The sequence below is a fragment of the Dendropsophus ebraccatus genome, chromosome 1, assembly GCF_027789765.1.
Source record: "Dendropsophus ebraccatus isolate aDenEbr1 chromosome 1, aDenEbr1.pat, whole genome shotgun sequence".
Taxonomy (NCBI): domain Eukaryota; kingdom Metazoa; phylum Chordata; class Amphibia; order Anura; family Hylidae; genus Dendropsophus; species Dendropsophus ebraccatus.
This window is the reverse complement of record NC_091454.1, coordinates 184,216,557-184,419,961: the sequence shown is the minus strand read 5'-3', so window position 1 is coordinate 184,419,961 and position 203,405 is coordinate 184,216,557. Positions and strand designations below refer to the sequence as shown.

Here is a 203,405-nt window from a genome sequence, read left to right as displayed (position 1 = left end):
TGATTTATAGTCAACAACATAAGAAAAATAGACTTTAAATATACTACACTGGATGTGAGAGAGAGATCTGTCTTCCATATCTGTCCCCTTCTCTTCTCCCTTAGAGATCCAGGTCCACCTCTCAAGAAGGAGTAGACTCTAAAGCAGATAACCCCCTTTCCCCTTTCTCCTCTATATTACATCAAGGGTAGGAGAGAGTAAGACTCCGTTCACACGAAATAAAACTGGGGAATTCTCCACTGCGGAACCCCCCACCCCCACCCAGCCCCCCATAATGACAGTCTACGGGAGGCTGAAGAATGAACATGTCCACTGGCGGCAAGGCCGCAGTATCTATAGGGCTCTGTGAACTGATCGCAGAGCCCTGATGGTAGCCATAGAAACTGGAAATCTCAGGCTTCCGGTTTCTAGCTACGGAGGCCGACGAGGGACAGGAGGGAAGGCAGGACGCGTGTTGGGTGCGTGGCCGTGCGCTCTACCCCCTCCCCTCTCTCCCCTGCCGCTGTCAAAAGATTATGATAGCGACAGGGGACAGCGGAGAGGGGGCAGACATAGAGGACATTAGCTATGGGATCATTATGATCCCATAAGCTGATGTCAAATTATGACCTGGGCATTGAGGCATCAATGATCCCAGGTCGTGAAAGGGTTAAGGTCCTCTTGTGCATCCAAGATGGCACTGATCCAGGCAGCAAGCCATTCTTTTATGGCATAAGCAATTGTCTCAAAGTTCATGGTTGCCATGGTGATACATAGTTCACACAGTATACGATGCAATGCACTTTACTGCAGAGGACATTAAACACTTGTGACCAAGCAGCTTATGGTTGGGGCACTAAGTACTAAATACTGTAAAAAACTTACACAGGTAGCTGTAGATGCGATATGGCCGAGAGTGGCCCTGTAACCAGCACATACCTTAAAACTTTTCAGATGAGCAAAGAGGGACACACATGGCCACTACACTCACGCAACCTGCACACGTCCTACAACAGCTGTGTAAGTGTCAGTGACTGCATAACATACAGCATCTGTGCTTGTAGCGCCGCCTTTACTTGAGATGGTGGAAGTATGGCGCATAGATAGATAGGAGATAGATTTGATAAAAGATAGATAAGAGATAGTTACATAGAAAGATATACTGTGTTGTCCAAAAATAAGGTAAGAGGATGAGGGGCACTTGTCCAGGATGATTGGAATTGACATTATGCCTATTATTCACCTCAACAAACACAGGAGGACTAGAGATCGATTTGTATTGGAAATTCACTGATAGAAATAGCTTTTTTCTAGCTCACATCCATATTTGGTAAAAAAATCTGTACCAAAATCACAATCCAGAGGGTTGCAAAGGATTGTTACTGATCCTGACATAAGAGACATCAGATTGCAGGAATTAGAACAAAGATTTCATAAGTGTTTATCCAGCACACACTTTAAAGGGGTTATCCAGCGCTTCAAAAACATGGCTACTTTTCCCCCTACTGTTGTCTCCAGTTCAGGTGCAGTTTGCAATTAAGCTCCATTTACTTCAATGGAACTGAGTTTCAAAACCCCACCCAAACTGGAGACAACAGTAGGGGGAAAGTGGCCATGTTTTTGAAGCGCTGGATAACCCCTTTAAGAGAAGCCAGGACACCGACTGAGAGAGAACCAAAAGAATACAGAGTTGATAATATAGTTAGAAGACATTGGACAATCCTGAAAAGGGCATACCCCGATATACCAGAATTTCAAAAATCACCTTTAATTTGTAACAAACGTGCCCGCAATATTTGTGATGCATTAGTAAGTGCAGATTCACATTCCAAAAAACTCATGTCAGACAACTATTGGGACTAGAAGGAAGGGTACATCCCATGTCTTCAGTGTAGACAGTGTAACAGCGTCATTAAAGGGGTACTCTAGCGGAGGGGGCACTTTTTTGCTGGGACCGGGGAGGAGGTGGCTGAGGAAAAAGATGTCCACTCACCTCTCCGGTTCCAGCGGCGGGTCCCGCATTGCGGTGCTCCGGTCCCCAGTTCCCGGCCGCTTCCTGGTGTCTGACGCGGGCCTGAGACGATACGTCCAGTCAGTGACAGAGGCGGGATCTGAGCGGACTTGAGACGGATCCCGCCTCCTTCACTTACTGGCTGAGCGGACCTGAGACGTCACGTCTCGGGCCTGTGTCAGACACCAGGAAGCGGCCGGGAACTGGGCACCGGAGCGCCGCGATGCGGGACCCACCGCCGCGATGCGGGACCCACCGCTGGAACCGGGGAGGAGGTGGCTGAGGGAAAAGACGTCCACTCACCTCCCCGGTTACAGCGGCCCAGCAAAAAAGTGCCCCCCCGCTGGAGTACCCCTTTAATGAAGAGGCCATTATGCACCCCCACAGTGGAAAACCCTATTCAATTAGAGGGTATTTTACCTGTGACACAAGAAATGTTGTTTATTCCATTAAGTGTCCTTGCGGATTACTCTACATTGGGGAAACAACACAATGTGCATAATAGTAAACACAAATCGACAATTAGATGCGAAAATCTTTTATTACCTGTGCCAGCACATTTCAGAAAGAAACAACACACAGTAGCCCAGTTATGTTTTCAAGTTTTAGAACAGGTAAAATTACCAAGAAGAGCAGATCTCAAACAGTTGTTGATTCGTAAAGAGTCTTTTTGGAGCCATGAATGAGTTATCGGCTATTGCACCAATAAATAGGGATGAGCGAACCGAGCTAAAGTTCGTTACGAATCTGGTAAAAATAACAACGGCAACGCAAAATTGTACTTTTGTCACAGAATAGACCAGGATACAAGGGATTATTACTCCTATAATCCCTTGTATCCTGATTTTCTGTGAATATCAAGATGTGTGACGTCACCCGTTTGGGTGAGACCTTAAATTAGTCTCCTTAGATATACCTGGGTGCTGCCTAATCAAAAATGTAATGTGACAGCTGTCTGTGAGTATCAACCAAGACACATGAAAGCAACTTCAGTGTTCAATCTTATCGAATTTATTAAGGGAAAATCAGTTCATATCTTTACAATCAGGTTCAAAAAAAAGAAGAACCCTGTTTAGCCGCAACAACAAAAAGTTAAAAAAAAAAAAAAGTCCCATCACTGTCTGAGAAACAAAAAAAAATCCCAAAAAAAGTCCCCACACTGTCCCAGAAATAAAAAAAGTCCCATTGGCTGTCTCATCACTGCACAGTTATGTAGAAAAGTGTTGGCAACTCATTGGGTATCTTGGTGTCCAGGACTGTGCACCCCAGTGCTGATGTCTGCTCCTTTAATTATGGGCAAGGGCAGTACATGTCTGTTACTGCCCGTTGGGTCAACATTCCCCCAGAAGACCACCTGAAAGTTAGCCCATTCTTGCCACTGTCACCTCCCCGGTGCTTTAGGGGGCCAGTTCTGCAAAAGTTCTGCCTCCACCAGCTTGCAACCATCCACCGCTTTGACTGCAGACCAACCTGCCTCGGTGTCTTACCAACGATGTCAGGCCCGGCGCTCTCAGGCTGTCCTCCATTTTGTGAGCCTGGGTGAACGGAGCCACAGTGGGCAGGAGCTCCTCCGGACCATCAGGTAGGAGATATATGAATGGCTGAGCCAAGGTCAACTAACGGTGGGAAGTGTTGTAGCCCACAAAGGGAGGAACCTTTTCTCTGCAGTGCAGCAGGGAGTCATACACTTTGTATGGCACATGTGATAAACCTCATAGTGCACAGGCTTCTTCGAACATGTCCTGCCAATTGTTGATCCCTTTTGAGGACGCCACTCTGTGAGCAGGCATCAAGGACATCATCCCACTCGTCCATATTTTGGAAAGTGCGGTAACCAAAATCATCAGCGAGGAATCCCAGGCCACCACTCCAAGGCTGACCATCCTCCTCCATGAATAGTCTGTTCGCAATCATACTGGCCTGAGTGCAATCAGGTACTGCCTCCTCCTCCTCAAATAATCTGTTCCCAATCATACTGGGCTGGGTGCAATCAAGTGGTGCCGCCTCCTCCAATAGTCTCTTTTCAACCATACTAGGCTGTTTGCAATTCAAGTGCCACTGTCTCCTCCTCCCCCTCCTCCACACTGGGTCCAATACAGTACTATTACTGCTGCTGGTTCCACTGTCAAATGTCTGTTTTCCACCCTACTGGGTCCAAGGAACTTTGTGTCCTATGTCCCGTGTAATCACTTACACCTTGGCTAATTTTTTTTCACTATTTTTGCACTTTGATTTTTTCCACTTTTTTTTCATTGTAATAGCAACTGCAACTAAACGAAACTATACCCGATTCCCACTATTGTAGCTGCAATTATTCGGCCGTTATAGCAAGGTTCGTTTTAGGTTCGGTTCGTACCAATCCGAACTTCACGAAAGTTCGCCGGATCAAACCGAACTGACCCAAACTTTTCAAAAGTTCGCTCAAAGAATAATTGCATTGAATACGCAAGTGCCATGAATTTCTTCCATTGATTGCATTGTGGAGATTGCCTAGTCTCCTATCCATGTCCTCTCACCCAGGGGATGTGCCGACCATTTGGATTTTCTATCATTTACCTTTGTGACATTACGTGACATAACCAAGGACTAGAGGTGTTGACGGTATTTATTCTTTAAGGCTACTTCGCAAAAACCCTGCAAAATCAAGCTGGGGCTTATTTTCAGGGTAGGGCTTATTTTTGGAGAAACAGGGTAGATACTTAGATAGATATATGTAAAAAAAAATTGCAGCACTCACAAAAAAAGAAAAAGTATGGTGCCAGCTGTCACACCTAGCTCCACAAGCTATAAGTTGTGTGTAGAGAACGCCAAACGTAGTGGGATAAGAAGACTAGGTGAATTTATTTACCCATAGGACACAGCAAGCACCATTTCCTGTACTCCTGTAATCCGCTGCAGTTCCTGTACTGTGAAGCTGAATGGGTCCCATTCACGGAGCAGATCCACTGCCTGTATGGAACCCGGCCCCTTTATCTTTACTGCATGTCATCTTGCACAGGGACGGTCTTGGCATTTCTGGGGCGAAGTTATGTCTGGGGTCCCCCCCTCGACACGCGTTCCAAAACAATAGACCGCTGTGTGTTGCCCCCAGTAGTATATACCCCTTGTGCGCTACCGCCAGTAATATATACTCCTTGTGTGCTGCCCCTAATAGTATATACCCCTTGTGTCCTGCCCCCAGTAGTATATACCCCTTGTTTGCTTCCCCCAGTTATATATAGACCCCTGTGTTCCCCCAGTTATATATAGCCCCCCGTGTGCTCCCCCAGAAGTATATAGACTTCCTGTGTGCTGCCCCAGTTGTATATAGACCCCTGTGTGCTGCCCCCAGTTGTATATACCCCCTGTGTGCTCCCCCACTAGTATTTAGGCCGCCTGTGTGCTCCCTCAGGGGTATTTAGCCCCACTGTGTGCTCCCCCACTTCACTATAGACCTCCTGTGTGCTCCCCCACTTTAATATAGATCCGGTGTGCTCCTCCAGTAGAATATAAACCCCCTGTGTGGTTCCCGCAGTAGTATATAGACCCCCTGTGTGCCCCACCAGTATTATATAGACCCCTTGTGTGCTGCCCCAGTAGTATACAGACCCCTGTATGCTCCCCCAGTTATATATAGACCACCTGTGTGCCTCACAAGTAGTATATAAACCCCCTGTATGTTTCCCCAGTAGTATATAGACCCCCTGTGTGCCCCACCAGTAGTATATAGACCCCTGTGTGCTCCCCCAGTAGTATATAGCCCCCATTCTGCTGCCCCAAGTAGTATATAGACCCCCTGTGTGCTGCCCCCAGTAGTATATAGACCCCTCTGTGAAGCCCCAGTAGTCTAAAGCCCCCCTGTGTGCTCCCCCTGTTATATAGCCCCCTGTGTGCTCCCCCCATTTATATAGACCCCCGATGTGCGCTCCCCCAGTTAAACAGACCCCTGTGTGCTCCCCCTCCCATATAGTATATAACACAATAAAACAAACACTTATACTCACCTGGGTCCGGGCGTCTCCTCTTCACTCTTGTGGCTGCAGGAAGGGTTTTCCCTGCGATCACAAGAGGCCGCACTCCCCTTGTCCTGGCGCTGATGCTCCAGTGATGTCACTGGAGCGCCGGCACCACAAGGACAAAGCTGCCACTTGTGACCGCAGGGAAAACCCTTCCTGTGGCCACAAGAGTGACTGACAGGAAGGGAGCCAATGTCTCCCGCCCTGTCAGTGCTGCTGCATGTAACTATGAGCGCTCATTATGAGTGCTCATAGTTAACAGTTCTGATGGCAGCAGCGAGCGGGGCAGCGGCCCTGTCCAGCGGTCTTGAGCACAAGAGCAGGGCGTGGGGGCCCCCCTGGTTGTTGGGGGCCACAAGCGATCGCTTGGGGTGCTTGGTGCCAAAGACCACCACTGATCTTGCACTATAGGTTTTGTTTGGTTGCAACACTATGCTGTTACTGTATATACTGTATATTAGTTGCTAGCAAATTCAGTATACCGAGACCAATATATTATGCTAAGACCACAATCCTCCTATACATTGACCATATATTGGTCGATAGCAGCTCTGCAAGACTTTGTAGGCCATACAAATAATGACTGACAAATGCGTGCACTTATATCCAGTGACTCACAGGTGAAATCATCTCTGATCAAACTTGTTCACTTTTCTTTTCCATCAGGCCTGGGTCCCAACTGTTTTATGAAGAATCTGCCAGAAAAACATATTAGGTTCTTTACTTCAGCTGATATAGTATTAGGCCTCCTCTGTGCCCCTATATACTATTTAGGTCCCCCTGTGCCCCCATATAATAGATAGGCCCCCTCTCTGCCACTATATGGTAGTTATGTCCCTTCTGTGTCCCAGATATAGTATTTAGGGCCTACTAGTATACCATATAGTTTTTAGGTCCCCATGTGCCCCCATAATTAGTCACCTCTGTGCCCTCATATAGTAGTTAGGCCTGCTTAGTGTATCAATATCGTAGTTAGGTGCCCTCTGTGCCCCCATATAGTAGTTAGATCCCTCTGTGCATCCATATAGTAGTCAGGTCCCCCAAAATGCCCCAAAATATGTGAGACCAGTGCAACTGCACTGGTCGCACATATGTAAGCAAGCCATAGCTGTAGCTCAACAAATAAAATTGGAATATCCCCCAACAAAAAGCCTTTGCATAACCTTACAAATATATACAGTCATCTCAGTTTTTCAGTTCCTTTTACTTCCCCTACACAGGACACTCACATCTTGTACAAAATGACTATGTAAGAGCACAGGTACCTTTCCCTATGTCGCAGAATTTTGATGAAGATCTGGACAATGCAAAGGGTAAAATCTGTTGCTACATTCAGAAAATACTCCATGGCAAAAGTCAAGACGGTGCATTCAGATTTTGCTGTAGACTTTCAAGCCTTGACTCCTGGAGTCAGGCCAAGTGCACTTCATGTGTCATATATTGGCACAAAGACAGTGCAAACTTTAAGAGAGAAAAAAAATCATGAACACAGTTTTTATGATGGGTTTAGCTGCATGCCTCTCCCTACTCGTTTTAGTGATCGGTGGGGTTCTGTACACCCTAACCAACCAAAACTATGGCACGTCAAAAGTTTTTTTTTACTTGAAATAACATATTAACACCTTATAGTTTTTTCCGCTCTAGTTCTTAACCTGGTCAAAGACAAGGAAAACATTCACCTTTTCATTATTTGATACTGCTCAGAATACAGTCTTTACTTTCTGTTAGATTGTGATTTCTCCTTTGTTATTTTGGATTGACTTAGACTGTTTCCTGACAGTGCTTATTCTGTCTTAAAGGAGAAGTCCAGTGAATTTTTATTTAAGTATTGTATTTCCCCCAAAAAGTTATACAAATCACCAATATAGACTTATTACAGAAAATGCTTATGAAATGCTTTTTCCCCGCCCTTACTACTGCATCAAGGCTTCACCTTCCTGGATAACATGGTGATGTCACTTCCTGGATAACATGGTGATGTCACTTCCTGGATAACGTGGTGATGTCACGCCCCTACTCCCATCGCTGTGCGGGCTGTGGCTGCTGGAGAGGATGATGGCAGGGGGATGCTCAGTGTCCCTCCAGTGCCCTGTGTCCCTCAGTGTCCCCCTGCCATCATCCTCTCCAGCAGCCACAGCCCGCACAGCTCTGGGAGTCGGGTCGTGACATCACCATGTTATCCAGGAAGTGACATCACCATGTTATCCAGGAAGTGACAACACCATGTTATCCCGGAAGTGACATCACCATGTTATCCAGGAAGTGAAGCCTTGATGCAGTAGTAAGTGCAAGGAAAAAAGCACTTTATAAGCATTTCTCCTTCTCCTTTTACCTATGTATCTTTTGCTATATTTGCATAGACCTCTGACTACACTTTTTCCTTCTGGTACCATACTTCAATAACCTCTGCATTCTTTTTAGCGTGCCACTAAACCACCAAATTAACAAAAGTTACTAATTAAAACTAGGTTCACAGTGTACTGCTGTGGTGTACTACAGTGGGACTTTCCACCGGTATAACATCATTAAGGGTGCGTTCACATATACAGGATCTGCAGCAGATTTGATGGCGCAGATTTGATGCTGTGTTCAGTTATTTAGTTACAATGATATCCTGTAAGCGTGAACGCACCCTAACTCTAATTTAGTAGGATTCAATAGTGTGGTCTGCTGCACCATTGAATTCCAGCATATTAGTGTATACCAGTATTTAGCAACCCAAGTAGTCACTATGTTTAGGCAGTTAAAATGAATAGGACCCACTGCAGAACCCTTTAGTACTGGCTGTGACTTACTGCTTAAACACAAGATCCATCAATAATGTCACATATGTGGGTCTAGAAGTGTTTATGAGGCTTAGTAATTCTTTATATGTTCTTAATATGTTACTAAAGTCTTCAGATACCTTCACATCTTTCAAAATGTTGACTTTGACTCTTATATCACATTCCCTTCACTTTCCATTCCAGGTTCCCTCCTCTGCTTAGGCTTGGAAATACTGCCCTCTAGTGATCAACATAAACATTTCATCTATCTTCTAAAAATAGGGTCTTTTAAAAGTTGGGTCAGATTCTAGTTTTACTTTCAGTGGAAATAAATTTGTGATTTTAATAGTTGTGCAATTCAGGGATTATATATTTTTTTCCTTATAGATATCCCCTATAGACTTTATAAAGGAATGTGTCATCACAAAATGACCTATTGGGTAAATAAACATGTTAAACATATATATTGAGAATTTATTGGTTATTTTATATTATAGTTTTCCATTTCCCTATTTAAATGAAACAAACTTCAAAGCTTGCAGTTTTTATTCTGGCCAGTACACAGTAGAAGCTGACACCAGTGTACAGATAAGATGGGTTCAGGCCATTCACAGTAAGTGATAGTCACAGCTCACCTCCTCCCTCTCCCTGCACATGCCTAGGTATCTCTCCCATAAGAGTGAGGGAGTGTTGTTTCCTATATCCATAGGGCTGCTGTTTAACAGATCTCTCCATGCTGTGCAGAAAACTCAGGTAAGATAGCCAATTCTATAATCACAGAATCATGTATAGAAAATAAAATAAATAAAAATACAGTTAGAAAATAAAAACATTAAACGGCTGCCAGATCCAGGTTGCCTGCTCTCCACCGCCGTCATTGTTTTAGCAACATCCTTGTTCTCCAAAAATGGCCAGTTTATGCTTCGCAGTCATTCCGGAGGGAGCAGCATGTCATCAGATGTTTTCAAAACACTAACAGTGGCAGAGAGTGGGCGGCCCGGGGTCTGGCAGCAGTAGAGGAGCAGGACAGGTAAGTATACTTTACTGACATGTGTCCCGCAGCCCTGGCAGGATGCCTAAATATCTTATTATCCCAGACAACCCCTTTAAGGGTGTCAATTTATTTATGTCAACTGATCTATAGACACCCTAAATGGAAATACCAGATGCAAGTACAGTGCTCTAACAGTGGGATCCCATATTTCAATGATCTGTAGACACCCTTAAGGGTGTTGTTAGCGAAAAATCTCATCTTCCTGTACTTATCAGCTGCTGTATGTCCTGCAGGAAATGTTTTTTTATTTTCAGTCTCGCACAGTGCTCTCTGCTGACATGAATGGTTTTCTATGGGAAAAAAAGGTTTTCTGTGTCAGACCGAAAATAAAATAACATTTCCTGCTGGAAATATACCACCTAATCAGTATGGGAAGACTTGAGATTTTTAAATAGAAGTAAATTACAAATCTATATAACTTTCTGACACCAGTTGATTTAAAAGAAAAAGATTTTCACTGGACAACCCCTTTAATGGGAAAGCCAGATGCAAGAAGATGCTAAATGTTAACACAATTCACCCAAAACTTTAGAATACTAAGAGAAACTTAGAAGATATCCCTGATGTGGAGTGGGTTCAAAAAAAGAAACAGTAGAAGTAGCATCTGTTCTTTATATTATATAATTATATAATAATATTATCTGCGCTTGAATTTGGCTTCAAAACTGCATCACAAAAGTTGAACAAAACTGCACTGTGTAAGAGAAGCCTAAGGCTGCGTTCACACTACGTATATTTCAGTCAGTATATTTCAGTCAGTATTGCAACCAAAACCAGGAGTGGATTAAAAACACAGAAAGGATCTGTTCACACAATGATGAAATTGAGTTGATGGCCGCCATTTAATGGCAAATATTTGCTGTTATTTTAGAACAACGGCTGTTATATTGAAATAATGGCAGTTATTTACTGTTATATGGCGGCCATCCACTCAATTTCAACATTGTGTGAACAGATCCTTTCTGTTTTTAATCCACTCCTGGTTTTGGTTGCAATACTGACTGAAATATACTGACTGAAATATACGTAGTGTGAACCCAGCCTACGGTGCGTTTACACAGGCAGATTTATCTGACCAATTATGGAAGCCAAAGTCAGGAATGGACTTGAAAAGACAGGGAATCTCAGTCTTTCCTTTATGACATGCACCCTGTTTATAGTCTGTTCCTGGCTTTGGCTTCAAAAATCTGTCAGATAAATCTCTCTGTGTAAACGCACCATTAGACTAATGCTGTGTTTACACAGACAGATTTATCTGACAGATTTTTGAAGCCAAAACCAGGAACAGACTATAGACAGAACAGGCCATAAAGGAAAGACTGAGATTCCTCCTTTTTTTTTAAATCCATTCCTGGCTTTGGCTTCCAAAATTGGTCAGATTAATCTCTCTGTGTAAACGCACCATTGGAAGCCTAGGGGATGATCATTGTACCAATCAAGTTACTTAACCCCTTTCCAACCAAGGATGTACATGTAAGTCATGGATTAGGTGGGGAAATGGAAGCAAGCTAAGAAACAGAGCTCTTTCCACACATGGCTATCAGCAGATGCCAGCCATGTAACTATCTAGATGACAAGATCAATAGTGGTCAAGGCATCTAGTTAGTTATTTAAATGGAAATTGACAGCATGGATATGCATATATCTGTGCTGCCAGTTTCCAGGTGTGGTGTCCCACCACTGGTGTTTTTCCTTGGCACCTGTCCTAAAGTTTTTACTCAGGTTAACCAGTGGGAGATGGTGCAACTGTAGTATTATGTTTTCTCCACTAGGTGTTGTTACTGTTTTGTATACCTACTATACTTATACTTATACTATACTTACTATACTTATACTATAGCTGAAGGAGTTACTGGTTTAAATGTGTTGTACCATGCGTTCTGTTCTGACCAGTAGTAGGTGCTCTTTCTATCTCTCCTATCCTCTTCTTCCTCTCGCTTACCCACACTCAGCCCCACCACTTACAGGAGGGTTTGGATATTACCGCTGTATAAGGAGTTAAACTGGTGGAGGAAGTGAGTTCAGTATTCACTTAGTTTCCAGTAAGAGAGGACACCACAAGACAGTTCCTGCAGAAGTTAAGCCAGGGCCTGGCTCTGGCCAGGTCTCCTCACAGGAACCAGACAGAGAGTTAGTTGTTGGAGGTCCAAGGGAACAGATGCAGGAGAGACTAGCTCTGACAGATTGCTTCTACAGCAGCGAACACTACTTTTACTATGCAATGCTAAGTTACCTTAAGGGGGAGAGAAGCCACTTTGGAACACCCTAGCCCACGCCAGAAACGTCTTGAAAACGAACAGGGCAGACTCCTGAATCAAGAGAAGCTGACCCCAGTAGGAAAAAACTACCAAAAGTAAAGGTCTACGTATCCTACTGTGCAGGGCATGTTGACTTGGAAGTCTCAGGCACCTGCTACACTCAGATAACCGATGACTAGGGCTCGTGCTACCCACCTAGGACAGGTTCTACGACACTAGCGGGCAGAAGGCGGTCAGACATTAGTCTAAACGTGAGTACAAGTATCACTTATCTACTTCTATATATCTATATACACTACAGTTCCGGCATTGTACAGGATCAACATAGGGCAGGGTTCCTCTGGCAACTCCTCTCCTCTTCTCTCTACCTCTACAAAGCACTTCTACCTAGCACCTATTCCTAAAAAGCACTAAGTCTACTCTATTGTCAGCAACCACTGTTATCAAGATTTTCACTATCTGTATTAAGTGTGCTGTTCTTTTGCAATGTTCTTCAGTAAAGTGTCTTATTTTTATACAAAACGCATGGGACTCTGCTTCCTCTGTTTGCACCTGCACCTGCCTTGGGTTATTTTTCCCCTTCTCTGTGGGTGGCGGTACAGACAACCCAGGTGGGTCTATTACCACTCCAGGTTGCCGTGGCAAGTGCCCAAGGGACCCGCAACAACCCGGAGGTTACCAACCATTGGGGACATAAACCAGCCATACAAAACAGGTACAGACATCACACCTGTGCACTACTACAGTGCCGGCGTCACAACAAATAAAATCAACATCACTGGCTGAGTACCACACAGGCGCAGATCACAAGAGCATTGCATACATACAATTTGCCATGCTCAGTTATCTGGCGCCAGTAAAAAGCCTCTTTATCTCGGGCTGATAGTGGTGTGTCTGTGCAACTGTCACCAGCCACCCTGCACAGCCTCAGCCCGCTCGGCTTTCTGGCCACTGCATTATCCTCAGGGTCTTCAAGATACAGCTGTGACCAAAGAGCCCAGCAGGCAGAGGCTGTGCAAGACAGGCACTCACAGTGGCACAGACACACCTCTGTTACTCTGCCAGGAGCCCAGGATATAGATGCTTATTACTGAAGATGCTGTATCACAGAAGATGCTGTATCGCCAAAGGTACATATGTAATGATGCTCCTGTCATCAGTGCGTGGAAACTGACAGCATGGATATAAGCATATCCGTGCTGTCAGTTTCCCTTTAAAAGATGAAGCACCTGTTGTGTTTTAGATCAGGCTTCTGCTATGCAGCCTAATCAATGCTTCACACATCATCTTCACTTTAAGAATCTATGGAGCTGACATGGAGTTTGACATGTACCCTGGCTCTCCATATACAATGGAAATCCCATGTTTTTCTGTTTCTTTATGGTCCACAGATCGATCGATCTATCTATCTATCTATCTATCATCAAACTACCTGTCTATATATTATATCTTCAGTAGTAAAAAGAAAAACTGTAACAAATAGGCCAAGGAGGACATGTTTTCAATAAAATTTTCTACGTGGGAAATGGTTATACAAAAAATAGCGATGAAGGCTGCTGTTTCCAGAGTAAAGAAGTGAGAATAGCCTCTACTTCCCCCACTTGCACCTCATGCTCCCGTGTTTACACTAGCAGGCAGCCAATCCTCTCTAGCAGATGCCAGGAGCAGAGAAAGCACAAAGGACAGGGCGAATTGAACCCATATGTTTCAATATGAAATATTTCATAAGAGATGCAGACATTATCAAGTTCCAAAATGGGGGGTTTGAAGGATGAATCCTACTAGTAAAAAGACAAAGACTTCATATGACACATCACATAAAATCATAAATTAAAATAGCATTTTGAATGCTAACAATTAAAAACAACAAATAACTTTTTTTCCTTTCAGCATCATTCCAGACAAGGCGGTTTCAAGAACACAACGACTGTCCATGAAGTAGACTATGAACCAGCATTGCAAATAGTGTACAAAGCCACATAGCAGACTCATTTTAAAGAGGTTTTCTCCCACAATGTGGCTCTGTGTAATACAAGTGCAGTGACCTGGGGGTTGCTAGGTGTTAAAGGTACCGACTAGGCACTTGTAATGGCGGCCAGGAGTGGTATGCCCACGTCCGGGTACACTAACACTAGGCTTTGTATAGGTAGAACAAGTGTAGGTGCAGAGCTCTGTCAGGATGACTTGGCTTTGTAAAATTCTTGATAGAAGATTCTCATACTTGCCGTTTAGGAGATTTCGCCTTCTGCCAAAAAGAGACCACCGAGTGCCAAGTCTAGAAGCAAGAGCCCTGGGAATTAAACAACCGAGTGAAGTTAGCCACTCAGGGTCCCCGAGATGACCGAGCGAAGATCAAGGGAGTACTTCGGCTTAGTTGCACTTTGCTCCACTGTAGACGATCCAGAATTTTCTGGAACATCCTGACTAGTAAGGATTGTCACCTTGACGTAGACAAGGTTCTCCCTATGAGGTAGTTACCCCAGCTTTAGGCTTTAGCACTGCATAGTACTTGTAAGGTTACTTGAAGTAAGAGTTGAATCTGACAAAGAATCCCTGTCAGGCCCTGGAGTAAACTTCAACCAGGATAACTCTTTAGACACTTTCTCAGGACTTACTAGGACTCAGGACTCACTAAGGATGCCTCAGTTAGTGATGGTGCTAGCATGATGCCACAGGTCACATGATGTACATTAGCGCTATTGTAAATCTATAAACCAAATCTGGCAAAAATATCTTCTATAGCCGCTCTTCCCACTTTATTTTGGGATGGTTAAATCCAAGACTGTGCATCACTTTTTTGGGATTGCTATTTCAGTTGTGAAAATTACAGGATACAGAGTGAAAATCTGCAGCTTTTACGCTGTGTGTGGCCGTACCCTTAGGCTCAGTTCACACATATTATTTTGGTCTGGATTTTTAGCCAAAACACAGTTTTTTTCCAATATAGTTTTTCTCTATCATTCGACTCCTGGTTTTCATTAAATGAAAAATGACCAAAATACATTGTATGAACCCAGCTTTAAGGGACTCATTTACACACACTCACAAATTATGGGGTAATTTTTGTTTTCTTTAAATAACTAATGATTTTTGAAAATGGGTGAGATCCCCCTACTTTTTCATAACCAGCCAGGAATAAAAATCAACTAGCAGCACCCTAGTTCTACCAAGGTGGGAAAGGCCATTTATTTTGCCCCTTCCAGCCTAATAATACTATCCTGCTACTACCCAGACCCCAAGCCCCATTTTAAAGCTTGGGGCTGGGTTCACACTCCGTATATTTCAGTCAGTATTGTGGTCCTCATATTGCAACCAAAACCAGGAGTGGATTAAAAACACAGAAAGGATCTGTTCACACAATGTTGAAATTGAGTGGATGGCCGCCATATAACAGTAAATAACTGCCATTATTTCAATATAACAGCCGTTGTTTTAAAATAACAGCAAATATTTGCCATTAAATGGCGGCCATCCACTCAATTTCAACATTGTGTGAACAGAGCCTTTCTGTGTTTTTAATCCACTCCTGGTTTTGGTTGCAATATGAGGACCACAATACTGACTGAAATATACGTAGTGTGAACCCAGCCAGAAAGTGTAGTGTCCCAGCACAGGTGTGCCACTAAGTTTTATACACTTGGGTAAAGTAGCTCTCTCATGTTCACACAAAAGGGGATGAAGGAGATTGTATTGTGTGTTTTCCCCACTAGATGTCGCTCTATTTATTAAATATATTGTACTGAGCACAGCTAAAGGAAGAAATGGGTTAACTACTGTTTGTCACATGTTGTGTACAGGCTTATTTCCCTCACTTTTCTACCTGACCTATCTTTTCTCTCTCACCCACACACTGCCCCACAGATCACACACTACCTGAGGTGCCCCTACAAAAAGGAGCTAGTTCCTGGTGGGAGGGTCTTTGGGCCTTCTCGTTGGGTAAGTGGAGTTGGAGAGAGACACCACAGAGCCAGAGAGATTTCTTTATGTCACTGACTACAGCTAAAATGCAGTGCTAGAAACTCTAGGAGGGAGTGATGTCCTCTGAGGAAAAACTTGTCCACACCAGGGATACCTTCTGCAACACACAGGACAGTCACCTGGAGTTCTGGCCCCAGTAGGACAAAAAAGCGTGAAAAGCTGATGTATGCATGGCTGTTCTGTTCTTGAAAAGTCTGCTCAGCCCATTGCAGGAACCTCAGCACTGTTCGATCATCTCTAGTGGTGACATGGTGACAGTGTCATGCAGACACTACTGTAAAATGGGACTGGCTCCATGACAATGATGGTATGGCAGGGAAGTGAGGAAGGAGAGTATAGTTTTTTTTCTTTATTTCCACCTGCCAAAACAGAAATATACATGCAAATTACTCCCCAAAATACCTCTTTGAAGGATCTGTTGCTACCATACCACAGGACACCTTCAGAGGTCCTGTCTTATTGGATTTAATCTAGAGATGAGCGAACCTGGAGCATGCTCGAGTCGGTCCGAACCTGAACTTTCGGCATTTGATTAGCGGTGGCTGCTGAAGTTGGCTAAAGCCCTAAGGCTATGTGGAAATCATGGATATAGTCATTGGCTGTATCCATGTTTTCCAGACAACCTTAGAGCTTTATCCAAGTTCAGCAGCCACCGCTAATCAAATGCCGAACGTTCGGGTTCGGATTGACTCGAACCCAAACCCGGTTCGCTCATCTCTAATCAAATCCTTTAAGGTGCTATCAGGGAAGACGACACAATATTAGGCAGATAGTTTTAACTTTATGGCTGATCGGTGTATAAGTTCACAATACTTGAAATATTACATGGTCATTAGATATCACCAAGTTATTCGCCTTTCATTAATCATCTCATTGCTTGAAACTTTATGATCCAATCAAGTCATTCCATTTCAGCTCCCGTCATCACTAATTTCTAGGATATTAGGCACTTAATATCTTGTGTCATTTTAAATCACATATTAAATGTGTTAAAGTGGCTTTTAATGAGAGCTTACTGATGTGAGGATGGGTATACCAGGGCCTGAATTGTTACATTGTTTTCTTTCTACATTTAGGATTTGGTATATTGTGCAGCTGTCAGACATCCTAACAAAAATAACATTATGTATTATTAGTCATCAATTTGGTAGATTTAACACATGTATAGGTATTTACCTCCTATCCACACTTAATTTTCATGTAGGGCATGACTTCTTATTTTGGACATAAAAAATATATTTAATGACTTTATTCACAGTTATCAAGTCCCTTCTGTTAGGTCTTAATTCAAGAAAATGGGTGCAGAAACCCAGTCCCAGAGGTTTCAGCCTCTAAAACAGTTTTTAGAAAATCCTGGAAAACCCCTTTAAGATGACTACTATTACTCTATGTTTTCATCCAGAGGCTGCAAACATGTACCTAGTCCTGCTCTTAAGTGGGAAGTGGATACAACTGAACCCCTATCCTCTATTAAAGGGGAACTCTGACCAAAATGATAAATACAGTGTAGGCAGGGGAATGCGGAAACATAATAAAGAATGTATACTTGTATATACCCCATTCCTCTGCAGCACCATATCACAAGCTTACTAATCACTGCCAGCTGCAGTTTCTCCTGGGTTCCAATGTTGTCACAACACGGCAGGAAGGGCTCACTCACTCAGTCAGTGACTGCAGTGGTCTCCCGCCCCAGTCACTGACTGGCTGAGAAAACATTCCTGAGCTGGGTTGGGATGTTGCATGACTAGGAGTTGCAGGAGGCTGGTGGGGGTCAGGGATCATGATGCAGAACTGTGGGGGAACAGGCACTGGTAAGTATTAGAGATGAGCGAACCTGCCGAGGTTCGGGTTCGTATGAACCTGAACTCTCGGCGTCTAATTCCCGCTGTCTGCAGTCAGGCCTGTATTTAGAGTTCATGCTGCCCTAGGCACTTTGCACGCTGAGGCGGCCCCCCCCCCGAACCCCCCGTTACATGCATGATATATACCCTGGCACTTGTGTGCCGCTCTGCTTGATGCCCGCTCTTCTCATCAAACAGACGTGATGGAGGAAGGAAGGTGGCCGGGGATATCTTAGTTTGGGGACCGCTTCTGTCCAGTGTGGGACTGGGGTACCTGGGGCCCACCAGAGGAAATGATCTTTGGGGTCCACCAATAAAGAACCAGTGAGACACGACACGCTGTCCCCGTCCTTTCCTGGATTCATCTGTATCTGTGACAAATCCCTTTTTCAGTTGAACTAAAACTCTCAGAACTCCCTACATTTATACAGCTCTCAGGGTATGCTGGGAGTTGTAGTCTCTGAGAGGACAACCCTATAATGAATCACTGTGTGCAGAGTCTCCTGGTGGCTGCAATCTGGGGGTGACAACCATCAGCCCTGAAGGTCCAGCAATACATCTGTCCACACTGTACTACAACTCCCAGCATATCCTGAGGGCTGCAGACTGTCAGTACATGCTGGGAGTTGTAGTGCCTGCAGCTGTTGTAGTTGGGCCCTAGGTGCATTATACACTGGATGCTTTGTAGCATATAAGAAGACATAGATCTGTGGGGGCTCAGTGCAGGGAAGTGACCCCAGAACATCACTAATAGGGCACAGGGGTAGATGTTTTTGTTCCATTCCCTATTAGTGATGTTCTGGGGTCACGTCCCTGCACTGACCCCACAGATCTATGCATTCTGATCTCCCACAAAGCATCCAGTGTATAGGACCCAACTACAACAGCTGCAAGCACTACAACTCCCAGCATGTACTGACAGTCTGCAGCCCTCAGCATATGCTGGGAGTTGTAGTGCCTGCAGCTGTTGTAGTTGGGTCCTAGTTTAAAAGTTTGCGCTAGTGTACTGTAGTGACCGCGAGGCTGTGTCAGTACACTACCGCAAACAATACACAGACTTAATGGTACACAGGCTCTGCTCACTATAGAAGGGATTACAGTGCAGTTACTAATGATTCACAGGTGACGTCTTCTCCGATTGGTGTCGCTCACTTTTTTGCTTTCTTCTCCATCTGGCACAGCCATCATGAAGACTTCTCCGACCAAAACTCGTCTGCAGGCGGGGGGGGGGGGTGCAGAAGGAGAGGCTGGGGGGTGCAGGCGGAGAGGCTGGGGGGGTGCAGGAGGAGAGGCTGGGGCTGCAGGAGGAGAGGCTGGGGGGGTGCTGGGGGTGCAGGAGGAGAGGCAGGGGGGTGTAGGAGGAGAGGCTGGGGGGGTGCTGGGGTAGAGGCTGGGGGGGGGGTGAAGAGGGAGAGGCTGGGGGAAGAGGAAGCGGCCGGGGAGCAGAGGCAGGTGAGGTAGGCCGGGCAACTTTGGGTCCGGTGAGCTTCCGGCGGGCACACACTGCCTCTATCACAGGCCGGAAGCTCACAGCTGCAGCCCCGCGGTGCACGAACTTCTCTCCTGTTCGGCGCGATGACGTCACGTGGGTCGCTGCCGAGCGGGAGAGAAGGACTGCGGGGGTGCAGCTGTGAGCTTCCGGCCTGTGATAGAGGCAGTGTTGTGCCGGAAGCTCACCGGACCCAAAGCTGCACAACCCCCGAACCCGTGGTCCGGTGCCTTTGGCGGCAGGGGTGAAAAATATATTTTTTTATAATAAAAAAAATGTTGTTCCCTGCGGGTGCCGCCCCCCGCTGGGCGCCGCCCTAGGCACCGGACCACAGGTGCCTAGTGGCAAATACGGCCCTGTCTGCAGGCTCCGTGAAGAGGGTGGATACAGTCGGAGGACTGCCTGGAAAACTGGGATACAGCCTATGGCTATGGCTGTATCCCAGTTTTCCAGGCGGTCCTCCGGCTTTATCCACCCTCTCCACGGAGCGGGTAGACAGCGGGAATCAGACGCAGAGAGTTCAGGTTCGGCAGGTTCGCTCATCTTTAGTAAGTATATATTCTTTTATTGTATTCCCGCAACCCCTGCCTGCACTGTATTTTTCTCAGGACAAAATTTTTGTTTTCTCATTTAACCCATTTAATTGAGTTGTCTAAACTAGATTAGCCCTATAATCTTGAATTAAAATATCAGACCCTGACATTGCAGATGCATCACGGTCACAGTCACATGCAAAATACCCTATACTCTATATATTTGGTAGAAATACACTAGCCAGGAGGCAAGCACACCAGTTTCTAGTAGTCCTTATTTTACATGTATATTCAATATATGATATGACTTATTTAAAACTCCGGTGCTTTTCCCATGTGATAGGATTGTACTGCGCTCTTGGCAAATACCTGCTGACTGCAATCATTTGGCCGCCACGTTGGCCATGGTAAATAGAAAGAAATGGAAGAAAGAAATAATACTTTAAGGGAAACTTAAGTATGAGTAAAAAGAGCAATACGTGTACAAAATTCCTTCCATCTCTACTGCCGAGCTGTGAAGAACAATAACCCGGCCTGTGTAGCTTCTGTGGATATAATTATTGCCATATTTACTGAAATGTCACCCAAAAAGTTGTAGAAATATTATTATAGGCATAAGCCACAAAAGGATATCACTAATAAGAACTAAGAAGCAGAATGCAGGTCATAAATCTATGGCTTATGGATTACTGACTGTCAAAGTCTTAAGGACTTGCCTGTAACCTGATAAACATATAGGCAGATGTATATAACAGTATGTCTACAGATGTATATAACAGTATGCCTGTACAGCTGTGTTAATCTGTATTACACTGCCATTAATATACTTTATTATGTTGTAGGGGCGGGTTAAAGGGGTTATCCAGCGGAAATCTTTTTCTTTCAAATCATCTGGTTTCAGAAAGATATAGATTTGTAAGTTACTTCTATTTAAAAAAAATCTCAAGTCTTCCCATACTTATCAGCTGCTGTATGCCCCGCAGGAAATGTTGTTTTCTTATCATTCTGACACAGTGCTCTCTGCTGCCACCTCTGTCCATGACAGGAACTCACCAGAACAGGAGAGGTTTCCTATGGGGATTTGCTGCTGCTCTTCACAGTTCCTGACATGGACAGAGGTGGTAGCAGGGAGTCCTGTGCCAGACTGGAAAGAAAACATTTCTTGCAGGACATACAGCAGCTGATAAGTATAGAAAGACTTGAGATTTTTAAATAGAAGTAAATTACAAATCTATATAACTTTCTGTCACCAGTTGATTTTAAAGAAAAAGATTTTTGCTGGACAACCCCTTTAACTTCACCATAGGCCACTGGACCTAATATCATCGTCTGGAACCACCCTGCAACTTACATTGCTGAGTGCTCAACATATGTGATCAATCATGCAGGCCCGTTCCTACCATGAGGCAGAGTGAGGATCCTGCCTCAGGCGGCAGCTTCCGAGGTCCCTGAGGGGGCGGCACAATCCTGCCCTGTCATTGTAGTTAAGTCATTTCTGACTTAACAGCCGCCCAGCAGTGTTACAGGACCCCCCTCCTGCTGCCTTATCTGGGTCCCGGCTGCCTTATCTCCAAAGCAAACAGTGGAGCATGTGATCCCTGTGCTTCCTCCATTGTGTGCTGCCTGAGTGTCGGGACTGGAAGCAGGAGGAGGAGGGGACTCAGCACGGCAGCCTGCAGAGGTCAACACAGTGTGAAGAACAGGAAACTGACCCTGCAGAGCTGTGTGCTGCCTGTCCTGTGCCCCCCTCCCCTCTGTGTGTGCTGCCTGTCCTGTGCCCCCCTCCCCTCTGTGTGTGCTGCCTGTCCTGTGCCCCCCTCCCCTCTGTGTGTGCTGCCTGTCCCCCCTCCTCTGTGTGTGCTGGGCCCCCTCCTCTGCACCATGAGCTCTGTCTTCTGAGGTCCTGACTCTCCACAGCCTTCCAGGACCTGTGTAGCCAGGAGACAGATCAGAAACAGAAGGTATGGTGTGAATTGCATAAGTGTGTGTGTGTGTGTGTGTGTGTGTGTGTGTGTGTGTGTGTGTGTGTGTGTGTGTGTGTAAATGGGTGTGTGTGTGTGTGTGTGTGTGTGTGTGTGTGTGTGTGCATGTGTGTATTATACAGTAGATATATGCTGGGGTGGGTATGCAGTGTTTCTAGGTGCTGTGTGTTTGGGGGGGGAGGGGTGACTGACTGGTAAAGTGAGTCTTTGCTGAGGGAGGGATATGGGTATTTTCTATTAGGAGGTCAGTATCACCAACAAAGATGGTGTTTGGGGGTATTAGGTGATGTCCACCATTACAGGGGGCACCATGCGTTATAGGTCACCTCCCCTGATCAAATGCAGTAATCCTCTACTGGGCACTCTGGAGGATGACTGCATTTGATCAAGGGAGGTGACTTATAAAGCATGGTTAGGGTACAGCGATTATGTGGATCCCATGCTTTATAGTTCATCATTATCTCTCCATCTCATTCATTGAATATCGACCGCAGAGAACCTGTTAGTTCACACAATGGAGTGTGTGGCTCCGGCCATACGCTCCATTGTGTGCAGCGGTGAATTCAGATGTGGGCGCACATGGGTGGGCCCGCACCCAAATTCAGAAAGAATGAACATCATCCAGCCGATACTGCAGTGACTTGATGATCTTCAGTGATACCAGCCGCTCTGTGATCCGGCTGGGTCACAGAACGACCGGTGTTATACATAGTGTGCACATGGCCTAAGGCACAGAGACAGGGGGAATGATGGTAACTGGTCACACAGCTGCTACATGTGTTTGCATGCAGTATACGCACCGCTGGCACCTACTATGCAGTACATACACTGCCGGCATATATGTTTATGTGTCATACAGTGACTGCTGGTATATTTTTATGTGTGTGGTATATTTATAGATAATATATACCTATATGTGTGGTATAATTGCTGCTAGTATATTTATGTATGTGTGCAGTTGATCACTAATTATTGGGGGTGGGGGGGGCGCCATTTTAATTTTTGCCTCAGGCGGCAGAATGGCTAGAATCGGCCCTGCAATCATGTAATTTCAGGTTAGAGTAATAGTAATGAAGCCACTTCTACTAATGATTCATATTAGGTTATCACTCCACCTTGACAAGCATGACCCAAGATATATATAAGATCAAGCGACTGGGCTCCATTTACGCCAATGGCTTTACTGTTCGCCAAACCATCTGGTAGTGTACAGCGGCATGCTGCTGAATTCATCTCACATATGTTGACAAGTGACAGATGCTGTATCTCTGTAGCCTGGAAACCAGAATAGGCAGCATCAATATAATTACTTGAAGCTTGGCAAATTTATTCTAATGGAATGTTTAGCAACTTTTCTGCGGCACAGCTTGAAGTTTAGAAGGGTTCAGAACCTTGATTTTATAGTCTTATCTAGTCTTACAACTACAAGGCTCTCTCTCCTCTATAAAGCGCTACTGTTGGATGAAGATTCTGTTTATTTGAAGTACAATTATCTCTCGCTGTTGGATTTTCTTGTAAAAACGTCTTCATCCAAATGGAGTTTAGAAAGTAGAGTTCCAGATTGTATGTTTACATATGGACATACATAATATTGCTTTATGGCAAAGAGAAACTCAAAGCAATAGACGGAGTTAGGAGACTGGGAATGTTCCTGTAACATGAGGACGGCACGTATATAGTGCTACCGTTAGTATGTTACATAGCGATACACTGTAACAATCCTGCATCTGTATAAGGAACAGGCTGTTTTGTTCATTTGTTCAACCATATGGGATATAAATCTCAAACACCCTTGTCTAGATTAGCAGGGTTTATGCTTCCGTCTTCTGTCGTACAGGATATCTATAGTTCCCTACAGCAAGTTTTGTAACATCCTATGGAGAATAAAGAATCTAGAATTTTAGGGACAAATGTACGGATCCTGTGTATAATTCTTAGATAGAGTAATCCAGATCAAATGTGCTTAGTCCACTTGCAGAGGTTTGCAATGTATATAGCACCATCTACTGGGTATTAGTGTTATTGCAGCCCAACTAACTAGCCATAACATAAAACCACCTGCCTTATAGTTTGTAGCTTTTTATTAGGCCATTAAAAGCAGCTCGGACCCATGGGCTCTGGTAGTGAAGGTGTTCTGGTGTATCTGGCACCAAGATGTTAGCAGCAGATCCAGCACATCTCACATATACTTGACTGGACCATTCCTGAACTCTTTTTGAAGTGTGGCCGGATATTATTCTGCTGGTAGAGACTACCACCATTAGGGCATACAGCTGCCAAGAAGGTCTGTATAATGTTTAGGTAGGTGGTACGAGAAAAAGTAACATCCACCTGTCATCAAAAGGTTTCCCAGCAAATCTTTTTCTTTCAAATAAGCAGGTTTCAGAAAGTTATATAGATTTTTAATTTACTTCTAACTAAAAAGGATGCAGCCTCAATTGACAACAGCGCCAGAGGGGGAGCGACCCAGTCACCCTGCAGCCCCAATGCCACTAGACATAGCTCCCCTGGGCTCTGGCACTCACCCTGGCCTCAGACATTGTGACACCACATGGGGCCCCACCACACAGGACAAAAAGCAGAGTGGAGATAAACTTTACCTTGTGTGTTCAACCAAGGACTGAATGTAGCAAAGTACATGTTTACTAATTGAACCACCTGGGTGGGGGAGGGGTGCTAGACCAAGGCAAAAAAAGGAGGGAACAGAATATATACAAATAATACAGACATGGTAGCACATCCATATACTTATCACTGATCGCTCTGCTTCTCAGCACTATATACTATAACATCAGGAGTTAGTTACATTTTGGTCAAAGTGCCTAAGGCCACACACCACCTCAAGGTTTCTGATAAATGTGGGTCCCTAACTAAAAATGACGCATGCCCAAACGACAACCACCACTGCAACACTGAAAAACAAATATTCTTTTTTTTAGTATTTAAAAATGCGGATTGGGTGTCATAACGTCTTTTTTTTCCAAGACCAATTGTACTTTGCATTTACACTTGTAACTTTATACTGTGGGTCAGCAGCCCTATGGAGTCCTGGAAAACATGAATGCAGCTGTATTCTTTTTTCAAGGTATCCCTAGGGTGCATCCAGCAGCCGCCGCTCACTGAATGCTGCACGCTCGGGTTCGGATGATACAGCTTATAATAAATATACTGTATATATAAAAATATAATAAATACAGATGCTTTCATCGATATTTATCCAGTGGGTGCAACCAGCTCTGTAGGTGGTCAGGGGTGACAGATTGACTTTAAAGGGACTCTGTACCCACAATCAGCTTTCCCCAAACCGCATGTACCTTCGGATAGCTGCTTTTAAGTTCTGTCCTGGGGTCCGTTCGGCAGATGATGCAGTTATTGTCCTAAAAAACAACTTTTAAACTTTCAGCCCTGTGTCAAATTGGCGTGGCTTAGAGTGTCCGTGCATTAGACTTGCAAGGTTAGGGCATGGACACTCTAGGCCATGGCAGTTTGGCACAGGGCTGCAAGTTTAAAAGTTGTTTTTAGGACAATAACTTCATCACCTGCTGAATGAACCCCAGGACAGATCTTTGATTAAAAGCAGCTATCCGAAGGTACAAGCGGTTTGGGGGGGTCAGATTGTGGGTACAGAGTCACTTTAATTTCTGCTAACAGGTGGATGCTACAGTCTCTTATAAGGTAAGTATAACTGTTACCAGTCCAAATGACATCAAGTACATAATCTTACTTCTATTTCTTTGGCCCCGTTCACACTACGGAATCAGCGCCTGAAATTCCGTGTGGAAACACCCGCTCTCCGCACCTCTCCACTCTTGTCAATTCTTTAAGCGGAGAGTAGAGGTGTGCAGGCCCTTCTGTTCAAAGAGATTGAAGGCAGGATTTGGTGCCAAATCCATGTGGGTGGTTTTTGGAATTTCCCTCAAGATGACTTCAGTGGAAGTGATTTTGTCCATGGTCTCCTGTAACACCTGGATAGAACTGGTTATTTTAGGAAACAGGAAAACCTACTGGTCACCCTCTTTAAGCCCAATAGAGGCTGCAAAATTTCTAAAAAAAACTCCATATCCTGCTGGATAAAGAGTCTTCTTCTCCAGAGGCCTGAAACTTCCTTCCTTAGAAACCATTCTACCAGAGCTCTACCTACTACTGTATTAGAGTGATTTTTAGTCCAACACTCGCTCCTTTTTTGTAGACAGTCTGTATTTAGAAACTTACACAATGAGTGAGTTTTAAAGGGTCCTTTCATAGTATAATCTAATCAATAAAAGTCCCATCTGTCCTATCAGTCCACCGGGTGGAGAAATCGCCACTATTTATCCTGTTGAAAGGAAAATATTTACATTGTAAATCAGAAACATTTTGCTTTCTTCTTATGAGATCTTCAATTATTTTTGTATAAAATCCACAGCAATCACAACAACTAACAACATGGAAACAGCTTGAGACCATAAATGTAAGGAACAGCATCTGAGTACAGAACATGGCATACATGGGTCTATGGCTTTTTATAAATACACACATATACAAATTTACTCACTACATAAGGTATATATATATATATATATATATATATATATATACATACATACATACATGCTTACTACATATGATCAAACACCCATTTATCCATATGTTCAATAAATGCAGACACACACACCTACACCTTCATTGCACAAAGTGTTCATGTGATGCGGTTCTCTTTGGGGTAATTTATCAAAGGGTGTAAAATTTAGAATGGTGCAAACTGCCCACAGCGTCCAACCACAGCTCCTCTTTCATTTTACAAGAGCTAAAAGCTGAGCTGTGATTGGTTTCTGTGGGCAGTTTGCACCAGTCTAAATTTTACACCCTTTGATAAATCTCCCCCTTTGTGTTTACTATTTACCCCAATGGTCGGTAACCTTTAGGAGTGTTGAGGGTCACTTGGGCACTTGTCACGGTAGCCTGGAGTGGTAGCAGACCCACCCGGGTAGTTTGTACTGCCACTCACAGAAAGGGGAAATAACCCAACTATACAGAGGTGTGCATGGGTGCTGACAGATTTTACCAGAGTCCCGTGCATTTAGTCAAAAATATAACACTTTACTGAAGTAAGATTTAAGTTTAACAGTACACGTGATACAGTAGTGCAAATCTTGACAGACAACGTTAGTGCTGACACAGAGGTAACCAGTGCTTGTGGAAGTAGAAAGCGCTTTGAAGAGAGAAGAGGAGTTGCCAGAGGAGCCCTACCCTATGTAGTGAATGTGTTCTGCTGGAACAGGTGTATAGGTAGAGAGGTAAGAAGATACTCGTACTCACGGATGCCAGTAGTGGCTCTGAACCACCTTATAACCCCTAGTTATGAGTTACCCGTCCTACGAGTTGTCAGTTATCTGGGTTAAGCAGACTTCCGAGGTTTCCCAGTCCTCCTGCAATGCGCAGTAGGATACGTAGACCTTGCATGGTAGCTTTGTCCTACTAGGGTCAGTTACTCTTGCTTCAGGTAACTGCCCTGCACTTTTTAGAGAGGTTCCTGGTGTGGGCAAGGGTTATTCCTGGGTGGCGTCCTGATGAGTTTAGCACTGCATACTGGTTTTAGTATTCAGCAGGAGAACCTTGTAAAGAGGTTGTCTCTCACACATCCATCCGCTTGGACTTCCAATTACTAACTCCTAACCTCCTCCCACCAGGAACTAACCCCTCCTCCAGGGGCCTAAATCTAAGCCCTCCTGTGAATGGTAGGGTGTGTGTGTGTGAGAGAGAGAGAGAAGAGATAGGATAGGATAAGAGAAAATAAGCCTCTAAGATTGGTCAGAAAGACAACACATTCCATAAAACAAATAACCCTTGGTGACTTCAGCTATGCAACCGGTGACACCAAACAGTGGTGACACCTAGTAAACACAAACACAATACTACATCTCCCACTTGTGAACTTGAGAGCGACTTGCTCAGTTGCCATAGACAGCACCAGTGGTGGGATACCACACTCAGACACAAGCAGATTCTCTGCATACACGTAGTCACATGCTCACTACATACACATAAATACATATACACACGAAATCAGCATCTACTGATGCGCACATATACTGTACATATGCACTATATATACAATGCATTTGGAAACTATACTGGAAAACCCCATACTGGATCTTTTTGGTGTGGCTTTTGTCTGTGTAAACATGCCCTAAAATTTCAAATGCATGCTGAAACAAGATAAGGCACATTTCTTTGGTGTATCTTTTACCATCCATGCTCCACAGTTTGAAATCTATGGCATTTCTTAGCTGGAGGATATTTCTGGCATAACATACACCAATTTAAGGTAAATTATGGTAAATCTACCTAACCTTTTTAAACATGGAAAGGGCAGTGTAAAAATAAGAGTCGCATTTTTTTGTTTAAAATGAAGCAGGAACAAAAATTTGTACACCACCTGGTATACCAGTTTAATACATTCCCCAAATATGACTCTCCACTCACAGCGTTTAAAAAAAAAAAAAAGTTGACATTTTCATTCAGATTTTAAGCCAAAGCCGCCTTAAGTGGATTCAAAACAAATGGGAAATGTGTCATCTGAATACAGAACCTACAGTACAAAATGACACTGAATAAAAACAGCATTTAAAATTCTGTGCCTTAATGTTGAAGTAAGACCCCTATCAGACATCCGCTAATTGTGTCCATAGCTGCAGATCGGCTGCAACAGGCAGAATGCGGACCCATTCATTTCTATGGCCCCATACGCACATCCGGATGTGTTACCTATCTTCAGTGCAGGGGTTGTTGACAGTCAGACATGCACATCCATGGTCCCACCTGTGGCCGTGGTTCAATATGTGAAGGAGGCCTAAGACAACCAGTAGGTGGTATAAAGTTAAACAAAAGTGTATAGCAAAATGCACAGCATTTGTACAGCACGAGCCACTCTGCATCTCCAGACTGACTAGTCTATGTTTATGCTATACAAGTAATACCTCTGTTCTCCTATACAATTGGTTCTGGAAGGAGTTTGAAAACTGAGCTGTGTGATCCCATAGGGCAGTGATTTTCAACCAGTGTGCCGCGATACATGGTCGGGTGTGCCGCGGGGAAAGTTCCCCAAACTATGGTGCCCCTGTGTTTTGTTCCCCGGCAATGCGCAGCGATCAGTGGCGGATTATAATGTGGGCGGTTGCGTGGTGCGCTGCGGTCTCCGCTGATTGGAGGAGCACGTCCAGGCACTACGGGCGGCTAGTAGGTGAGGCGGACAGCAGCGGCAACCATCTCGGAGGAGGTGAGGAGAAAGGGGGTGGAGAGAAACCTGAGGATGGGGGAGAGAAACAGCGGAGAGAAGCAGGGGGGAAAGAAGTTTGGTGGAGAGAAGCAGGGGGAGAGAAGTATGGTGGAGAGAAGCACAGGAAAGAAGCATGGGGGGGAGAAGCACAGGAGAGAAGCATGGGGGAGAAGTATGGTGGAAAGAAGCACAGGAGAGAAGCATGGGGGAGAGAAGCACAGGAGAGAAGCATGGGGGAGAGAAGCACAGGAGAGAAGCATGGGGGAGAAGTATGGTGGAGAGAAGCACAGGAGAGAAGCAGGGGGGAAAAGTATGGTGGAGAGAAGCATGGGGGAGAGAAGCACAGGAGAGAAGCAGGGGGGAGAAGTATGGTGGAAAGAAGCACAGGAGAGAAGCATGGGGGAGAGAAGCACAGGAGAGAAGCATGGGGGAGAGAAGCACAGGAGAGAAGCATGGGGGAGAAGTATGGTGGAGAGAAGCACAGGAGAGAAGCAGGGGGGGAAAGTATGGTGGAGAGAAGCATGGGGGAAAGAAACACAGGAGAGAAGCAGGGGGAGAAGTATGGTGGAGAGAAGCACAGGAGAGAAGCAGGGGGGAGAAGTATGGTGGAGAGAAGCATGGGGGAGAGAAGCACAGGAGAGAAGCATGGGGGAGAGAAGCACAGGAGAGAAGCATGGGGGAGAAGTATGGTAGAGAGAAGCATGGGGGAGAGAAGCACAGGAGAGAAGCAGGTGGGAAGTATGGTGGAGAGAAGCACAGGAGAGAAGCAGGGGGGGAGAAGTATGGGGGAGAAAAGCACAGGAGAGAAGCATGGGGGAGAGAAGCACAGGAGAGAAGCAGGGGGGAGAAGTATGGTGGAGAGAAGCACAGGAAAGAAGCAGGGGGAGAAGTATGGTGGAGAGAAGCACAGGAGAGAAGCATGGGGAGAGAAGCATGGGGAGAGAAGCAGGGGGGAGAAGTATGGTGGAGAGAAGCACAGGTGAGAAGCAGGGGGAGAAGTATGGTGGAGAGAAGCACAGGAGAGAAGCATGGGGGAGAGAAGCACAGGAGAGAAGCAGGGGGGAGAAGTATGGTGGAGAGAAGCACAGGAGAGAAGCAGGGGGGAAGTATGGTGGAGAGAAGCACAGGAGAGAAGCAGGGGGGAGAAGTATGGTGGAGAGAAGCACAGGAGAGAAGCATGGGGGAGAGAAGCACAGGAGAGAAGCATGGGGGAGAGAAGCACAGGAGAGAAGCAGGGGGGAGAAGTATGGTGGAGGGAAGCATGGGGGAGAGAAGCACAGGAGAGAAGCAGGGGGGAGAAGTATGGTGGAGGGAAGCATGGGGGAGAGAAGCACAGGAGAGAAGCAGGGGGGAGAAGTATGGTGGAGAGAAGCACAGGAGAGAAGCAGGGGGGAGAAGTATGGTGGAGAGAAGCACAGGAGAGAAGCACAGGGGGGAGAAGAAAACAGGTCCAGGTTTCACACTGAGTGAGTATAAATACATTTAGAATCTATATTATTAACTATATGTATAATATGTACTGTTTTAGTGTCATTTTGTGCCATTTTGGTTGGTGGTGTGCCCCGGGATTTTATACGTATAAAAAGTGTGCCTCGGCTCAAAAAAGGTTGAAAATCACTGCCATAGGGAACAAAGTAAATGTGTTTAATTGTTTTTTACACTCCAAGGGTCAGATGCAGAGCATCACCTTTTACCTCCTCTGGACTAGCAGTAAGTAGCCATGCACCTTGCACCACTACTTTCTGTAAAGGAGCAGGGATTCCTGTAAAAAAGAGAGGAATCCCCGCTCTAAACAAGTGTTCCCGACAGGCGGCTGTTAAAACTTGGCACGTGGGTGGAGTAGTCTGGGGAGGATGGTTCTCTTGTGCTCTGAAGGTTTAAATTGTTCAGAACCTTGTGGCCGATGTTCAGCAGTGTTGTGCCCCCGACAATACCGCCCGAGTCCTTGCCTTATCCGTCCTATAAGAATGCTTCTCCTGGTAGTGACCTGCACCTTATACTGCCAAGGCAGGCCAGTGGAGGTATTCGCCACAAGCGCTCGTGCTGAAGCTTAGTATAACGGGCAGCAGATGGTGACCATTAGGACTCATTCTATAAAGAGGGAAAGCTGTCAGCTGACAGTGCATGATATGTGCGGTACCGCATCAGGGAGCATGAGGCCGCATACAGATTGGGCTCAGGATGTCTGTGCAGTATGAGAAACAGATCATTACCAGGAGAAGCATTCTTACAACAGCAGAGAAATGACTACGTCTCTATGGAAAATGCCAAATACAGGCCTTATTACAATTTCATAAAACTGCAAAGGACCTGAAAAACCTGCCCATAGCAGAAAACATCCTGTGAATATTGCGTTTTATTTTTACCTGTTGACTCTCAGCTAACATCTGGTCACAGCGTATTCCATTACAAAAAAGCCCATGTACCAAGTTGGCATTCAAAAAACAAAAAAAGGCCAGTTTAAGCTAAGTCTACATTCACACATTCCGTACTTTTGTCTAAAGAAAAGACCTATTCATACTTATTGGGCCGTTCATATGTTCGTAATTTTACAGATCTGTGAATGGTCAGTAATCCTTGCAGAAAAAAATTACTGCCAGACCCTATTAAGGACCGTAATTGCGGCACAGACAGTCGCATAGAAGAGAATGGGAGCGTCCCTAATCTCAGTCTAGCCTGAAAAATACTTGAACTAGACTTTTTTTTTTTTTTTTTTTTTTTACAAGCAGTTTACCCATGCCAACACTGACTAATCAGTGGGGGTCCAACAGCTGGGACCGCTAGGAGGTTCCTAGTTCTCTACAGTGAGGGAAGCCCCTATGAGCAGGAGAGGTGTCTAAGGAATGTCTGACATCTAGAGATGAGCGCAACTCAAGCATGCTCAATTGGCATTTGGCTAAAGAAGTTGGATGCAGCCCTAGGGAGTCCGGGAAAACATGGAAACAGCCTATGGCCTATGGCTATATCCATGGTTTCCAGGCAGCCTTAGGCCTGCATCCAACATCCTTCACCACCGATAGTGCTTATCCTAGTGATATGTTCCAACATATCAATCAATGTCAGTGTCACAAATAATACAATTCATTAAATGATACGTATACATTCCCAATACAACATGAAACACACAAGAAGACTACAGAAGGGCTGTATGGTCGGTCTCCTCCAAAGAAACATCTCTTGGGACCTCTCATGTACAAATGCAAACTATGCAGCAAGTTTGATTTATTTAAGAACAAAATTCACTTATACAGATTTTTTTTTTCCTTTAGAACAAACTGAGTTTTCTGTTTTGTACACAAGTTGGCGGATTTCTCCTTAAAGTGCTGTTATTACATCATCCAAAATACAAAAGATGGTGAAATCAAACAAATATAGAAAATAATTCAAATAACTTAAAAAAATACTGCTTTAATAAGAATCACAGTACATAGATATCCATTGCACGTGGCCACTCTACCACCCATAACCCCTAGTGTAACACTTCCGCTGCCAGGAGGACACCCCCACTGGTTCTACTGAGGTTCAGTGGAAACATACAGAATAAGAAATAAATCGTAAAACAATTAATACATTGGACTTTTTTTTTTGCAAGAGTTGTTCATATATATATATTTATATTTATATATATTTATATTATATATAGGTGTTGGATATTCACAAAAGCCTTATAATACACGGTCGATCTGTGGATCATTCCTGGCTCAGATTCCTCAGTGCACAGACATCCTGTTGCTCACTTTACAGTATATACAAGTTCACCTATTGTCTTAGGGAAAAAAAACTCCACTATGGTGGCTCACACTTGTGCTTTCTTTCCACTGGAAACAGGGAATGGCTTGATTTGTTCAGAGATTATTCCCTGTGTTTCTCTCATGGAGCTGGAGGGTACATCAGTTTCCTTGGAGCCCAGATATAGCTAAGGGGTGCAGGATTAGACGTCTGAAGGAACAGTTCTCTGTGCAAGGTCTTGGTGTCGGCATCTAAAAAAAAATGAAAATAGAAAAAAAAAAGTTTAAAAACAGTACTATACCATGAATCCGAAAAAAATGTATACAGCAATCTGATTGCTTCACATTGTGATGCATAGGACCTAGAGTTAGGGCCCCTATTACACGGAGTGATAATCATCCAATCGGGCCGATTATTGCTCCATGTAATAGAGACAACAATCAGCTGATGAAACGATCATATTTATAGAGTGTCAATAGCGCATAGCAGTGTATTGGGCAGTATACATTACCTATCCATGTTCCTGGTCTCCTCCTGATCTCTGCCTACTCCTGGGTCCTGCGCAGCCTCAGAGCGGTCTGTTACAGCTGTCTTATGGCGCTCCTGGGCAGGGATTGGCTGAGCCTGTCAGCTCTGACGGGCCACTTTGAAGCTGCAGCGTGCAGGATCGGGGAGGGAGCAGAGGCCAGGAGAAGACCAAGAGCGTGGACAGGTGATGTAAAATCTGTTTAGGCAAAGGCTGCACAGACATCGCTAATGATGTCTGTGCAGCCCTTGCTAAGCGATTATCGGGCCATGTTTTAGGTCCAGTAAACGAGCGCTGATCTAGCAGCACTATAAATCCGGCCGTGTAATAGCACCCTTTGATTCTTGTCACACCAGGAGCCATGATCCCTATGACGAATATGTTTTTACATAGATACAAACAAATCCTGATGGCTCTGGTTTACTTATGATGGAGTCCACCTTCAATGCTGCAGACTACACTATTCTAGTCCTCAAGAAACAATGGAATGGGAAAGATGTCTGTGTGAACAAAAGCTTTAAACATCCAGCTTCCTTTTATACCAAGAACCCCAGCAGACCTCATTGATGTAAATGGAGCCACCAGGGTTCTGGTATTTCAAGGATTGCTTTATATTTGCCATCAAAAATACCAGAAAAGATGAACACTAATGTGAACAGGGCTTTACCTGCACACACCAGTCTGTCCAGAGAGGTATTACTGCCTGTATTACTCCTAGTGTAGCCTGGCACTGCAGAACCTGAGAACAATATGTATCTCTAGGGCTCTTTGGCCTGACTGCATATTAAATTATTCAGCAGCTCTTGGTTTCAGCTTCACTAGAAAGTATAAAGGGTTGTAGATAAATGTCCCTGGACAAAATCTACACTTAAAGCAGCACTCCGGGTGACATTATAAAGTTAGACAAGATGATCCTTTTCTTACTAGGTGCCTTAAGGATAGCAGGACTATGCTATTCCTACAGTGACTGCTAGGAAGTTACATTCTCTGTGCATTTGTATGAGATACTCAGTGTGAGTCTCCTAGAGATACATAGAGAAAGTGACTTCCAGTCCACACAGTAGACAATATGGGAATCAGTCATGTGTGCAAGCAGTGGTACCAGGGAACTAAAGCAACAAAGTAAGTGAAGGATCATCACAGCTGTTTAAAGGGGAACTCTGGTGAAATTGTTTTTCTTTTAAATGAGCTGGTGTCAGAAAGTTAAATAGATCTGTAAATTTACTTCTATATAAAAATCTCAAGTCTTCCAGTAGTTATCAGCTGCTGTATGTCCTGCAGGAAGTGGTGTTTTCTTTCCAGTCTGACACAGTGCTCTCTGCTGCCACCTCTGTCTATGTCAGGAACTGTCCAGAACAGGGGAGGTTTTCTGTGGGATTTGCTACTGCTTTGGACAGTTCCTGACACGGACAGAGGTGGCAGCAGAGAGCACTGTGTCAGACTGGAAAGAATACACCACTTCCTCCTGCAGGACATAGAGCAGCTGATAAGTACTGGAAGACTAGAGATTTTGAAATAGAAGCAAATCATAAATCTATATAACTTTCTGACACCAGCTCATTTCAAAGAAAAAAATAGCTGGAGTTTCCCTTTAATTGTTTAAATGTTACTGGCAGAGAGAAGAAACAGTAAAAAAAAATGCCCATAGTGCTGCTTTAACTTCACACAATCTTCGCAATCTGTCCGTAGCACGGACTGTGTTCTGCAATGGACTTCGGAGCATCATTAATTATGATGTCAGAAGCTCCAATGCTGTTTAAATGTTCGCGCTAGTGTACTGACACAGCTGCGCAGCTGTCAGTACACTAGCGCAAACTTTCAAATAGTATTGGAGCTTCTGCCATCATAATTAATCATGTTGTGGGGAGCTCCGAGATCCACTCCACAGAACACCGTCCATGCTACGGACAGATTGCGGGAAGCGTGTGAATGTACAGAATAAGATTTCTGTACATTAGCATATTCTATTTTTAATCATATTTCTTGTAATATATACAGAGGGTCCCCCTGTCTGGTACTTCATATTACTATTCTATATCATCACAGGCCTGTACCCCATCCATCCCCTTCCTGTGCCTTGTAGCATGACACTTCGGCCATTTCCCCTCACTTGTTTGCCCGTGTTGTTATTTATTTCCCATCCTGGCACCCTACAGCCGCCCTGGCTCCCCTTGTATACACCGCTCATTGCTCTGCCTCCAATGTGTGTTGTCTCTGGTCCCTCCCAATGCACACACGTATGTTCAGTGTTTGTTTAGCCGCTCTTGTTCTGTCTATATACACCGATTTTATGCAGTTAAAATTACTCCGTGACACACTTTTCTCTTGTCTCCTTTGCTAATACCTTTTAATTTCTGCTGGATGGCATAACGTGCTTTCCTCTCTTGATCCAGTTCATTACACAAGGTGTCTGGGGAAAGAAAGGAGACTTTAGCTTCTCATGCTCAATGACAGGCTTTTCTCCAAATGCTCAACCCATTCCTTGCCAGTAAGGACACTCTTCTCCATTCTACATCTAGCGGTCTGATCAAGGGGTCCTTAAGGGGTGCAATGAACCCCATCAGCGCCAACCCAGCACAATGGGATTATTTCTGAACAATTTGAACATCTGAATACTATCTCTATAGACTGTATATATATGTTATAAAACAGTAATACCATATTTATGTCCATGCAATTATCCTGTCCGTAATACAGTTAGATGAACGTCCATGTTCACTGCATTATAATACTGTATTATAACAGGAAAGAATGCAAAGTGCATGAATGTGCACATTCACAGCAATGGAGGAAGACAACGGTGCGGGCAAGAATGGGTTAAAAGCAGAGCAGTTTGTTAGAAGTGAGTTACAGTAAGGACACTGCCTGTGATTTTGCGCTGGGAGGCAGATGGATACGAGTAGAATTAAACACAATCGCAGGCATTAACACGCAGGTAATTTTACGCCTCGATTTTTAATTTAGAAACCCATGCAAATTAGTGTGCAGAGGAGTTCAATCACTGTTTGGTAATGGTGCCTGCAAGGCCCGAGCCAGGCTTGTTTGCTATGTTCAGGCTAATCAGAGGATATTAAATAAGAAAAAATAATTGTTAAATTACCTTGCATTTAAACCTAGGCAACGGAGCCGATTGTAAAGAGCGTCAGATGACGGCAGAGCGGCGGGAGAGCTTACCTCTGACAATCTGCAGCTGCTGGACCATCTCTTCTCTGTATGCCAACTCCCTCTTCATCTGGTCCTGGAAATTGTCTGGAAAGAAAAAAAAATACAGGGGAAATTAAACAAACACATATTTCCCAGCAAAAACAAGCACAGGATATTAGTGGAATGAATACATTCCCATGCCAGTGTGGAGCTGTATGCCACCTGACACTCCTAAGCTGTTCCAGGCCATCAAGCCACCGCTTTCTAGGAGGCATAAACCCATAAGGTCACATTGTAAAGGTGATAATCGCAGCTCTTAGCTTCATCTTGTCTAATATTGCCAGAGGATGTCTCAATTAGATTCTCCAAAGTCGGATTCTCAAGTCATATTCTGCATTTTAGATAGCTCAGTGTCATGACCATAATTTCTATGAGGATACCTGATAAAGAAGCAGCCATTATGGCATTCTCCAGCTATGATGCCAATAGACCTGGCCATTTAACAGGTTGTAAACTAGAATTCTAGCCAGTTGTGGCAAAACTACAACTCCCAATCATGCCCTGACATGTACGATGAGTGCAACAGCTGGAGAGACACAGATGCTAAATGCTTACCAGTAATTAAGTGCCCACAATTAAAAATCAATGGGAAAAAAAATAAAATAATAAATATATATATATATATATAATAAAATGTACATGTTATTGTTCCAATGTATCTAAAGTAAAAAACTGAAGCACCTTTAAGCTGTCCTGATTTAAAATTTCCTACTCTTTCGTGTTTGTAGTTATAATGCAAGTCTATATGTTTCCATGGTGACAGACTACAAACAAACTCTGTGTAGTCTGATCCTGCAGTCATGCTCCCTCTCATCTGTCCTCTTGTTTTTGCTAATATACATTAGGAAAATTACCAAGAAGCAGAAGGCAGTATAATTGTAGGATTAGACTACGCAGTAGTTTATAATGTGTTACCATAACGTGTATTATGTTAGGTTTGAGGTTTATGACGGCATGCTATACTTTTTGTGACCATTTGCTTACTTCTGAGTAATTTTAATAATGACTTTCCAGAAAAAACACAATACAAGAGCAACATTAAAACTCATTTATTGTTGTTCTTGATGCAACACCAAAAGGATCAGCATTACTGATAGCACGATCTGTACATGTACATTTCCCACATTTACAATAGGCATTACTATCCACAGCAAGAGCCATCACTAGATAACTATGGCTATTTAATACTGAAAAAAAACAAAGATATTAGCATTAGCCTCTCCTGTTAGGAAGCGAAGATTATAACTTTTATTATAGTAAAATATTAATTATAATAAACATGAGAAATGTGTATTTGCTCTGTAACCTGAATAAGGCCCATACAGCATACATACAGATTTACAGGCCTCAGTGGAGAGATTAGCTGCTTGAAGTTTACCCTGTACCCAGGCCAGAGCTTTGATGCTATACATTAAAAAATCAGCTCTGTAGCTTAATAAAATGTACCATAAAATGGTGAGTTCTGCTCAGCTACAATATTTTACACAATGAAGGGTCACCCCTACGAAGGGATCCCCAATGTATGAATAAATTACTTATATTTTTAAAAATGTTTTACTTGAGATAACTATGATGCAGCAATTGGTTCTGGTTACTGCCTCTCTGCAGGTAATGTAGAGGGTTTTTTCCCCAATGTCATTGTGGTTGAAAAAAAAAAAATCTACATACTCTTTAAAGCGACTCTGTACCCACAATCTGACCCCCCCCCCCCCCAAAGCCGCAATGATCTTTGCAGAGACCGGCCGGGTCACGGAACGGCCGGTCCTTCACGTAGTGTGTACATAGCCCAAGCCTGTACCTCGATAATGCAGGACAGGGAGAAGTGGGGGGGGGGGGGGGGAAGAGGCATGCATGCTGCAGCTCAGCCCTGACTCTTTGTAATTTGGTCTTGAAAGGAAAACATTATTTTATAACTTTGCAAACAGACAATAGCTAAGAGAATTTATCATTAGTTGTATCTCCCTATCGGCTATGTGCCCATATCTGCAGCTGAGCTAACAGAATATCTTTAAAAAGCTTTAAAAAACCAATAACTTTAAATTCAGTAATATACTGCATATATGGCAAAACAGGTGAAATAACAAAAGACCAAAACTACTTTGTAAGAAAACCAGTGATCTGTGATCAGTTTGAGATCAGTGATCTGTTTGCCGTATGAGGCTATGTTCACACTACGTAAAAGTAGTGGCTGGAACAATGCCTTATTTTCAATGGGATCCCGGCCGGAGCGTATACACATCATATACGCTCCGGCCGGGATCCCGTTCGGGGCCGCAAATAACTGACATGTCAGTTTTCTGCGGTCGCAATTCAATGAATTGCGGCTGTAGGAAACCCTGTCAGTTCACACAATGAAGCGAGCGGCTCCGGCCGCTTGCTTTATTGTGTGCTTTGGGAAGCTCTGATGTGGGCGCACGCTGATGCGCCCGCATCAGAGCTCTACGGCCGGAAAGATCATCCGGCCGGTACTTAAGTACCGGCTGGGATGATTCGTGCAGAGACTTACTTTGTAAGAAGGAGCTGTGCCTTTACAACATACATCTCATACACATTAGCTGGTAAAGTATAAAACAATTATAATCCACTGAATGGTATAAATAGGAGTCTGAAGTGAGGACAGGACAGGGATAGAAACCTGCTAGTAATGCTGGGTAGCGTACCTTTCAGACTTTGAAATTCCCTTTCCAGCTTTTTCCTTAAATCCATCTGTTCCACTAACAGTTTCTGCAGCTCATCTGTGGGAAAATGATGAGTTAGAGAGGAAAAACCTAAACGCATTCAGGACATAAACCATGCAAAAGATGGATGGCAATGTTGCATTTTGACATTGCACAAGAAATGCAAACAGGTTGGCTTTTTGGTTCGCAAGTTGCATTTCACTTTGTTCCTCATAAGTCACATGCAACCTGCTTTGCTTTTGCTATTTATATTTGTTTATTTATTTACTTTTACAGCCAAATTGTTGCATAGCAGCTAGTCATAGACATATTGTACATATAATTTGCGTAACTTAGACGTGATGTAGATTTACATAGACCCATCTCTAGCTAAACTGCTGTGGAAACTTGCATTAGTATAGTCTACATGCACTTCATGCACAACAACAGCAATGTGGTCATTACAGTATGAACAAAAAAGACATTGCACTTGATACGTCACTGTATATGTATTTCTCCCATATTAATGCTACCTCTGCAAATGCAAATGAGCTCTCCTCCAAAAAGAAGAGCAAAGGAGAGCTAGTGTGATTTTTTTCCCCATGGAGCATAGTCTAAAAATTACTGTAAGGGCCTTATTACACAGAACGATTATCGTTAGAAAAATCGTTAGATCGTTCGGATTTGAATGATAATTGTTTAGTGTAATTGCAGACAACGATTAAACGACCAACAAGAAATCATTAGTCGTTTGACAGAGTTTGGACCTATTTTTATCATTGATCTTTCGCAAATCGTTCGCATGGAATAAGACGTTGTTTAGTCGTTCGCAGTGGCGGTGAACACAATAGCGACAACAAGATGGCCGCAAGAACGATCATAAGTAACGATTATCGTACCGTGTAATTGGGCAAACAATTTCAGGTCGTTCGCAATAGCGGTCGTTTGAGATTGTTTATTGTTAATCGTTGAAAAATCTCTACCCTACCAGTCTCTTCAATAAGAGTCAGTATGCAACCTGGAAAAGTCTCCCCCATGTTTACATGTCTTCATCTGCTGTCACTATCATGCAAATCACAGCTGCAGACATCCTGGTTACAACGTAAGGTTTAAAAAGACGGAGATCCGCAGAAGACTGCACTAACCTTTTGCCATGTTCTCAATGTCTTTTTCTACAAACTGGGTCCCGGTGACATCGATCGGACTGTCTTCCCCTGTTTGTAATAAGCAAGAACAGTAAGGCTAATGCTCACTATAAAAATCACCTTTATGATCCACATAATAATACATGGAAAGAACAAATGTGATTGTATCCTGCAGCATATAATAAAACACAATATTCCCTCTTCACTTCTTCCAATGCATATTAAGTGGAAACAATGGCATCTTAAACTATCGGTGTGATCTGATTAATGGGGATGTGAATGGGGATCCGTCCCCAGATATGGGATAGATAAAAACCAGCAAGACTTAATAATACATGTTATAATTTGTATATACATAGCAATACAATGATGTTACATAAAAGAGCAATATAAGTATCAGACATGTACTTAATATCCTGTATTTATGTATACTGTCCCCCATGAGGCTCACAGTCTCTTTCCCCTCAGACACACAAGATGGGGTCATCTAACCTACATATGATTTCTGATCAATGAAATTATAATTATTGCTTTAATAATATAAGTGGTAACATACCCCCAAAGCCTGTCATCACTGCTCACAATCTAAATGCCAAATCCGCCTATTAGTTTGAAGTGTGGGAGGAATCCTATACAAAGAATATACATTATATTGTATATACAACCTCCTTGAAGATTTTGTCTTTTGTTGGTTTATGAACCCAGTTTCCCCAAACTACAGGCAACAGTGCCGACCACTGCACCACCGGGCTGACGTCAAAGTCCATTTCAAACCCATGCGCACAATACCGGACAATCCTGTTATTAAACTGAGCTAACATTAGATTTTGCTGTCAGTGACGGTAAGAGGAGTTGATTTATTTGGTATCCGGCGAGGTAGAGGTGTAATGAAAGTGAAGGTTCTTATTTTTCACATGCACGTTCCAATTAGAAGACATCAGAAAGCTGTAAGGACAAAGCTTGTCTGTAGCATATTTGCGTCTTATCGCCGAAGAGTTAAAGGCGCCCAAACACATTAGAAAAATGTCAGCAATTCCGGCAGTAGATAGGGGCCACCCAGGGAATGACTGAGTGGGCGTGTTAGATTTCAACTACCTTATTCTCCTGCTCTCAGGGATATAAGCCACTGCCAATGAACAATACTAACATGGACCATGTCTGCAGTATGTTCTATACACTTTAAAACCAATCACTTTAATACGATAGACATTTCAATTATCATTAATTATTCGGATTGTTAGTGATAAGTGCTACGTCTATAGCAGCTTATGGCATCATGACTAGAGATCAGCGAATTTGACGAAGTTCGGCTTCGTATGAACCTGAGCTATCGGCTTCTGATTCCCGCTGTCTGCAGCCTCCGTGGAGCGGGTGGATACAGCCTTACGGACCTCCTGGAAAACTGGGATACAGAAATAGCCATAGGCTGTATCCCAGTTTTCCAGGCGGTCCGTAAGGCTGTATCCACCCTGTTCACAGAGGCTGCAGACAGCGGGAATCAGAAGCCGATAGTTCATGTTCATACGAACCCGAACTTCTGCAAATTCGCTTATCTCTAATCATGACGTATTGATAGGTGTGTGACTGCCTGATACATCGCAATCTCGTATGTAAGAAGCAAGAAAGCCGGCTCTCTAGTGCCACCTATTGAAGGTAGGTAGCTACCTTGTAATTCAATGTCTGATCTACAAAAACAAGTTAGAATATAACTAAGGGTCATCAGCCAAAGCAGAATCTGTAGAAAGCTGTTTCAAGATTCTTACATCTTGTCGTTGTCGTTATATACTGGGTGCCACAATGTGAGGTTTTTTTTTTACCCAGTATGGATTATTTGTCTCTGACAGACAACCACTGTTTTCCCTGCTTATAAACGCATGTGCACATGTCAGCTGCATTTTTTGTCGCATTCATTCCCATTCTTCAAGAGAAAGCCTTGGCTCACATCATCAATGAATCAGAGGATTTGTGCATGTACTACAAAAATACCACAAAAAGTGCATAAAAAAGCAGATAAAAGAAAAGGCCAAAAAATGGCATAAAGAAAGTGGATGGTGAAGGAGGCCTTTAAGAAATGCCAACTTTTTTACAGAGAAAAAAAATTGAAGTGAACACCAAAAGGGATGTGGTAGCGAACCCCTGGCATGGCTGCACAAAATCTGCGTGTAGGGGGAGATTTATCAAAGGGTGTAAAATATAGACTGATGTAAATCGCCCAAAGCAACCAATCACAGCTCTGCTTTCATTTTACCAGAGCTAAAAGCTGAGCTGTGATTGGTTGCTGTAGGTGGTTTACACCAGTCTATATTTTACATTGATATATTATATTGATAAATCTTTACCTACGTAGTGTCCAAAATTCAAAGCATTCAAATATCTTCCAATATGTACTTTATAGCATAGGAACCATTTACAAACTGCAGATTATCTCACTATAAACTGTATAATAAAGACTCATCAAAAATGAACATATTGGGGTTTTTTTTTACATTTTATTACATGAATACATTACAATGGATAACACATTAGACAATTGGTGCTGAGTTGTAACGTGCTATAGACAAAGCCCATAGAGAACACATTGAGGGTCTGTTCACAGCTTGTCTGGCTATCCCGGATTTTTTTTTTCTGGTTGTCAACAGATCCATTGGTTTTCAATGGGGCATTGGAAGTGCCTGATTGTGTCTGTTTGACAGGCTTCCATCAGGATCCGTTTTTTTTAACAGGAAAAACGCGAGAGTGTCTCACTTTCTGTCCTGTCAAAAAACAGGATAGTAATGGATCTGTATTTTGTACAGTGCAAGTCTATGGCAACAGGAAGCTGCTGGATATGCATTGAACCATCCTGTAGATGACACAACTGATTTTAACCAACCCTAAAAACCAAAAAAAGGACCAGTTTACAAACTGATACAATGGATCCATTTAAAAATGGATAGTTGATCCTGTTGCTTCTTATAAAATATTGACTTTCTGCTTTTTAAGATTAAAAACCAGGATGCAATAACTTGATGTGAGCCTGGCCTGAACAGGACTACCTATTTCCGTCAGTCTCTTCTGCTAAGGGAGATTCGTGCTTCTATAGTCAATTGTAAATTTTTAATCCGTATGGAAAGGTAGCGGCTGGTGTCGAATCCCCGGTCTAGACCTAGTATATAACTGTAAACCAAGTCCAATAGTTTTGGTGCAGCGATGTCTTGTAGAAGCGGCCCGCTCAAGTAAGATCCATATCCCCATGAAAGGTTATTCTTTAAACAATTGAGTTATTTAAATATTTATCCGGTGAAAGCTGGAGGGGACAAGCTGTTTTACTGCTGATTTAAATCTCCTTCTATCGATTGTGAATAAGAAGTGCCAAAGATGTATTATTAATGTGGGCATTAAACAGGGAGATGGGGTAATGCACACATTTTATGGGACTGGTAGGTAGAGCACAAACTGCTGCTTTATTCGACAAGGGGGAAAGGAACATTCGCAATGTGTGAGGATGCTACATTAGCGAGAAATATTGCATGGGGCCAGAGATAGCACCTACCTCTGTCAGTGTGTGCCGGGCTCGGGTGAGATATATGACTCCTTTGGTCTTGGAATGACTTCCTGCTCTCTAGATCCTCCGCAGTTGAATGACTGTCTTCTGAATCGTGCTCTTAAAAAGCAATAAACAAGGTTTTAACTTCAGCAGACGATATAGATCTTACCTATATACAATTACTGAAAGCCACTACAGTGCAGTGCTTATCACTGGTGGAATATATAGTGTTAAACTGGAGACATAACGGTGAGGGTCTGGCACATCCTCTGCACTGCTAGTAGTATACTATACATAATATATACTGTATTTTGCACCATAGTACACCACTAGTAGTATACTATACATAATATATACTGTATTTTGCACTGTAGTACACCACTAGTAGTATACTATACATCAGTGATTTTCAACCAGTGTGCCATGGCACACTAGTGTGCCGCGGGGAAAGTTCCCTAAACTATGGTGCCCCTGGTAAACAGGAGAAAACAATGGGGGAGAGAAACCTGGGGATGGGGGAGAAACAGTGAGAGAAGCAGGGGGGGGGGGGGAGAGAAACATGGGGATGGGGGAGAGAAACAGCGGAGAGAAGCAGGGGGGAGAGAAGCACAGGAGAGAAGCATGGGGGGAGAGAAGCAGGGGGAAGAAGTAGGGGGGAGAGAAGCAGGGGGGAGAGAAGCACAGGAGAGAAGCACAGGGGGGAGAGAAGCAGGGGGGAGAAGTAGGGGGGAGAGAAGCACAGGAGAGAAGTAGGGGGGAGAAGTATGGTGGAGAGAAGCACAGGAGAGAAGCACAGGGGGAGAAGAAAACAGGCCCAAGTTTCACACTGAGTGAGTATAAATACATTTAGAATCTATATTATTAACTATATGTATAATATGTACTGTTTTAGTGTCATTTTGTGCCATTTTGGTTGGTCGTGTGCCCCGGGATTTTTTAAGTATAAAAAGTGTGCCGCGGCTCAAAAAAGGTTGAAAATCACTGCTATACATAATATAAACTGTATTTTGCACTATATTACACCACTAGTAATATACTATACATAATATATACTGTATTTTGCACTGTAGTACACCACTAGTAGTATACTATACATAATATACGCTGTATTTTGCAATATATTACACCACTAATAGTATACTATACATAATATATATTGTATTTTGCACTATAGTACACCACTAGTACAATACTGTACATAATATATAGTGTATTTTGCACTTTAGTACACTACTAGTACTATACTATACATAATATATACTGTATTTTGCACTATAGTACACCACTAGTTCTATACTGTACATAATATATACTGTATTTTGCACTATAGTACACCACTAGTAGTATACTAGACATACAGATAGGTGAAGTGCTGCAGAATCTGTGTGCGCTATACAAATAAACAATTATTATAATATATACTGTATTTTGCACAATAGTACACCACTAGTAGTATACTAGACATAATATATACTGTATTTTGCACTATTGAGTGCACTTTATTTGTAAAAATTTGTATTTATTTTATTTTAGAATATTTGCAACTTTTTTTAAATTATGGGTTAATTATATTATATATTGTATATATCATATATTGTATCTGAAAGCTGCTTTAAAAAACTCCTCACTCCTGGCTTCAATATTATTAGGGAATAATTTTTGTTAGGGGGCAATATAAGGGAAGGATATTTGATCTGATGTGAGCGTCTATGGAGAAAATCATCAACAAAGTGGCAAATCCTTCTAGCATCCCGACAACAGCGGAAACAACATGTGAATGGCTGCTCGATTGTGGAGGGGACTTTAAGGCTGACCTCCACACTAGAAATAGTCCCTGACTGGTGTCGCGTACATGCGGTACAAGGTGCTGTACTGTTGTAATCTGATATTTTCCACACTTGGGGAAATCATTTAAGATCAGTGCATCCATGCAGAGATTATCCTGAACATTCTCTCTGGTTCTACCATGTGCATCACCATAGGAAATCACAGACCTATAGGCAGTTACATGTTACAGTACAAACAACCATCTATCTGGCAGGAGATGTTTAAACATGGTCTATATATCTCACATGTGATGGGACTGTAAAGGTGCAATTGCCATAGATGAACAGATTATTTACATAGTCATACTGGGAGGAGGGTCAGCTCTTTTAAGGCCTTGCTTACACAAGCTGAAGGTTGGTGGACTTTTTGAAGTTTTATTCTTAACCACAGCCAGACAAGGATCCTGTTGGCACTTCCCTGCTGGTGCCCTGTAGGAGTCTTCATCATAAGACACCATTTACAGCAGCCTGTCAGTGCACCGCAGCGCCTTCTCTGAACTGCTGGATTATCCTGGAGAGTAACATGGGGAATCTACATAGTACACACATAGATGTCACCATGTCCACGACTCTTAATAAATGTATGGAATTTGGGACTATTCTATGCATTATGAGCAGGTTAGGGTCGAGCCAGTTTGTACCATTTTCTGGGTTTAGTATTAATAAATGTACCTAAAAATTAGACAATACCCTTCATATAGGAGCGTGCCCCCTAAAACTAGGGAGTGCTAAGAAAGGTTAAAAGTTTAGCATAAATTGGCTTGTGACTTTTTGGGGCTCAGTTTGCACCAAAAACAGAATAAATAACTTGCTATATTTATTTATTATATTGTGCTGTTGTCTCGGCCCCACTATTAATGGCCGCATCTTGCTCATCGGTGTATAAGGTAAAGCTGGTAACCAGAAAAGGTATACAGCACTCAAGCTCCATAGTAATGACTCTAATGTAGTACGCTCTTCGTCTTACCATTTGGGTCTTGGCTGCAGAGATAGGATGTTGGGAGGCCTTGATGTGTGGCGTTTGTCTTCAGGGTCGGGGGAACATCTGCCATCTGCTTTGTGTAAACCTGGAGAATACAAGATGACAGATACTGTAACGCTTACCCATACTGTGATACTTTACAGGTTGTATTATAAAGCAGCAAACCTACTAAAACTATCATAACTGTTATAACTTATCTATCTGTGTCGAATATGTCTGGTTCTTGTAGCAGCCAATCACAGTTCATTTAGAGACAAAACCTGAGCTGTGATTGGTTGTTATCTGTTGGAGACAAAATTCAGAAACATTGTTGCCACAACCAGAGTAATAAATCTGGGCCCATGTGATTATTGATCTTAGCATTTGCAGCTTGCCATCAGAGCTGACCATCATAAGGACCAGTTCGGCCAGTGCAAGTCTCTTGATGGTTATGACAGGCGGCCAAATGAAATTCATTATGATTAGCAAAGTCATTGCATTATAGTAAACTCAGAATAAACAGCGTGAAATCTGTCTATTGTGTTTGTTAGACCGTGTTCACACCAGTGTATAATGCACATTCGTACGCCTATATTATGGCTGCAATTCCCAGCCCGACTTAGGGTCTAATGACCTGAACTGACATCTAAGAGCCTATGATAAGCCCAGACAGATGCAAAAATGTATCCGAACCCAGCTTAGGTGGCCTATATGATCAAAGAGATGCGGCATATCCCTGCTTATTGGCAGTCAACTATCGGTAGAGTGAATAGTCTATACAGCAGATCTAGCCAAAATACGTTGCTAAATTTTACAGTTAACAAAAAGGAAACTTTCTGAGCCGTCAGTACTAACATAGTACTGTATATATATATATATATATATATATATATATATAGTGCTTTCATGTATCAAGCTCATTGGACTAGTTGTATGATATGTTTTGCACCTTTGTGGTCTAGTATTCCTGTGCACAGTTGATTTTAAGCATCTACTCTTTTTTCCCCCCAGTCTTACACCTATCCGGTCATAGAGAAGTGGTGTGATTTGTATAGCGTGCCTGTCCCCACCTAATTCATTATTTGCTTCCTTCTAAAAAGTCACAAAATTCTGACACAACAGCACAGGGGTACGGGGTGACTGAGCCGCCGCCGGACGCATCTATTCATAAATCTGATGGTATACACTCCAGTGTACTGACAAGGGTGCTGCATAATATGCAATAAACTGAACACATCATTTTGTCACAAAATAAAAAATTATATGACTCCTGTAGTGTGTTTTTATTTTTATTTTTTAGAAGGGAAGGGGATCAAGCTTTTTTTTTTTTCTTTTTAAATGCTACGTGCAAATATTAGCAGAACAACGGTAGTAAAATATTTTTAAAAAATTAATTTGGGGCTATTTTTTACATTTTACTACAGTCTAATGTTTTTACCCCGATAGGCTTTTCTTTAGGACCTGACAGAAAAACATGTAAAAAAGTTTGAATGCAAAAGCCATCCAACAAACATTTGGGAAATCATATGAAATTCATTGTGGTTTTTTTTTTATAATACAAGATAAAAATGCTATAGGGGAAGCCTTAAAGGGACAAATGTTTTCTCATGTGTGTTACATGAGCCCCTTTGTGGTTTTTAGGTATATTGTGTTTGCTTGTCAATATATATATATATATATATATATATATTATTATTATTAATATTATTATTATTATTATTATTATTAATCCAACTAAATCTCTGCGGTGACATCCAGATTCCGTTAGTGTGATGTCACTATGGTGGAGGTTGCACTTTAAGTTATATCATAGAGACTTGGATAGGGAAAGTTTTGCCTAGTTTCCACAGTCCCCCCCGGAACCTCCTGCACCCGCTCCATAAACGGCTGACAGGGACCCCCCAGCCCCCCAGGATATCCTGCACCTTTGATAGCTGATCAGGCAGATGTAAATAAAACAAGATCTTAAAGAGGACAAGCATTTTATTATATATAATTATCAGTGCTTCAGAGAAAATTGCCCACATTAGAAGAGGGCCAATATGCACAGTCTCTTCAAAGGGCCGCCCCGGTACGCCGCAGCCTGCGAGCATGAAAGGACTTTCTCTAATCAGGATAATTAACTCTATGGTAATGTGCTTCCATGGAACCTTACAGGTGTTCTCAGCCGGCGGGGGGGACGGGCAGCACAAAGCAGGATTAAACTCCTGGGGTCTGGCTGTGTATTTCCAAGGTAAATGTTATGGTCTGTAATTATCCCCTCTTCAGAACTCAACAGATACAATTACACACAAAACATCAGTGATGAAAAAGCAATAACTATTTATGCCGGCTATATGACAGTATTATCATCTTAGTAAATGACTAGACAGAAGTGACATTTACAAGACGCTCTCTGTCACTCGCGTGCAGCATCAATCGGATAGGGGAGAGAGCACAATGCAGCCATAAATGATCCTGGGTAATTGCAGCGAAGCGGGTTACCCGACCGACGCAGCCATTTATTCTAATACCTTTGTTGTTTTCTCCTACTTTATTTATACAGAGCACGGCATCTGCTCAGTACTGATGTCTATGTGGTACCTATCACTAACGCTTTGTATATATTATCTAGCAGAGCATAACTGGTGTACCTATACACCACTGACCACTATATACACCGTCATATATGAGAGAGAGAACGCTGCCCCCTGCTGGAGGGTTATATAGCAATCATATCACAGAAAATACAGTCACACACAACTGCATTAGTACTGAAGAAAAGAATACTGCCACCTACTGGTAGGTTATATTACTAACTACTAGTGATGAGCGAATAGTGAGATATTCGAATTTTTGATATTCGTACGAATATCCCGCAAATATTCGATCGAATATTCAATCCCATTAAAGTCTATGGGAACAAGTATTCGATTAGTGAAAAACATCTATCTGACCATTTGGAGGGTGAAACCGGAAGCTGGGGGGATTTGAACGCTTATCGAATATGTATCGTATATTCACGGGATATTCGTATGAATATCGAATATTCGAATATCTCACTATTCGATCGAATATCTATTCGATCGAACAGTATTCGCTCATCACTACTAACTACATCTAATAAAATCCAGTATAAACATATAATTGCATTAGTATGTGGAAAAAGAAAACTTCTGGTGGTATGTATACTACTACATCACATGAAATACAGCCATAGAGACCTGCATTAGATCAGAGAAGGAGAATACTGCCCCCTACTGGTGACTTAGATACATATCACATCACATATACATGCATTAGTGCTGTGAGAGGGAACGCTGCACCCTACTGGTGGGTTATACACATAGCACATATACACGATTAGTACTGTAAGAGAGAACACTGCACCCTACTGGTGGGTTATACATATATCACATATGCATGCATTAGTACTGTGAGAGAGAACACTGCACCCTACTGGTGGGTTATACACATAGCACATATACATGCATCAGTACTGTGAGAGAGAACACTGCACCCTACTGGTGGGTTATACACATATCACATATACATGATTAGTACTGTGAGAGAGAACACTGCACCCTACTGGTGGGTTAAGTACTAATCCTCACACTGAATATGTAATGTGTGTTGGAAATAGGAATGCACTGGCAGTCACCACTATGGACATGCCAGCCATAATCAGTCCAGTAACTGCAGAACCCCAGTAACTCAAAGCCATCCCCCACTCCTCATGACACCCTGCAAAGACTGACTGTATGGAGGGCCATTCAGCCGAGTGCAGAAACCAAGCATCAACTACAACAAAGGTGTCTCACACTGTGGGATCCCCCAATATAACTATAGGGGTGCAGAGGCAGAACAAGACCCCAGGTGCTTGAGGGGCCAACCATCCCTTCAGCCATATTGTGGTGCTGCTATGAAGGGCATGTGATAGCTGGCGCTCCCCAGTGCAGATTGTGCATCAGGGCCTTGGGGCTTTAGATGACAGCTCTGTAACTGGCCATGACTGTATCGCAGACCCTGCCATAGGGACTGGTCTATACTGGTCTATACCTTTATAAAGGCTCAGTGAGCGACAACTGATAAGTACACAACGGACAAGTGTCAGCAGAACCTGCTGACATCAGGACGTTATATATCTGCCCCAACATCTACGGCCACAGGGGAGGCTTCAAGGTTTCATGTTGACTTATTCCCCTTTCCTACAGAAAAGAAACACACGCATGCTTGGCCAATCCAAATGTCCGTGTTTATGGGGCAGACTGGAGTCACAGCTGTGGGCTGAACGGGAAATAGCTGAAACTGCTGGCCATGGCAATAACACAGTCCTTACATGTATGGGGAGCCATGACAGGGTATGGAGGATATAATACTGCCCGCACCCTTATACAACTGCGGATACTTTCTCTATAGAGACTTTGGGATCAACCAGATCATAAATAATACATATCCCACTGCCTGTGTGTAAGTGTAGTGTGTGTGTACTCTACATGTACGGTATATGAGCTGGATATCATGTGGGTACGCTATTCATATATAGCATATGTATCGAGTGCATCCATGTTTGTTAAGTGTGTAAAGTGGAAGGATAGGTTGGTTGTATGTATATATTTGTGCTTTGATAAATGTGTGTATATATATATATATATATATATATATATATATATATATATACACACATACATACACGCTCTCTGTATGGTACATGTATACACTGCATCTGCTCTACAACAACATTCTGTAGGCTCTACATGTATTCTATATGTTTAGGTACTGTGTGTACATAATGTGCATCTATGTGTATAATCTACATTATCCACTACATAGCTGTTGTTTGTATGTATGTGGCGTACTCCCAGTGTTTTGCACATCTATGTCCTATGCTTTCCTCAGTCTATGTAACCTGTATGTTCAATGTGTATTTTCCATGTTTTATGTAAAGATTATATGTGCCGTACTTTATATGCATGTTCTGCGTGAGTGTGTGTGTTTTGTGTATATATATATATATATATATATATATATATATATACACACACACACATGCTTATCAACTTGAACCAAGGGAGGGGACAGGTGAAAGGAAGAAAGGGGGAGTTTGTGTCTGTGTATAGTCTGTGAAGGGGATTTATTAAACATGGTGTAAAGTGAAACTGGCCCAGTTGCCCCTAGCAACCAATCAGGTTCCACCTTTCATTTTCCAAAGAGTCTGTGAGGAATGAAAGGTGGAATCTGATTGGTTACTAGGGGCAACTGAGCCAGTTTCACATGTGTAATATATATATTTGTGTGTGTTATACCCCTGTATGTTCCATCTGTATATATTATGTATCCTGTATGTCTATCTGTGTATGTGTATCTGTATATTATTTGTATATAATTTACCCCACACCTGTGTATCTGTATATAATATATCCCCCACCTCTGTATCTGTATAATATGTCCCACACCTGTGTATCTGTATATTATCTGTATAATATGTCCCACACCTGTGTATCTGTATATAATATACGCCACACCTGTGTATCTGTATATATACCCCACCCCTGTGTATCTGTATATAATCTGTATACAATACGCGTGTCCCGGCTCCGCTCCTCACCTCGTATCCTCCGGTGCTCCGCGGGCTGTCCCCCGGGCTGTGCTCCCTCCGGTCCTCGGTGTCCCGGGCTGATGCTGGGGAGGAGGCGCTGGAGCAGGGCCCCGGTACCACGCTCGGTCCTCGCTCCTCCTCGGGGAAGCGGCTGGACTCCACGTCTACTTCGGGCTCGTCTGCGGTGTCCGGCCCCGGGGAGACGGATCGGTAGCTGGAGGTGTCGCTCAGCAGGTCCGGGGAGCTGTATCCCGGCGGCCGGCTGGGCCCGTACACCTCCCGGCTCCCGTATAACTTGGCCAGACTCTCGGCCGCCTTTACCACCGGCCTGAAGGCGGAGATGTAGCGGAGCTTCCTGGGGGTGAGCGGCTCCCCCGGCCTCCCCTCATCCCCGGAGCGCTCTTCGTCCCTGCTCGGGGGCGGCTCCTCCTGGGCCTCCCCGCTGCTCTCCGGCTCCTCCGCCTCCCCCGCGGATTTCCCCGCTGCTTGTTGCTGGGCTAAGCCCGGGTAGGAAGGGACGGGGAGCGCTCCCGCCGCCGGCCAGAAGACCGGGAAGGGCGGGTATACTGAGTCCTTAGAGGCGGGGGTGGCCGGCCAGAAGACACCGGGCAGCGCGCCCTTCTCCCCCAGGCCGCCATCGTCCTTCTTGGCGCACAGTCCGAAGGCGGGGAAGCCGTAGGGCGGCGGCGGGAAGAGCGGCGGCGTCATCTTGTGCAGCACCCCGGAGAAGCTCTTGCTGGGCACCGGGATGAGGGGGAAGCTGCGGGCCGTCTGCTCCTCGTCGCCCCGGAGGCTCTTGGCCGGTGGCGGGGGCGGCGGAGGGGGGAGCTCCAGGTGCTGGCGGGAGGAGCTGCTGGACGAGGCCGGGGACGAGAAGGCTCTCTTGCGGGTGCCGCCGTTGAACATGGCCTTGACGTCCTCCCACGAGTGCGCCAGCTCCTCGGAGGCGGTCGGGTCGCTGAGCCGCAGGTGCCGCCTCCAGCTGTTGAAGTTGGCGGCGTCCGGTTGGGTGTACTTAGAGTCCGGGGCCCGGTGCGAGTGGAAGATGAACTTGTTCGGGGAGAAGTAGAGGCCGCAGTAGCCGCACTTGATGCACTTGGCCCGGGAGCTGTTGTACCGGGCCGGGATGAAGCTGCCCCGGCAGCCCCAGGCGCACTCGTGCACCACATCGAAGGCGAAGTTCTCGGGCAGCTTGGGCGGCCGGTGCTCCCCCAGGAACGACTTGCACAGCCGCTCGGCCTCCCGCTTGGTGATCATCCCGCAGCGGCGGGACGAGATGGGCATGGCCCCCGCCCGGCGCAGGATCTCCAGCTGGACCGGGGTGCACTGCACGCACGTGATGCCCAGCGCCACCCGCCGGTTGTGGATCTCGTTGTAGCTGTAGCTCTTGAGCAGCGTGTTGGAGATCTGCGCCAGACACAGGCGCTCCTGGCCGTCTATTACCAGGGACACGATAGGCACGCCGTACAGAGACGTCTCGCCCACCTGGTTGGGCTTCAGAGACGGGAAGGGCTGGCTGTCCTGGCCGGGGGGCTTAGTGCTGGGCGACGAGCCGGGCTCTCTCTGGGCGCTCATCCCCTCCATGCTGTCTCCCCTGCAAGACACAGGCACCAAATAGCAGGTCAAATACATCATACAAATAGACTACACAGAAAAGGCACATGGAAATATAGTCATAATACACACGTATTGTATAAACCAGTGTATAAAAAGAATTGTATATGGGTGTGTATATATATATATATATATATATATATATATATATATATATATATATATATTTATACACACATACATTATAACCAAGCAACTATTATATGTCACGTAATAATAAGCAGACACTTGTGTGTTTTATATATATATATATATATATATATATATATTTATATATATATATATCATTTTTTTTTTTTTTTACCCAAACACCAGACATATGAACTATAAAGTGATCACTTCCACTGTCCAAAGAAAGAAGCAGCACTCCCAGCATACAGAAACAAATCTGGTGGCTTCCTTCACCCAGTGACATAGGAACAGCAAGGGGCTGGCGGGTTAAGTTTGTTGTGACATGTCGGGAGTGCTGCTGCTGTTTCCTATAGATAGTGGGATTTGTCTATACAAGTACTGGTTCAGCTTACACCCAATGTATCTGCTCCACCTGCGGGGATTTATAATACAACATCAATTCATATTCATAGATATGGATATAGATATATACCTATTACAGTACGTTTATTATATGGTATCATGGATTTATTAGTGCACAATACCACGCACTTCTATCTAATGGGTCGTCTATATCTATCTATACACCGTACACACGTGGTATATGTATATTATAGGAATACTCTCATTTCTATGGTGTCCCCCTATTTCTTGTAGCTTTCGATCTGTGTGTATTCTCGATGTATTTCCTATCTACCTATATGATATAGCAGCAATCCCGGATACAATGGAGATTATGGAGATCCATTATACATGAATATTTCCCAGAACATTTCCCACATTCTAATATACAAGGAAGACATTGTATATGAATGATAGAGACAACATTACTGGAAACATTACTGAGAGGATAGGGAGTGGTGGTCGTATTCGTATTATTATTATTACCGTGTGGTTTCTTAGGGCAGGGAATTTAGTTGAATAATATAATTTTCAGAGGGATTTCATATTTCCGCACATTATATTGGAATCATTTAGTACAGTTGTCTTTTGTACATATGTCCCAGAATTTCCCATAGTAAGTGTTCGATAGGAGATAGATATAGATAGATAGATAGATAGATAGATAGGAGATAGATAGATAGATAGATAGATAGATAGATAGATAGGTAGATAGGAGATAGACAGATAGATAGATATATAGATAGATAGATAGGAGATAGGTAGATAGATTATGGATAGAATAAAAATAAATAGATAGGAGATAGATTATAGATAGAATATAGATAAATAGAATATATATATATATATAGATAGATTATAAATTTCTTATAGATAGATTATAGATAGATAGATACATCGTATATATATATATATATATATATAATTGATAGATAATAGAGATTGTAGATAGAATATAGATAGAATAAAAATAAATAAATAGGAGATAGATTATAGATAGAATATAGATAAATAGAAGATAGATAGAATATAGATAAATAGATTGCAGATAGATTAATATGAGATATATAAACAGATAGCTATGAGAGAGATAGATCCCTATAGATTGCGCAGCACGTGTATTAATATACCAATATATGGTTGATCGATATATCTATTCTGTTTAGTCTGTCCACAATAATAAGTAATGGGCAGGGTGGTCTCTGGCCGTGTGTCCTGCGGGTTATACAGCTGGTCCTGAGTGGACACGTGGGACAACACCCGGTGCTGCTTTGTAGTCGGGTCTGTCCTCATCTGCACAGTTGTAGAGTGTCAGCTCCTAGGATCAGGGCCCATCCCCGATGCTAATAAACTGTGAGATTTATCGTGGTATTTTCTCGCCCCCGTGTAATGCACAGATCGGATATGTTACTATCAATAATAAATGAATGAAGAAGATATACACGAGCAGCCTTATAACCACTAGCTTATAATGTATGGGGGGCTATTCCCAGAGGAATCAACACACAAAGGATCCTATATCACCACATATATCACCAAACACATCACCACATACATCACCGCATACATCAGGTGTGATATAAAGAAGCCCGGACAGGGGAGAGTGACAGATGGCCGTCATTGGGACATCCGCCTTAGTGCTGAGTCCTGTTCACACTGTGGATCCTGCCCGAACTGATCACAGCTGAGGGGGATAAAACAATGGGGCAGCATTGTATACAGCCGGCCGGGGAGGAGGGCAGCGGCTGTACACACCGGCTGTATATACGGACAGATACGGATGGGGCCAGAGACTTCGCACTTGAACAATTCTGAAGTTTCCCTCAATTTTTGTAAAAAAAAAAAAAAGTTTAGATAGGTGAGCAGGGGCATCAGGTGTTAACTTCAGAACATTCATGTATCTATGTGTGTGCAATAAGTTGTGCGTGTGTGTGTGTGTATATGTATATATTACATATACTGTGTATTATGGGGTTTATATAATCATGGTATGTATGTATTAGGTCATGTAGGTCCTTTGTAAATTAAAATTTCATATATGTTTCGTATATTTGATGTATGTATTATCAGGTCATGTATGCTGTTAGTATATATTATCAGGACATGTTAGTAACTCCATGTGTTGTATGTGTATTATCAGGTCATGTATACTGTTACTATATAGTAACTCCATGTGCTGTATGTGTATTATCAGGCATGTATACTGTTACTATATAATAACTCCATGTGCTGTATGTGTATTATCAGGTCATGTATACTGTTAGTATATAATAACTCCATGTGTTGTATGAGTATTATCAGGTCATGTATACTGTTACTATATAGTAACTCCATGTGTTGTATGTGTATTATCAGGCATGTATACTGTTACTATATAGTAATATAATAACTCCATGTGCTGTATGTGTATTATCAGGCATGTATACTGTTACTATATAATAACTCCATGTGCTGTATACTGTTACTATATAATTCTTCCATGTGTTGTATGTGTATTATCAGGCATGTATACTGTTACTATATAATAACTCCATGTGTTGTATGTGTATTATCAGGCATGTATACTGTTACTATATAATTCTTCCATGTGTTGTATGTGTATTATCAGGCATGTATACTGTTACTATATAGTAACTCCATGTGTTGTATGTGTATTATCAGGCATGTATACTGTTACTATATAGTAACTCCATGTGTTGTATGTGTATTATCAGGCATGTATACTGTTACTATATTTAATACTTGAATGTGCTGTATGTGTATTATCAGGCATGTATACTGTTACTATATAATAACTCCATGTGTTGTATGTGTATTATCAGGGCACGTATTATATAATAACTCCATGTGTTGTATATATATTATCAGGACATGTATACTGTTAATACATATACAGCACATGGAGTTATTATATACTAACAGTATACATGACCTGATAATACATATACAGCTCATGGAGTTATTATATACTAACAGTATACATGTCCTGATAATATATATATATATATATATATAATATATATATATATATATATATATATGCTGTTGTATGTGTATTATCAGGTCATGTATACTGTTAGTATATAATAACTCCATGTGCTGTATATATATTATCAGGTCATGTATACTGTTAGTATATAATAACTCCATGTGCTGTATGTGTATTATCAGGTCATGTATGCTGTTAGTATATAATAACTCCATGTGCAGTATGTGTATTATCAGGTCATGTATACTGTTAGTATATAATAACTCCATGTGCAGTATGTGTATTATCAGGTCATGTATGCTGTTAGTATATAATAACTCCATGTGCTGTATATATATTATCAGGTCATGTATACTGTTAGTATATAATAACTCCATGTGCAGTATGTGTATTATCAGGTCATGTATGCTGTTAGTATATAATAACTCCATGTGCTGTATATATATTATCAGGTCATGTATACTGTTAGTATATAATAACTCCATGTGCAGTATGTGTATTATCAGGTCATGTATGCTGTTAGTATATAATAACTCCATGTGTATGTGTATTATCAGGTCATGTATGCTGTTGTATGTGTATTATCAGCTCATGTATACTGTTAGTATATAATAACTCCATGTGCTGTATATATATTATCAGGTCATGTATACTGTTAGTATATAATAACTCCATGTGCTGTATGTGTATTATCAGCTCATGTATACTGTTGTATGTGTATTGTGAGGTCAGGTATACTGTTGTATGTGTATTATCAGGTCATGTATACTGTTAGTATATAATAACTCCATGTGCTGTATATGTATTATCAGGTCATGTATACTGTTAGTATATAATAACTCCATGTGCTGTATGTGTATTATCAGCTCATGTATACTGTTAGTATATAATAACTCCATGTGCTGTATGTGTATTATCAGCTCATGTATACTGTTGTATGTGTATTGTGAGGTCATGTATGCTGTTAGTATATAATAACTCCATGTGCTGTATGTGTATTGTGAGGTCAGGTATACTGTTGTATGTGTATTGTGAGGTCATACAGTTGTGCGCAGATTAATTCTTTATGAGCACTTCTCCTGAGGTAAAGCTCTGTTCACACTGTCAAGTCTTTCCGTACAGTAGTTTCTTCAACATATACAGCTTATTTCGTTTTTTTTATTTATGTATTTTTATTATATTTAAAACGATGCAAGCTTTTCTATAATGATGATTGGTGTGATACCCCATGCCTATAATTCCAGAGCAGGCAGCATCTTTGGGGCAATGTATTAGGCTTTCCTTGTCCTTCCGGTTGGGATTAGGAGAATAAAAAACTAGTGTAACCCTTATCCGGCAATGAAACAGGTTTTATGTAGAAATTTAGTAATAAGCTCTCCGATTACACACTGACCCTCTCCTATCCCAGTATACCCTCCCATCCCATTGTCTCCCAGTGCTGAATACTGGGATCGCTGCTTATTACTACAGATACTGAGTCCTGCTCTATATTGTTCTATACATCCCACAGTCCCAGGGCTAGAGCAGCCTCCTGTCTATAATCCCTGCTTTACTGTATTCACACAACCCCATGTATATGCCTGGATCTCTGACACAGTCTCTGCTCCCTGTATCATGGTATGACCAGTCACACAACCCCATGTATATGCCTGGATCCCTGACACAGTCTCTGCTCCCAGGACTATGTATCATGGTATGACAAGTCACACAGCCCCATGTATATGCCTGGATCCCTGACACAGTCTCTGCTCCCAGGACTATGTATCATGGTATGACCACTCACACAACCCCATGTATATGCCTGGATCCCTGACACAGTCTCTGCTCCCAGGACTATGTATCATGGTATGACCAGTCACACAGCCCCATGTATATGCCTGGATCTCTGACACAGTCTCTGCTCCCAGGACTATGTATCATGGTATGACCAGTCACACAGCCCCATGTATATGCCTGGATCCCTGACACAGTCTCTGCTCCCAGGACTATGTATCATGGTATGACCAGTCACACAACCCCATGTATATGCCTGGATCCCTGACACAGTCTCTGCTCCCAGGACTATGTATCATGGTATGACCAGTCACACAACCCCATGTATATGCCTGGATCCCTGACACAGTCTCTGCTCCCAGGACTATGTATCATGGTATGACCAGTCACACAGCCCCATGTATATGCCTGGATCCCTGACACAGTCTCTGCTCCCAGGACTATGTATCATGGTATGACCACTCACACAACCCCATGTATATGCCTGGATCCCTGACACAGTCTCTGCTCCCAGGACTATGTATCATGGTATGACCAGTCACACAGCCCCATGTATATGCCTGGATCCCTGACACAGTCTCTGCTCCCAGGACTATGTATCATGGTATGACCAGTCACACAACCCCATGTATATGCCTGGATCCCTGACACAGTCTCTGCTCCCAGGACTATGTATGATGCTCTGTCCAGTCACACAACCCCATGTATATGCCTGGATCCCTGACACAGTCTCTGCTCCCAGGACTATGTATCATGGTATGACCAGTCACACAACCCCATGTATATGCCTGGATCCCTGACACAGTCTCTGCTCCCAGGACTATGTATCATGGTATGACCAGTCACACAGCCCTATGCCCCGAATGGGAATTATTCCTGCACCAGGACAACATACATCATCTGCTCCAACTGCCCTCTACTGCCCACTTGCCCCCTAAGTACATCCTATCTTATCATCTAAAATATCTATCTATCTATCTATCTATCTATCTATCTATCTATCTTTTATCTAACTTTTATCTATCTATCTATCTCCTATCTATCTATCTTTTATTTATCTTTCTTCTGTCTATCTCCTATCTATTCTATCTATCTATCTATCTCTCTATTATCTATCTCTCTATTATCTATCTCCTATCTATCTATCTATCTATCTATCTATCTATCTATCTATCTATCTATCTATCATCTATCCATCTCTGTTTCTATTTCTCTATTATCTATCTATCTATCTCCTATCTCTCTATTATCTATCTATCTATCTATCTATCTATCTATCTATCTATCTATCTATCTATCTATCATCTATCCATCTCTGTTTCTATTTCTCTATTATCTATCTATCGCACAATAAATATTCAACATAATTGTGCATAAACCTATGACTATACAGCATACATAGTGCTTGTACATTGCTCAGATGTATCATTATAACTATTCCTTATTATTCATTCCACAATTTCAGTCTATGAGCAATTGCATAAAGGGGGACCTATTCCCCAGCCTCCCCCACTGGGACTATTCCTCGGATATTAGGGACCTTCTTTGGGGGATCCTTATCCTCCTGTAAATATTTCTTCTCTCTCCTATTAATCCCTTTTGTGCTTTTTCCAAATCCAGCTCTTGGTCTTTGGGTAAAGTCCTGACATGGGATAATCCTGGAGCAGATTAGTTTATTTAACTGTCCCAATAGTCCAAGTCCTGTCCAGGGGAAGCTGCTTATCCTAAAGGGATCACCTAATGGAGGGGATTGCATTGTGATTACACAGAATAAGGGGCTGGGGAGAAGGGAACAGGGGGGTCCTCTGCCTGCCCTGACACCACTGCTCTATAGTATATATATATATATATAATCAGTGATTCTTGATGATATGAGATATATAGATGATAGATATAGGATGCAGTGGGTTCCTTACCCTCGTGTGCTCTTGCTCGCTGCTATCTCCTCCAGTTTAGAAGCTTGCTCTTGCTCCGTACTTATGGGCTCAGGGGGTGGCAGGACATGGAGGCAGAGGCTGGCACCATGGGCTTGGGGGTCCACACAAGCACTGAGGATGCGGCTGATCTGAGTGCTCCCAATGATCCACTGACAGCTACAATAATAGGGAGGCGACTCCACTTAGCACTGACATGTTCCCATTAACCCCTTGTGTGCAGCACAGCACTGGCTGGTGGGCTCCTTCCTCCAAGTGAGTGAGATGTGCAGAAGATAGGAGAGGTAAGTGGGGGGATTACTCTTCACCTGTGAGTGTTTATTATTATTACTACTAGCAGATACCACCCTCATCCTCCTCCTCCCCTCCTCCTCCCACCACCTCCTCTCTCTTCTGTGTGTGTGTGTGTGAGAGTGGGTGGGGGGGCCTTTAAATCTGATGTGTGAGAAAAGTGTAATCATGAAGATGATAATTATTACTAATTAATTGCTGGATAAACATAAGAGGATTCGATCCATTTCCCAGGATCTCTCCCAGAGTTTAGCAGTGAGGGAAATGAGTTTCATATTTAAGAGTGGCAGCTAGTAAGTGGAGGCTGGTGGCAGATTGGAGTACAGCTAGTATATATGTATCCACTCTCTCTGTATACTGGCGGCCAGCAGGACTATGCTAAGGGGCAGCTACTGTAATAATAGTGATAGCCCAGTCCCATAATCTTCTGTCTATGTAGGTCCCTGTCTGTATGGAGCATGCAGAATCCCCCACGCACAATTTCCTCTCATCCTCTACAAGTCGTGTCTCGTGGATTTATACAATTGTCTGAGGGAGGCATCATGTATAACCAGAAACCAGATGAGAGAAGGGGACAACCAACAAGCCTCCTAGTCTATAGGTGGCTGTCCTGTATATATGTCATTACACTATCACACTCTGTGCAGGGAATGTATGTAGATGGGGCATAGTCATCTCATTGCTATTTATCCATCATCTATTATTTATTTACTTATTTATGTCTGTCTGTCTAGCTTTTATGTAGATCTCATATGTGTCTCTAATTATCTATCATGTCTTATATGTATGTATATAGGTCTTCATCTATCTCCTATCTATCTAGTATATAGCTATCAAATAATCTCCTATTTACTTTTTAAATGACTATCAATTATCTATCATGCATTATGTATCTATTCTATCTCTCTCTTTATCTATATCTAACATGTCTATAAACTAATCTAAATATTTACCTCTCTCATAACTATTAATTATTTGTGTATATAAACTATCTGTATATTCCATATCCGACTATCTATCTATCTATCTATCTATCTATCTATCACATAGCTATCTATTACACTCTCTCTCAATCTATTCTCTCAATCTATTTCAAGTCTATGTATCGCTTTTATAGCTATCATTTATGAATGTATTTCTCTATCTCAGGTGTTTGTATTTATTAATTAATGAATTTATTTATTTATTTATTAGTATTTTTTATTAGTATTTATTATTTTATATCTCCCTGTCTATTTATTGTTGTTTTACGAATCTGTATCGTTGTGATCTATACAGGATGTGCTACAAAAATAAATAAATGAATAAAAATAAATAAATAAATAAATAAATAAATATATATATATATATATATATATATATATATATATATATATATATATATATTATTGGCTGGGGGGGAAGGCAGAGGCAGGACTGGGCTGGGAGCAGCTAGGGATAGAAAGGACAAGGCCTGGAGATTATATATATATATATATATATATATATATATATATATATATATATATATATATATATATCTATCTATCTCCAGGCCTTGTCCTTTCCATCCCTAGCTGCTCCCAGCCCAGTCCTGCCTCTGCCTTCCCCCCAGCCATCAGTGTGTGTCCAGCTTGAGGTTTGGCAGAGTTGCCCCCCAGGCATTCTCCACAACACTGTGGCAGTAACAGCTCTTAATGGACACGTTAATTAAACTGTAATTAATCATAGTGTCCGAAGTAAATGCGAACAATTACACTAATCAAACACAAGTTCCTATCGGTCACCGCCTGGCCCCGGGCAGCCCGGCTGTTACCTCCCCAATCCGGGGAACAGCAGAGCCCACAGCACAGTATGGATTGTATATAGCACCATAGGCTGGTATATAGTACAGGTATGCCTGGTAGTATACGGCACACCATCTTTTATTCTCTGTTTTATTGACTTTTTAGTATAGAATGAAATAGAATGAATGATATTGACTTTTAGTATAGAATGATATAGGAAAATATATTCAACACAGTATAGTATAACAAAGTGAGGTTAGACAAAGTATAACAGCATGTGGGTATAATATACTGCCGTATAATACAGTAGAGTATATTATAGAACTAAATATAAATAGCGTCTATTCAGATCTATATACGGTACCTATTTCCTATCTATTCAGATCTATATACGGTACCTATTTCCTATCTATTCAGATCTATATACGGTATCTGTTTTTTTTTCTATCTATACACGGTATCTATTTCCTATCTATATACGATATCTGTTTCCTATCTATCTGCTTGTTCCTATCTTTATACACTGACTTTCTCCCCTGCATGTGAATGGACACAGCATCTTGTATTTCCCCAATCTAATATAGTAGCACTCTATAGAGTGCCCCCCAGGTGTATGTATTATAGGGTATATAGGGCTGATCTGCTGCACCCCCTCTTCTAGGTTCCACCAGGGGAGGGAGGCAGGGGGTCACAGGAGGGGCCATGTCCTCTTCAGACTGTCACATATACCCCAGGCTGGATGCAACATTTATAGGGAGGGATAATGGTGAACTTGATAGTGATCTTGTGCTCAGGTTACCGAGCAGCCGCCCGGCGTCCTGCATGCCTCCCTGGCCATCATTACAATGTTATTCTGTAATTATGCCTGTGCTGTGAATAATTCAGGGGCTGTGTGAGGCTTGTGTCAGGCTGGTGACAGGAGGCTGGAGCCTCAGCCCTGCTCCTCACACCTCACATGTCTGTAATTAGACTTCAGCCTCCCTCTCTCTCAACTTTCTCCTGTGTCACCTGTCTGTGCCCTGCACCAGCTCAGGCCTTCCACCATGACACCAGCCTCCCCCTGCTCCTTGTATCATCTCATGCCAGTAACTTCCTGAGCTTACACACTAGACTGGGAGTTATATATGGTACAGGAAGTCACCATGTAGAGCAGAAAGTAATCAGAACACTACAACCTCTCCAACCTGATATTTCAGCTAAAGTAGATAGGTGTCATATAAGGTTTACATGCTGTGAAAGCTGGATGGTGGTGAAGAGGTCATCCCTGGGTAACCCCCTCATCTCTCCCCAGGGGACTGATCGCTCACACAGCTCTGAAGTCCCCAGCATTGTCCCCAGACCTTCCCCATATTGCTTCAGGACCTCAGCAGCACATGGTGTTACTTATATACAAATATAAATGGATGATACAATCCTCATGAATAGTGGCAGTATGGCTGACCATTAGTTATCATTAATAGTAGATATGGTGTCACCACTGTCCATCATCAAACTATGAATAGACAATAATAAAATAAACCCCCACAAACTGTACAAGGTTAGAAACAAAGTTGAAAAAAAAAAAAAACAAAACCCTACATATTGTATATATAGCAGCGGCTCATTCTGTTCTGTGATGATTCATCTATGTCCTAGTTTAATGTGGTGATGATAATTATTATTATTATTATAATTATAATTTTTATTATAATTATTAGTAATCTGATTCCCCTTAGCAAAGACTTCTCATATCTGTAAATAAAAAAAAATTATATATATATATATATATATATATATATATATATATATATATATAAATATATATATATATATATATATATATATATATATATATATATATATATATAAATAATATTACAATAAAACCAATAAATGACATCCCATCCTCTGACTCCCCAAACTTACACAGAACTTCTATAATCTCACTTCTATTCTTTCCAAATATTCCTCCATCTCCGGGGATGCATCACTGCCACCCAGGCACATGTATAGATTATACCCTCAGCAAATCCTGCTTATATCATCAGCCCATAATCAGAATCAAAGCGATAGAATATTTACAGAAAAAGAAACACTGAAACAGAATCTATCCGACTTTTACATTTTTATTATTCGATTATGTATTTTATAATTATGTTTCATCATTATTTTTTTATTGTTATTGCAGTTTTTTTTATTGTTGTCTTTATATTATCACTATTATTTTTCTATGGCATTGTAGTCGTATTTTTTATTATATTATAATTATTATTTTATTTATTGAACTTCATTATTATATTTTTTTCCTAGCTATTTAGAGGCATGAGTATCTGATGGTTCCAAGTATGTAGAGATGTGAGAATTCGTATTGTCACTATTCTCTGGGTGTAGCTGGGAGTTCCCTGACTTGTGTGTACAGTATTGAATGATGTAATGTCTCTATCCTTATTGTTATGTAGTAGTTGTGCAGTCTGCCTGGCACCTGTACCCAGTGTACCCAGTGTGGGCAGAGGGCTGTCACCAGGCTGCATGTGGCTGCCACTCGTCTGCTCCCATCTCTAGCAGAGGAATGAAGTCTGATAATTAGCTTTCATTTACATAATTAGTACAGTATAAAGAGTAGTGGGGATAATCACAAGGTAAAGACGGATTTTGCTTACTGTGTAAACACGAAGTCTGAATGAAAAAGCAAATGTAATTACAACATTGCCTTGTGGTAAGACAGGGCCCTAATTGTAATGAATTTCTAATTAACATTCAATGATTAGTACAGGCACCAGGCTGCGGATGTGCGGGTATATGTGTGTGTTACCGTACAGACCGGGGGAGCGGCGGGGGACCGGGGAGGAGGCTGCAGCCCCGGGACACCAGCATCACCGAGTACTGACCTCACCGGCCGGTATACTATAACCGGGAACCGGGGCCAAAGCGCTCAGGAGAGGGAGGACTGCTGCTCCCTACTCACTGCAATCTATCTATCTATCTATCTATCTATCTATCTACCTATCTATCTATCTATCTATCTATCTATCTATCCATCCATCCATCCATCTCTCTATCTATCTCTCTATCTATCTATCCATCTATCTCTCTATCTATCTATCTATCTATCTATCTATCTATCTATCTATCTATCTCCTATCTATCTCCTATCTATCTATCTATCTATCTATCTATCTATCTCATATATTCTCTCTCTATCTTTTAAACCATTCATTATATCTATTTAATATTTATTATCTATATATTTATTCATATCTATCTACTATCCATCCATCTCTCTTTATCTATCTATCTATCTATCTATCTATCTATCTATCTATCTATCTATCTATCTATCTATCTATCTATCCTCCAAGAATTCTGCAGCACAACCATATAGTGAAAAATTCAAAACGTGTAGAAAATTCCATGCAACGTTTCTGTCTCTTCTCGAGACCTTTCTCAAGCATCAAGGTCTCGAGAAGAGACAGAAACGTTGCATGGAATTTTCTACTGATATGGAATAAAAACACGTTTTGAATTTTTCACTATATGGTTGTGCTGCAGAATTCTTGGAGTATTTCTGGGGAGACGTGGATGCGGTCTCCAGCTGCTGGCACCCTCTTCACCAGTCTGATCAGAGTGCACTCCACACTGGACGTTATTTATCTATCTATCTATATCTATCTATCTATCTATCTATCTCATATATTCTCTCTCTCTTTCAAACCATTCATTATACAGTGGTGCCTTGGATTACGAGCATAATTCGTTCCAGGACCGTGCTTGTAATCCAAATCCACTCTTATACCAAAGAAAATTTTCCCATAAGAAATCATAAAAATGCAGACAATTGGTTCCACACCCCAAAAATAATGATTTATTATTCTGAATAACATGTAAAACAGATGAAACAAACATCTGATGAACACAAACAGCAGAATATGTGATATTATAAGTTACTGTACAGTAATGGAGAGGATGGGAAACACAAGGACTGATAGACTGCAGGGAGCAGGAAGGAATGAGCAGGGCAGATGTGAGCACATACATGCAGCACTCTCTGTCCGGGGAGAGAGGGGTTACAGCTATGGAGAGATTACCCCCACAGTCCTGTCCCCTCATGCAAGCCCCAGCCTGAGGTGGATCTGCTATGATTTGGAAGGTGAGGGACACTTCCTGGGTCAGAGTACAGTGCTGTAGACCCCACTATGCAGCCCATACCCCTCCCCCACTCCCCCTCCCACCCAGTGCAGAGAGCTCTTAAACCAAAGCAATGCTCTTACACCAAGTCACAATTTTGAAAAACTGTGAGCTCTAAAACAAAAACGCTCTTAAATCAAGTTACTCTTAAACCAAGGTACCACTGTATTTATTTAATACCTATTATCTATTTATTCACATCTATCTATCTATCTATCTATCTATCTATCTCCTATCTATCTATCTATCTATCTATCCATCTCTGTTTCTCTTTCTCTATTATCTATCTAAGAAATTCAGAATGAATGCAGCACTCGTGTAGCGATGAATGTGGTGCCAGGCGGTATATACCAGCGACCACCCGGTATAGGTAATATAAATCAGAAGAATACCGCAGCACTCATAGGATAGAGTTCAACACAACGTGTTTATTTCCCCAAACCGCGACGTTTCGCTCTCCACACTGAGAGCTTTTTCAAGCTTGAAAAAGCTCTCAGTGTGGAGAGCGAAACGTCACGGTTTGGGGAAATAAACACATTGTGTTGAACTCTATCCCATGAGTGCTGCGGTATTCTTCTGATTTATCTATCTATCTATCCATCTCTGTTTCTCTTTCTCTATTATCTATCTATCTTTCTCTTTCTCTATTATCTATCTATCTCATATCTATCTATCTATCTCATATCTATCTATCTATCTATCTATCTATCTATCTATCTATCTATCGTCTATCTATTATCTATCTCCTATCTGTCTATCTATCTATCTATCTATCTATCTATCGTCTATATACCTAGCTACAAAAGTGCCTGAAGCTACACAGATTGTGCCCACTGTGGAGTATGTGTAACTGTGGGCTACAGGCAGCTACAAGGTAATCTCACCGCATGTAGGTGAAAGTGGTGAATGTGGTGTATATAGGTTGTAGGTGGTTAGTTCCACCTCTGGCTTTTTATATACTTATTCAGTTTGGTATATAATTTTAATTACATTGCTGACGCTATGAGCTATATACATTTATCCTTTTCCTCAAGCTTCCCCACAGAAAGTACTAATAGAATACTCATGAATTACTCCTGAACTAATAGTATAAAACTATATCTAGTATTAAAGTATAAAACTACATCTGTGTCTCAATTAGGCTTAAAGCTCTCCAATAGTTATCTATTTGTCTATCTGTCTATCTATCTCCTATCTATCTACAGTATCTACCTACCTACCTATTATCTATCTACCTATCTCCTATCTACAGTATCTGTCTACCTACCTATTATCTATCTATCTATCTATCTATCTACTAGCTACCTACCTATTATCTATCTATCTACTAGCTACCTACCTATTATCTATCTATCTACTAGCTACCTACCTATTATCTATCTATCTATCTAACTATCTATCTATCTAGTAGCTACCTACCTATTATCTATCTATCTATCTATCTATCTAATTTCTGCCTATCAATCCAGCTCTCTATTATTTCTTTAATCCATATCTACTCTATTTCCTATATATTTCACGTATTTCTATCATTTACCCATTCCCTGTTATACACTTGAGGATGGTAACGTGAGGTTACCGAAACGTCGTGTCTTGTTTTGGAATGCTGCAATAAATCACTTACTTTTTTCACCGTTTAACCCCGTGAGTGCCGTGGATTATCTATTTGCTATTTGGGAACGATCTGTGGTCAGGATCCAGGACCGCTGGCACCCGAATATTTTTGAGCAGTGCTGCTTAGATTTTCTGTTACATATCTATCTATCTATCTATCTATCTATCTATCTATCTCTCTATCTATCTATCTCCTATGACATTATCTATCTATCTATCTATCTATTCTATCTATCTATCTATCTATCTATCTATCTCCTATCTATCTATCTATCTATCTATCTATCTATCTATCTATCTAATTTCTGCCTATCAATCCAGCTCTCTATTATTTATTTAATCCATATCTACTCTATTTCCTATATAGTTCACGTATTTCTATCATTTACCCATTCCCTGTTTTACACCTATCTGCTCAATCATCAGGATCAATATACTTTGTTATATAAATAGGTAAGTACAAGGCTCTCTCCACCATACAATGCAGAAGTGAACCTAAACTCCTGTATAGGTGTATAGCTGTATAGAGGGGTTAATTCAGCAAGTCTCCCATTGATATTTTCCCTTAACCACAGACTATCCATCTCTGCCAGAGCTTATCCTGGGGACATGCTAGGAGATGCTGGGACACACTGGGAGCTGTGGGAGCCGCCTCTGACCTTCCCTTTGTCACAGAATGGGAGATTAGCAGCAAAAATCGCCATTTAATAATTCAGGAGAGAGAATTATTTATCTGCCAGGTGTCAGAGGTCAAGCACCTGGGCACTCTCCCCTTCCAATAGTGCCACCTCTAATAGCCCTGCCTGATTTACTGCACTCAATATAATAAAGAAGCCTCTCCACTGCTAGCAATGAACTCCTTACTTACATTACAGCCCACCACCAGAGGCCTAGCCTTCCCGCCATGCCCCCTACATTATTACTTTTATTTCCAGGGTCATTTAAAGGAAATATCAACAAAACAAAATCACCACTAACTACAAGCTAATAACATCCATTCTGTGTAATTCATGAAATGTCCATATAACTATACAGTATTATATATCTGGAAACTATATTATAAATCTGGAGACTACATTATACGGTATGTCTGGAAAAGCTGGGTGACCAACAATAAAGCTTTCCCAATGTGTAGCTATACAGTGATGTCTCCCAAGGTTCCCAGTGACTGCACATGGAAAACATATATAAGGATAAACACCAGAATAATTTTTACGTCTAAGGCCAACATAGAGGACCATGACAGGGTTAAAAGAGCACAAGTAAATGCCACATACTTAAACTCTAAACAGATTATGACTGTATGACTGCATTATTCATAGTGGGTAACATTGTGTATATATATGTATATGTATACATAGCACAGCAGCCTTGCAGTACTTATCAGCTGCTGTATGTCCTGCAGTCAGAGAGTGCTCTTTGCTGCCACCTTTGTCCCTGACAGGAACTGTCAAGAGCAGTAGCAAATCCCCACAGAAAACCTCCCCTGCTCTGGACAGAGGTGGCAGCAGAAAGCAGTGTGTCACGCTGGAAAGAATACACTTCCTGCAGGACATACAGCAGCTGATAAGTACTGAGAAACTGGAGATTCTTTAAATAAAAGTAGTTTACAAATCTATATAACTTTCTGACACTAATTTGAAAGAATTAAAAATTCTCTGGAGAACCCCTTTAAGGCACTTATTATACATGAGATTCCAAACTTATTGTACAGGGTGACAATTTTGACTTCCCTGCGACAACAGAATCTCCCAAAACTGAGTATGGAAAAAACACATTCTGCTGGTCAGTATGTAGCCAGAATTACGTCTATGAAGAGGTGAAGCACTATGAGAGCACCTTGTGGCACTTTCACTACTGGAGGATAGATAGACACTAGCCTGATCCTCAGTGGGAATGGCATCACACCCACCATAAGAGCTCAGTTCTTCCTAGCACGCATATCCTGATTTAAAGGGGTTGTCCAGCGAAAAATTGTTTCTTTCAAATCAACTGGTGTCACAAAGTTATACAGGTTTGTAATTTACTTCTATTTAAAAATCTCAAATCTTCCCATACTTATAAATAGGGATGGTCCGAACCTGCCGAGGTTCGGGTTCGTATGAGCCCGAACGCTTGGCAGCAGATTCCCGCTGTCTCCCCGCTCCGTGGAGTGGGCGGATACAGCGGGAGTAACGCCTGGAAAACTGGGATACAGCCTATGGCTATGGCTGTATCCCAGTTTTCCAGGCGGTCCTCCTGCACGGAGCGGGCAGACAGCGGGAATCATTACCAAGAGTTCGGGTTCGTACGAACCCGAACTGAACTCGGTTCGGACCATCCCTACTTATAAACTGTTGTATGTCCTGCAGGAAGTGTTGTTTATTTCCAGTCTGACACAGTGCTCTCTGCTGACATCTCTGGCCGAGGCAGGAACTGTCCAGAGCAGGAGAGGTTTCCTATGGGGATTTGCTGCTGTTTTGGACAGTTCCTGACTCGGCCAGAGATGTCAGCAGAGAGCACTAGTTCTGGAGGTAAATAAACAACACTTCCTACAGGACATACAGCAGCTGATAAGTATGGGAAGACTAGAGATTTTTAAATAGAAGTAAATTACAAATCTGTATAACTTTCTGACATCAGTAAAATTGAGAGAAAAAACTTTTCACTGGACAACCCCTTTAATGATCAATCTATGGAGTTGATAATCTGCTTGGTTCCTAGAATGTGCCGGAAATATATTTTAAATGATCCTGTTGGATTCTGTTATATGATCAGACTTACGTCCTTCATTAATGGTATCAATCTTGTGCCACCTTAAAGTTTCTATAAGGGGCTGTGGTCCTGTTGTCAGTTGCACCCATACATTGTCACTATCATCAGGATAAGAAGCCAGGAAGATTACCCTTCTAAATAGGTCTTACTCTGAGAAATTGATCCTCTGGCAAACTGGTAAGCCATAGCAATCTGAGCTCGAAGGGGGTTATTCAAAGATTACAACTAATCACTAGAGATGAGCGAATCTTGAGCACGCTAAGGTTTGTCTAAACTTAAGCGTGCAGCATTTGATTACCGGTGGCTGAAGAAGTTGGATTTAGCCCTAGGGAGTCCTGGGAAGCATGGATAGGCCTATGACCTATGGCTGTATCCATGTTTTCCAGGACTCCCTTGGGCTGCATCCAGCTACTTCAGGCATCGGGATTCACATGCTCAATTTTAGTTGGATCTAGAAAAATCTGCTATAATGTTTGCAATAATACTGAATTATAGGGGATCTAGAATCAAGTGAAGACGTACAAATAAAAGGAGGTGTGTTACTCTGCTCATCCCACAAAGAGGGTGAAGTTGTGTCAGTTGAAATTAAACGGGTTCTCCAGCGTTTTTTTCCCCTTCAAATCGACTGGTGTCAGAAAGTGCCAGAGATTTGTAATTTTCTTCTATTACATATCTCCAGTCTTTCAGTACTCATAAGCTGTATGTCCTGCAGGAAGTGATGAATTCTTTCCAGTATGACACAGTGCTCTCTGCTGCCACCTCTGTCCATGTCAGGAACTGTCCAGAGCAGGAGCAAATCCCCATAGAGAATCTCTCCTGCTCTGGACAGTTTCTGACATGGACAAAGGTTGCTCAGACTGGAAAGAATATACCACTTCCTGTAGCTGATAAGTACTGGAAGATTTTTTTAATAGAATAAAATAACAAATCTCTGGCACTTTCTGGCACCAGTTGATTTGAAAGAAACAAGTTTTGGTGGAGGCCCCCTTTAAAAGGTTTATCCATCCTGTTAGCTTTTGTATTTGTCATACAAATCTATTTTTAAAAACTTCTGTTTTGGTGGGCTGGGGGGGTTGGTCGCTCATGTGAATGGTTTGATCCAATCTTTTATATAAGCAGATTTGACCTTTTACCGTATCATTTGTGATGATAATAAAGACACTACCACAAATCTGTACAGAACAGGCAGTGTCATCTTAATATTAGGCTTAGTGGCCAGAAGGAAAACTGAAGGATTTCAGGAATATTATATAATGAAGATAGGAAAATGGAAAAAAACAAATATATAAAATATTCATAAAAAACTTACTTAAACAATAGCTCATTTTCTAAGGACACATTCCCTCTAAGAAGGCCACACTGTACTTTGTAATGTAATGATGAATCAATATACAGGCTGTCAATTAAGCATAAGATCCATTGTAAGTATTATATCATAGTGACAGGTTATTTACATATCTTGTTAACCATTTGATTGACTTATTGATATGTTAGGAGGAGACTATGGCAGTTACATACGTCTGCTTGTTTTCCCCTATTCATCAGAAAGGAAATAACCACAGATTCTTACAACGTAGACACAACCATCCCTGCACTGAACGCACCTGCGCGGCCAATATGGTCTGCACTCTGCTCATTGCCAATAAACTTGGAAACATTGGGCAGCCCCATAGAGTGGGAATGGAGTGCAAGTCACGCCCGAACCAAGGAATTCTCTGCATGCTTGCTTATAACTAGAGTATGCTCGAGTCCGATCATTTGGCATTTGAATACCGGTGGTTGAAGAAGATTAATGCAGTCCTAGGGAGTCTGGGAAAATATGGATACAACCATAGGCTGTATCCATGTTTCCTGGATCCCCTAGGACTGCATCCAACTTCTTCAGCCACCGGTATTCAAATGCCGAATGATCGGACTTGAGTTGCATGCATCTCTAGTTGCAACCCATAATCCTAAAGGCAGAGCATTATTTTGTGCCATCTTTTCCCCTTAGTAATGTAGACAGCCTCTTACTCCAACCACCGTTCCTCTTCAGGATACGTAGTTTGCCATACATCCTTTGTAGGTGTGAGTTAGAGAATATTTGTCTGGGAGAGTTTCTAACAATAAGGAACAATTGGGGAAGAATACACCTTACAATAATAATACTAATAATATTTATTGGTATAGCGCCAACAGATTCCGCAGCGCTTTTTTAAATATATAAGTATAGAACAGGTAATATTTATAATACATGATACAATAAATAAGTAAAATAAAATAGAATATGATACAAACATAATATCTCCTAATGCATTGCTCAGCAACACTTCCAAACAGACAGGTCAATGTGATCAGGTCCCAATATAATAATTTATCCTCCTTTAGGCTATGTTCCCACACAGTATTTTTGCTCAGTATTTTGCAACCAAAACCAGGAGTGGATAGAAAACACAGAAAGGCTATGTTCACACACTGTTGAAATTTAGTGGATGGCCTCCATATAATGGCAAACAATTGCTGTTATTTTAAAACAATGGCCGTTATTTGCCATTAAATGGCAGCCAACCACTCAATCTCAACAGTGTAGGAACAAAGCCTTTCTGTGTTTTCTATCCACTCCTGATTTTGATTAAAAAATACTGAGCAAAAATACTGTGTGTGAATGTGGCCTTAATGTGAAGGCTGTTGAAGGTGTATTAGTTTAGAGTATATTTCATCATTTGTATGAAGCTTTAACAAGCGCACTAGGGAGAAGATAGGATATAGAGGGGATCTTCATAACTTCTACTAGTCTTTTGTAATGTTGATATCCATGTCTGCTGTTCCATCGGGATCACGATGACAATACATAAGATCTATGGCTATGTGAATGATTATCTATGAACTCTGGTTATCTAGTTAGTACTATAGGCTTGAGCCTTCCTGTATGTAAGTGACCACTATTCTTCATGTTTTTATAGTACGGTTTGAAGATTTTTGCGCAGGGTTAAATGTTAGGGTTCTATGGGTGGTAGATTCTCTTCATGTTCCTTAAGTCTGTGACTTTGGTTTGAAAATGAATGTCTGGTTCTTCATGTTCCCTGTTGGATCACCATATATGATTGAATTTCTTCATATTCCCTTAGTGACTGATACTAAGTGTTCTGGTTGTATGTATATCTGGTTACCATGTCTCTAGTACAAAGGTCTAGTTCTTCATAGCTATGGAAGGTATTCCTAGGTGTCCACGTAAGGCTGTATGTCTGGGTCCCCATGTAAGATTGCAATGTCTGCTCTTCCTAAGTGACTGATGGAAAGTGCGCCTGTAGGACTGTATGTCTGGCTCTCCACCTCCCTATGTGACTGTGTTACAGAGTGTCCCTATGTGAAGGAGGGTTTAGAAGAGACTGATTTAATGGCAGCATCCCTCTGATGTGCACCTCAGCTTCTCCAGCAGAGACATAAAGTATGTGTAAGTGGCTTTATTTCTGTAGGGGACGGATAAAACCGCAGTGTGTGGAAAAAAGATTGAATTTCCAGCGACTATTTTCCAAACATTTAGGGCCCCCAGAAAAAAATCAGCAGTTTTCTCTTGAACCAGACTAGAGAGTCATTTTTCGGTTAAAACCTACAGATCCGTGTCCTATAAAATGAGAACCTTCTCCTCCCGGGGAGATTGCCCTATAAATCACCACAGACTAATTCAGTGCAAGTTTAATAAACGCTCCTATTGAAAATGAATGTTCTCCATTTAACAGTTGTATCAGCACCATATAAAAGCATGACCCCAATAAATCCCTCTTTACAGGCGGATCAATCCCTCCTCCCTATTGATCTGCAGTCACAGCCTCTCTCTGTAACATTTTCTGGATAGAAATAGCATTTCGATTAGATCCTTTATTAGGAAAAGATTGTTCCAAGAGGATCAGTGCGGGAGATAATTAAACGGTGACATTTTAATTACTGGACATTGATAAAAGAAGAGAAAGGGAGAGCTGGATAGCTTGATGTGGTGATGGGAGGACTAGTACTGGCGGGGTCTCGCCTAATCTGCTGACCCAGTGATGGCCAAATAGTTTCTAAATTATAATGTATTATATATAGCCACAATGATGACACAATGTGTACTAAGGGAAACTTTTATAACCAACAATATTATTTCTTTACATGTGTAGGGACCATTGCTCCCATGTACTAAAGGGATTAAAGGGGTACTCCAGTGGGAAAAATATATTTTAAATCAACTGAAAGTGCCAGAGAATTGTTATTTACTTCTATTAAAAAATCTCTAGTCTTCCAGTACTTATCAGCTGCTGTATGTCCTGCAGGATGTGGCGTGTTCTTTCCAGTCTGACACTGTGCTCTCTGCTGCCACCTCTGTCAATGTCAGGAAATGTTGGGAGCAGTAGTAGATTCTTATAGAAAACCTCTCCTGCTGTCCAGACTGGAAAGAATACATCACTTCATTCAGGACATACAGCAGCTGATAAGTACTGGATTTTTTTTAATAGAAGTAAATGACAAATCTTTGGCACCAGTTGAATTGAAATAATTTTTTTTATGGTGTTTCCCTTTAAGTTGATCTGAAAAGTAAACGTCATGACGCCCCAAGTTTGATCATCCCGTTTTGTTATTAGACCACAGCCCTTGTGGACTGAAATGAAGTCAAACCAGAATCAGATGTATGTTTGGATTATAAATCTTTCCCAATGTGTTTATTTGAATGTTCCACTAAGTGTCTATGTATGTCAGATGCAGCATGATCTCTGGGGATCAAGCTGTATCTCAGCACCATGGACAGCTCAGTCTGCCAAGAGATTACAGTGTAGACCCCAGCACCATGGACAGCTCTATTGCTTATGAGATCAAGGTACAGGACAGCTTTATCTCTAATAAGATTCACAGGGTTATTGAAGACTGCTTTCTTTGAGAAACAGCGCCACACCTGTCCTGAGGTTGTGTGTGTTATTGCAGCTCATTTCTATTGAAGTGAATGGAGCCGAGTTGTAATACCATACACAACCCATTGGTTTATGGTGCTGTTTCTGGAAGAAAGCAGTGGTGGTTTTCTAGTCTTGATAACCTCTTCATTTTTTTTTTACTGATAAGAGCCACATATTCTTTTCTTTCTAATCTGTTTCTATTTGTTGATTGCAATTTTTTTTAACTTTATTTCATTTATAGTACATTATTATGGGAGCTGCTATTTTGCCCAAGCAGTTTTTTACAGCACAATACATAGGTCCAGACCCTATTCTATGTATGGGACACACTTCTGAGTATGTTCTCTGGGCTCATTCTACAGGGAGGGGGCTTATGTTATGAACAACAGCTATAGTGTTATCACTTAATCTATATACTGGTCACTGCACTCCTTTTTATGATAAAGAGGGCGCTGCTGGGAAATGATCTGAACAGGAAACTTCATCTTAGGTCTTAAGTCTAGTGGCCAAAATGAAAACTGCAAAATTTCTGAATTATATTATAATATGAATAATAAAATGGTAAAAAAATCCCCAAGCCAATCCTAAAAATGTTTAACATAAAACTTGGTTTAAACAATACAGTGGTACCTTGGTTTAAAAGTAACTTGGTTTAAGAGCGTTTTGGTTTTAAAGCTCACAGTTTTTCAAAATTGTGAAGAGCATTGCTTTTGTTTAAGAGCTCCCTAAACTGGGTGGGAGCGGGAGTGGAGGAGGGGCATGGTCTGCATAATGGGGTCTACAGCCCTGTACTCTGACCCAGGACGTCTCCCTCACCTTCCAAATCATAGCAGATCCACTTCAGGCTGGGGCTTGCATCAGGGGACAGGACTGTGGGGATAATCTCTCCATAGCTGTAACCCCTCTCTCCCCGGACAGAGAGTGCTGCATGTATGTGCCCCTATCTGCCCTGCTCATTCCTTCCTGCTCCCTGCAGTATCTGTCCACCCTTGTGTTTCCCATCCTCTCCATTACTGTGCAGTAACTTATAATATCAAATATTCAGCTGTTTCTGAATGTTTGTTTCATCTGTTTTACATGTTATTCAGAATAATAAATTATTATTTTTGGGGTGTGGAACCAATTGTCTGCATTTCTATGATTTTGTTATGGGAGAATTTGCTTTGGTTTAAGAGTGGATTTGGATTACAAGCACGGTCCCGGAACGCAATATGCTCGTAATCCAAGGTACCACTGTACATCATTTTCTGATGACATTCCCTTTGAGATATAGACTTCAGCACCATGAAAAGCTCTATTTCTGATAGGAAAAGAAGTCAGCACCTGGACATGGACAATGCTCTCTTGTGAGCTCACAATACAGACAGCACAATCTCTAAGAAGATTATAGTATAGCTCTCAGCACAGGGTACAGCTTGGTCTCTGGTGAAATTATGATATAGTCCCCAGCACCATGGACACCACCATATTTGCTAAGATAAAAGTATAGAGTTGGCCACAATAGACAGCTCCATCTCTGATGACATTGTGGTAGAGATCTCATCAACATGTGCAGCTCTATTGCTAATTCCATAACCATATAGATCCAAGCACCATGGACAGTTAAATCTCTGATGAGATCAAGATACAGGACTGGGCAGTATGAACAGCTTTATCTCTGATGACATCATGGTAGAGACCTGGCACCATGTGCAGATCTGCCTCTGATGAGATCATAGTATAGGACTGGGGAGCATGGGCAACTGCATCATGGACAGCTCTATCTCTGATGAGATCAAGATACAGGACTGGGGAGCATGGGCAACTTTATCTGTAATGACATCATAGTAGAGATCTCAGCATCATGGACAGCCTTATCTCTGATTACATCATAGTTGAGATCTCAGCACCATGGACAGCTCTATCTCTGATGACATCATGGTATAGACCTCAGCACCATGGACAGCTTTATCTCTGATGACATCATGCTATAGACCTCAGCACCATGGACAGCTTTATCTCTGATGACATCATGCTATAGACCTCAGCACCATGGACAGCTTTATCTCTGATGACATCATGCTATAGACCTCAGCACCATGGACAGCTTTATCTCTGATGACATCATGCTATAGACCTCAGCACCATGGACAGCTTTATCTCTGATGACATCATGGTATAGACCTCAGCACCATGGACAGCTTTATCTCTGATGACATCATGGTATAGACCTCAGCACCATGGACAGCTTTATCTCTGATGACATCATGGTATAGACCTCAGCACCATGGACAGCTTTATCTCTGATGACATCATGCTATAGACCTCAGCACCATGGACAGCTCTATCTCCGATGACATCATGCTATAGACCTCAGCACCATGGACAGCTCTATCTCTGATAAACTTCAGGTATAGACCTCAGCACCATGGACAGCTTTATCTCTGATGACATCATGCTATAGACCTCAGCACCATGGACAGCTTTATCTCTGATGACATCATGGTATAGACCTCAGCACCATGGACAGCTTTATCTCTGATGACATCATGCTATAGACCTCAGCACCATGGACAGCTTTATCTCTGATGACATCATGCTATAGACCTCAGCACCATGGACAGCTTTATCTCTGATGACATCATGCTATAGACCTCAGCACCATGGACAGCTTTATCTCTGATGACATCATGGTATAGACCTCAGCACCATGGACAGCTTTATCTCTGATGACATCATGCTATAGACCTCAGCACCATGGACAGCTTTATCTCTGATGACATCATGCTATAGACCTCAGCACCATGGACAGCTTTATCTCTGATGACATCATGCTATAGACCTCAGCACCATGGACAGCTCTATCTCTCTGAAACTTCAGGTATAGGACTCGGCACCATAGACAGCACTGTTTGATGAGCTTACCATATAATCCTTAGCACTACGGCTGCTCTGTCTCTGATGAGATCAAATTTCAGTACCACAGACAACTGGAACTTAAAATCCAAGAATAGAGTGGGCAACTTGGTCTTGATAGATCAGAAAGCTCTATCTCTTCTCCAATCAATGTATAAACTTCAGCCCAATGGGTTTCTCACATAAAATCATGATATTACCATAAGTATCAGGGATAGTTCTTTTTTTGCTGAGACCAAAATCTGAGCTTCAACAACAGGGACAGCTTTATCTGTGCTGCATGGAGGCACAGGCCGCAGCAGTAATATCTTCTGACATATTTTATTTCAACAAATATTTGATGACAAAATTCTGTAGGTGTTACTAATGGCGGATTGGGTCAGGTGGTGACCTGGTGTCATAAATCTACAGAAATCCCCTTCTCTCTTGTTTCATCTGGCAGCTTAAGTGGACGCTTTTACAGCTTATTCTCAATCTTAATTAATCAATGGATAAACTAGGAAATAATATTGTTGTATCGAACTGATGGAGTGATTATTTTTCTACCTCCACTACCAAAATGTAGCTCATACATTTAGCACTACAACTTGTCATTTTAAGTTAATGTGAGCCAGCAAATCAATCTTCACCAGGAATGAAGTCAATCACCACCTATTACAAAGGATCCATTCACAACCTCGTATGATGCTTCTCTGGAGATCCTGTCATGTGCCTTCTGTAATAAGATATTGGAAGTTTTCCCAGAGAGAATTTCCTTCAAGTTCCCAAGCTACTACCAATAGTGGGTCAACAATACAAGTACTATTGTAGATAATACAGAATACAGAGACGCACATTGTAGATCTACATAGTAAAAATAGATTGAAATGTGGAAATATTTAGGTTTTCTGTAAATAATTATGAATCATTGGTATAACAGGTTCTTCAACTGTCTAATATATGTTATTTTGTATTTTATTTTTATATTTTCAAGATTGTTGCTCTTCGACACACACAGGAATGCAAGTAAAGAACCTTAAAATTACCATTTAAGTGGACTCTATCAGCTGCATATATGCGCAGAGCTGCAGACGTGGGCAGATAGCTAGTCATACCTATCTCTTAGCTGATGGCTGTTTGTAAAATAATAAAATGATGTTTTCCTTAAAAAGTGCAAGTATCCTAGAGGCCCGGCTGAGCTGCAGCATGCATGCCTACCCCTCCTTGCCCTGTATGATTAGTGTACAAGGCTGAGTGCTGGAGGTAAACACAAGGTTGGAACAGGTGTGCATACTGCAGTTCAGCACTGCTTCTATGACACTTGAGCTTGGAAGAAAAACATGAGTTTATAGGACCCCCCGCCCTCTCCCAGGTTTGCAGCTCTAGAAATTGCTGAATACAACCCTTGTCTACTATTGGCAGCTTCTAAGATAATGAATGGATTGTTGCCCCCAACCCCAATCTGATACTTATCCCTATACCCCTTAAGCAAATAAATTTATTCCAGAGCTGGATACAGGACATAAAGTTGTGAACCAGGCCAACATTCACAGCTAGACAGTAAAACATTACATAGGAAACAATAGGATCAGCTCTGTGATCAGTTTATCTTAAGTACTGTTTGTATTAAACTGGAGGAAACTATAGGAGATGCATTACTCAGGGGTGTTTAAGAAGGAACTTGGTAGTGGATGATAATCTAGGTTCCCGAAAATGGGAAGCTGCTGTTACATTGTTTTAAGAATTAAATTTGTTTCTAAAAATAAGATTGCAACAGATGATATCATGTGAAATATTTTTAGAAGTAATTTTCTGCAATAATTTTTTTTTTTTTTTTAGTTTTTAGACAATTATTCTACAAGACATCATGTTCCTAATACTGGCCACACAAGGGGCTGCCCATGTGCACTCATGGCCATAGCTTATACAATATATTTTCTCTTAGAAATGCAGGCATTACTAAAGCAATTTATCGTACATATACAGAAACAAACCTCCATGGGTTTTAGCTTGAAGCCAAATAATCGTGGTCGGAGTTGCTCGTAAAGTTGGAGCTCCTTAATGGATCTGGGTTTCAATGACCTCTCGTAGATAACACCTACCATTTCTATAGGTTAATAAAGAAAACCTATTCTACTCTTCTGAATCTGCCTAATTTCTATCAATTGGCGAGGCTGTTTGCTGGTAAGTGATGTTGCAAAATGAAATTTACACAATCAATAGACAAGACTTTATTGATTAGGTTAAAACGGCTCTTAGGACGACAGAGACAATGAGTCAAGAGGAGCAATTAAGTCGCCCAGTTAGCTGGGACATTAAAGAGACTAAGTGTTGGGTTAGATGACAGAAGGAGAGAGTTAGAGAGAAGAACTGGGGGTGGGGGATCCGATAAAGAGATCAAGGGAAATATATGGGCAGAGGGTCCAGGAGTATGTGACTGGTGAAAGGTTATGCACAATTACATTTCCTCACCCTGTGCATCGGAATAAAGGGACTTGGTGACATCCAGCTGGACCAAGATGTGACACTTGTCACATTGTTTCATTCCTTTTCATGTCCCCAGACACCGATTTCTATTAAAAAATATCTTGGGTTAGACAGGATTATAAACCTTGAACTTAGAAGCGGCTGTGTGGACAGCCTGTGAGTGGGAGAGAGGGAAGCATCATGTATCCAATAAAGTGACCCCTATAAATCGCTGCTTTAGTGCTCTCTCAATCATCTCTCAGTAAATGGACTGTGAGCTCGGAGCTCAGGGACAGGCCAGCCGCGGGTCTGCAGGTTTATGGCCCATTTGACTCCAGCTCTGATATTTCATATAATTACCATTTATAAGACAAGCATCATTGTCTCCCAAGTTTAATGTAAGTCTCAGGGCTGTGCAGGCTGCTGAATCACTGTCTGGATTCCCAGGTAAAGCCGAGAGTTATGAGAGGACTGCAGGCTGCAGAATGCCCCCCAAGTCTTGCCTACTTTTCATAAGGCAAGATAATACCAGGAAGGGTAACTCGGACACTCCTGTAGGTCACACACCATTATGTCTATTCAGTCATGTGGTCAAGTGGAGTTAAAGACTGGACATTCAAAGAGCTTCAAAAGTGGATTGTCTTTTATGTGACCTTACAAAAGACCGACAAATGTTTGTCATCATTGCTTTAGTGTCCACCAACAGAAGTGCTGAGATGTATTCCACTCTTTTACTGGTTACTGAATTGTGACATTCTTGTTTACAGCCAGATACCATTACAGATCTAATACAAAATGAAGAAGATAAGCGGCACCACATACACATAAAGAGGTAAGACCACTAGCGGATATCGGCCGGATCTATTACATCGGTGGTGCTCACTTAAAAAGGTCCATGGTAAATCCAACAGCAAAGAAGAAAGAAGTTGCACTCACCCAGGATGTCTTCTTAAACCTTTCTTTTCTTTTCTTAAACAACGGACAGCGGACATAAGTTGAGCAGACGATACGTGAACGGAGTGGTGACAGCCAGTTTCATACTCTAAGGCGCTTCTACGGACCTCCGTAGAAGCGCCTTAGAGTGTGAAACAGGCTGTCACCATCTGGAGGTGGTGGTGTTTTTGAAAAGCTTCTAATCCCCGATAAACCCCTTTGAACAGGTTCTACCACCAGTTTTGACCACCAGGCTCTCGAGTGATCTTGAGAATGAAACTGCCAAAGTTAGCAAAGAGGGTAAAATCTATAAGGAAAAAGGAGCAAATGCAAGGAGTGTCTGCCTTCTACAATAGACCTGCCATCTTTTATAGAATAGTGTAATGCACATAAATCGGCATGAGCCAGTCTCCAGCCAGTTTATGTGTATGAACAGATACAAAGTGTTTTAGAGTGCATGCAGTGTAGGAGATACTGCGGAATTCTGAGGAAAAATGTAAGCGAACAGGGGAGTGAGGAATCAGATTGGGGAGTATGACAGTCTTAAATAAGTTTTTCTCTGTTGGCTTCTCGTTTCCCCACATTTACTAAAGGAGTGCACCACAAAAATTCCTAAAAACCCATCAATATGTGCTTTAAAAGCAAAAATATGTGCGTGTCCCTTCAAAATCCGCTATAACCGACATATTTATTAAATAAACTATCAGCCACTTCTAGTGTAGCAGTATGGTCAGGTTTTAGTTTTGTCATGTGAAAAACCCACAAGATTTACTAAGAGCAATAGGACACATTAATAAATCTGTCAGTTTGGGGAAATAAATCCCTGAGGTGTAGGGTTCTTACAAACCAGACAGACAATCTTTGTAAATCAGAGCAATTTTGCCACCAAACACTGCAACAGAAGTATAAGGTTTATATAGGTTATCAGATCATAGAATTTTTTTTTAAAGATTCAGTTTCGAACAGAAAGAGGACCTGATGTTAAAGACAGCAGACTTTTAATAAGTAGTATAGGCTAAAGGAAACTGCCAAAAACACAAGTGACAGGTTATAACACCACAAACTCATAGAGAAATATGAAATCCAACATGGAGAGAGAGGAGCGGCTGCACATCACACCTATGGCTGATACTAATGCTGCTAAGCCTATTTAAAAAAAACAACTTCAGGATGTTGGAATATGAATTGATCAAACCATATTGCCCCGTGTACCAACGTGCAGGTCTCCTGGTTCACACGGGTCCCTACGCTAACTCCACACCGTGTCGGTCAGTGACCGCCACCCCCGCAAAGCGTGCACATGCAGGGAAGGGAGGCCATGGATTGGCCCTGCAACCCCCATGTCACAGGACCAGATCAAAAGTGCCCCCCCAAAAAGTCCCATAGAGAAATATGGACTGTGTGTACTGGCAATATTTTACCTGTGCCCATATTACAGAGCTTCTATACAGTGAAATCTCTTTCTGAAGACCACCCAGTTGCACTTGAAAATGGCCTCTTATTTCAAAGGAATCGGCCACTACACAATGTATAGTTCATTAAAAATTAATCACACCAAATCTGGTGGTATCTTTACTGCGGGGGCCACATCACTGGCTACAAGGGTGTAGTAAGAGGTTTTAATAGCACCTATGGCCTTATCCATCATGGTCTATGTATGATGTGTGTGTATTGTTAGTGCTATTGTTTGTTTTTATGGCTTGGACTCTAATAACAAGCACAGATTGGTAATAAAGGAGTTCTTCGTTTTGGATAGACACCGTACGACGAAACGTGCGTTGGGGTGTTCATGTGGGTAAGGGAGCTGCATGGTTCATATGCATGATATTTCTACTCTTTACTACACGTTTTATTTTTTATTTTCCAAGATGATTATTAGCTGATACTAGCACTTTGCATCTTATCTCTCTATTTCTTCACCTCAAGCTAATACTTTCTGTTTAATATCTGCTATATATTTTATGCATGCTTTGCCTCCGTTATTTTTGTTTATTGCATGATGCATATGGCACTTTGTGATATATATGATTCGCTGACTAAAGCATGTTGTCTGTTTTTTTGATTTAACTCATGCATGAACTGTGTGGCTTCCCTTTCCCTTTGTTGTGCTGTTTGGTTTGTGTTGTCCTCCTTGTGGCATTAAAAAGATTTTATGAATTTTTGTCTTACTAATCATGTTTTCTACATAATTGTGTTAATAAACTTTATTAATTGTTTATAAAATTGGCTCAGATGTTTCTTCTATATGAGGAATTTTTGGGGTTGAAACCAGCTAGATAGAAAAGTCAGTGCTAGTAGTACCCCCCCCCCCCCAAAAAAAAACCCCAAAACCTAAAAACAGTTGAAAATAAAGTCCTGAATGATAAAAGGCTGGCTTCAATTCTAGTCTTACTGGCAGGTGGATAGATTGAGCGTCAGGTTGCTTCCATTCTTACAATGTCAAAGACAGCGGTTCATAAGAAGATGGTCAAGTGGAAAATATTGGAGACAACAAATACAGACTGGCAGAGGGCAGAAAGAACGCTCTACTAACCACGATGACCGCCAACTAATTTGAATCTTAACAAAACATGAATCCGGGAGGTCAGTGAATCCAGTCCATAGCACATCTTCTGTGCACGAGCCACATTCATGGAACTTGTGAGTGCGGCCTTAGACTTCTAGAGGCAGGGATGAAGTTGTGCAAAGCTGGAAAAAAAAATCAGCCAGGCTGAAGTTTGCAAAAAAAAAAAACAACAACAACAAAAAAAAAACAATAAGAATTGTAAGGCACATGAGTCAGAGGAGGCAGTAAGGTCATCTATTAGTTTAATTTTAATTTTTGCCCAACACCAGGTTTTGTAATAGTTAGAAAGAGACCTGCAGAGGCCGACAACCCACAGTGTCTTGTACAGGATTAGTGTTGGTGTGAGGGTGTTTGAGCAAGGCTAGCATTGGGCAGATTTTTTTCTTTGTAAAGGACACATGAATCAAGCCCGTGGAGTGGGCGGATACAGCAGGAGGAATGCCTGGAAAACTGGGATACAGCCTATGGCTATGGCTGTATCCCAGTTTTCCCAGGCGGTCCTCCCGCTGGATCCGCCCACTGCACGGAGCGGGCAGACAGCGGGGATCATTACCAAGGGTTTGGACCATCCCTACTCTGGAATGTGCTGAAGAATATTAGTAACAGAAAAATAAACATGGTGTTTTCTAAGCATTAACTGAGGTCCGTTATCACGGTTTTGTTATTGTGACTAATTTTTATTTTCTACAAGAAAAAAAAAATTTCATCTGGAATTTGGGGGAAATATCAGTAGCTTAAAGAATAAAAATAACTAATTTTAATGATTAATTACACATTATTTTACATTTAAATTACTGATTATTTCACAGTGGTCTCTGTTTCCAGAGCTGTATCCACTATATGGGATTAGCTCAGTACTACATTTGTCCAAGGTGTGTGAATAAGATCAGTCTATCATCACTCTCTAATCCTGGATATAATATTTCTGATGTAACATATGAAGGTTTTATCTGATATATAATGGTCATTTATTTGTGGAAATGCCCCTCCCCTTTATAAAACCATCTCCTCTATATAACAGCACTTTCTGAAGAAACAATAGATATCCTTCTATATCAAAAACACTCTGTAATTAAACCATGTCGATCTAACCCACTGTAATCAAAATATCACTGCCGAGTACAGTACCCTAAAACTCTGCGCCGACAGCTTTAAGGCTCAAGTAATATTAGTCCTATAAATTAAATTGCTTTCCCTCTGAAGGATTAAATGAGTTTATCGATTTATCAATTGTTCTTTAGCTTTCCTGTGTCCTCATGTATTTGCCATGCACAATTTACACTTTTTTACGAGTTAACCTTTGTCATATTTCAATTTAAGCTTCGGACCCTTCCCTCGTAGGGATTTGTTTTCTTCTGGAATATACCGGATGGGGCACAAGTGTGAGGCGGTGTGGAGAAAATACTGCAAAGCAAGAATGAACACACACAGAAGCATTAATAGTTTGTTGTTATCAATGAATGAATCGGTGAATGAAAGAAACAAAAATCTAAAACTAAATGAATACTAGGTGTGATCTGCCTTTACCTTCCATACAGCTTCAGTTCGTCTAGGTAACTTACACAGTTTTTGAAGGGACTCGGTAGGGAGTTTGTTCCAGACATCTTGGAGAACTGACCCCAGATCTTCTATGGATGAGGCTGATCAAATCCTTCAGTCTCTTCATGTAATCCCAGACAGACTGCCTGATGAGATCAGGGCAATGTGGGGCCATATCACCTCCAGGACTCCTTAGTCTTCCTTATAGTGAAGATCTTAAAAGAGAAGTCCTGTAAAAAATGACAGGAGGGTAGAAGGTGCGGAAACATAAACTAAATGTACTCTTCCCCATGACACTGTAAAGTCGCAGAGAGCTGCTGGTTGTCATTTTTGGGCAGCATCCGGGTATGTCATGCCCCCAACTCCTCCAGCTGCAACGCCACCGCCCCACTGATTGAATGTCTGCTCAGCCAGTCAGTGACTGGGGTGGTGTCCATTGGATGAGAGGATAATCAATCATCTGGGTACATGACATTGCAGCTGGAAGAGCTGCAGAAGGCCAGTGGCTGCAGCAAGACCTGGGAGCGGCGATACAGGGACAGGTAAGTATACTTTATGATGTTCCCAAACCCCCTGCCTTCCTGGGATTTTTTAGTTTCACAGGACTTAAAAGAGGACTCACAGGACTTTTAAGAGCTTCACTATAAGGGAGAATAAGGTGACCTGGAGGTTTCTCCTCTAATGACATTGGCTGTGTGTTTGGGATCATTGTTCTGCTACAAAATAAAAATTTGGAGCCAATGAGATGCCTCCCTGACAAGAAATATCTTAAAATGATATCGTCACCACCTTTCCACATGAGCAGTTCTAAGCACCATTCTTAAGCTTATATTGTGGACATTTCATATCTTACCATATAAAGGATTTCTTGGTGGCCTCTTCCCTCAAAAATGCATGTTATTGTTGGTGGACAGTGCCGTAGGGGCAGAGCTTGATGGCCCATATCTTCATCACATAATCACTGTATAGGCTCCGCCCCCTCCACAGCCATTGGAATGGGCCAACCTAGAGGCCTAGGCTCCTCCTCCTCTAGGTAGGCCCAAATTTTCTGCGAAGGTATGGAGGCTTTGCTACAGAGTGTTTAGGGGAAAGAATTTTGAAGATGTTGGATTTAAAGCTTAACTGTCATTTAAATGTCACTTTTCAGAAATCAAATATCAATAGTTCAAGGGATTTTAAGAAACTTTATAACAGGTTTTATTAAACAAAAGACTTTCTGTACTCAAAAGCTGTTTTGCAGCATCCCCCTCACTTCAGAAGAAGCAGGATTTCTCTGTTTATTATGGTCTATGGAGGGGGAGGGGCCAAGGGGAGTGAGTGAGCACAGAGAGGAAAAAAGGCAGCCCTGCAAAACACTACGTCCTGAAATCTTCTCTCACCAAGTTTCTGGATAAAAAGGGACCTTTCTGATCTGGGAATCAGGTGCCAAGACAGTCTCCAAACTGTAGAGCTGTTTGTCTGCTCTTCCTGCTCACTCATCCCCCTCGGCCCCTTCCCCCCTAGGTTCTTATGGACACAGCAAACCAGTCTTCACTTTGCTTCTCTGTAATGATGACGGCTTTTCCTGATAGTGAGCAGATAAGTTATATGGAGGGGGGAAGACTTGGAAATTGCTTCTTGAGTACAGAAAGAGGCTTTTTGCTTAATAAAACCCATTACAGAGTTTCTTAAAATTCCTTGTACCATCGATTTCTGCAAGTAATATTTAAATGACAGTTACACTAACTTCCTGATCTTTTTGTTTTTTGGAAAAGTCTCAATCAGAATAAATATATGCTTGGTTTATCAGGGCTGTAACATGGGGATTAGGAGAGGTAACTGTCCACACAGATAGATACACATATGGCCAGCTTGTAGGGGTTATTCCCATCTGGGACATATCCACAAGACATGTCCTAAATTTCTGTCAAATGAACATTGTGAACATCCTATCACTGGGCCTTGAAACTGTCTGGTGTGGTGGCCAGGAAGCTAAAAACAGTCACCAGGCCAATGTATGCATTTTATGTAACACTCAGTGACATTAAAGGGAGTTATCCAACTCCCAATAACATCAGAAAGCAATGTTAGACTCCGAAGCTGAATCAGACATGTAATAATCCAAGATGGGAAACCCCCTTTAGGACCCTTCAGATGTAGGGCTTTATGGTCATATTGGAATTATGAGAAATTACACACTTCAATTTGAATCCAACAAGCTTATCGCATGCACACTCACTTTTTGCTTGAAGTTTTACAAGAAAAACAACCTCATCAAAAAGCCACAATGCACTAGGGCAAATTTACTATCCCTAAGTATGAAATCTGCCATAAGGTGCCCATATACCTTCAACAACTGTTGGACAAAAGTTCATTTGGCTGACAGCTATCTCTGCCTTCAATACATACACAATTAGCTCAGCTGAGAGTTTATACGTTCTTATTGGTAATGGGAAGGTAAGCTGCTGCTAGACAGCTCTGGCTTATGTCTCATACCCAATGCTTCGCTCCTCCAACTTCATCTGTCGGGAGGCATCCGTACACTTTAGTCAGTCATTTGGTCTTGGTCAAAAGAGCAGGTTCAGCCAACTTTTCAATAACTTTTATGAGGGTCTTTGCAATGGGAAGTGATACAGAGGATCATAATAGGCAATAGTCACAGATCCCATCCAGGTCGCAGACCATGCCTAGAAAACTCTCCCCTAGAAGTCAATGAGACAATTGTTTCTTATAGTCCACCTGGCTGTAGAGTCTGTAAATGCTGGTTTAATATCTGGCTCTGATCAGCGGTGAAACATTCGAATTAAAAGCAGTGCATTCATGATAAGAAAGTAATATAACATTTGATTAAAGAATGAAAGCAAAAACAACACCTGTATAAAAGTTTATTAGACTGAAAAAAAAAAAATCAGATATGTGCGCGACATACCATCAGAAACATACAATAATAGATATATAACTGTTTGGTGGCACCAGTGATTCCAACAAGTGGATACAATATCATTTGTCACCTACAAACCACCATTCTCAAGTGTTTAAGCAAACTAGAGAGTCCTGAGGCCTGTACTAATATGGCACTTGTATGTGGTAAATCCTGGAAGACGCTGTAATGAACCGATGATCACAAAGAGTGAAGCTGCTTTTCATCTATAGAGAATAGGTCCCAATCATCCTAATAGTGCGACTCATGCTATGTATACAGGCAGAGTATGTCCGCTTACACACTCAGCTGCTAGCTTAGCCCTGCTTACAATGCATTGTATATACCAGGTTGGCTGCAATGATTAACACTGTTGGTCCTTATTTCCGCTGTCCTGTGCATTCTTCACACACTGGATGCATGTGGAATATGTTGCCAGCAGGCCACAATGAACACACCAGGTATACAGCATTATGGGTCACTCAGCAAAGAATAGGCTCATTCTCACTGTGTATATGACACCGGCTCGGCTGAGCTAGTCCGTGTGTACAGTCTGACGTGCTTCATCCTTGCGATGTCCTCTCACTCCTGGCTGTTCTGTGCCCTTCTTTCTTCTAACGCCCTACACACCCACATCGACACCACTTCCGTGTTCCCATCATCAAACTGAACGATGAACGGATGACCCTGTCAGAGAGAAATCAGACCATTACATCCTGAATCTCCACGCTGCATTACTCCCAGCGGCTGCATTCTTCAGCGCCCATTGCTCTACCCATGAATTTTAATATGTAAGAACCATAATAGGACGGCTTGTCACTCATGTATATAAATGTTCCTTCCAATCAGGATATTTCGGCGCTTTTGTTTATAGAATGCCAGGGGATCGTATTGGAAATTTAGATTTTACATGTTTATAATTCCTGCTTGGCACTGGAAAAACTGAATGAGAATGGATTATTATATCAGAAGTTTGAGGCATACCTGTGGATTTTCACTGTTATGCTGCAGATTTTGTGTTGGTTTTTGGGCTGGAATCACACAGCAGTTTTTTGGAATGCTGCCATGGCAGTTTTTGTGCCAAAGCCAGAAGTGGATTCAAATAGGATGGTAACTATATAGGGAGGAAATGTACTTCTTTCCTGTTGGATCCACTTCTGGTTTTGGAACAAAAATGGCAGTGGCAGTTTTCCAAGAAATTCCAGTGTAAATGAGTCTAATCCACATCCAAACTACCCACTAACTAAGAGGGTTCTGCCTGTAGAAGTGACAAGACAATCTTTCTATATCTGATTTGTATCAGTGAGGTGGATTTCCCATGATTAGGGGTAAATTTGACTTGTACTTTGTAGGATTTGGCAGTGAACGTACCAAGGGTTAAATGCATTGGACAGTTATGAAAGTAAAAGGGTCAATAAACCACTTTATACTCTTGTTCTGTAAAATCCCTTTAACTCACATGGATAAACTTTTAGCAAAAGTAATTTTGCAAGTATGTTCATGCCATATATTCCCTCTATCTGACAAAGTTACTGGGCATGGAAAAAGGATTCCCTTGGTGTAGTCATATCCTTTAAATGGGTTGTCCAGGATTTTTAAAGCATGCCTTCTTTTGTCCGAAAACAGTACCACAGTCTCAATGGCAGCACCATGGACGAATGTGATGAGTTTTTTTGGAAGAAACGATGATGTATAATACTGGACAATCCTTTTAATCCTCTCAGTAATAAATGAAGGGGGAATTTTCCTAGATCAGATAGAAGATGGATCACCTTTCTTACAGTAGGAATAAAGAAAACATTGTTCTTTTCCTCAAAACAAACAATCTATCCACAAGTGTAGCCACTTGGCTATATTCTTGTTACTGGAGATGAGCCGCGTTACCAGATGCAAATAATTGACTGGGATAGTGTTATATCAGGAAGACAACAATCCAAAATTGTATTAAACAGGGGTCATCTAGGGGGTGGTCAGCATGCATAATATATCAATCAAAAACTGAAAATCTGTTGTAGGAAATCCGGTCTGTATAAAGGTGCAGATACACCTTCAATAATTGACGACCAAATGATCGTACCACCCACAGTTCTCTCTCCAGTCCTCCCCATACTTATGAACGTTTCAAACATGCTCAGGGTCTTTATGGGTAGGGGGTAAGCTGCAACCAGACAGCTCTGGCAGTGGCTTATCTCAAAGGGTTGGGCAATGAAATTCCATCAGACCTTACTCTTACCTCCACCATTATTATCAGTTGGTGGAGTCTCAGGAGACCCTCCCCCCCAAAAAAAATACACTTTATACTGGCTCCCTGCATCAGGTTTGGCCGACATGCGTTTGAAATATATAGGATCCTTAAAGGGGTACTCTAAGCTAAAAGCTTTTTCCCAGTAATTGAAACACATTACAAAGTAATATAACTATGTAATATGCTTCAATCACCTATCTGCCCCCCTTCCCTATCTTTCCCCCCCTCAATCCCCCACCAGGAAGTGAAGTAAACTCATTCTTACCTAATGAATGTTGACCACAGGCTTTTTGGTGGCAGCCATTTTGTGACAATGACATCATCAAGAGGGAGGCGGGTCTAAGCCCTCTTAGGCCAGCCTCCCTTTGTCAGATGACTCAGGTTGCTCAGCTCTGATTGGCTGAACAAGATGTAAGCCATCTAACAGTTTTACAGAGTCAGTTAGACATCACAGGAGACAAAGTGCATCATGGGAAAGCCTAAACCAGGAAGTAAAGAGAAAATGAAGCCACCAACTGGAGCTTCAAGGACCTGCAAACAGCAGGAAATTCCAACGGAGACAGACTCAGGAGGGATGATTTGTGGGAAAACTATGTTTATAATTGATTTTTTTTATCAGCGCCATAGTATCCCTTTAAGGGTCTTGTGTTCTCAAAGGAGTGGTCTTTTGTAGAATTTTTATGCTATATTTAAGTTTTATAGACCACATAAAATCAGACATGCTTTGTTATTACTCTGGAACAATAAGAGATCAACAGTAAGATACAATGACTCTTCAACTTTTGGAGTCTGTGGAGCAGCAAATATGGCTGCTAATACAAGCACAAGTAAGTAAAAGCTTCTTACTGTATACTTTACATTACCCATAGTTAATAACATGTAGAGGAGATTAAGCCATTTGGTTTTTATTTACCCGTGGACTGACCTAGTGGTGTCAGGAGGCCCCAAAGCCTATGCGTCGCCTTGGCAAGGATCAGTAGCTGCTTCTCATCTCTGGCAAGTGCTACACTTCTAGGGTCAGCAAGTGGCATTTCTGAAGCTCTTATTGAAATGCTGCGTGCATTAATCATCCTGCCGCCCGCTCAGCCAGGCCCACCTGACTGCGACAATCAGCCACCACGCTGCCCCTGGGACTCCCCGCACAATCTTAATTGTTTCTAGGCCTTGATGGTCTTTTAATCCAAGATTAATTTATGCATTTTTAAATAACTCTTCTTATGATTAATAAGCTTGAAAATTAAAAGGAGTTGGAAGCAATTATAATAAGCGCCTGGTCATAACCTCATTACGGGGAGGCGGAGTGCTTACTTAAAATACACAGAGCAAGTTCCCTCCATTCTGCAGATTGAGACAATACTTTGACTGAAAGGTCAGAAAATCCTTTGGCGACATGATGACAGGGTTATGTGATGGGCTGCCAGGCACTGTTCTCCATCTCGTGCTGATCATTCATGCATTAAAGGGGCAGCGCCAGAACATTTCCTGTCATACTGCTAACAGGAATGGCATAACACAATGTTAGGGGCTTAATTACAGAAGTTCTATGTTACTGCTCTGTTACCATGGCACCTCAGCGGGTTGTGGGGAGTGCAATGTGTTGGCACTGGGTGAAGGTTATGTCCACGACTTCTGGCTATATAAAACTGCACAGCATAATACTTTTCATGCATCTATGCCGTCCTCTGGATAAAACCTGGAAATCCTCAGTGCTGGCTATGTAACTGGGTGACGCAGTAACCCTGCACGGCCATCATACAATTTCTGCTGCCATCTGCTTCCGGCTCCGTGGCTTTGGAAAACAGCCAATCGAGTGAGAATAGACAGGAACTGGCACCCCACTGGTAATAATTTGATGGCCTAAAACCCCTATGAAGAGAACCTGGTGTCAAGACATTAAAATCTAATTTTTATATTATTTTGTAGCCTCTGGTTCCCTGATTCTAGTTGTTTTTATTTTGTTGCTATTCGATCCTATTCTTAAGATAACGTGATTTTACTATCTGGCTGACTCCCTTTTCCCTGAACAGTCAGATGGATGTGATCATAATTTTTAAAAAAAGCCTTTGGCTTATGAGGATATAAAGGGATCCAAGTAAAGATGACAAAAGACACTGAAATCTACTAGTCTAGAAAGGTTTTGCTAAGGTTCTGGGACTTCAGTGAACCAAAGTAAGGCTAGGTTCACACTGCGTTTTCAGCATACGTTTAACGGATCCGTTTTTTTTAACGGACACAAAAATAGTGTCAGCTACGTTTTTGTGTGTCCGTAAAAAAAATGGATCTGTTTTGATCCGTTTTTTTGTATAATGGAAGTCAATGGAAAAAATGGATGCACACAAATGCATCTGTTTTTTAAAAAAACGGATTGCAAAAACGCAGTGTGAACCTAGCCTTAGAGTCATTGGGGGAGATTTATCAAACATGGTGTAGTGTGAAACTGGTTCAGTTGCCCCTAGCAACCAATCAGATTCCACCTTTCATTTTCCAAAGAGTCTGTGAGGAATGAAAGGTGGAATCTGATTGGTTGCTAGGGGCGACTGAGCCAGTTTCACTTTACTCCATGTTTGATAAATCTCCCCCATTGTGTACAAATGGAGTACACTGGGAGTAAACTGGGAACAGGAGTGAACCTACTAAGGAGTGGCAGGCCACCATTACACATGCAGGAGGTAACAAAAGAACATCTAAAATGTGCAGGCCTCACTTGGCTCAGTTAAGGCCACACAATTTCACAATGAGAAAGACAGTTGGCAATGAGATCTATGGCAGGGCTCTAACCCTTTAATGATGGAGTTAATACCCATTTTTTAATTTATTTTTTTTCCTTCTTTTTATTCTAATGCCAAATCCCTTTAATTTTTCCATCTACAGACCCATATGAGGTCTTTTTCTGCGACACCAATTGTACTTTGTAATGATACACTTAATTTTTCCATAACATAAGCTATGAAACTGAAAAACAAATTATTTGGAGGTGAAATAAAAAAAAAAATCTATGTAATAAGACTGACATCTTATCTATATTCTTCAAGTCAGTATGAGAACGACGATACCCAATTTAAATAACTTATTTGTGCTGTACTAAAAGATTAAAACATTTTTTTTAAAAGTGCTTAAAATTCGCCATACCCAATAACTTTTTCATTGTTTGGTCTATGGGGGCTCATTTTTGTTCCATAATCTGTAGTTTTTATCGGTACCACACTTGTATATTTTTGACTTTTTGATCACTTTCTATTACTTTTTTTTCCCTGGGATTTAATGTGATCAATAAACAATAATTCGGACAAGTCTGCACATGGTGATATCAAATATGCAAAAAAATTACGATTTTATACTTAAAAAATGAGAAAAGGGGGGTGATTTAATTTTTTTTTTTACTATGGGAGGGATTTATTTATATTTTTAAAAACTTTTTTTCATAGCTGACCCGTATAAACCATGATTCGACTGTCCATACAGATCAGCACAGTACATACGCACTACATTGATCCATTAGATTGTTCTGTAAGCAGGCTGTAGAGCCTGCTTACAGACTGTAAATTGGAGAGCCATAGCAGCTATAGAGGCCTTAGCTGCCATTGAAACAGATTCACCCATCACACCACCAATCACAGGTATTTAAAGGGAACCAATCACGCAGAAAATCACCCTAATGATAAGGAAACGTGCTGGCACATCACCCAGTTTGCTTCCCAAACATCCCGTTGTACCCTCCGTGCCCTCCTCTATTAGATAGTATTTTCTGCGTGATTGGTTCCCTTTAAATGGTTAAAATGTCCGGCAATGGAGAATGTTCCGTGCTGGCTATTAGCTGTGGCCCTTGGCTGTTGGTAACAGCTGGGAGTTGTTAGCTATAGAAGGCTTCAGTCGTGAGCCCTCTTTGACTCATTTGCCTAAAACATCCAGATGGCCCTATAACTAATGGGATACCATTCTGTGGACTAATTAGTAAAAAGTGGAACATTTTTGAAAAACACGGACCCTTCAATATGAAGAACATTATATCAGGAGTCAGACCTGGATGACTTGTCACAATTGATGAATTGTAAATACTGCTCTGAATAAGAAAATCCTAAAGCAGATTTAAGTACCCATTATAGTAAAGCAGGTGACATTCCCCTAAACAAAAGCAGACTTCCACATAGAGAGGCATGGTTCATCACAGAACATATTTCCTCTGCTCCAGAATCTAGTGGTGGCAGCTTTACACCGCTCCATGCAACACTTGGCACGGTGCTTGGTGATGTAAGGCCTGCATGCTGCTGCTTGCCCATGTAGTTCATGGAACACTGTTTTGGTGCTGATTGTAAAGGGGATATCCAGAAACATAGTTAATTTCTTCTACAAACAGTGCCACTCTTGTCCTCAGTTTTTGTTTAGTACTGCAGATAAGTTCTATTGAAGGTGAGGTCCTGTTTTGGAAGAAAGCAGCTATGTTTTTTTTAATCCTGGGTACTGGTGACTTTTATGCACTATGCGGTTCAGCACTCAGTGACTCCGCTCTGTAACTAAACTTGGTCTCCACTCCATGCAACACACCGCTAATTATGGAAAATCTAGGAGGGAAGAAACTTCATGAACCAACTCATAGCAATGGTGGCATGCTATTACAGTGCCACATGGGAATTCAGTCAGCTCTATAGGATGACCCATTATTTCATCAAGGTTTGTAAAGGGAGACAGTGTTGGTAAGGGCTGGAATGAATACACCTGTGGCACTGTGACACCTGTGTATTACTTTTGCATATATAATGTGTTTAACATCTACCTAAAGTGCAATGTAAGTACAGGAATATAAATAGAGAACCCTTGTATTTGACATCTGAATCACTACTAGATGATCCCGCTCATGGGCTATGTCCAGGGCAGTCTGGCAATGAACAAAGGTGTACCGTATGAGAATCATCCCGCTCCATAGATTAACATGCGCAGCAATGTCATCATATAAAAGATAAACCTCTTGAGTTGCTGCTTCTGATCTGCCGCCCGTGCCCTCCCTTCCCATCACATAGTAATAATATCAATACACAATTCATCACTTTAGAGAGCAGACAAATGTTTTCCTAGACTCCTTGTGAAATGAGTGAATTAGGCCCCTGGAGGGCTCAGTGTTAAGCAGTATAGATAAGTTCAATACAAGAATTTGCAATTACCAGCCCTCTCTCTTCTCAATCACACTAGTTCCCGTACAGAACCCTCAGCAGGTCTCAGAGAAGGATTGCAGACAGACCTGTAGTGACAGCTGAGCCCGGCCGTCACATAGGAATAACAGCCAAGGTGCTAAAAGGCTCTTTATCATCTTCTCCAGCAATATACAAAACAGGTGGAAGGGGAGGCTGTATATGTAGGCTGCCACACAGCTCTGGGTTTTATGGTTACGCCAATGCATTTTTTCTTTATATGATGGAACTAGGTCTTGATTTAGTTCTATTTTTGTTGAAAGAGTAGTAGATGCTTGAAACAAACTTCCAGTAGATGGTTTGTAAATCCACATTAGGTGAATGTAAGTGTGCCTGAAATACACATATCTAAAATGGATCCACATGAACATGGATGATAGTTTTAGAGAACATATATGTCCCATGGGTTCATTTATCAATGGCTGCAACTCTTACCATTAACTCTTCTGGAGCAGGTCTTTCTTTTGGTAGTTTTTTCATACTATGGAACAGAAAGCATGTTGGTGATTAGACTAGCTGTAAAGCATGTAGGTACAGAACATGGTGGGGCACAGGCATGTTCCTTTATCCATTCCTGCAGTGTATGAGGGACATTATCCTGATGAAAGAGGCCACTTAGTCTATACAATGTTTTGGTAGGTGATACATGTCAAAGTAAAATCCATATGAACGCTTTTGTTAAACCACTTCATGGCTACCAATACTTGTTTTCTTTGCCAGCTCTTCATTCTGTTGCATATGCCGTTTTACAGCACATGGATATCCCTTGCCAGGTGAAACAGGTGCTTAGGTGTCTTAAAGTGATTTAGGGCCCTATTACACCAGCAGATTACAGTATCTGACAGATTTTTCTAAGCCAAAACAAGGATTGGATTTGAAAAGAAGAGAGATCTCAGTCTTTCCTTTAATACATGTTCTCTGTCTATAGTCCATTCCTGACTTTGGTGCAAAAAATCTGGCAGATAATCTAATGGTGTAATAGGGCCCTCCATAGGCTGCCAGGGAAGTAATGATGTCCCCCACCATCCCTGCATACCTATGCCAGAGGCAGGGCCTGATAGGATGCCTACCAGATTTACATAGGTAGGCATATTACACTCTCTAACACATTGTTTTTGCAGTGCATTATTAGAAACCCTTATATGATCCCATGGTGAAGTTATCACATAGCGGTATTAACAAAAAATAAATGTTCCAATGTAATACAAAGCAATCAAAAAGCCATAAGTACCCCAAATGAATACCTTTAAAAAGTTATGATGTTATTCATACCACATGGTGAATAGGGTCATTTTAAAATGCACAAAAATAAACTTTATAAAGAATTATATATATATATATATATATATATATATATATATATATATATAACACACATAATATATATATATATATATATATATATATATATGTATATGTATATATATATATATATATATATATATATATATATTGCCCTCCAAAGAAATAAGCTTAAATAAAAGTTCATCAATAAGCTATATGCAACCCAAAACTGTACCACACAAAAAAGCCCAAGACTGCTGGGATCCTGATCAATACAGTTTTATATGGATTATATTTACAGATGAACAGATGAAAACAGGAAGAGATGAGGAGGAAGTCATGTTACACCACAACAGAATATGTGCTTAGGAATATATATGTAATAGTCTTACCACTGTGTAATAAAATGTATAAAAGACTCTGAAAATTCCCCCACAGGAAGAACTGGAGAATCCTAAAACAATCCAAATACAATGATGGTCACTAATAAACATGCATACAATATACTGTACATAAGACTAGAAACTTCTATAACATAAAAATAGATTTACACCTCTTTGTGATGCCTGTGAACCTACATGTTTCATATGGGCATGGCAATGCACACAGTATTGGCTCATAGATTTAGAATTGTGTCCAGGACAGAACCACAGGGAGCACAAAATAACATATTTTAGTACAAAGAACAGAGTTTTATTAAAAAAAAAAAAAAAGTGAGCAGTCACCTACAGCAACCAATAAGATCACTGTTTTTTTTCCAATAAGCCATGGAAAATTGAGACCTGAAATCTTATTGGTTGTTATGGGCAACAGCTCTATCTTTATTTTTCACTTTTTCTAGTGCATATTATTTAATTTGGGGATTTGGGGTATTTTCTACAAATTCCGAATGAGAAATCAAATGTGTCTGCCATTGGAGACAGTATCTTCTCCTAGTCTAAGGTGCAAGTACTGCAATGTGTCTGAAAAAGAAAAGAAAAGAAAAGAAAAGAAAAAAAAGTCTCCTTACTTCTAATCCCATGCAACCCATTTAAAGTGGATCTGTTAGCTCTATTTGCTGCTAAGAGCTGCAGACACTGATGTGTAGCTGTGAGGATATAAAAGCAAGCTGTACCTTTCCTGGAGCTGAAGGTTGTTGCCAAACTTGTCTTTGTATTTCTCAGTCAAGAGTCAAGGAGGTGGAGTTGAGCTGCTCAAGTGCCACCGCTTGGCACACCTCCTTGCTTGCCCTCATTCCCCAGTCCCTCCTTGACAGACATACAGATCTATGTACATCAATGAAGGAGGGGCTGTGAAGTGGAGACAAGTAAAGTGTGTCAGGCTGTTACATTGTTTACTTAAAGTTATTTACTGGGACTTTAGATATTGATGACCTATCCTGAGGAAGGGCCATCAATCACTATCAATGGGTTCCTTACACCCCTGCTGATAAGTTGTTTGGCAGAACCATGGCACCTATATGTATACTGTGAATTATATGCATAGAGGTAAGGTTGTGCCTCTGACCATACAGGTGACAAGCGGAGGTTCCAGGAGACGGAACTCCACCAATCAGATATTGACAGCCTATCCTGAGAAGGTGTCATTAATCATTAACTTCTGGAAAACTCCTTTAACTAGTCTCTAAAAATTTAATGCAACTCCCCATTGGTTGGAAGTGATTTATTTGCTAATATACACATAGATTGATGTTTTCTGGATGTATCCTTATTATTACCCTACTGGCACAAAACTGCTCCAAAATCACCACAGTCAGTGTAACATTCCCAAATACAATGTTCTTCCTTCTAATATAGTGAAAATAATAGCCCTGATTCTTTAGAACAGTAGCTGCTGCATTTTTTTGATGCAGTACTTTAAACCAAACCCAGAAGTGGATCCAGCAAGAAGAATGCAAGTTCTTCCTTTTTATTACTCATTCCTTTGCATGGTTAGGCCACGTTCCCACACAGTATTTCTACTCAGTATTTTGCAATCAAACCCAGGAGTGGACTAAAAACACAAAAAAGCTAAGTTCACACACTGTTAAAATTGAGTGGATGGCCACCATATAATGGCAAATAATGGACGCTATTTTAAAACCACGGATGTTATTTGCCATTAAATGATTGCCATCCACTCAATTTCAACAGTGTGTGAACATAGCCTTTCTGTGTTTTTAGTCCACTCCTAAGTTTGGTTGCAAAATACTGAACAAAATACTGAGCAGAAATACTGTGTGAGAATAGCCTCAGACAGATTTTTTCCTGGGACCGGGGAGGAGGTGGCTGAGGGAAACGACGTCCACCCACCTCTCCAGTTCCAGCGGCGGGTCTCGCATTGCGGCGCTCCGGTGTCTGACGTAGGCCCGAGACGATACATCTCAGGTACCCTCAGCCAGTCAGTGACAGAGGCGGGATCTGAGCGGACTTGAAACGAATCCCGCCTCTGTCACTGACTGGCTGAGCCGACCTGAGACGTCACGTCAGACACCAGGAAGCGGCCGGCAACCGGGGACCGGAGCGCCGCGATGCGGGACCCGCCGCCGGAATCGGGGAGGTGAGTGGATGTCATTTCCCCCCTCCTCGGTCCCAGGAAAAAAATGCCCGCCCCCCGCTGGAGTACCTTTTTAAAAGCAGATATCTGAAGGTACAAGTAGTTTGGGGGGGTCAGATTGCTGGTACAGAGTCACTTTAACTGTAATACCACACACAATCTAAGGATCGGGGTAGTGCTGTTTTCACAAGAAAGTAGCTGTTTATTTTCTAGCTCTGTATAACCCCTTTTGAGTGAGCCAGAATCATCCACAATAATTCTTGCACATTTTTGGTGCATGTTGTCTAATTTTAATCGCTGCCCCCCATTGCTGAGGCCACACCTCATATCTCGGTGGCTGCGGAATGGTGTCTAAAACTCATATAAAATGTGGCACATGTCATGCATGACACTTCTTTCATGCAGGTTATGGCATTTGCAATAGCTAATGGGGCTTCTCAGAGATCACCACTTGGGACAGAGTAGAAGCCACAGTGCTCACTAGATCAGATACATTCCCATAATCCTAACACCTTCACTTATTCACAGTTGCCACTGAGGTTATTCTTTTTGCAGAATGAAAAAAAAAAAATTCCACAATCCTATTAGCAGTGAATTTATACAAAGCATACAAAACCTTAAATTGCAAAACCAGACTCTGCACTAGTTAAAGACACGTGCCTATATATCAGAGGTGACCATTCCCTGCTTTGTAACATAACGGAGTATGGAGCATATGCCAATCACTAGGGCGGCATCACACTGGCATCTGATTGCTAACCATATAGATAATTAGTGTGGCCCAATTATCAGGGAAACAAGTGCTGTAATTACAAGAGGGACAATTAGTGGGAGCCCTGATTAAGGGTTTCCATTCCCATATTAACAGAACATGGTTCATCCAGCACAGTCAGGAAACAATACAACCCACAATCTGCTCCTGTACAAATTAAATCTGCACAACACACCAGATTTGTGGGCCAATTCCAGTCCACGATAAAGCTAACATATGGGCTAGGAAAATCTGAGCAACGTTTAGAAGACGGGGACCAATATGGCCAGTACATTGTGCTGGATGCTAATAACCCTGGGATAGGCTAACCTTTATCTACCCCCATTTACATTGCTTAGAGAGCAATGAGAGTTTGTGTAACCAACAGGTCCTAGAGCGGTGAATCGAGATGACCATCAGCAGCTGCCGCGCTGGACGCCAATATGCATAATAGAATATCTGGGCACATAGATCGACCAAATATACAAGTTCATGACTTTATCTACATAAATATACATATCCATGCACTCCTGCACCCATCCATAAGAGTGACAGCGTCTAATCCTTATATGCATCCTCTACTATGCTCCATTCAATTATGCTACCTCCACATGGAGGTTCTTCCCTTCTATAAACCTCCAGCAGGCAGGACTGAGTCCCGATTAATATTCTCCAGCCCTGTCCACAGGGCCTGGTACAACAGATAGGATCAGTCTGCAGGGGGCTCTCAAAGAGATAGGAGTAGGGGGGGAGACCATAGGGCAAGCCATGTTAAACAGCTCCAAGCCTTGCCAATGAACTCTCTCAGAGGGTGTCGTCCATTGTGCTTCATTAGGAAACAAAATATAAGCTTTCCAGTCCATTAGGAATGACTTTAGGAGCGAAAGCACATAAGTCTGAGACTCACCTCATCAACAATGCATTGCAATATCTGGAACGGCTGCGGAGAGAGAGAGACAAGTATTAACCTATATGCAATATCTCTACAGTATAGTCATAAGAGACACGGAAAAAAAACACCATTAATGCAATAAAAATAGCAAGATTAATCAACAGCAGAGAGCTCTTATAAAAACATTGATGCCGGAGCATTGCTATTATTTCTAATGGTACCTAATCTAATACAGGCAGTTAAATGTTTGCTTTTTCTTCAAAATGCAATTTGCAAAGTTTAAAACAAGGCAGTGGAGCATGCAGGAAGAATCAGCCATCAGGAAAAGAAGAAAAAAAAAAAAAAAAAAAGGAAAAGTGATTTTTTTTTTTTAACAATCCACCCCCCTCCCCTTTTTCAGATTTCTCTACCGCCCCCACCCCACCCCTGCCTGGACTCATAACACTCACCATTAGAGAGCCATGGTTTTTCTGAATCTAAAAGAGATGAAAAATATTACATAAATATATAATAAATAAAAACCTACACAAAGGAGGGAAAGAATAGAAAAGCGAGAGCAGAGGGGAAAAAGGCAATATGTAATTAGCATGTCATAATCAAAACATCTCACTAGGACACATTATGATCACTGGGAGAAAATGATTGTCTTGCTGGTGGCAATTTGTGGGCATGTGTTAACACAATTTACATAATGAAAATACACAAGTGTTAATAGCTCTTCTCTCATTTATGGGTGAAAGTCGGCAGAATGCTAATTTACCACAAACACTTTTTAGTATCCTCCAGGTTATATTAGAAGAGGGAGGGAAAAAAAGAAAAAAAAAAAAACAATCCATTTCGGAGGCAGAGCCGTTTCCGCTCCGTGTATAAATAATGTTTTATGCGGCTCCATCGTGAGCGCAGAGCTTAATGTGGCAATCATCGCTAATGTGAGGAAACTCGCTCTTTTTAAATTAAAAAACGATTTATTTAAAATTGAAATTAAATCATCGTCAGAAATTAGAATTTCTGGCTGCCTGCCAGGGCTGGCCTGGCGTGTCACCCCTGCCTAATTTCTGGCTGGGAGACACAAACTTTAATTATATCTCTGTAATGGGACAGGGAGCTGGTGTGTGGAGAGACAGGCCGGAGCTGCCAGAGAAGTCCGCTCTGTGTACTGATCTCAAGTAGGGGGGGGGGGGGGGGGGGGTCCGGTGGGTGATGAGGAACTTTAGAATCAGGAAATGTGGCGGAGGGGTCGCTATAGGTAAGCAATGAAATCTGCATGGTCACAAGCTGTAAACGGATTGGGAGCTATGGGCAATCGCGAGCTTCTTTACTGATGACCTCAGGATAGACCATCGATATCTGACGGCCAACACCTAAGCTGATCAGCTGTTTGCCAGGGTTGCAGTGCCGAAATACCCAGCAGACAGCTTTGTACATTGTATAATGGCAGTGCTGCGTTAATAACGCTAAGCTCCCTTGAATGGTAGCTGGGCTGCAGTAACCCAGCTCTACCACTACCCCACTACTCTACAATGTATGGCACTACTCTACAATGTCTCTGGCAACGCTCACTGTGTATGTTGGTGCTGTCCCTCTAGCAAAAAGCTTACCAGTGGGCTTACCCTCCCTGAGGAGATCTCTCCTTAGGGAAGGGGGGGGGGAGGTAAAGTTACTGTCCTAAAGGTCAGGCAATGGCTCCTTGGCAAAGAAAAAAAAAAAGATAGCCAATCAGTTCTTATTCAGAAGGAAGAAGGTTGGATCACCAAAGAGAGAATCCTGGTGTCATGACATTGACATGACCCCTCGGGCATTACCCAGTCTACGGTGATGGTGTACTGGGAATCATCAATTTATGGATGTTCTCCATCCCCCACTTATCTGTAGACGTGTAGAAGAGTTTGGTCAAAGGCAGCTGGAAATATTTTTCCTACAAAGTTGGGATGATTCACGAACAAAACAAAAGTGGACAACTGAGAACATGGACTTCATGTTGAAAAGGTAAATCATCATGATTCTACATAGGTTACGGCATACTTTTTCTACCAAAGAGCTGTTTTTATTTTCCTCATGGCTGAATGTGCTACCAGATGCAGACATATCTCCACCCCTATTTCCATGTCACAGTCTCTTTTCATCTTGTGATCTTTCTTCTTCCCACTGAGCTCTCTTATCCGTCTCTAGTATCTTGTTCATCAGATAATCTTCCATTCTCCCCCCCCTGACACAATGCACGCCAGCATTTTATTCAAATAATTCTTAAAAACAGCTTAAAAAGCCGTTTGGAATAACAGAGAGCATCTCCATCAATCAGTGCGGGGGAGGGCGAGGATTTCCGCTGGTAAGTGTATAAACAGCAGATCAGCTCTTCAGAAGCAGTCATAAAAAACTCCATTAACTTCTGACAAAGAATGCAAATTAATCACAACATGGGGCAGGGTTGAAATTAGTGTGTGTTCTGATCAGAGGCTATGCCTTGAGAAACCTCCCCAAAACCCCCGCCAGGGTGAAAGCGTACCCTTGAGGAACCCTGGAGAAGATTTTGAGAAAACCCATGTAAGGCCTCTGGGATCAATTCACAGTCCTGCAATGAAAGACCAGCCATGTTTTCCAGAAAGAATCTTCAGAGCAAATGGACCAAAAATTATGAGTACATTTAGAGGAAAAAAAAATGGCCTTCATGCAAATCCTTGGTGAGACCATATGTAACATTTATGGTTTAGCTCACCAGCATACAATAAAAAATAAATAGATGAGGTAACTGAAGCAAGAAGTAGGTTGGCCCTCCACTCTGATCACCAATCCTTGCTCCAACAACAAGGAAATGACTGCTCAGCCAGTGATTGGTTGAGGTTGGCCACCACGCATTTCCTGTCTGTAAGGGTGGGGCCAGGAAGCAGTCCAGCCTGACCCATTATATTACAAAAACAAACAAAAACATTAAAAGGGGTATTCTGGACACAAGGGGGGCATTTATCAAGACTGGCATACTTGTACGCTAGGCTTAGATAAAGCCCCACCCAGCCGGATTTACTAAGAGGCGCACGCCTCATAGTAAAGCTGGCCGGCCCTGCGCCTGACGCAGGCATTGCACTACAAATCTACACCTGTACGGGACAGGGGCACACGTTGATGATGTCACCCTTAGGGTAGCATTACATGGGCCGATATATCAACTGTTTACTGGGCCCATTACACGGCCCGATAATCGTTTAACAAGCGCTGCATTAACATCGTTACCGATGCCCTTGCAGCCCTTGCTAAACTGGCATACATTACCTATCCATGGTCAAGGGCTCCTCTTGTGGTCGGCTCCTCTTGTGGTCCGCTTCTCCCGCGCGCTGCAGCTTCAGAACGTCCATGTCTTAATTGACAGGCCATTCAGCCAATCACTGTCCGCGGCGGTCCTGGCCTGTCAGCTAAGACAGGACGCTCTGAAGCTGCAGAGCGCAGGAGGAGCCCTGGACCATGGATAGATAATGTATTTACTTTACTAATCGTCAGCCGCGCACCGCTATTCCATGTATTACACGTGATTGTCGTTCAAAGATTTGCTATAGCGACTGTTCGCTAGCGATAACTAGTGATTTTGTAGCGAATGATTCTGAGGTTATTACATTTACTGATTAGTGTTATCAACGTCCGTTTTTACGTCGTTATATAGTCGCTAATCGTTTCTCATGACGATCCACACATGTTTTATCGGAGAACGACTTATTGCATAAACAAATATGGAAACAATCGGCCAACTACCAAACAATACTTTTAGAACACGTTAAAAGGCAAAAATGAACGCTTTTTAATTCGTCTGTTGATCGTTGGGTGTTATTACACGGACATAGTTCATTTTCGATCGTTTTAGCTAATTTTTAAACAATAATCGTTCCGTGTAATAGGGCCTTAACTCCTAGCCTATTCTCAGCACACAGTTATTGTCCACTCAGTCAATCACTATCCGTACCAGTAACCAGTGAGTGGCTGGGTGCGCATTTCCTGTTGTTGAGAAGAGACCAGGGATTATTAGCTTCAGAATGGCACTGATGGGAGATAACCTCTATTCCTGTACTTTCTCATCCTGCCCTGAGTTCTTTTAATTATAAAATTATAATTCTAAAATAAACTTAACCAATAATAATAATAAAAAAGAAAAAAAAAATCACTTTGTAATATAATTATTTCTACACATTATTACTAGAGATGAGCGACCCTTGAGCTTGCTCGAGTCCATCCGAACCCAATCGTTCGGCATTTGATTAGCAGTGGCTGCTGAAGTTGGATAAAGCCCTAAGGCTATGTGGAAATCATGGATATAGTCATTGGCTGTATCCATGTTTTCCAGACAACCTTAAAGCTTTATCCAAGTTCAGCAGCCCCAGCTGGGACTCGAAACCGAACCCGGTTCGCTCATCCCTAATTATTACACAACAATATCAACCAGTGAACAATGACGATCTCCTGACAGGCACACCTGTCAGGCAGTGAGATATAATAAACAGCATGCGAAAAATCAGTTCTTTCAGTTGTGGACATTGAAAAAAATGGGCACATGTAAGGGACATAACGACTTTGTCAAAGTCAAAATTTGATGGCTGGGCAAGGGGATCTCTGAATGGCAGGTACTGTGGGATGCTCCCGAAATCCAGTTAGAAGCAAGTGGTCCAAGAAAGGACAGTGTACCTGTGATAGTGTTATAGCTCATGGAGAACTGATGCATGGAGGGAGTTGAAGAGGAGACAAGGCCCTACTACGCAGGCAAATTAAATCAGCCCAATATCACCCTGTGCAATTGGACCTGCGATCAGCCAACAAATGAGCAAACGCTTTCTTGTTGTCTGATCACTTAAAAGGGTACTCTAAGGGGGAAATTGTTTTGAATTAACCAGAGGGCAAAAGGTGCACGTGCACTGGGCCCGCTGGTTAAAGGCCCCCCCCCCCCCGAGCAGACCGGCCATTGCTATGTGCGATCGCACAGGGCTCCGGCCACCAGCCTGTCAGGGGGGAGCGCCATGGATGGGTAATCCCCCTGCAGCCCCCCCCCCCCCCGCTGTGCTGTACATTGTAACTATGAGCGCTCATAACCAGCACTCATAATTACCTTCAGCAGCAGCGGCAGCACTGACAGAGACAGCCATTGGCTCCCTCCCTGTCAGGTGAGTAGAAGTGTTTGGTTTTTGTTATATGGGAGGGGGAGCACGGGGGGGGGGCTATATACTATTGGGGGTAGCGCAAAAGGGGGCTATATACTATTGGGGGACCACAGGGGGTCTATATACTTCTGGGGGAGCACACAGGGGGGCTATATACTATTAGGGGACCGCACAATGGGCTATACACTACTAGGGAGCACAGGGGGGGCTATATACTATAGGGGGAGTGCACAGGGGGCTATATACTTCTGGGGGAGCGCACAGGGGGGCTATATACTATTGGGGAGCACAGGGGGGCTATATATTATTGGGGGAGCGCACGGGGGGCTATATACTTCTGGGGGAGCGCACAGGGGGGCTATATACTACTGGTGAGCGCACAGGGGGGCTATATACTACTGGGGGAGCACACAGGGGGTCTATATACTACTGGGGGAACGCACAGGATGGCTGTATATAACTGTCTATATACCAGAGGGACACCTTAAAACTATGGGGGCACAAAGGGGGTGTATCTACTATATAGGGGTACAGAGGGGTGTATACTACTGTATGTGTTGGAGCCATAAATATTTGTCTGGAGAGAGGATTCACAGCCAGGAGAAGACTTCATTGTGGCCCACGCTGGATGGACAGAAAAAGAAAAAGTTAACAGACTCTGATCGGAGAAGACGCCCCCTGTAAGTCACTGGATGTAACTGCATTCTTATAGACTTTTAGTGATAGGGGTCATGGTGTGGCGGTATTATGTAATGGTATCATTGGTAATATCTTTCTGTTTTGTTCAGTGCAGTTTTCATGTAATATGTAATCATTGTATGGTGGAAAGAGTATTATAAGGTAACTACTGTATGTATTGGGGCTCTTAATACAGTGCACAGTGGGGGTCACTTTCAGTACATTACACTGTGTGTGGAGCTCCGATTTTGATAACGATTGTGTGTGTGTGTGTGTGTGGGGGGGGGGGGGGGCACTCTTAAGGGCAGTGCACCGGGCCCACCAATGTATTAAAACGGCCCTGGGTGTCAGAAAGTTATACAGATTTGTAAATGACTTCTATTTCAAAAACTAAAGCCTTCCAGTACTTGTCAGCTGCTGTATTTCCTACAGGAAGTGGTTTAGTCTTTCCAGTCTGACACATTGCTCTCTGCGGCCACCTCTGTCTATTTCAGGAACTGTCCAAAGAGGTTTTGTATGAGGGAACTCCCGCTGTGTGGACAGTTCCTGACATGGTCAGAGGGGGCAACAGAGAGCACTGTATCAGAACATTTACCCCAAGGAGCATTTACGCCAAGAATTGTAAGATCTGTATTTCTTTACATGTCAATCCTTCCAAAAATCAAGCCCTGGCAACATCATAATAATGAAATAAATAATGAAAAAAAAATACTATGATTGCATCACCTAGTGAAAATTGAAATGGATACCTTTTCTCTACTTTATAAGCCGAGTGCATTATATCTGTGTGAAAAACAGAAATTAGCACAGTGGATATTTTATTAACTCCTTGGCGTCCCATGACGTACTTCATGTGTCATGGCGCTGCTAGTAGGGCTTCAGAGGGGGTCGCGCTGGGTATCAGCAGCCAGGAAGCGCCTCGTCGGCTAATTACAGTAAGCATTTAAATTAGGCTGTCAAACTTGACAGCTGCATTTAAATGCCTGGAAAGCCCCATCCCTGGTGCCTAGTGGGTTGGATCTCCCCCCCATGATGCAATCGCTGGGGGGGAAGGCCGTTCTTCTGCCTGGGTCTCCGAGTCACACTAACACTGATCCCTGCTCAACAATCTATAGCTCTGGGCTGCAGTAGCCGAGAGCAATACAGCACTGATCGCATATATACACAGCATTGAGAGATCTATGAGAGATCATTGCTGTGTATATAAAAGTACCCCAGGGGGACTTTTTATTAATAATAAAAAAAATCCCCTGCCTTAATATAGGTCCTATGGAGCCGACAAGGACCGACAGAAAGAGTCGAGTACAGCACTCTTCCAGCGTACTTGGCCCTTTCCTTCTGCATTTGGGGCATATAAAATCTCTACCAAAAATCATCCCTCCTCATTCTAGAGTAGCTTAACAACAATGCATGTTCCTCTTAATTTTTTTGGCTGTCCCACATAACTGTGTTAGCTGCTAGAAGAGCGGCCTCAGTCCCGGTTTATATAAAGCATTGTCCTCTCTAATATGCAAAAGGTCAGCGCCATCCATAATGACCATGTTCTCTCCTGTTGTGGCCATTATGAGAACTGTTAACATAAAAGCACTCAAACCTTGGTCAAATGCCCTTAAACCTTGACGTTAATAGGGGACATTTACTATAGGATACATGCCATATGCCAAATGTACGTTACTCCTTCCTTGGTATAAATGTATGCCAGCTACGAGATATACATCTCCCTATCGTCATTGGAAAGAACTTTTCATTGCTATAAATGATATCACTTTTTGGCTTCCACTTTATCAACTTCTGTCCTCTAATGCCTGTAAGATATCATCACTGAAAAACTCCAACCTATATATATGCTGCTGCCGCCACAGTCTCGGCATAGTTGTTCCCGATGCCTGAATAACCTTACAATCAGTGTTTGGAAACCGAGAGGCGCACAATAAATACACTTTACGGGAGGCTTGTAGATGCATCCAATTTGTTATTTGTACTCTGCCACTGAGGGCGCCTGGCACACTCGGGCATCGGGAACCTGATCTCACAGCTCTGGCCTGAGGACGTGCGGCAGAATCTCATTCAGCCTGCAGGTGAAAGCTCTGTTACTCCATATGGAGTCAGGAAAATTAACAGCGCAGAGAAGACTGAGGCAGCAGCAGGGGGCAGGTGGAAAGAGGAGGGGGCACCATTCTTTTTTGAAAAGGGAATAGGAAAAAAAAATGAAAAAAGAAAAATGAAATTTGGAGATGAAAGGATGGAAGTAATGAATTAATGGGGTGTGAAAACACAGGCAGCTCGGCTGTAACAGACAATATCCACTCACATACCTGATCAGCTCCTCTCTGGGGTATATTCATTTCATTTACTGGACGATTTCTACAACTGGAGCCAAAGCGTGGCTCTTATTCTTACAGAAACACTTCCTTCATGTTCTTTAAATAACAATAGGCTTCTTGCGTTCACCGCGCTGTGTGCTGGCTTTTCTACATTCACAATATACGTCTGTACTATGGAACCAGAACATAATATGACTTAATGCAGTTTATGTGCTAACACTGATATCTATAAGGCAGTCATGTCGAGGTCCATTTACAAGGCTGGATAAGACTGTATCCAAGGAACAACACACAGAAAAAGTATTGTGGCACTAGTAATGAGTCTATCACCTCCACTAATACCTTATGCCGTAACGGAGAAGTAAAGTTGATAGCTGTAATTTTTCTGTAACTTGTTATAAGCTGGACCTCATCAGGGATCCTTCACTAAACTGCACGTTCAAGTGGATCGTTTTTTTTTTTTTTAACAGTACTTTGGGCCCATAAAAAAACTGGATCAGCCGCGGATCCATGTTTTTTTTTTTTTAATTATCATTATTCCAAAGGACACAACCGATGCACAAAATGATACCAGCTTGCATTAGTATTGCAATCTGCTTTTCAATCTGTTACATTAAGTTTAATGGGGAAACCACATCCACTTGTGAGTGGCTGGCCAAAAACATTCAAATGGGAAAGTGTTCAATGTGCTGCACTGTGGTGGTCGTCTGCCACCCATCTCTTTTTAGACCCTCAAAACCCAATAAAAAGAGCAAAAAAGCACAAGACTTTATGTATCGGTTATCAATTCGTATTCACGGATACATTTTTTCCAATCTTGTAGAACTACTTTTTTTTTGAAAACCATGGAGGAAATCTGAGTTTGTTCTGCAATGTCAGAGTACATTGTGGTAGAGAAACCCAAATGACTGACTTTAAGGGTGAGTTCACACACACCGGATCTGCAGCAGATCCGCAGCAGATTTGATGGTGCAGATTTGATGCTGTGTTCAGTTATTTAGATAAAATGAACTGCGGATCTGCTGCGGATACGCAGCAGAAAATCCACTGCGATATGGTGTGTGTGTGAAGCTACCCTTAGAAGAGATTCCAGCTTCTTCTTTTGATAAACTAACCAGAACACACTAAAGATTTGATATATAGTTGATCGCTAGTGAAAACTAGCGATTTTGTAGCGAACAATTCTGAGGTTATTACATTTACCAATTACTGTTATGAACGATAATTTTTACGTCATTATATGGTCGTTAATCGTTCCCCAGGACAACCCACACAACATGTTTTACTGGGAACGACTTACTACAGGAACAGATATGCGAACTATCGGCGAACTACCAACGATAATTTTTCAACATGTTGAAAGACAAAAATGAACGATTTTTCATTTGTTGTTTGATCGTTGGGTGTTATTACACAGACAGATAATCGTTAATTTTTGATCATTGTAGCGGATTTTTTAACTATAATCGTTTCGTCTAATAGGGGCTTTAGCTATTAGTTTCATAACATGAGTAATGAAGTAAATTAAGTGTCCTATTACACAGAGCGATTTTTAACTATTAACGACTAACGATAATCGATGACAAACGAGATTGTTTATCGTTAACCTGAAATCGTTCACCATATTACACAGAACAATAATCGTTAGATACGATCGTTACTATGATCATTATTGTGATCGTTACTATGATCGTTTAATTCTTCTGATCCCAGCAAAACAATGAACAATGTGCAATTACATTGAACGATTAGTGAACAAATGCGGAAATTGAGCGAACGAACATGGAATTACAGCAATTAACAATAATTTTAGGTTCAGATCTGAATCGACAATCAACTACATACGAACGATTTTTCGATCGTTGCCTGCAATTACACAAAACGAGTCCCTTGTAATAGGGCCCTAAAAATGAGTGTCCCCTTGGGTGTGCGGGTAATGGTCAGGTGAACTTACTTTAATCCCTGACATATATAAGCACCAAATTTTGTGATATGTGACGCCATTTTATATTTTATATTTTATCATACAAAAGGATGAGCTTGGCTCGTAATGTTCAAAGATTGAAAGAACATCTAAGAGACAATGGTCAGGTTTATAGATTACAGGAGTATACAATATTTACTAAGATAAGTGATATTCTGGAGAGGATGCTGACTGCAATATAACAGGGTTTAATACGGTATAAATACATTCTTTTGCAATGCTTGCAGTCTAAAGCACTTACAGACCAAGATGTTATTCTAATAATCTTGCAGGGTGAGATCCCTCGATTAGCATTATAATAGCCTGTTAATAGCTGCCTGAAGAGATCCGCCAGTCCCCTCCTATAAATAACCAAGCAGAGCCTGAGGCATGGACCAGACGCCGGTGTCTTCCCTTACCAACAGCCTGTGATTTTCCCAGGGTGCGGGATACCCAGCCAGCCAAGAGTCCAGCTTTTCATCTGGTGCTGCATGAAGGCCAGGGTCAGGGGACTGCCAGATGCAAGTTCACAAGCCCCAGTGCAGACATCATTAACTCATTAACAAAAAATATCAAACATATTGCATACTAAACTGTATGCATTTCCTATGATGCTATTATATTGTGTAATTATACTCAAACCCATAGATTTATGTACAGCTTCTTAGGCTATGGCTTGAATTTATAATGATTTTGATGTATATAAAGGATTTATGTAATCATAACATTTCACTTTAAATATATAACACAGAAGAACATGTCCATTAAGAAGTTTACTTTAGATTGTCAGCAACCTTTCAAAAAACTTATTATATAACCTGTATGTGATTCTTTTCCCCAGGCTTCTGCAAACCTCATTCTGACTTGGCCCTGATCTAGTGAGTGGCATCTAGCTGCCATTAGGTCTCCCAACATTGCACACACACAAGAGGAAAACCTACTTTATCTCTGTAGCACACAGAAGCAGCAGCAGCATGGAGGTCACTATATATCAGTACTTCTAACATGTAAACTGATCCCTCATTGAGCTGATTTACAAGTTTTTTTTTTATTTGTTTTTTTTTTTTTTTACAGTAATCAATAATCTGGAAATCTTGCAGTTTTCATTCTCACCAATGGGGCTAAAACTAAGCTAAGGGTACTATTACACTGAACGATAATCGGACGAATTGGCACGACTCGGCCGATTATTGCTCCATGTAATAAATACAACGATCAGCCGATGACAACGATCATTGGCTGATTGTTGGTATAGGTTTGGACCTATTTTCGTCCAGCGCTGACCGCGCATCGCTACGTGTAATTGCGGTGCGCAGCCGGCGGCTGATGATATACATTACCTATTCACGTTCCAGGGCTGCTGCTGCGGTCTTCTTCTCCCTGCACGCTCTAGCTTCAGAGCGCCTGTCAGCTGACAGGCCGCCCGGCCAATCACAGGCCGCGGCAGTCCCAGCCTGTGATTGGCTGAGCGGCCTGTCAGCTGACAGGCCACTCTGAAGTTAGAGCTTGTGGGACCCGTGGAGAAGAAGACCGCAGCAGCAGCCCTGGAACGTGGATAGGTAATGTATATAGTTAAGCAAGGGCTGCAAGGACATCGGTAACGATGTCCCTGCAGCCCTTGTTTAACGATTATCGGGCCGTGTAATAGGTCCGGTAAACGAGCGACGATCTAGCAGATCACTGCTCGTTTACAGGTATTATCGGGCCTCCATCTGCCAGTGTAATACCACCCTTAGACTTCCTGTTGTGTCTATGGTGATAAGAGGAGGGTGCTGTAAAGTGATCTGTACAGCATTACAGCAACATCTGACAGCAGTAGATAGAGGAGACAATAGCCGCTCCCCGAGGAATGACCTCCTCGGCAGCCACAGAGCACGCTCAAGGATGTTTTACATTCATCTCAAGGAGACAGACTCTGTCTATTGTTGTCTTTGTCCATGAATCTTGCTGTAAAGCATTTCACTAAATGATGTTAAGAACAACCCAGGCAAGATGGCCGCCCCCCCATAACAATGTACACAAAATAAAAAAAAAATTACAGTCAGAAAATAGAAACAGATTCAAATACATTAACAAGTTTTTTGCATCTAATTCTAATCAGTAAAAGAAAATATAGGTAACACATTCGCCTATAAGCTACATGTACATGCTTTCAAAGACTTGGGGTACTATTAGACAAAACGATTAACCATAAATGATTGCAAATGAGAGCAACCTGAAATCGTCCACCATATTACACAGAACAACCGTTATTACTTACAATGGTTACTTTGATTATTTACTCCATCTGATCCCAGCAAATGAATGAACAATGTGGAATTACACTGAATGATTAGTGAACGATTAGCGAACAAATGTGGAATTACAGTGAATGATTAACAATGATTTTAGATTCAGCTCAAAAGATTAGATCAACAACACACAAACAATTTTTTGTTGCCTGCATTTACAAAAAAAACGATTATCGCTTAACGATACAACGATATTTCGCACGATAATTATCCCATGTAATAGGGCCTTTGGCCTATAAACAACGTTATATATATAAAAAATATATATAATCTCACTTGACTATTCAAAAACAAATGATTGCCCATCATTTATAATCTTTTCAAAATTTCTTTTGAACAGTTCCTTTTAGGAAGAATTTGCAGTCTTACGTGTTTTCAGGAAAACAAAAAGAGAAGAACAAGCAATGTTGATACAATTATGTTTTCATCATACTGTGTCTATAAATTTGCCACACAGGATTATCTGTTTCACTAAACCAAGGTCAATTGTATTTATTTTTTAATTTCTAAAACTATTTGAGCTTGAGCACATATATAGTTGGCTGGGCCCTTGACTGGAACCACCATTGTATTGCTACTGCATTTTTCTGAAAATAAGACCTAGCGTCATTTTGCAGGTCTTTTGGGGTAGACTTGAAATATAAGCCCTACTCCAAATATAAGGCCTAGTTACAGTCAGCTGACCAGATCCCTGACACTGGACATCAGCCAATCAGAGACAGACTTGTTATGCTCCGCCCCCAGCTGCAGGAGTGGTAAGAAGAGGCACAGTAGAGGACTACCTGCAGAGGTGGGATGTATATAGTATGGGGGAACAAGTACAGAGGGGGGAGGGAGGTAAACAGTATGGAGGTCTAACTACAGGGAAACTTAAAGTATAGGAGTCTAACAACAGTGGGACATACAGTATGGCTGCTAACTACTGTATAGAGTATTTCTCTGAAAATACGACCTACCCCGAAAATACGGCCTAGACTTTTTTCCAGAGAAAAAAACAATATCAGACCCTACCTTATTTTCAAAAAAACATGGTAGTACTGCCTGTGATCAAATCTTAGCAATTATAGGACAAATGCCAGAGAAGTGTAGTGTTTACAGCATATGCAATCAGTTGTTGTAAATGAGTTGAGTACTCTGGTTATCTAACCCTACATGACATATTAGGATACGAGACCTCTATTTTCCCAGCTAGTGATAGCATTCTATAGTAAGTACATGACACTGGAAACCTTGCGCCTGATGACTATGTAGTGATGCGGTAGAACAAATCACCCCGAGATGTTGCACTCCATATAACACAGCTCTGGTATCACGGATGTTATGGCTGAGGACACGTATAGAGCTCAGCTAAGAAAGGTAGCACTAAACAATGTCTAATAAAACAGTATATTGCACAGGCATGTATGAAGTCATGATCACTGCCCAAAAGCAGAATTATGTTGACTTTCAGAAACAGCCCTGTTGGGTATAAAATCTATGCACTTTTATGCATCTGTCATCACTTTCATGCTGCCTGAACCAAAACGCATCATGGTGGTTCTCTTGGTGGCTTCTCTGCACACCTCTGCTCTTGATTGGTAGATGACTTCCTGTACACAAAGAGGGAGGGGTTTACCAATCAAGGCCAATGGGGCAGGGAGAAGCAGCTGGTGACCACCTGATGACTTGGAGTTCAGGCAGCATGGAAGGGGATGACAGTTTCCATGACAGTAATCCCTCCATTCTTTGCTGTACATAAGGACACAAATCCTACGAAATTGGGAAAAACAGCATAATTATGACAATTTAAAAATTCATATAGATCCCCCTCTTCTACAAAACAAAATGATATGTAATGCTAACATTTATGAATATATACCGTTCCATTTGTGTCACCTATATGAAGTATCTTACCTGTGGGTAGGGGAATCTCCCAAGTGCTAGCTGCAGAAACAAAATAAAAATAAAATTGTTTATATCAAATAAATTTCAAATCAATTCCTCAAAAAGCCAAGAGAACTTAATATTATTATCACTGTTTATTGCTATACACATCTTCAATGACTGGATAGGTCCTTTACCAAGGAAAAAATCTAATGGTGCCCTCACAAAAGCAGGACAAGTAATGCATTGGACATAACAGATTGCAACTCTCTTCTCAACCTCTCACAAGCTAATGTTCTCTGTATGGGGAGATCGGTAGCGATAGAAGTCTGCCTGATGAACATCTGGTAGACAGACATTGAAAGTGTATAGACTTTGGGGCCAGAAGGCCAAATCTGCTGTGTGGCTAGCCTTGAAGGGAATCTGTCAGCATTAGACCAACACTAGACCCTGTCCTGATTGATAGACATACAGGGTCCAGCTTCCAGCACTGAGCAGTGCATGTCAATCAGCAAAGGCAAGAAGGAGTGGGGGAGGAAGGAGGCGTGCATGCTGCAGCTCAGCCATTATGACTCCTGATCTAGAGCTGACAGACTCTCGCCAATCTTTACTGTTCTCTCTTTCTTCTTCTCCCCCCTCTATATTAATCCTCAAAACCTAATCTCTCAATTTATTGGGTTACTCCAGCAAAAATCTTTTTCTTTCAAATCTACTACTTTCATGAAGTTATATATATTTGTAATTTAATTTTATTTAAAAAACTCAAGTCTTCCCATACTTATCAGCTACTGTATGTCCTAAAGGAAGTGGTGTATTCTTTCCAGTCTGACACAGTGCTCTCTGCTGAGACAGGGCCCTGTCCATCGCAGTAGAGGTTTTCGATGGGCATTTGCTACTGCTCTGGACACTTCCTGACATGAACAGAGGTGGCAGCAGAGAGCACTGTGTCAGACTGGAAAGAATACACCACTTCCTGTAGGACATGAAGCAGCTGATAACTATGGAAAGACTGGAGATTTTTTAAATAGAAGTAAATCAATAAGCAATTGATTTGGAAAAAAAATAATTCTGTTTTGGCACCTCCATATCCTTATAGATTGCAAGCTCTTGTGAGCAAGGCCTTCAGCCCTGTAGTCCGAATTGCTGAACAGTTTGTTACTATGTAATGTCTGACTTTGTTCGTGTATATTCCCTCTCAGTTGTATAGTGCTATTAACAAATACGGAAAACGCAGAAATCTTAAGAAAAGTTAATCCCTTACATTTAGATTTTTCTTAATTATTAGTTTTCTGAAGTCTTAATGGGGAAAGTATTGGGAAGGAGGGTCTGCAGAGAGCATGGCATCCCCATTCAGACACAGCCTGCGGACATTGCAGGGTATAAAATGTGCTTCAGATTTAATGAAGCTGTTATGGCCGCCTTAATTCTGCCTTTGTGTTTGCGGGAGGGTCACCCAGACAGGAGGGGTGGTTTATTACTGGGCAGAGGGAGCAGGAGGAGAAAGCCATGCGCTCATGAACTGCAGAAGATTTTCTTAATTAACTACTGACTTAAAGGCTGGAAGCTGAAGCATCAAAGAGCACAATGCTAGATTGGAATCACTTAGGAGGTGACCGAGTTCACCACAAACACATGAGTGTGCTATCCCGAATACACGACATCGCTTTCATATAGCTCTGGTCATGTCATGTTTGTATGCATAGCCTCCTTCCTGGGAACAAAAGGGTTAATCACAGTCCTTCCAGGGCAGGTAACTCATGTGGGTGTCACTCCCGAAGCTGCGACAGTTCACCGAGTGAGCGATTACAGGGGCAGCAGCATAGTAACGGTGAATGAGGCCGAGAGAGCAAGTGAAGGAATTACAAATGAATGTAATCTGATGTGTACAGGCTGCAAATGCACAGTGTGTCTGGGGGTTTAGAACAAAGCATGAACAGAGAGGGGGGCAACGCAGCTCCATGTTTAATGTATAACACTATTAGCTGGCAGCGAGCACAGGCTCTGACCCCTGTGGAGGGGCACCAGAGCCAGCAACGCAGACTGATGGTGGAGACAACGTACTGACCTGTAGCAGGACATGGAGTGTGACTGGTGACAGAACATGGGAGCCATGCAGGTCAGGACAGGATGGAGGACACAGAGCAGGTGAACGCAGGATGACAGGATGCAGGGAGAAGAGTGGATGGTAAAGGGGGGAAGAGTGACAAAAGTGATGATGATGAAGATTAGTGGTAGATGTGTGTTATAACTGACATAAATATTATATAATCTCTATACGTAGTATATACACCGGTCATTAAAATGAATTATCTTGGGGAAATGGTGCCTGTCAGGGGTGGCAATAAGTACTAGAAGCAGGAATCTGGGTGTACTGGCAAGTGTAAGGATCTGGGTGATATTAGTGATGGTTAGACGACCGTGTCAGAGTATACCCAAAACGGCAAGTCTTGGGGGATGTTCCTGGTAGGTAGTTGTTAGTATCCACCAAAAGTGATCCAAGGAAAAGCAAAAAGGTCAACCCGCACCAGGGTCACTCATTGGCACATGTTTGAAGTAAAGGCTGTATGGTCCTTTCCTTTAGAAAGGTGACAGTGCTTTGCATAGCTGGGGAAAATGCGTCACCCGAGCAACATATGGGAAGAAGGTAAGCGGGCAAGGGCAGGGTGATACTTTCAGCAATCTTCTGCATGGAACAGGATGATGCTCCCTTCCACACAGAAAATAATTGTTCAGGAATTTTCACTTTTTGCAATGTAAAGTGCTGTTACTTTATAAAAAAAAAAAAAACAAATTTGACAAAATAAGAAAAAAAATGTTTTTCAGGAATGTTTTGAGGAACGTGACACAAACTTCAATGAGGTGATGATATATCGTAGGTTTTGCATTTTATAAATATGGGTCAAGTTACCTGCATCTGCATTTCAAGTGCAAAGTTTAAAGTGACAGCACACACAATCCATGCCTCTCTATACTGAAGTCTGCACAAGAGAACTACATGTCTTAGGTCACATCTTTTCAATAACCTTTATAAATTGGGAAATCCTCTAATATTATATCCGTGTGGAGCATGCCATACGGAGTGTGAACTCTGTGCATCCAAAGAGTACAGTTCTTGTTTAAAAAGCCTTGCTCCCCTCTGCCCACCCCGCTGGACTGAGACCAGCTCCCGTTCACACTGTAACCTGACAGAGCTGCTATAATTGCCTTATTTATCTTATGGCTCACGCACAAGCTGTGTGTGCATTGGCTGCCTGAGTTTGATGCATGGAAGTCCCAGTCGGGCCTGAGTGAACCTTCGCTTACACTTTACAGACGTCCTGCAGCCCCCCGCTCCATGTCCCTGCGCAGCCGCTGGATAAATCATCTCTGAGTTTTACTCCAGCAAAGTTTGTCTGCGGCTGGAGCGCCAGCTTCGGAATCGCTGGAGCACAGGGGCATAACATGCACTAATTACGGAAGTTCTGGTCAGTGAGTGATGGATAGCCCTCCTCAAGGCAGCCACAGCGTTCTCAGCATTGGTGACAGAGGAGGAGGGGGGAGATTCTGCAAGCAACTATTAATTCACAGCCAGAGGTGCTGCCAGTTAATTGTGCACCTAAATTGCCCCCAAAATCAACACCTAGTGAGGTCAGCGAGTGTCACCGAGCCCCCTGGCCCCTGAGTGGCTGGCTGCACTTTGCTTAGTATTGTACATCACAAGAACAACGTGCAATAGTCCTATTCTCTGCCGATTACTTTAATCAAGGAATAAACTAATTTAACCAAACACTTAGTAAATTAAATACATAAACCAGTCACACATACTGATCCCATATTTAAAGGTTGTGTTCACACTGCTGTCATGGCCTCTATTATAACAGAAACCATGGTGGCAGTGTTGGATCCTTCAAGCAACAGACATAAACAGCGCCCAACAGACCTTACTGTCCACCAGGTTCTGTCGTGTTGTCTGTCATTCTGTTAGGAGGCTTTGATGTTTGTGTGTACGCAGCCTAAAAAAACAAGCACGGCCATCACATGCAAAGGGCACCTTGGTAAACCCTAAAGGGGTTATCGGTCTATAAAGAAAATGTGTATGTGGCTGGGGGTGAGGTAAAATAAGAAAAAAGTGATGTTACTCACCTACCCTGGTGCCCCACATGTGCTGCATCAAAGCTACAGATCCCCTTGGCTACTTCCTGGTTGATGATGACACACCTTAGTCAGAGATTGGGGCAGTTCTTGTGTGGACGACATGTTATAAGCAACCAGGAAGTAGGCAAGAAGACCAGGGATTGGGAGTGTTGGCAAGGCCGCTGTGAGGGATCAGGGTAGGTGAGTTAACATTCTGTTTTACTTGTACCCCAGATACTATCTTTAAAACCCAGATAACTGCTTTTTAAAACTCTAATACATAACATATAAGATTAGACTATGATGGCGGTGGGGTCTGTCTGCTGTTGGAATGAAGCACAGGGCGCTGATGCATACCGTTGTGCTATTCATTTCCTATGGTAGCTGTTTGAGATAGCACAGTACAGTGCTCTGCTATTTCCCTCGGCTCCCATAGACAATCACTGGAGCAGTGGGTGCACACATGCAACCTATGCTCCATTCTGACACAAGACTCAACAGTAGATACCCCTGCGATCATCTACAGCAGTGACGGGGAACCTTTGATCCACCAGCTGTTACAAAGCTTTGGCAGCCCAGACATATTGAGAAATTGTAGTTTTGCAACAGCTGAAGGGCCAACCTTTCCCTATCCCTGATCTACAGTACAGGGGATAAAGGTTTTTGGTCAAACAACCCTTTAAGCTGGCCAGGGACATAACATTTTCCAAAACAAGCTATTTCCGCTGTATCTTTTGGCTAGAGATGAGAGAATTGACAGTGATAAAGCTTTGTTATCTCTGTAATAATCCCAGAGACTCTGCTACGGCTGCTGACTGGCTGAGCGGGGCTCACACGTCTCGACCCAGGTCCTTGCTCAGACCAGGAAGGGGCTATGGAACCAGGAAATGGAGCAGGGGACAGCGGCCCCTAGCACGGGAGCAGGAGAAGTAGGTGCATGTTATGTTCAGCAACCTCCTCCCTGACTCTTTTGAAAAAAATTTCCTACCTCAGAGTTCTCCTCTAATATTTTATTCTTTGCAGACTATTATGGGGGCTGCCATCTTCCCAAAATGTATATGGGAAGATGGCAGCCCCCCAACAGCAAGTCCCATAAACACAAGCACAATAGATTGGCCTACACCTAGTTCACTGTTTTCTAGGCATGCTTTGTGAACTGTGCAGATTGTGCAAGATGGGGGAGGCAGTGTTCAGAGCTTCAGCTACTGTGTCTCATCTATACACTGGTGTCACCTTCCACTGTAATCCTGTCTATAATAAGGGGGAGAATTATAGAAAGTGCTCTGTAAAGAACAGAAAACTTTTACTGTCATTTGAGAAAACTTTTGACATGTCACATAGACATACAAGAAGCATAAGCGGTCCAACATCACTGTTAGGGGGCATTCACATGTTCCTTGTATACAGTCTGCGCATGGAAGATGCACTATGGACTGGATTCACAAACCTTCTGGCATAATGTATCATTATGATGTCAGGAGGTTGGAATCAGTTTGAATCTTCTCTGTATTGTACTGACAGAGCCACAGTTTCAGAGCTCCTGGCATCATAATGATACAGTACATGATGTTGGGAACTCTATTCTTTTGCAGACCGTCCGTATTTACAGACTGTGCACGAAGATGAATCCGATGACCATAGTTTATCATTGGAGCAGTGATTTTTTATGGCCATTGGACACATTTGGCAGGTCAGCATAAAAAACAACATTTCAGAATTACTTTTTAATATAGATAATAGTAAAATGGGAAAATCTTTTTTTTTTTTATTTTTTTTTTTTTAAATGTAGTTAACATAAAAACTCATTTTTTTCAACTAAGGCTGGGTTCACAGTTCACACTACCTTTTTCCAATCCGTTTTTTCCAAAAAACGGATGAAAAACTGATGAAAAAAACAGATGCAACTGTGTGCATCCGTTTTGATCCGTTTTTCCATTGACTTCTATTATAAAAAAAAAACAGATCAAAACGGATGTTTTTTTTTGGCGTACACAAAAACGTGGTCAACCTAATTTTTGTGTCCGTTAAAAAAAAACGGATCTGTTTTGATCCGTTTTTTTAATAATGGATGCACACAATTGCATTTGTTTTTTTCATCAGTTTTTTACAAAAAACGGATTGCGAAAACGTAGTGTGAACCCAGCCTAAAAAGCCTTATAAAAGGTGGGTGGGGGGACCGAACAAAGCAGTCCTTTTTGGAGGCCAACATACTTTCTGTCACTATAACATTACTCCAAAGTTAAACTACACCTTTATAAATGTAGACTGTGTTTTCTACAACTCATATGCTTCAAAAACAGACAGAATGAAGATTTGGGCTATGTTCCAATCTATCAGATACACTATGGACGTAACACAAGAAGTTTGCAGCCCGCTATAGTAACAGCAAAGTGGATGAGAGTTGTAGAAATTGTGTCCATATTCTGCAGAAACTCCATGTTAATGTAATTCCGCAGTATGTCAATGTAAGTCCCACAAGCTTTTTTAGAAGCCATATTAGTTCTCACCCGGCTTTCTCAGAAACAGTTATAACTAAAAAAAAAAAAATCCCAAAAAAGTAAGAAACAGCTAAAGTAATAGTCCTTAATGGGACTGTGATTTACAGCTGTTCTCCCACTTGTGATGTGTAATTTAGGAGAAATGCTCTTCGAGACTCATTTGTATAATTATCAATCATTTATGGCCCTATTCCACGGAACGATTATCGTTCGTTTTCGGACGATATCGACCGCTACGGACGATAATCGTTCCGTGGAATAGAGTGCAACGATCAGCCGACATCGTTCATGTCGGCTGATCGTTGCAGTCGCTTGTTTTTCAACATGTTGAAAAACAAGCGACTGATATAGCAGCGATCTGCTGCCGTCGCTCCGTTGAATAGGAGCATCGGCAGCTGACGCTGCTATATCCTATGGGCTGCCCGGACGATCAGCGATCCTCCGAGCAGCCCCCCCGCAGCTCCCCGCCGCCCCTCCCGCACTCACCCGCTCGCTGCAGCCGCGTTGAATAGCGGCGGCAGCGAGCGGCGAACGAGGAGCAAACGAGCGCTAATAGCGCTCGTTTGCTCCTCTAAAACGACCCGTGGAATAGGGCCATTAGACTGTAAAGTTGTTTGGACAATCCTCGGGCTCTAATTCATCCAGTATGCTTGGGCTGCAGGAGTATACCAAGTTGGATGTAATGTAATGTGTTTCTTTGAATAGCAGCTTGAGAAACTGCAAATCTTTCTATTAGAGCAGGGGCAGGGAACCTTGGCTTTCCAGCTGTTGCAAAACTACAACTCCCATCTTGACTTTACAGCCAAAACGAAAGCTTTGGCTATCCAGACATGATGGGAGTTGTAGTTTGGCAACAGCTGGAGAGCCAATGTTCCCTACCCCTGTATTAGACCTTTCTTGGTTTATGTTCATCCTGGTTTTAGCTTATAACTATTGATGCAAATATGCATTGTACAACAATTCTTAATAATACAATTACTAGCTATGTGATCTATCACAGTAATTTTAATAGTAAATAAGAAGCTACCCAAAGTACACTGTGTGTGATTATGCTGCATGGATGACAAAGCCTTAATACATTTAAAGGGGAATCTCTCAGCACTTGGACCTGACCCGAGGCGCTGACAGTGTGCTGAAGCTGACTGCGCCCTAGTGATCTTGGTACCTTTATGTAAGAGTGGTATTACACGGAACGATTGTTCAGCGATTAACAATCTCAAACCACCGCTATGACGAACGATCTTAATCATTTACCCTATTACACAGGATGATGATTGTTACTTGCTGTCGTTCTTGCACTCGTCTTTTATTAGCTGATAGACTAGGGAACGAGTGCACAACACGTTATTACACCGAACGATGTTCGAACGATTTGTGAACGATTAACACTAAAAATAGGTCCAGATTCTATCAAATGATCAACGATTTCTCGTTGGTCGTTTAATCATTGCCTGCTATTACACGTAACGTTTATCGTTCAAATCCAAACGATTAACTTTTTGAGTGATAATCGTCTCGTGTAATAAGGCCCTAAGCTGTTCATGGTGGCGATTTCTTACTATCTCGACTGATTAACTGTAAAGAAGAGGAGTTGTGGCTCAGGGTTCATGCAGCACTCTGGCACACCTCATCACTGCTTCATCCCTACCTCTTCTCTGTGCATAATCATTGCTGCTCGGCTTTCTGTGCCTGCAAGGCATCTTCCGGGTTCACGCATGGGCCACTGATGTCAAGGGCTTCCTGCCTTCTCAACCCACGCAGGTGCCCTAACCCAGAGCAGCAGTGCACGCCTGATGAGTGTGCCAACGGAGTGAACTGGCTTCATCTGCTCACTCTACTGGGCTACAGCACCTGCATAAGTTGAGAAGGCAGGACAAGCGTGGCCCTTGACATCAGCAGCGCATGCACGAACTTGTAAGATGGTGTGTGCAAGCAAGAGGCCGAGCGGCAAGAACACTGAGCCAAAACTCCTCTTTGACTCTTGTTTACAGTTTATAAGTCGATATTGCAAGGGGCCACTGCCAGAAAGTTGGATGCAGCCCTAAGGCTGCCTGGAAAATATGGATACAGCCATAGGCCAAAGGCTATATCCATGTTTTCCCAGAATCTCTAGGACAGCATCCAACTTCTTCAGCCACCGGTAATTAAATGCTGTGAGGTCAGGTTTAGAGAAACCGAAACATGCTTAAAGGGGTTGGCCACTTTATAGTAAAATTGCTCAGTGTATAGTATAAGTAACTGTACTCACTGTATATACTGACAGCAGCTCCCTGTGTACCTCATAGAGCTAATATCAGACTCCCCTCCTCCAGCCTGGGCTGTCCTGCTCTGTGCTGTTTTGGTCCATAAGATGGCCGACATGGAGGAGCATGTGACTAGGCCCCACCCCCCTGTGTCCACCACTGAGCCTGTATATGGAGGACACAGGGGACAGGGCCTGGTCACATGCTCTTCCATGTCAGCCATTTCATGGACTGAAACAAAACAGAGCAGGGCAGCCCAGCCTGGTGAAGGGGAGTCTGATTTTATCTCTATGAGGTACACAGGGAGCTGCTGTCAGTATATACAGTGAGCACACTTACTAATACTTTGTACTGACCTATTTTACTATAAAGTGGCCTAACCCTTTAAGGTTAGTTCATCTCTAGTTAATACAAAATCTGTGAGGGTCCTTTTACACACACAGATGTCTGACCAATTTATCTGACAGATTTTTAAAGCCAAAGCCAGGTATGGATTTGAAAAGAGGAGGAATCTCAGTCTTTCCTTTATGACCTGTTCTCTGTCTATAGACTGTTCGTGGCTTTAGCTTCAAAAATCTGTCAGATAAATTGGTCACATATCTGTGTGTGTAAAAGGACCCTGAGGCTGACATCTTACATAGTTTGTCTTACGGCTAATTACCACAAAGCAAAGCTACAAGCATTCTTACATGAAACTGTTGTGGCATTTAAAGTGCACATTACCGCGACATGTGAACGCAGTCTTATATTGAATACAAAGCATAAAGTGGAAATAACAGATACAGGGGATGGAATCTTGATAATAAAGCTGTCTGAGATGTCTGAGACTATTGGTTTAAACAGGTGGTCTCATCTCAGACCCTTTTAATAAGACCGCCATGATGACCACTGCAGCTCCAGCTTCAGAGACCCCTGACATATGGCTGAACTAAATATTGGCTGCTCATTTCTCCTTTCTGGTGGAAAAAAAATACTATACAAAGTAGTAAACTGATAGTTCTGCCACATTAAAAGGGGTTGAGGCAGGGTCTCCCCCTCTTTGGGATATATATACCCTAATAGGACAACCCCCTAAAAAAGGGGCACTATATGATGGTGACTTTACGCAGCTGCTGCCAATGCACCTTATTGTAATTACCAACAAGCAATCCATATGAAGCCCAATACAGAATCATATTTGTACTGCTATAGTATCACACAATGTACAGTTTACTGTCCTGTAATCACTTGCACCTGTACGGCCATAAAACCAGACCCATACTCCGGGCTCCTAGCATACAGTGAGTGCGAAGGGGCTGAGGCTCGGATGCACGACCATGCGTCATTCCACATAAATTGTATTTTTATTCCTGTGCTTGACTTCTGATTATTTAAAACGTTACCTTTATACTGTGATAATGAAGCGCTTGACTCCCATAGGGAAGCAAGCTGTATATAAATGGAGTTATTATTATAACTATCACTGTCAGTGCTCTGGGGATCGGCTTCAAAATATGGGAAATTATTAAATCTATAACCAACAGGAACACTGCCCATTCCCTCCACAGGACGTGCATCCCATTTATAAAGTCTGTACTACTCTCATACTGGGAAGGGCTATAAAACATCAATGAAGATGCCAGCTCTTTCATGTTGCAGCAATGTACATTTAATACATTACTCTGTTCACACACATATATGCACATGGTAGTCTCACCTCCATAAATGAGATTCCCAAGCTCCAGACATCTGAGTGAATGCCATACTGTTCCCCAGCAATCCGCTCTGGCTGTAAGGAAAAACAAAATGATGACTACAACCTGCAGAGTAACCTGATAATGAACACCAAATATAAGGAAATCTACTTTAAAGTATACCTCCAACTACAAGCAAAGACCCAAAAACTTAGTAATCTCTTGACTACAGAATATTAACTGCACCCCAGCTGATTCCCCACAAAAATCTATACACAGAAGGCAAAAGACACAGATTCTCAGGGTATTATTACACGGGCCAAATACGGCCTGATCATTTTAGCTATGATCAGCGCTTGTTTACTGGACCTATTAGACGGCCCGATAATTGGGCAGCAAGGACTGCATGGGCATCATTAGCGATGTCCATGCAGCCCTTGCCCAAACACCTGACCTCTCCTACTCCCGGTCTTCTCTCCTCTGCTCCACAGATTCCCAGTCCCGATGGCAGTAGCGCCTGAGCAGCCTGTCACCTGATAGGCTGCTCAGACACTGCTGCTGACGGGACCAGGAAGCTGCGAAGCACAGGAGAGAAGACCGGGAGCAGGTAGAGGTAAGGTGTTAGGGGAATCGTCGGCCACGCATCGCCATTACACGTAGATTTTAGGTCCAAACCTAAATTAACGATCAGTTGATGATCATTGTCATTGGCTGATTGTTGTCTCTATTAAACAGAGCGATAATGTAATTGCTCCATGTAATAGGGCCCTTAGCTTCATTGAAAGATCACGCTACAGCTACTTCCACAGAAATCTACGGAGAGGGTAGAAGGAACACTTAAAGAATGAGAATTCTAGTAAGTGTTTGGTGCTTTACCCCAGTGCTGGATTTATAGCAATTTTTACAAGAAGCAGAAGCTGTGTGTCTCTCTCTTTCTGAAGCTGCGCTCTTCCCCTGTCCCATTTGAGACTTTAATGGACAGCAACTGTAACCTGATCCCTCAGAAAAAAACTGAACTAAAAAAAAAAAAAAAAAGGATGGATTTTGCAAACTTTCTTTATTTCACATCTACTCTTGATTTATATTTTTGAAAGGTACAGGTACACTTTAAGGGAGAGAAGGATAACACATTTAAAATTTTTCCCCCATCTGACACAGCTAGATAGGGCATAACTAGCTGATAGCAGAGGGTCTGACCACTGTTGCCCCCTGCAATCCCGAGAACACAGAACGCCTTGAAGTAAATGGAAAAGCAGGTCCTCCAATTATTAGAATTACTTCCTTTATTCACAGAAACATTCTCATCTGTAGGGGTGCAAGCATTTTAATATTCAGAGGAGTCTACCACCACAAAACTGTTGCATTCATTGTAGCTTTATGCTGATGTTGTGTGAAGTAAAGTATGCAGCGTTGCTTTCGGCTTACCAGGTAATAGCACAGACATAAGTCTTTAACCTACTATTGTTACTTGGTCAAGGTCTGGGATCACTTTGAGCATTTCTCTTTGTGTCAAGGTCAGGGGAGTGTAAAAGAGTTAAGATGGGATCACTCCCAAGACGTAGATCCGTGCTGTGCTCTTAATGCACCTGGCTGCCTGACACTTCCCTCTCGCAGCCTCATAACCCTGAGGCCTCTATACAAGAAAACAAACCCAGAAATTAGAGCCAGCTGAGTGTGTTCTATGCGGTTATCCAGGTCAGTGCTTGTGAGAGGAAGGAACAGTAAATAAGAGTCACAACTTGGGACCCTAATGTGCTGAATATCCCAGTGTTCCCTCTTGCTGGCTCTGGCCTGGGAATTGCGGAGAATTCTTACTCACAACCATGGTTCTGTCGTTACCAAAGGCAAAGCTTTTTACTTAACCGGTATTAAAGGAACAGTAAACCTAGAAATCTAATAATAACAATAAATGTACCGACTAGTCTCTGAACTCCAGAAAAAAGGTCCACATAAAAGTAATAAAGTCAGTGTGCTCTTGGATCCCTTCCCCCTCCAGCCTCCACCTGTCGCTAGAGTCCTAATAAAGGCCGCCAATACACACTGGAAGTATTGGCAAAACCCACTAATTTGGGATATTGGCCGAATGTGTATAGTGACCTTTATTTAGTTTCTGACTATGTTGTGGGAGAGAAGGGTCAGGTATTTTATGCCCAATGCCCAATCCTTTTTTCTGGAAGTTAAGTTACTACGCAAGGAGTCGGGGAATGGCTCTCTTCTCCATTGAGAAAACATGAACACTTGCCCAAGCCCAGTGTCCCTGTGTATGGTGGAACTGGGAGAGATAGCTGTTAGCTAAACAGGTTTGGTCAATCTTATGTCCACCCAATGGGTTTGCGTTGAAGGATCAAACAAAGCAACAGCCCACGTTTCCAAAGCATTTTTCACTAGTTTTCGGCTTAAAAGGGAACCTGTCAGGAATTTCCTTTCAAATATATGTTTTATTGAAGAAGATTTTTTGAAAACAGGAGAATGGGTGGGAAATGGGATGGTAAAGGGTGGGGAGGGGAAGGGGTGGGGGTGCAAAGGTAGATTATAGTGTCAGGAATTTCCTATGAACGAAGGGTGGCCAGCATGAAAAAAAGAGAGATTACCTCATTACAACCAGCAATCATCTACTCTGAAATATTGCAGGATTTCAGAAAAAGTCCTCCTGGAACAGGGCTTCTTCCCACTACTCTGGGCTTGACTGACAGGCCTCTCTGTATTTGTGTATAGGATTAGAGCTGTCAATCAGGCCCACCTAAGCTGGAAGAAACCATATGGGACCATTCAGATGACTTTAAACTACACTGCTCCTGACAGGTTCCCTAAACTGCACTTTAAAAAGCCACAAATCATGGTGTACATCAAACTTTCTAACAAAAAAAGCAGCTTTACTCATCACTGGCCAAATTTCTAAAGTGGGTGAGGTCTCTGAGGAGGTGTTGTTTCAGCCCAACTTATTAAGGGAAAGCCTGAGAAGGCCAAATTGTTTATGCTTCTCAAATGGAGAAAAATGCTCCAAATTTATAAAGAGTTGGGCACAAAAGCCTGGCATCTTAACATACGTGGGACACTGCCCACACTCCTGGAAGAAAGGGAGGGGGAGATAAAAAAAAAAGATGCCTTTAGGGACATGTATAATAAAGATGTCAATAACTTTGCATCCTTTGGATTGTCATATAGGAAATAACAAGTTCAAGCAAGAGCAGAACACCATGGCAAGTAGTGATATCATGTTTCAGTTTTTATACATGGTTCAAGTGGATGCAAGTAAATGGTTAACAGGTGTAAATGTAGGCTATGTTTTCCGACAAGACATCTAGAGAATACAGGATGGATCTGTTCCGTCTCCTGGATCTAATCCCCTTTTCCAATTAGCAGATGGATGCCCCTTTCATCTGCCAATCAGTTTAATACCCACCTGGGATCTCCCTTCATGTCATCAAAAGGACCCTCAATTCAATTACTGTGTGGGTTAGATCTGCTACATTTAACCCCTTGAGGGATACAGGTGTCCTAGTACTAGTCTGCCCCAAACAAGCTACACTATATATTTCGACTGCGAAATTCTATGGGTGCAGAGAAAAGTGTGAGAAATAATCCCAATAAAAATACATCCAACTTACCGCCATATAAGCGTTTGTGCCCACGTAGGTCTTGGCGATAGAATTCACCAACTAGGACAGAAAGGAAATGATTGTGTTAAACCGACAACAGCATAAAACGGGCAATTATTTCTCATTTAATCCACCCATCAAACAAAAGGAGAAGGAAATAGAGTGATGACATAAAAGACAGAATAAAAAATATATAGAGTGCTTTTATCTGCAGGCATTAAACAGAAAATGATTACACTTATTGCTTCCGCTCCGACGTGTAAACAAAACGATTGTTAGTGCCGCTGACAAACCCCTGGCCTGCTGTAAGTATCAGCATTCTCCGGTATGGTACAATTCAGGGAGACATAATGCACAAAGCATCATTTACAAGAACATACACAAGCGCTTATGACTCAGAGATGAGATCTACAAGTGTTACTTACAAATGTGGCATTACCGGGCATTTTACTTTACTCAATAACATCTTTACATAGAAATTTGGGTATAAGAGAAGTCGGGGGAATGGAATATTATAATGTTTTGTCATAGCCAGAGGTGATCATCATATAAAAACAGAGAGATATGTGACTAAAATGATGCTCCAGACTATGCCATATGGAAGAATACTTTAAAAGGGATTGTCTGCTCTGGTCAAACCTTTCTATTTGTTTTATGGAGGTATAAAGAGGTCCCTGGCCTCTACAGGGAGCAGATCTCACCTCTGAAGACTGCTGTTATCTGTAGTTCATACAGATGCAAACTTATTTCAACAGACATGGTGTGGTGCACTGAGGACCAAGGTTCTCCCAGCGTATAGACCGCCATCATGCATGTATCACCTAATGAATATGATGGGATGGGTAGTGATTTGTGCATACAACTCCTAAGAATAAATCCAGTTCTCTCTATTATAGAGAATTAGTGACAAATCTCTAAGTTGTGCCAAAGTAGTCTAGAAAGCGCTCTTCTTTTAGGAATCCGGGGGTGTGAACTTTTGCCAATCCCTACAGGTGCCATCTTTAATAGAATTCCACTTTTAGCTCTGTAATTCCTAAATGTCAGACAGTGCACTTATGGCAGCAATGCACAAAGAAGAGTCAAAGCGTTCCAAGGAGCCTGACAGACACAAATAATGCACAATGTGCGGAAGATAGACAGAGACAGCTAGGAGCGCACAATACCGTAGCCTGTATGAGTGAGGCTGGCAGTGCAGCAGGTGGGGCCAAACAGAATAGCTAGTGGCCCCCTGAGTCCTGTGGTCTCTAGCTGAGTAAGGGGGAGTGAAGGGGCCTATTCATAGTGACATGACAGGAAGGTCAGGGGTCAACCTGATGGGTACTCTCTGGGGAGGTTTAGAGATGGAAATTAATTACAATTTGGGAGGAGGGTCTTGCCCAGACCTCGCGCAGTCTTTGTCTTGCTCAACATTCATTTTTATTAATTATTATTATTTTTGATAACAGTCTCCCCTGGAAGCCTCCCCCAGGCTCATCCCATTGTGTGGACAGAACCGATCTTCTCCTAACTCCCCAGAACGCATATTAATCAGGCCGCAATCCCATTAGTAATTACCACATCATCTGTTACTCACTTTAACCCCTCACCTACTGGAGAGACCTGTAATGTCCGGCGGCATATAAAACCGCGTCTACAGTCACAAGTGAGCGGCGCCATATAATCCCATTACTGATCACAGGTCACCAACCTACAGGTGACTTACCTGTATACTAACACCAAAGTCACACAGCTTCACTTGACCTCGTGTGTTCACCAGCATATTCGATGGTTTAACGTCTAAAATAAAACCAGGTTCCATAATTAGCTCATAAGTTTACTAAAGTCATCAAAATAAGGAATAAGTGAGAGAGTAAACCTATGCCTGAGGACCTCCAAACTACTAATAGAGCTTGCCATACACTTTAAAGTTGGTTAAGCCCACTGACTTTGGCATGACCGCTAACTCTCTAATATGTATGAGAACTTATTATTATAATAATGATACTAGTAGTATTATCTTAGCTGTATATGAGCGTACGAGTCCTGAGAGAAACTATTCCTATATATTTGTTATATAATTTTCATGTAGGAATGATCAATTAGGGTAATGAATATATTTTATAGTCAGTCGCTAATTGATTCCCACATGTGTAAGGGCCAGTTCACACGGAGCAAAAGCGGCAGAAAATCCCACCTGCCTCAGTGTCATACAGTGTCTCTATGGGAGGGGCTCGCATCCCTCAGATTCCATCACTCTCTGCTCAAAGAATTGACATGTCAATTATTTAAGCGCAGAGCGACGGAAGCGGAGGCACGCAAGCCCTCCCATTGACACACTGAGGCAGGTGGGATTCCGTGGCAGAGAGCTCCGCCGAGGAATGTCACCACTTTTGCTCTGTGTGAACTGGCCCTAAGAGACAAGTATCATTACAAATGATCAGAAGTGCGGACATTACTCTCGGGCTATATAGAGTAATATCCCATCATAGTATGCAGGTGTGCAGTACTGTATGGCACATTCTGCTCCTTTTACAGTCCCAGCCACCATCTACATCATTTACCCAGCGCCATAAATAATATATTCCATACCATTAAGTGAAAGGAGAGAGAAATGCTTACCTCGGTGTAATATCTTTAAGCTCCAGAGGTACGTCAGGCCTTTCAACACCTGCGAAAAAGATAACTCTATTATTATTAAGAAGCCTTGGATATTAAAGTGTAAGTCAAGATACAACAGTACAGGACATAATGAAGAAAATGTTATTATAATAATATTCATAGTCCAAGTGTAATTTGGTGGCTGAATGTGTTATTTGACAGACAGAAAATAATAACATGCTGACTGTTTCCATTAAGGATCACTGAATAACATTAAACTTACTGCAACAGAGATCCTTCCTAGAACTTGTTCGGGAATCTTTCTGTATACATCTAGGGATCCACCTGTATAAAGAAAGAGGAAGATATATGCCATTATACACATATCCCGCTAACACTAGAGGGGCTCACAACCCCAAATAGATGTAAAATGCAGGAGTCGCTACTACAGTCAACACAATTATCAACAATAAGTTACTGTTGCATAAAACAAATAGTTGTGACTAGGGATGGTCCGAACAGAGTTCGGTTCAGGTTCGTATGAACCCAAACCCTCGGTAATGATTCCCGCTGTCTGCCCGCTCCGTGGAGCGCGCGGATCCAGCGGGAGGACCGCCTGGAAAACTGGGATACAGCCATAGACATAGGCTGTATCCCAGTTTTCCAGGCGTTCCTCCCGCAGTAGCGGGCAGACAGCGGGAATCGGGATATTTAAAGTAGTATATTAAGTAAAAATTAATAAATACATAAATCTATTCTCTATAACAAGATCTGGGATGTGTCCCCCAAATGGGACCTCCACGATCCACAAATTGAGCGGTGAGTTGTATATGCGTCTTTCAGCTTCATTCATTGGCTAAGGGGCTTCCGGAGGTAGCAGAGTACAGCACTCGTCTACATTCCTGCAGCTTCAGAGACAATATGTGTATGGATACCTTAAGACCTAAAAAACAGTCCCTGCCAACTATTCTAGTCTCCAAGGTCCAATTGGCTGAGTAAAGAGGAGGAGGCGGCTTTTCTCTACCACTTATTGTCATAATAATTAGATCTAGTACAAATACAGTTGAAGAAGTGCCGTCATTTTTATTGCATTACTTGCCCACAGAACGGCGAAAAAGTTCTAAGATGCTCATATATTGTCAGATTAATACTGATCTGAACTCACCATCCATAAATTCTGTACAGATAGAAATTCGATTCTCTGCAAAAAATGCCCCATAAAAGCCGATTATGTATGGAGAGTCACACTGTAAACAAGAGAAGAATAGCGTTGTCAGCTCTGCCTGGTTTGTGACAACAATTCCCAAAACATAGACGCCAAGCTCACGCACCTTGTACAGAATCTCCAGCTCTGACATAATCTGTCTCTGCAGCTCCACAGTAATGTCTAATGGGATGACCTACGGAGAAAAGACACAAAACACTTGTCACTGATTGATACTGTGTGTTCGGCCTGCCACAGATAGCAGCGGCACGCTCCATCTCCAGACCTCAAACAAGCCATGTCTAGTGCTCCCACACTGGCACCGGCGTACTGTTCTCCATTTGCTGATGAAGCGCAGTTGTAAAATATATTAAGTGAGACAATGTGATAAGAAACATTACACAGCCGAGTGTCCAAGTCTCAGCCCGCTGACACAAAACGTATGAGTTTTAGACATATTTGATCTCAGAGGTGACGGCTTTTGTAGTGATATGTACAAAGCCATTAAGGCAACAAATGGCTGAAGATCAGTGTTCTGCAACGTACCCAGGAGCACATGTGTGACATGATGCATGCATGTGATACACACAAGGTGGGCTTACCAGGACAATAAAAAAAAAAAATATTTTTCTAACGTTTGTAGTTATACAACTAACTGTTTAACTTAGAATTGGAGCGATCCAGCTCTTGACTTGAACATGCAATAACTTTCATGTGTGTCCTCATCCACTTTTATATGTCTCTGTAAAGGTTTTTATGAAGATCTGAAAGTAAAAGTTATTTCACATTCAAGTCAAGAGCTGGATCTTTCCCATTTTTTTTTTATTTGCTACACTTTGGCATTCCCCTAGTCCATTCCATGCACACTCCCCAGGCTGACAGGCTAGACTAGGTTTACCATCCATTTTTTCCCTTTAAACGTACATTTGAAACAGACAGCAAAAACGCAATGTGAACCTGGCCTTATTGCTTCAATCATTCAATATATTATTCATCTTAAGCTAAAGAAATGTTAGGATTTTTGGATAGGTTGAGTGACATTAGAAAAAATATGGCTTTCCGGAAAAACTCCCATACCTGTGTAGGTGTTGTATTGGAGCATAGCCCATACAGTTAAAGCAAATCCATCAGTTATAGATCGTGTTCAAAGCTCAAGTGTCAAGAAGGCTGTGCTGAGCTGCTGTAGCATGCATGCCTCCTCCCTCCCCCACCCCTCACTGATGTGACTGATTTCTCTTTAAACTGTTTTTATTCAAGACTTCAGCATAATCAAAAAATACATGTAGTCAGGGATGTAAGAAGTATAGAAAGGTATGTAGGTGATACGTGGACCTAACACAGTAGTATGATTGGGAACATTTGCATCAGTTAAGTTCAACATGAAAAGGTCTTTTGCAGTTGCTGAAGCTTGGTAATACAACAACAATAAAGGATTAGAAAAACAAGGGAAAAGAGGGAGGAAAGAGAGGGAAGGGGGGGGGGGGGGGCGGGAGGAATGCCCGTGGGTCTCCGCATGCTCCTGAAGGTGCCCTATAAAAAAAAAAAAAAAAAAGGTAGGTGCGGTTTCTGTTTTTTCTGTGATTTCTGTTCAGTGCTGGAAGAGCCCTGTATTTAAAGAGACTCTGTACCCACAATCTGATCCCCCAGACCGCTTGTACCTTCGGATAGCTGCTTTTAATCCAAGATCTGTCCTGGGGTCCGTTCGGCAGGTGATGCAGTTATTGTCCTAAAAAAATACTTTTAAACTTGAAGCCTGTGCCAAACGGGAGTATCTGAGTTCTAACTAAGCACCACCCCTCCGTCCCTCCTCCTCACCCTCTTTTTTATTAGGAATGCCACTGGAACATTTTCTCCATGCTGAACATTGCACAGGTCCTTAACGATCCGGCCCATGTGCCGGGTTGCCACAGGTGGGGAATACGAGACAATCTTCCTGGAGCATTCCTAATGATGATGAGGGCGGGGAGGAGGGACGGAGGGGTTGTGGAAAGTTAGGGCACAGATACTCCTGTTTGGCACGGGGCTTCAAGTTTAAAAGTATTTTTTTAGGACAATAACTGCATCACCAGCAGCTATCCGAAGGTACAAGTGGTTTGGGGGGGGGGGCAGATTATGGGTACAGAGTTGCTTTAAACCTAGACAGGTAGTGGTGAGGGAGGGTCGGAGGTATTCATGCTGCGGCTCAATGCAGGCACTTTGGCTCGGAGCATTTATATCTGACAAATTCTCTTTAAGGGTATAAACCCACACACCGTATACACAGCGTATTTACTGCTGCGATACGCAGCAAATACGCAGCAGATTAGATCTAAATAACTGAACATAGCATCAAATCTAAACCATCAAATCTGCTGCGTATTTGTTGCGTACCTGCAGCGTATACGGTGTGTGTGGGTTTGTACCCTAAAACAGGTTGAATGGCAATTGCATTACCAGGTGTGGTGTGGCATCGTTTTTCCACTGAGAATTACGATAGAATATTACAAACCGGCAAAATGAAAAGCTGTTCCACAACTGTTATGTCATGGGGAATACAAAGATCTACTAAAAACAGGAAAGTCAGGAAGGGCCATAAACCTTTTTTGAAAATATAAACCCATGACATTTTAACACTTTAATTAAAAAATAAAATAAAATAAAAATTAAGGCTTTTCTATATGTACACAGAAGTATATGTAAGAATTGCCAGTATTGGTGGATCAAGTGAAGATTATGTCTCCCTGATTGAACAAGTAAAGATTTTGTTCCCGCGCTTCTTCAAGGACACTAGTTAAGGTCATAGTGGTGAAGGCTGATGACAAGGGCAAGCCTAGTCTGAACCTTACTCAGCACCACCCACCTGCCTCTTGATGGCCAAGAAATCAATGGAATAATGGGTATGTCAGGGCAGCGACCCCCATCCTGCCCAGGGCCTATGTCACCAATGAACATCTCCTCCTGGGTGTGCTAGGGTGTATGTCCTAGGGGACATGATTCTCACTACTTCATCTGTTTTAACAAGATTTGTGTCAAGAAAACTTTATGTACTGGGGGACATGATCTTCGCTTGATCCCTTTTGGCAGCCATAAACACTATGGGGAAGCAACCAATCACAGCTCCTTTTATATTCTACCAGAGCTGAAAGCTGAGCTGTGATTGGTTGCTGTGGGCAGTTTACACCAGGTGTATATTTACACCCTTTCATAAATCCCCCCCCTAAATTTCTTTAGCATGAAAATGTAGCACAATTAATATTTAGTGTTTTTCTAACATACACGAAACCTTGCTCCTCCACCCAACACACTTGCTTGAATCTCAAATGCCTGTTGCCACCACTAGGGGAGGCAATCCGTATACAGCTGTGCTGGCCTGAATTGAAGAAGTATATAATCGAGTCCCCTAATGGGGGGCAACAAAGAAACAGATTTGGTGCTGCTTTATAGATAAAATATAGCAGAAAACAGAAAAGTCACTTTACTGCCCTGAATGAAATGTTAAATAGTTTTCCAAACTATTCTATATTTAACAACAACTTCTACAGACTCCTCAACCACAAAACTGTGGTTTTATGATCAGTACAGTGTTGAGATGAGTGAATACACAGTAATAAGGAGGCATTCTGTCCTCTCTGCTATCCGCTCATCAGCTGGCTGCCTTCTGACTGACTGACACTCCTCCACGGGTGCTGGGAAAAGCTGGATCCAGTCCCGGGAAACTTCTTCCAGTTTCCCAGGATTGGATACAGCTTTTTCCAGCACCTGAAGCAGCACCGAGTTAATATGAAGCCAGCTGATAAGCGGACTGCATGGATAAATCCATTTGCTTCGTTATTACTGTAAATTCGCTCATCTCTAATGAACTTAAACTCAGACTTACATTTTATGGGAAATAGGAATTTGGTGTCATAAAATTAACCATATTGTTTGTCACCCTTCTTGTCAACACACATAAAATAAAATAAAAAAATTAGCAAAAAAACTTGGATGACTTAAGGACTTGTATTGCCCAATTCTTTTTCAATTTAAAAGAAGAAATGCTCTTCGATTTGCCCTTACTGCTCATCAGATCAAACAGCACTCCTAAAAGTTAATGGATTATGTAGAAATTATTTTGCCACAAATACAGAGTCCTATTAAAAATAAGAAAAAAACAACATACACGACCTGCCGGGGTGTAATCTAGCCTTTAAGTGTGATCCCTTCATTGCTTACTGTGTGCTGGAGTTCCCTCTGGCACTGACAGAGAATATAGACAATTGTGTCTTGACAGCATCTTATACAATGCACTCGTATATCTGTGCAGCCGTCAGAACAGACATATAAATTAAGATTTATATGTAGAAGGGGGAGGAATATAGACGCGCGATATGCGAAGGCATAAATTAAATTTCAGAACGCTGGCATCAGAAGGAATAGAATAAGACGCAACCTGTTTCAATCACAAGCTTGCTTTAGGGTTATTTATAAACGCTCTGACTAATCCAGCTTGTAAGTGTAATATAGAACTGCCAAGAGAAATTTAAAACACACTTCCCCAAATCAATAGTCATTTGCCAACTCCACTCACTTACATTTTTCAGCGCAGAAAAACTTGAAAAAAAAAATAATTTGCTGCTACATCATAGCAATTTTACTCAATTAAAGTGTGAGAGGCATTTAACCTGTGTCAGGTGCAGCCGAGGGAGGAACGTGCCCCAGGGACAGGTCAGAATGCTGTGTAAGTAGAGGAGGGGGGCTCGCTCCCACAGGAAATAGTCTGGGTTGGTAATATTAGGGATAAGAAAAGAATACCAGTTAAAAGGTGCGACTATTAAAGTCTCCCAATGGGCGATGTACATGGAAAATTGTAATTGTAAGGAGACACATGCATGTAAGCAGGCTTTACCCCATACTCACAGCCTAAACATCCCCATGTCTGCTCTCTCCAGTGATGTACCCAGAGATATTGGTGCAAACTAGAGAAAAGTGAACTTTGAGCATGCTCAGGTTCGTCCAAATCAGAGTGTGCAGGATTCGACTGCAAAAGTAGGCTTTATCCATGTTTTTCAAGACTCCCTAGGGTTGCATCTAACTTTTTCAGGCACCGGTAATCAAATATTGATTGATTAATGTACCAAAGATTGCCTTTAATATTCCATGGCATATAACTAAAGAATGGATGGTCACTAAGGGCCCTATTCCACAGGATGGGTTTTCAACGATAACGATAAACAATCTTAAACGACTGCCTTAGCGAGCATCTTGAAATCATTCACACAATCACATGGAACCATTGTCTTTCAACCTAATCGTTCTTGCAGTCGTCCTGACTCTGTTGATTGTTCACAGAGTGATTACACAGGACGATGAACAACAGATTATTGTTCAAGTAGGTGGGGCGAGTGACTTTTTTTAGTGTTTTTTTTTTTCTCATTCTCTCTGCCTCCGGTGGGCGTTCTTAAATTTTTTTCTTCCTTATTTCCCTTTTATCATCGTAAGCAATGTATGAATATTATAAATGTTTATTCACACCAATATATCCTATTGATAATTTAAATGCGCGTAATTAGTTTTAAAACCTTTCTTTATTAATTCTTTTTTATTTATAAATTTGGATTTACAAAAACAACACGAGCGGCAGAATGCGGACTTTTCTTCAACTTCATTCGTACGTAAGGTCTCCCATTTAAAAATTAAAAAAAATCCTCCGATTGAGCCTACTGTGCGTTGGCCTTTTTAAATTCGGCCAAACATTGCTGTTGCGTGGCTATACTGTCGACACTTCCAATTGGCGCCCAAATTAAAAGGGAAAAAAAAAACAGAACGCACGCGCCAGGATGTGGAATTTTCTTCCACTTTATTCATACGCAATGTATGCGATTGCTTAAGATATTTTGTTTAAAATGTGTCGGTAAAGCAGTCTATTAACATTAGTGTAGTGTAGACTGGACAGGCTACGTTAACATCTGAAAAGTAGCCAATATTTGACAGTATATGTCAGCACAGTTACTGTTTGATCCACCCCTGAGTGTACACTATTTTAATAACAAAATAACAGTACGACTAAAACATAATCACTATGAGATTATAGGTTTGGTCCACTGAACTCAATGGACCAGGTTACACTGTGGTAAAGCCTGGTATACCGTTCTGCCTGTATGCAGACAAATAGCAAAAATATAGGCTTTGTTCACATCTGAAGAATAGCCTATATTTTTGCTATTTGTCTGCATACTGGCAGAACGGTATACCAGGCTTTACCACAGTGTAACCTGGTCCATTGAGTTCAGTGGACCAAAGCTATAATATAAAACACAATTTTCGGACCTATTTAGAAGTTTATAGGGAAGATATTTGCAGATAGCCGCCCATTAACTGGATATGCTTGGACACTTACCGATCAATAGAATAAGGAACACAAGTCCCCCATTCCACCTCAGTAGTGTGGTGTAATGGAGGAGATTTGAAGTATGCACAATGCCACAATTCAGATATCTGAGTAAAACACAACAGGACGGGTCCTCTTAACTGAGGGTCCCTCTATCTATCAACTCTGGTAAAAAGATAGGATCCTAAAGAGAGTAACAATGAGCATTCATTACCCAAAATCAGCTCATGTAAATAGGCCAGCAACCAGATGATGAACAAGTATACTTTCCATTGACAGCTGACTGAATCTACTGTATGCCCATTATAATTATTGCTATTGGCTGCACGGCCGATAAAACGGCCGATTGTATGCGTGGCCAGGACACTCGATTAGTTGAGGTTTACATCGAATACTAAAGTAGCTGTATGCATGAGGCTTCGTTGATAAATTTTCCATTTAGGATTCTAAAACTACTGGAAGCAGTTATGGCTTTATATTACACGTATTGTATAAGGCCACCTAGACTTTGCAGTCCTGAGCTGCTGTGTATTCAGCCCGCCACCCCGATAGGTCAGGCTCCGAGCCGTCACATACTATGTGGACTCTTGCGGATGATTAATTTTCTGCTGTTCTGTTTAAATTAGCTGGAAACTCTTAAAATATACAACTCTAAATAAAGCAATCTATCAACGTCTGTCAGAGGAGACCTTGTACACAAACCGCACTGGAGAAAAACACAGCGAACATCCCGGGTCACATTAAGCTGATGTTCAGTTTTAATTCACTTAATCACCGGCGACATAATTGTCTTCTTCAGTAAGTAAACCACTGCAGGGCATAGGATGGGATTACATGTCCACATGAAAAGGGGTTATCTGCCGCCCCATCCTTTATTTGCCCGAGGGCCGAGGAGCACGGTGACATGTAACATCTATGCACTGAGTTTATCAAGGAATTTTCCAAGCAATTATTCCAAGTAAGAGGGACTTACTGAAAGGAAGCGGGAGGAATAGGCAATTGTGAGATCAGCTGACTACACACACCTATTTATTTCCTACTTTGAGAGTTTAGAGAACAGCAAACTCATCTGTCCCATCACCTGTAACCATATCTGCATGGGATATTTTTGATTGTAGGCTTTACTGAAATGTTAAAAATATCTATTCTAAAGTTAAAAGTAGCACCAAATCATTGTTTCTTAGTTGCCCACCCTCGGGGATTCGATTGTTTGCCTTCTAGATTAGACCATACACTATGGTGTACAAATAGTCTCCCCCTAGTGGCGGCAATAGACAGTTAAGATTCAAGAAAGTATGTGTGTGGGGGCAAGAAAGGGACATTCTCTTTAGTACTAAAGGAAGTCTTGAATATATTAGAAAAACACTTTAAAATTTGTGCTATGGTGTTCAGGATCTTCTCTCTATATAAGCATTACGTTATCTCTCTTTTCTTCTCTTTTATCAGCCTTATTCATTTTCAGAACTTGTAGATTGAAGGCTATTGCAAAACTACAACTCCTATCACATTGGGGGACCCAAGGCTTCTGCCAGGGAGAAGGTGTAGATTTGCCCCTTCTTCCTAGCGTGCGCCTGCCGTATGCCCTGCTCATCCGATGGGTGGGTAGAGGGAGCTTGGGGGGCGGCCAAGCAGGGAGGAGGTGTGGCCTCCTCCTGCACCTCATTTATTAGGATTTACATTCAGGTTCAGGTGCCCGGCCAGCCGAATTCACTAAGAGGTGTGCTCCTCTCAGTGAATCCGGCTGTGGAAAATGGGACAGGGCCTAATTTAATACTGGCGTCCTCTTAAATCCCTCCCATTGTGTCAGCAGTAAATGTTCATTTTCCCTGTAGTGCCACCACAAGGAAAATTAAATTTAAATGAGTAATAAGTCTATGTAATGAAGAACAGGATGGGTCCTCCAGTAAGAAGGACACTCTTTGTACTCTTCTTTACCCTGACCAAGAAATGAAGACCTGAACAAGACCCCCTCCACCAATTTACAATTTCCTGATCGTGTATATAAACCCCTCACCTCATTAAAAAATACTTATTTATAAAGGTATTACTAGTGCTTGTTTTTCTAGAGCAAATCTACTTAAGATGGTTTTAACTCAGCAATGTGGTGACTCCACAAGACCCAACCTTCAAATTCTCTATAACCTGACAATGATATCCCATTTAGTCCTCTTGTGTCAGGCAATCTAAGCACTGATATAGTGACCAAGGAAGTGAAGACTCGAGGGACATTGCTGATTCATAGGTTATTTTATTTTTGCTGAACACCACAATTTGTTACCATGCGCTTCCACCTGTATGCCCATTGTTATTTTTCACGACCAAATCAATCAATACAAAAATCACTGAAAGAAAAAACAACTTGGAAAATCCAGAAATTAAAGAACACATCACTCTAGAAGAATATGAGACTTAAGCTTCCCGTAGGAAGAAAATGACAACCATCTGGGTATAACGTCAAAAGATATTTGGATATGGTGTACTAGTGACTACGTTTGGACACTTATACACTTGATAATGTTGTTTCCTTTTTTTTTTTTTTTTTTTTTTTTAAGGAGACACAAAAGTCTAATCATCCATGCTTTGGTGCCCTGCAAATAAAGTGTATACCAGTGACAAGTACATAGGGAACCTACCCCATAAAAGGACACAGAGGAAACATTAGTGTTGGGTTTTCTTACCTTCACTGCCAGGATCTTTCCACTTGGTACGTGGTATGCCCTGCAACAAGAAAATAGGCTACTTGTGGCTGCAAACTGAGAAATGGTTATAGTAGTCAAGAAAGTACAAGCTTAAAAAAGTAAAAATAAAAAAAAATTATTATATATATATATATATATATATATATATATATATATATATATATATATATATACACACACACACACACACATACACTCTGGCCACCATCACCACTCATACCCCTGGTTACAACACGGTTTATTCTCTGTACATACAACTTGTATACCTTTTTGATAAAGGCCATGTTTTGACTGAAATGTCCAGCAATATTATGGTATACTAAAAATATGCTTTGAGCACTATACTACCCGTGTTGATAACTGTTTAAAACTTTAAATGCAAAAATAAAACCCCAAAAAACTATGGCAATCTAATGAGTGCAGTTGATATTTCTTTTTCTATGATATTTTGTTCAACTGGCACCACCTCAAATAGTGTGCGCAGACATATTGGTACATAGGTGTGATTATAACAGATTGAGGCGTGGATCCCTAAAGATGAAGAAATGATTGTGCGACTGTCATGTTTAGCGGTACTATATTCCCCTGTAGATCACACCATACGTGGAATCTGTCACACTTAAGGCAGGCATACTACTGCTCAGATTATGCCATGTGTCTTTCTTCATGCAGTAGAAGATGGTACAGTCTATCATAAAAACATCCTAAAATACCTTTGTGTCTCAGCCCCCCCACCAACCCACTATCTCCCTGTCTTATTAAGACTTCCAAAAAAAACCCTGAAGCTGTACATTACAGTACCAAATAGTATATCTAAATGAGACCATAAAATCTCTCCGCTCCTCTCTCATAAAACGCTATGTAATGAAGGTTTCAATTTCTTTAAAATATGTACCACTTTTCCTCCGTGCCACTTAGCGTCTAACTCTACTAAGAGAAGAGTCAGGTCAATAATTCTAGTAAGATCTGCAAATGTCTGCAAGTTACAGAACAGGTCAGAAGTGAGGTGGAAGATGAAGACGGTGGGTAGTGTCTTTGTTTAAGCAGCCGTTCAATACCAAAAGCATCCCCATAGAGGACTGTGCTGTTATTCCGAATAACACTGTGTAAAAAAAAAAATCTTGCGCCATATTCAGACCAATTAGCTCAATGAAAAAGGCAAAAAGAAAAAAAAAATCATAGGGCACCATCCCAAAAATAGTGGGTACTGTATATGACTGCTAAATTAGCCAGAAGACAGCCATAACATAATCACAGAGGCTTATTGACCTTACCTAGACCCCAATGTAAATTTAAGGGAATCAAAAATAGTACAGAAAATTGTGTATGATCCCAGTAAAAAGTAACTTTTATTATGGTATGATTAAAGTATAGACAAACACCCAAGTGCAAGACAAGGCGAATTAGGCAAGATCAACAGGGACCTATATGAGGAGAGGATAATGGATATCTGGTAGAAATAAAGTTGTGTCTATGGAGCCCCTATGTCCTGCCTAGCATGAAGAGGCTGCCACCCTAAGAAGGCTGCTGCACACCTCCTATTAGTCCTTTACTAGCCCTATGCTATAAACATAATAGGGGAAGGGGTTCAGACAGGTAAATAAAATAACAGTAGGTAAGATACACAATATGGTACACCAACTCAGATATTTAAATAATGAAATGTCCCAAAAAAATGTTTTCATGACTTCTACCCAATTGCCAACAATTATTTCAAAGCTCTTTAAAGAGGATGTACCACCAGGTACATCCTCTTTAATCTGAACCGACGCATCGAACGGCGCAGTCATGGGGAAGCCAGTGCCGCGGTCCGTTTTTCGGACTGCGGCCCGGTTCCCGTGCATGGCGCCGTTTTATGCACCGGAACCGGCTGGTGCTCAAGCACTGGAGGTAGGCCGGCCCGCCCCCAGTGGGAGGAAATTCCCTCCCCTGTATGACGCGGCTCCATTCATTCTAATGGAGCCACGTCATACAGGGGAGGGCATTCCCACCCACTTGGGGCGGGCCGGCCTACCTCTAGTGCTTGAGCACCGGCCGGTTCCGGTGCATAGAACGGCGCCATGCACGGGAACCGGGCCGTGGCACCGGCTTCCTGAGACAGCGCCGTTCGATCCGTCGGTTCAGATTAAAGAGGATGTACCTGGTGGTACATCCTCTTTAAAAGGGCCAAGAATTGACATTCAGGGCAGCTACCTCCAATAGATGTCAACGAAAAGGTTCTCTCCCTCCTAGAGAAAAACTACTTTGCATATTTTTCCTGATTTAAGTATAGCATGGCCTGTTAGACTCTACAGGCCTTTTGGAACTCTCTAGAGATGAGCAAACCAGGGCCAAGGTTCAAGTTTGTACAAACCCGAACCATCGGCATTTGAATCCCGCTGTCTGTTGGCTCTGTGGGGAAGGTGGAGACAGCCCGAGTCCCACCTGGAAAACAAGGATACAGCCTATGACCAAAGCTGTATCCATGTTTCCAGGTGGACTCGGACTGTCTCCACCTTCCTCATGGACTGGGAAGACAACAGGACTCAAATGTTGACTGTTTGGGTTTGTTCAAACCTCAGCCCGGCTTGCTCATCTTTACTGTCCTCTCTACAACAAAGTAATCTTTTCGAGCCGGCCAGCCCCCTGCCCTGTACTGAAACAGCTGTCTTCAGATAACTTGTCTGTCTAAAGAAGATTAAAGGCCCTATTACATGGAACAATTATCAGCCGTATTTGGCTGATATCGGCTGTTACAGGCGATAATTGTCCTGTGTAACAGAAGGCAACGATCAGCCGACATGAATGATGTCTGCTGATTGTTTCTGTCGTTTGTTTTTCAACATGTTAAAAGACAAACGACAATGATAGCAGTGGTGTGCTGCTGTCGCTCCGTGGAAGGAGGAGCGGCGGCAGCATACCGCTGCTATCCTGTATGGGCTGCCTGGACAATCTAGCAATCACCTGGGCAGCCCCCCCCCCTCCCCCGCTCGCTGCCGACATGTATAATAGCGGCGGCAGAGAGTGGGGACAGCGCTCGTTTGCTCCTCACAGTCACCCCATTTAATAGGGGATTTAGTCTTGGCCAACAATCCCTAGTCAGGCTTCAAGACCTAAGTACTGACTTGCAGGGATGCTACTTCTAATAGGTGGTACCAGAGAGTACACTCTCTTCCTTATGGAGGAGGTCTACTTTGCAGATTACCACCTAAAAAATCCAAAATGGTGGATAACAATTTTCAAAGACTGCTGACAGATGAACCAGTTAAAAATAGCATAAAACAATCTGTCAAATAGACCACATATCTATTGACTGCCATAAAATGTATACAGCTTTATAGCTGTGCGTGAATGGTGTTTTTTTTTAAACCTTATTCCTTTGCACTGTATCGCACCTTTTTTGCACAATTTCAATTAGGATACCATATGTGAATGTAACCTACATGGTGTTTCATTACTTCTCAGTACATTGTAAATGAGCATATCCATATTTCTGGACATGCGTGAAATACAAAAGTAGAAACTAAAGAGGAAACCAAATGGGGGAGAAATCTGAAATAAATCCTTAACACGTCTTGTACCCAAGTCTGTGCCAAATTAATTAGCCCATCATGTAAGTGGACTCCGCGGCCAGAGATGCCTCTACAGTTTCCCAAGCAATTAAAAAAGGGAGGCTTAATGATTTAATTATGGTGTGCGCCAATTCACCCGTGGAGGCCTGGGTTAAGTTTCCTGTGCACGGTACACGCCTGGTTTGGTTTACAGATCACTGACAGTACCAATTTAACATTTAATTATGGGGATGATTTGGGTCACAATGGGAGAGCGCAGGTGGGTGGTGGGCACATGTCGCAAGGAAGGAAAGGGAATGTGCAGTCTTTAGTTGGAGGTCTCAATTGCCTCAACTTACCCCAAACACACTAACTGTAAAGTGATTAATGCAGCCTGAATAGCGGATCTGGTTACATTGTAACACACACCTTCCACGCACCTCTGTCTTACTTAACAGCCAGTCCTTTAAATGAGTCTGTAGCAGATGCAGTAATTACTTGTCCGTCTGCACCATTTGCATACTTCTAAACCGGCAGAGGGACTGTTAACTCATTGTGTGTTTGGTGCTTCCTCCCATCCTAACAAGAGACTGACTAACTCATAAAGCAGTAGACAAAGTCTACTGGCTGTGAGGCTCTGTTAACACTACTGGGTCCCGTCTGGGTCTCTGTCAAGCTTTCCTGATTCTTTTACAGTAAGAACAGCAAAGTCGGCAGCATTGGTCTTGCCATCAAAAGTATCGGAAACCCATCAGAACGTTCATGGGACATTGTGAAGGCACTTCCGTCAAGGATTTGAGATCCAAATGGCCAAACCTGTTTATGCAAGGGCAATTATACACAAAAGAAAAGACTGATTAACATCTGCACTTTTCTTTGCAGCTTTTATAAAACTTTTATTTTGGAGGGGTTTTGATGTAAAAAGATTCATACAACATATATTTTCTATTATTCACGCCCGTTGTTGACAATTTGCAACAACGGCTGAGATTAATAGAAAATTTACGTTGCACTGCAGTCAATGGGATCCCAGCCGGAGTGTATACACATCGTATACACTCCAGCCGGGATTCCTAGCGGCCCCAGCGAAAACTGACATGTCAGTTTTGTGCGGCCACTATTCATTGAATAGAGGCTGCACAACACTGACAGTTCAGACAATGGAAAGTGCAGCTCTGGTCGCGCTTTCCATTGTGTGATATGGTGAATTTGCATGTGGGCACACATGCATCCCACCTCAACATAAATGAAGATCATCCAGCCGGTACTGCAGTACTGGCCGGGATAATCTTCACTGACACCGGCCGTTCTGTGACTTGGCGGGGTCACAGAACGGCTGATGTCTCACGCTGTCTGAACCTGACCTAAAAAGTAAGTAATCCTGCATAATTTTTTTCCAATGTCCATTCCAAATTTTATCTACTTTATCAGTTCGAAAGCAAAGAAACATGTTACTTCTGTCCTTAGGTCTAGTGTTACCCTTCCTGTCAGACATGGACCTCCACTTCTGGCTGCCTAATCCTGACGTCAGCGTCGTTCTCGACTATGCTCCTGGCTTGTCCTTTGGATTATTATTGTTATTTTTATTATTATTGTTTATTGTTCTACTCCTGATCTGACTTCTGGCGAATTCTTAGCTTTATGATAATTGTCTGGCCTGCTGCACTCAGACTGACCTGGTGACAACCAATGGCTCCTTTCCTGATGTCTCTATTAGCATAACTGCTGCATATCAGGGACCTCAATCTGCATTAAAATTCATACATCTTTGCTAGGTGACAGTATTTTTCAACACTCAAAAAGACATCCAATATTTGCTGATGACGGCTGTCCATAATGATCATGATAATTATAGATGGCCATCATCGGCAAATATCGGACGTCTTTTTGATGGCTGAAAAATACTGTAGTGTGAACTTAGCCCAAGTGTAAAAAGCATTAGACTAGCCCAGTCAAGCCTGCATTAAAGAATCCATATTGTGGTACCTGAAAGTAGCATATAAGAAACTCTTACTATAAAATATAAAAAAGTTATAAAAAAATGTATGCCATGCTGGAAATGTTGTTTTATTTTCAGTCTGACACACTGCTCTCTGCTGACATCTCTGGCCGAGACAGGAACTCTGTCTCGGTTTTCTATGAATCCCCATAGAAAACCTCTCCTGCTCTTGACAGTTCCTGTCTCGGCCAGAGAGCACTGTGCCAGACTGAAAATAAAATAACATTTCCTGCAGGATATATAGCAGCTAATAAGTATGGGAAAACTTGAGATTTTTTAACAGAAGTAAATTACAAATCTGTATAACTTTCTGACGCCAGTTGATTTGTAAGAAAAAGATTTTCGCTTGACAACCCCTTTAACATTATGAGTCTCCTTGAGGCTCCACAACATGAAAAAATGCATTCGTGGTCAATGTCCTATTGCTTTATATGACCATGGATCTCCTCAGTGGCCTCCAATATACTTGTCCAGGACATTGTCCAATATACAATGTAGCGACTAGTAAGCACCGGAATAGCAGCCAATGTCTCAAACCATCTCCGATGATATCAAGCATGCACGTCTAGACTGAAACTAGGTTGGAGGTTATTATTTAATTTAAACCTTTCCACAACTAACTACATTAAGTGAGTTAGAGCTCGGCAGAGCTTTCCATTGTCAGATGTGCCTACATAGCCCCTGGGACTTTTGTTGCGCAAACCTTTTAAATGGGCCTTTTTATTTTGCGTGACGCTTAAGTATGCAAAGAAAAAAAAGCCGCTCTGAATGCCTTTTCATTTAAGAATCAGCCTGTTTCTAATTAAACTGGTGCCGGTAACTGGTTGCCTAAGTTTTAATCAGTTTCAATCACCTATTGATCTGCATACAGAAGCTAAGCAAAAATCATCTGAGTAAGAGATGGTTTGGGAATAGCTTGAGCGAAGAACAAACCCAGCGGCCTTGGGAAATAAGTCCTGTTTTAAGCATCCGATAAAGAAGCTGTTCAGCACTGCAGCCCAAGACCAGCGCAGAATGACTTTAACTAACCAGCAGAAATTTATCATCTTCAGCCAAAATCAATGTTCTGATCAATCCCCCCCAAACACTGCCGTCTGCGGGGACTAGCTGGCAATTTAGGGAAATTACACCATGTAAATGCTTGTGCTTTTAATTGAAGCGTTTCATCAAGACGCCTTCCTCGGGCCGGCCCTCCATCTATCTGCCCTGTACCAGGCAGTTTGTCTTGTGTGACGCAGCCAGCGTGGGGCAGCATGCAGAGACATAGATGAAGCTCAGACCTGCAGCAAGCCAATGCAGACAGACTAACAACGGGACAAAGGGTTGTGCAAGCTATAAAACTAAAATCTACAGATTATTAAGAGATGCTGATATTCACTCATATATGTATATTAAAGTTTCTAAACTAAAGATACGGGTGATGAACTAGCAGACACTTTCCGACCTACTTACTAGCGGAGAACACTATAGTCATGCTTTTTCTAGACCAGAATGGCTGATAACAGGAAACCGTAGAATGAGATAACCTACATACAACATGGGGATAATACTGCCTAATATCTATTAAGCCTATTACACGGGGCGATCAGTCAGGTCAGCGCTCGTTTGCGCCTAGTTCCCCGCCCGCCGTTGGATCATGTAATAGTGCTGGCAAAGCGCCTAGGGGAACCAGGGAGGGGCTCCCTAGACGACCTTCAGATTGTCCAGGGTGCCCATAAGAGATAGCGGCGGTTTGCTGTGATAGGATTAACCTGGATGATTCAAATAGGTTGGATATTTCTTCCTAGAAGAAATATATGGACACAACAAGAAGTGTTTCATATTTATGAACTGTTTCTCAGAGACTATCAGTTGAAGGCCTATATCAGGACAAACTGACTGTCTGGTACACAGGGTTCTGGGAAAGGAGGAAGAGACATTTTTACAATATAAACAATATATGGTAAACAACACGTTGTACCAGCCTGACTGCGCGGGACAGGAAACTGCTGACTATCTATGGATTGAAGGGGTCCGTGGAGCCTCAGTTACGAGTCCCAAAACACGGGAATAGCCAGATATCCCTCTCTCCAGAGAAGGAAGCCCATTGCCAAGGGGTGCCTCCCAGTGGGGAGAGCACCAAACCACCCTGATATGTAGTCCCTCAGGTCCTCACTCTGTTACGAGCTTTGGGACCTAAATAGGGAAACACCAGGGTGGCCCCCTGGGGAGTGGCTGGCTTCATAAAATCAGGCAAATTAAAAGTTAAACTTATCAGCTGCTACTGCTTCTATTACACGGGGTGACAGCAGCAGAACGTTGCAATCGTTGACGTTTAAAAGACAGCGAAAGACAACGATCAGCCGACATTATTGCCTTTTATTACACAAAGCTATTATCAGTCATAATGGCCGATAATCGGCCAAATACGGCCAATAATCGCTTCATGTAACAGGGCCTTTACATGGCCTACCAGGCACATAGACATAGCTGGCCTGGGGCCCACTGTAAGGCCCCTCCATGACTGCATTTGAAGGGGTGTGCAGCAAATGTGTGACATAGTGGGCTCTAACCATCTGTTGTGGTCAGTCACTACTTTATCGTCCTCACTGGCCACTATAGTAAGATACTGACTAAAAATGTCCATGTAATCCATGTAAATAAGCACATTAACACTATATATATCTACTACTTATTACAACCTCTGGCAAAAGTATGGATTGATTACACTTTGAGGATGTCACTTTGTAGCTCATATAAAAATCCCAGATGACAGAAAACAAATGTTTAAAGGGGTTATTTGGGGAGCAGAAAAGGTCCTACATGCTCCGCTCCCTGGCACTCCACTTCCTCTCACTGATCTTCCAAGACGAGAGGTGGGTGGGTGCATGCTACAAACCCACCCATGGGCGAAACCGTGCCAAGATGCCAAGTTCAATAGTTGTCCAATGCTATCAATGTCATAGCGACACTTGGCAGATATTGGATATTGTGTGCTGGCATGGTTTCCCCTCTACACAATGCATATGCAATGCAATCTCATCTTGGAAGGTATACTTCCGAGATGGCCAGTAAGAGGAAGCGGAACAGGTAGGGCCTTTTCTGCTCCCCGGATAGAACCCTTAATACCTGAACATCCTACATAACATATTAAACATGTGAATGGAAATTAGTTTAAACTATTTTCCAAATAAAATAGGAGGACAACATTTTTTTGGAAAGACCTTATTTACATTTTTAGAATTCTCAAAAAATTCCAAATACTCTGCTGGAAAAAGAAGAGATTACAGCCCTTCCCAAGGTGTCGGATTCGGCTAATTGATAGAAAACATGGCTCCTAAACATAAGTTTTAAATAAAAAACAATGGAGAGGATAGACTGCTGCAAGACAGAAATCCAAGAATGAGTGTGGCAAAAGATGTTGGTTGTTCCTCACAGGAAGGGTAGACCAAGGAAGATGGACTGGTCAGGAGGGAAAAAAAATTAAAGCAAAATGCCTTGTAAATAGAACTAAACTAATTAAAAACAAAAACAGCGGAAATAGTCAATGTAAATTTTTTTTTAAATCGAATGGTATCAGTAAATTATACAGATTTGTGAATTCTATTTAAAAATGTAAGTCTTACAGTACCCATCAGCTGATGTATGTTCTGCAGGAAGTAGTGTATTCTTTCCAGTCTGACACAGTGCTCTCTGCTGTCACCTCTGTTTGTGTCAGGATGGAACTGTCCAGAGCAGGAGAGGTTTACTATGAGGATTTGCTACTGCTCTGGACAGTTCCAGACATGGCAGCAGAGACAACTTCCTGAAGGACATACAGCAACTGATAAGTACTGGAAGACTGGAGATTTTTTTTTAAAAAAAATAGAAGTAATTTGCAAAAGGAGGGAAAGTAGCAACAGAAGGAGCACCAGAAGGAGCAACAAAGTTATAATTATATTTTTTTCGTTGATAAAATCATAACTTTCTAACATTTTTTAAGAGATCTATACATAATTATTCGCAATAATTTTCTTTTATGTGTTTGATAGATGTTCCATAAAGCTAGTGTGTTCAGCTATTAAGCATCGTTTCGTGTCCTATTTGATTTGCCTATTTGCTATAGAGTAAAAATAAAGCTGGGTGCCCATCTTCAGGATTCCATAATTTCCTAGGGGTTGTAGATAAGTGATAAACCTACTGTACTAGGTATAAAGCATCTAACAGCTTAACAGAAACAAAGCAGCGGACAGGAGGGGAGGGTGAGTTTCAGCAGTGCATGGCGGCACACACGCTTAATTAGGCCGTGAAGTGGCGGCACAGAACCGGAGCTGTCTGTTCCTGAAGCGAGAACAGGATAGATGGGGCGCACTGACAGTTGTTTGAGGCTTAATTGGTTTTGTAAGAAAGTTAAATTCAAATAAATGTGCGAGCTCCTCATTTACTGCCAGGAATAAAGACATAGAGACTTGTTAAAGGTGATGGGAAAAGTTTTTATGACTTTAAACGAGCTCTTCCTCTGGAGGTTTTCCGCTCTGTGATTTCTAATATATATCAGCCTTTCTCCTCTTCTCACATTTTTGCTTTTCTTTTTTTTGTATTTTTTTTTCTGGCTAAATCAATTAGCTATAGTTTATTGCTTTGTTGCTTACACTGTGTATCCTTCACTTTCCAAAGCGGAGGGAAATATTATGAAATGTACATGCCAGTGAGCCAAAGGATAGCATATGGCAGTCCCTGTCTGCTGCAAGATACAGGGACAGCGGAGATAAATCTGGATACATTTAAAGGGGATTTACTATAACAGCAGTCTCAGATTGCCACAATAATAACTAGATATTTAGCATTATTTTGTTGAATTAGACTCTGTTCACACTTGGGTTTTGTCAGTTTTTATGCTTTGTGAGAATAGTGTGGACTGGCACCTGTCTAGTCTGTAAGGTAACCCCCTTCCCCAGATATCTAAAGGACCTATTATAAGACAACAGATGTTAAACAAAATAATCATAGTGGATCCGTTACACCCACCATGTAAAAACAGGCGTTATCAGTGTGAATAGAGCCTTCACATTAGTGTGAATAGAGCCTTCTCCATCCAGTTACTGCACTAAAGTTTTATTCTTTCTGTATCTGTAATCATAAAGTATGCAACACTACTTCACATCCAACCTATGGGGCCTCATCATTAGTGTTGAGCAGACTTCCCAAACTGTTTGCCAACATTCTCTGAACCTGAATGATTGGCATTTAACTCCCAGTGTCTGGAGAAGTTGGGTGCCGCCCTGGGACTGCCAGGAAAGTAGGGCCGCGCACAGATGCGCCTGCATCAGAACTCAGCAACGCTAAAGATCATCCGGCCGGTACTGCGGTACCGGCCCGGATGATCTTTTCTGAGACCAGCCGTTCCATGACCAAGTACCATCACGGAACGGCCGGTCTCTTACAAGGTCTGAGCATGGCCTTAGCGTGTTCACACGTACAGGATCTAAAGCAGATTTGCTGCAGATCCTGTACGACATGTCAATTCTTTGAGCGAAGAGTGGAGGAGAGCAGAGGTGCGCAAGCCCTTCTATAGCCATGCTGTTGGACACCGAGGCAAACGGAACTCCATGGCAGAGAGCTCCGCCTCAGAATTCCGCCGAAGTTTCTAAGTGTGAGCAGGCCCTTAAAGCGTAACTGTCATTTAAATGTCAATTTTCAGAAATAATAGGTTTCAGAGAGCTATTTTCCTCCCGTGGGCCAGTCCGACCTGCCTACCTTCCCCCTTCACTTCAGAAGAGGCAGGGTTTCTGTGTCCATTATGCTCTATGGAGAGGGTAGGGGTCGAGGGGGTGAGTAAGCACAGACCATCCCTAGTACCACACACAAATGGTACTAAGGATATACATGCGTTAACATACACAGCCAAACAGCTGTAGATCAGCCTAGAAATGACCTAATTGATGATCCCATAACTTACATTGCCAAATACATTACACCTTTATGTCCTTTTTATTATTGGGTAAAATGACCAAAAAGATTATTAAAAAAACTAAAACAAAACAGAGCACCCCTGCAGGTGTTGCTTCTTACAAACAGGGCACAATGTATGCATAGAGAACACCTATAGGCATAATCTTCGGAGAACACGTTTTACAACGTATGTGGCTGGGGACGTGAAATATATGTAAGTACTCTTTGGCAGAACCTTTACAGTTCACATTGGTAATATGTAATATTGGGCTGTGCATCGGGACACTTATAAACGTAACAGTGAAATATGACTGTAGAAAGAGATGTCTGCAACATTCATGAATAACTTAAATGGAAAACTCTATAACTACTAAGGGAAATAAATATATATTTTTTTCTTTTCATGATGAAATTAGAATTTACAAACAATAGGCTCGATGCAGGTACCACATTATATTAGGCCTGACACCTCTGACGTGGCTGAGGCCTCTGGCCATGCTTCACCTTGCTAACCCTACAATATCCAGCAGTGAAACTGTTAACGATCCTGCATTTACCAGGTCTAAAAGGGGGGTGAGGGGAATGCCTTCTGGTGATTCATGTGAGGAAGGGGCTCTGTATGGCTTTATTTCTCCACAGAAACGTTATTATCCCTGAGAAGCGGGCTGGTGATTACGGTGCGTAGAGAGTATTGTTTCAGGGTCCTGGACAGACCGATATTGCTACACAAACAAGTTTTCATCCAATTGAGCTGAGAAGAAAAAAGAAATCAATATGTGGCTGCCATATTTCAGAAAAAAAAAAAAAAATCTGCTGAGTCTGGATTAACACTACAGTGTGAGTGAGTGTGACTGCACCGGGAGTCCGATAATAAATCACTGTGCTCTCGCCATTATGGATTGGAAACATATAGAAACCATGCTCACATGCAGCACTTTACATGAGCTGGCACATTTGCCAGCTGGATTGATGGGCATTCTGAGTACAAACCAAAGTCTGTATGTATCCTGGGACATAAGGGTTATACTACAGGAAAAGTGTGTAATAAAACCAATGCGGACTGGATAAACATCTTCTTGTATGACGGACAAAGCAGCAATATGTCACCTGCTCATCTCCAGCTCAGATGCTGACAATAGATCTTTACAGGACTATATGACATATTACAGTCTACTCTAAGCAAAAAAACAGGGACAAGACGGAGTCCTCTGGGGAGTCTAAAGGGCTCCCTGATGAATACTTACAATTGGATGTATGCCACGTCTTTGGTTCCTGATAGAAATTGATTTGTCACAACATCTGATTTACAATCTGACATGAGCTGCCAATCCCTCTCCTAAACTGCTATCACTGACTTAATAGGAACAGGATCTGAAAAGACTTTTCCCCATCAAGAAGGAAAAAAATTATATATTTAAAAAAAGCAGAGGTTTTTTTTATTATTGATTAAACAAATTTGTTTTTAAATTATCACTAGGCATAAAGGCAATAGACACCTTTAGAAACCTTTCTTTTGTCCTTTGCTTAAAGGGCTTCTCCGGCCAGGAGCCCTTTTTTCAGAACATCCGGATAAGGTATAGGTAAAAAAAAAACAAAAAACTTTCTTCCCTGCTCCAGCGCTGCCACTTGCATTCTGCTGCTCTGGTCCCCCTGTGTACAGCCCTGGGTGGTTCTGAGGCTGACGGTGCAGGACTGCTTTGCCATTCAGATGTTATTTTTTTCAGCCACCCCTTCCCCGAGCCTTCTAAAAAAAAAAGGGGTCCTGGACAGACAACTAGAGATGAGCGAACCTGGAGCATGCTCGAATCCATCCAAACTCGAACGTTCGGCATTTGATTAGCGGTGGCTGCTGAAGTTGGATAAAGCTTTAAGGCTATGTGGAAATCATGGATATAGTCATTGGCTGTATCCATGTTTTCCAGACAACCTTAGAGCTTTATCCAAGTTCAGCAGCCCCCGCTAATCAAATGCCAAACGTTCGAGTTCGGATTGACTCGAACCCGGTTCGCGCGTCTCCTCTCTCCACGCAGAAGAATTGACATGTCCATTCTTCTGTGCGGGGAGAGGAGGCGCGCAAGCCTCCCATAGACTGCCAGTATGACATGGAGGCTGGCGGAGAATTACGCCGCAGAATTCCACCAGTTTTACTCTGTGTAAACGGAGCCTAATACTATCTTTACAGCAGAAAGACTGCCTAAGTCTAAGGATCATTTATCTTTCTCTGAGCAGCAGCTAAATGGTATATAATTTTTTTTTATAAAGACTATTTGGAAAGCTGTTTCACTTTACATTAAGGAAACAAATTAATAAAAAAAAAAACAAAAAAAACAATGCAAAGGCTTTAAATGTCAGATAGCCATCAGATCACCATTACACGTGCACACACAGTCAAACACGCATATGTTTTAAATAAAAAGAGAAGTGAAAGCTGCCAATATATTCCTTTGGTAACAACTTATCCCCCCTAAGATTAAAACGATCAGGCAGTTAAAACCCAATAAGCTCAGTCCTTCTGTCTCCCAACTACTATTAGAACATTTTTACAATGTTTCTAGATTTTTTTTAAATTCAATTTGTTCATGTATTGCACTACATCTACATCCACTTTTGTTGACATACTAACTTATACACAGTTCCTCCATTTCCATGACCGAGAATATCACGATTTTGGATGTCAAGTTCATTAATCTACAAAGAAAAAAATACAATGAAATAGTTAAAAACGTTATTCCCCAATATCACAGGAATCACTACCAAATAAACTGCAGATTGTCCACTGGTGCCCTTCACTTGTGCTTACAGACCAGGGGATCCCTGTACAGCAGCTGGCAGCTTTAGTAGATTCCAAGCTTAAAGGGGTTATCCAGCACTACAAAAACATGACCACTTTCTTCCAGAGACAGACCCACTCGTCTCCAGTTTGGGTGTAGGGTCTGTAACTCATTTGAAGGATTTGTGTCATTGAAGTAAACAGAGCTTAATCGCAAACCACCCCTGAACTAGAGACAGGAGTGGTGCTGTCTCTGGAAGAAAGTGGCCATGTTTTTGTAGCATTGGATAACCATGGGGTTTGTGTGTGGTATTGCAACTTTAGTGAAATGGAGCTCAGTGGTAATAGCAGACACAACCTAAAGACGGCTGTGGCGTTGGAATAAAAGCAGCAAAGTTTTATTCAAGGGTTGTCCAGTCTTATGGGCACTTTCTTCTTCTAGAAACAGCACCATTCTTGCCCTGAGTTTGGCTGTGGTTTTGCAGCTCAGTTCTACTATGAATGGAGCTTAACTGCAATATCACATTCAACCTGACGACAGGAGTGGCACTGCGTTTGTAAGAAAGTAGCTGTGTTTTTTTTAACCCTGGATAACCCCTTTAAGGCAGCTGTAAAAAGAAGCTCATCTTCTGTTAACATATTCCCGAAGAAAAGAGTGGCAAATAAGAGACAATCCCAACACTAAAATGTGCTATTCAGATAATAATGTAAGTGCTGTACATGTAATAGAGAAGGCAAGGTGGGAAAATCTGACTATAAATAAAAGTACAGTATAGAGTACAGGAGAGAGAAGGATGAAGGAGACTGGAAGTAGGCGCAAGGGAGAAGATACAGAAGGATGTGTGCGTGAGAGACTGCAGTTGGGAGACATTGGTGGTGGAGGGGGGTGAATTAAGAGACAGAAATGAAAACAGAGACAGAGAACATGGAAAATGAGTGACAGAGGAAGAACGTGTCAAGCTTGGGATGTAAAGTGTCAGGCAAAAGCAACTTGGGGCAATAAACAACACAGGGCCCAGGTCATTTCAAGTTCAGCTGCAAGAACAGCAAGATCAATACAACATTTGCCGTCCAATTTATAAAAGGTGATACCAAGGGACAGAGTGATGGAAAGTTTAATGACAATTTGTTTGCCTGGGTCATTTCATTAAAGTTTGATAAAAGGTGTCAGGCCTGGATGATATATCAGAGGTGCGGAGGGTCACACCAAGGGAGGGCTGCGGAGGGGAATCTTCAGCTACCAGGACGGACACTAAGTGAGCAGGTTAGCCTGTTTAACACATTTTCAGACCTGTGAAGGTTAACAGCGTGATATCACAAGAACAAAACCCCACATCCTGACATATCTAAAGTGCTACAGTAATGCCCCAACTCAATGTCACAGATTTGTTAAACTGAAAGGTTCCTGATCTTTAAGCAATTAGTGATATTGGACAATCACTGGCTAAGGTGGGTCACGGCTATGGCCAGTAAATGGCGGAGGTGGGTCACGGCTATGGCCAGTACATGGCTGAGGTGGGTCACGGCTATGGCCAGTAAATGGCTGAGTTGGGTCACGGCTATGGCCAGTACATGGCTGAGTTGGGTCACGGCTATGGCCAGTAAATGGCTGAGGTGGGTCACGGCTATGGCCAGTAAATGGCTGAGGTGGGTCACGGCTATGGCCAGTAAATGGCTGAGGTGGGTCACGGCTATGGCCAGTAAATGGCTGAGGTGGGTCACGGCTATGGCCAGTAAATGGCTGAGGTGGGTCACGGCTATGGCCAGTACATGGCTGAGTTGGGTCACGGCTATGGCCAGTACATGGCTGAGTTGGGTCACGGCTATGGCCAGTACATGGCTGAGGTGGGTCACGGGTATGGCCAGTACATGGCTGAGGTGGGTCACGGCTATGGCCAGTAAATGGCAGAGTGGGCATTTCCTATGCAGGAAGTGCTCATTAGTAAGGACTAGCATCATCATAACAGTACCAATAAGGAAACTGGCAACAGGTAACATTTGTTTAATACCACTCTGAGCTCCTTTATATATAAAATTAACTCCTTTTAAGCTGGCCATACCCATTAGATGTAATTAGGCAGGACCAGCCAACCACCTAATATGTATGGGAGCCTACTGACTTTACCCTAATGACAGATGTTAGCTGAAAAAAACGTATTGGGTATGTTAAATTTTTAATCCGCCTGATCCTCCTACTTTGTCACCACTTTCATGCTTCCAGAACTTCTAGTTATCAGGGTGGTCTCAGTGGCTTCTGTCTTTCACGGTGACCTTGACAGAGATCTCCCCTATACCCAAACAGATAAAGCTCTACCAATCGGGGCTGGTGGGGAGTGGAGAAGTGGGGACTGCTCCGATGACTTTAGGCAACATTAAAGTTACCAAAGTTTTCCCACATTTAAACAGGGCACATCTATGGGCATAAAGTGAGCCATCCTCACCTGTGACTATGTATTAGGCATTAGACTGAGGCTACACATGAAACAGGTGGGCAGCTTAAAAAACGTCTCAAAATTGCTCCCGTCATCCCAGTTGCTAGCGATACTCTGTTTAATATTCACATCATGAGACATTAGAAAGTTGTGGCTTCTTTTTCCCTCTATTATTGGGCCATGTTCACACGTAGTATAACACCAGCCGTTCTGTGACCCGTCCAGTTCACAGAACGACCTGTGTTACTGAAGATCATCCCTGCTGGTACTGCAGTACCGGCCAGATGATCTTATTCTCTGCTGAATTTGGATGCGGGAGCACCTGTGTGCATCTGCATCCAAATTCTTCGCTGCACACAATGGATCGTGCGGTCGGAGCTGCATGCTCCATTGTGTGAACTGACATGTTTTCTGTGGCCACAGAAATCTGCACGAAAAATGTCAGTTTTTTGTGTGGCCGGATGGGTTACCGGCCGGAGTATATACTATGTGTATTTGCTCCGGCTGGGATTCCATTTATTCACAATACAACGTATGTTTTGTGTAAATCACACAGTTGTCGCAAATTGCAACAACGGCCATGATTTATACAAAACATACGTTGTGTGAACAAAGCCTAATGAAGACTACTTGGAAACGTCTCACTCAAAAGGTTTTTGAATACTCCATACAATGTCTCACAACAAAAAGGTCTACGCAAGACTTGTTCTTAGTTATAAAATAGTAGAGTTTCTTTGTTGGTTATATCTGCCTCAGAAGATGTTCTTCCTGGGAAGCTGTATGCATATAGACTGGAATCAATATGACTGCAGGTACTGAAAACTCTGGGTTAAGAAAATAGAGCAAAGATGTGGACAGAGCTCTGTGCCACAGTTATACCCTAACAGACCCTCCCATGACACCCATAGAGAAATGTATGCCTGATGCTAAGCTCTCAATAGCATTACCAGGCCAATAAGTAGGAGCCAGAGTGGTTTTCTGTATTGTCACCTTATCCCATCCTCACTCAGCTTCTTCAAGATCTGTATAGATTACTATATATATATATATATATATATATATATATATATATATATATATATTCAGAAATCAATATATTTTACTTGTGAGATACAGACTATAACAAAACTGACAAAAAAATCCAGATTTTATATTTCCCCAACCAAACAAAATTCATTTGTACAATGCGAGCACCAACAGCGCTTTTCATTTACCCCATGATACCTTTGTAGAGTGTTATGACTAGAGTACATGAAGAGAATTTACTGCACCGCCGTTCGTGTTGAATATTTTATCACTGGAATTAATAGACCATGAAACCTAAAATTGGACTTGAAGTAGATAAAAGAGTTGCTGATGGGGATTTCACTAGGGCTGTTAGGGGTGATAGTGTTTTTGCTTCTGTACGTATGAGCTTCCCGTCTGTGGGTCTAGACCAACACCCAGGACAGATTGTGGCTTCTGAAGCAGACCTGCAGTCATCATGGATCTTCTTCCACTTAGGGCACAGGCGTCAAACCTTCAGTCCTCAAGCAGTTGCACAACTGCATTTTGGTTGCTGCGTTCATGCAAATTAAAGGGGTACTCTAGCGTGGGGGCACTTTGCCCTGGGACCGGGGACGAGGTGGCTGAGGGAAAAGACGTCCACTTACCTCCCCGGTTCCAGCGGCGGGTCCCACATCGCGGCGCTCCGGTGCCTGGTTCCCGGCCGCTTCCGGGCACCAGAGCGCCACGATGCAGGACCCGCCGCTAGAACCGGGTAGGTGAGTGGACGTCTTTTCCCTCTGCCACCTCGTCCCCGGTCCCAGGGCAAAAGTGCCCCCATGCTGGAGTACCCCTTTAATATATAGGGAAAGCAAATATGGAGTGTGCTAAGGACCTAAGCTTTCTCTACACAAAGCAGATGTACTACAGCTCAAACCCACCAGTGCTGTTTGGATTTGAGAGGACTTAGATTTTGCCCATTCATCCACCTAGATAAGGGCCGCACCATCTAGTTGGCTACATACCCAAAGTGACCCTACCGCAGAATGTATTGCAGGGGGCTGAGTTAATAGTAACAGTTATGGGCCCCAAGGTGAAGGCCCCAAGGTCTGTAATCTTAGTGTTGCATAAATGATCAAGGAAAGACAGACATAAAAATCAGATAAAGTTTTAAAAACGTAAAAAAAACACAAATATTAAAAATTTGAAAAGAAAAACCCTTTCCCATATTAAAAGGACAGTTCAGCAAAAAAAAAAAAAAAAAAAAAAAAACTCTTTCAAATCAACTGGTGCCAGAAAGTGCTAAAGATTTGTCATTTACTTCTATTAAAAAAATCTTGAGTCTTCCAGTACTTATCTATGATGTAGGAGCAGGACACCACTCTGTAAGGTGATGGTGCTCATGGTGGGATGAAATCCAAATAAATAATGAAGTATCCCGTCACTCACCTAAATTCATTTATGCCTGTTTATTTAGTGTAGCTCCAAAGCAAAAGCAAGAGGACACAGAACTGACTTCACAAATAGTTGTTTTTATCTTCTTGAATCCATAAGTTTTACAATGATTAATCCACAGGTACATAGACAGGATGTGTTTCGGCTCAAAGACTTTATCCGCTCAGCTGCTGTATGTCCTGCAGGAAGTGGTGTATTCTTTCCAGTCTGGAGAGCAGGAGAGATTTTCTATGGGGATTTGCTGCTGCTCTGGACAGTTTCTGTCACAGACAGAGGGTGCAGCAGAGAGCACTGTATTCCACTGGAAAAAAATCACCACTTCCTGCAGGACATACAGCAGCTGAGTAATGGAAGACTGGAGACTTTTTAAATCAATTGGCACCAGTTGATTTAAAAGTACATTTTTTGAAGAAAAATATACAGCAGATCAGAATTGCTATTTAATGGCACTTTGCTCCCGCCCCCCCCCTCCCCCCAAAAAATAAATAAATAAATAAATGAATGAATGAATGAATGAATGGTGACTAAAAAGCTGTTTACCCCAAACCGTACCAATAAAAACTGCAGAAAATAAGTCCTCAATCAGGTCAGTTGTCAAAAATGAGTGTTTCACTAAATTATATAGTACGGAACATAAAAAATCCCTTTTATTGCTATGTTGATAGATATATAAAGTTATGATCATTGGAGGTCAAAGAAAGGATTTTTTTTTAAATAGCTGTAGCCAAAAAAAATCTGTATCAGCATGGGGTTAACTACAGTAGTATATTACAGGCACTGCCCAAGTAGATATTTTAATACATTATATAAGTTTTTCCCTGTACACTGACTGAACCAATAATACTGAATGGGGTTTAGGTTTTATCTTACAATACTAGGTAAAGGCAGGGGGGTAACCAGCGGCATATTGGAGTCGCTGTCACACCCAGGCCTGAGAGGACCTAATGGCTCCTCTGGCACAGTATACAAAATGGCACATAAGAGGTGATAGAACAAACGTTGTATTGAGGTCAGGAGCTACAAGTTTTACCTCTGGGTAGGGGGCTGCCTTACTTTAGCTTTGCTAGAAACAGGACACCATCTTTGCAAGCAAATTCCCACATAACCTCAAGAATTCTAAAATACCAAGGGACCAGTATATTTAGGGCGAACAAGGAAAACCGCCCTCCCAGCCGATGCGACAATGCTTCCTATCATGTGCTGACATTATCAATAAGAGATCAATACCAGTATTCACCCAGAGTGACAGGAAAGAAATAAATATTTATACCATATAACCTGTATCAATGCGCCACTATTCCTGGCCTGTCAATATCTGATTAACTTGAGGAATGGCTTCTCGTTTTCTATTAATGATTAATAAAGAGTCATAGTAACCCCATAAGTGCTGGAAGCGTAGGCATCGCATCGTTGGGCACAAATCCAGGTCAGACGAGGCTTCTTCTGACCACACTTTGAGGTTTAGCGCTCCCAGGGTGCTTTGTTTTATTAGTAGTAAGATAAGCAAGAGCCGCCTGGTTCTACGCAATGAACTTAACTGGTTTCTGCATGGTGGAGTTAGTGTCCAGTGTGAGTAAATGAAGAGCGTGTGATAGATGTGTGTGTGTTTACTAGGTGGGGGTGAATGGAGGGCGCCGGGAGAGGAGGGGCCGCTTAATTGTCTTCTTGACATGTTCAACTATGACGACTTGATTCATGAAATGCCGATGAGTCTTGGAGAGGGTCACGCAGGGAAGACGCTGAGATAATTAAGATTTCAAGCGTCTGAACAAGGAAGGAAAGTGAGCAGCAGTTAGGAAATCAATAAGACCCTTTTATTTGCTGTGACACAGATGTCTTGGCCAATTGATCCTAATAGGTAGGCTTGATAGCATCGGGCAGCTGCCTCCCCAGAGCAGCAAGGGGGAGCCGGCTGCTTATCAAATGCACAAATCCCACGCGCCTACTATGCAGACGGCAGACTCGGACCAGTCCTTGCTACACAACACCTAAAAGGTGCCAAGTCTCGACTTCAGCACGTGAGTAAAGTAGTGGCTAGCATGACACCATAAAATTATTCAGATAAATGAGGCGTCATCATGGCAGATTATTCCTGTATGACTAAACCTTCCTTCCTTATCAGGAATAAACTCCAAGCAATATTATCGGCTAATAGAAGTTAATTGAGGTTATTTGCCCCAGTCACATTTAGATGAAATACAGCCGTTATGAAGCTATGCTAATAGGTTTTATGTAGGTTTTGATGTAAAATTTTTAAGCAATCCATTATTTGCATTGCGCAAAAAAAATTGCAGTATAGCACAAAAAATTGTGACTTTTTTTTTTTTACTCTAGTTCTCTAAATTGCCTCTAAAAGGCCTGATATCGATAGGACACATTTAAAATGTGCAGAAAAATCAACAGATAAATTAATAAAAGTGAATACGAGCCATTCAAAGAAAAAAAAAAAAGAATGCCGGAAAATCCAGGGGCTCATTTTGCTTGTCAAAAGGGAAAATGGGAGACATAAAGGAAACCATTATATATGGGGATAAATAAGGTACAGGAGGTAAGTGTGTTTAAGGGGATATCCAGAGAGCAGAAAAGGCTCAATAACCAGAATAAGAAGAATGTCAGAACATTTTATTACATTCTAAACAACCCCTTAATACTTTTTTCTTATACAATTTCTTTCAGTCTTAGAAAATTCTATAACTGCAGTGAGAATAGTTTGTGAGGTGGCCGCTCACCTGTCCATTGGCCAAAATCTTCTTAAGCTCTGCAGAAGACGTCTTAAGGCTAAGGCAGAAGACATTACATCCAGTTAACAACAGGTGAAATACTTCATTCACTTTTAAGAATATACTATAAGAATGCTTGAAAGAATATCAGAAGGATTAAAAAATCTATTAAAGTTTTACTGAAAAGACCAAAGGTAATTTTACGGTACTGAAATTTACATGTAGATCAAACATACCTGGACATATGTAACATGTGGAAATGCAAACTACTGTTGTGTCAAACAGCTTCTTTTCCTGTGATAACCTATGTGATTCCTAAGATATTTCTAAATAATCTGATCTACAGAAAATTACTCCTTACCCTGAAGGAAATGCTCAGAAATTTTGGCTAATAGGCATCTTTCTTACCTGCAATCTGTTGTCCTGTTGTTAGGCTCAGTCCATCTCTAGTAACTAACAGACTAAGACAAAACACAGCAAGTGGGGGCAGGGCTTAGCTTATGTACAGGAGAGTGGGAAAGAAAGCCTGCGCTATGTACCTGCTTTATGTGAGCCTGTCTGCCTCCTCCAGAGGATCCAAACTTTCCCTGAAAAGTAAATCAGGCATTTCTTCTGGTCTCTGACGTCCCATACATTTCCTGTGTAAATATTTGTGCCTACTACTGTATGTACACAGTGCTGCTTCCTAAATGTAAACCTCTCTCTTTCCTGCATTTAGTTGGTCATCATCATCACCATCAGTTCAGTGCCAAATAATATCCAATTTGAAATGATGGATGTTATTTACCCGCAAAATGACAGTTGTCATTGCCCTGATCTGCCATTTTATTCTGGTACTTTTTTTTAAAATGGATTATTTGGATCAACAATCCCACAGAAGACTGACTAGCCACATTGTGTACAACTAGTCTTGAGTGAATGGCCAGCGTAAAGAGGACCTGTCAGCCGGGATGCCGTGGCCGAGCCTGCCTGCCCCCTGGTGGAGCCCGGCATACTTAACCCTCCCTGGAAGTCCCGCTCCTAGACTCTGTCCCTGGGCGAAGAAATCATGCCCCGAAGCTGAGCGTGCACGTTATGCAAAGCAGTAGAGATGAGTCCGACGTCCATGGAAAATGACTTGAGTCCTAAACATTGTTGTAATAATGCATTGCACTCTTAGAGGTTCAAAAGGTGTTTCAAAGCTCTAAATTTGGTTTCCACAAGCAACCAAACAGTTCTAATGCATACTTCTACATACGCAATATAAAACTCTTGACATGTTGTCATGGGGCATACTATACCTCCAATGCATCCGTGTTAAAAGAGGTCATGTGTCATAAGGGCAGTGCCCATCGACTTTGATTGGGTATATGGAGATATCTATTAATCAAGGTTTGCAGGGTGGGGAGAACCCGGCAAGGGACAACAAAGATGACTGGTGGTTAGGCAGCATGAAAATGATGACAGGTTCCCTTTAAACTGAACAATATGAACAGATCCATGTTGTACAGATCAGTCATGCACCTGTAAACTGCTATGGGTTTATAGTAAATCTCTGTGTGCCAATGTCCTTTATATGATGGCATACAGTTTTTTCCCATCATATTCACTGAGAATCTGGAAGAAATTATGACATGCAGATTCACATGCTGCAATACATAGAGGCTTTCGCCCTATGGATTCAAAGGGGTACATACAGCTGCTGTCATATAGCAGCCATGCATGTGCATGTGTAGTTGTGCATATAAAAGGCCACACATTGGCTTTGTACATGGGTTTGTGTATTGGACAAATCACCAAGATACTAAAAGACATACATACATTTAGGCACTACACGTAATAGCCCTTACCTATAGGACTGGGGTAGAAAACCTTGGCTCCCCAGCTGTTGCAAAACTACAGCCATGGCCAAAAGATTTGAGAATGACACAAATATTTTATTTTCACATGATCTGCTGCCCTCTAGTTTTTATGTGTGTTTGTCAGATGTTTTTATCACATACAGAAATATAATTGCAATCATATTATGAGTAACAAAAGCTTATATTGACATTTAGAATGATTTAATGCAGCAAATCAATATTTACAGTGTTGACCCTTCTTCTTCAGGACCTCTGCAATTCTCCCTGGCATGCTCTCAATCAACTTCTGGACCAAATCCTGTCTGATAGCAGTCCATTTTTGCACAATCAATGCTTGCATTTTGTCAGAATGTGTTGGTTTTTGTTTGTCCACCTGTCTCTTGATGATTGACCACAAGTTCTCAATGGGATTAAGATCTGGGGAGTTTCCAGGCCATGGACCCAAAATCTCTATGTTTTGTTCCCTGAGCCATTTAGCTATCACCTTTGCTTTATGGCAAGGTGCTCCATCATGCTGGAAAAGGCATTGTTGACTGCCAAACTGCTCTTGGAGGACATTCTGGTGCCATTCTTTATTCATGGCTGTGTTTTTAGGCAAGACTGTAAGAGAGCCAATTCCCTTGGCTGAGAAGCAACCCCACACATGAATGGTTTCAGGATGCTTTACAGTTGGCATGAGACAAGACTGGTGGTAGTGCTCACCTCGTCTTCTCCGAATAAGCTGTGTTCCAGATGTCCCAAACAATCGGAAAGGGGATTCATCAGATAAAATGACTTTACTCCAGATCTCAGCAGTCCACTCCCTGTACCTTTTGCAGAATATCAGTCTGTCCCTGATGTTTTTTTCTGGAGAGAAGTGGCTTCTTTGCTGCCCTCCTTGAGACCAGGTCTTGCTCCAACAGTCTCCGCCTCACAGTGCGTGCAGATGCACTCACACCTGCCTGCTACCATTCCTGAGCAAGTTCTGCACTGCTGGTAGCTCTATCCCACAGCTGAAACACTTTTAAGAGACAATCCTGGTGCTTGCTGGTCTTTCTTGGGCGCCCTGGAGCCTTTTTGGCAACAATGGAACCTCTCTCCTTGAAGTTCTTGATGATGCGATAGATTGTTGACTGAGGTGCAATCTTTCTAGCTGCGATACTCTTCCCTGTTAGGCCATTTTTGTGCAGTGCAATGATGACTGCACGTGTTTCTTTAGAGATAAACATGGTTAACAAATGGAAACAATGATGCCAAGCACCAGCCTCCTTTTAACCCCTTCAGGACCAGGCTAATTTTCGTTTTTGCATTTTCGTTTTTTCCTCCTTGTGCTTAAAAGGCCATAGCAGTTGCATTTTTACACCTACAGACCCAAATGAGCCTTTATTTTTTGCCTCACTAATTGTACTTTGCAATGACAGGCAAAATCAGAAAAAAATCATATGCACGGTGAAATTGAGGGGGCTTCGTTTTTACGCCGTGTGTCCTGTGGAAAAACTGACATGTTATGTATGTTCCTTAAGTTGTTACAATTACAACGATATGTAACATGTATAACTTTTATTGTATCTGATGGCCTGGGGGACTTCTAGTATAAGTGCACTGATCCCTCATTCAGATCTATGCTGCATAGATCGATAAGATTGGCACTCGTTTGCTTCCAGCTGCTGCAGCTGGAAGCAACTGAGTGCCGAGCCGGGATCAGCGCCATTATGGCGCAGACCCCGGCCGGCACCAGTCACGGAGATCGCTCCTCGGTGACAACGTCACGGGGGAGCGATCTCCCCACTAGACACCAGGGAAGAGCTTTTCTGAAGTCTTCAGATGCAGCTGTCAACTTTGACAGCTGCATCTTAAGATTTAATTAGCGGGCATGGCGATCGGACCGTGCCTGCTAATATCCGCGGCCCCGCTCCAAATGCCCCCATCCGCGCGAGGACGTACAGTTACGCCTTCGTGCGGGAAAGGGTTAAAGTTTCCAGTGGTGTCATTCCTACTTAATCATGACAGATTGATCTCCAGCCCTGTCCTCATCAACACCCACACCTGTGTTAATGGAGCAATCACTGAAACGATGTTAGCTGGTCCTTTTAAGGCAGGGCTGCAATGCTGTTGAAATGTTTTGGGGGATAAAGTTTATTTTCTAGGCAAATATTGACTTTGCAAGTAATTGCTGTTAAACTGATCACTCTTTATAACATTCTGGAGTATATGCAAATTGCCATTTTAAAAACTGAAGCAGTAGACTTTGTAAAAATTAATATTTGTATCACTCTCAAAACTTTTGGCCACGACTGTACAACTCCCATTGTGCAAAGCTTTAGCTTTGGCTGTCCATGCACGATGGGAGTTGTAGTTTTGCAACAGCTGGAGAGCCAAGGTTCCCTACCCCTGCTATAGGAGGAAATAAGAAAATAGGATATAATGCTATAGGATATAATAGGGAGAATGGAAAACATACAGCTTCAACATCTATCTTGCCCTTGAAATAATGAATAATTGCACTCTGGCTACCTACATGACAAGCTTTTTCCTAGGTCTAGGGCACAGACAATATGGACATCCCCTTTAAATGTTTTTAGTCCTTTGACATAATAGTTGTATGACAAATCTCCAGAGCCCTGAGCAGTGAGTAATATAGGGTTAGGACCCTGATGAATGTACACATGTAATAGGTCGTGCTTCAGTCCCCTTATTAGCCATCCGTGGATTACTTCCATTATTTTCCATTCACTGCCTCTGCTGTTAAGTTGCTGGTAGACAGTTTAGAGAAGCACAAGCGCACACACAGTGCTTACTGCATTTTCCTCAACACAGCCCTGGGGTAATGCTTTTATAGGTGGGCCTGACTGACACCGAAACGCTTTGTGCTGGCTTTCATTTGCAAGAAGGCACTCACCTATTGCTGGGTAAGCTGTCCGACACAGAGGAGCTGCAGTTACTAGAGGATCCCGCTCGGGTGTTTACCTGGATTTAGGGAGAATAGAAGACGTCAAGATGTCTATGCATCATATTAAGGTTCATAAAACCACACTTATTGTCCTAAGAAAGCTGGTACATCTGAGCTAAAGACATCAGGGAAACCATTAATACATCCCACCATATTGCTGTATAATCAATGGCTGCTATGGAAAGCCTTCCCATTTACAGAAGGAAAAAAAAAACATTTTTCGTAAATGAATATTACTGATGATAAAACAGCGTACATAAAGTACTGTTCTCCCCGTAACGCATCAAACGTTTTAAAATGTGATTAAAAATATTTGATGCTTGCCGGGCTCTGCTGGATACCTGAAAATGTTGGCGACAAAGGAGTGCGGGACGTCATATGGATAGAATTTCAACACACTTTATAGGGATTGTCTTTACTCTTCTGCCACTGGGAGTGGTTAAAATAATGGGCTATTTACCCTCAGTTTTAAAATGTCAAAAAATAAAATCTGCTGCTGGACATTTCCTTATTTAATAGGAGATGTACAGCCAACAGCTGATTAGGGTTGTACAACCAATATGGCCCTGGACGATGCACGGTGCACTAGACTCTGCAAATTGCGTTGTATCTAGCGGGTCCTCATATATAGCCATTAGGGTTACATGCAGATTTACTGCATATCTGCTGCGGACAAAGTGCAGTCATTCTGCACCAAAACCAATCAGTGTATATAAAATCTGCTGCAGATATGCTGCAGAAAACCTGTATGTGTGAACATACCCATAGGGGCCTTTTACATGAAGGGATTATCAACTAAATCAGGAAGATATCTCCCTGTGTAATAAAGCCAGTGATCAGCAGACTTATCACTAACATGTTACAAAATAATCCTCCGTTGGCCACACAGCTTATCTAGCTCTGTAAAGGCCTTTTTTCACGGGCTGATTATCGGTAATTGGCCAGTCTAAAAGTGCCGATCTAAAAGATCAGCCGATGTGCGTCTGTTGATTTGATCTTTTGTGCAGCTGTAAAAATCATTATTATTGGCCGCACATCTCTCTCTCTCTGTCTAAACATTGTTATTGGCCACACAAATAATACAGTGGCCGACGGCTCGATATACAATGTCTTGTAAAGGCACTGCAAATGAGTGCCCATCTTGCTGATTGTTGCAGCTGTACATTGCCCAATACTAGGTTGTATAAAAGGACCCTTTAAGAGGGCCTTAGTGAGCCTTGGCTAGCAGATCAGCGCTTGCTTACTCCATGGATCGGGACACCTAAAGTATTTTTACCTCAAAATCCATAGACATTACCATTTATTTTACGGTGTGAACATAGCCTTACAGTGTTAGAAAAATATATTACCAATAATCACATATTGCATTTACATTTCTATATTACATAGACACCACTTACTTATTTTTCTAACCTCACATTTTTATAAAACAGCGCCACCGCCAACAGAGTCCAATTTATCATGAAAAGCTGCTGCATATTTGAACTTGAATTTCTATCCCTTTCCAATCATGTCTTTTTTTACGTATTCAGAAATGAACAAATGTAATTAAGGCATATACAGTAAATAATGATGTGAAAACTGAAGATACGTGATATAATAGCACTTCTATGTGTAAGTGTGCGGAGAGTCAGGGGGTTAACACTAAGCGAGGCGGCACAGTGCGAGGTTCCGATCCGTCCTATACTCCCAGTCACAGTTCCTGCTAGTAAATGTAAGTCCTGCTTGTCAGCAATGTTGAAAGTACAGATTTTTTTTTTTTGACGTTTCAATAAGTGGAACACAGCATTTCAAATCCATCCAACTTTACTGAAACAATTATTGAAATTCCTACCTTGAGGCCATGTATGTTCCGCTTCCCGGGAGGCTTGCAGGCTGCAACAGTAATAGACTAAATTGTAGATCACATCGGGGCCATTTACAATCCCCCCCCCTTCTTCCTTTGAAATGAATCGTTTAAAAAGAAATGAGAGTGACACCAAAATTAGCAGCGAGGAATGATTGAAGAGAGGCTCTCCGAGCAGAGAGAGAAGTCCCAGAAGACTGGATCCTTTCTGTGAAATCACACACCCTCCTGACACTGGCTCATCTAAATTCTAATTTCTGCTTAAAACACATAATAAAAAAAACACACACACACACACACACACACAGAGTAAGCTAAAACTGATTGTATGCTGCCCTTAATTCCACATTCTGGAGCAGGTGCTGTGATACTGGGAATTCCATGCAATAGGAAGAACTGACTATTCATATTAATATCCAGGATGCTCTCCACGTGCTGCCTGTCAGCTGAGGGCTTCTTATTAAATGCTCCTAATATCTATCTCGGAAAGGGGCAGCCTGGGCTCATTTCAGGCCCCAGACGGGAGAGCCTTGCATATTGCACTCATATTGGAATTGTGACATGCAAAGCAGCATGCAGATATAAATAATAGTGACCCCGAGACGGAAACTGTTCAGTGAATACCTCAACCTCAATACCACATCTTAGATTAATCTAAAGAAGTCAGCTTATGCCAAAAAATAAATTTTTTTTAATAAAAAATACTATTAAAAAAAACACCAGTAAATATAAGCTGTTTGGCTCTATCTGGAAAAGCTATTTACCACTAAACAAGTACATGGCTACCAATTCCAATACCATGGAATAGAGAGATGTAAGTGTGGACAAACTGTGGTACTGGTTTTACTGGGCCTACTGCAGGGGATTATATAAGCAACTCCCTGGTTTTCATCCTTAAAGGGCATATGCGTTAGGGCAAAAAAACAAGTGAATTTTGAAGCAAAACTACACCAATGTCTGGGTCTAATAACACATAGGGGGAGATTTATCAAACATGGTGTATAGTGAAACTGGTTCAGTTGCCCCTAGAAACCAATCAGATCCCACCTCTCATTCCTCACAGACTCTTTGGAAAATAAAAGGTGGAATCTGATTGGTTGGCGGGGGGAATCGAGCCAGTTTCGCTTGACGGCATGGTTGATAAATCTCCTACATTGTTTCACCTAAAGGAAAAAAAAAACCCAGATATATGAGAGCCGTTCATTAAAAAAAGTGACACCGCATTTTTTGACAAGGTATCGCTCTAAAGCTTCAAATGAAATCAATGGGAGCTTCAGGACAGGTCCCTGCAGTACTGAGAACTGCAGCACAGTGCTGTACATGGGAAAGGTTTCTGAGCATGTGCACTTACCCTAACCCCCACAAAGGGGACAAAGGGATCTGAACTTCACTGCAGAAGACTACTGGATTGCTAACTAAGGAGGGGTCCCAGTATAGACTGTGGCAGGCCTTGAGGGCCAAGAGGTGCCAGTGCAAAACACTGGGCCCTCAAGCAGAGAGGAGTCTGGGTAAAAGCCAAGGGCTAGGACTGGAAGCATACGAGCATGATCACTGTAATACTAAAGGAACTTTATTGCTCAGGTGAGTAGAGAAGTGTGAAGCTACCAGATATAGCTGGAGAAGGTAGGTGATTGGAGAAAGACTAGGGTGTGTCCGCTGTCCCTTGAAGAGTCTGAAAAGAAATATATACACACCCTATGTGCAAAACCAGAAATAGCAGAGGAAACGGTAGTAGCAGTGAAAGCATAACTGTGAGAGAAAGCACGGCCCGGAACGCTCAGCACCTGTGCCCTCTGAGAGGCACAATATGCCAACAAGAGCAGACTACCGGCGTTACACAATGTATGACACATGCAATGTGCAAATATATTGCTATGGTAAGTAAGGCAAAGAGGGACTGCCTGTTGTAGATATAGCTCTAGTTAAGTGAATAAGACACTACACTATGGGAGGCATTTATTAAGTCCGGCGTTTTTTACGCCGGACGTAAAAATGCCCCCGCAGCTCCGGCGCTACGGAGATTTATGTAGAGGCGGACTGCCTCTACATAAATCCCGTGCGCGCCGTTGCGCACCGCCGAAAACCTACGCCAGCTGAGGACTGGAGTAGGTTTTCGGCGTACATTTTGGCGGAACGGATGATAAATGGCGCGGACTCTGAGTCCGCGCCCTCCGTTCCACCCACTCTCCGCCCCTTTTCCGCCCCCTTTCCGCCCCCTGGCGTACTCGGCGGAAAGTGCCGATTTGCGAATATTTTATTCGCAAATCCGCCATTTTTGCTTAAAAAAAGACGCAAATCGCCACTTTCCGCCGAAAATCATCCATTCGCCGGATGATACATGTAGCCCTATATGTTGTGGTCCTTTCATTCTGAAAGTTGGCTCTGGTCCCCACAGATGAGAAAGTGAAGACACATCCTAGAAATATGCCCATTATTTTATGGTGGGAAACCCCTTTAAGAACTTTAAAATGCTCTTTCTTTACTATCTCAGCCATGACCTCTAAAGTCGATATAGAATAGAGTTAATCTCCCCTTTAATTCCTAAAATAACACAGCATAGCACTTAAATTTACTACACTGCTGTCCAACTTGGCTTAGAGCTTTACTGGAAGCCTACCAGCTTTAGTCTATGGGCCTCTTGGTAATAACACAAAGTAAGAATATAGTAAGAATATATATTATTGATCTTTATACCCTTTGGGATGGATCATAAAGTCTAGACACTACATCTTTGCTATAAAGATACAGAGGCTTTAAAAGAAAACCTTTACATTTTTCCACTTATTGCACTCAGGCCAAAAGCACAAAGGTGCAGCTAATAGATGCAATGAGATGTTGTTTAGAGGGTCTTAAAGGGGCTTATCCAGTTCGGGCAAACAATTTTTTGTTAAAATGATCCCTCAGTAACCAAAGATTATTCCCTTGGTAAAACACCTTTGATCTGCTGTAATCTGTGGTATAAAGTGTTCAATTCTCTAACAGATCCACCACAGGGCAAATATGGTACTACACAGTACACACTGAAATCAATGGACTCTCAAGTTGCTCTCCACTATTGGTAACACCTAAAAAAGAGGGATTTGTATGATTTGAGAATTACATAAGAGTGGGCTCACACCCTTGGGTTGCATTTTCAATTGTTTAGCTCTAAGGACATGTTCACACTGAGGAATCCGGGCGGATCGACCATCACGGATCCTGCTGCTCACATCACCGCCCGTGCCATAGACTTCATTCTATGGTCGAGCGGATTCCATCGTCCGTACAAAGAATGAACAGGTTAATTCTTTGGACTGAGGGAGGAGTCCGCCCGTGCATAGAATGGAGTCTGTGGCACAGGCGGAGAGTGAAGCGGGGACGAGTACCCCATGGATTTTCCTCAGTGTGCCCATACCCTAACACTGGAACAGAACAAAAAAAAGAAAGTACAAACAGCGACAATACATCTGTTACATGCTGGACACGAAAAGCACCCAATGGACCCCACTGAATTTATTGGGGCTTATCAGGGCAAGAACCTGCAATGGAGCCATCCAGTGCAGGTGTGAATCCAGTCAGTCAGGGCTTGCTTAAAGTGTCACTGTCGTTATAACTTTCAAAATCTAAATTAGCAGTAGATGTGATATAAAGGAAGTTTGCAATTTACAGTCATTATTTTTTTTTTTAGTTATCATTGAAAACATGGCATTTCCTGTTTTCTGACTCTTTTTTTTTTTCTCAAAAAACAGGAAACAGTCAGTAAACAGGAAGTCCTGTGTATCCCAGGCCATCTGAGCACTCACAGAGAGAAGGCAGTCATGTGATTGATGGACACATTGAGCCATGACTCAGAAAATCTGCCTTCAGGAGACTGGACCTGAATTTCTGGTAAGTACAGCTTTGTTTTACAGCATGATAACAAGAAAAAAAAAAGACTGTATATGGCAAACTTGCTTTATATCACATCTACTGTTGATTTAGACTTTTGAAAGATATAACAAGTGCGACACTTTAAAGGTCAGACAACCCCTTTAACCCCTAGACGACCCTGGACGTAGGGTTACGTCATGGAAGTCTGTCCCCAGACGACCCATGACGTAACCTTACGTCCTGGGTGTTTCTCCCGCTATGAAGCGTGCTCCGGAGCGGAGCGCGCTTCATAGCAGGTGGGGGCCGGCTGCAAACAGCAGCCGGGACCTCACCGGTAATGACACGCTGCAGCGATCGCGCTGCCGCGTGTCATTAACCCTTTAAACGCCACGATCGCGGCGCGACCGCGGCGTTTAAGTGTAAGTGACAGGAGGAGTCCCCTGTCACTTACCGATCGGGACCCCCGCAGTGTGACTGCGGGGGTCCCGATCGTTGAAACGGACTGCTGGAGGTCTCTTACCTGCCTCCGTGCGGTCCGATCGGCGATCTGCTACACTGAGCCTGCACAGGCAGGCTCAATGAGCAGATCGCCGATAACACTGATCAATGCTGTGCCTATGGCATAGCAATGATCAGTGTATAAATCAAAGTACTGTATGTAGAAGTCCCCCAAAGGGACTTCAAAAGTGTAAAAAAAAAAAAGTTCAAAACACTATTACACTACCCCAAAGCCCCTCCCCCAATAAAAGTCTAAATCACCCACCTTTCCCATTATATAAATAAAACATATAAAAATAAATAAATAGATAAACATATAATATACCGTAGCGTGCATAATTGTCCGATCTATTAAAATATAACAAGCGTCATTGTGATCGGTAAACGGCGTACACGAAAAGAGTGGAAAAAGTGCGCAGATTACCGATTTTATGTTACATTATATATTTAAAAAAATCTATAAAAAGTGATCAAAACGTCCGATCTTCACAAATATGGTATTAATAAAAACTAGAGATCATGGCGGAAAAAATGACACCCCATACAGCCCCGTAGGTGAAAAAATAAAACCGTTATAAGCGTCACAATAGGCCAATTTTATTAATATTTAATTGCCAAAAAAAAGGATTTCATAAAAAAATATATATATAACATTAAAGAATCTGTGTAACCTGCATATGGTTGTGTTCGGACTGACCTATAGAATAATTGTATCATGTTGCTGTTACGATATAGTGCATTACGTAGACACAGGAACCCCCCAAACGTTACCATATTGCATTCTTATTTACGATTTCACCTATTTATATCTTCATAAATAATATATTTGGAATTCCATCATACATGTTATGGTAAAATGAAAGACGCCATTACAAAGTACAACTATTCCTGTAAAAAACAAGCACTTACATGGCTTGTAGATAGAAAACTGAGAGTGCTGGAGCTCTTAGAAGGGGAGGAGGGAAAAACGAAAGCACTAAGATCAAAATTTGCGCGGTCCACTGGGTCATTTTGGGCCTGGTCCTCAAAGGGTTAAGAAGTTTTCTACCATTAACATTTTTTATATCAATAATTTTTTTTAGGTATATCTGTTTCTTGGAAATAACCTATTGACTACTATCCCTTTACCAAGCTTTCCTAGGGTCCTGAGAAAAGATCCATAGTTGTCTGTGGATGGATACCCAGCCTTGGTTTTTCCCTAGTCATTACACTGACTAAAATGGTCACTTACTATGTTGGTTTTGCTGGTTTCCCTACAGGAGCCACCCCTTGGCTATTTCCTTCCCTGGAGGGATATCTGGCTAGTCCTGTGTTTAGAGACTCTTAAATGAGGCTCCACAGACCCTTTTTTGCATACCTAAGAAATGATAGTGAATCATAGTACCTGTCACTCAATAACTAGACAGAACCCTTTAAGGCGAAAAAAACGGAACAACTTATATTTCCTAGATACTTTTTTTTGTTACATTTAAGGCGGAACACGTTCAATAATTTGGAAGCGGAGTGGTGGCGGCGCAGACTGCGGTTCTGTATTTCCACAACATGCTCTGCCTGTCAATACTACATGACAAATAAAGATGATTATTATGAATAGAAACACGCTCACAGGTCTTGGCTCACACAGCGCAGGCTGCTCCCTTTCCACGTCCCCTGCACGCCGCAAATTGTTGTTAAAGTCACTGTCAATTTTGATTGATTGTCTTGAAGTAAAGAATTACATTTTTGCCCCCTGCTCTGTCTCGGTGGAATGCATATTTAACCCCTGCTGTGTCAGCGGAGAGTGTGCTGTGCCCCAGCTATTAACAATCGTCACGCACTCTATAATTACTGCACACATCAATAAGCCTTTGTGCAACGCAGCAAGATGTGAAGTAATGTCGGAGCGCGGGCGGGCGGGCCGGCAGGAGAGAACAGGTGCACCGCTTCCCACTTTTGTGCAGCAGAATGCGTGTGTAAACGTTTGTCAGGCGTGATGCTGGTGTAAATGCAAATGCACTTTGTGAATAACTAAGAGCGAGCTGAAAGGATCGAGGAGGTGTGTGTACTACCCCCTCTCCTCCATCTTTTATTTACACCTAGTATCATTCACCTGTTCTTTGTGTCCATTACAAATGTATGGAAGAAACAGAAAGTTATATAAAGCACATAAGAAAAATTTGTTATAAAAACACATAAAACAGGTGTGTATGGAAGATTTTTGTGTGTCAAAGAGGCTTTCCTAAACCCCTAAAGGGCTGAGGACTGTAACAGCTCCTCGCTCCCCCTCTCATCCCAGGTAACTGTCAATCAAGCAAAGACAGGAATGGTAGGGGGATTGAGGAGACATTCCAGCCCTCAGCAGTTAAAGGGTTTAGAAAATCCTCAATGACACTTTTCACTAGAGCATAAAAGCTTTTTTTTTTTTCCATTTCTGGAAGCACAGACGGATATAGGAAAGGTACCATGTGTCTCCTTACCCTAACAGCTATCTAGCAGTTTTAGCAGTTTGAATACTGAAAGAATCACTTTAAAGGGGTTATCCAGGATTAGAAAAAGCACATCTACTTTCTTGCAAAAAACAGCACCACCCCTGCCCCCAGGTTGTAAGTGGTATTACAAGTCAGGTTCATTTAATCCAAATCCAAGAAAATGCACTCAGATCCCATAAATGAATGGTCCTTTATTAGTCACAAGTATAAATATAATCTACTATTAAAAGATAGTGTGTACAGCAACGCGTCTCAATGTCTCTGTCTTTTTCACAGCTTATAAGCGGTGGTTGTGCAATGCATAGGCCCCCATTGCCCCCGACAATACAGAGTGCTCTTGGCCACTCTCATGCTGGTATTTTCTAACCATACCACCTTTTTAATTCTATAGGAAAGAACAGCAGACTGCTAGAATTGCTATACAGGGCCAGCACAAGCAAAGGTTTAGGGTGTGTGGTGTATCTAATCTACAAATGAAGGGTATACAGAACCTTACTGTTTATTATATACACAATCTGCTTTCACTGTGGATTATGACATTTTACAGATTGCCTTTCATATGCATCTACATAATTTAAAGGGTTAAAGTATACCCAAAGTAAAAAAAAAAAAAAAAAAAAAAGAAATGTAATCAGTTGAGGTGCGAGACTGCAACCAATCAAGTTTTTTTTTTCACACTGGCAGGGCTGGAATAAGGGAATAAGCATGTGCATGTGAATGACACACATTTTGTGGCCATCTCCATCACCTGAAATGACAGTACCCATTTAAAGTAATGGAAAAACCCATTTTACAATGAAGAACTAGACCATATTTCTGCCAGAAATAACTTCTTGCACGCAGCATATTGGCTCAGTGGCGGGCACCATGGCTATGCATTTACATCTACAGAGGGTACCATATGTATGGAGTGTGTATGTTCTCCCTGTGTTTAAGGCAGTTTCTATGGGACAGGCAATCAATATCATCTGCCAGCCTAACCAAGTGTTTTCTATTGTATCTCGAATTGCAGCTTATCCCATTGAAATTAATATGCTAGGAGCAAATACAAACATCATCTGTTTCCTTCCCTACAACCAGTTGTTAAATGATCCCCAAAATAATTCAAAATTTTCTGACAACCAACCTTATCAAGGTTTCCTGAATAACAATTTTGTCAGTTCAAGTGCTATGTAGGTTGCCCTACAACTGGTCAGGCGACTAGGCTACAATCTCGGAGCAGAAATGACGTCCATACTGTTAGCTAGCCTTTCCAGGCTCCGTTCAGACCTTCTTTTCTTTCAGATTAGGTTAAACGGGACAGCAATCTGATAGCATCACCTGCCTCAGTTCTGGAAGACGAGAGTATAAAGTCCCTAGGAGACTGTACCGTTTACTTTCCAATGTCTTCAGTTCTCCTACAAGAAATGATCTGGAAAAAAATGATCTAGATGTTGTTTCAAGGCTGAGTGCATCAGTTTCATTGATGATCTGTCACACTTTGTGATGGCTTTGGACGACTGAATGGCCCTTAAGGCTTCATATATAGAGAGACTTGGTTAGTTACTATCCATCATGTGTGATCAGCCAGTAACTTCCAATAATAAAGAGGGCATCAAGAGGTTAAACCTCATTTTGAGTCTGAATATATAGCACAAGGGGGAGTACAAATAAGCCCTCCGCCACTCTACATATAAAGCATACGGAGAACCATGTGCTACCTGTGTAGGCCTGACACATTGTTTATTTTATATTATATCTGTGACATCACATTCAGATGAGAATCACAAGATGATATTATGTTTCATGTCTGCTATGGTCTAGGAACCCATTATAGCATCCATAGCTTTAGTTACAGCAGCTACATGGGAAACCTATAAACAAATGGGGTCAATAAAAGTCCAGGGTATAGGGTATCACAGATAGGGAAATAGTGAAATAGTAATGCTTCAGACTAGAACTTTCTGTATTGCCTAGCTAACTGTCATGTGGTTTATAGTCACCTTTTCTATCCCTTTTGCTTCCCTAAAAATTATTTGGTAATTATTCCGCAAATAAAATCTACAGAGGGTCCATATTAAGAGGTGCAGATTTGAGGGGGGATTCGCAGTGGAAAGTTTCTGCCAGATGGGGACTTGTAATAATAAGAAAAGTTTATTGAAATAAGATTAGACGGCACTCTGTAGTAGAGTAGTGGCGCACAAGGAATCACATAGTCCATGAGTAAATCCTGGCACTCACCAAAGTCATGCTTCAATATCTATCATTCAGCTTTTCATTTTCAGATGAAAATACAAATACACAGGACACGTTTCCGTCTTTTTCAACCGCAACTTCTTACTGAGGCGGTTGCCGAAAAGTGCCCTGTGTATTTGTACTTATGGAAATGAAAGGCTGAACAATAAATCTTGAAGCATGACTTCGGTGAGTGCCGGGATTTATTCATGGACAATAACAAAAGTTTAGGCTTATTTACTGTTATGGGAAAAATACAGGATAAAATATAAAATACACTGCACAAACCTCGGATTTCTGCTGCGTATTTTGACACTTTGTAATGCATTTTTAATAATGGTCATGAATGTTGCCGTCCTGCATATAAGGCAAGGAACATGCTCAGAATAAAGGAGTCATCACTTAGTCCAGGTTCACTCTGTGTTTACGCCGTACATCACTGGTATCTATTGGCATCAAAAGTGTGCAGTGGTCCCCATTCATTTCAATAGTCTGGATTTTGTTTCCTAGGTAGTCACTCGTAGGGAAAGAACAATGGGTATGCATTGCACACCTGTTTTGCCACATATTTTGGCGCATTTTCAATGCCAAAAATAGGTGCTGAAAAACCCAGTCACTGATCAGTCACAGGGATTGCTTAAATGGGTATTCCCCCCAAAATTATTTTTGCATTAATACGTTGCTCACCCATAGCTTTCCATCTTTCAATATCAATTATGGATTCTGCACAGTTTTGCTGTTATCTAGATGCAATAACCCCCACTGAAAGCATAGAATCATGAAAACTCAATCCTCTCCCGAGACGCTACCTGCTCCTGGCCCCCACTCTCCGTCAGGATCATGTGTCCGCCGTCTCTTCAATGGGCTGGTTTAGTGCTTCTAACCCTGCCCACTGAAGTGAGGAAGAAAACTGTCTCCCTCTGTTACAGCAATCCATCTCCAGGTCACCTGTGTACCCCACAGCTCACCTGCGGCACACACCCCCCGCACGCTCACCCGTGGCACCCCAACCCCCCCCCCCCCCGGCACAACCTGCATTCTGCTTATCCCCCCGCCCCCGCACTCACCCATGGCACCCCTTCAGGTGCTCACCTGTACTGTGGCCCTGCCCCCAGCGCTCATCCACGGCAACCCCCAGTGCTTTCCCACGGCACCCTCAAACTGTGACCCTGCCCCGGCGCTCACCCGGCACCCTCACCCGCACTGTGAAACCTCCCCAGCGATCTCCTGCAGCACCCCAAACTGAAACCCGGCCCATAGTGCTCAGCCCCCCCCCATGCACTGTGAACCGCCCCTGGGGGCTCTCCCGTGGCACCCCCCAGTGCTCAACTCGCACAGCCCCCCCCCCCGAATAACCCTCTGACCCCCTGCCTGAACTCTTCTACCTCACTAACTAAACTCTTATTAAGGTAGAAGAGTTGAGGTAGTGAAATAGCAGAGTTGATTTAGTGAGTTAGAAATCAATTCTGCTAAGTTGCTGCATCAACTCTGCTATATCTTGTGGATATCAGCTCTGCTACATCATGGACCAATCAGGCATAAGCAATGCATGAAGGGAGATGTAATTTTCTGGCCAGCGCCGTGTTGGATATGGTTGGGCTTTTAGAAAAACTTGTAACTCTAGGATGGCAGCAGGTAGAAAGACAGGAGACTGCTTACTCAGGGGGGCTTGTTGAGTAAGAACAGCTAGGTTTGGGAGCATTTTATTTTTTTAGCTCTTAGGAAGAATACCCCTTTAGGGTACAAACCCACTTCACGTATTTGCTGCGTGAATCAGTCTTAAAAATAAGCAGGCAAAACGCAGGTTGGCTTTATACAATTGTTCTGCATTAAAATACGCAATTGCATATTTTTGAAGCGTGAAGCTACATGCGTTTTTCACACAGGTTGTTAACAACTGATGCTTTGCTAACAACAAGCTTCACACTTCAAAAATACGCAATTGCGTATTTTAACGCAGAACAATTGTATAAAGCCAACCTGCGTTTTGCCTGCTTATTTTTAAGACTGATTCACGCAGCAAATACGTCAAGTGGGTTTGTACCCTTAAAGTAGGTGTAAATTAAAAGTTCAACATAGTAACCAGTCTGACTTCTACCAGTTTTGATAAACCTCTTTAAGATTGTGCATTGAAGTTATGTTTACCATTTTACAAATCCAATGTTTTTATAGAATAATAAAAAATAAAAAAAACACACAAAAAAATATTGTGTTCAGACACGAAGCAATAGCTAGAACGAGCAGGGAGAAACACTCTAGGCCCTTCTCTCCCCATCTCACTTCTCACTGCTGGTAACACACTAAGGTTGTGTAAAAAGCATTCTACAGGAAATAATAATGAAATGCTATGTGTGGACATAAACCAGTAATAAATATGTTAGCAAAAAAATGTACCAAAACCATGGATTGCATAAACGGCCAGTAGAGGAAGGTGGAAGAGGAAGTCGGTGGATGTTGTTATAGTGAAGGGTAGTTATATGCAGGGGGTAAGAGGACACTCACCACGTGGGTAGATCTGCAGAGGCTCGATCAGAGGACTATTGCCTTGCTGCTCAAGGACCATGTTGCAGTACTGCAATGAAAAAGACAAAAATATGTTTAATAATAATCTTCATACTGTTTATGCCGATCATGACAAGCAGTCAATCAGTCTGTATTCACACCATGATGGTCACCAATATCAGATTGGTGGGGGTCCAAATCCAGCTGCCTACCAATTAGCTAATTAATGAGATCAAGGAGCTAAAGCAAGTGCTACCACCTCTTTACTGCTTAGCAGATGCAGCTCTGTACTTCAGGGGGTGACAGTGCCTAGCGCTGCAAACTAGTAGCATTCAGTTAAAGGGGTTGGCCACTTTATAGTAAAATAGGACAGTACAAAGTATTAGTAAGTGTACTCACTGTATATACTGACAGCAGCTCCCTGTATATCTCATAGAGCTAAAATAAGACTTCTTTTTACCAGGCTGGGCTGCCCGTCTCGGTTTTGTTTCAGTCCATAAAATGTGACCAGGCCCTGTCCCCTGTGTCCTCCATAGACATATACAGGCTCAGTGGTGGACACTGGGGGGCGGGGCATGGTCACATGCTTCTCCATGTCGGCCATCTTATGGACCAAAACACCACAGAGCAGGGCAGCACAGCCTGCAGGAGGGGAGTCTGATATTAGCTCTATGAGGTACACAGGGAGCTGCTGCCAGTATATACAGTGCGTACACTTACTAATGCTGTACACTGAGCAATTTTACTATAAAGTGGCCAACCCCTTTAAATAGGAATAAACTGCAATGGCAGGTGAAATGTGAAAGTAATACATAGGGAATGTAAGGTCTGTGTGTGCAGGTTGTGGCTGCCTTCACTATCTGTCATGTATCAACATACCTGTACTGATACATACTTCTACAGCCTAGGGCGAGTCACCCCTTCACCCAGCAGAAAGCCACGCACAACAAATATTTTGGGAGCATAAGCAATATTGCATTGATGAGCGGTCTTCTAGTGGTCATAATAATGTATGTCAGTGTGGTGTCAGAATTATGTTGGTTGCATTAGGACAGCCAGTTATATACAGGTGTAGCACAGTCTCCACAGCACCAAAATGGTAGGAAATTTTATACAAAGACCATTTAGATGTCTATTCACTTTGCATCTAGGAAACCAAAGGGCAAAAAATATAAAATAAATAAGTGCGAGGCTCGGTTCAAACACCGTCCATCATTTTGAGGCCAAATAACGTGTGTTATTTTGAAATCATGGACATTATCGCAAAATAACAGACTTTATTTGCCCTCAAAATGACGGCGGTCCAAAAAGATGGCTGTCAAACGGCCAAAAAAATGCTGTGTAGGAACCTAGCCTGAAAGTGGCCATAACCTTTAAAGGGGTTAACCAGCGAAAATCTATTTCTTTTAAATCAACTGGTTTAGGAAAGTTATATAGATTTGGAATTAAAAATCTCCAGCCTTCCAGGACTTATCAGCTGATGTATGTCCTGCATGAAGTGTTCTTTTCAGTCTGCTGCCACCTCTGTCCGAGACAGGAACTGTCTAGAGCAGGAGAGGTTTTCTATGGGGATTTGCTACTGTTCTGGACAGTTCCTTTAAGTGCAACACAAGAAAAAAAGTGGTACATTTCTACTACTAGTACTCACACAGCATACTTGCCAATAATCCCAAAGATTACATACAACCTCTTTTATTTTTGCACCTTACAAAGTACCCCACCAATTCTGGCATATTTTATGCATGAGACAAAGGAATTACAGCAGCAATATTTCTATTAGACCTTATAAAACAGCTCGTAGCATAATATTTCATGAATTTTATAAGACAAATTGCTAGTCTATCTTCAGCAAATGAATGGAGCACATGGAACTAACCAGACCATTATTTAACACCATCCAAAAATGTGCCAATAGAGATTTCATTTTAGAATACACCGTCACTATATTACTCACCCCACCGCACGCTTCTCACTCGCTCAGTATTTATATGATTGGCCTACATTTATATGCAGAGTGAGGTTCAGCCCAGGACATACATCAAAAGTGAATGAAGTAGAGATGTGCAAAGCAATGAAGAAATGGCACATTTCCACTGTGATCCATATTACAGCATTGGGGAAACAGATCACTGATATCAGGGAGACCAGCCAAAGATAACTCTGTCAGCTGCTGGTTAAAGCGCTCAATACAGTGAAATCCTAGGTGCATTGCTCCCTGGGAAACAACTGTCTGTGGATGGATACCTGACCTGGTTTTTCCTGTCATTACATTGACTTATAGGGCCACTTAATATGGTGGTTTTGGTGGTTTCCCTACAGAAGCCACCCCTTGGCTGGGTCCTTCCCGGAGGGATATCTGGCTAGTGCTGTGTTTCGAGACTCTTAAATGAGGTTCCACTGGCTCTTTTTGAGTATTGATGTTTCCCAGAGGGAAATGCACCTGGGATTTCACTGTATTGAGCACTTTCACCAGCAACCGATAGTGTTATCTTTGACTAGTGTCACTGAGATCAGTGATCTCATTTTCCTTATGGCTCTACTAGTCATTGCTCCCTCCTAGCCAGAATCCTGCTCCACACTGATGAGGGGCAACACCCCAAAACAGCTGTCTGTGGATGGATACCTGGCTATATTCCAGCATGTCAGCAACAATAAACTTCAAAGCAAGCCGAAAAAGTTAGGTGCATAGTACAAATTTCCCGATACGTTAGACATCTGGCTGCAGGCACAGTCTACTGATATTTGCCTGTTGAATGTGCACCTAACCAACCTGCAACTATTCCACATCAAAAACCACATGCATATTCCTCATGCCAATAGCTTCTGATACATTTCAATAAAAATTCGACTGGCTGCCCCCATGGTGCACAATTTTTTACAACATGGGAAAAAAATGACATCATGATGCCTCACACCATGCTGTTGGTGAAAAGGACTGCACACACAGCAAGTTTAATGGCGGTTTTCTTTGTCTTGCTCACTTTATAGTATGTGTGGATACACTTCAGAAGTAGACTTAAGTTAGTGCAATCCCATTGGAATGAGAAGAGGCAGCTGACAGCCTGGAGGGGGTTAATTACCAATGAGGCGTAACTTTAAGTACTGCATAAAAAAAGCTTAGAAATTGATAGTTCATTTATCCGGCGCGATACCTAATGCACAAGTCATTAAGAGAGATTATTCCTAATGTACTGTTCACATTAAAAAGCATCAAGCGAGACCCTGAACCTCCAAGTCATAAGAGATCATTTGTATCTTCAGGACTTGACAAGTAGCTCGGAGACAGACAGCTAGGGATGACTGCACAGACACACAGGTACATGGCAGACAGAGTGAAAAAGAGATCAGACAGCGGAGTTACACAATGTATTCCAACAAGTCCTGTGAGGTACAACCCAATGAAATTAAAAAGATATAGGGGGATAGATCTACAATCCGTGAGGGCAGCAGCTCATCACCTGCATGAACCAAGGATCAGACATGGGGAAAATCCTTACCAGCTGGGGAAGATTAAGGAGGCCACCATGTACATGATAAGGTCATAGTTCAATCCAACTAATATTGGCTGGCCTAGTCAACTGTTTTACCATAAAGGGTTACTCTGGCAAAAAAAAATCTTTCAAATCAACTGGTGTCATAAAATTGTAGTGAAGTGTAATTTACTTTTATTTAAAAATCTCAAGCCTTCCAGTACTTATCAGCTGATGCAGGAAGTGGTGTATTCTTTCCAGTCTGACACAATGCTCTCTGTTGTAACATCTGTCCATGTCAGGAACTGTCCAGAGCAGTAGCAAATCCCCATAGAAAACCTCTTCTGCTTTGAACAGTTCCTATCAGGGACAGAGGTGGCAGGAGAGAGCACAGTGTAAGGGTGCCTTCACACCTACCGGATCCGCAGTGTCAAATCCGCTGCAGATCTGGTGGGTGTCAAGGCACCCTAAGACTGGAAAGAATACACCACTTCTAGCAGGACATACAGCAGCTGATAAGTACTGGAAGACTTGAGATTTTTATATAGAAGTAATTTACAAATCTATATAACTTTCTGACACCAGATGATTTGAAAGAAAAAAAGAAAAAAAAAAGTTGGAGTACCCCTTCCAAAGTATCACCACCTTAAAGGGGTTGTCCAGGGGGCAAAAGACGGCTGAAACCTTCTGCTCACCGGTGCTCACTTCCAGGGATTCCAGGTGCATACGTGTGATCAGCGAATAGCTGTACAATATGACTGCAACATCGGTAACATTGTACGGCTATTGGAAATTACAAGGACTTACTTCATGTTTTAAGTTTGGAGCTGAATGTACGTCCCAGCATACATTTGCAAGTTGTATATACATCCCTCCCATGGATTTCTTTTAATAAAAAAAACACTTTATAGTGAAAAATATAATTCATTATTAGTAATAGAGAACTGCAAATGTAAGGATTTCACTGATCAAAGTAACTTACATAGGACAACATAGCCTTCATCTCCTCATCACTTCTAACGGTAATCCGATCCCCGTCTTCATCTTCATCTACAATATAAAAATATGGTTAAATGGGAAACAGAATGCATTTATATTATAAGTAGGTATCTATGTGCATACCATTTGTGTAAAGAAGCCCCCCCGTCTCCCACCAACACTGCTCAAGCAGCTATGGTTCCCCATATGGTCCTGGCCACCGCTACTGACTAGGAGGCAGACTCTTCACGCTTCCGTGGCCACTCCTCTCAGCTATGAGTAACAGCTCTAGGGATTTCCTGATTGGACACTAGAGCTATCAATCAGAATTGGGAGGCGGGGTCCAGGAAGTGACCAGTGCACAGAGCATACATCATAAAGGGTAAAACCTACCGGGCAATGGCAATACCACACAAAAGACCATATTGCAAGACTGGAAATTTCGGTATGCCTTACCCCCATCCTTTATATAAAACGGTCAGCCGCTTTGAACAGATTTGAAGGATTATACCTTTCTTTTAAATTGATGGCAAATCAATAGGATACATCAATGTCTGACCCGATATTGAAAATGTATGGACCTCAACACTAATTCGTCAAACCCCAACGAATCAAAATGTGATAGTGTATTCTAGCGCTTTTCTATAATGGAAAACCCCTCAAATTACAGCTTGTACACAAATAATACTGTGGCTTCTCAATTCTGCAACTATTGGTTGCACTATTCATTCCACCACATTCATTTCAATGGAAGGCAACAAAGCAAGTGTAAAAAAAAAAAAAAAAAGTCACATATGAGACAGACAACTTTACCACCATAGACCTCATATAACCGCGGCATAATGAAAAAAGGCCAAAATCCCAGTATTTCTAGACCAGGGGCCATTACCCACTGTTCTAGCAGACGCTAACATGTGACAACAGGACAAGCTCCTTAAACAAATGAAGCATGACACCTATCCTAACATCCCAACATATATAGTGTACACAAAGATGCCAAAAAGAACACTGGAAACACACATCATGCAAATAAAAGAGACATCTAAACCTAACGTGATCTCGTCTAGCTGGGCAAAGCGACTTCAGTGAAGCGACATAACTGCGGTTCCAGCTTGCGCTTCACAGCTTTCCTATACAGATAGCTGCACAACCTATTTCTTTTTACGGTTTTAGTTTCCACCAGAATTTTCTAGGAGCAGCCCAGGAGGTCACCTAATAAAATCGAGTACATATAAAACAAAGCCATGCAGTAAAAACTTAGATTAAAACTCTCGCAGCACCGCAGTAAATATTCCCGATGTCAGGGGGGGCAGAGGTAATTAATATTATGTGACCTGACGTCGCTTATAGGTTGTCATCTCCTAGATGGGGTATACAGAGAGCATAACCCACATGCTCTATACGTTTATTGGCACTGCCCTGCTACTCACAATACACAGCAGTGCCCTTCAGAGGCTTTACAGGCTTGTGAACCACAGATGGTGAGCTTCATGTATATAGACTAGTGCAGCAGTAAATGGAGCAGTCTTGCTTTCATCCATGTATTATTGATTAGCTCCTGACAGGAAGTTGTGTTTCCTTTCCTCTGTGCATTGTCTCCAGCTCCAGGCTCCTCCCTCTCTCTAGGACAACACATCATCCTCTGCAGCCTCAGGAGGCGTGGCTCAATCTTGTCTCTGAGCTCAAGCCCCACCCCATGTGTGATGTCATCACCTCTGACCAGCCCCTACAGCCTATATAACTATCACTCTGTTATATACATATATCAATATTGGGAAATTTAGAGGGATACTCCAGAGACAATTTTTTTGTTGTTGTTGTTGCTAATACAATAAAGTTATATAACTTTATTACTTCACTAAATTAAACATATAGTTTAAGCTTTATATTGCCATTTTCATGTAGTGGCAGCAGTAAGGGGTGACACAGGCAATCACTACTGGCTGTTAAAGGGAAACTATTGGCAGGTTAGACGGATCTAACCTGATAACACCTCTTATAGCGTCCGTGACGCTGAGGAAGAAGGTATGTGTGTTACCTTCCTCCTCAGCACCAATCCTGTGCTGTAAGTTGGAGTAATCTTCGCTTCGTGCACCGTTAGGTGCACTGCCGCCTTATCGGCCTGTTACTTCTAATGATAATCAATGGAAGGGATGGACCAGATGACGCGGCAGTGCGCCTAAAGGTGCACAAGAGCGGAGATTACTCACACTAACAGCGCAGGAGGAAGGTGACAGACATACCTTCCACCTCAGTGTCCTGGGCACTATAAGCAGGTTTGATTTGTCTAACCGGCTGATAGTTCCCCTTTAAAAGAGTGCCATGCTGTGCTATAGCAACAGGCAGCCTTCATCCTTGTACTGTATATAAGAATAGAGGACCCTGCTCTGTATAGCACTGTGCTGCCGTGCCATAAATAAAGTTAGATTACAAAGCAATATAACTTTAATAAAGCAATGTATTAGCAAAAAATTAATAAATAAGTCTCTGAAGTACCCCTTTAAGGAAGTGTTTTGTGAGGTGTGTTTACAGCGTGATGTCTTATGCTATATAATCCCAGAAGCAGAGGAGCAGCTCAGTGTAAATGCAGGCAATGATTTTATATCAGTATATTATACTAGAGACATGTATTCCTCATACTCTTTATGATTCATTAGAATTTTCCAATATGTCCTTGGCTGTCCATGATTTTTGAACAAGTCACCCCGAAAAAAAAGAGAAAAAAAATCAGTTTGGCAACCCTGACTTGTGGGAGTAATACAGACAAAAATGCAGCCAGATTACTCTAGTGAGAGAGCAGTCAACTAAATAAGTCAAACTGTGAGCCCCAATGGAGACAGGGACTGACGTGAGTGATGACATGCTCTGTACAGCACTGGGGAATATGTCAGCACTATAAACAAAAAATAAATCAAAACTGGTAAATGGAAATCATGAGTTCAGCTGGATATAGTTATAAGGCCATGGTCACACATGGTGGATTTGTGATGCAGATTGCAGCCATTTATTTCAAAGTGCTTAAAGGTGAAGTCCGGCCCTGTCAAAAATACGACAGGGGAGAAAATAACAAGCAACCTTTGTTTACCTCCCACTGTGCCCATGACGAGCAGAGTGACTGGCCCCAGGACCCCTGTAGGAAGGCATTTCCCCCCCCCCCAAGTGGTAATGATGTCACAACTCGGGGGAGAATGCGCATCCTGGCTGATGGACAGTCCACTCAGCCAATCCGTGACTATAGCAGCATCCCACCCCAGTCACTGACTGGCTAAGCGGCCAGTACATCAGCCGGGTGGTGCCGTCAGCTCTGGTAGAGATCCTGGAGCCCGGCGATGGTGCAGGAGCAGCGATCCAGCACGGGAGAGGTGAGTTGGTGTAGTTTTTATGTTCCCCCCTGCCCCTGCTGTTAGAAAAATTTTGCACCTGGCCAGACTTCTCCTTTAAAATAGTCTGGTGACTACTACATTTAAAACATTTCAGAGAATATACTGTTGTTTTTGTGGGAATCAAAAGCGCAGGGAGCCAACGCTATTGTCTCCCGCGGGGAAAAAAAAAAAAAGTACACGCTTGCAAAAGTGCTGACTGCTTTCGGCACACTGAAATGAATGGATACCACGGGTGTATGTTTTAGTGTACATACAATGGTATACCAGTTTTGTGGTTGCAATTCTAAACCTAACGGCAGGTACATTTAAGGTAGTATTACACAGAACGATTGTCGTTCGAAAAATCGTTAGATCGTTCGGATTTGAATGATAATCGTTTAGTGTAATAGCAGACGATTAAACGTTTTTATAGAATTTGGACCTATTTTTATCGTTTGCAAATTGTTCGCATGTAATTCCGTTCGCAGTGGTGACGACAGGACGAATGCAATAACGATCATAAGTAACGATCAACGTTCCGTGTAATTGGGTGAGCGATTTCTGGTCGTTCTCCGCAGCGGTCGTTTGAGTTCATTTATCATTGATTGTCGAAAAATCACTTTGTGTAATAGTACCCTTACTTATACTGCACAGCCGTAGTCTCCAACCTGTGGATCTTCAGGAGGAGAACAATGACAGATCCCAGCATGCAGACATGGTGTGCAGGTACACCGCGGCCAACTTGCACTTCACCATCACATATACCTGTTGAAGAATGTTGCCCAGACTGCTACACAATGTTGGGCTGTAACGGGTGTAAACTGCAAAGCATCAGCTAGGACGCCATGATGAATATGGTAACTATCAGGCAGTCAGGCTGAATTCTCAGATCGCTCCTGTTGCCAATAATTGTAGATTCTTTATCCCAGATATAGAGGGAGGTCTTGTTTAGGCTGCCATAGTACCAGGGTGAACTGGATTTGCTGCATTTTGTGCCTGTATATAATGGCTATTGGGATGACAAGACATGTTTCTCACATTCAAAGGCTGTAGTGGTAGCGTCAGGGAGAACCTGTCCGATCACATCCTGGAGAAAGGAAACAGAAAGAGGACAACACTTCAGTCATACTCTTTAAAGAACATTTATTTCTATTCAAAATAGGACCTGCTTGATTGTTTGTTTCTATTTTAGATATATTTACAGGTTTGGGTTTTTTTCCACAACAATGCATCATGAAAAGAATTATAATTTCCATACAATCAAATTAACAGAGAGGAGAATAACCAATACACATCTCCTATTAGCATAAGCAATATTACTTAATAGTATCGTTCCCTAGAATACCACAACCCATTACATCAACACATGGTCAAGAAGAGAAAAGAAAAAAAAAAACAAAAACAAAAAAAACTAAATCTTGTGTGTTTTAGTATATCATCATGCTCCCAATGGAATAATTCAGGAGCCATACTCTCTCTGTGCTGCATTGTTCCTCTGTTATCCTACCTGGAAATGTATGAATCAATTGACAACTGGGTGTTACCATTCACCTCATCCCCTCTTGACAGTGTCAAGACGGGGGAAATGGGAACACCCACTTGTCAATTTATTCATATATTTCGGAATGGAATGACACCTATCAGTTTACCAAGCGGTCATGTCAAAAGGATGTGTTGTAAGAATGGATCTGAGACCCCAACCACGTGTTAAAACAAAGGGGCAGAAGCACTCAGCTGAGCGTTGTACCCCTTGGATTCTGAATCACTCCCCTTGAAAAGCCAAATGTGCGCATGTACAGACAGTCCCTGTATATAAATCCATACATTGTTGCTTCCCCGTCCACCTTGTCAGAAACTTTTGACATCACAGAGACTACAACAAGGTGGGAGAAGTGTGTGCGAAGAGTATTCTATCCCAGCTTTGTACCATGTTACCAAGACTATGGGATGGTCTCGGTTGTGTACACAAAAAAAGTGAGGAGAGAAGCGCTCAACCAGGCAATTCTCCCGGCTCCTTCTAGCGAACACTCAGACCTGACTGATTAAAACTTTTGACATGTCAAAGGTTTTTTAAGTGACACTCTGAAGTCCCCATACACATGAAGGGAAGGTCACCAGGACCTGCCAATCTTGGCAGAACTATCAGAATGGCTGAAGTGTACTGTGTGGTGACTTCCCACCTCTCCCATAACATATGATGTCAGGGAAAAGAAGGATCAAGCATGCTGGATTTCTATTGCCGGTCCTTTTGATACTGGAGAGATAAACTGACACCAGAAGAGCCTACCAATGGTTTAAAGTGACTCTGTGCCCGCAATCTGTCCCCCCAAACAACTTGTACCGTCAGAGAGCTTCTTTTAATCCAAGATCTGTCCTGGGGTCAGTTCGGCAGGTGATGCAGTTATTGTCCTAAAAAACAACTTTTAAACTTGCAGCCCTGTGCCCAACAGCCGGGGCTTAGAGAATCTGTTCCCTAACCTTGCCCCACCCCTCTATCCCTCCTCATCATTAGGAATGCCACTGGCAGGGTTTTTCCTATTCCTCTGCAGTGAACACTGCACAGGTGCCTTCATGATCCAGCCCATGTGCCCTGTTCACACAGCTGTTGTTTTTTAGGTCATGTCACCTTCAGGAGACAATCTGCCTGAGGCATTCCTAATGATGAGGAGGGACAGAGAGGGTGTGCCAGCCTAATGAAAAGTCGCCACTCCCGTTGGGCACAGGGCTGCAAGTTTAAAAGTTGTTTTTTAGGACAATAACTGCATCACCTGTGGAACGGTCCGCAGGGCAGATCTTGGATTAAAAGCAGCTATCCGAAGGTACAGGTGGTTTGGGGGGGACAGATTGTGGGTACAGAGTCGCTTGAACCCTCCTCTTTCCAGCGAGAACACACGAACACTCGGCCAAGCTGAACCTTCATGTTATTTTTTAGCGCCAAGTAAAAATGCCACAAAACTCTGAGCAAGGACCAGAGTAACCCCAGCTCCTCGGATACTATGGTGTCTGCATGAGAACTGGCTTCTTATTGTGTGTCCCAGCTTGTTGGGGGACAGGGAGCGACCCTAGCCACAATACAGCGCTGCACAATATGTTGGTGCTATACAAGCAACAAGAAATGCAATGCACAGAGCACAGGCCACCACTGCTGTCAGAGTCAGCTCTGTGGGCACCAATGCATTGTGCTGGGCACTGATACTGGAAAGTTCTCAGCATCTGGGGGTTCCTCTTTGTTATGTCTTTGTTCCTCTTTGGAGACTTGGTAACATATAAGGACCTGTGAGAGGTGCCCCCTCCCCCCCAGAGCTGGCACAAGGGGCGTCTCAGGTAAGACCAGGGCACAGCCAGGAACACCTCAAGCAGCGCATGACGTCACAGTGACGTGAGCGGGATCACACTGCGCGTCCCCCGTGGCCTTCCTTACCAGGATATCCCGAAACAGCAGCTGTGTGGCCGGCTGTACGGTCCAGTCCACGGCGCCGCCATCAGGAATGCGGATCCGGATGACCAAAGCCTGGCTATCCATGTCCTGAGGCTGCTCGTAGCCAAGTAACAGCATCCCGGCCCGGGCCGGGTTACATCGTACGGGGGACTCAGGGTATAGACTGACGGGCGGAACCAAATAGTTCTGAGCCGGAAGATTGGGGAAGAAAAGGGCAACGGACATGTCGCCATATTCAGGAAGGGAAAGTCGTCACGTGAATGTAAATACGCCATGTTTGTGATGGGCAAAGCCTAACCAGCTGCTTAGGGCAGGGGTTTGGGCTATTATAGAAGAACGCTTGGAAAGAGAGATGGTGACTTGTAGCTGAATATTAAGATCTATGGGCTAACTTTAAAAAGCATGGGGATTCCTTTAACATTAAAGAGACGATATTAGAAACCAAGATACTTTGTAATATAATTGATCAAACTTTCCTTTCTAGCTCTTTTCTCTGCCATGTTTAAAGGATGGCTCACTGAGGGATCAGTTACATGCTGCCCATACAAATCTTTGAAGAGGGGAGACTAGGAAAGATGAGTTCAAAGAGCAGATGCATATACATAGAAACTACAAAGAGACATCTGTAACAGAGGTCAATCCAAGTCTCACTGCTGCTCTATAATGCCCTCCATGCTGCTGCTGTTTCTTAGGGTGTGTATAGAGACATGGGTGAGCAGGTCCCCTCCTCTGTATGTGGCAGACACCAGAGGGTCTAGACTTCACCCATCAGCTTAGGGACCACTAAAAATTACAAAGAGGAGAGAAAAATTGAGAAAATGCCACATACAATGGCCACATATAATTCTAATCCTCATATACGCATGGATGACGTGAATCGGGAAAGTTACCTTAAATGACAACTACACTTTAATTTCTTTATGCTAAAGCACGCCTTAAATACTTAAATAACTAGATCTAAAAATGATTATAAAAAAGGGAAATTTACTTTAAAAGGTTTACTCAGAGAAATACTTTAATGTTTACTAGGTGGGTGACTGCTGCCACCAGTGACTGGCATGGTGAGCACCATCTATGTGTGCAAATGGAGAATAGGTATTGTGTAGTGAGGCCAGCACCCTCAGGGGATCGGCAGCTGGTGGTACAGTTTCCTTTATGTGCTGGGTGTGGGGTGTGAGTAAATTGGCATTCACCATTGCACTGGTTTCTCCTGCTGGAAACGCTGCAATAATGTCCCTTACAGTGTGCATTTGAGGCTACAGCCAATCACTGGCCTTGGTGGTCTCTTCCTGCATGTATGGCACATGACCACTGAAGCCAGCAAATGGCTGTGGTATCACATGCAGTATGGAGGAGTCATCATAGCACCTTCAATGAAGGACCCCAGAGAGGCAGTGAAGTGATGGATGAGCATGAAATACAATATTAGAAATGTTAACATATCTCATTAGAACTCTTAGATACACACAGATCCTGCTAAAAAGCTGTAGTGTAATACATCTCATCCCACTCCTGCATTCACAGCTTACACTGCTAAGTACTGCTCTATAAAATCCTCCTTGCTGCCTCGGAGGGTGTGCTGTGGAGATGTAGGGAAGCAGTGTAAATGTAGTATTTGGGACACATCATAGAGGTTAGGCTCCATCACTAGCTTAGGGACAACTGAAAATGAGAGATGGAGCAAAAAGGTGAAAAATACTATATATAACTTTATATAAAGGTATATTTCATTATAATATACGGAAAAACTGATCAACCACATTGTTTGTAAAAAAAAAAACAAAAAAAAAACACTTATGTACACATCTCTATCTCTTGTGTTGTTATATTTGTTTTAAAAATGGAAAATTAATAAAAAAAAAATTGGAATAAAAAAAACCTATCCATTTCCGTCAGTTTTCTTTTTATTTAATTTATTATGTAAGTCCATTAGAAAAGTATTTTTCAGCATGAAATATAGCAGCATCCGTGTTTTTTTTCCCCTTTTTAATCTATGATCAACTGATTACCAATTTCAATGGTGGTGGTCTTTTTGTTCCACAGTCTCACATTTTGCCGCAGTCCAACTACTAACAACACTAATATTTTATACACAAAGGTAAAAGAAGAAGGATGCAGAACAAATAAAATAGCTATAGAAGGAACACTCCAGGTGCAGCTCAGATGATTTTCCTGGGCTCTTCCCTTCACATAAATGCATCAAAAGTGCAGAGTGAGAACGATGCTTTCAGGTGCTTTCCAGATAAGCGATTAAAATGCAGCAATTAATGGCTTCAAGTCTGACACATAAATATGAATGGAGTCTCACAGCGAGGCTTCATACACTTCAGACCCCAGATCCTAATTCTAGGATGGAAGCATTTAAACATTAATATTAACCATACACAATAACTGTTCACAATGCTCTACATGGTAGAAGCCTAGATGTTTCACTTACACCACACCTACTAGAGGGAACATCTGCATTTTTATCTGTAGGCCCCCCTTATGTCACTAAAACAGCCTTGACCTGAAGGTGTCCTGTGTATCTAGCACTTCCTGCTCGCGGGTGTAGGTTCTCTGAACCAACACTACATCCCGGAATAGGGGACAGGCCACTGGAAATAGCATGTTTGACCCTTTATGTTGCAATGTGCGGCCTCTACGAATCAGACTCATTATTCTCTACATCGCACAGATGATCAATCCAATTAAAATCTGAGAAATTTGCAGGCCAAGTCAGCGCCACCACCACAGCCATTAGGGAATACTGCTTCCAGAATGGGGGGACATGGTCTGTTATGTTTAGGTAGGCGGTACATGTAATGTCATCCACATGAGCTCTAGAACCCAAGGCTTCCTTGTCACTCTGCCTCTGCTGCGTTGTCTCTTTCTTTCCATAGTAAATCCTGGTGTCATCTCTTCACCAGATAAGCTCAACTATCCACATGTTGTAAAGACAATGGGATTCATCAGACCAGGCTTCAACCTTCTTCCACTATGGTCCAGTTTTGATGGTCATTTGCCCTTTGTAGGTGTTCTTTTCTGGTGGACACGGGTCAGCATGAGCACTCTCATACACAGCGAACTGGGGTGCACTGTGTGATCTGACACCTTTCTACAACAGCCGGCAGTAACTCTGTCAGCAGTTTATGCTACAGTGTCTCTTCTATGGGACTGGACTATACAAGCTAGAGTTCACTCCCAACACATATCAACCAGCCTTGGGTGCCAACATAGCAATTCACCAGGTGTCCCTACAAGGACTTGTCTTGGTAGGTACTAGCCACTGTCCGCAGGGAATAACCTAAAAGCCATCATGACTTGGCTGTTGCCAGAGTTGCTCAGAACCTTGCTGTTGCCTACGTCAACTTTACCTCTGATCGGGCATCGGCTGTGCTGGCAGGTTCCCTTTAAAGCGACTCTGTACCCACAATCTGACCCCACAAACCACTTGTACCTTCGGATAGCTGCTTTTAATCCAAGATCTGTCCGGGGTCCGTTCGGCAGGTGATGCAGTTATTGTCCTAAAAAACAACTTTTAATCTTGCAGCCCCGTGCCCAACGGCCGGGGCTTAGAGTATCTGTGCCCTAACTTTGCACCACCCCTCTATCCCTCCTCCCTACCCTCTTCATCATTAGGAATGCCAATGGAGCATTTTCTCCTGTCTGAACATTGCACAGGTGCCTTAACGATCCAGCCCATGTTCAGTATTCACACAGCTGCGGAATGGGAGACAATCCGCCTGGAGCATTCCCAATGATCAAGAGGGTGGGGAGGAGGAGGGACAGAGAGGTTGCGCCAGCCTAATGCATACACAATCTAAGCCCCGGCCATTTGACACAGGGCTGCCAGTTTAAAAGTTGTTTTTTTAGGACAATAACTGCATCACCTGCCGAACGGACCCCAGGACAGATCTTGGATTAAAAGCAGCTATCTGAAGGTACAAGCGGTTTGGGGGGGGGGGGGGAGGTCAGATTGTGGGTACAGTCGTTTTAATATGTACCACGACTTGACATGTGCCACTGTAATGAGGTGATGTTATTCACATCACCCATCAGTGGTTATTAGGTTTATATAAGCAGTCTGGTTGTTGATACAAGCTCGAGGACCATGGCAAAAACTATACAATTATAAAAATATCAAAATACGGTCGTACTTTTGTGTGAAAATAAAACAATATGTGAACAGGTGATAAAAACATCTGTATTTTACAAAATCAGGTAAATAATAAGCATGTAATCAATTAAAGCCACTTTTCTATATTGTGCAGCCATTGCCATTTCCCGTTGACTTTAATGGAGCACATTAAATTATTATATTGAAAACTTTAATACCTGATTTTTTTTTTTTTGCATTAAAAAAGGTTGCTGTAAAATTTCTGCCCTTCTACAAGTATAAGTCAATGCATATTGATCAGGGTGCTGGAACAATGATTTCACTGCCCTGGTATCTACACACTGTTATACCCAGATGCAATCTGAAATCCATCTATGGAGAAAATCTTCTGATGAAAAATTGACCCTTTAAGAAGAAAGCGATTTAGGGAACATGGCTTAATATTGGATTTTTCAATGGCCTGGATAAGAGATGGCCTCATATACTAGGCAGTACTAGCTGTACGGTCAAATTGTTTTATTGCAATCGGTCATCGTCAAACATACATACATTGTGCTGCGATGCATTGCTGGGATGTACAGTGACGGCAATGCTCCAGTCTTGTCCCGGTGGTGTTAGGACCTCACGTCGTGGCTACATGCCTCCCACCATTAAGCATATTAGTGAGAGTGACAGGCTGAGATATGCTGATTACAATCGGTGTCCTATTGATCGCTTTGTCATAGGTAATCTTTCAGGAGTTAATAAGCGCCAATGTTTAGAGATCTTAAGGAGTTTTACAGCCTCGGCTCATCAGCTATTCATCTTCTTAATATAAAACTCTCTGATTACACCCGATCCCTCAGGAGTAATAGTCGTGTGCCGGCTCCAGATATGACTGAGCTCACTGATTTATATCCATTTAACATTTAAAGAAGTGAGCCGAGCCTTAACTATGAGAAGTTTCTAATAGCTATAGGCACAGTATGATACAAATGAGATTGGAGAACACTTGCCTTCCCGCTCTGTCCACTGCTTACAACACCTCCTTGTGACCCCAGATGGTATTTCAGTTCGACTTCTAAAACACTTCAAGCATACGTTGCATCGTCATCAGGTCTGTAGTTTGTACTTGTCCAGAGGAGCTTGCATTCTTTTTAAACCAGGATTAGAAAAGAAACAGCTACTTTCTTGCACAAACAGCACCACCCCTGTCCTCTGGTTGTGTGTGGTATTACAATTCAGCTCCATTCACTTTAATGGAACTGAGCTGCAAAGCGAACACCCAAACTGAGGACAGAAGAGGTGCTGTCTCTGAAAGAAAGTAGCTATGTTTTTCTAAGTCTGGATAACCACTAATAGTAAGGGTCCTTTTGCCTGGGTCAATTATTGGCAAGGGCTTAGATTGTATATGCATTAGGCTGGCACACCCTCTCTGTCCCTCCTCCCCACCCTCCTCATCATTAGGAATGCTCCAGGCAGATTGTCTCCTATTCCTCACCTGTGTCAGCACGGCACATGGGCTGGATCGTTAAGGCACCTGTGCAGTGTTCAGACAGGAGAAAATGTTCCAGTGGCATTCCTAATGATGAAGAGGGTGGGAAGGAGGGGTGGTGCAAAGTTAGGGCACAGATACTCCCCTTGGGCACAGGGCTGCAAGTTTAAAAGTTGTTTTTCAGGACAATAACTGCATCACCTCCCGAACGGACCCCAGGACAGATCTTGGATTAAAAGCAGCTATCCGAAGGTACAAGAGGTTTGGGGGGGACAGATTGTGGGTACAGAGTCGCTTTCAGTATATGGAGGTAGAAGCTCCACTTTGGAAATACTCTAAAGCATATCATTTAGATTTATAGCAGACGCTTCTATGAGTGATGGTCCCTTCCATACATCTGATTGATGATGTTTCTGCAACACATGCAAGGATTTCAGGTGAATGGGGCAGTACCTAAAACTTCTGCCAGAAATCTGCTGCATATTGGGTTTTTCTTTTATTTTGGACAAAATCTCAGCAAACATGTCCCTATTTTATAGAAAAATTGCACTATTTTTGCCCAAATCATTACAAAAATCAATCTACCAACACGCCTAGAAGCCTGATGTGTATATGAATGTAAGATCAGCCACATATGGCTGATTTTATTTTTTTTTACCACAAACCTAATATCAACTCTGCACCAAAATCTACAGGTGGGTGTTACTGCAGATTTTAATCCCATATATTGAAAGGGGGAAATACACAGCATCTGTGGTGGAGAATGCACACAATAAATCCAAGGCAAATCCGCCACATCTGAACACACCCTAAGGCAGGAGTGTCAAAGTCACGGCCCTCCAGCTATTACACTACTACAATGCGCATCATGCCTGGACAGCCAAAGCTTTAGCTTGATGGGAATTTTGCAGCAGCTGGATGGCCGCGAGTTTGACGCCTGTGTCCTGTGATAACATTTCTAGTGATCGGAAAGAAAAGGCATGTTATCTAGTGGATCACATGGCCCCAACCATAGATGGTAACACTGATCACAGGTCTGTCTGTGACTATTATTAGGACCTGGCGATTTGACCCCGACCTTGTACATCTATGAAACCAAACGTTGGCATTTCTTGAAATTATTTCACCCTATCTGCCCCATGAGGGTCTGATCTTTCAGCGGCGAGAGACTTATTTCAAAGACACACTATCTGTCTGACCCCAGCTATATGATGATACAAAATACAGAGACACAGAGTGTTGAAAGGTGGCAGGGATCTGATCTGGGTACCAAGCTTCAATTACAGTCAGTGTCGGGAAGCATTAACCGTTTACGTACCAGATGGCTCTTAAGCTGCGATCTGTCATTCTGTAACCTCCAAGACGTCCAATTACTTATTCGGCTCACAGGAATGACCCATCCCCCCTTTCCCTTTCTCCTGCGGGATTTACTCAATGCACTTGATGGCTACTTTAAGGAAAAGTGCTGAACACTTCCGTCTGAAAGATTTCACTGTCTGCAAGTGCGACCTGCCCAGAGCTCAGTTCAGAAGTGTGAATGAGGTCTCAGTGACAGATGGAAGAGCAGCTTTATCCATGCTGAGAAATGATATTGTCACATTGACCCCTGACCCTTGACAGCTCATCTCTCACCATGATCAACTCCATGGGAGCAAAAGGTGCATTGATTTCCATGTAATACAAGAAAATATTACATTTGCCTAATTGTTACACAGTGACAGCGTTAGGCAAGAAATCAACGGCCTGTTTAATGCAGCTAGCAGCAAGCGGCGGCCGGATCGATGAAGCAGTTTGTCAGAGGCGTTCTCGGAGGAGCTTGCTATGCCGCTGATCGGACACGAGGCCTTGTTATTTGTATTTATTGGAAATCAGGTGCGCATAGTCAGCAGTACATGTTATCCGAAATCAAAGCTGCCCGGCTGGAGGCTGAGGGGGGAGGACAATATAAGAGGCTGCCTTCACTCAGGTAATTAAAAACCATTTTATTAGAGTTGTGTGTAAAACTAAAGCTCATGGCCTATAAGGGTGCCCTAACACATTACACTCAGTACCCTATGCTTCGTCTGTATTCCATCTTTTCAAGCCTGGAAAACCCCCCAGATTTTTGGACCCTCCAACGTATCAATATATGCACCAAAGATATATGCAATGTGCACCGATTGTTTTTCTTAGAAATATGCGCCACAATCACGGACAATGTGCTACAGTGTGTCAGTACAGTAGTGTGAAGAGTTAAAGGGGTTATCCAGCACTACAAAAACATGGCCACTTTCTTCCAGAGACAGCGCCCCTCTTTTCTTGTGTGGTTTGCAATTAAGCTCCATTCACTTCAATGGATCCGAGTTACAAAACCTGCACCGAAACTGGAGACAAGAGTGGGGCTGTCTCTGGAAGAAAGTGGCCATGTTTTTGTAGTGCTGGATAACCCCTTTAGGGTGCGTTCACACCTACAGGATCTGCAGCAGATTTGATGCTGTGTTCAGTTATTTAAATGAAATCTGCTGCAGAAAATCAGCTGCAGATCCTGTAGGTGTGAACGCACCATTAAACAGTTTCACAGCTCAGATCACAAATTCTGTACTGTAGCACATTGTCCATATTTACAGATCGTGCAAGTAATGTGGGAATGCCCCCTTAGGGTATGTTCACACTAAG

General features: G+C 42.3%; 2 protein-coding genes across 2 annotated transcripts; both read right to left on the bottom strand.

Moving 5' to 3' along the window:
- Positions 1-32,385: 32,385 nt before the first annotated feature.
- SKOR1 (SKI family transcriptional corepressor 1) lies at positions 32,386-53,879 on the bottom strand. Its single transcript, XM_069976171.1, has 8 exons — positions 52,305-53,879; positions 46,724-46,823; positions 43,937-44,047; positions 40,405-40,473; positions 39,263-39,337; positions 36,573-36,647; positions 35,743-35,808; positions 32,386-33,123 (listed from the first exon to the last, which is right to left on the bottom strand). The coding sequence occupies exons 1-8, from the start codon at positions 53,877-53,879 to the stop codon at positions 33,014-33,016; spliced, it is 2,181 nt and encodes a 726-aa protein (XP_069832272.1). The 3' UTR covers positions 32,386-33,013.
- A 35,965-nt stretch (positions 53,880-89,844) lies between these two features.
- Positions 89,845-195,440, bottom strand: MAP2K5 (mitogen-activated protein kinase kinase 5). Its single transcript, XM_069975226.1, has 22 exons — positions 195,160-195,440; positions 192,777-192,825; positions 188,381-188,448; positions 183,929-183,998; positions 172,386-172,426; positions 170,501-170,568; positions 165,791-165,839; positions 158,044-158,108; positions 143,961-144,000; positions 135,064-135,132; positions 134,898-134,979; positions 134,016-134,077; positions 133,754-133,802; positions 132,858-132,931; positions 131,165-131,215; positions 127,580-127,651; positions 117,060-117,089; positions 103,228-103,254; positions 102,794-102,826; positions 98,993-99,054; positions 97,752-97,797; positions 89,845-90,575 (listed from the first exon to the last, which is right to left on the bottom strand). Exons 1-22 carry the CDS (start codon positions 195,400-195,402, stop codon positions 90,471-90,473), a joined length of 1,455 nt encoding a protein of 484 aa, XP_069831327.1. The 5' UTR covers positions 195,403-195,440; the 3' UTR covers positions 89,845-90,470.
- Between the last annotated feature and the right edge of the window lie 7,965 nt (positions 195,441-203,405).

What these genes read in the sequence shown, in the direction of transcription:
- SKOR1 (XM_069976171.1), bottom strand. Translation starts at nt 53,879, where the DNA reads ATGGAGGGGATGAGCGCCCAGAGAGAGCCCGGCTCGTCGCCCAGCACT. An exon ending in CTGCAGCCAAGACCCAAATG is followed by an intron (nt 44,048 to 46,723) that starts GTAAGACGAAGA and finishes TTGCTTTTTAAG; the next exon opens with AGCACGATTCAGAAGACAGT. An exon ending in CATCCAGCAGAAATTAAAAG is followed by an intron (nt 33,124 to 35,742) that starts GTATTAGCAAAG and finishes ATTTTTTTTTAG; the next exon opens with ATGCCGACACCAAGACCTTG.
- MAP2K5 (XM_069975226.1), bottom strand. Translation starts at nt 195,402, where the DNA reads ATGTCCGTTGCCCTTTTCTTCCCCAATCTTCCGGCTCAGAACTATTTG. An exon ending in TACCACTACAGCCTTTGAAT is followed by an intron (nt 188,449 to 192,776) that starts GTGAGAAACATG and finishes TTTATATTGTAG; the next exon opens with ATGAAGATGAAGACGGGGAT. An exon ending in TAGGAAGGATCTCTGTTGCA is followed by an intron (nt 133,803 to 134,015) that starts GTAAGTTTAATG and finishes TCTTTTTCGCAG; the next exon opens with GTGTTGAAAGGCCTGACGTA.